Source organism: Emys orbicularis, chromosome 4 (genome assembly GCF_028017835.1).
Source record: "Emys orbicularis isolate rEmyOrb1 chromosome 4, rEmyOrb1.hap1, whole genome shotgun sequence".
Taxonomy (NCBI): Eukaryota; Metazoa; Chordata; order Testudines; family Emydidae; genus Emys; species Emys orbicularis.
In genome coordinates this window covers 89644185-89932542 of record NC_088686.1, presented here as the reverse complement: position 1 = coordinate 89932542, position 288358 = coordinate 89644185, and the positions used below count along the sequence as shown (strand labels likewise).

At 41.1% G+C, this 288358-nt stretch overlaps 3 protein-coding genes across 3 annotated transcripts; 2 read left to right on the top strand and 1 right to left on the bottom strand.

Annotated features, from left to right (window-relative positions):
* The first annotated feature begins 90649 nt into the window (after positions 1 to 90649).
* LOC135877770 (E3 SUMO-protein ligase KIAA1586-like) lies at positions 90650 to 92712 on the top strand. Its single transcript, XM_065403322.1, is given in 2 exon segments — positions 90650 to 90878; positions 90881 to 92712. Coding segments are annotated over 2 exon segments (2061 nt in total).
* A 5669-nt stretch (positions 92713 to 98381) lies between these two features.
* On the top strand, positions 98382 to 106456 carry SVIP (small VCP interacting protein). The gene is made up of 4 exons (XM_065404073.1): positions 98382 to 98450; positions 101582 to 101632; positions 104237 to 104353; positions 105822 to 106456. The coding sequence occupies exons 1-4, from the start codon at positions 98388 to 98390 to the stop codon at positions 105834 to 105836; spliced, it is 246 nt and encodes an 81-aa protein (XP_065260145.1). The 5' UTR covers positions 98382 to 98387; the 3' UTR covers positions 105837 to 106456.
* A 22386-nt stretch (positions 106457 to 128842) lies between these two features.
* On the bottom strand, positions 128843 to 260633 carry GAS2 (growth arrest specific 2). Its single transcript, XM_065404432.1, has 7 exons — positions 260492 to 260633; positions 245823 to 245947; positions 216089 to 216230; positions 202741 to 202804; positions 180446 to 180590; positions 176001 to 176108; positions 128843 to 129061 (listed from the first exon to the last, which is right to left on the bottom strand). Exons 1-7 carry the CDS (start codon positions 260631 to 260633, stop codon positions 128843 to 128845), a joined length of 945 nt encoding a protein of 314 aa, XP_065260504.1.
* Between the last annotated feature and the right edge of the window lie 27725 nt (positions 260634 to 288358).

Genomic DNA, 288358 nt, shown 5'->3' with positions numbered 1-288358 from the left:
AACATTGTCCCAATAAGTGAAGCTTTCCATGGTGACATTAACACAGAGAGGCTCTCTCTTCATTTAGAAATGTTGAGTGATACTTGTGATTGAGAAATTGCCAGCTTAATTTGGTGAGCTAAGAGAAGCAATTTCTGAAACAAAATGAAGGCATGAGTGACATGTTGTCAGAAGTTACAATTCTCCTGAAATTGTTCTACACAATTCTGTCTACAACTTGCACCGCTGAGCAATCATTCAGTTGCCTGCACAGACCGAAAAATTATTTGCGAATGACAATAGGTCAAGAATGTCTAAATCACTTGGCATTTCTGCACATTCATAAGAACTCTATCTTTGAATTGGACATTGCAAGTCTCCTGGATGACTTCTTTTCAAGAATCGGACAATGATGAAAAGTGTTTGCTGCCTCCTGAAAGGTAAGTGCTAAATTGCATTTCTTATGAAATATACGTCCATTATTCATGTGGTTTATAATATTAGTATACATTTTGGAGTTTAAATGTTGTCTGTATGCAAGTTAAATTATTTTGGTGTACACTTTAAAGCTATATCTGATCATATGCCATGTTTATATGCAGTCGAGCATCATTTAATTTATTCACATATTAATTTTATGTATTGCTTTCATTCTTTTTATTTATGGGACTATAACTGCCATTCATTATTGAATATCATATAATTCATTTCATGTTCTGTCTTCGTTGCTTCTTTAAATATTTTTAACACTCCTCGTTGTTTTGCACTTAAATGCTGGTTTAATGATTTAAATGCAGTGTTTGCGCAGTCTGTGCAGCAAGGCACAAAACTGTGTCATTTTACCTGAAAACAATTAGAAGTAGGGCTGTCTATTAATAGCAGTTAACTCATGCAATTAACTCAAAAAATTAATCACGATTAAAAAAATTAATCAGATTAATCACACTGTTAAACAATTACAACACAGAATACAAATTGTACAGTGCTCACTTTATATTATTTTTTATTACAAATATTTGCACTGTAAAAATAAACAAAAGAAATAGTATTTTTCAATTCACCTCATACAAGTACTGTAGTGCAATCTCTTTATCAAGTGCAACTTACAAATGTAGGGTTTTTTGTTATATAACTGCAGTCAAAAACAAAACAATGTAAAACTTTAGCACCTACAAGTCCACTTAGTCCTACTTCTTGTTCAGCCAATTGCTAAGAGAAACAAGTTTGTTTACATTTACGGGAGATAATGCTGCCCACTTCTTAATTACAATGTCACCTGAAACTGAGAACAGGCATTCGCATAGCACTCTTGTAGCTGGTGTCGCAAGATATTTAAGTGCCAGATGCACTAAGGATTCATATGCCTCTTCATGCTTCGGCTATTGTTCAGGGGATATGCTTCCATGCTGATGATGCTTGTTATAAAAATAATGCGTTAATTAAATTTGTGACTGAATGCCTTGGAGGAGAATTGTATGTCTCCTGCTCTGTTTTACCCGCATTCTGCCATATATTTCATGTTATAGCAGTCTCAGATGATGACCCATCACATGTTGTTTGTTTTAAGAACACTTTCACTGCAAATTTGACAAAATGCAAAGAAGATACCAATGTGAAATTTCTAAAGATAACTACAGCACTCAACCCAAGATTTAAGAATCTGAAGTGCCTTCCTAAATCTGAGAGGGATGAGGTGTGGAGCATACTTTCAGAAGTCTTAAAAGACCAACACTCTGCTGCGGAAACTACAGAACCCAAATCACTAAAAAAGAAAATCAACTTTGTTTTTCATATAAGACACTGTTTGATAAGGGGGTTCCCCAAGCTCCTTTGCAATGCGCTGGCTCCCTCAACAAAACCTGGCACTTCTTCTGGCTGAAAATTGAAGCTAGACAAAATTCAGATGGGAAATAAGGCATAATTTTTAACAAAGAGAGTAATTAACCATTGGAACGGTTTACAAAGGGTCAGCATGGATTCTGCAGCTCTCACAATTTTTAAAACAGGATTGGATTTTTTTTCCTAAGAGGTCTGCTCTAGGAATTATTTTGGGAAAGTTCTATGGTCTGTGTACAGGAGGTCAGACTAGATGATCACAATGGTCCCTTCTGGCCTTAGAATCTATTAATCTATGAATATTCTCTTATTCTAATTCTTTTCACAAATTTTGAAAGGATATTAAGATAAAATAGAAATAGGTGCTCTTATTCCAGAATAACTGTGTAAAATATACAATTATTCTATTGCACTTTAAATTCACACACTACCTTATTCAGGAATAACTTTCATGTGTAAACAAATCCTGAGGGTGGCAAAATCTGGGTCTAAACTAGAACGTATCTTTGAAAACTCAAAGCAAATTTGACTAGTCCTTTTCTGCTATGTGTTTTACAAGGCAATAGTTTCTATAAGTATTTTTATTTACTGAACTTGTAAACAATCCAGTCTCTCAGAATTGTAAAGTATGTCTTTTAAGCAGATGGAAGGTTTTGTTTCCTGTCACCACCATATGTGGCTATTCTACAAAGTGTGGGGAAATCAGAGATGTAAAAAAGTGATTTTTTAAAATCTGCTACTGGACTTCTGTTTTAAAAACAGTAGGTGAAATCCTGGTCCTATTCTAGACCTATTTAAAAGTTAGTTTTATCATAACCAGGACCCTGTGAATTCCATGGCCATAGAATTAACTCACTGCCACCAAATTGTGCTTCCATCGGAGGAGAAAAAAAATGTTCTAGTTCTTACAATTCTTATTTGTGAAGAAAATGCAAATTGATATACTGATTTCCTTGTGTGTCTCTAAATAATAGCCTGCAACAATAGCTTTGAACTGCCTTATTCATCTCAAAGGAGTGTTGATTATTTCAGAGCTTATCAGAGTGAACACGTCCAGTTAATTTGCTCCAACAATTCTCAAAAAACAAACAAGTTGCTACTGTACTTATTTTATTATTTATTCTTAATCTTAAAAATACAGGTCTTCATTCAATTAAAATAACTGCAGTTGCAGAATTTCCACCATAATGCTACATAATCCCTGGATCTTTCTGCATAAATTAGGACAAATTTGCAGTGAAGTACACCTGGGCCTTGATCATAACAGCCTGATTCTCTAGTGGAGGAAGCATTAGCTTTCCATTATCAATCCTGCTTCTAAAGAAATGAGAACAAACCTTAAATCTACAGTAGCTTCTGAGGGGTTTTTTTTTTTTTACCCAAATGAATATAGGACCTGAGCCAATTTACTTAGGTGAGATTTTTCAAATATGAGATGACTACAGTCAGTGGGACCAGGTAGGTGCTCAGCAATTTATAATATCAGGCTACGTAGACAATAAATATGGATTTAGGCACCTAACTTTAGGCACCCCATCTTGAAAATCTAGACCATAATCCCAATCTGGAGTTGAGGTCCTGTTCTATAGTCTGGTGGGTTAAAGCAAAATGATGAGATTCAGGAAACTGGGTTCTTTCCCCAAACACTGCTACTAACATCTAGTGTTGCATTGGGAAACTCAGTTACTTCATCAGTACAAGGAAGCTAAAAATGTTTAGACACCAGGTGGCTCCACAGCTGAAAAACTGCAAAGAATTAATAATAATAATTATTGTTATTTGTATTATAAATGTAAGATTTTACTCCGTGTGGGCAGGATGTGACAAGGACTGGAGAACTGAAATATGATCAAAGATGGACAAATAATCTGATGAACTGGAAGAAAAAAAAGCTAATAAAAGGAGAACAAAGATTAAGCATTTAGATAGTAAAACAAAACTTTGTTAACAAGAGGGGAAAAGGAGAAGGGGGAATAGGAATGTTAGAAATCCAAATAACTCTTAGGCTTACTCTTTTTCGATCTCTCTCTTTTTTTCTGTGGTTCTATTTCAGAAAGCATCAAGGCTTTTTAAGAAATGTATTTTATTTATGATGTTTTGAAAAGAGAAGGAAAAAGGCTATTGATTTTAACTTTAATAGAAATTTAGAGATAAATCAACATGAAGAACAAACATAATGAGAAGAGGGAAAGTAGTCACAAAAGGAGGATAATAGAATAAGCTACTCAGGACCTATGGATATAGAGTCTTTAAATAGGGCAGATTGTACATCCAGTGTCATTTTGGGAACCATAGGTGTAGAATACAGATGAATTAAAGATGATCTTATGGTTAGAGCCCAGGCCTGGAATCCATATTAATATGTATTTCACATTATATTATATATAAATGCTAGCATGAAGCTTCATAGTTGAATGGTATTATGTTTTCTCTTGTTCACTCATGCTAAGTATCCCATAACACTTTATAAAGCAGAAGTCAGAGTTTTGTAACTTGTAAAACCATGCTATAAATATAGCTAATTTAAATGCTTATTTCAGAAGCATACCTTGTGTGTAAGATGAACATGGTACGAGAAAAAATTCTCCCCAAAAAGGAGGGTGTGCATATTTCTTTTTCATAATGTACTGCATTATCTTTAGACAAATTTAGCTACGTTCAGTTATTTGATTTCATGAACATTTTTCATAACAAACTGCAAGTGTAATAAATCAATTGACTATACAATTAAGCAACAATATATTATATATACACACACACAAACACACACATTTTGCTCACCAGTGGTCTGATCCAAAGCCCACTGAAATGAACGAGTGTCTTTGTATTGACTTTAAGAGGGCGTTGGATGAGGCCCCATCTGGGTTTTACAATATCATTTATTTCCCATGTTATTATTAGAGCTGATCAAAATTAGATTTTTCCATGGGACAGAAATTGCTAAAATTTCAACATTTGGTTTTGCCTCAAATTGTGACAAAAAGGCAACAATTTGGAATTTTCTATTAAATGAAATATTCTGAAAATATTTCATGTTGACCTTATTGAAATGTTGGTTTCCATGCTATTGTTTCAACATTATTGTTCTGACTTTTATTTTAGAATTTATAATACAACATAAAAGTCAGAAAACATTTTGATCTCATTGAAATGAAATGTTTTGATAATTTCCTCATTTTAAATAGATACATTCTCGCATAATATTCCAATTTAATCAAATCAGCATTTTCTGAGGAAAAACAGTTCTGTTGGAAATGTTTTGACCAGCTCTAACTATTATAGTTGCAGTGCCCCTGAAGCAATTCATTAAAAATTATGTTGCCCTGTAGCATGACATTCCTAGAATAATGAATGGAAACTGAAGCCATTACTATAAACGTTTTTTAAAAAGGCAGCAAGAGATTTAGAAGTGTATTGTATTAATGTCTGAATATTTTACAATTCAGTTTCTGAAATCTGCACACACATCATGCTTTACTCAAGTTCTAGAATTTCTCATACGTCTGAAGGATGAGCATGGTTTGTGCATTTGTCTTAAGAAACAGTCAATCTTCCCTTCTTTTTTAATCATTTCTAAATGACATGACATCACAGTGAAATTTATCACAAATTTATTATTGATTGGAACTGGTTAATATATAAGACTGTTGCAACAAATAAAACCAAAAGAAAGAATAAAAGAGAAAATCAAAGTGGTACATAACCATTGCAAATGAACATAACTGAAGAATTAGAGAGTGGCTGCATACTGAAAAATGACTAAAATGTCACCCTGTCACTTCAGATATAGGGTATATCTAAAAACTTTGAGTTTTACCCTCTGTATCACCACACTGCAAAGGGAGATGAGGAAACTGCAGCTGATAACCTGCAAACAGGGACTGCACCTGTTGACTCAGTGGAATCAGTGGACTAGCAGTAGACCTCTGATTGGATACTTCTTACCATATGGCTTCCTGTTTTTGACATACCCCTTGTTTGAACAACTAGTTACTAGACCTGATGCTGACCAGACTCCTGAGACCAAGTATCTGACTCCTTGACTGGTTCCTGCTCCTTGTTCCTATTTCCGTGCCATATTCCTTGTTTTCGGTTCCTCACCCTAACTCCAGTTACTGACTCTAGTTTGACCCTTAGTGTGACTTCTGGCTCTAACTCTAGCTTTCACCTTTGGCAGGACTTCTGACCACAACCTTGACGCTACTCTGGGCTCTAACCACTAGGTCAGATTGCCCAAATTACAGGCCCAGACAGGTTCTAAGAGTTCTGCTCATCCAGCCAGGGAACAAAAATCCACTACACTATGACTTACACTTTCAATCAAAACCAACCAACACAGCTCAAATATCCAACTTGGGTTACTGAATACTTGTAAAAATTTTCAGACCAAGAATTAGTCACAAAAATTATTTGGCATGTAACTCTGAATAATGAATGCATTTGAGATGTGCACAATTTGTGAGCAGAGAAAGGATACATTTGTTGAATAAGTTATTCATGATGAATCCTCACTGCGTTCTTTTCATAACTGGTTCATTTACCCTGGATGGAAAATCAGTTTTTCCAACTGTGTGCTCTGTAGAGCCAGTTGAGCTATGGAAGAACAAGCTGGCTTCCACTCTGCCTCCAGCATGATTGACATAAATTCCACCTCTTGCTCCAGAATCCTTATTGTCATGGCTAATGCATAAAACAGACAGATTGGGGATTGATTCACAGACACCAGGTGGAGCTTGCAATTAGAAAACAATGTCATTTTTTCTCTTGCAAATTGAATACATTTGATATGGAAGTCACTAAGGGAGAATAAATGTGAAACACTGAAGTGGAGTTTTTTGTTTTTTCAGAGCCTCATTTCTCAGACCAGAGCTACATGCATATAATTTTCATTCATCATGCTGAAAAATTGCAGACTATTAACATATCTCTGCATACTAGGGATGCATACGCCAGTTGCAATGTAAAGAATCAATGGGCCAGATTCTGAGCTCTGATATAGTGTCTTTGTGTCAATCTGGTGGCAAAGGAGATGAAAACCTGATTTAACCAGTCTGCTGTGCATGCCCCTGGCACAGATGTTCCTCAGGGGCATAGCTCCGATTGGGCAGGAGGTGCCAGTGATCCTCAACATAAAATAGCCCTTGTGGTTATAGCCAGCTCTGAGCTGCTCTAAACTTCACTGGTGTCTAGGCTGGCATAGATCTGAGATTCACAAACAGCTCCTCACCCCCACCCTCCTTCATCTGTATTCGGAACACATCATCTGTGTCCAATAATGTAGCCCAAGGTTTTTCTTTTCACCTTGATTTGTGTCTATATTGTAGCTAATCTTTACATCATGGAAGTCATTCTGCAGTATGCTCACATGGTTTAATTCATTTAAAGCCTCCTTATCCAAAAAGAGTATGAACGGGAGTATTGTCCATTACGTTAATATAGGAGAAAACATGTGTAAGGTTGCCCTCAAAGCACAACACAGCTCATTCATGATAAAAATGTATATTGCTTTCAAGCACAATTTGCAAATAGTAAATTAGAAATAAGGCTGTATGGCTTGAGAGCTTCTGCTACACCTGCAATGCAAACCCATTTAGGTGTGTTTGAAACTGGGTCCGATCTGATAGTCAGATTGTTTGCCTGAAAACGAACTGGTTATTTTTAACTTGCAGTGTGCATCAGTTACTAATGTTCCCAAGTGTGCACTAGTGTTTCATACATAGAAGGGTGGTCATATAGTTAAGGCAACAGCTGGGAGTCAAGAGATCTCAGCGCTATACTCAGCTGTGCCACAGATTTCCTGTGTGATCTTGGGAAAGTCACTTCACCTGTCTGTGCTTCAGTTTCCCCATCCATTAAATGGAGTTAGTAACCATTACCTTGTTCACTGTTTGTGAGGTGCTCGGTATTATGGTGATGAGCACTCAAAAATGCATGTAAGTAGATACTGGTGTCAGTCTTACTTACTTGCACCACTGGCACTCCACTTTGCACAGCTGACAGTTTTGTTCATTTAATGCATGCTGTTCTTATGAAGGACGGATGTGATGGATGTTGAGCAAGTGAAATTCTACACTAAAGTCAGTCTACATCTTACATGGTCCAGAGCAGCTATATAAAAGGTAAATAGTTTCTTCTAAGGTTGACTGTCAATTTAGACCAATTATTTCAGATGGATTCTTTAGTTGCTTCCGAATACTGTGCACTAGCAAGCATTCATACTGAATTAGAGCAAGCATCCTACTGGGCTCTACAATAGCTAGCCTGCCCCTCTCGATACAATCCCTTCGGCACATTCTTTTATTTTTAAACTGTGTAGTTGGATTATTCAACATGTAGGATAGAGGATTTAGTCAGGGTGAAATGTTAGTTGTGTTGCTAGAGTAACTTGTTCTTTGCTATCCTAGTGTGTGTGTTTAATTGTATCAACCTGAGGAGCAAAGCTATTACACTGGTCTACAATTTTTGAGAAGTCGTCTGCTTCAGAGATAAAATGTGCTATTTATTATGTATTTTGATGTGCTGAATTCAAATATGACAATTAAAACAACTGATTGGCTACTGTTTCTAAGATATTTAAGTTTTTACATTTTAGGTCTATGTATATTGTGTAGATAGTAGAGTTTTAATCATAAATTGTAAACCTAGGTCTTTTCATGTGTTTATGGTTGCTTTACATGATAATATTTCACCTGTCCTGTTTATGTAACACTTTAAAAATCAGCAAAAGGGTTATATAAATAAAATTTATTATGAAACAAAAGGCAAAAAACTATTCTGTACATAGTTTAGTCCTATTCGGTGTCTACTCGGCGCTTCTTGGCTTGTCTCTTGTTTCATTAAATGGAGCATCTCTTGTCACTGTCCAGCAATAGTCTGCAAGCATTGATGGGCTCCATTTGCCCTGATAGCATTTCTCCATTGTTGCAATGTCCTGGTGAAATCGCTCGCCGTGCTCGTCGCTCACTGCTCCGCAGTTCGGTGGAAAAAAATCTAGATGAGAGTGCAAAAAATGTCTCTTTAGTGACATGTTGCAACCAAGGCTTTTGTATGCCTTGAGGAGGTTTTCCACCAACAACCTGTAGTTGTCTGCCTTGTTGTTTCCGAGAAAATTTATTGCCACTAACTGGAAGGCTTTCCATGCCGTCTTTTCCTTGCCACGCAGTGCATGGTCAAATGCATCATCTCGAAGAAGTTCACGAATCTGAGGACCAACAAAGACACCTTCCTTTATCTTAGCTTCACTTAACCTTGGAAATTTTCCACGGAGGTACTTGAAAGCTGCTTGTGTTTTGTCAATGGCCTTGACAAAGTTCTTCATCAGACCCAGCTTGATGTGTAAGGGTGGTAACAATATCTTCCTTGATTCAACAAGTGGTGGATGCTGAACACTTTTCCTCCCAGGCTCCAATGACTGTCGGAGTGGCCAATCTTTCTTGAGGAAGTGGGAATCTCTTGCACGACTATCCCATTGGCAGAGAAAACAGCAGTACTTTGTGTATCCAGTCTGCAGACCAAGCAAGAGAGCAACAACCTTCAAATCGCCACAAAGCTGCCACTGATGTTGGTCATAGTTCATGCACCTCAAAAGTTGTTTCATGTTGTCATAGGTTTCCTTCATATGGACTGCATGACCAACTGGAATTGATGGCAAAACATTGCCATTATGCAGTAAAACAGCTTTAAGACTCGTCTTCGATGAATCAATGAACAGTCTCCACTCATCTGGATCGTGAACGATGTTGAGGGCTGCCATCACACCATCGATGTTGTTGCAGGCTACAAGATCACCTTCCATGAAGAAGAATGGGACAAGATCCTTTTGACGGTCACGGAACATGGAAACCCTAACATCACCTGCCAGGAGATTCCACTGCTGTAGTCTGGAGCCCTAACATCACCTGCCAGGAGATTCCACTGCTGTAGTCTGGAGCCCAACAGCTCTGCCTTACTCTTGGGTAGTTCCAAATCCCTGACAAGGTCATTCAGTTCACCTTGTGTTATGAGGTGTGGTTCAGAGGAGGAGGATGGGAGAAAATGTGGGTCCTGTGACATTGATGGTTCAGGACCAGAAGTTTCATCCTCATCCTCTTCCTCTTCCTCATCTGACTCAAGTGAGAATGATTCTGGTGCATCAGGAACCGGCAGTCCTTCTCCGTGGGGTACTGGGCGTATAGCTGATGGAATGTTTGGATAATGCACAGTCCACTTTTTCTTCTTTGACACACCTTTCCCAACTGGAGGCACCATGCAGAAGTAACAATTGCTGGTATGATCTGTTGGCTCTCTCCAAATCATTGGCACTGCAAAAGGCATAGATTTCCTTTTCCTGTTCAACCACTGGCAAAGATTTGTTGCACAAGTGTTGCAGCATATGTGTGGGGCCCACCTCTTGTCCTGAACTCCAATTCTGCAGCCAAAATAAAGGTGATAGGCTTTCTTAACCATAGTGGTTATACTGCGCTTTTGTGATGCAAAAGTCACTTCACCACAAACATAGCCGAAGTTATTTGCACTGTTCACACAAGTACGAGGCATCTCTGCTCACTTTGGCTAAACAGAAATGTGTCCCTTTGCAAAATCAAACACTGACAAATAAGAGAGCACGACACTGTATGATTTCTAGAGCTGATATAGGGCAATTTGTTCAGCAGAGTGATGTAAGCTTCGTTATGATTGCATCATCCATGACTTCTAGGAATAACATGATGCAATTCATATCATGTATGACGCAATACCAGCTTCAGATTGCATCATTCATTGTTTTGCCTAAAAAGCAAGTACTGTCCAAACCCAGTCATAGATTTATTCATAGATCCAGTCAAAGATGTATTTTAGTCATTTCTGGTTTAAATTGAGATCCCTTCCCTTTATAACTCACTTATCCTCCGCCCTTCCCAAGTCAAGGGTCGTATATACTGACCCAATGGCATATCTTGAAAACTAGAGCCAATCAACAATTTTAAGCATCATTTTCGTTCTCAGTGACCCCGAATTAGTAAAGTTTGACTACATTTATTTCAGAAGCATTTTGGCTGTAGAGCAGTGTTACAGGGCTTATACAAAACCCATTTAAAATCATTGGAAAAATTGACTTTGACTTCAATGGCCTGTGGACCAGGCTTATTACGTATTGTTATCTCCACTAGTTGTACAGGAATCCTTTTCATGCATTCTTACTCAATTCAGTCCCAACCTAGGGTCTCACCTTTTAAAATTCTCTCAAGCAAGGGAAAGCTTGCTTTTAGAGAGCAAGGACTCAGTGCTGGAACAAAAGCATGTAAAGCTGTAGTCTGGAATTTTCAAAGAGGTCTAAGCAGTTAGGCAACCAACTCCCATTGACTTTCAAAAAGATGTGGGTTCCTGACTCCCTTCAGCTCCTTTCACAATTCCAGCAGTCATCATTTAGACTGTTTGAAGGTCCTGTGGCAATGTTACATCTTTTTGCTACACTTGTTTAAATCCTCAAAAAGAGTGTTCTAATATATTCTTTGAGGCTTAAGTATTATATTTTCCCTTCAATTATGTTATTGAAACATTGGCATTTTCAGTTTCAACATATTTAGAGCAGAAGTCATGATTGTATTTACTTTTTATAGGAGATTATAATATGAAAATGTTGAAGTTGTACAGGATCTAGTACCAAGTGGCCAACTGTATCGCTCAATTGTGCTCTCTCCTTCCATTTCATTCCTTCTTCGCTTTGGAGTAAACATTCTCTGGACATTTTATCTTTTCCTTTTTTCACGGGGAGCAGGGTATTGTTTTTGTCCTTTGACTTCTTAACTTTAATTTTTCTTATCTCCGCTTTCTAGGGCTCAGGGTTTTTTTTATTTTTTTCCTTCTGTCCCACTTCTCTCTGAACAAGAGGGCAGCATATAGAAAGACCTAGGAATTCTTTATGTCTTCACTGTCTTAGAGGGCTCTTTCTTTTTTCTATCATCATTCTTAAGACTCTTTTCTTTATTTTTGGTTTCCTTTTACTGTCATGCAGGGCACTGATCTTGAATCTTTATGTGCCTTCCCTACTGTCTGAGGTTTATTTCTTTATCATCTGTTTTTTTCCCCACCAGAGAGGTTGAAATGAACATTCACAACTTCAATATGTGGAACTTTTCAAACACACCTTAAAAAATGAGGTTAACTTTCAATAGTTGGCTGCCACTCCAATGAGTACTTTTGGTTGCTTTTAGCTGTTTAACAGAGCCCTCACCTTTAGACTTTTAGTATGAAATTCTCTGCAGCTGTCAGTGTAATTTACACAAATTTGCACTTCAGCTTTTGTTAGAACCATACTGCATTTGTTCCTGTTGCCTCTCCACTTGCTGATCACAGGGGAAAAAAATCTTTCAACTAAAATGTGTGAAAATGGAATATTCAGCCAAAAAGAAAGGCTGTATATTTGTATATTTCCACATTTTTCTGATGTTTATTTACTGGATAAAAACTTCTTGATTTTCTTTAGCAGACTGATCAGCATGAATTCCTTGTAAACAATTCCTGTGTGTTCTCTTCCATTTTTAGTGTACCAACTGTTCCGATTGTGTCACAAAATGAGACTTCATTTATTAAGAATAAATGGTTTAATATGAGAAAGAAAAATGTAACTGTTTACTGAATGAGGAATTAAAGGAAAGGAAATAATGTGACTCAATTTCTTTATTTGAACAGCTGTCACTCTCAAGTTTCTTCACTGCATTAATGCTATAAAATGTGACCTTTATGTACTAACTACAGTGACTTTAAAACTGGTGTATGACATCACAAATCTGTTCTGGCATTGCTGATTTGCTCCAGCTCCAGCTTGTAACTTACTTAAACATAGTAGAAAGACAGTTATTTCCACACCTGTTGCTATTTGCACATCAGACTGCATTCAGCCTGGCTTCCTCCATTTGCATGAAAGCAATAGCATGTTGTTTATCCCAAGACTTGACAAATAAAGTTGATATAGGTTTTTTTTTTATAAGAGATTGGTTGTCTTGCAAAGAGATGCTGTAGCTCAGCAAGAAGTTAGGGGCTTGATGCAGGAATTACTAGGTGAAGTTCTGTGGAAGAGGTCAGATTAGATGATGATAATGTTCCATTTTGGTCTTAAAACCTATTAATTTAGATGGGTCATCTGTCCTCACATGACGACACATTTCACAGTGGACAGCTACAAGGTAACACAGAACTTACTTTAACTGTAATGCTTCCACCAGTAATTTTGAACCATCCAGTCCCCTTTCATGTCATCTTCTCAAGTTTGTTGCACTAAACATCACATTATTCATTTCAACAAAAATCGAGTGAATGAATGCCTGTACTCAACAAGGAGTTTAGAATTTCAGTTCTTTTACATGAGTCACCTCTTCTATCCCTTACTTATTAATAAAGCAGACAATGAATAACTGCTTCATTGTATTGTATTAGATTATTCATTTTTCATTACAAGTGTAAACTTTAATCCTCCCACATGTATGGTGCTATTTAAAGCAAACAGCCTCATTTATTTCATAGAAGTAGAGAATCTTACTGATTTAACACAGGATATTATGTTAATCTCTCATTGTGTTAGGACACATTTTTCATTAATACTTGTTGCATTTCTGCTTAAAATCATCAATTTAGATCTGTAAGCTTTTCTAATGAAAGTAAAATACTTCACGCTAATTTCAATGTTTAAAGCTACTAGACCAAATCCCATCCCATACTGGGTAGATAGGCCAATAAGGCATAGACAGGCTTATTTCTCCTAGTCCCAATTGTGTGCACAAGGCAGTAGCAGGACAGAATTCCTTCCTGGCTCCCAAGAGAGCTTTGTAAATGTGGTAAAAATTAGACTCCCTCAACGGGTGATGGAATGCTGCCTCAGGAAGTAGAAAAAGTCCCTCTTTATACAGCATTCTTTATACTTAGAATATTTAGAATACTATGTGCTGTACTTGTCCAAAACCTTACTAATTTTGCCTTAGGTATGTAGATAAGGACACCACTATTTGCATTTAGAACACTGCAAATACCAATTTTAAATTATTTAAGATTGCTAAGGCACTATAAGTCAATTAATAAGTTTTTAAGGGTGACAACAGTCATTTTCAGTACTGGAGTTATTCTAGAGAAATGTCAACCAATAGTTTAGCTAAACTATCACCATGAGGGATATAACCGTTTACCAATATTTTGAGATGAAAGCACAAAAATGGGGATCAGAGTTTAAGATGGTACAAATAAGTTATAAGATACAACTGAGCAAAGAAAAAAAGGATAGGTGAGGTCAGAGGTGAAAGTAAGCCGGTAAGGTACGATGCGGCGGGAAGCAATTTAAAAGGACCCTGGGCTCCAGGCAGGGGCCGGAGCCCCTGGCCCTTTAAATCACCACCAGAGCCCCGCTGCTGGAGCCCTAGGGTAGTGGCCACAAGCCCCAGGGCTCCAGCAGCAACTTAAAGGGCCAGGGGCTCTGCTGCAGTAGCAGCGGCTGGGAGCCCCGGCCCCTTTAAATTGCTGCCAGAGCCCCACTGACAGAGTCCCAGGGTAGCGGTGGCAGTCGGGAGCCCCAGGCTCCAGCGGCAATTTAAAGGGCCCGGGGCTCCTGGCAGCAGCTACCACTACCATGGAGCTCCGGCGGTGATTTAAAGGGCCCAGGGCTCCCGGCCACCACAACCGCAGCCGGAGCCCCGGGCTCTTTAAATCGTGATTTAAAGGGCCTGGGGACTTAAAGGCCTCACCCCTTCCGGTTGAGGCCCCACCCCCTGCTCAGGACCCCGGCCCTGCATACTGGTAAGTCCCTTAAGTTACTTTCACCCCTGGGTGAGGTCTGTTAGACTCCAAAATATTCTCCCAAGGAATGTGGTAGTGGAAGATAGATAGGAAAACACAATCAAGCATGAAATACTGAAAGTGCTCCACCATTGGCAAGAAGTTGGACAAAATGAGCTAACAGCTCTCTTCCATCTCTAATTTGTGTTGTTCTATGAAGAACAGACAAGTTCTAAAATCTTGTATGTGAAGTTAAACTGGTTGATCTATTCAAAGATATCCAACTCATCATAGGAGTAAAAATAAGCGAGATGCCAACATTGTCATAACTCAAGCATAACTGTCTCCATCTCAGCATTATTTTACTTGAGATTTTCACAGCGAACAATTTGTTGCTGTTGTCACCATTTTACTGGTGACTCCATAGCACAGCATAATTCACATGGAAGAACCCAGGGAATAAGATTTTACGGGCTGTTGTGAACAAGTGACCATTAACACAGGTTTCATTGTGAATCATTTTTAGTATTGAAAAGGTGATGACTCATCAATTCACAGTAGGGTCAAAAACTCAGTTATACATTTCAAAAAATGAATCAGGTTCCAGCTGGATATGGGAAAACCAATTCATCTAAAGTAAAAATTGTTCTGAACAGTTACCTAAAAAGGAAACTGCAATCTATCCTTTTGAAGGTTCAGACGAGTCTGGGTTTTTATGTTTGATTTGGCTGGGGTTTTGGATTGTTTGGTTTTTTGAGAGGTTTACATTTTTCATTTGGGCCTAATTTTCAAAAAAACAAGCTAAATTGACAAAAGCAATTTTATTCACACAATACATATGCACAGGATTATCTAGATTTGTGTGATTTCCTGTTAGACCATTAAAATAACTGCACATGACAAACTATACAGGCAAATCCTGAATCCAAGCTAAAAAGTGTTTTTGGAAATTTTGCCCTCCATATTCCAAATTTTATCTGAATTGTTTCTGAAACAAAATGATTTGTGTTCGCTCTTTATATCTATATCAGAAATACAGATGTTCAAACTCTTGAGAACTTACTGAAATTCACATTTTAAAGTTTTGTTTCACTTATGGGATTTGAATGCTGGTCTAAGCGATGTAACAAAAGTCTGTAATTAGCAGAAGTATACATAGCTGTTTGGCTGGGTCTAGTTTGGAGGCCACTAAACTTGGAATGGAGAAAGTATACCTGCTTTCCTGCATTTCTGAGTACAGACCATAAAAATTTGTGAATTATTCATTTCTGAGTTCTTCATTTAGGTACAACACTGCATGCAATATGGACTAGAGATATTGATTAGTCCTCAGAAAGTAGAGATCAAATACGTAGTTCTAGGAGATTCAGAAGCATGATAATTTGTCTACGTTTTTATGTTCCTTGTCCTAGACTGGTACCTGACAAACCCATGCATTATTTATCTCCTATAATGGCCATGGAGTGCTAGGCAGTTTCCAAACAAAAGTCATCACTGCTCCAAGAAGCTCATAATCTAAAGACACAAAGGTAGAGGATAGAGAAAGAAGGTCTGACACACAGCACTGTCATGTTAAATATATAGATGTAATTAAAACAGAGCAGGTAAATTAGAACTAAATTACCTATCATGACAGGTGGGGAACTGAAGTCACTTCACCAGGAAAGTTAACGACCTGGTTTTGATGTTGCAAGTGACAAATTTAATATCCTATAGGATATTATAGTTGAAGTCTAGTGCCAGGGATGGTTTCCTTGAGGCAATAAAAATAAAGAGCTAATCCTGTGGATTCCTGACAAACACAAGCAAACAATATGCATTTTAATGTGGCTAAATGTATACTTCTAAGAACAAAATGTAGGCCATACTTACACAATTGGGGAGGGTTCAGAGAAGAGCCACAAGAATGATTAAACCAATAGAAAACATGCCTTACGATAAATAGATTGAGCTCCTTCAGTGTAACATAACAAAGAAAAGGTAGAGAACTGACTTGATTACAGTCTATAAATATCTACATGAGGAACAAATATTTAATAATGGCTCTTCAATCTATCAGAGAAATGTATAACATGATCCAATGGCTGGGAGTTGAAGATAGACAAATTCAGACTGGAAATAAGGCTCTTTAGGCTCTTTTTTTAAAAATGAACCACTGGAATAGTTTACCAAGGTTCATGGTGAATTCTCCATCTCTGACAATTTTTAAATCAAGATTGGATGTTTTTCTAAAATATATGATGTAGGAATTACTTTGGGGAAGTTCTATGGCCTGTGTTATACAGGAGGTCAGATTAGATTATCACAATGGTCTCTTCTGGCCTTGGAATCTATAAAGTGTGGTGGTCTTCACACTGCACTGGGGTTATTGAAGTCGGGGAGGTTAGACAGTGGACACCACAATGACTTTGCAACCTCCTTGCACCATGGAGCAGAGTCCAGTTAGAGGGTGCAGTGTGTGCACACATATACTGGGGTTATGTGCAGAGTTTGTTGGTTCACTATGGACCCACTGGACAGAAACCCAGGAAAAGAGAGACGTGTGCCACACAAGCCATAACTGGGGCCTTCTCTCAACACTGTGTAGGAAGGGCCATACCCAGTCTCACAACCCATTCACACAAAGACAATCTGTTTATTTAGACTTTTCTCTTTTCATCAAGACTTGGTCCATCACTACTTTAGGGCCAAACATGAAGCTCTCATTGATGTAAATACAATGATAGGATGTGACCATTAGCATACAGGTTCTCTGCTTATGTCACCTATCATTTTATGATGTAGTGTAACATATGTTATGAACACTGATTCTTTTAAATGAAATAGTGTAAGAGCTGGGAAATGTTTCCCTAGTTCAGTAGTGCATGCGTAGTTCTATGTGTAACTGCAAAATAAGGGTATAACATGGTACCTATGAAGAAAAATACTTTTAAAATTTCACATATTATATCATGAGAATTTTGGCCAGATATAAGCTTTTTTCCTATTCTTTTTCCTTCTGTGGTAGTCAGAGAATAATGTATACTCAGTAGTTTATATACTTCAGGTTTAATCAGTGTTGTATAGAGGAATTATCTATGTTCTCCATGGTGTGATGATGCTATTCATAAAGCAACTAAGCAGCCAGTGCAGTTTTGGGCAGCATCACCTCAAAGGTCATACCCAGTTTATTACCCGTTGGTCTTGTTCTGTATTATTGCCCTTCAAGTATCTCCCTCCAGTTGGGCTGATCACAAATATTCCAATCATGTATACCACCACCTTTCTTTCCTCACTATAAGTTGTTAGTACATTCGAACCCTTGGACTCTAATCATATAGCACACATCTCTAATTGTTTGAGCTAAAGTACTAACTGCATTAGCTAGTAGCCTGTGTATGTTATTCTCTAGTGAATCAGCCACTAGAGGGTGATGTGACAATTTGCCACTATGTTACCCATGAAAACATTTGAGAGGAATGTTCAAGATATATACACAAGTAATACTCAGTTTCTGCAAATAGTCAAACATGTGACTTTAAAATTTTCCTTCTGCAAACAATTTTGCTGGTAAAACTCACTCACATGTTCATGCAAAGCAAACAGAGGGATCCCAAACACTGTAGGGGTGGAGGTTGAGAACTTGTGACCACCAATGTAATGACATTGCGACCCCCTGAGGGGTCCCGACCCCCAGTTTGAGAACCACTGCTGTAGAAGTTAATTAATTTCAAAATTGAATGATTATTCATGGAAAATGTTTTGCATTATTTGACATCTTTATTCTTTTGTTTATGAGAGACCTGATCAAGCTCTCAAGCAGTTAATGAAAATACATTTCATAAACTCCAAAGTGAATTAAGGACTTCATTTTGACAGAAACCAGGCAAGAAGGTTTCAAGTCATTAAGAGACCAGGGCCAGAAAGATTCATGCCCCAAAAATGGGGATCCTAAACTTTTACTGAGTGACTCTAAACGGGAATTTTTACAAGTATTTCCCTGAAGGTATTAAAAAGTAGCTTATTTCTTGATGTAAGCCTGAGTGCCAATGCATCCATAGTAACCCTACCACAAGTCTTTGGGGAAAAACATTCAAATGAATACAGAGTATTTTCCTTCACCCCTAATCTGGAAATTCAGGACAGTTATTTTATATCCATAATGAAGTCTATTTCTTTACAATGTCACAGAATTTGATATTAAATTTTGTTAGCAGCATTTGTTTTTTGCAGCTCCCAAACCAAAGAGATAACATGGGCAGCTCTGACCCTGCAGAGTTCACAAGCTAAAAGAGTGAAAGGAGTGTTCCATGCAAGTGATGGAGGTAAGAGATGAGCAGAGTAATAGAATACTTGAAGAGCATTGCGATTATTTTTTGCAGGGTGGGGAGTAAGACCTACCAATGTCAGTTTTCCTACAACTTTGCCATGGTCAGTAGGCTTGTGAGTGTCTTGGCAGAATGGCTCTCTAGGAGGGATTTGAATATAGAAAGGATATTGACACAGATCAGTTCATTGAGACCATCCCATACATAGGTGGTGGCATGGAAGAAGATGAGGAGGCATGTTTGTGAGAAACTGACCAACAGGCTGATGAAGTTAGCGTTGTTGACGGAATTAATGGGAGAGGGGATGACATGAAAAGAGAGAGGTATGGTGGGTGAGAAGGGTTATGAAGGCAATAAAAATGAATATGATGTGGCAGAGAAGGGAGTCAGTGTAGGGATTCAGAGATGGGAAGGATGATCTCAGTGGCAGTATTTTATACAGACTGGAGAGTGGTAATGTGACTGTCAGGGAGGCCATAAAGGAGGAAGTTACAACAGACAAGAAGGTGGAGAAAGGGGTTAGAAGGGGATGGGAGGAGGAGGATCCTGATGTCCTCACACAATACTTTGGAGACAAATAGGAGCAAGGCATGTGAGAGAAGGAGAGAACAGTATAAGAGAGTGACTGCAGAGGTGGTATCAGGTGGGAAGTGCCAACTTGCATAACTTTCTGGAAAATAAAAAGTGGTCTAGCGAGTGAACCACATGACCAGGAGTCAGGAAGTCTCTGTTCTATTCCCATCTTTGCTAATTATTTATGACCTGAGACATAGAACTTTTCTGTGCTTCAGTTACTCCACTAGTAAAATGTGGAAAATACTGTTACTACAGCGAATGGGTGACCCTTAACCCTACCTGATCCCATTTCTTCCTATGCCATCACCCTGCCACAGGAATACCTATGAAGCTGGGTTCTAAGAAAAACTATTGCTATTGAGTCTAAGCAAGTATCAAAGGACTCAAGTTTAACTTTGGTTTACGTAACCTGTTTGTCAGCCTGGGTTATGTATCTCCTGTTTGCCCAGTCCACAGAGGATAACATTGTAATTGGAATCATAGACTTTAAGGTCAGAAGGGACCATTATGATCATTTAGTCTGACCTCCTGCACAACGCAGGCCACAGAATCTCACCCACCCACTCCTGTAATAAACCCCTAACCTATGTCTGAGCAGTTGAAGTCCTCAAATCATGGTTTAAAGACTTCAAGGTGCAGAGAATCCTCCAGCAAGTGACCCGCACTGCAGAGGAAGGCGAAAACCCCCCAGGAAAAAGACCCCTCTGCCAATGTGCCCTGGAGGAAAATTCCTTCCCAACCCCAAATATGGTGATCAGCTAAACCCTGAGCATGTGGGCAAGACTCACCAGCCAGACACCCAGGAAAGAATTCTCTGTAGTAACTCAGATCCCACCCCATCACAGGCCATTGGGCATATTTACTGCTAATAGTCAAAGATCAATTAATTGCCAAAATTAGGCTATTCCATCATTACATATAAGTATGTAAGATAAATAGATGTTAGGCACTTCAGATACATCCCTCCACATTGCAAAAAAATCTACCCTGTGCTATATTTAATTGAACTAACTCAGGGAAGGAGGTGTTACTGTATGAATTGATTAAAGTTATGGACAGTAAATTTGGTGCCGTATTAATAAGGAGGTTTCAGCACAAGGGGAAAAATCAATTAGATCTTGTTAAAGATAATTAAAATGGATTTACTTTGGTCAAAGATTTGATTAAATGCAATTTTTCAGCATATTATCCTCCTTTGCAGGCTGGAGGCTCTGGAAAACAACCACAATGCCCATTTGCTGAATACTGGATGTGTAGGAGGGAAAAAATGGCATGCTTTAGTGGTGGAAATTTTAAAGTTATTTAAATCTGAACCTTCCCTATAATAACCTAGAAGGGTCTTTCTAAAAGGGACAAGTGGAAAACTTTGCTTGTTCTTCACTTTATGAATGATAGAGAGAAGTTTTTACAACAAATTAAGAGGAGGGAGGGATTGATGGATGTTTTCTTCTGGTAGTTCACAATTCTTCTATTTCTAGACTCTACTGAAGAAACAGGCTCAAAGATTTCATCTACTTTAAAAAAGTGAATTTATTAAAACAGGAGGCATTTCTGTCATCTTTTTTCCTGCTAGGTTATACATCGTTGTGGAGTACAGGAAATAAGTCTTCACTGATTTAGATAACAAAATAAATCTCCCTATCATCCAAAAAATCCAGTCACTTCAGCTACATTTGACCAGAACTAAGAGGTTTAAGAGGATTTAGAATTGACTGAAAACTCACATTTTCCTATTTTTTGGTTGTTTGTATTGATTAGATTGAATACTGTCATTACACTACCTAACAAAATACAATGACATGGTCCCTACTAACTTCCTCCAATGAAGGGTTGCCCTTTTATAGAAGTTTTTACCCAATATGCTTTTCTGGGATCTGTCTTAAGTCAGGGCAGAGCTGAGCACCTCCACCCCTAAAGTGGACATTTTGTGAGTGACTCCTGCTCGTTGAATTTTCCTCCTTCCCCCAAGTACTAGCCCATATTTTGTTTTCTCCTTGGGATTTTCTTGAAGAGATGCCACAGTCTCACCATATGGTTTTGTGTACAGTTGGAGATCAGATGGCAATACAGAACTGATTAGACAGCCCTCCCCTGTCCCCTCTGCATTTGTGGTGCAGGGATTGAATGGGGGCGGGGGGGGGAGTGGAAGATATTCTTCCAAGTTCTGCCCACAAACTCCATTGAGTTAGTCACCAAATTGAGATACCGCTCACAGTAGATTATGCAGATTGTCAAAATTTGATTTTGCATTCCCTGGGCTTGGATTTTCCTCTGTATAAATTATTCTTACCAATTTTCTCTTGCCATGAAATCAATCTTATTGTTAGGCCCCTAACTCTCTGCCACAACCATCATTGGGCATCTGTGGCAATCAGTAAAGGCTCATTTACACTGGGTACACATCAGTGTAGTCACACCAGTATAAAAACCTACAGTATACGGCAGACATCACTGCATTGGATACATTCTGTCTGGATATTGAAAGTTGCTTCATGAAAGTGCTAGGTACTTACTATTTAAAAATAAAAAAATGGTGAATTCTGCAAACTTGGAATAGTGCAAGGAAGTCACCCTTGGCCATTAATGGCTGGTAGTTGGCTATCCTGAACTGAAGTCTAGATGACAAGAAGACTTCTCTCCCCAATAGGTCTAGGCACTTACCCTCTCGGTCTGCAGAAGTAGACTAGAAGTGTTGCTGTATAGTCTTTTCAGAAGCTGCTTGGACCACCAAAGAGTTGGGAGGGAGATTGAGAAAAAGATTCAGCCCCTTTAACCAGCACAACACATTTTCTTGCCCTCTTGGAGGTGTGCCAAACAGCTCTAGCTGGCTCCATTCACTGGGAGTGCTGTTTTATTGGATCCAACTGGGTGGAGGATGTCAAGAAGTTTGTGCTGTGATTCCTGAACCTCTTCAAAAGGAATCAGTGGTTCTCCAGCAACTCTACAAAAGATGATCCTGGAACTGCCTGAATTCATCAGGGAGAGAGGGAAACATAGGGGTAGTGATGGGTTGGGTCACAGAAATCCCTTTGGGACTGCCACCTGATGTGCTGAGACTACCTTTGAGCCTGTTTTCCCTGGCAGCTTGGGACTTCAGTACCCTGTCTTGCTGAGCCAGACATGCTAGCCTGCTGCAAACACAGACCCAGGTCTGAACCACGTCCCCCAAAAGTTGCAGGCTAAACTGAAAACAGCTTAAGAAGTGCTCCTGTCTCCAGATACCCAGTTCCCAATGGGATACAAACCCCAAATAAATCTGTTTTACTCTGTATAAAGCTTATATAGGGTAAACTCAAATCATTTGCCCTCTATAACACTGATAGAGAGATATGCACAGCTGTTTGCTCCCCCAGGAATTAATTACTTGCTCTGGGTCAATTAATAAGCAAAAAGTGATTTTATTAAATATAAAAAGGAGTATTTAAGTGGTTCCAAGTAATAACAGTCAGAACAAAGTAAATTACCAAGCAAAATAAAACAAAAACATGCAAGTCTAAGCCTAATACAGTAGGAAACTAAATGCAGGTAAATCTCACCCTCAGAGATGTTCCAATAAGCTTCTTTGACAGACTAGATTCCTTCCTAGTCTGGGTCCAGCAATCACTCAGCCCCATAGTTACTGTCCTTTGTTCTAGTTTCTTTCAGACATCTCTTTGGGGTGGAGAGGCTATCTTTTAAGCCAGCTGAAGACAAAATGGAGGGGTTTCCAGGGCCTTATATAGTCTCTCTCTTGTGGGTGGAAACCCCTTTGTTCTCCGGTGTAAAATCCCTCAACAAGATGGAGTTTGCAGTCACCTGGGCAAGTCACATGTCTATGAATGATTCAGCTTTTTTCAGGCCGACGTCATTGTTTACATGTTAGTTTGAACATTCCAAGGAAAGCTCAGATTGGCATCTCCCAAAGTCCACTGTTAGTAAAGTGTTTCTTGATTGGGCACTTACTGAGAATAGTCCTTTCTCAAGAAGCTGACCAAATGTTTCACTGAGGCTACTTTGAATCAAACAAATACATAGCCAATATTCATAACTTCAAATACAAAAATGATACACATACAGACAGCATAATCATAACCAGCAAACTACAACCTTCCCATAGACACCCTACTTTGGCCTCCTCTGTCTGGTGCAACCATAGGACCCTGGTTGCAACAATGATCTATACAGTCACAGTTTGTCAATAACTTCACAGGGGTTACACCACTTTGTTCAGAGACAAACATGCCAGTCTTGCTGGTTCTGGCAGTTCTGGTGCATCTTGCTCTTCCTCCTCTGAAGGATCTGGGGGGAGGTGGGAATCTGAGTGCCTCCCAGGGGAAGCAATGAGTGACTCCCCAACAGACCTGACCAGCTCTGCAGGGAGGTACTGGTCCTAGAACCCTCAATACTGCCAGTAGGAAAGTTCAAAAGGGGGATGTAGAGACCAGAGAAAGGTTCAAAATGGGTGCCATCAGCTCCGAGCTAAATGAGGAGGTTGGTCCCAAGATGGTGCAAGTTTTTGGATGGCAGAGGATGCCTAGGATAAGGAAATGAAGGCTCCTTGGGGGGTTCAGTGTCTCCCAATGAGGACCATGCGGATTCCTGTTCCAGAGGCAGTACTGTCAGTGCTGCTGGACAGAAGCTGAATCTCAAGGAAAGAATATGGGTATTCTTCACGCTATTGACTTCCCAGGTGTTGAGACATCTATGGAAAGGAATGGACCCAATTAAGAGGATTCTGGATCTAGGAGTGTGAAAAGGTCCTGTGGAGCATCACAGAACCTATTTCTCTCTGGTGTGAGAGAGGTTGTCTGTCCAGACCATCAGAGCTGGAGAGGGTGCTGACAAAGACTGTGCCACAGGTAGGCAGTGAATGGTCTTCATTAGTGCCAACGGATCACAAGGTTTGGGAGGGGCCCAGGATGATGGTACTGATGGATTGCATTATGGTACTGATAGCCCATAAACATTGATCTCTTTCTTGTCAAGTCTCTGGAACTTACAACATACTAAATCCTCTTGGGCTGAGGTACTGGGCTTGCACAGAACTGTATCCAACTTCTTCAAAGTGGATTTCGAGGAAGACAGTCATGCATATAAGAGCATTTCCTGCAATCCTAAAATGATCTCGCCAGGTGGTCTATGGGGGTAGGGTCTCTGGTGCCGGTGTCGGACTTAGCAGCAGGAGGCTCACTCATTTCTGAGTCAGACTGATGTTTAACTGTGGCGGGGGGGAATTTCCCTGGCTTGGGTCCGATTGAGGCTTCATGGCCTTTTCCATGAGGTGTTTTCAAAAGTGGAGTTCCTGCCCTTCTCGGGTACAGCTGGGGAACAAGCAGCAGATACTGCACCTCACTGCAATGTGAGCTTATGAGGCAGTACAGGCAGAGCTGGTGGTCATTGCTGACCAAGAAAATCCCCCTCCCCATGGGCAGGGAGTGCACAGTTTGAAGCCTGGAATCTGAGGCATAGTCTAGTACCTGCACACGGTACATGGTGGGTAAGAGTTCCCAAAGATTAATCTAGCACAAAAGCTATGAAAAACACCACAAAAACTATTTACAAAGCTAAATCTTATCTTAAGGGATGAAGCCAAAGCTACAGAGAGGTTCTGACACAGGCCATGCAGCAGTGAAAAGGAAGGAACTGGAGAGGCTGTCAGCCTGTCTCACCTTTTATCCCCTGAGTTGGAGACACAAAGGTGACCCAGAGCACATGTGGACCAATGGATGCTACTTTCAAATTCTCTGGCTCTGGGCACCTGGTGCACATAAGTAACCCATAGTGGAATGCAATAGGGACCATCACTCAAAGAAGAAATATTGTTATACATCCAGATTTTCAAATACTTATCTGAGAAAGAGCCAATAAACTTCAGAAATTCATCCACTTTAGGGATGCATCACAGCTCTAAACATTTTAGTAACAAAAAACACATGCCTATATTGATTTAAACAAATGACACCACCTTATTCATGACAAAAGCAAAACACATATGCAGAATTTTCATAAGCTACTGTTCAGCTCAAAACACCACTGTTTCTTTTCAGATTCAACCATTTAGTAGGTTCTGTACTATTACAGGATAGTAATCAAGAAACAAATTCAATCTCTTTAGATTACACACTATCACTTCAGTATATTCAGTCCAAAATTAGTCCAAAACATGGTATGGAGAGACAATGATTGAACTTAAAACTGTACAGAAAGTAGTGCTAGTTGAACCTTGAAAGGTTAGCAAGTGGAGTTTGAAGGCTTACCTGAGTCTTTTCCAAGTTCATCTGAACCTATTTGGTTTATGAAATAAGCTTAGAAATCTCATAAGAACAGGATTTCCAGTGGTCTGTATTTCCAATGTGGCTGAAATCACGTGAGAGCATTTCTACTTCCAGTTCATTATCATTTAACACTGATGATATGTTTGTGCTATTCCAGAGTCAGAGAAAAACAAAATGATCATATTTTGATCCCATTCACACCAGTATAAAGCCAGAGTAAATCTGCCAATTCCAGTGGAGTTATACTTCTAAATCCCATTTACACTGGTATACACATAGTGATTCTAAAGAAATGTCTCCAGTTTTATATCATTGTAAAAGATCAGAATCTGACCCACAGCCTCTACACCAAGGATCTTTCAATTTAGGAAGTGCAAATCTGCTCACAAAATTTATAAATAACAAAATAAAGTGCCTGAGCTGAAGTATTCAGATTTGGATCCAAGTCTTTAGTTCTAAAATTCCCCATCATTCTGGAGTGTTTGGATTGGTTCAGGTCTGTCTCAACAAAAGTGCTGCTACATATTCTCAAATCTTAGAATTTATTTGGCTTCAGTTTTGGCCAATAGTTCATCTTGCTTCTTAGTTTATCCAAGACAGTTCACCTATAAACCAATAATACACAGTAAATACAGGCAGCTTGTGCATGTAGCTGAAGAGGGAATTATATATGCAGCTGATGTAGGAACAGGTTTCTGAACAGTTTACTGGAGATACTGCTGAATAAGGGCTTATTTAGATGGAGAGTGTTGAGCAAACTGGAGCATAAGGCTGCAGAGCACTATCTGTGTGGATCCTTTTACGACACACTAAAGGAGTAGGTCAGTGCACTCTAGGGAACATTTAGTGTGCAGTAACAGGGTCCACACAGACAGTGCACTGTAGCCTTACACCCCAGATTACTGCGCACTAAATGTTCGTATAGGCAAGAAAGATGAGATGCTTTCTCTGCTTTTTGTACTGTTCGAGTCATAGTCTTGTTGCTTTGTGTTAAATTTGCCCCTTTTCCATCATGCATCAGAGGGCTTGTTTCTCAGCTCTCCTATTTCTTGTGTAGTCATCATCATCCATGCAGAGAGGGTGTACAGGACTACCAAATCAAAATGTTTTCCATTCATTTTCCATTTATCTTGCACTGGTGTAAGTGACTATGCAATGCCCTTTTATGTGCTGAGTAACTCATGTGAAGGAGCACCATCCCTTTATCACTATTGTCCTTTTAAAATGCTAGACTCCCATTATATTGCATTCATATGAACAAGATCAGGCCGGAGACCATTAATCTTATTGCAATAGGTGCACATGCACTTGTTCTGAGTAATTCAGACTATAGTCCCTGCATATGTTCCTAATGAAGTCTTTGTAGAGTATGAACAACTAAAGAAAATGAGTAAATAAGACAAAATGAGGCTTGCCAGGATCTCTTTATTTCCTATACAATAGACTGTGGTTCTGTCAAATATTCCTCCAGGCTAATTATGGAGAAATGCACACTGTACCATGCATGGTGCATTGGATCCTCAGCAATACATAAGCATAACTCCATTGACTTAATGATGCTATGAAATTTATACCCCCCCTCAAGATAGAATCTGTGGAAGTTAATATTAATATAATTGAAAATGTGATCCTATCTGTACATAGTCACATCGCGTTGCCTCCAGCTAGACCACTTCCTAGAACAACTATTTACTTTCTGAACCTGCCTTTAACAGTCTGTTTTATTTTTTTCCTTCATACGTCGAGTCTATGGCCAGAAAGAACCATTATTGATGATTTCATCTGACCCCCTATGTACCGCTGGCCAGAGAATTTCATCCAATTATTCCTGCACCAGGCCCAATAGCGTCTGGTTAAACTAAAGCACATCTTATTTAGAAAGACATTAGATCTTGATTTAGTGGTTAGAAGCATTGGAGAAGATGTGTTCCTTAATAGTCTTAATAAAAAATATCACGACTGAGTATTATTATTTCTTTATAAATGATCTTCAGAAATGAAAATCAGTAATAGCTACTGTTAATGGGGCTTGTTAATTCAAGCATTTACACAGAGCTTTTAAAACCTGTTTTGATGTTGAGTATTTAAAGAGTCTTCTGTTTGTTGATACATTTTATGACTATCTCCATTCTCCTCCACAAATACAAGCGTACATATAAACCTACAGCTATGCAAAAAATGTCTGAACTGTTACTTTTTAGTCAGTCGTCTAATAATAATAAATAGAGCCTTCTAATAACTGATCTTGTTTGGATTTTTTCCCCTCCTATCAGAGATCTTTTATTATTGTAATTTAATAAAAATTCTGCCAGGAAATCTACTGCTGTATCTCTAGGACATGCCAAAATATACCCTGAATTAATTACTCCAAGTATATGGGAATTGTGCCATCTTATGCCAAGACAGAACATATTTGGTTGTCTTTAAGCAGCTGTCTTCCTCTGAGTTTGGAAAGTGCCTAGCACATTTTGGGTGCTGCTATAATCTATACAGAGACTGCAGCTATATATATATATATGCTGGAAAATGGTGTCACTTTCTGTGCCAAACTGCAGAGACAGAAATGTACTGCAGTCTGCTTCAAAATTTTTGATGGGGATATCTCTGGGTCAAGGTATGTTTCTGCAAAGCAAAGCAGATTTTTGACAGTAGTATATCTTCTTGCCTATAATAGAGTAATGTATCAAATTATTTGTTAAAGGATGCCACCTTTCCCAAGCTCACAGAAAAAGTTGCACCACTGAGTACACAAATGAAAAACACAATACTGAAGGACCAAGTATGGAAAGACACTATGAAAGTGACCTTGCGGAACTTTCTGTTGAATTGAATGCTGTGTTACAGAAAACTGAGGGAAGATAAATCTTCAAAGATGAAAAAGTGGCCTGATTCATTATTTTATGCAACTGAATTGGTTTCATTTATAAGCTATCACACAAAAAAATAAATGGACACAAATCAGACATCAAGAATTATAACATTCAAAAACCAGTAGGAGAGCACTTCAATCTCCCTGGACACTCAATAACAGACTTAAAAGTGGCAATTCTTCAACAAAAAAACTTCAAAAACAGACTCCAACGAGAAACTGCAGAACTAGAATTAATTTGCAAACTGGACACCATCAAATTAGGCCTGAATAAAGACTGGGAGTGGATGTGTCACTACAAAAACTAATTTCCCCCTCCTGATATTCACACCATCTTGTCAACTGTTTGAAATGGGCCACCTTGATTACATTGGCCTCATTAGCACTACAAAAGTGATTCCCCCCCCCCCTTGGTATTCACCCCTTCTTGTCAACTATTGAGAATAGCCCACTTCCAGCTCAATTGAATTGGCTCATTAGCACTGACACCCCACTTGGTAAGGCAACTCCCATCTTTTCATGTGCTGTGTATTTATACCTGCCTCGGTATTTTCCACTCCATGCATCTGATGAAGTGGGTTTTAGCCCACGAAAGCTTATGCCCAAATAAATTTGTTAGTCTCTAAGGTGCCACAAGGACTCCTCGTTGTTTAAGCTATCACCTACTTATTGTAAGTACCTTTTTAATTTACATTGTTCCAGAGGAGTAATTAGAAAACTTTAGATGGTCAAGATGAGGTATTTTACAAAATAGAGTGGCAAACAAAAGGATTTTTATAATCTGGAAAAAATTGGCATAAATATAATCTGAGAAAAGAATGTAGATATGGCCAGGTTCATCAATATATTCACAAGTCTCTGGAACACAGAAGACTCTGCTGTGATGCTTTGCCAATGAGCTGCAGCCTCCATTATTACCACTTTTTAAATCTACAGATTTCCAGGAAACTGCTGCCTTGTTAAATTATACATGCATTTTGCATGTCTTAAATCTCACTCGCTAAGTATTTTGTACTTTGATTATTGGGATACATGAAAAAATATCAACCTATTCCAATTAGATTTGTTGTAAAAAGTTTAATTGAAGTTCTATGGCTGCTTTGCTTTGAGTCAGTAAAATGTATATTTCTAGCAGTGTTAAAAAGGTGCTTGAAACATTTTCCAGGAAAAAATAATATATTTACACATCCCTGGGTAATAAACACATCAGGAAAGCGTGCATGAATCACACCAGTCCATTTAAAGATGTTCTACCCTATCTATAAACACGAAATTCATCCGAGAATCTTAAAACGTTTTATGGATATTTCTTATATAAAAAATGAGACAGTGCTGGAAAGAGGGACAGAATCCAGGCATCTTGGCTTCAAGGGACCTGCTGTAACAAAACCTGAGCATTAACAAATGTAAGAATATACCATATTAAAAGGCCCTCCAGCCAGGTCTTTGATACATTTCATACCCATGGAGCTTCGAAGCTCCTTATTTGCTTTGTTGCCTTGTGTTTGAAATTGAGCGTACTGCTGCTATTAGGAATGAGTGCTCCTATGTGCTGTGGTTGCAGCGGAACTGTTTAAATAGTCAGCCAGTTTAAACTAGCAAAAAGCAGCTTAAGTCAACTGGGAACATGTGTTTGGAGAAACTGGCTGTTACTATTTAAAAAGTACATGTCCATGGTTTGGGGCATAAATGGAAAGTAGTGATGGGGAGGAGCTGAATTGGTCTGGTTTGTATTTTTCGGGAGGCTTGTGCTCCAAAAGCTAAAGCTTTCAACCAAAAAAGTCAAGCAAAAAGCATCTCCAAAATTTAAACTACTGCAAACCAATCCAGTGGTGTCTGTCTGCATCTGCAGACAACCCTAAACAGCTCTAGATGTTGACTCTGAAACCTAATGGTGGCATAAAGATAAAAATGCCAGAAAGAGAAATGGTTATGAAGATCTGCACAATCAACTGAGTGGGATTTGATGTAAGTATCTAGTAGCCAGAGATGGGGAGTAAAACTACTTAAATTCCTCATTACACCATTGACTTCTTGTAGTGGCATAATAAATAGGAATGAAGATGGAGTGAGTGTAATTTTCATTTCTTTCTTGATGTTTGAAAACAAGGATTGGTATGGGAGTCAGCTGCCATGGGAGGGGATGTTATAAACCTGTCACTTTGAAATGGACCCAGACAGGTCAGGGGTGGGGACTTGGGGGAAGGGGGTGGAATGGGGGTGGGGTGAGGGCAGTGCAGGGGTGGGGCCAGGAGCAGGGTGGGTCAAGCACTCATCAGGCAGAGGGGAAGTCGCAGTAAATAGATCTAAGTACGTCGACTTCAGCTTTGTTATTCATGTAGCTGAAGTTGCTTAACTTAGATAGATCTCCCCGGGTCTAGACAATGCCTTAAAATTGTATCAGAGCTGGATGAACAGCTTGGGTGTCTGAAAATGTTAAGTACATGAGTTCCCACCACAAATATCAGATCCCCATTATGCTAGGTGATGTACAAACATAGTAAGAGAGCTGATGCCCCAAATTGCTTAGTCTAAATAGTCAAGACAGTCAGTCAAAGTGTAGAAGAGAGGAATTATCCCCATTGTACAGATGGGGATTTTCAAAAAGCATTACCAATCACCCACTGGGTGATAGATGCTTAGGTACTTTTGAAAATCCCAGTAGGCACCTAAATACACTTTTAAAAATCTGTGCCAGTGCTAGGAACTGAGCCCAGATCTCATGAGTCTCGAGTACTTTCCTTTCTTTGTCAAAGCCACAGTTGTTGCTATATTTCTAAGCATGCATAGGTGTAGAGAACTGGGAGCTTGGGGCTAAACCCCCTACCCCTCCCTCTCCCCAAATCTAGGGATTGCATTAATAAAGAGAAAACTGAGTTTATAACAGTTGTCTAGGCCCCAGTATGAGATTATGTACTGTCATAGTTGTGTGCATAGCTGTGGCTTTTGAGCACCCTCGAGGGCATAGATGGGAATAATATTGGTAATGTTATGGCAGTTTGAGGAAAGTTCTACATAGTGATACAACCCTCAAAGGAAGCTGCGGTGTGCATAGAGATTTTTTGCAAAATATATGGCATAACAGCCATGAACCATTATTGTATATGAGAAGGGAGTCACATTTAAATGTTTCGCAATAGGCTAATGAGACGCGAACACAGAAACAGAGAGAATGTTCCCTTAGCTAGTGTTTTGGACAGGAGCCCTCTAATGGTCCCACTAAGGGCGGCTGAGTAGGATAGTTTGCTACAATGGCTTTGTTAGCTAACAGAAGTTATCACTCTCGGGTGGTGAGGATTTGCTAGGTTTTATCCCCTAGGATGTGCTAGAGAAATTCATTTTTGGATCAACCCCAGTGATGCATTCAATGAAAATTAAGTTTAAAAAAAAGTAAAAGTTTTGCTACTGTGCTGCCTGGTCAGATTGCTGAATAAAAAGCTAGAGTTGCATTAGTGCCCCTTATCTGTATTTGCAAGCTGTTCACAAATAGCTAGCTGAATGATATAGGATTTTCATAAATATTCACTACATTTGTATTGAAAAAAGTCATAGTAGTTGCTAACCAAATTTATAGCAACTATTTTCTCTGAAAGCAGCATTTTCAATAGCAAAAATAAATGTAGGAAAAGCTTTTTGATAAAGGATAGCAGACTTGGTGCCAAACTATCAGCTTTGTTCACAAACCAGCAAACACTCCAATATGCTGCTATTCAAATTCTATCAAGTCATTCAAACATTTTAATAAAAACTCATTTTCTTGTCCCTATTTTGCATGCTTAAGCTAATTTGCCTAAAACAGAAAAAGTGATATGAGTGAAATGCAAATGATAAACTATAAATCTGTCTTTCCTGCTATCTCTCTCCAGGGGATCGGAAACTCATTGTTGCTGGCTAAAAGCTCAAACACATTACAATTTCTTTGGCTTGTTGCTGCTGTTTGGTTTAGATTGAAATACATAGTTCAGGCAGGAAAGCAAGTTGCAGGGAGCTTAGTCAAAGCAATACTTCTCCCATGTTTATTATGAAGCACCTTTAAATGCTATCAATCAGATCACTTGATCTGTCGCTTGAGGTACTTAGCAACATTCAAGTTGTCCAGGAGAGCACTTTACAATACATGTGGGAGATAAGAAGGGGTTCAGTTATAAACTAAACATTTTCCCAAAGAAAGTCACACAAAATTTGTCTGGCTTTGGGTTTTCCTACAGACACAGAACCTTATCATCAGCTGATGCGAATCAGTGTAGCTCCATTGAGGTCAATAGTGCTACACCATATACACCAGCTGAGGATCCGGCCTGCAATATCCAGAAAACATCCACAGAAGGATCCACAAAAGCTTTGAGTGATCCTGAGTCAGAGTTAAACTTTTTAAAAACTTTTGAATACTTTGTTGTATTCTGATATAGATTTTTGTTCTCTTCCCATTTTAGTGGGTCAAACCTTTAAACTGTTGTCTGCTAACAGCTTGACATGTGTACATGATGGGCAGGATATTCATCAGTATGTTCAGATGGGCACGCACTTCAGAGCTTGCACGCGTACCTGTTTATTTATTGTGTGCATCTTCTAGACTAATACATTCCCTTACTTCAACAGGCAGCTTTGCACGTACATAGACTTATGTATTACCATAATACATAATCTCATGCAATGTATTGCATTTTCCTAATAAAACAAGTTATTTTTATATATTTGAATGATACAAAGTAGGGTGAAAATCAGAAAAAACTATGTTTGTAAAACCTATGATATTTTCGGTAAAAATTGGTTTAAACTGAAAATGAAGGGCCTTACTCATTCTGTAGGCATGACCTCCATTCCTTGTTCATAGATGTGTTTTAATACAGTCAAATGCAAAGTTACATATTTTGTTCAAATGGGCCCAGCTTACCAAGTGATCCAGATTGTTCCATATGACTGCCCTGTCCACCAGTCTGTCATTCCTAAGTGCTATCAGCAGTGATTATACATTTACTTTTATGAAGTGGCATAGCTGAGCTTAACACCGCTTGAGTCAAATATGCAGTAAATTTAAATGTGAGGATTCTATATAATCCATCATTAAGACCTTCTTGGGATTGCTAACATCCATCAGACTAAGGTGCTTGTAATACTATTTGAAGAGAAAAGTGTTGTCCTTCACATGCATAAATGGACTGATTAGATCAGGCAGGCATCTCTTTAGAGTTTGCTTGTTTGGTTTTATTTTGGGGGGAAGATGGTGGGTTGTTTTTTTTTAATTGAGCTACTACAAAAATCCAGTGCATGCTCTCTATTGCTGCTTTATGCTATCTGCCAAGCCAACAAACAAATATAGCCAAAAAAAAAAAAAGTAGCAGCAGCAGCAGCATGTGAAATATGAGTTTTCCCAAAATATCCCAGAGACAGAAGGTTAAATTCACCTTTCAGGCAAAGGGCCAGCTCAAGGGCATCTGCACCATTTACCACTATTCTTAGGGGCTGGGCAAGAAGCTATACCAACATGCCTGCATACCCCAAAAGAACTGCAGAAAGGGTCTCAGGCTGAGCCTGCATACCCAGTGGATTTACTCTTATGCAGACCCAGTGACCCCAAACATGGCATCCAAGTAGCAAGGAATGACAGATGCCAATCTATGAGCTGGATTAGCAGATGCAAGGATATAGCAGCCCCCCCAGCCTGGGACTGGATTGGGATGTGGATAGAGTCCATTTACAGCCCGACTGGCCAATGTTTCAGGGGTGGGGGGAAGAAGGGGTCTGTTCCTATAGCACAAAAAGTGCTACAACTAAATATAAATTAAGACAGAATTTTCAAGGGTAAACTTGGCAAATATGCAATCTGAATTAGATATAGAAGAATTTTAAGTAGGTATATTTAAAGCTAGGGCTTAATTTACTGTATGGAAACATTAATAAATCAACTGGAGTAAGTTCTTTAGATTTGTTTCAATAATTATCTTACACTTGTATAGTGCCGTCCATCCAGAAAGCACTTTGTTGACACTACATTTTGGGCCAGACCCTCAGCTGGTGTAAATCAGTGTAGATCCATCGAAGCCACTGATTTACACTGACTGAAGAGCTGGTCAATTATCACCAACTCCTCAGTTAAAGCTATTTGGTTCCAGATGTTCTACAGTGTAAAATACAAATCTGGCTCTAGATTCACATTTCCTGCCCTGATTCCTCTCCCTGTCTGAATTCAGGGATGTTCAGCTATGGGGTTTAGCTCAAGAGAAAAATTTACAAGGTCTTGATCATATCACTGATGGTTAGCTTAATAGCTTTTGATGTCAAAATTGAGAAGAGTCTAGAGACACTAAAAAAAGCCCTCTCTGAAGGAGAAAATAAAGCTGTGGGGTGAAAGAAGAGTCATCATCTGCTATTCCAACAATGCTACCAGTATCTACCATAAAGGGGGAGGCTTGAAGTTTTGGCCAGTGTGTTTGTTTATGAGTAATTTGTGTTTCTTCCTGTTCTAGAAGATCTGCTCTAGGTTTCCCTGAGTAGCTTGACAGTTAGATCAGCAACTCCTTTTCTCATGTTTTTAGGGTTTATCTACATGGGCAGTTATTATGGAATGGCTATTCCTAATTAATTCCAAAGTAGATTAAGGTAATTCAGATTCAGAAACACTTATTCTGAAATAAGTGCATCCACACACAGTTACTCGAGATGTAAATAGGAATATCTATTCTATCTTAATCCAAATTAATATCTCAGTGTAAACAAGCGCTTAGACTGGGCCGCTTAGTGCACTTGAACAAATTATGCTCTAAAATATGTAGAAAGGTGACTCAGTGGTGAAGTGGAATAAAGTGACAATGACATGTGCCCTAGCTTTATTCAAAAAGGCATCTGGGAGGTAAAAGGCTCATGAAAAATCCAGGTGACAGTCAGAGAGAAGTCTCAATGGAAATGTAAAAGGGAAATCCTGATCGGAGGGAAGATGGTATGCTATGCAGGGTGTAATGGAGAGTTAATTGCCCCCCACTCATTCTTTATTATTTACTATTTGTGTTGCAGTAGTGCCTAATGTAGAGCCCCATTGTGCTAGATGCTGTACAAAGTCTCTGCCCTGAAACACTTGCAATCTATGTATAAGACTATAGGCAAGAGGGAGATCCAAGAGATCAGTGAAGCACAAGGAAAGAAAATACTGGTTATTAGTAGTATCCAAGGTGTGACACTGTAGAAAAAGAAAGATGACCATGTTTATATTAATGTATTACCACTGATGTACAAATGCTGTTTTGTTGAAATGTGTATCATTGTATATGAAGTTATGAAACTTTGCTATGTTTGAGATACACAAACATGTTTATGTTTATGTTTCTAGGTAACACCCACAAGACCTATTTACATCAAGACCAGCCAGCCATGAGTCTATGGGCCATTAAGGAGAATCAACTCTTCCAGTGGGCCCCTCCCAAGGGCACCTCATAGAGCATATGGACAATGGAGGCTCACTGATTCAGCAGGGCACATAGAACATGTGATCCAAGACTCCATGTTTGACCCATGCACATGGTCTGAGGGTATAAATGGAGTCTTCCACCTTGTCTCTTTCCGGCTCCACAGCGCTGGACTGTGTTTTCTAACCAAGGAAGTTTTGAACATTGAACTGAGGACCCCAGATCTTTTGGGCAAGCTAGCAGATTTAACATCACTGCTATTATCCTGATCTACAGACTCTGAAATCAACTGTAATGCGTATGACTCAATTTTAAGCTTTTAACAACTTTTATACATATTAATAAACCTTTAGTTCACTAAAGAATTGGTTGCATCCTGAAGTACATATTGACCTGAGGTGAGCACCTGGTTCTTCAGAACTGGAAATATGTGATTATGGTTTTAATAATTTATCACAGAGATCTGGTTTGTGTGGGTTGTGCATGAGGGGCTGGAGGGCCTAAAGGGGACTGTCTGTGGCTTCATAACAACTAGCATACTATTTTGGAAGCACACTTTTGTTACTGGTTTGGTATTTGATCGTAAGATTTCACCAGTCTGGGGTGCATGCCCTGTATTCTGGCAGTCTGACTTGAGACTGGCATTCTTATCGGTGTCCCATATCAGGCAGCTTGACATGGAGGCCAAAGCCTAAGAATTGGTGAGCATACAACTCCTACTGAAGCAAAATAGGCCAGATCTTGACATTTAAGTAGTTTTGCCTGAGAAAGGAATGAGAAAAAATCAGAGTCTGGACCTCAGGATTTGGCCCAGTTAGAAACAAGGGTGCTCTGGAAGCACCTGGCAATTTGTAAGATTGGGCCCCAAATCTGCATCATGGCAGTGCTGATTTCCAGATGACAAATGTCTCCAGATCATTCTAACTCCCCAAGGAGGGTGGCAGTGAAGTGGCAGAGGGGATAGGCTTTACAGCAAGGAGAAGCTGGCTGCACAACAGTATAGTAATGTGATTGAGAGCTAAAAGATAGAGGCTATAAGAAATTGTGATATTACTCTTGTAACCTTAGTTGCATGACAAGCTTAAATATACCCAAAATTGGGAGGAATAAAGCTTTTAAAAATGTTCTATAAATTTCTACTTTAATTTCATATCTGAATCATCAATAGGCACCTGCCACTACATTTCTGAATTTCACAATTTGTTCTGTACCACGTCATGAAATTGTCAGCCTTATAGGGGCAAGAACCAGCTATTTGTTTGACACAGCTGTTGTGTTGTCTATCCATGGCATTATATAAATAACAGCAATAATTAACACCATGGATGTGGAACTGGAAGGTAAAACAAATTGTCAAGACTAAATTCAAGTGCTACAAATAAATAGTAATTGGTTCTGAAAGTTGAACCAAAAGTCAAGCTGAGATCTGTCAGAGCATTGCTTCAGGATAAATTAGACTAGAATCCTTCACATGAAGGGGAATATGAAAGATGATTTTGAAAACCATTTTTTTCTTAGTGATCTGTTGCCATTGATTGCAACTATTCTAATATACTAGACCTTGAAAACTCCCAGTGTGAAGTTAGATTCAGTTTCTGATCGACAAATTTCTGAGAGGTCATATTTCTAATCCCCTTAACTGAAATTCTATTATAACTAATACCTCGAAGAATATTTTACCATACAGCACTTATCTGGGCAATCACGGATCACTAGGGATCCTAGAAATCCATTTGTCACAGAAAAATATGGAATGTGTGTTTTTATAGATAATCTTTAGTTTTTACATTTTGTGAAAATAAAATCATACAGTAGAACCTCATTTATCCAAGTCTCCATTTTCCAGCTCTCTTATCAACTGAACTGGGGCTTGGGCTGTCAGCCAACTGGGGCTGAAGCTCTCCAGATTATCTGAATATTTGATTATCCAATCTGGCCCAGGTTCCAGTGTATATCCATAAAACTACACACACACACTTTGTGGCTAGGGAAACCTAAAGTTCAGCATTTCATTTTAATAATGGAAAACAGATTTTTTTTATTTGAGAATGTTGGGTTTTTTTAATCACAAAACTAGGATCCCTGCTGATCACTACAAGCAGCACCCCTTGTAGTTAGTGACTTGGGCTGGGAATCAAGAGGTTTGAGTTCTACAGGCTTCCTTTCTGACCCTGGGCTAGTCACTTAAAAGGGACCCTGTCTATCTGAAAGCTATACTTCTATAGAAGAGACAGCTATGAATATTATAACTAAGAGTAGAGAAATATTTTCCCTACTTACTACTTTCAGTTTGTTCACCCTGTACTTTTGAGAGCTTTTTGTGTATGGCTGATGATTACAACAGGAAAGTTAATTTTGAAACAAACCCTCCCCAATTTGCTACCTTCAAAATCACCATTGGCAGGGCACTATAAGGGAGTTTTGCACTGCCAATGTCCTAACTGTTCTCTTGCTATCTAGAAGACATGGAGCCTACTTTTCCATTACAGAATGTTTCCTTGCATTCTGCCACCATGTTTTAGATACAAAGCCATCCTAGATAGCCATAAGAGAATCAATTCAATGCAAGGGGGAAAATCACCCAGTTGTGGTGAGTGAGCACAGTGGCTCTCCCCCATCACACACCCCAACCTGCAGCTGGCATAAGGTTTCCTTATCCTCTATTGATTCCTGGCTGTTTTATTGGCCTCGGAAGGCCATTGGCAGTTGTGAACTATGTCTAGTACTAGTTTGGCATCCAACCAGCCCAATACTAATAAACAGGCTTTGTGCCCTCCCTCCTCAGTTGTGCCCTGTAGTCCTTAACCACAATAGAGGATTGGAACTATGTCATCTACAATTGTCAGTCTGGCATCGTAATCCTTTGCATTGCTATAGAACTATCACTACTTTACAAACAGCAGCAAATAAAGCTTCACAACACCCTGTGAGTAGGATTATCTCCATTTATCAGTTGGAAAAATGGAGGCTCAGAGGGAATCACCCAAGCTAACATAAAAAGTCTGCTGCAGTGCTAGAGACAAAAAAAACCCACCTCACATCTGCTGATTTCCAGCTCCCTGCTTTAGGCACAAAGCCATTCTCAGTTCTTAAAGAAGAACGCAATGAAAGATCTAAAACACACATTTTATAAAAAGGACAAAGAATATATTAATGCTTTTAATCAGATATACCAGGAAGCTAAATTGTATAAGAGACTCCCTCTACAGATAGTATTTTTACCTTGAATTGACTTAATGAACCATTTTGTTTTATCAATGGAACAGGCATGTGTATCAGAACAAAACAAAGGAATATGTACACAGTGTCTTAACTATTCTGGTAATCAAAAGACGGTTCCTTCTTGTAGCCTTTTTGCTGTGTAAATTCAAAATGTTTTCCAATAATTTGAAAAGTGTTACCAGGCAAAATTAGTCAGCCTCTGCTCACAGCCCCATGCTGCCACATGGGACTGTCTTATCTTCCCATGTTATTACTACAAATAGAATGTCTCCCAAAGAAAGAAATCCAGCATAAAAAGATGCTTCATTACCCTGCATGGCAATAAATACAAAATTTCCCTTGGGTCCTTGGGAAGCCAAAAGGTTTATCTCTATATCAAAACAGAACTGGAATTTTGTGAAACCTGATTAAAGAGAAGATTTTTCCTCCCTTCTGCTTCAAGATCTTTTGTTGTCGCTAACATTTTTAGGAACACTATATCTTTAAGGATGGTTCAATAAAGATGTCCTGGAAACTGCTGACAGTTTTCTGTTGCTAAGGAAATTATACATAAGTTGTTGTGACGTGTTCGGCCACAGAGACCCCCTTGGAACTGTTACCTGATGTGCTGGAATTACCTCTGAGCCCATTTTCCCTGCCAGCTTGGGACTCCAGAACCCTGCCTTGTTGAGCCAGACATGATAGCCTGCTGCAACACAGACCCAGGTCTGGTCCACACCCCCAAAGCTGCAGACTTTAACCCCAAAACTGCTCAGCAGGGCACCTATCTCCAGCACCTAGACACCCAGTTCCCAATGGGATCCAAACCCCAAATAAATCCATTTTACTCTGTACAAAGCTGATACAGGGTAAACTCAAATTGTCTGCCCTCTATAACACAGAGAGATATGCACAACTGTTTGCTCCCCCAGGTATTAATCGTAAAAAGCAACAGAGGGTCCTGTGGCATCTTTAAGACTAACAGAAGTATTGGAGCATAAGCTTTCGTGGGTGAATGCCCACTTCATCAGATGTCTGATGGACCCTCTGTTGCTTTTTACAGATTCAGACTAACACGGCTACCCCTCTGATACCAGGTATTAATCACTTACTCTGGGTTCATTAATAAACAAAAGTGATTTTATTAAGTATAAAAAGTAGGATTTAAGTGGTTTCAAGTAATAACAGACAGAACATAGTAAATCACCAAGCAAAATAAAGCAAAAACACGCAAGTTTAAGCCTAATACATTAAGAATCCATTTACGGGTAAAATTCTCACCCTTAGAGATGTTCCCGTAAGCTTCTTTCACAGACTAGACTTCTTCCTAGTCTGGCCCCAATCCTTTCCCCTGATACAGTTCTTGTTAGATCCAGCTTAGCTGGTAACTAGGGGATTTCTCATGACTGGCAGCCCCCTTTGTCCACTGCTCCACCCCCTTTTATAGCTTTGGCACAAGGCAGGAATCCTTTGTCTCTCTGGTTCCCCACCCCTTCTTCTAAACGGAAAGCACCAGGTTTAAGATGGGATTCCAGTATCATGTGGATATATATATAAAGAAAGCAGCAGCAGCAAATTCACATGACTATGTAGCAGCCTTGGTAGATGACCCACTTTTAGGTCTTCTTCCATACTGACTCTTGCTGAAGGGAGGATTTAGGCTTCTTAATTCCCTCAATGTATCCCCCAGTCTCATTGGTCATCCTCATGCTCTATTTCCTCAGCTCTACAAAGCTTTTGTAAAAGTGAATCCTTTTTGGCCCATTGGACATGGCCTCATCATTGCAGTCGTCTTGTTCTCAACCAGTGCAAAACTGCAACTTGCCATGAACAGAGTATTTCCCTGTTTTTGAGGAAAATCAAACTAATGGACATTCAGAATACATCATAACTTTTGAAACAGAAAATTGTTTTGTTTCTTCTCCTCAGCTGTTTTCAATAGCCATGACTCTGTTTACAATAGCAGAGTCACCATCATTACTGTATTGAACACTTCTATCTTAGCTATCACAGACATCCCACAACCCAAACACAGGCCTTTGAAGAAACTGAAATGCCATCGACGCAAGACCAGTTAAACATATAACTTTTGGTTATAGAACCTCCTGCTGTCAACCAGCTACCAGATAGATAAAACTATTCACCCATTCAATGTCACTGCCATCTACATGCAGCATCAATATGTCATTCATTTCCATTTTATAGGAGGCATGTAAAGCTTTGCTCTTATCAATGATCTTGAGTCCCATAGATTGCTGTTTTTGCAGCTCTTCCAGCATTAGCTGTAGTTGGTCAGTAGTCTCTCCAAGTTAAGCATCTGCATACTTGAGATCCCTAAAGATGAACCTTTAAATTTCACACCTCCTACTTTGGCCTCAATCAGCTTTGGTCATCAGATATGACTATTAGAACATTAAACAACATAGGTGAGAGAATACATCCCAATTCTCTAGAAAACCAGTCTGCAATACAACCGTTGACCTTCACACAGTTGAATGTGCCAAGGTATAATTCCTGTACTAGGGACAGTAAGTTCTCAGGCACCCCATACTGGCACAGCAGTACCCATGGTGCTAATCAATGCACTGAAACAAAAGTGGCTGCAAAGTCTATAAATGCAATGTCAACTTCCTTTTGTCACTCTATATTATTTTTCAATAATGTTCCACTGAGATTATATGGAAGGGATTGTAAATCGACCTGTGTAGAAAACACACTGGTTGTCTCTCATTTTTGGGTTGAGACAATATTTCAATCTGTTCAGTTGTATGATTGTAAATATTTTCTGTGTAACCAGCAGTGTTATTCCCCTATAATTTGAGCAAGCCAATTGCTCTCCTTTCTTGAAAAAAACAGGTTCAGCCTCATTTCTGGAATGTGACTGGTTTCCTAAACTTTTAAGACAACCCTAAGAAGCAAGTGAAACTAAATCCAGACCTCTGCTCTTAAGCAATCCTGAAGAAGACTTTGAGATCAGGTGCTTTATCATTTCTTAATGTTTAATTACAAGCATGACTTCCTATAATGTCACCAGCCTGTTTTCTGATGTGTTCATTTTTGGATTAAGTTGTTCATAAATGCAATAGGACTTCAAAATAAGAGTAAAAAGCCCCACATTTTATATTCTTCTAAAACCTTAATTTTTCCCTATAGTTTCACATTATTGCATCTTTTGGGACTGCCCCAAACTTGACATCCTTTTGCAGAGGAATACTCAAAATAGTAGATAGCTCATAATTTGTATTTGTTTCCTAACTCCTCTTGTTAGAACCTTAGGTACATACCAGGTATCATGGCTACAGGGCTGTGCTTTAGACCCCGTTTAGTTCCTTGAATGCACCTCCTAGATAGGGTGACCAGATGTCCCAATTTTATAGGGACAGTCCTGATTTTTGGGTCTTTTTCTTATATAGGCTTCTATTACCCCTCACCCCATCCTGATTTTTCACATTTGCTGTCTGGTCACTCTACTCCTAGCTTCATACATCTTATGCTGGGTGGAACCACATGGTCCAGCCACTCAAACTGATTCTCTGGGCTTCCCAACTGTGTTAACACAGATCCAACTCTGCTTTACTACCTGTAGGCGTTTCCCTATAGGAGCCTATGACAACCTAGGTTTGCAGAGATGCAGAAACAGCAACTCCAAAACAAAAGCTATCTATTCACTCCTCAAAAGGTACAAAGCAAGTAAAGCCAAGGGTAAAAATAATAAAGGCCTACACACACAAGTATTGCTTACAAAAGGTGTGGGTTCCCCTCAGCACAGTTAGATGCCATCTCCGGCAGGGAGAAACAGACTGCTCTTGCTGCAGTCTCTACCTTTCCTCTTCTTTGTGTGCTTGCCAGCAAGTCAGCTGTTCACTGACATGTCCTGGGCAGTGTCACCTAGCTTCCCAAATCTCCTCCCTTTCCGAGTGTCTTTGAAGTTTAGAATCCCTTTGATCTCCCTTGACCCCAGTCTTGAGAAAAGCAATCCATTTTAGCCTGGACCAACCAGATGGGATATCCTCCAATAATCAACTTTTCCCATTGTTTACTTCAGGCCTTTTAGCTATGCCATTGTTTGGTTTTCCTGTTGGTTTCTTCCTTAACAGTTTTTTTTATTATATTATTATTATTATTTAACTCCTGGTTAATATGAAACAGATAACCTGAGGGGCATATGCTATTTATAATAGACTACACAACTCCCTCATTCTCCACAGGAGGCTATTACTGTTTATTTATGCACCTTAGGTGTGTGGGGTACTTCACAGGCAAATAAAGACAAGGTATTTGTCCTGAGGATCTTTTCCTCTAAGTTAAGGCCAAGAACTGACTTCTAAATGCTGACCAATGTGGACCAAAGATGTATTACATTTAATTGGTGGTTCCCCTACAGCCTCCCTCTGTTTTTCACTGGCTGCAGAAAGTCAATACAATTCATTAAGTAGAACTTCTGACTTGCCTTTTCCAAAGTGTTATGAAGTGGTTACCGACCACTGTTTTGCTGATATGGGATTAGATAAAAGCCCAAAATTGGGTTAGGGGTATCTGTTCTTCAGGTTCCAATATGCTGGCGAAATCCAGAGATCTCCAGAGGAAACAGCATGACAGAAACTACCATGCTGGATCAGAACAGGCAATAGTCCAGTATCCTGTCAGTGATGCTGGCCAGTATCAGATGCTTCCAAGGAAGGTGCAAGAAATTCTGCAATGGGCAGTTATGGGATAATCTGCCACCAAGAAAGTTTTCCTCAGCAGTTAGAAGTCAGCTGATTTAAGCACTAACTTATTTTCAAACTCACACATTTGATGGAGAGGTGTTTAGGTTCCTATGGTATTCCTGAACCTGTGAAGCAATATTAAGTTCAGAAGGGATTAACAACTACAAACTATATTTTCATTAGGTTATTGAAAGAGTTCAAATTATATGAGAGTGAGAGTCAGTCAATGGATACCTGCGCAGATAAGGACCCATTTTGCACACACAAATTCAGGTTTTCTAACTGTTTTGTATGGGGGTACAACCCAAAATATTGTGGTTACCTTTTTACAGGGCCCTTTGACAATATGACCCTATTGTATTTTGTCTATCAGTAATATATATCAGATTGTCTACCCTGCGCTCTGATATACTGACTCAGGTTTTTGGCTTTCCTCTGATACACAATGAATGAAAAACCACCTGTGCGTAATATGTCCATATTTTCTACTTTGAATTTTCAGTGTAGAAGACAAGTTTTTAAATAAAATCATGACTTCCTATGTATAAACATGTTTCTCATTGCCTCATGCGACAGGAAGCTTAAATGAGGTAATGCAGCAAGATCAGAGATGAAAGACTATACACAGTCAAAATGCATATGTTATGGCAGGTCAGTAGCATGCTAAACAGAAACATGAGAGGTTTGTTTTTAGCTTACTTTGTGAAGTTGAGAAGAACAAAGTAAAACATTCTACTAAATTAGCATGTAAGAAATTAGGATTAAAAATGTCTTCCAGCTGCCTGAGATATATTGAATGTTATTTCTCAGTGCTTTCAAGAACTTGGAGGATTTGGCTTGACAGTTGCAAAGGAAACATCAGTTCTTCAGTGACACAGCTAGCTTTTTGAAAGCCTTTTAATATCAGTTAGAATTATGGAGGAAGATGGATCAGTTCAGCACTCTTTCACCATCTGCTAAATAAACTCCAGGTTGATTCTTATCTTTGTCAAAATCTGTGTAAAGTGCCTTGTGTGTTCCATGTATCTGAAGTGGCCAGCTTTCACTTAAGGTGAAAGATTTTATGTGGACCACATCTGAGCAGAAGTCAGGTTTAATTAGTCAAAGACGAAGATAATGTACCTGGAAAGACTGATCAAGTTCACCACTCTTTATTGCATAGACTACTGAAAGCTTATTCAAAGGTTCCAGCTCCTCCTTTTGCAGTTAATAGCACAAAACCAAAATCATTTGTCTATAAATAATCTCTCCTTCATGAAAAATGCAATATTCAGGCAGTCGTTCCAAGAAGTCCAGACTCTGTGCTCTTTTTATAATAGTCTTCTTACTATTTTGCATTCCTATGAGTTATGCTTAACAGGATTTGACCAGACGCTAAATAGATCCCAGATGTCTTTTTTGTATTTTATAATCAGTTTTATGACACATTTATGCCAGCCATATATTACCAGAGGACCCTTTAGATAAATGCTAAGAGATGTTTGTAGACAGGGAAGACAATTCTTCCATTATAGCACAGGCAATGTACATTGGGAATGTACATTAATCCTAACAGGTGTTACAAGCATTAATCCACTCATTTAATGAGCAGAGAATAGCTCCCAGCATCTTTTATATCACTGTCTAAGTCCATGTGGAAAATGACTAGGAATCCATTCAAAAACTCTGAAAAGCCATGATGGGTGAACCTCAAAAAAGGTTTAAAGTTCTGTTCAGCTAAAGAAGTTAAATTGCTGCTTATCCAAAGGAGAACTTCTAAAATCTGCACTCTCTGGCTGAAAATCTCACAAGAACAATTTGTCTCAAGATGGGTCCCCCCCTACGTCCAGGTGGGCTAGAAATACTATGACAGCCTGTCTCACTGTATATTGGCATTTCTAGTCCAACCTGTATGAAAGTAAAGTCTGTCAATTAGAGATGTTAGTAGATCTAGAACAACATGAACAAATAGTTGTCTCCTCTCCCTCACAGTATCTTGCTGCAAGTTCTTCCCAAAGAGCATGTTTCATCAGCAAACTAAACTGGATTACTGAAAACTTCCTATATAGAATATGTGACTAGGACTGACCAGAACAAGAATTGTATCAAAGTTTCAAAATTCTAAAACTTGTTGAACTCTGATTTGGTTTCAGGATTTCTCTTTAGAATGCATGTAGTTCCCGGGGTACATAGTGAATCCCTGGCACAGTCAACAGCGCCAGCTGTGTGCCATGCTCCCTGCTGTTCACAGCTGCACTGCTGCATCCGAGTCTAGTTCCCAAGGATCCATTCTTAAGCCACAATCCTGCAAACACCCATGAAGTTAAGTCTACATACCTGATTAGTCCCATTATCGATAATAGGACTACTCATGTCGAAAGTTAAGCACATGTATAAGTGTTTGCAAGATTGGGGTCTTCATCCTCCCCTTGACGGGAGGAATCTAGTCTTTCCTACCGCATTAAGTTCCTTGCCTCTGAATGCCAACAAGATTTCTAATTGTGGTGGGTTTAATTAGGTGGACTCAAAACACTGGGAAATAGACCAATAAAATCATGACTATTTACATGATTGACCCATGTGGTTAAGTCACAGGTGAAGATGACTAGAGTGACTGATTTTTAAAACAACTTTTGATTGTTCTATAACAAATTGTGTCCAAACACTGAAGCTGGTCATCCATGAACTTTGGGAACATTTAGATCTGAACCCAACCCTTAAGCACTCACATCCTGCTCTAAGTCTTACAGCATTTTAAATTTTCACAAGATCCCTTGCTGTTCAGCAGCTGCTACAGCCACTGGAGTCAAGTCTTGTAGTTTAGGCAAGAACCTATCATTTCAGATGATTATTTGAAGTTTCGTCTCAATTTCTGTGTGGGAAGAAATTGATTTGAGATTGCAGTCCAAGCCATATGCAATATTAATACACATTCACAGATACTACTTCAGGAAATGTCTCATTAAGGTTCGCCTCTCTAATGCAGAACTGGATAGTTTCAGAGAAAACAGTGTATAATGCCTGCCCTTTGACTGACTGTCAAAAAGGTTGATGTTTAGTTTTGAAACCTGCCAATATTTCAGCATCTCTGGAACAGACAAGCTGCCAGATTTCCTTTGGGGAGGAGAGACAGACACAGAGAGAACTTTGCATCAGCAGCATGAGTGCGATTGATATGGGACCAGATCCTGCAATACTTACTCCAGCCTTACACAAGCAGACCTCTCACTAACTAAAGATTCTAGGATTTGCCTCACTGACTTCAGTGGTAGTTTAGATGGAGGAGGATTCCAGGATTTTGCACACAAATTAAATTGTTCTGAATATTTTACAAGATTTCCTTTTCAAAGAGCCATAAGCTTTGCATAAGCATAAAATTCATAGTAAACAGTAAATACCTGACCAATAATTCTCAAGGGACAGAACTGTTTAAACATATCAGTGATCACTGCAAATGCATGTTTAATTCGAGGATGGCACATTTAACCATAGAATATGAAGAGCTGCATGAAATCTATGTGCTCGAGTGTATTGTGAATGGCTTATTAATTGGAACTGGTCACTAACATGGGTAGTTAGTTTTAAGGGGTCACATATTTCATTATTAATGGCTCACTGGCTGTTCACTATAAATGGATTTGATAGAATCAATGTAGAAAACTAAAGGTAGATGAACTACCATTAGTTTCCATTCAGAAGTTAGTAGAAATTATGGGCTAGATCCTTAGTTGTACAGACTTACAGCAGCAGGTCTGTTCCCAGATCTCCCTGGCAGCCTTGGGAATCTGTGGAACCCACTCTTCATTGCCAGCCTACCCCCTCTTAAACAGCCTTCTGAAAGCCCTAGGTTTGGGGGTGGGGGGGACGGTACTACAGAGACTCTTAGGGCTAGAGCTACAGAGCGATTTAGGTGCTTAATGGCCACTTTAGGCACCTAACTTGAAAATTTAGATCCTCAAAACTTCCACTCAGCTGTAAAGTCCTTAGGCGCCTAAGGCTACATCTACACTATGAGTAGAGGTGGAATTCCCAGCTCACGTACACATACTCAATTAGCTCTTAACCTAGTACACTAAAAGTAGTAGTGTAGCCATGGTAGCATGGGCAGTAGTGACAGACCAGCTGCCCCAAGTACAAACCCTACTGAACCCAGGGCCGGCGCTTCCATTTAGGCGACATAGGTGGTCGCCTAGGGCACCAGGATTTGGGGGGGTGGCATTTTGCCGCCCTCGGCGGCGGTGGGTCCTTCACTCGCTCCGGGACCCGCCGCGGATGTGCCCTGAAGACTGGGAGCGCGGAAGGACCCCCCCCCCGCCGCAGAATTGCCGACGACGACCGGGAGCGCAGAAGGACCCCCGCCTAGGGCACCAAAAACCCTGGCGCCGCTCCTGACTGAACCCCATGGATACATAGTCAGGGCAGCTAAATTGTGCCACTGCTCATGCTGCTGCAGCTACACTACTATTTTTAGCATGCTAGCTCAGATGAAAGCTAGCATATATTATGTTTACAAGACAAGTTTCAACCCTTGGAATCTAAAAGAAGTCTGCCAGTGTGTGATCCTTTCTTGGGGCATCCAGAACGAGTCAGTCACCCTTCTGCCTTAAAAGGAGAGGAATTTGGTGGTGTAACACTGTGTGACAGTTCCCTAACACATCACTCTGATAGCTAGCCAAACTTCTTAGCACACAGCCATTCCTAACCTTATCTTGCAGGTTAACCCTTGGTGTTCTTCCGTTCCCAACTGTCCAGAAGAGTCTCCCTGCAGCATCCAGCAAGTCACCAGATTCCCATAAAGTCATCTGTCTGCAGAGAGACTACACACCAGTTTGTTGGCTTAGGTGAGGATGCACACCTCACTAACAGCAGTGATGAATTTATAATAAAAAAAGTTTGAGATTCAAGTGATACTAAGTAAAGATAACAGAAAAAAGGTTACAAATGGGGGAAAAATCATGCTTTCTAGTGACTACAACTTAACAGGATACAATCCTTGTCTAAAGCAGTTCTCTCACCTACCGCCACTTTAGTGTCACCAATCTCACATGGCTGGGGATCCACTGTCAAGGGAATGCAAAGAACTCTGCCCTCTGTTTCCTCAGTAATTGATATCAGGAGGCCATTAGTCCCCAAAGGTCATCTTTGCCTCAAGAGTCAGGATGACCCCCTGAGGTTCAGATTGAGATGTGGCCTCCAGTGTGATGACGCCATGCTGTTTCTGCATCATCCAGAGGGCTATTTACCTCAGATGCAGATGAACTGCCCACCGTCTCTGGCATCATCATGCTCAGTTTACATTAGACACACCGGCAAATCAACACGCCTTTGTTGAAGACACACTTGTTTGTCAATTCTGTGCCCCAAAAATGTTATAAACATATTTCCAGCACACAGACATAACTCATTGCATGATGTATGTACCGAAGGTATGTAAAATTAATGATCAGTGTCACCAGCTTTTATGTAAAAAGTCATTCAACACTCTTTGCAGATAAATACTATGACAACAATGTGTTAGGAATTACAGAAGTGGGCATTGAGTTGGCATTGAGGGGCTTTTAGGGTCATACAGTGGACATTAGGCATATTCATTGGAGCAGGGACTTGAAGCAGACTCTCCCACATCCCAGAGAAGTGCCCTAACTAAGAAAAGAAAATAACAATTTCTTGAGTTTGCCAGCAAAGCAAAGGTACTGCCACTCACAGCAAAGACCCTCATTTATAATTTAAGACCTTCCTTTGACTTATAGCAGTGATTTTCCTCTCAGAGTAGAACTAATTTGCGTAAGCACATACTAGGGAAAACTCAGGGGGGAAAGCTATTATTCAGGGTGCTTCTAGCTCTGCTCAAACTTAAGGTTGCCTAATGCTTCCCATGAGTTGCCCTTAGCTTTTCTAAGTTTCCACTATTTGGGTTGAAGTTTCCCGTGTCAGGTGTGCACCTCATGCGTACTTTTTTTTTTTTTTTGATGGTTTCAGGTAAAATGGTTCCACTGTTTTACAGAATGAAAGCAGGTGAAATAAGTTGTTTTGCCCATATTGAAAATATTCTTACAACTGGTTTTGAGAGAAACTCTAGCATCTCCCATGCTTTGGAGCAGAAACTTGAAATGCATCAGGGGGTGCATTCTGATGCCAGGAGCTTGCCTTTTCCTAGCCTCATGAAAATCTGCCCAAATTTGGCCAAGTTGTGAGCCTCTGAAAAAAATGTCAGTTCACTCAGACTTTAGTTTGGGAGCTAAGTTCTTCTAAGATTCTTCATGGAGCATACTCCAGCCTTTCACAGCAACTAGTCATAGTTACCAGATTGTGTCTGTGCCATTCCCACAAAGTAACTGAGTATGCGCCAAACCAGGGACATGGGGGTTGAGCAGGACTCCCCCATCAATTCATCGTCCTGGACAAGGCAACTGTGGTATCAGGCACAGGAGTGGAGAACAGGGAGATTGTCCTTCTTGTGCTCTCAATACTCTTGCTGCATGGAAAAGGAACAGCCAGCCTGATAAAAGTGGGAAGGGTGGAGGGTGTGGTGCTTGGGAGGGTTGAATGGGAGCAGAAGGCAAGGGGAGCATTGGTGAATTGGATGGGAGCACAAGCCAGGGCTACTCCTGGGGTTGTGCTTGTCCCTACTTGCTCAGAGCTATGTCTGAAGTCAGTCTACCTCAGAGTTTGCACAGGTTCAGATGCTGCCACCTTACTCACAATTCTCTCTTGGGCAGGGAATGTAGACCCCTGTACCAACACCCCAAATCCTGTCACCTTCCTCAACCCCTACATAAAGTAGAATCATACTGATTCCACCCTTGTTTCTTCATGTGAACAATCTGGCTCTCAGCATGAATGTGAAACCCAAGCATCTACACCCAGATCCATCCTACGTCTTCATTGCCTGGGATCAAGAATGTCTGATGAGGTGGCAGGGGGAGGAAAGTGAGACACTATTTAGATTTCCTAGCCTTCTTTCAACCATATAGTAGAGAGAGACCAAAGATGAGAAATCTGAGGATACTTGATCAACTTCAATCAAGTATTAAAGTTATAGTATTTGAACTGGTGCCTCAACTGTTAATTACATTTATATTTGTTAAGTGACCATTTAGACCCTGACCTAAATCAAACTGAGAATAGTGGGGCTACTGGCTGTTTATAAACATTTTGCTGGATCAGTCCTTTAAAGTAGATCTGAAGTAGGAAACCAGAGATTCCTCCCCTCCCCAAGGCAACACAAATAAAGAGGACTTTTAAATTGGACTTTAACTATCAAAGAACCAGTGGGATTGGGCAAATGCCCCTACAGCTAGTGTGAAAGCAGAGCATCCACGTGGATAGCCCAGACCTCTGGTGAACCTCCAGGCATCTACTGGTTCTGGGCACTGAACATCTGGCTTTTATTACAGGGGTCAAACATTGTCTGTTCCTCAAAGAATCCTCTTCTGTATAGGTTATTCCCACACAGGAGAGAATGAGACACTGAATAGTGAGTTCAGGATTTGGCCCATTGCTTTTGGATATGTACAAGCATAAATGGATTTTATATCTATTTGAAGTCTAATTGTGTCTACTGTTTATTTAGGAGATTGTTTTCTTTTGTAGATCCTGTGTGAACTGTTTTCGGCCAAGAAAGCAAGAAAATTTCCCATTCCTACCATCCATGAAAGCACTCCATTTAGTACTAGACCATGGCAGTGACAAATTTGTATATTATTTGATCTGAAAAATACTTCAATTTCAAACAAAAACCAACTTCTGAAAAATCAATACTATTTTAGTATTGTGAGGTTAGAACAAATCTAGGAAGAACACAAGACTAGCTAGATAGAACGTGATAGAGAAAGAGAATCACAAGGTCAGGGTTTCTTGCTGAGGGTAAAGTTTCCAAAGCCAGAAAATTAATCTTTTCATGAAAAGATAGTTCATTTTGAAAAATGGGTATATATATACTTGCTAATGCATCTAACCAGTATAGGCACTAGAAGCCAGGGTGGTAACAAGAAAAGAATCAAGCTAAATTTGAAAAGTTTTTAACTTAATGGTTTCATTAGAAAGTTGCTATCACTGATCATTTCTAATTCTTTTCAGTTTCTCAGCCTGAATTAAACTAGCAGGCCATATTAAGGTAAGTGTTTTCAGATCTCCAAGAAGAGATTACGCCAAAAGTCTATTTGTTTTCAGTTAGTGTTTTTCATTTAGCGTATAACATGATTTTGGAATGTTTTCTAAGAGGGTTAAATCAGGGCACCTCATTACCAGAAAGCAACTGATGAAGGGCCTAAGCCAAGCCTCACTGAAGTCAGTGGAAGACTCCTATTGACTTTAATGGGCTTGGATCAGGCTGGTGACAAACACCACCATTGGTTGTGGGACTAACGGAATTATTCTGAGCAAAGAGATATGTATTTTTAAGAGTAGGATATAGCCACTGCCCTGAACACTACAACATCACTATTGCAGTCTGTAGTGATTAGGACCATGACTATAGAATACTATTAGAAGCAGCCCTGTCTAAGATGGCCTTAGAACTCTGGTTAACCCAATCCACCAAAACTGGATTTAGAACACTGTTTAGATCCATCATAGGGGAGGCAACAACATTTAACCCAATGCTAAAAGCCACATTATTGGCTTCTAGGGTCCAGTCTACACTAGAAATATTTGTAACTATACTCAAGAGGTAGGTAGCACAGTGAAGTTTAACGGTATTACTGTTATATGTTTCAGTTACACCTAGAGATCCCAATTCCAGTGCTTCACCACCCTCCTAGTGAAATAGTGTTTCCTAATATCCAACCTAAACCTCGCCCACTGCAACTTGAGACCATTACTCCTTGTTCTGTCATCTGCTACCACTGAGAAAAAGTCTAGATCCATCCTCTTTGGAACCCCCTTTCAGGTAGTTGAAAGCAGCTATCAAATCCCCCCTCATTCTTCTCTTCTGCAGACTAATAATCCCAGTTCCCTCAGCCTCTCCTCATAAGTCATGTGCTCCAGCCCTCTAATCATTTTTGTTGCCCCCTAATCATTTTGAAGCACAGAGAGGGCGCAATGGCTGGGCTACGCTTAGTGGCAAAAGCCAGAACAGAACCCAGGTTTCTTGACTCCTACTCCAATGCCTTATCCATTGGACTGCACCATCTCTCCACTGCCTTAAAACTGTAGTATAGCAAGTTTTATATGGTATTGCCTAACCCTGCCATTCTGGGGCATCATGTTATGGCATGCCTCAACTGTGCTAATATACACAAGAAGAATCTGCTGTGAGTTACATCTGTGTATAGAAGCTTGTTACAGTGAAGAGTTAATCCAGTTTTACAATGCCATTGAGTGCTGAATTTGGCCTTGGTCTTTAAATTGCCTCATGATGTGTTCTATTTCAGTTTCTTAATATGGAGCAGAGTTTTGCGGTTTTCCTGTTGCTGTGTGGTCTAAAGAATGTGAGATAGTGTAGAATTAGATATTGATCCTATTCCACAGGTACTGATTGGGCCTGGCCCTGATAGCTGCTGCAGAATGTGCTGCCAGATGTGCTATATGTAAGAGCCCTCTATCTTTGTCATTTTGATCAGTGACAAATGCGAGTGTCACAAAGTCAACTTCTCTACTCTAATACTATCACTTGCAAAGGCGCAAGCTCTCTTTCCATTATCTTTAGCAAGAAGCTTTTCAGAGATATTTAGTAAAGTAACTACAGAGCAATTGCTCTTATCTCTGCAGTCTCAGCTCTTGATCAGGGGAATAGCAATGCTGCAGTGAAGGGCTACCCAAACAAACACTGTTATTTTGATTCAGTTGTGTTTTCACCATTCACAAGATCAATACTGCAGTTATTCCACTTGCAGATGGACTGCAAATTAGCATCCTCAATGCTTTCTCCATTTTACTATCACATGTTTCTGAAAACAATTGGTTTGTATGTTCACTTTAAGGTATCGAAGGAGAATGATGCACAAAGTTGTGTTGAAAGACTCAGTTAAGCAGTTTTTCCAACAATACCCAGCAGTTGCAAGTCTCATACATGTTGCACTCATTCCAAGTGGGTAAAAACAATTGACATCAATGGAGACTATTAAGGTATAGGAGTCTACTTGTGGCACAAGATATTACTCCACAATGTGAAAGTGATGCAACTGGGCCCTGATGGAAAGCTTTAAGTCCTCAAGGTGCTGTGCAAACATTTAGAATTAAGTATCATTGTCCTTATTTTAAAGATGGTGATGCTAATGAAGAAAGGCAACTTCCCCAAAGTCACAGAAGAGCCATAATTAGAACTCAGAAGTTCTTGGCATCTAGTCCTATACCCAGACCATTAGATGACAACTCTCTATACATATGTACACTTTTGACCAATTAAATAAGCGTGAAAATTCAAGATTTCAAATAAAACTTTTTCATATAAAAATCCCCATTTCTGTATTAATTTGTTACAGATCTCAATTGTTCTTCTAGGTAGAGCTCCAAGCAAGGGATAGTACACAGGCCACTCCCAGGATGGGTCAGCACAGGAGACTTTTAAGGCACTACTTTGCTCCAGGGAGTTAACTTGCTGCTAGTTTTTTCCAATGGCAAATTACTACCATCCATGCACTGGCTTATCTGTGCTGGCTGGCGCATTGGAGAAGCAGAACCAAGGCTCTGCCCATTTCCACCTGAATGTCCTCTGGCCACTTGAGTGGAAAGGCTTCCTCCTCCTCCTCCTCCTCCTCATGCCCCTTTGTGGGCAAGTAGTCCAAGCCACAAATAAGTACTACATTTGTCAATATCACTGATATGTGGCCATGACCGTATTACAGGAGCTGTGATAGACAAGGAATATTGGTGGGCAGTATCTGAAAACTATTTTCATGAGTTAAGATACAACTTACAGTGAAGCAGCATTATGAATAATAGCTCCCTCCTGAGTGACTATAGCTTCTCTATCACATACTTGGTTTTATCAAATTTTAATATATACACACTTCTCACAAGTGAGTAAAGCAGGCTTTAAAAAGCCACATGTACTGTGGGCTGAGCTTATTTGCTGGTGACTGAGAACACTGGGCCAAATTTCCTTCCTCCATTATGCACATGCCTGTGTGTTTGCAGAATTGAGCACACTATTTTTTCCAGTGCATTTCACTGTGGTTCAAAGCATGCAGTAAGTCAGCCAAGGAATGACACGCGTAAGTTGTTTTTCCAATGTCATTTTTGTACATCTGAAGATTTGAAATCTAAACACCATTTTCTCACTTGTTTTGCCAATGTGTTGCATTAAAATAAGCCAGACATGTTTCATACTGTTTTAAAATTCAAATCCTGAGGCATCTCACTCACATCCACCTGCATGATAATTTATTTATGATGGAAACTAATAGAAAATAAATCATTGCAGTATTGAAACTATAGGTTAAGAATTCTTGTAACAATTCCAGTGAATGGTTCAAAGGCTTCTATAAAGGACAGAATTATATACAGGTTTCTAGAGAACAGGTTTACTTGTTAAATTCTGTAAGAATGGATATCAAATGTAAGAATACCAGCTAATTCTATTGAATCCCATAAATTTAATCAAATCAGTTGTATGGACTACATTAAGAAAAAAGCATTAGAGCAAAACACCTCTGACAACTTTTAGTAAATGATAGACCTACAGTTAGAACAGATAAGTTAGACATGGTCAAAAATCCAGACCTAAATTTCCCTAACTTTGGATTGTTTGAAATGTAGATCCCAATTTGAGTCCTTTAGGAGATAATATACACCATGTGCCATATTTAAGTAAACAAGAATCCAAGATGATTAGGACAATGTAGGAGTCTACAACTCTGTGCTTTTTAAGCTTAGAACATTTTTTTTTTTACTGTGTAATAACCTTTAAATCACTATACAATTATGGTAAAAAGATGAAATTTAACAGCTCTTGCAATCACAAATTCTGCAGTTCAGCTTAACTACTCATTAATTCAAAGCTTCTACATTTGAAAGCTGAATTTTGCTTTGCATTTACATCTTAATGCAAGAGAAAGAAAAGTAGCAAGCTTAAAAGAAATTAGAGTCCATATATGCCTAGAATTTGCCTTCTGAAATTTCCTGTGAAAGCAAAGGCTTATGAGGTGCTTCTACTTAATTCTTTGGAACATCTCAGGTATCTGAATGAGATGCCACATTTCTTTAGCACAGCTACCTGCATGATTTGCAGTAGTTACTCAATTCCATCTTTCAGATTCCCCTCTCATATTCCCTTTTTACACCTATTCATGTACAAATCAAGTGTGGGATGGGAATATACTTAAGACAAAATACTGTAAGATACTAGACCACCAGAAGATTTGTTCCAGATATTGTCAGTCTGTCACAATATGCGGTCTTTTGAAAGACAGCATAAGAGGGGTATAGAACATTAAAGTAAAATTGAATTTATAAAACTAATTCAGAGCCTATGTAAACACTTATGGTTTTATGGCTCGGGGGGAAGAGGGGCGAGTTCTTTGACACACTGGGATCCTGCCACACTGACAGTCAGCAGAGGCTTTATAAGAAACGTAGTGAGCTTAAATCTTTCTTATAAAAAAAAGCTAACAAGCATGTAAATTACTATATTCTGACCATCATGTGTATGAAAGCAACTCAAAATTCAGCAGAGTGGACAAAGACAAGTCTGTAATTAATAAAAACTTCATCAGTAACAATTTTTGTATCAATATTGAGGTTTATCTTCCACAAGAAAAATATTAAGAAATAAGTTGCTACAGCTGGCTAAGAATAGTGAGTCAGTATTGAAGATGTCTGCCTGATGTGTACAGATGGGGCCAGATCCTGTAAGTCAATGGAGTTTCTCATCCAATCTATCCCACCTCCTTGTCCAAATAGTCCTCGTCCCCCTCCCATGCCCTGACTCCTTGTCATGCCTGTGGGTTGTTTTTTTTTAAAGGCTTAGAAGTCAGCCAAATTTGGGCAGTTTTTCCCCACTGGAACAGCAAGAAGAACTTCCCTGACATGAGGGCAACACCTCTGCCCAATTTTGAATCCCTTCTCCAAAGCATAAGGGAAGTAGAGCTTTTCAACAGAAGAGTTGTATGTTTTGTTTTTACCATGGGCAAAACAATGTCCCTCGCCCTTAGAAATGGCCAAACTATTTTTGCTAATGCTTCTCAAGACAAAGTGATGCCTGAGGCAGCCCCTAGCATGAAGATTTCAGCCCAAATGGTTAGAGTCTTCCAAAGTAACTGGAAACCGGATCTTACAAGCAAAAGCATCAGTGGTGCAACAACCTGCACCAAGAAACGAAAAAGTTAAGTATGCAGGGTGAAGGACATGCTTATGATGATGTCATCTATCAACCATGGTAGCTGAGATAAAGGTACACACTTCACCCCTGTGATGTATGGGGATCTGGGTTCTCCCACTTGTGTCATGCCTTGTGCATTTACTATGCCTTGTGCATTTACAAGCTTGTCTTTTTTATGTCTCTTCTTTATTTCCCCCCTGCCCCCTTATGGTTCTCTTTTGAGAATCACTGAAGCCATTGTGCTAGCTTCCTCCTAAGACACATACCTAAACTTCTGCTGTATATACTCTGTCCTGCTGTGCTAAGATGTTAAACACAGCAAGCTGCTTCAGCTCTTGAACAGCTTACAAGCCATTCTTTCTCAAAACACACTCTGTTATAAAGGTTCTCAGAAACTCGCAAACAGACTGAGGAACAAAATTTTTAAAAGGATTTCTATGGCACTGAAGAAAATTCAGTTCTTCTCTTTGAGTTCTGATTGTAGGATTAACTTCGTATCCATAAAAAACATGCTACTTCTGCTGTGGTCTTAGGGGAATTGTTCCCTTTAAAAAGGGACTGGGGAGAGAAGAATATATTACTTCCAAACTGATTCAGTTGATGTCAATGCAGACCGGGGGCTAGGAGATCCTTCCTGTCACCACCATTCTCTTCTCTTATGGCATTTAGAATTTGGCAGTGGCAGGGATCAGCATGAAGGCTGCTGTGAAAGTCTCAATAATGGCAGGCATCAGTATAGCAAATAAAGCCAACAAGTGACCCTAAAACCTGCTGAACCCTTTGACTATCGATACCGGAGTATATGGTTGAAATCATGGCCCTCCGTGTGTATCTACACTACACTCCAAGGCCAGGTAAGGATGCTTGAGCTAGCACACTAAAATAGCAGTGTGAATGTTATGGCACCAGCAGAGATTTTGGCTAGCCATCTATGCTCAGACGGGTCCAAGCTTGGGTGTCTAGGCACATTATTTATGCTTAGGTGTTGTTACATGGGCTTTGGTTGGCTCAGGAGTAGAGATGAAATATTGCTATGCAATTCCATGCACATAAACTGCTTGTCACATCATTTTAACAAGCTTATGACAACAAATATGAAGACCAGAACCTGCACACACTTGTTGTGGTGACAATTATTTGTATATCAGTAAAAACTCTCTCCTTTATAATTAACCTGACTCATTCTACACAAAGATCAATTTCATCCAAGGGTCTGACATCTTATTTACTCATCGGAAATATCCAATTTCAAAATGTTTTTGGTTTGTTTTTTGTTGTGACATGCCACATTGATCTGTTTCCTTATTTAGATTAGTGTAACCTTAATCAGATTTCCAGAGCAAACATGTTTACAAATTCAAGATTTTCCATGAGTTTTCTGCTACATTGGCAGAAAGTCTGTGGCTTCTCACACATCCTACCTGATAAAATACTCAGAGGAAGTGGAAGCAAAAGGTGCACAAATGCAGGCAAAATGAATTTGTTTAAGGATTCAAAGATGCAGAACATTTTTGCAGTGTTCACTAACCTCTAGTCTTCAAACACACTGTATATGAAGTATATGATACAGTATATTTATGTAAGTGGCAAAGTACTGTATGGCAAGTCATGCTGAAGGGCAACCAAGCAATGAAGGACACAAAACCAAAAAGTATCAAGGTGCAGAATTCTGAAGAGGTCAAAACACATCAATAAGACAGACACCACTAAAGCAACACCATTCCTCCATTAATAAGGATACTATGGAACACTGATGACTTCAATTGGACCTCTCAAATAACTGCTTACCAGTGTGGGACAGGGTGTGACTCCGTACTTTTAAGAAAATAAAGTGATGTTAGAACAAGATGGTCCCTGTCCTAAAGAGGGTACAGTATAAGTATATTGCAGGAGACAGATGGATACAAACAGGAAATACATTTCCTACGTGTATGTGATCTTAAAAGATGATCCATGCTCAGAAGTTCAGAGAAGAGTTACCCCCATCCTCAAATTGCATCTGCCAATATGTGGTGAGAAAATGTGTGCATTGCTTGTAAAAAATCACCATTCAGTGGATGCTTTTACAAGCTATGCTGAGACGCAGACTGTATAGTAGAGAGCAAACATGAGCTCAGATAAGAAACAAGAACAATTAGAGACAATAGGGTATTATATTCAAGAACAAAGTATTGTGTGCTCTGGTGGCAGTCCCTGTACAGTGTCTAGTCAATTTATTTTGGACTGATAACTATGGCATAGAGATTTTTAAGTACTGTTAGCTTTACCTGGAAAAAATCCAAAGCATTCATACCAGAAATAGAAATCCCTGCTGAGATGCTGGACCATCAACTGAAACAGCAGATTCCATCTACTTAAATGCACACTTGGGTAAAACCTATTATAGCAAAAGAGCTCTGTCAATATCAAGGACAGTAACATTGTGTGGCTGCTGGTATAGAACAGATTAGGAAGATGCGAATGAGCACTATATATTGGAAACTGCTAGCGAGTTTGTAGTGCTTGAGTTGAGTCAATGCCAGAAAACATCTTTTAGTCTGGGATGGACAACCTTACTCCTGCAATACAGATTCTAAAGCTATTCTCAGTTGCCTAAGCTAGAAACAATACTACAGGCTGAGAGATGTTACTACAGAAGAAGAGTTACCAATCTTAAAGTTTTATAAAATCAAATTTAGCCCTATTTTTAAAAAGGGTCAATTCATTGATGTCAGTGAAAGTTGTACTTTCTGAAATGGATTCATGCTACAGAAGTGAATTATGCCACTTATGCAAGGGGCAAATCTGGTCTTCAAATTACAATCCTTCATCTTTTCATCAGCAAGGTTGAAGAGACTATTGTAGCAGGGCCGCCCAGAGGATTCAGGGGGCCTGGGGCAAATCAATTTCGGGGGCCTCCTCCATAGAAAAAAGTTGCAATACTATAGAATACTATATTCTCGTGGGGGCCCCTGTGGGGCCTGGGGCAAATTGCCCCACTTGCCCACCCCTCTGGGCGGTCCTGTATTGTAGCCCTAAATGTGTCTCTCCTATGAATTTCTCTCCACACTAGCACATTTCAGATCTGTACATCTTTGCCTATGCATTTTGTAAATTTGTACTTGTTGGGACCAGATTTGAGACAGTACCGTACACATGAACCCAATGTGCTAGTCTCTTTTACAAGTTGATTCACTTATTTGGTGCCTAACTGTGAGATGAGCTCCTCCCAAAATCTGGCCCTTTGTACATATTTGGCCCACATAAAGTGTCATAGAATCATAGGGTTGGAAGGGACCTCAGGAGGTCATCTAGTCCAACCCCCTGCTCAAAGCAGGGCCAATCCCCAACTAAATCCCCAAATGGTCTCCTCAAGGATTGAACTCAACTCTGGGTTTAGCAGGCCAATGCTCAAACCACTGAGCTATCCCTCCCCCGACATGTTAAATTGTTTTGCTCCTTAAGATTTTTATAACAAACAGACTGACTGTCAGAATTACAGAGCTGAACCTGACCCAAATATAAATAAAGACTATTAATTTTTGGAAAGTGTTCACATGTGCGTTTACTGGTCACATTCATTCCCCTTGTGTGTTTGCTATTTATGAACATAACAGCTACCAACTTTCATTAGCACCGTGTTTTAAAGAAAGCTAATTTCAATATCCCATGGGTGAGTATTCATAGGAATTGAGTTTTAAATTTGTATGAGTATTCATGCTGCACATTCTACAGGCTCTTCTATAGTCAAGGATCACAGACAATGCCATGATAAGTCAGATGGTCTCACTACTAAACAACGCTGCTTGGATTTCAAACATTCACAATTTACACATATATTAAGTGTCTGAACAGATATGAAGTTAGAGTGCTCACAAAATAGTTTCTGGAAAATGTAGACATGGATAGCTAATGTGATATCACTCACCTCTACTTACAAATTAAATGAGAATTAGAAAGCATTTCAGACTTTGTTCTTCCAAAAAAACAAGCCTCTGATGTTAGTCAGTATTACTGCACCTCCTCTGGGTCATCAAGTGCATTTGAATAGTTTTATCTGTCTAGACTGCAAGCTCCTTGGTACAGGTACCATTTCTTCCTATGGTTTTTGTGCACAACTGAACTCATTATGAAAGTAAAAAATACATAAAAAAGCAATATGTATTTTTCTTTATTTTAGTGGGCACTAGCAACACTATAATTAAGGTTAAGACTAGCTTATCATTTAACAGATGAATATTCTATGTGCTCTAAAAGCAAGCATGTGGTGATGACTCTCCTGAAAATAACTATTCTTCATGGGGGTCGGGTAGAGTTTCAGAGGTCCAGATTTGAGATTGTTTGAGAAAGGGTTTCCAAGTATTTTTAACTCTTGAAAGTATTCAGCCAGCAACTTGTGGTCATAATCTATATAACTGTGCCCGTTGTCCCCACCTTACATCTTTTTGTTTAACAGACTTGTGCCTTACATAACATTAGACCCTAATGCTGTAAAGAGTTTGGCCTGGTCTACACTATGAGTTTAATTCGAATTTAGCAGCGTTAAATCGAATTAACCCTGCACACGTCCACACAACGAAGCCATTTATTTGGAAATAAAGGGCTCTTCAAATCGATTATTGTTCTCCTCCCCAACGAGTGGAGTAGCGCCAAAATCAATATTGTCATTTCGAATTAGGGTTAGTGTGGCTGCAATTCGATGGTATTGACCTCCGGGAGCTATCCCACAGTGCACCATTGTGACCACTCTGGACAGCAATCTGAACTCGGATGCACTGGCCAGGTAGACAGGAAAAGCCCCGCGAACATTTGAATTTTATTTCCTGTTTGCCCAGCACAGGAGAGCACAGGTGACCACAGAGAGCTCATCAGCACAGGTAACCATGCAGGCCGATAATCGAAAAAGAGCACCAGCATGGACCGTACGGGAGGTACTGGATCTGATCGCTATATGGGGAGAGGATTCAGTGCTAGCAGAACTTCGTTCGAAAAGACGAAATGCCAAAACTTTTGAAAAAATCTCCAAGGGCATGATGGAGAGAGGCCACAATAGGGACTCAGAGCAGTGCCGCATGAAAGTCAAGGAGCTCAGACACGCCTATCAGAAAACAAAGGTGGCAAATGGTCGCTCCGGGTCAGAGCCGCAGACATGCCGCTTCTAAGCTGAGCTGCATGCAATTCTAAGGGGGGCCGCCACCACTACCCCACCTCTGACCGTGGATTCCGAGGCGGGGGTAATCTCATCAGCCACACCTGAGGATTCTGCGGACGGGGAAGAGGAGGAGGAGGAGGACGAGCTTGTGGAGAGCACACAGCACTCCGTTCTCCCCAACAGCCAGGATCTTTTTCTCAGCCTGACTGAAGTACCCTCCCAAGCCTCCCAAGCCAGTACCCAAGACCATGACCCCATGGAAGGGACCTCAGGTGAGTTTACCTTTTAAAATATAAAACATGGTTTAAAAGTATGCATTTTTAAATGATTAATTTGCCCTGAGGACTTGGGATGCACTCGCGGCCAGTACAGCTACTGGAAAAGTCTGTTAACGTGTCTGGGGATGGAGCGGAAATCCTCCAGGGACATCTCCATGAAGCTCTCCTGGAGGTACTCCAAAAGCCTTTGCAGAAGGTTTCTGGGCAGTGCAGCCTTATTCCATCCTCCATGGTAGGACACTTGACCACGCCATGCTAATAGCAAGTAATCTGGTATCATTGCACGACAAAGCCTGGCAGCATATGGTCCCGGTGTTTGCTGGCATTCAAGCAACATCCGTTCTTTATCTCGCTGTGTAATCCTCAGGAGAGTGATATCGCTCATGGTAACCTGGTTGAAATACGGGAATTTAATTAAGGGGACAGAGATGGCTGTTCCTACTGGGCTGTTTGCCTGTGGCTGAAAAGAAATCCTTCCCTGCAGTTAGCCAAGCGCGGGGGGCGGGGAGGGGGAATTGGCGCATTTGGCTAGCAGGGATCTTCCCTGATACCAGCCACGTGGTGGGGGGAGGGATAAAGCAATCATCCCAGAGAATTGGATGGGGGGGGGTTAGTTTGTTTTCTGCTGCTGAAGGTTAACAGGAAAACCACAGCACTCAACGGGCTTTGCTTGGTATGTGGGAAAGGAGGGTGCAGAAGCCGAAAGACAATGGCTTACCATGGCCGCATGCAAGCCGAATTCTGTTGCCCAGACCTGCGTCTGTGATCTCTAATACCAAAGCCACAGGCACTCAATATTAAGATGCAAAATGTGACCTTGTACTGAAATCACATGTGCTATGTAATGTGAATAGTTTTGTTCACCGTGAAAGAGTATAAGCATTGTTCTGTAAAATGTATCTTTTTAAAAAACTTCTCTCCGTTTTTCCATCCCTCCAGCAGCTGCGAATTTTTCAAGCCTCCCTCCTCCGTCCCGAAGGCTATCTCAGATAAGGCAGCGGAGAAAGAGGACGCGAGACGAGATGTTCTCGGAAATAATGGAAGGCACCCACAATGAAAGAGCTCATTTGAATGAGTGGAAGGACAAGGTATCTAAGTACAGGAAAGATGCCAGTGAACGTGAGGTCATGAGGGACGCTCGAGATGAGAGGTGGCAGGCTGCAACGCTGGGGCTGCTGCGTGATCAAATGGACATGCTCCGGCGTCTGGTGGAGCTTCAGGAACGGCAGCAGGATAACAGATTGCTGCTGCAGCCGCTGTATAACCTCCCTCCCCCCTCACCATGTTCCATAGCCTCCTCACCCAGACGTGTAAGAACGCGGGGGGGGAGGGGAGGCTCCGTGCACCCTCCTAGTCCACCCCAGTGGACAGCCCAACCAAAAGGCTGTCATTATATTGAATTTTTTCAGTGGCCTTTTCCTTCCCTCCTATCCTCCTCCCAAACCCCACCCGGGCTACCTTGTCGGTTCTCTCCTTATGTTTATAATCAATTAATAAAGAATACATGATTTTTAAATGGTAGTGACTTTGTTTCCTTTAAAAGCAAGCTGTGATTTAAGGGGGGAGGGTGGTTTGCTTACAGGGAATGAGTCAATCGGCGGGTTTTCAACAAACAGAACTTTCACACCGTAGCCTGGCCAGTCACAAAACTGGTTTTCAAAGCTTCTCTGATGCGCAGCGCTTCCTGGTGTGATCTTCTAATTGCCCTGGTGTCTGGCTGCGCATAATCAGCAGCCAGGCGATTTGCCTCAGCCTCCCACCCCGCCATAAAGGTATCCCCCTTACTCTCACAGAGATTGTGGAGCACACAGCAAGCAGCAATAACAATGGGGATATTGGTTTGGCTGCGGTCTGACCGAGTCAGTAACGAGCGCCAGCGACCTTTTAAATGTCCAAATGCACATTCTACCACCATTCTGCACTTGCTCAGCCTGTAGTTGAACAGCTCCTGACTCCTGTCCAGGCTGCCTGTGTATGGCTTCATGAGCCATGGCATTAAGGGGTAGGCTGGGTCCCCAAGGATAACTATAGGCATTTCAACATCCCCAACGATTATTTTCTGGTCTGGGAAGTAAGTCCCTTGCTGCAGCCGTTTAAACAGAGTAGTGTTCCTGAAGACGCGAGCGTCATGAACCCTTCCCGGCCATCCCATGTTGATGTTGGTGAAACGTCCCTTGTGATCCACCAGTGCTTGCAGCACCATTGAAAAGTACCCCTTGCGGTTTATGTATTGGGTACCCTGGTGCTCCGGTGCCAAGATAGGGATATGGGTTCCATCTATCGCCCCACCACAGTTTGGGAAATGTGCAGGTCATAGTGGATGGCTTTGCTGCAATGGGATTCCCTGAGTCACTACCTTTCGTAGCAGCAGCTCAGCGATTGCTTTGGATACTTGCATCACAGCAGCCCCCACAGTAGATTTGCCCACTCCAAATTGATTCCCGACTGACCGGTAGCTGTCTGGCGTTGCAAGCTTCCACAGGGCTATCGCCACTCACTTCTCAACTGTGAGGGCTGCTCTCATCTTGGTATTCTGGCGCTTCAGGGCAGGGGAAAGCAAGTCACAAAATTCCATGAAAGTGCCCTTACGCATGCGAAAGTTTCGCAGCCACTGGGAATCGTCCCACACCTGCAACACTATGCGGTCCCACCAGTCTGTGCTTGTTTCCCGGGCCCAGAATCGGCGTTCCATGGCTATAACCTGCCCCATTAACAGCATGATCTCCAAAGCACCGGGGCCCGCGGTTTGATAGATGTCCATGTCCTCATCATTCTCGCCGCCGCGCTGCTGTAGCCTACTCCTCGCCGCCTGGTTTTGCAGGTTCTGGTTCAGCATAAACTGCACGATAACGCGTGAGGTGTTTACAATGTTCATGACTGCTGTCTTGAGCTGAGCGGGCTCCATGCTTGCCGTGGTATGGCATCTGCACTGTTCACCCAGGAAAAAGGCGCGAAACGGTTGTCTGCCGTTGCTTTCCTGGAGAGAGGGGGAGGATGTACCCAGAACCACCCGCGACAATGTTTTTGGTCCCATCAGGCATTGGGATCTCAACCCAGAATTCCAATAGGCGGAGGAGACTGCGGGAACTATGGGATAGCTATGGGATATCTACCCACAGTGCAACGCTCCAGAAATCGACGCTAGCCCAGGTACACGGACGCACACCATCGAATTAATGTGCTTAGTGTGGCCGCATACATTCGACTTTATACAATCTGTTTCCAAAATTCGAATTCTGTAAATTCGGATTAATCCCGTAGTGTAGACATACCCTTAAGGACATTTAACTTTATGCAGTGTGTAGTCCCATTGACTTCAATGTGGCTACTCACAGTAAAAGTACTTGAGCCAGTGCTTAATTTTGTAGGATCAAACATTTTTAAGATTACAAGCTTTTTGTGGCAGGGACCATATCTTCCTGTATATATTGCACTGAGCACATTGAGGTTGAATCTTATGGCTTCTGAATACTACTCTAACAACTACATAATTCATCTCTGCAAACTTTCCCTTTTGGGCCACAATCCTTAAATGCACTTAATGCCATTGAATCCTACAAGAGTGAGGAAGCTAGAATGGAAGAAGTAGAGCCTCCAAAGCTCATTCAAAAACAGCATAATTGACAACTTCAGTATGTGCCTGAAGTACAGCAAGGCACATCTTTCTGGCAGCAAGTCTACCTCTTTGCATATGTAATAGGACTGGGACAGATAGTTATAGTAGTAGTGGTCAGTTCCAGCCAAACTTGCTGTTCTGTAACTGATAGACTTACAAAGGGAGTGTTTTCTTGTATTGCAGGTGGCATTTAGAGAGCAGAACACACATTTACAAACAGAAATTTAACTCCCCTTTAGTTTACTACTCAACAGGCAGGGTTGTAGGTGACAGTGCTGAACAAGAAGACAAACTGGCACAAATGTAAATATTACCAAACTTAGAAACTTGCTGAACTAACCAAACTGATACACACTTCAAATCAGTGTGATGTCAGGCCTGTTCTCCCTGGAGTCAATAGAAATTTTGCTATTGATTTTATGGGATCAGGCCCATTTAAAAGATTCTCCCTTTAAGTGAGAGTTAAATCAAAAATCTTAAGAAAGATGCAAGAAGGTAGCAACACCTATTGCATTTCCTTATTTAAAAAAAAAATAAGTTTAATAAAAGAAAAAGTCAAGGACTACAATTCTGCACTGTTAGGGGGATGATCTAGATGGTCTAATAAGTTTTCTCCATCTCTAACTTCATGGTTCCATATCTAGTGTTTAGTTTCAAAGGGGTAGCTGTGTTTGTATCAGCAAAAACAATGAGGAGTCCTTGTGGCACCTTAGAGACTAACAAATTTATTTGGGTATAAGCTTTCGTGGGCTATAACCCACTTCATCAGATGCATAGAGTGAAAAATTCAGTAGGCAGGTATAAATATACAGCACATGAAAAGATGGGAGTTGCCTTATCAAGTGTGTGTGTGTGTGGGGTGGGGGGGTCAGTGCTAACGAGGATAATTCAGTCATGATGAATGTGGCCCATTCCCAACAGTTGACAAGAAGGGGTGAATAACAGAGGGAAAATTATATTTTGTAGTGAGACAGCCACTCCCAGTCTTTATTCAGGCCTAATTTGATTGTGTCAAGTTTGCAAATTAATTCCAGTTCTGCAGTTTCTCGTTGAAGTCTGTTTTAGAAGTTTTGTTGTTGTTGTTGTTGTTGTTGTTAAGAATGACCATTTTAAGTCTGTTATTGAGTGTCCTGGGAGATTGAAGTGCTCTCCTACTGGTTCTTGAATGTTACAATTCTTGATGTCTGATTTGTATCCATTTATTCTTTTGCATAGAGACTGTCCGGTTTGACCAATGTACATTGCTGGCACATGATGGCATATATCACATTGGTAGATGTGAAGGTGAACGAGCCCCTGATGGTGTGGCTGATGTGGGTAGGTCCTATGATGGTGTTCCTTGGATAGATATGTGGACAGAGTTGGAAACGGCGTTTGTTGCAGGGATTGGTTCCTGGGTTACTGTTTCTGTTCTGTGGTGTGTAGTTGCTGGTGAGCATTTGCTTCAGGTTGGGGGGCTGTCTGTAAACGAGGACTGGCTTGTCTAAGGTCTGTGAGAGTGAGGGATTGTCCTTCAGGATAGGTTGTAGATCCCTGATGATGCTCTGGAGAGGTTTTAGTTGGGTGCAGGGCCGGTGCTACCATTTAGGCAAACTAGGCGGTTGCCTAGGGTGCCAAGATTTAGGAGCGCCAAAAAGCGGTGCCCCCAATTTTTTTACAGCGTTCCTACGCCCCCTCCCTGAGCGCGCAGTTGCCGCTCCAATTCTCCCGCCTCCCAGGCTTGCAGCGGCAATCAGCTGTTTGGCGCCGCAAGCCTGGGAGGGGAGGAGAATTAGAGCAGGGGCGGCATGCTCGGGGAGGGGGCGGAGCAGAGGTGAGCTGGGGTGGGGAGCTGCCGCACGGCTCCCCGGGGGGGGGGGGGGAAGCTGCAGCAGGGCCGGGGGGGGCGCAAGGTGACGGCGCAAAACTTCCTTGCACCGGCCCTGGTTGGGGGGCTGTAGGTGACGGCTAGTGGTGTTCTATTACTTTCTTTGTTGGGCCTGTCCTGTAGTAGGTGACTTCTAGGTACCCTTCTGGCTCTGTCAATCTGTTTCTTCACTTCCCCAGGTGGGTATTGTAGTTTTAAGAATGCTTGATAGAGATCCTGTAGGTGTTTGCCTCTGTCTGAGGGATTGGAGCAAATGCAGTTGTATCTTAGGGCTTGGCTGTAGACAATGGATCGTGTGATGTGGTCTGGATGAAAGCTGGAGACAAGTATAGCGGTCAGTAGGTTTCCGGTATAGTGGTGTTTGTGTGACCATCTCTTATTTGCACTATAGTGTCCAGGAAGCGGATCTCTTGTGTGGACTGGTCCAGGCTGAGGTTGATGGTGGGGTGGAAATTGTTGAAATCCTGGTGGAATGCCTCAAGGGCCTCTTTCCCCTGGGTCCAGATGATGAAGATGTCATCAATGTAGCGCGAGTAGTGGCGCTAGGGGACAAGAGCTGAGGAAGCGTTGTTCTAAGTCAGCCATAAAAGTGTTGGCATACTGTGGGGCCATGCGGGTACCCATAGCAGTGCCGCTGAGTTGAAGGTATAAATTGTCCCCAAATCTGAAATAGTTATGGGTGAGGACAAAGTCACAAAGCTCAGCCACCAGGTTTGCCGTGACATTATCGGGGATACTGTTCCTGGCAGCTTGTAGTCCATCTGTGTGTGGAATGTTAGTGTAGAGGGCTTCTATATCCATAGTGGCTAGGATGGTGTTTCCTGGAAGATCACCAATGGATTGTAGTTTCCTCAGGAAGTCAGTGGTGTCTCGAAGATAGCTGGGAGTGCTGGTAGCATAGGACCTGAGGAGAGAGTCCACATAGCCAGACAATCCTGCTGTCAGGGTGCCAATGCCTCAGATGATGGGGCGTCCAGGATTCCCAGGTTTATGGATCTCGGGTAGCAGATAGAATACCCCCGGTCAGGGCTTTAGGGGGAGGTGTGTGTAGATTTGTTCCTATGCTTCTTCAGGGAGTTTCTTGAGCAGATGGTGCAGTTTCTTTTGGTAATCCTCAGTGGGATCAGAGGGTAATGGCCTGTAGAATGTGGTGTCAGAGAGTTTCCTAGCAGCCTCTCATTCATACTCTGACTTATTCATGATGAGTACAGCACCTCCTTTGTCAGCCTTTTTGATTATGATGTCAGAATTGTTTCTGAGGCTGTGGATGGCACTGTGTTCTGCACGGCTGAGGTTACGGGGCAAGTGATGCTTCTTTTCCCACAATTTCAGCCCAGGCATGTCGGTGGAAGCACTCTATGTAGAAGGCCAGGTCTACTCTATGTAGAAGTTTGTTGTTTTGACCGTCAGGAGGAGTCCATGCAGAATCCTTCTTCTTGTAGTGTTGGTAGGAAGGTTTCTGTGGGTTAGTATGCTGTTCAGTGGTGTAGTGGAAATATTCCTTGAGACGGAGATGGCGAAAGTAGGATTCCAGGTCACTGCAGAACTGTATCATGTTCATGAGGGTGCTGGGGCAGAAGGAGAGGCCCCGAGATAGGACAGACTCTTTTGCCAGGCTAAGAGTATAGCTGGACAGATTAACAGTATTGTTGGGTGAGTTAAGGGTACCACTGTTGTGGCCCCTTGTGGCATGTAGGAGTTTAGATAGTTTAGTGTCCTTTTTCCTCTGTAGAGAAGCAAACGGCTTGTCTAGTTTTTGTAAAATCCAGCCATGAGGAAGTTTGTGTGGAAGGTTGTTTTTTTTTTTTTTTTTTTTTTTTTTTTTTATGAGAGTCTCCAGTTTTGAGAGTTCATTCTTAATCTTCTCCTGTTTGCTGTATAGGATGTTGATCAGGTGGTTCTGCAGTTTCTTTGAGAGTGTGTGGCATAATCTCTACTCACCAGCAACTACACACCACACAACAAAAATACTAACTCAGGAACCAATCCCTGCAACAAACCACGTTGCCAACTCTGTCTGCATATCTATTCAAGGGACACCATCATAGAACCTAACCACATCAGCCACACCAACAGGGGCTCGTTTATCTGCATATCTACCAATGTGATATATGCCATCATGTACCACCAATGCCCCTCTGTCATGTACATTGGGGAAACTGGACAGTCTCTATGCAAAAGAATAAATGGACACAAATCAGACATCAAGAATAGTAACATTCAAGAACCAGTAGGAGAGCACTTCAATCTCCCAGGACACTCAATAACAGACTTAAGTGACCATTCTTCAACAACAACAAAATTCAAAAACTGACTTCAGTGAGAAACTGCAGAATTGGAATTAGTTTGCAAGCTTGACACCATCTAATTAGGCCTGAATAAAGACTGGTAGTGGCTGAGTCACTACAAAAAATAATTCCCCCTCTGTTGATACTCACACCTTCTTGTGAACTGTTGGGAATGGGCCACATCCACCATGACTGAATTAAGCATGTTAATAGATCAGTTAGGCTTCATGCTGAACAAAGGCTTAGGGACCAGTCCTTCAATATGTTGAGTGTATTTACGTCCACTGGTTCCAAGCATTGTGTATGGACATTTAAGCAGGTGACTAACTATGGAGTGACATCAGGGGCCACTCTTTAAATACAAGTGCCCAGTAACTCTGCAGATGCATATCTAAAGTTGTACATGCTCCAGTATTAGTGCACTTACAAAGTCTTTCCATCTTGAATATAATTGTTTAACGTGTTGCATCGAGCATTTGTTATTTATTTTTAATTATTCAGACAGTGATATACATAGCAGAGGGATATTGGCAATAGTGATATACAAATAGTTGTAATTAAATCAAAGCTATTCTTATCTACAGCCCTTGACTTCTTTTTTCTTCCAGGAAGAGATTTGTAGAATTAGAGACATAAAGCCCAGATGCAGATAAATTTTTAACTAAGATACGGTGCTGAAACTAATTCGTAACTGAGGCAAATCTCCCAAAGGAATAGTGAATAGTGATTTCAGGTGAAGTTCTGTAACAGGAACATTGAGATTTAATCTTTGTAGGGTTTTGAGGATTTAATATTTGGTAGAAAACTTCAAAGGGGGGTGGGGGATTTGCTTCTACCTCCCTGCTGAGGCTGTACCTGCTTCACGGGGGTTAACAGGGCACTCCTATCCTGGAAGGGGATGAGGAGGTAGTGTACTAGTCCTATATGGAGGTGGGGGAACGTGACAGGCATGACAGAGGTGAAGGACCAACCCCTGACACACACAGGCTTCCCAGTAGAGCCCTTTCCTTGCTACCATGATGGAGGGGTGGACAGGCCAAATTTCAGTGAGGGCATTGTGACATGAAGTGTCCCCCACCCCATTTTTGCAGTCTTTCCAGCACCCTTGGTGGGAGGCTGGGGGGCAGGAGGTGTCACTGATAGCTGGCCTGGGACACAGATTGGGGCCCAGCTCACTCTGTGCTCAGTTCTGGCCCAGGCTCCTGCCACCTCATCCTATCTGGCCATCAGAGACTTGGAGGAGGCAGAGCTGATAACAAGCTAATCAGGAGCCCCAGCCTGCCTCACAACAACCCCCATAGGCCTGAAAAAGCATCAGCTGGCAAAAGACCTCTGAAAAGTCAGGGGGGCAAATCAAGGTCTGAGAGGTAATTGCACCCCCCCCCCATAGCAAATGGTGTCCCACGCACAATGACTTAGTAAAACAAAAGAAACAGTCAGTCAGCAAGTTCTTTCTCAGGGAGCTACTATTTGTAACAGTGAAGTAAAAGTAGGCAGTTATAGGCTAATCTGATCCCAAGGCAAGTTTCTTCCTAATACTTGGGGATTGTCCTATAGCCTAAAGACATATTTCCCTTGTCTATAGGTAATTAACATTTCCTGAGACATTTTCCTCCCTGTCTCCCAGGAGATGTTCTTATAGACCTATCCATAGCATCTATGTAAAAAGTGGGATAAGCTGAATTTCAGCTTTTCTTCACAGGACTCCCCGTACCTCATCACAGTTGAGCAGAAAAAGGATGACAGGTCTTAGAAGTCTAACAATTAGTACTCTGTTGCTATTCAGAGCCATGCGGTCCATAACAGCCCATTTCAGAAAGATAAAGAAAAACAGTGAGACTAATCATCGTTTTACACTTTTAGATAGAAAAATCTGTGTGTATACAGCACCATCTCCTGGAATTGTAGAGTGATATTTCATGCTAAAACCAGTCAAATTCTTATAGAATTAAATATCACACTCACATAAATACCCTCAAGACTAATGTGTTCCAAATGAAGTGATAATGAATTGTCACCTGTTCTGAAGAGTTGCCAAAAAAATTCAGTGCTGGAATGTCAAGATTTATACTCCTTATTAGAGCAGACACTCAGAACCCACTACGGCCATTAATTATCTTAATAAAAAAACCTGTCACCTTATAATAACATTTTTAAAGATATATGCGGCTACTGATGTCGTTGGAAAGAAACTGTTCAAGCACATTGTGAAGAAAGGTTAAAGGATCACAATTTAATGCAATTACTCCATTTCAATATTACTGCAAAAAAACCTGTTGTCTCGTTATGAGCCACTAGGCAGTAACCTTATTGACCTCATCATCAACATGTACTCAGCATTCAATTACCAAAAAACAGTTTCTTGTTTAAATGAGAAAAGCACATTTAAATTAAACAATCATTGCTGTATTATCCACAGAGGTTGAAATTCACCCCAGTTCAGGCAGCCCTTCATGCCATTTATGGATTACATACCCTGAACACTGCTCCACAGGTACAAAACATAACAGCCATACTGGGTCCGGCCAATGGTCCATCTAGCCAATGTATCCTGTCTTCCGATAGTGGCCAGTGCCAGGTGCTTCAGACTTCTGAGTTCCGAGTTCCTGACAAACAGTGGCTAGGGACACTTCAGAGCATGGTTTTGCATCTCTGCCAGTCCTAGCTAATAGCCATTGATATCCTCCATGAACTTACCTAGAGTTTTTTTTTTAACCCTGTTAGTCTTGGCTTTCACAACATCCTCTGGCAAAGGGTTCTACAGGTTGACCGTGTGGTGTGAAGAAATACTTCCTTATGTTAGGTTTAAACCTACTGCTTATTATTTCATTTGGTGACCCCTAGTTCATGATATCAGTAGTAAATAACATTTCCTTATTTATTTCCCCCCACACACTGATTTTATAGACCTCTATCATATCCCACCCCCCAGTCGGCTTTTTCAAGCTGAAAAAGCCCACGTTTTATTAATCTCCCCTCATATGGAAGCTGTTCCATACTCCTAATCATTTTTGTTGCTCTTTTCTGTACCTTTTCCAATTCCAATATATCCTTTTTGAGATGGAGCAACCACATCTGCACGCAGTGAGATGTGGGCATATCATGGATTTATATAGCGGCAATAGGATATTTTCTGACTTATCTGTCCCTTTCCTAATGATTCCCAACATTGTTAGCTTTTGACTATCACTGCACATTCATCAGATATTTTCAGAGAACTATCCACGACTCCAAGATCTCTTTCTTGAGTGGTAACAGCTAATTTAGACCCCCTTGTTTTATATGTATAGTTGAGGTTATGTTTCCCCATGTGCATTACTTTGCATTTATCAAATTTGAATTTCATCTGCCATTTTGTGGCCCAGTCACCCAGTTTGGTTGTGAGATCTCTTCACAGTCTGCTTGGGACTTCACTATCTTATGTAGTTTTGTATGATTTGCAAATTTTACCACCTCACTGTTTACCTCTTTTTCCAGATCATTTATGAATATGTTGAACAGTACTGGTCCCAGTATAGATCCCTGGGTGGGACACCACTACTTACCTCTCTCCATTCTGAGAATGGTTAAAAGGTAGGAAACAAAGGGTAGGAATAAATGGTCCAGTTACTGATCCATAAGAGGACCTTCCCTCTTAGCCCATGACAGTTTACTTTGCTTAAGAGCCTTTGGTGAGGAAACCCCCTAAACACTACTGAAATTGTCCCTGGACAGGTCCCACATAGGCAGTGTAGGCCACTTCAGCGGGCCTGGAGAACAGCCACATATTCACAGGACTCTTGTTGACTAACTACCACACCCCGTACAACTGGCATGGAACAGCTGCTACTGCTATTGCAGTCTATAGGCTGGAGTAGCAGCCACGTGTGGTCTATGCAGTCCCACACCCTGGCTTTGGGTTGGAAGATGGATTTTGACTCCTCACATTCCACTTATGGAGCACCCATATACTCAGTCTTTATGTTGATTAAGTGAATTTCACCTAGAAAGGTAGGTTAATGAAATTGTCAAGAACGGCTACTGAATGCTCAGCGCTCCCACTGACTTCAGTTTTAGTTGTGAATGTTCTGCACATCTTAAAACCAAATCCCAAGACGTTTCAAGTTGGGAACCCAAGTATTAAGGCACCCCAAAAATCAGTAGTCACATTTAAAAGTTTTTTTTTCTAAGTACCTCCCCACAGGGTGAGCACTTGTCCCAAATGGGGACAAAGTTCCAAAACGCAGAGTTCAAGTCCTGGTCTGAATGACTCCGGGACAGCATTTGTCCCAGATTCCCTGCAGTGCAGCTCCATGCCTTCCCAAGTGCCAGCATCTTCAGAGGTGGGGGGACAGAAGTGAGCCTAAGGGCTCCCTTTGTTATGAGGGCCCCCGCTAGGGTTACCACTTTTGAAATGCAAAAAAAAAAAAAAAGGCAAGCCTACTGCAATCCCAACCACAAGGCAACTCAACAACCCTCCGCACCCCTCAACAGCCATTTATCTATCTGTGTTTTCTCTAGATAGTAGAAGATTGACCACACTGCATGTCTCCTCATTCTTGTGCAGCTCAAAACTTCTCTCACACATGTGGTGCACTTGCATGTTGGTGGGCAGACAGCTGCTGTATTTTCAACAATTTTGATCTATTATTGCTTAAACTACAGAAGTGGAAACACTGCAGCATCTTTAGCTGAACACAGAACTTTTAACATTAAATATCCCAGTGTATTGCGATAATAATGCAACTCTTTAGACCCACATAAAAACCTAGCAGATTCTTATGGATTAGCCAGTTTCCAGAAAAATAAACCAGCCAAATACTGGCCAGGTGGTAAACCCTAGGCCCCGCTCCTGCTCCTCCTCTTCCCCCATATCCAGGTCCGAAACCCCAGCCAAGCTAGAAGTTGGACCCGCGCCTTGGAAACAGCTGTTGTGGGGAGCCCCAGACCCTCCATCTGCCCCGTGCAGTGTGTCCCGGAGAGGTAGGGACATGGGCCTGGAGCTGCTCTTGGACACCCTGCCCAGGTCAGGTGGAAGGTCCAGGGCTCCCCACAGCAGCCCAGGCTCCCTGGATATCTCTTAGTATGGTCCATTTCGGGCTTTCAGGATCGAGGCCTCAGGAGGGAAGAGGAGGAACAGGAGCGGGTCAGGGCTCCTGCATGTGTTCCACTTTGCCTTTTGAAAAGGTGGTCACCCTATTCTCCAGGGAAAACCACAACCCAGTATCTGACCTCAGCATCTCTTTGGTTGCTATCCAATGAGAGCCAGATGGCCTGGTTTCACCAACAACTGGCATTCTTCCTGCAGCCCAGACACTAGGGTTGCCAACTTTCTACTTGTACAAAACCAAACACCCTCAACCCTGCCCCCGCATACTCCATCCCCCCTGCTTCTCCCGTCACTCATTTTCACCAAGCTGGCTTAGGGGAGTTGGAGTGCAGGAATGGCTGAGGGCTCTGGCTGGGGGTGTGGGCTTGGGGGTGGGGCCAGGAAAGAGGAGTTCAGAGTGCAGGAAGGGGCTCTGGGTTGAGGCAGTGGGTTGGGATGCAGGAGGGGGTGAGGGCTCCAGCTGGGGGTGCAGGCTCTGGGATGGGGCCAGGGATGAGGGGTTTGGGGTGCAGGAGGGGGCTCCGGGGTGGAGCTGAGGGGTTGGGGCATGGGAGGGGGCTCTGGGCTAAGGCAGGGGGTGCAGGCTCTGGTGTGGGCCCTGGGATGAGGGATTTGGAGTACAGTAGGGTGCTCTGGGTTGGGATTGAGGGGTTTGGAGGGCAGGCGAGGGATCAGGGCTGGGGCAGAGGGTTGGGGTGCAGGGGGGGGTCAGGGGTCCAGGCAGCGCTTGCTGCTGCTTCTGGGAGCTGCTTGAGGTATGTCCCCATTCTGGCTCCTACACACAGACACAGCCAGGCAGTTCTGTGTGCTGCCATGTCCACAGGCACCACCCCTGCAGCTCCCATTGGCCGCAGTTCCCTGCCAATGGGAGCTGCGGAGCCAGCATTTAGGGAGGCAGCAGCAGCATGTGGAGCCCCTGGCTGCCTCTATGTGTAGGAGCTGGAGTGGGGACATGCCACTACTTCCAGAAGCCACGTGTAGCCATGGCAGGCAGGGAGCTTGCCTTAGCCACACTGGCTGGGCTTTTAATGTCCCGGTCAGCAGAGCTGATCGGAGCTGCAAGTGTCCCTTTTCAACTGGGCATTGCAGTTGAAAACTGGACACCTGGCAACCCTACCAGACACCCTTTGTCATTTGTTTACATTAAATTTGTAAACACTTGGTTGGTGCTATGGAACAGCCAAACATCTTCTCATTCATAATGCAGATAATGTGCTTATGCATAAGTACATTGTCTCAGAGGACTTACCTACCTCACAAGATCGCTGAAGTTTAATTCAATTCATTGTGGTCTAGGGTTGGGGAGGATCCTTTCCTATTATGTCTCTCCCTCCCCCATGGGGGAGAGGGGGAGGTGGGGACTATATGCAGCCACAGTCCCTGCATTTGAAGCAGTTCAAGGACTGCTCTTTTCTAATAGCACTAGGGGCACCAGTTATTCAAAGAGTAGTAGCATCATAGTCTCCTTCCCCTTTTTTCAGAGATGAGAGCAATGCAGAACCCTAAATAAGGTGGTGGCTAGGGAACAGATGGATAGGAATGAGGCAGAACCATAGCCTTCTCATCCCCTCTCCATTCTGGAAAGAACATACTGTACACATTATCTGCATGATGTGAACCTCCAGGAGAACCTCCAGGGCAGTACCATGAGATGAAACGAGATCAAACTAGCTAGGGATATAAAAGGAAAGAAGAAACATTCTACAAATACATTAGAAGCAAGAGGAAGACCAAGGACAGAGTAGTCCCATTACTCAATGAGGGGGGAAGACAATAACAGAAAATGGGAAATGTTCTTTGTTTCGGTTTTCACCAAGAAGGTTAGTGGCGACTGGATGTCTAACATAGTGAATGCCAGTGAAAATGAGGTAGGATCAGAATCTAAAATAGGGAAAGAACAAGTCAAAAATTACTTAGACAAGTTAAATGTCTTCAAATCACCAGGGCCTGATGAAATGCATCCTAGAATACTCAAGGAGCTGCTGAGGAGATATCTAAGCCATTAGCAATTATCTTTGAAAAGTCATGGAAGACGGGAGACACTCCAGAAGACTGGAAACTCACAAATATAGTGCCCATCTATAAAAAGGGAAATAAGGACAACCCGGGGAATTACAGACCAGTCAGCTTAATTTCTGTACCAGAAAGATAATGAAGCAAATAATTAAGCAATCAATTTGCAATCAGCTAGAAGATAATAAGGTGATAAATAACAGTCAGCATGGATTTGTCAAGAACAAATCGTGTCAAACCAACCCAATAGCTTTCTTTGACACGGTAACAAGCCTTGTGGATGGGGGGGGGGGGGCGGGAAGCGGTAGATGTGGTATATCTTGACTTTAGTAAGGCTTTTGATACTGTCTTGCATGACCTTCTCATAAACAAACTAGGGAAATGCAACCTAGATGGAGCTACTAAAAGGTGGGTGCAAAACTGGTTGGAAAACTGTCCCCAGGGAGTAGTTATCACTGGTTCACAGTCATGCTGGAAGTGGGGTCCTGCAGGGATTGGTTCTGGGTCCAATTCTGTTCAATATCTTTATCATAATTTAGATAATGGCATACAGAGCACACTTAAAGTTTGCTGGGAGGGGTTGCAAGTGCTTTGGAGGACAGGATTAAAATTCAAAATGATCTGGACAAACTGGAAAAATGGTCTGAAATAAACAGGATGAAATTCAATAAGGACAAATGCAAAGTACTCCACTTAGGAAGGAACAATCAGTTGCACACATACAAAATGGGAAACGACTGCCTAGGAAGGAGTACTGTGGAAAGGGATCTGGGGGTCATAGTGGACCACAAGCTAAATATGAGTCAGTGTAACACTGTTGCAAAAAAAGCAAACATCATTCTGGGATGTATTAGCAGGAGTATTGTAAGCAAGACACTAGAAGTAATTCTTCTGCTCTACTCCTTGCTGATTAGGCCTCAACTGGAGTAGTGTGTCCAGTTCTGGGCACCACATTTCAGGAAAGATGTGGACAAATTGGAGAAGAGCAACAAAAGTGTTTCAAGGTCTAGAAAACATGACCTATGAGGGAAGATTGAAAAAAACTGGGTTTGTTTAATCTGGAGAAGAGAAGACTGAGAGGGGACATGATAACAGTGTTCAAGTACATAAAAGGTTGTTACAAGAAGGAGGGGGGGGAAATTGTTGTTCGTAACTTCTGAGGATAGGATAAGAAGCAATGGATTTAAATTGCAGCAAGGGCGGTTTAAATTGGAGATTAGGAAAAGCTACTTAGTCCTGCGCCTTGAGTGCAGGGGACTGGACTAGATGACCTATCGAGGTCCCTTCTATGATTCTATGAACCAAGGACACAATCTGGCCCTTAATGTTTGAAGTACTATGTGAGTTTGAAAGTCGTGGATCCTCCATCTCTGGAAATATTTAAACTAGATAAAGACAACCACCAACCAACCAACATTATATGGAACAATCCTGGACTAGCTAGAGGAATGAAAAAGTCAACTTAATAGCTTTTACACTCTCTGATCTTCATGCTTCTAACGATTCCCCGCCCACCTACCCAGAGAGCTCTAGTCACTCATCCATAAGAAATATCTGGGATCATCATTTTATTATTTGCTCATCCACCTCTGTATGAGCCCTTTCATGCAAAGGAGGATCCCACACTGATCTGCAGATAACAGCAACAGATATTCCTGGAAGTATTTCACAAATATTTGTATGGGTGTGGGGAAGGATTCCTTCCTTTATGAGTTTACTTATTCCATTGGGCTGCCTCTTTCAGGGATGACCTCCATTATACAGTTTCTTTTTGTATGATGTTACTCATGGGAGTAGACTACATTTCAGAAATGCTTACAGAATTTGGCAGGAGAAATCCTTAAGTAATTCAGCATATAGGACTACCCTTTCTAGTGGCTTTTAAGCTAAGTATCCCCCTTAAACCTAGACAATCTAAAAGTCTAAATTTTGCTTGCACCAGTCAGCTTTATAGTTATGGTTCTTATCAAGTCTTGCTATCAGCAGCCTACTCTCCCTCTATCATATAAAACATTCTCTCAGCTGCAGCAGTATTCCCCACAGAGGAATACAGAGTCTAGTCTCCTGTGACAATGACAAGACTGACTATTGAGGGGCCATTGTCTGACTGATGAAACATGAGGTTGTGAGCCAGTAATTCGAGAATTCTAAACTGAGAACCAACGAAGAGTCACTTTATATGTGGGACACTAAAACAGAGGTTGAGACAGACTAGGATTATCTTAGTTTCTTACTACTTTGGGTTTAAGATTTTTTCAAACTGACAATAAGACAGGGCTAAATGGTGACTCCTCATTCACTGTGATAGAAGAGCACAGTTACTCCTTCCCAACCACAGCTCCAAGAGGCCGGAGCCAGGCCTTCCTTGCTTCACCCTTTGAAGGAGTGCAGCATGCCCTCACCAAATTATCCCAGCTTTGCTAGTCAGTAAGGAGAACACAACCATTCTACCTTTCCCCATATCCACAAGTCTGACTCTGCTCCCCATTAAGGCAGTGAGCATTTTGGAAGGCACAGAAGCACACACCAGACCTGTTTCATTATTGCCCTCATATATATGACATACCATGTTTTTCCACCAAAAATATCTATACAGGTTATAGAAATGTATTCACCCACTGGTGGGTGGGCATGGCTCTCCTCCTCCTGCCAACAACCACTCCAGTTGTCTGCTTCTCAGTACTCTGATCAGATGACATTCAGTCTCACCATTTTCAGAGTGAGAAAGTCCCTAATGACTTCACACCACATCTGCAGACCCCAACTCCACCTCCATTGTTCTTTATACTCCTTATCTCAGGACTTCCAGTAGTCCTTACCCCCTTTGTATCAGGGGGTTTCACACCATCTTCATTAGTGGCAAGTAGGGGAACCCAGGCTCTCCCTACACTCCAGGTTCTAGTCCAGAATCCCTGTAGAGAGCAGTTAAGATCCGCTTCCTCAGACCCTTTGTTATTTCTCCGGATTTTTAATTTTTTTTTTTTTTTTTTGGCTTGATGCTTGGCCCTTTGCCCCAGGCCCATTCCAGACTCTAAAGACATCTTTCTAGGGCTTATAGCAAACAACACTTCCCTAGGCTGTCTCCCTGAAAATCTTATTCCTGCCCTTTTACCAAGGCTCAGCACAGGAACTCTCCACCCCTATGGCTTCTCTAAAGGCTGGTCTACACTGGGGGGGGAGGGGGATTGATCTAAGATATGCAACTTCAGCTACGTGAATAGCGTAGCTGAAGTCGACGTATCTTAGATCGATTTACCTCGGGTCCTCACGGCGGGGGATCGACGGCCGCGGCTCCCCCGTCGACTCCGCTTCAGCCTCTCGCTCTGGTGGAGTTCCGGAGTTGACCGGGAGCGCGTTCGGGGATCAATTAGACATACCCTAAGTCACTTTTCTAGACTGTGTCTAGCATTCCCTTCTCAGGAAAGGTTAGTAAAACTCAGCTATCTTCCTTCTAGCCTAAAGCCTTTCCTTTACTACACAGCTCCATTACAGCTGGATCTTATCCTTAATTGAGCCTGACACACCCTTTTGTTGCCACCAGGTGCCTTAACTGAGGTCTCCAGGTCACTTAATCACTTTCTGTGCCAGTGTGGGACTAGATATACCCATCACACAGATGTTTATTAAATCATCACTTCAGATTTTGTTAGATTCTTTGTATGTTGGCAATAGCAACATGAGAGTTGGCTTTCAAAAGAACATTCAAGCCCTGGCATGACTAGCATATTAGAATGTACTTTTAAAAGAGCCCATCCCAGTTACACTAAACCTGTACTTCTAGTTTTGGGGTTAATGCAAATCCAGTTTAAGGGCTATCCACATGTAACAGACCGTGTTGATTTCAATGAACTTAACGCTTATCTAATAATATACTATTAGTGTCCAGGATATTTTATTACCAAACCAGAGTATGTACTGAAGTGCAGAGATCACTAAAGTGAGTAATTAATGAATGTTAATTGTTGCTCAGCACCAACAGATACCTGTATAATTGAAGGAATTGAAAAGGCTCTGTGTTAAAGAGCTGCTAATAGTTTTAGCAATTTGCAGGTGGAATCCAAGAGTCTAGGATTTACCAGAATGATCTAGAAATTAATTAGGACAGTGGGTGTGATCCATGAAGATACTTAGGTTTTGTCTACACTAGCACTTTTGTCAGCAAAACTTTAGTCAGTCATGGGGTGTGAAAAAACACACTCCCGCCCCACACAAGATTCACCTACAAAAGCGCTGGTGTAGACAGCGCTATGTCAGCAGGAGAGTATCTTTTACTGACGTTGAGGGTGTTTTAATTATGCCAGCAGGAGAACTCTCACCTGCTGGCATAGAGCAGCTATATAGGAGACCTTACAGCAGCGCAGCTGCAGCGGTGCCACTGTAAGGTCCATAGTGCAGACATAGCCTTAGTCCCCAAGTCCTATTTTTGGGCATCACTGCAATCCACAAAATTCCCGCTCAGCTCCACCTAATCCTGTAGGAACCTCTGTTGTTGCCTCTGACCATGCATATTGCAGTCTTACTCTGAGCACCCAGAGGCCTATCTACCATGTAATCCCAGAGCAATTCACAAACCTGGGAAGGCAGCTGTTTGGCTACCTAAATCCTGTGCAGAGGTCCAGTAGGTGTGCTTAGAGGCCATCCCTGGCTGTTCTGTGGAGCTAGGTGGCCTCTGAGCACACCTATCAGAATGGGCCCCACACATAATTTGGGCAGCAAAACTCCCCCAGTTCACAGATCACAAGCGAAGATAGGTTTCTTCCTGACGAGAGAATGACAGAGTTTAGTCTCTTAGCGGGTCTGCATCTCCCATTTTCTGCCTTAGGAGGTTCCCTGCATAGCATGTTGCCTTTTGTGGATCATGGTCTAAGGTACCTCTCTCTCCCCATTCATTGTATAGGAGCCTAGGCACCTACCTCAGGCTTTGTAGATCGCAGTGTCATTTTCTAGGGGCCCAAAAGTTAGGCAGCAGGATGCTGAGTCTCAACACCTAAATCTCTTCCTGGATCTGGGCCTTTGTCCCTAACACAATTATTCTTTTTTTTTTTTTTTCCCCCAAACCAAGTTTTACTTTCCACTGGGTTTATTTGCCAGGTCACCAAATGACTAGACATCTGGAACATTTTGGCATGAGGGCAGCACGCGATGAATGAAAGAGCATTGAACTGATATTGAAATATCCTCTTACTCTTTTGAAGTGGTTACTAAAGACATATACCAATCCTTAAGCCTGTCAGTGTTGATTGGCTATTTATATAGAGACATTCTCTCAATAACAGTTTGCTCTAAGGCCTCAAATTCTGATTTAAAAAAGAACTGAAAGCAATCTTTTACATGCATAGTGATGGTAATTTAATAAAGCAGTAAGTGCACCCAATCATTTTTCTCTTTATGCAATTGATATTATCTAGAATCAAGAAGCTATGACTAGAAGAGACCTTACAATTCATAAAGCCAATCTCCTGTAGCTAGTACATGTTATTCCCTTACACTATTATCTTGAGAGTGTTAGCTAATCTCTTTTGAAACACTTTCGTTGATAGGAACTCAGTTACCTCCATTGGCAGCTGTTCTAGTCTCCATGGAGGGTTTTGATTATTTGTATTATTTTACTGGGTTTATTTTTTAATATTAATACAAATAACAAGAAAAAAATATTAAAAACAAAGTCACTAAAGAAGGCCAAATCACACTTCCACTTGATATTAATAGGTGAATTTTTCCATCTTCAGTATTTCCCAATTTTCGTTAAACCAAGATGCTACTGGAGGGTTTTCTTTTCTTCCAATGAACTGCAGTAAAACATCTATCAGCAATTAATAAGTGGTCACTATTCTGTAACCCTTATTAATATTGGGCCTGATTCAACTTTCAGGCTTTTCACCTACTTTATTTGGAGTTGGATCAAGTTGAATGTTGGATCCAATGAGACTTGGATCCATAAGTTGTACTCACATGAGTTGTCCCATTTACTTCAGTCAGACAATCTGCTTGACTAAGGACTACATGTGTACAATGGGAGCAAGTTCAGGCCCAGTATATCTCTGTGACGGATGAAGAAAATTAGTCAGTCTTAAATTAGGATGTTTTGGAGGGATGCCGTACATGCTATGAAATCTTTAGCTGGTGTAAATAGGCCTAGTGCCATAGATTTATGTTGTTTTCTACTAGCTAAAGATTTGATCTTTTATTCTAATAATTGGAATGGATCCTATTAATGGATGCCTATAGTCTATGATGAATGTTTTCTATCAGTATGATAGATTAGATTGATAACTTTAAATACTGTATTCCCGGGAGCTTAGTGGTACAATCTTTGAGCATGAATGATCCAAAGCAATTCTTCCATTGACTTCAATGGGCTTTAGATCAGGTCCTTTGTTACTGGGGATGGAAGAATTCACTTTCCCTAATTTCAAACTCATTCTAACATTATGGGTTTGAAAGTTCAACTCAAAAACTAATGTTAGCATGTTCTCATGCTGCTTGAATGAGAGAGAGTAAAAAGAGCAGAGAAAAAAAATCCTATGGAGGGAGGGGCAGGGAAAATCTATCAACATGCAGATATTGTGACAACCACTAATCCCTATCTGATCAGATGCATACACTACTAGTTGATGGACCCTTTTAAATAGAAACTTGATTTTGATCTCGCCTACTAACTTCACTAAATTCAAATTCATCCACATGAACTTTCACATGTGAGATGTATAAATGGACAAAATTTCTTTGAAGATTTTGGAGTATATTGGAGAAAGCATTTTTTCCCATTGGCTTCATGGTTGAGAACCACCTAGAGATAGTATAGGATAAATGAAGAGGAATAGCCATGTGAAGAGGGCGAGAGTCCAGCTGGATAGAAATAGAATCCATCACTGCATGGCTTACAAAATTAATTGTAGTCTGTGATTGGTGTCAGTCCACCTACCCGCTAGGGGGCGGTGGGGAGCTACGACGTCACTGGCCGGCCTGGGTCACGCCTCTGCCACTGGGGAATTAGCGGCGGGAAGGACGCCAGCCAGTGTCTGTAGCGCGCCCCTCAGGCAGGGGAGCGCCGGCAAAGATCAGTAGCGCGCCCCTCAGGCAGGGGAGCGCCGGCAAAGGTCCATAGTGCGCCCCTCAGGCAGGGGAGCGCCGGCAAAGGTCCATAGCGCGCCCCTCAGGCAGGGGAGCGCCGGCAAAGGTCCCGGCGTGGGTCGGCCGGGTAGGGGAACGCAGGCCCACCCTACACCACTGCGTTCCAGCCCAGGGCCCTGATAGTGGCAGGACGAGGGTCCCGCCACTGGGTCAGCAGGGTCCTTCCACTATATAGACTCACCACCGTGCAGCTCTGTTCCTGGGCTCCTTCCTACCCGATTGTTCGTCCGAATCCCTCTGGTCCCGCCAGTGCGTCGGGCTAGTCCGCTGTTGGCAGCTCCAGCTCCTCCCGGTCCTCGGCTGCTGGCAGCTCCAGCTTCCCCTGCGGCTCCTCCAGTCCCTCTGGGTACTCGGCGGCGGGCAGTTCTGGCAGCCCCAGTCCTTCCTCCAGGTGAGGTTTCCACTGGTCCAGGGCCTCCCCTGGCGTGGCAGCAGGGTCTGAAGGGAGCAGCCTGCGGTCTGCGTCTGCCTCCCTCCCTGGTACTGCCCTGACTGAGGTAAGGGCCCCGCCCTTTATACTTCCTGTTCCACCCCTCCCCTTCCGGGGGGTGGAGCGAGCTTGGCCTGGCCCTGCCCACTCAGGCTGAGAGAGCAGCCCTTTACCCTCAGGTTCAGAGGGCAGCCACCCTGGCTCCCTACATAGTCCCTGCAGTTTCCCACGTCTGGCAAACCTGCCCCCAAACAGTGTATCTATTTACAAGAGGAATATTCTAGGGGAAAATATATATTTTTTTAAATGTGAGTTAGTGAACATGATTTGAAACATCATTTAGCAGCTACTGTAGACTCAGTTTGGCACCTTAATTCAGTAAGAAATAGATTTAAATGAAACTGATACAAACCAGATTGACATCAATTTAAGAGTGTCCACACAGGGGTTAACTAAAACAATTTTTAAAACAATTTTAGTTAAAATCAAATCACTTTGTAATGGAGACAAGGCATATAGGCTGTCTACATAAGAAAGCTTCACTAGTTTAATTTAAAAGTTAGATTTTAAAATGATTTAGTCAAACCAGTATAAAACCCTGTGTGGACATTCTAATCTTGGTTTAAATGGAGCTTATTTTGGTTTAGTTTAAATCCATTAGGAATCAGGATAAATAAGCCCCGCTTACCCAGGAAAAAGGAGGGTCCGCACAGAGATTTGCACTGGTTTGACTAAAATCACTTTACAAATACAGTGTAAGTTGTCCTGCAACTTTCTCATGTAGACACTACTGCCTCACGGAGCCTGGTCTGCTTAGTACGTTTGTAAGGACGTGGGGCGCACAAGCCCCTGCCAGCTCCAGCCTGTTCAGTAACTGGCAGACACTCTGACCCCATATCTAGGAAGCCCCTGCAAAGCCGGTGTAGTGTAGTAAATTGCTCTGCATAGGAATGTGCTACTTATGATGTACTGAGCATCTGCTGAAGTCACTGACATTCACGTTGTCCCTATTAGCTGTAAGATTCTGCACACTGCTTTTGACAGGGGTTAAAAAGTGGCAAAGGGGGCGAATCGGAGCAGGGGGGTGGCCAGGGTCTGAGCAGGGGGTGGAAATTTACTGGTCGGGGGGGGGGTCAAGCAGCTGGAGGCAGCATTAGGAGAGGGGCTAAATGGTAAAATCAGGAATGAGGGGAGGAGGAGGCAGAGTTAAGCCCAGGAGTGAGTCGCTGGCAGAGGATGACAGAGGGCAAAACCCAGCACAGGCAGGGGCAGAGCGGGTAGCAGTTACCCCAGTGGGACTGAGACACCAGAGTTTGCAAAAATGGTGGGGGGCAAAGGGGCTTTTTTATTTCCCCTCTCACAGACAGCACCTCTCAGCATCGGCTTCCCAGGGCTGGGTTCTTAAAGGCACGGGCATCCCAATGCCTAGTCACTGCAGCTCCTCTTTGTCTGATCTAACTTACTGAGGCTATGGCTACACTACAAAGTTCAAAGCACTGCCACGGGTGCCAGTGCTCCTGGTAATCCACCTCGACGAGGGGATTAGCTCTGAGCATTGAGAGCCGAGCCTGTCCACACTAGCGCTTTAAAGCGCTAAAACTTGCTGCGCTCCGGGGGGTGATTTTTCACACCCCTGAGCCAGCAAATTAGAGCGCTTTAACTTGCCAGTGTAGATAATCCCTGAGATTTAATTCAGTGAAACATTTTACATATATCCCCTCAGAAACAAAGAATCCCTTATCACTGTATCTGAATGCATAGAGTCTCATAGCAGTTTCCCAAGTTGTCTTATCTGCTGCTAGGATTCCCTGAATTCCCTGAATTTTTAATTCTATTTTTTTCTTCTCATTTTTAGAGCAGATGTTTATTCTGTTGGATCATCTGACTTCCACTCTGACTGAATTTCTGGCCTAGTGTCAAAACTTTGAGTCAATCCTCCAATGGGGATTGCATTTTTGCAACTGTTATTTTGCCTCTCAGTCTAGCCCTTAGTGTTTTTCCACATGCCACTGTGTACAACTTGATTCTCAAATATTCAATAAAGGCAGTATACTATCTCCTATAACGTCTTTCTCCCTGGAAAAAAATCTATTGTAATGTTTGTAGAAAATTAGAACTGCCATCGTGGGTCAGACCAATAGTTTGCCTAATCTAGTATCCTGTTTTGTGACAGCGGCCAATGCCAGGTGCTTCTAAGGGAATGATCAGACCAGGCAATGACTCAGTGAACCATCCCATTGTCCACTCCCAGCATCTGGCAGTCAAAGGACGGTTTAGGGACATGCAGAGCATGGGCCTGCATCCCTGATTATCTTGAGTAATAGCCAATGTACTTATCCTGAGGGACTGATCTAATTCTTTGTTTAACCCATTCATAGTTTTGCCTTTCAAAATATAATGAACACACATCTACAACCCCAAGATACTTTTACAACCACAAGAATTCTAAAATCATGAGTTATACACCCTTGAGTCAAGAAATTTTAATAAATAAATGATATCTTTTTTATGTGCCTCTTAGTTCCAATGCCTTGAGCCTAAACACCTGAATGAATCTTAGCCCTGGTCTACACTAGGAGGGGGGGAAATCAATCCAAGTTACGCAACTTCAGCTACGTGAATAACGTAGCTGAAGTCAACGTACTTAGATCGACTTACCGTGGTGTCTTCACCGTGGTGAGTCGACTGCTGCCGCTCCCCCGTCGACTCTGCTTGCGCCTCTCGTGGCGCTGGAGTACAGAAGTTGATGGGAGAGTGCTTGGGGATCGATTTATCGCGTCTACACTAGACGCAATAAATCGATTCCCGCTGGATTGATCGCTACCCACCAATCCAGTGGTTAGTGAAGACATACCCTGAGCCTACCCTCATGCTGTTCCTGTTACCTCTCCCAAACATTTCATATACCTAAGGCCATATCTACACTTTAAGTGTAGGTTAACTCAAGTTATGTCAGCATAGAGTCACTACTGTTACTATGTCACTTGTGTGCATGCCTCCTAGACTCCTTGTCTCAGCAGTCAGGGTACTCACCAGAAGCACTTGTATAGATTCAGAGTGAGGTGCACCATGAATAGATATCCCACTGTCCACCCACTGTATTTTGGGAAGCTTTGGTTTGGCAGTGTATGCTGGGTACCAAACAAGTCAGACGGGTGGTTGTGGCCATGGGATCCAACTTCCTATAATGCATTGTTAACCATCCACTAATTTTATATTTATCCCATACATTAATGTATACATAATGTTTACACCTTTTTTTCTAAACCCACAAACCTGCCTGGCCCTCCTCACTGTCTGCCATCTCACACAGAATCATGGAGCTTGCATGGCTCTGCACTATTGTCATGAGCGTTTCAACCCAAAGGTGCATGCTCCTTTACTATTTGCAGATCAGCAAATATACATGTGGGGTGTGACATTATACTCAGTGGTGAGCTGGAGCCAGTTCCCAACGGTTCACAAGAACCGGTTGTTAAAAATTAGACGCCGGTGTAGAACTGGCTGTTAAGGGGCGGGCAAGTGTGCAAACAACTCTGGTCCTCAAGCTACATCCGGCCCATGGGACCGTCCTGTCCCCCACCTGAGCTCCCAGGAGTCCCAGCTGCGGAGGCTGAGGCTCCCCCGGCCCCTCCTCCGCTCCCTCCCCGCCCGCAGAGCTGCAGCGTGCCGAGCCGCCGGCAGCTGGGCAGCTCAGTTCCCGAGTCCTGCTGCTTTGAGCGGCCACCGGCAAGGTCGGGGGGGGAGGGGGAGGCTGCGAGCTCCAGGGCCACACAGGGGCGGGGCAAGTGGAGCAATTTGCCCCAGGCCCCGGGCCCTGCAGGGGCCTCCGGCCCCATGAGGATGTCTCCGGGGCTGAGCTCCTCCCACTCAGAGCCGGCAGGCCGAGCGGCAGGAGCTCAGCAACGCTCCAACGTTTTGTCGGGTGTAAGAAAAACATCAACAGCTACCTCGCAATTATTCTGAGGGGAGGGGGGAAGAAAGCTAGAGGGGACAGAGAGGCAGCCTAAAGAGCCAAATCTGCTTGCAAGCTTTCTAATTAAATAGTGTCACTTCCCTCCACTGGTTATTTGGGAGGTAGGCAGCCGTTGGGAGAAAGTTCTATATTTTTGCAATTTAAAAAAAATATAATTTCCATTATAGGGACAATGTTTTAGAATTGTTGGTCTTGAGTATTTTAATAATTATATGTTACAAGGAAAACTGTGGTCAGTGCTTTACTAAAAAATAATAGGCGCTTGCTTTTTTCTATCCCGGTGGCTGTTAAAGGCGGGGTAGGGGAGGGGAAATGTCCCGCCACTATCCTGCAGCTGCAGCCCTGTTTCACCTACTCAGAAAAAGCTCTAGCAGAACTTACATCAAAACCTAAACTCAGTGTGAACGTGTAGGGTTTTGTTTTGTCCAGTGGGCCAATTTAAAACATAAATTATAAGATTATTTTTCTCCTTTGTAACAATCACTGACCTGTTCTTCATCAATCCCTGATAAGCCCCTGATCCAGTCTTCTGACCCCACAAATCGTCACGGTTTGGCTCATTACTGGACTTATTTTCCCCACGAACACTCGATTAATACACTTTTAACACAGCCAGACTTTCTTGTACTAGAGAGTTGGGAAGCTCCTATAACACGTTCCTCAACCTTTTAGCCCCCACTGAATAAAGGAACTACCCGACCCGAGTAAAGGTGGGTAAGAGTGGGCTCAGAGGTGCTAATACCCAAAGAGCTGGGATTTAAAACTAGCAGCCCTAGTCTTCCACCCCTCCCCCACTCATCTAGCAATTGTTTGATTAAATTAGACTCCACTTGATAAAAACAATAGTTCATTAACTCTTCCCTCCCCCTCCTCCGGTGTGTTGTGAAATGGTGACATCCTCTCCCTTGACCTCTGTCTCCCTTTCTGTCTTTCCATCCCCCGAAAAATGATTCTGCAGCTCTGATTGAATTTTATTCCTTCCTGACCTGGCCAGCTTTTATGGCACGAGACACCATCAATCGCCACCGAAGTGCTGCCGAAGACCCGGAGCGCCGCCGGGTGAGTAAAAATTAAAAAGGCGCCTCTAGCCAGGGAAGGGATTCTCACTGGGCGTAGGGCCCTCTTAGGCGCGGGGCCCGATTCGGGGGAAATCGGTGGAATCGGCCTAAAACCAGCCCTGCCAATGTGGCCCTCGGGCCAAAAAGTTTGCCCACCCCGGTCTAGTTTATTATTTTATTAACAGTGTCGCACTTGCCTCGTTTGTTATGTTGATATGCGCATGTGAGTCAAATGTCATCGCTGCCAAAGTTTGTCCTGTTGAGAGAGAGACAGAGAGAGACAGACAGACAGCGTCTTGTTTCTTGTGTTAATTAATCGAAGTTGCACTTGCCTCGTTCGTGCACTTGCGCAACTGTTTTCTATACAATTCAACACGACCAGTCATAGTCAGTCTGTTTGTTTCTAGTAAATTGTGTGTGATATTTCGGCGTGTAATACTAACTGGATTGTTATTCGAAGATTAAAGTTTTCTATTCAATATTATTTACCCTTCATAATGAAACGCCAGAAAAGCATTAGTGATTGGTTTTCCAGTAAAATGACAATCATTAGTCAGTAGTTCTAGTAGTGAAAATAATGATTTAAATACTGAAAACGCCGATGACAATTTTGGTGATGAAAATATCTTAAATGTTGAATCATCTGAAAATGTGTCCGCAATGGAAGAGGATTTACATGATTGTGAAAATGTAGTACCCAATTGTTGGACTTCTGAGCAGGCACAATATTTTTTAAAGAAATATGATGGCTTGATAATTGAAGGCAAAAAACTTGGCTGTTCCCACTGTGCAAAGACGGCACATTTGGGGGTCCTTGGAGGAAAATCTTTACACATTTCTTCGGAATGGCAAAAGTGTACTATTAAAGCATCTGGAACTGAAAAAAGTTCAGCAAGCTTCATTAAGAAAAAAAAATGAAGGAACATTTCGAATCAAGCTCTCATTTGAGAGTTATAAATATTTTAAATTAATCTAAAAAAGAACCTCTCACTACAGTGATTGATAAACTTACTGAAAAAAATATTGCAATAACCAGCAAAATTTTCAACATCGTTTACAGCTTAGTAAAAAGAAACCGACCAATGTCAGATATGGAGGATGAAGTAGAGCTACAAATTAAGAATGAAACTGATTTAGGGAACTGCCTACATTCTCGATTTTCGGCCATCAGAATTGTAGAACATATAGCTGAATTAATAAGAAAACAAATTTTTAGTAAAATCATCAAAAACAATTCAAAGATTTGTATTATTATTGATGAAGCTTCTACAATTTCAAGTAAAACTGTGCTTGTAATTCTTCTAAAATGTGAATTACAAGATTCGTCACCAACAGTTTTTCTCAATGTAGTGGAATTAGAATCAACAAAAGCAGAAAATAGTTATAATGCTTTGAGACACATGTTAACTGATACAGGATTTGACACAGCATATTTAAAGAAAAATGTAATTGGATTTTGTTCTGATGGCGCGAGCACCATGCTTGGACATAAATCTGGAGTTGCTACAAGACTGATTCAAGATTTTCCAAACATTATAATTTGGCATTGTTTGAATCATCGGCTACAACTGGCTTCAGATGATGCTATAAATGATATCAATGAAATAAGCCATTTCAAGATTTTTTTGGACAAGATTTATGCAATTTTTCATCAGTCAAATAAAAGTCAGTTTGAACTTAAACAAGTTTCTGAAGAACTGTATCTTGAAATAATCAAAATAGGCCGTGTTTTTGGTCCACGATGGGCTTCTTGTAGCCTTAGAGCTGTCAAGGCGGTCTGGAGAGCTTATCCAGCTCTTTATATTTACTTTTCCAAAAATCAGAAATTTTCTGGCATGGCAAAAAGATTGAAAAACAAAGAATTTTTAAAAGACTTGGCATTAATGATTGACATTTTGGATGAACTTGCATTATTATCAAATGCACTGCAAGCGAGACAATTGAGTTTAACAAAGGCAGATAAGCTAATCAAACGAATGATTGTTTTTTTCATACAATTAAAAGATAGTTTTGGTATACACGAAAATAAAATTAATGAAATGATAGCAAGTAATGCTTTTAAAAGCATAGAGTTTGAAGATAATGTAAGGTTTAAATCATTGCCACAAGAAAAAGTAATAGAGTGCATTATTGAAAAAATGAAGGCAAGATCATTAAACAAAAATCAGATTAAATATAAAGAAGATAATTTAGGTCATTCTCATGATACACCTAAAATAGTTGAATTATTCAGTGTTATGGATCCCACTTCATGGAATATTGAAGAAGTCAGGTTACCTTGGAAATCAGGAGAAGAAAAAGTGCATGAATTAAGTAAATTCATAAAATTTGTAGTTGATTTAAATGATTTTCGTGACTATGTAGAGAATAACATTCAATCAAAAAATCTTCCTGATCCGGAAACAATAAGGAAAGCAAAGCAAATTATGAACACAATTGCAATTCGTTCTGCAGAAGCAGAAAGAGCTTTTTTGTTGATGAATATTATTTATAGTGATAAAAGGGTGAATTTAACAATTAAACGTATCTCAAGCTTTATGACCATCAATTCGTTGGGAAAACCACTAAGTTCCTGGAACCCAATACCATATGTTAAATCATGGATGAGAAGTCATCGATCCACATTAGATACCAGAGTTCATGTATCCAACATGTATCCAATCTTCTCCATAATCCAAAGATTATGGAGAAGATCAAGAAGCCATTTGGAAATTACTACCTAATTAGTAATAAATAATGTACTTAAATAGTCTTTAAAATGTTGTTTGTTGTTGCATTGTATACTTCAACATGAATATATTACTTTTTTTAATAACTTAAGTAGTTCACATGTAATATTTTAATATTGTAATAAACATGTAAAAATGTTTTTTTTTAATAGTTAAGTATGACTCCCAATGACTCAATGCATTGCCATTTCTTATGGAGAAAGGTACAAAAAATACATACTGTGGAACATCCCTTAAATCAGAACTTTTTATAGGAAACTGGTTGTTAAGATTTTGGCAGCTCATCACTGATTATACTCTATATTCTTTATGAAAATATGCTTGATATGGATATGACATAGCTAATATATACTTTATGCAAGATGGCTGATGTGGGGTATCATTGCAAAACTTAAGACCTATTGACTGTGTTTATCCAATCTGTATGCATGTAACGTTTGTATCTGAGGCTAGAAATATTGACCATGCCTCTGTATTTCAAATGTCCTCTGTTGGAGGAGGCCAGGCAATGTTAGTGGCTTATTGAAGGAATGCACAAACACATAAAGATTACCCCAGGAACTGTGTGCAATAGAAACCTCTGATAGTGCTATACAATGGGGACTACTTGACCAAGATCAGATACCTCTACACAGTGGTCACACCCAGTGGTCACAGCAAAAGAACCTTCCAGAAAGTGGGGGGAAGAAAGAAAAGGTGGACAATGACAGCCTACAAGAACAACCGGAAACACCTGAGGTACAAAGACTAAACAGTGAGAAGTGATTGTCCCAGCAATCTGGATGATGGGAAGACAGACACTTCCACTCAGCTCAGCATACTGAGAACGAGAAGGAGCTGACATTATCAACTTTCCTTCCCCACCCCCCCTTCCTTTTTTACAGGGGGAAGGGATAACTCAGTGGTTTGAGCATTGACCTGCAAAACCCAGGGTTGTGAGCTCAATCCTTGAGGGAGCCATTTAGGGATCTGGGGCAAAAATCTGTCTGGGGATTGGTCCTGGTCTGAGCAGGGGTTTGGACTAGATGACCTTCCAACCCTGATATTCTATGAACCACTGAAGAATAATCCAGGTGTGTATAATATATCTTGTGTGCCCATTATGCAGACATAGGCCTTTTTCTCACTGCTAATAAAACTAATAAAAACAACACAAGACAAGTTAAGTTTTAACAATGAAGACAAAAGCTAAAGAAAATGTCTCAAAAATTAAATGAGAGAGCAATGAGGTGATATGTGAGTACCACAGTTTTGAGTGCAATTTTTGTGGTGATACCTTTTTGCTCCTTGTGTGTGTAACAGTGACAGAAGTGGAAATCTGTATAAAGCACAATGGTAGATTTTCTGCCTATGAGCTTGCTTTCCAAATGAATTAAGTATTTCACATACTATTTATAATGCTTTTCACTACTCTCAATGTTTTGTGTGCATTCAATTTTTTTTATTATTATTAATAGACTGTGTGACCTACTATGCATTGGAAAGGGACTAATAAAGATTTATTTTTAAATGTTCAGACTTTCATTAAGGGTTTTTCATGCAATAGCCATGAAATTCCACTTGAAAAATGTTTTTTAAACAGTCCTGAAAATATAGGAATGTGGACTTGGTTCTCTCTACTCCAAAAATGTGTTTGGTATCAAGTGTTTGTCTAATGGGTATTTTGAGGATGGCGACTAAGCATCTTGTCATACAGCGAAAGTGTCACTTAAGATTTCTTGAGTAAATAAAATGTACATAAGGCTGTGACACTGGCCCTAAACCATGGTGGATTTGATTTAAATTTAAATCACTAGTCAGGAAGACTCGATTTAATCATGGTTTTCTAGATAAAAGTGCCTTCTTGTTGGTTGTTATAGCCTTAATACATATACAGAACTCTGTTGTGAAGAATTAAATTTCATTTCTAGAAGGTACACACTATACATTTTTAAACAGTGATTTCTCTAGAAAACTTTTAAGAGTAGTTTTACAGCTATATCATAAAATGAATGTGTGATATTCTATACCTTGTGGGAGAGTACCCCATATTCCTCATTTTCATATAATCGTGATCTTACATATAAAGCATGCCTTGTAAGGTATCAGGGGAAAGGGTTAGGGTTACACACCAAGCCTGTCCAAAGGAAAGTTTATGGCATACATTTTTTCCTTTCATCTTAACCTAGAGATGTGCAAAAAATTGGGAATACAACATAGCTTCACCAGCCCATACCATCTACAAACCAATGGACTAGCTGAAAACAGAAACAAATCCATCAAAAGGTAATTTTAGGGCAGGGAAAATTACAGTATTAATAGAAAGGAGAATGTACTATGACAGAAGCTACAAATTGCTTCAAATGTTTAATACATTGAAACTCAACTTGTCTTTTATTTCAAATAGTCCTCTTTACGCCTTTTCGATTGCATACAATTTCTCTCAGTAAAGACAGTACTTTCCCGTCCCCCACAAATAATCCACCACCATTTTTTACAGAGCATTGCGCAAGTTGGTTGATGACAGTGCGACTAATTGGGATGAATTTCTTGGTGACGTATTTTTTTTGCGAACAAAACCAAACATGACAACCAAATTGGCACCCTATCGACTACTGTATGGCATTGAGGCAAGATTCCCAGAGCAAGTCTCAGACAACTACACGATAAGTGTCCTTCAGCTTTCAGGTGCATATGTTATTCTGTGATTGTTCATTTTACAAACACAACTCCTTCTCCATTTGTTTCCAAAGCCAACAGATTTCGAGGAACTCGATGAAGAATACTACAAAGAGTACATCATGAAAATTGAAGCTAGACATGATGCTGAAACTAAACTGGCTATTAGTAATATTTCAAAAGCACAAGATAAGCAACAAATACAGTATGCCAAAACTAAGACTCATAAACATGGGGAAATAACATTCAAGGTTGGTGACACTGTCATGTTACTGAATGCGAGAAGGAAAACAAGAAAGGGAGGGCAGCTACAACATACCTACGTGGGACCATACAAAATTGCCGCTGTAGAAGGCAAAAGAGTTACATTAGAAAACAAGTTAGGGAAAGGTTTAACAACGTTGTACAGTATCTCCCAACTAAAAGTATTTAAAGAGCCTCCAAAATGAGGTGAGGAAAACATATCACAGAGAAACATGGAAAAGGAAACTGCTGTGGATGACACTGTGAAAACCTCAGGAGGTAGGAGAAATGGGAAGCAATGTATCTCATACGCCTCACAACAGCCAAGTGGAGGTCACACACACGGAAGAAGAGGAGTGTGTAGTGTCAGGAGTTTCAAGCAGTCATCCAGGTGATTTTGATGACATGGTTATAGAGGATGATGAAGACAGAGAATGGTTTCTCAAAGGTATTGCTTACCACACAGTTGTTTTTAAAGAATTTGTTGACACACTTCCATTTATCAAGCATGTCAATAGTTTCCATGTAGGAATGGAATGTTTGTTTGCAAAAATCATTTCTCTCTCTCTTTTGTACACTACACCATACAAGAGAGGTGGGAGGCACACCAACTTCTGTCAAACACCTGGTGATAGATCCAGAGGGGTGAAAAGATCTGCTGCTGAAATCAGAAACTCATCCAAATGTCATCTTGTGTGTATTTTGTTTTGTGCTGAGTGAGAGAAGCCAGATGAAGATAGGGAGTGTGATTGGGCTGCAGGGCAGCCCAGAGGGGGGGCAAGTGGGGCAATTTGCCCCAGGCCCCGAGCCCCGCAGGGGCCCCCACGAGAGTTTTTCGGGGGCCCTGGAGCGGGGTCCTTCACTCGCTCTGGGGGCCCCAGAAAACTCACAGGGCCCGGGCCCCCGGAGCTTCTTCCGCTCCGGGTCTTCGGCGGCAATTCGGCGACGGGGGGGGGGGGTGTGTGTCCGTCCGCCCCGGGACCCGCCGCCGAAGTGCACCGAAGACCCGCGGCAGGGGGTCCTTCCACCCTGGGACCTGCCGCCGAAGACCCCAGGCCCCCTGAATCCTCTGGGCGGCTCTGTTGCAGAGTTTAGCAGAAAGCTTTTCTATCAAGAGAGAGATCTGGGTGATACTTGTTTACCTCACATTCTGTCAGCTGCAGTATTCAGCATTGGTTTCTTTTGCTCCTAATGAAAATAGCACAGTAGGTTTGCTTATTGTGCTAGGCCAGGGGTTTTCAAACTATGTGTTGCGGTCTGTAAGGGAAAGCCGCTAGCTGGCTGCGAGACACTGTTTACCTGAGCATAATGGTAAAAATTCACGATGTCTCTGCTACCTGTAGGAATTAGCTTCATCACATATATAGCAGTGTTACAGGTAGCACATCCCTACAGGTTGCAGAGAGAGAGAGAGAGAAATGCTATCTGTAGGACCGTGCTACCTGCAGCAGCGACAGGTCCTACTTTGCTAAAACGGATGCAGGGAAGTGGTCATCATGGTCTATCTTGCCTTTAGTAAGGCTTTTGATACTGTCTCCCATGACCTTCTCATAAACAAACTATGGAAATGCAACCTAGATGGAGCTAAAATAAGATGGGTGCAAAACTAGTTGGAAAACAGTTCCGACCGTAGTTATCAGTGATTCACAGTCAGGCTGAAAGGGCATAATGGGTGGGGTTCTGCAGGGATCGGTTCTGGATATGTTTTTATTCAAAATTTTAATCAATGATTGAGATAAAAGGCATAGAGAGTATACTTATAAAGTTTGTGAATGATAACAAGCTGGGGTTGCAAGTGCTTGGGAGAATAGGATGAAAATTCAAAATGATCTGGACAAACTGGAGAAATAGTCTGAAATAAATAGGATAAAATTCAAAAAGGAGAAATGCAAAGTACTCCATTTAGGAAGAAACAATCAGCTGCACGCATACAAAATGGAAAATGACTTCCTAGGCAGGAGTACTGCGGAAAGGGATCTAGGGTTCCTACTGGACCACAAGCTGAATATGAGTGAACAGTGTAATGCTGCTGCAAAAAAACAGAACATCACTCTGGGATGTCTGTTCTACTCTGCGCTGATTAGGCCTCAATTGGAGTATTGTATCCAGTTCTGGGCACCAGATTTCAGGAAAGATGTGGACAAATTAGAAAAAGTCCAGAGAAGAGGGGAAAAAATTAAATGTCTAGAGAACATGACATATGAGGGAAGATTAAAACATGATAACAGTTTTCAAGCATGTAAAAAATCAAGTCGCATTTTTTTACAAAAGCTGTTTCTTACAATCTATACGTATCAATAACTGCTATACAGATAGCACATTTCTACGCATAGCAATTTCACATATACTATAGTGCAAGAAACTGCTACCTGTAGGCATTTGCTACATCAGGTAGCAGTTTCTTACAATCTAACCTATCAGTAACTGCTACCAGTAGCACATTCCTACACGACACCCTGCGGTAGCCGAGCCCTCCGGTAACAGGACAATGGTGGAACTCTGACTCCCGCCTTCCCCCGAGCCTGCAGCCAGCTTCCCTCCGGCCTTTGTCTCTTGCCTGCCCCACCCACCCCGCGGCGGCGGCAGCAGCTCCGGAGCTGCAGGTGGCGCCGTGTGCCCCGATCCCAGAACTGGGCGGGCCCTGCCGGGCTCCGCGCTCTGAGGGTGCCGGGCGGGATCGTCGCGACGCGTCCCCGGAGCTCTGGCTGCCTGAGCCGGGAGAGCGAGCGCTAGGCGGCCCGGCGGAGCGGAGCGGAGCGGGGCCCGGCATGGGGCTCTGCCTGCCCTGCTTGGGGGGAGCCGCCGAGGACGTGGTGGAGACGCCCGACCCGGTGAGTGCGGCGCGCACGGCACCTCCGCACCCCGGGAGCCCAGCTCCTCTCCCCCCCGACACGCCCTAGCTGGGCCGCGCACACCGCGCTCCCCGGCCCCTCCACACGCCAGCTGGGCAGGGACCCCCCGCCCCGGAGCAGGCCCCCAGCAGGTGCAGCCTCCTTTCAGCTCCTCCTCCGAACGGTTTTTTCTGGGCTAGCGGTTTGTTTGGTTGTTTTTCTGTTTTTGTCGGGTTTTGAAATTACCCCACAGAGGCGCGACTTGCCAGGGTGTGGTTTTCCCATAATCGCAAGATTAAAATAATGCAGCAGAGGTGAGGCGGGGTAATAGATGTTCAGTCGTTAGGCAGAACAAGGGCAGCAGCAATGTGCTGGGATGGGTTAGCCCACCTGGGGTGCAGTGAGCCGTGAGGATTGCTGCCTGCCAAGCAGGGCTGGTGCAACCACAAGCGAACTAGGCGGCTGCCTAGGGCACCTAATGGTTGAGGGCGCCTAAAAGCCCGCTCAGGCAAGGAGGTGGAGTGGAGGTGAGCTGGGGCAGGCGGGCGTGGGGAGGGCTGCCTGCAGTAACGGGGGGGGCGCGAACAGGGGAAGCACTCCCTGCTCTAGATCAGGGCCGCCCCGGGGGGCAAGTGGGGCAGTTTGCCCCGGGCCCCACAGGGGCCCTCATGAGAATATAGTATTCTATAATATTGCAACTTTTTTTATGGAAGGGGCCCCCAAAATTGCTTTGCCTCAGGCCCCCTGAATCCTCTGGGTGGCCCTGCTCCAGATCACCTCCACTCTGCCTCCTCTGCTGAGCACACAGCCCCCGCTCTAATTCTCCTCCAATCGGTGTGCTCAGCGGAGGAGGCGGAGCAGAGGTGAGCTGGGGCGGGGTTAGCTTCCGTGGGTGGGGGAATCTCCCCGGGCGGGGTTAGCTGCAGAAGGGGGTTAGCTTCCGGGGGGGGGGCTCCCCGGGCAGGGTTAGCTGCAGAAGGGGGGTAGCTGCTGCAGGGAGGGGGGGCTCCCCAGGCAGCGGGTGGGGGGATGGCGCAAGGTGGAAGTTTCGCCTAGGGCGCGAAACTTCCTTGCACCAGCCCTGCTCCCAAGGGTGCACCCATAACGTACTCCAGTGACATACACGCAGTAAGAGATCCTGTTAAAAGACTGCATTTTTAAATATTTATTTTGGGGACAGAGGGAATTAAGCCCTCGATGTATAATTAAGGGTTAAATATACCCTTTAATTTAAAAAAAAAAAAAATTGATCTTGCATGGATCTGCAGAAGCAGCTCCATAGTGCTCTAGGTTTGTTTTTTGTTAAGTACATTTATCTTTAAAGGGACACCAACTTGAAAATCATATTTTTGTAAGAAAATTTTCTACTTAATAATTTAGGTCTTACTTGTAACTGAAAGAAGTTGATGGGCAAACAGATATTTTTCTCCCATTCCATCTTGTCTGCTTTGGGCATTTGACAGCACTTGGTATATCAGTTTTGCTCTTTCCTTTGTACAGACCGGATCTTGCAAGTATTTGCACATATGGGTAGTGTCATATGAATGTTTGTTAGTCAGTTTCTTCCTTGATTGGCAGCGGGTGGGGGGACAGGAGATAAACATCAACAGAAAACTCTTAAGAACTAAAAAAACAAAATCCAAACATACTCAATTTGACAAACTAATTTTTAAATGTCTCTCTTTATAATGTTTTAAAACATTGAAAATCCTGTTATTTTATACTGTCCAAAAGTCTAGGTGCTTCTCGGTAAAGCTGTGCAGCTGTCCTTCTACCAGCTGGGTACCGCAGGGTCAGTACCTTACCACACAGTATGTAACTAGAGAACAAAAAACATAGGGTGGAACCCCTTCTTCTTAGCATGTGTACATGTCTCAGGAGGCACATGACCAGGATACATCACCAAATTTGGTCTGCTGGTTGGATCATTAGCTTCCCTGGGCTGCATACTGATGGGGAGAGTCGTATGAATGCTAATCCATGCCCCCCTTAAACCCAAAACCTCTAGCATGAACTAAAATTAACACAATTTGGAGTTTGTCAGTCTCAGTCACAGGTGTCCTGCACGTGAAGTATCTGCAGGAGCACAAAGTGAGATCTGGCGGGACCATCTGTTAGAGGGAGAGGGTAATTCTGTCTCTAAACCCGTGCTTGATCTCTCTGTTACACTCCTGTTTGTTATATGCACCCTCGTACTAGAAACTTTACTAAGATGGTGAACTCATTTCACATATGCCATCATTCACTACCATTTATTACTGACATGGGTACAAATCTTCTTAGCATAGTTCCCTGCATCCTTGTGGAAGCCTACTGACTTCAGAATCAGTGGGACTCTTCATGGGTTTAGGGGCCCATGCTAGCTGACCTGATTGTTGGATCAAGATCCTGGTTGGGATTTAACTGGTAAGGAAATAAATCTGCTTTTCTAACTCTGGAAAACAGTGGAGCCTGGTTTTAGTGAACTTGCATTCAGTGAAAATCCATTTATAGTGGTAGCTAGTCTAGTTACAGTTGTTTTGTAAACATTACTATCAGAGGTTTCATGATGTTAGTTTTTAAAATATTTATGCTTGTGATGAGGCACATCTCATGAGGTTATTTTCATGAGGCCCTCAGGGAAACAGCAATCATACCAAGATCTCATTTTTCTTTTCTCTTCAAAGGACAAGGACAACTTATGGAATAACTCTGTTTCTCTGCCATATAAATACCTTCTTATTGCATGTTTCATCCTAGAATGATTTTTTTTTTTTTTGCGGTAAAGATACAAGTCATCTGACATGTGGCCTTCTAATGGATATATCTGCATAACACTAACTACTGTTACTCAAAGACTGGAATAAATTATAGCAGCAATAACACTCTACCATCTTAGTAACCAAAAGCATACTGTCCTTATCTAGTTACTTTAATACTTATAACAGAGAGAAGAAGCAGCTGCTGTTTGACTTAAGTTCAGAATTTGATTAAATAACTTCCATGGTTCATATGAATGACAAGGAACGGACATGGAGTAGTCTATGCATTATATCATTTAATCTTTTTTAAAACTATATTTTCATTGTTAAACAATTTATTCTGTTTTCTCTACTACAGTGGAATATAACTTTTTTTCAAATTTTCTGTAGGAAATTAAAAGAAGACAACTTGCAGAAGCCGCAGAAAAGAGGCAGATGGAGGTAACATTACATTTATTCAGAAACTTGTTATGTAGCCACTAGTTTTAATATGGGAAATACCAGAGGTTTCTTTGCCGAAATGCAGCTGAACAGCATACGTGGACTATAGGCAAGTGGAATTTATCATTGCACTTGGCTGTCATGTTACTAGTTTGATGGGTATAATGTATTTGATGGGTATTTATACAATGATGTCATGGAACATTGGCAGGGATTTTGAAAGAAGCTTAAGATAGTTAGGCACCTGACTCCCATTGAAATTCAAATGGCTATTAGCGCTGTTGAAAATCCCTGCCATTATAAAATGTGAATGCAAAGCTGGAAAGTTCTTATAAACCAAAGAAGAAATTGATTTTTGTCAGTGATATTTTTGTTTTACTTTGACCACAAACACCAAAGAGATTTCAGTTGCATTTTTCAAAAATTGCAATTGTTTTGGCGGCATTTGCAAGTGTTACTTGCTACTTCTAAAAGCTCAACGTAGCTGAATTTGTTGTCTGTTTGCTTCATTAACATGAGGGAAATATGGGTCTCTTTTCTCATCCCAGTCAATTAAGCAGTGGCATTGACAAACTCTGGGCCTGAAAAGTTGGGGACTTGGGTGTTGAAGCTGGGAGGTCTTAAACTTAGGAAAGTGGAGGTAGTATGTGCCTTAGGGCAGAGGTAATAATAGGAGGGTGGAAACACATACAGAAGCCTAAAGCAATAGAACTGTAGCCTTATTTGCACCTTACCAGACTTTTTTTAAACACTGCATAATCCAAATTCTCTAAAATGTCTTGATGAATTTCAAATATGCAGCTGAAATCTGAAGATAATGAATGTGTGTATTGTATGAACATTGTTGGTTGTTGTTCTCTGTATAGTTGGCCTTTTGCTGGTACGGGCTTATTCTGTTTGCTCCTGTTTAAAAGATCATGATTCATATTTGAGTCATGAATAAAAGCACTTTCTAAATTATTATAGCAGCATTTAAGTGATATTTAAAGGCCCTTTTATTAAAACTTTTTTGGTTTGCTTTAGACTACATTTTAATTAAAAAAAAAAAGGATTTAGTACAGCTACAGTGCTTTGACTCTCAAAGTACTTTCTAAATATATATCCTTGCAACAACCCTGAGTGGTAGGTAGATAAATACCATATAGGAAGAGATATAGTAGATGGTGAAAATAGACACAAACTAAAGCTTCTATTTTGCAAACACGCAACTTGACACACGAGTGTGTGTGTGTGTGTGTGTTTGTGTGTTTGTTTGTTTGTTTTGAAATGACTAGAACTAAGGCTTCCAGCCCTGTGTTCAAACCATGCTGGAGCTAGGTCATTCTGTTTCTGTGCAAACAATATGCTAATCTAATATACTGTTCAGATCACCCTACTTCATCTTTACTTCATATTTTATATTGCATTGACAGCTTAATGCCTCTCTTCACATTCTTACTCAGTCTACAGTCTTGCTTTGTCACAACTCTGCTTTGACCGATATCAGTCACCACCACCTTGGATTTGTGCTAACAGTCTGTTCCTCTTTCCTCTCAGCATAGATTTAACCTTATTCTTTCTGTTGCTCACATGTAGTATTATAGCTCTAAATTATGAGTTAGAAGTGCATTAAAAATTCTGTAAAGTTCAGATTTCAAAATAAGTAAGAGGAAAAAGAAGCTATTATGTACGGCCTTGGTATTCATGTTTTAGAACCTTATATCGCTCTAATTTAGGTACTTATATGGCCCCATCACCATAGTAGCTCAGTGCCTCAATCTTGTAATGTATATATCCTCACAACGCCCCTATAAGGTAGGGGAAAGTACTATTAACCCTATTTTACAGATGGACAATTGAGGCACAAATAGTGACTTGCCCAGGGTCACAGAGGATATTTGTGGTATAGGAATTGAACCTTTGTTTTACACATCCTAAGCTGGGCCCCTAACCACTTGGCCATGCAGTTCTGCTGCATGTAAAATTCCCATTGACTTCTGTGGTAGGGTTTACATAAGGACTGTAGATGTGGAAATTAAATCTGTCATCTCCCCTCATGCATTTATTGTAAATTGTAATGAGACCTCTTGGCTAACATCTCTCTGTTAGCCATAGGATGCCCTGTACTTGCAGGAATCCATGTGGTAAGAGAAGGTGGGGCAGTGATCCCATAATAAAGTAACAGTTTGGGTTCTTGGATGCAGCAGACTGCCTAAACCATCCTTTCTAAATTAAAATTCAATTGGTGAAGGTAAGAATATAGAGCTCATACCAATTGGAAAAACTGCAGGATCAAAGTGCTTGGGAGTTCTTGAAGGAGAGAGAGGGGGGAAACGTTTAATTTTACAATTTGAATACAAACCACATGCATTTACTCATTAAATTATGCCCAGCTGGATATACAAATAAAAATGAAATAAGAGAATACCCCATTACCATCACTGACAAATACTGTGCAATGTGAAAAAGTACCTTAAAAAGTTATGCTGCTGTGTTACATACTAGTATTAATTAGTGTTTCAATATTGCTTCCAAATAGAAACCCACAAAATATAGTTGCCAAGATTTTATTTCTTTGGAAAGAAACTGGACTGCAGTATTTTACCCTATCTTATTTCCCTAAAGGCCACCTCTCGGGGTGTTAAGAACCCATATTCTGTGGAGCAAAAGAAAAAGAAACAGGAGGAAATGGAGAAACAAATTGCATCTTCAAGCTCTGGAGGAGGAGGAGGCGGACTTAGAGTAAGTTTTAAGATTTACTTTGTTAAATCCTTTTAAAAATGTTTTTAGATTTAACTAGCTTTATTAGTAAGTTCAGTTTTGTCTGTATACGTCTACTAAAGCAGTGCTTCTCAAAGTCGGGCCGCTGCTTGTTCAGAGAAAGCCCCTGGTGGTCCGGGATGGTTTGTTTACCTGCCGCTTCCGCAGGTTCGGCCGATTGTGGCTCCCACTGGCCACGGTTCACCGCTCCAGGCCAATGGGGGTTGCTGGAAGTGGCGGCCAGTATGTCCCTCAGCCCGCGCCGCTTCCTGCAGCCCCCGTTGGCCTGGGACGGTGAACTGCGGCCAGTGGGAGCTGCGATCGGCCGAACCTGCAGACGCGGCAGGTAAACAAACCGGCCCGGACCGCCAGGGGCTTTCCCTCAACAAGCAGCGGACCGGCTTTGAGAAGCACTGTACTAAAGAACTATACAAAACAAAGTAAGCACAAATAGAAAGCAGAAGTCAACTTAACATGTCCCAAACTGAAGTTTCCTTCCAGATCCTTCTTATCCACTTGCATTCTCAGCGGTTATCAACAGTATCACCCTGCTCCCGGTCACTGAGGCCAATCATGAGTCCTATTTAATTTCTTCTTCCTTGACCCGCATATCTAGGTTGTAGACAAATTTTGTCAATGATTCAATTCCTGTCAAGTTTCTAAGCTGCAATCTTTCCTTTTTATTCCCACAGCAAAATCTTGTTCAGACTCTTTATCCCACATTGACTATTGCACCTGCTCTTCTTATGATTTCTCCAATACCCATTTGATCCTTCCCTCCAATCCATTCGAAATGCAGCTTCTAAGATCATTCATCTTCCTTCGTGTTGTCTTACTATATCACCCACCCCCTCTTTGAATTCTTCCACTAGGTCTCCCTTTTCTACCACAAAACGCAAGCTACTTTTCCTAATCTTCAAGGCTTTTCACAGCTCTGTCCTTCACCACTTGTCCACTCCTGTCTCTTACTGCATTGCTCCCATCCTCTCTGCTCCACCATTAATGCGAATGTTGACTTCCCATTTATCAACTTCTCCCACAGTCGTATTCACACCTAATTCCAGGCTGCTCCCTGCACATGGAACACCCTTACTGACCGTACTTGTAAGATGGCAACCTCCTTCAGAAACCATGTTTTTTCCTCCATGCTTATAAGAAATTAGCCAAATAATAATAAATAGGCAAGGGAGAAGTTATGTATTTTTGGTGTGCATCTGTTTTTTTTTTTAATCTACACTTTATATATGCTTATTTCCCTCTCCCTTACCTTTTTAATAAGTTGCTGCTTTCCTTTTAGATGGTAAACTCTTCTTGGGACAGGGATAGTATCTAGAAAGTTGTGCATCCTCTTGTTGCACATAAAAAGTATTGGTGGATTTGAATGAAGTATGTGGACCGTAATGAATCACTGAGTTTATTGCATACATACAACTTTGTTTTATTTTTCTAGTGGCAGGTTGGATAAAGAAATGTGGCATCTGAAAAGAAGAGGATCAAATACTGCCAATAACTTGCCAGTTTCTGCAGCTGAGTGGCACTTATTCATTGTGTGGCTTTTGCTGTTTGCATATGAAGATTCAACAGTACTTTGCCATTGCAGTACAACAGAGGTGTATGCTAAGAATATTTTTCACACAAAAATCTCAGAATGCAAAACAAAGGTGGCCAAAACTTGTCATTTTTTAAACGTCTCATGCTTCAACTTTTGGGTGGGGTGGAGAGTGGGAGATGCACAGTTATTTGGGAATGAACTTAGTATTTAATGGTGATAAAGTGAATGTATTATATTTCTGCTCTTGAAACGAACTTATGCACAGCTTGGGTAACTTTTAGTGTGTGTGGGTTTTTGTTTTAGCATTTATTTAAAGTTTTGTTGAACTTTGCCTCTTTGTAAAAAAAAAAAAAAAAGCTATCTTCTCTAGATACTTGTGCTGCTATCCATCTCTTCTGTACTAATTATTGGTTAATTACTTGTGAATTTAGTGCCTTTAAAAAGGCTTTTGGAAAAGCTTGGCTTCTACAAATTGAAATTTTGTGAAATGTGCTGTAAAAAAAAAATCACTTTAAATTATAATCGCTTTACATGCTTTTATTGAGGTAAATATTTTGTGGTCTTATGCCCGTTCTCTTTTCATTGATTCGCCAATTATGGATTTCTTTTGAGTACATAATTATATTATAATACGTACTGGAAGTTAATGCTATTAGCTAAGCTAAACATTGTTGGCTATTTTGTTCTTTTTTGCACCACAAGGGGGTAGTGTTGTACTTCTGGAAATATTAAAAAATAGAAAAGGAAAAAGACCTATTAGGTCATCTCTTGGATAGTTTATTTCCTGAAAGCTTCTGTACTACCTGGGTGGCTTAACTATATATAGTACAATAATATTTGCCAAGTGCTAGAAGCACTTTTACTGCTCTTTTGTATCAAGGAATGTCTGTAATCCTTTTCCAAATGTGAAACTGCTTTTGATTATTTACAGCTAACTAAACTGGTGTATTATGAACAGATTCCAAAACTAGAAGTGACCTCAGAACACTACTGAGTAGATGAGGGAATTTAGAAATGATCCTGTTCCAGTAAAAATACAACTTTTATTTTCCCTGGAGGGCACTATGTTTGGCCTATTAGTGTCCTAGTGACTCCATTTTTGACCCAGGTTGGACTGTGGAAGTGTTACTTGGATTAAATACACTATCTTTTCCCCTTGAATCCAAAACTATCATCTTAAATCCACTTTCTTGAAAGAACTAGCTTCCTGGCTTCTGCCTTCATAATTCACAATAGCAAAGGAATTCTTAACAAGAGTATACTACTGTTAGTTTAGTGACAAAAGCAATGGCCTTCATAGAAGATACTGATACCTCACATTTACTTTGAGTGTGGGCATTTGCCCTATTCACTGTTCTATTCCTGTTTTACTGAATTAGACTACAATGGAAGACTGTTATAAAATACAGTGTGTGTAATGCACAATGCAACTTTCTGTCCAGGATTTCTAGTAGAGTGAGTATCCTATAGTGTGACTACGCCAAGACAATTTGCGGTGCCATTTAAGTGCCAATTTAATGGTAGGGGAATTTGGGAGGGGGGTTGGGTTGTGGGGGTTTTTTGTGTTTTTTTGGGGGGGGGGGGCGGGGGAGAGTTTGTTGATCGTGGCTTTGTTGATCAGGAATTTCTGAAGGAATTTGTGCTACCTGGAGTTAACCTCTGCATTCATTCACTTACACTGCATTGTGGCTCAGCAGTCAGCCAGGAGACAAATATCAATAAGTGTTGTACTCTTAAGTGTGACACTATTCTGCCTACCAGCTTTTAACTGCTCCGTGACTCAACTTTGATTTATTTAAATGACTACCATACTTAAGTTTTAACAGTCCAGTCTTGTGAGAGTCAGAGTTCTTTCAGATATATTGACTTTAAAAACATTCAAAAGTATTTGGCATCTTAGACGATTAGGTTCATCGTTGTGGTTTGTTTGTTTTTCGTACCTTAGGGGTAGAGAAGAAAGTCCACACTATTGAGCTAGATTAACTGCTCAAAAAAGTGACATGGAAATCTGTTTACCCACTTGAATCAGTGGTTTCAGAAAGTACAGGAGATCTTGTCAATGGAAAAACTGAGCCATGATAGAAAAAACAAACATGGATTACAACACTGCGTGGACTTCAAGTAGAGTAATCCCAGAATAACTTTTTAGCCCCCACATTCCAAAAACTCCTGCCTTTCTGGTTTGCATCAGCATAAAAAGTTAATTGAGAGCTTTGTACTTGTTTTTAGTGTAGAATAATAGACGAGACTACAACTGTATCTCAATTTACTGTATTTACGAAATATATTGACAAAGTACTGGACTGCCCTATCTGAAAACAATATAAAATTGAAGGATAATACATTTTTGTCTATTGCAAAATACATGATTTAATATATAGCCTGTCTTCTGTACAGACCCTAGGAAGAACAAAAAGCAGAGTTCTAAACAATGCCTCACTGAAGTCTGTGATAATTTTGCCATTGAGTTCAAGGGATCCAGAATTTATCCCCTTAATTTTTTATCATTTACATGCTCTATGAAATGGTATCCTTATGCCAAAGTATATGCTGCTTATGGAAGCTGACAATTCTACACTTGACTATGGAATCCTTTGGGTCTTTATTATTGTAGCTGTGAATTTTTTCCTTTTCTCTATCTTTCCTCCCCATCCATTTATAAAGTTAAGAAAATCTTCCCTGTATAAATTTAAGCCCAATTGTGATCTATGCAGGTAGACCTTTGTACCTATATGGAGTTCTACTGGCTTCAGTCATACTCTGGCTCTAAGGGTCCATACGTGCAAATCCAGTTGCAGCATTAAGGCCTTAAGGGTTTAGCATCATGTTTAGGAGTGTTTGCATGCTTCAGTGTATCTGACTTTAGGTAAGATATGTAAATGTGTGCATATATTTTTGTATCTCAGCCACGTAACCAAGAATTGACATAGGTTTTCCATACACACACTTTTAGTCCATTAATAATTGATTCTCCCACTAATGGAACTGAGTCAGGGAATGAGCAGTTGTTGAAGAACCCAGGACGCTATTTGCATGGGGTTATCACCCTGAGAAGAAGACAACACTGCATGTCTGGCATCCAACTAAAACATGTCCTCGTGAAATGAAAGGGATTTTTGTAAAACAAAATCATAATTAAGGTGTGACAAAAAACAGATTTTATGTAGGATTACAGATGTTTGCAGTTGGAAAGACTGCAGGATGAGGGTCTTAAATGGGAATAATGATATTCCTCCATTTGCTGTCATTTTGTTTCTAGATCTACTGCTATTTTTAGTGAACATACTGTAAGTCTGAAATGATGGTAGAGACTATATCAAAGGAAAATTGGACCAACCCATATCTATAGCCACTGTACTAATAATGTAAAAATAAGATAAGTAGTCTTAAGTTAGATTTTGACATAAATAAAATGGTAATTTTTGCAGAAAGCTTTTGGAATTAATTTTGTCTAATGCAGAAATTTTGACAGCAGATGCTATTAAACTATAAGTTCTGTTAGTATTCCTTTAGAATGTACAATTTGTATGAATGACTACAAAAACAGGATGAATCCTACAAACCAATGAAACTACAATTTAAAACAAACTATGTATATTTATCACAATCCACTGGTACATTTAAACATAGCCACAAAATTAACACTATTGCATTAGGGTTTTTTTTAAAGACTAGAAAGAAGGAAATATAGCTACTTATTCTGCCACCCTCTAGCCTGAAAAACTCTGCATATACAGTCTCAAACTTTTCCAAATTTAAGGCCTTCACCCTATATGCCTGGTCAAATTTCAAATAGTTTAAGTAGTGGGGCTTTTATACCACTATTAATTTCCTGGAGTAAGGAGAGGCAGGTCCTTCCCCCAAAACAATTGATTTCCCCCATCCAGTGCCATGAAAAGCACTAGGCCAGCCATACTCCGCTTTTGAGATTAAGAAGACTCTGTGACTGGGGGGATATGTCTGTATCAAACTGTAAACTTTGTTTTGTATGTGCTGAACATACAAATGCTGGGTCTAAGGTGACGAGACTGCAGGGTCCCACATCTCAAAGAAGAAGGGCATCACACATGAGGTCTGACCCTGGAACTGTGCTTTATAGACTCACAGTTCCTTATTTGTGGGGATTGAGACTAAGGAACCAACATCAGCCTCTTTACAGCCTCAGATTTGTTTAGGTCATCTCTACATTGAAATGGACTTTTCACCAAAAGTCACAATCTTGAAGACTGCTATAAAATACATTGTCTGGTCAGGGTCAGTGTGCAACCAACCTTAACCTAAAAGCTCATGAAGCTTAGAAACAGTATTTATCCCCCCTGTTCCACACCCCTCCCCCCCCAAAAAAAAAGTAGTTTAAAGGGAAATCCAAGACCTCTTATGAAAATTTTTAGAAGAAAAATCTGTCAAAGTCTGCAGTTCTGTTGGTCTTTTGACAAATGTTACAGTCACAAGGGGAGAAATCTTCAGTGAAGGATACAAGAGAAAGCTGGTCCTAAGAGGCTCAATAAAAGCCTCCATTAGCCTTGTGGAAACTAAAAGTTTCAATACAGTGGATATACAAGTTATGATTATATATTATACACCCACACCCATGAAACCTTTAAAATACCTGTTCTCTAAAGGATGACATGACTGCCGTCCAACTGCAGTGCAAGCCTGAGCCTCCTTGAACAGCAACACGAAAGGTAGACCTTGGAGTCAAGTATCCCAATAAAACAACAAATCTACTAAACAGAGAAAATTGTGAAGTAAAAGACAAGTCATAATCATCTTATTGGGGTCCCCAAATTCTTAAATTACTTCCACTTCGACAGTCAGAGCAAAACCCTTTTAATAATGCAGCCCCGTGCAACTGGATTCTTTTCTGATGTATATGAGTACGCCTTTAGTCAGGGACCCAGCAGAGAATTCTGCTTGAAGATGAGTCAATGTCCTGACAATATATCTCGCTGAAGTCCTGAACCCTGATCTCTTTCGCCATCTTGAATGCCGAGTGAGCCTAACCATCAGACTAATTCCACACAAAAACCAAGAAAAAGAGAATGACAAACTTATTTGTAGACAAATATTTTAAAACAATACATTATCCAAACAAAAACCAATACAAGGATAAAGATTGGGTTCACATCTGCACAGGCATGCAGAAAGAAAAGAACTTAGAGGCACTTGGAAGGTTTTACTTCCCTTCCTCAATTGGTAGGGAACATCACCATCTTATATGGAAGAGCTGCAAAGGCAAAACCAAGAATATATAGTTTTTTAAATGACTGTAGTTTTAATATATCACTTCATTTTAACAAATATAGTGGATATATTTTGTAAGATTAATGAAAATCCAGTAATAGGAGACCTCAGCTATTTCCTGTTGAAGTTTTTCTGAGAAATAGGGCCAATTTTTTTTTTGTAAAATATAAATTTAAGTTAGCTGAGTGAGAATTAGCAAGATTCTGCCATGGAAACTAGTACATTTATAGCTAACATGATATTGAAGAGGATGAATTACAGTGCCTCATTCCAGTGGTCAGTTATATGCTAATATATTTGGAGATGAAATGATAAATTTCTTGCCTGATAATTTTCTTTGTTAGCAACTTCTCTCTGAATTCATTACTTATGGGCTAATGCCCCCCATCTGTGAAATTTGGAGGCAGTCCAGTGTTGTTGCTGGAGCCTCCAGGACTAAGCTCTGCCCTTCAGCTCAGGTCACCAAAAGAGAGTTTTTCCACATCTGTAGAAACTCTCCAGCAACCAATTATTAGCATTAAGACAACTAGATAAAACACATAAGGTTAATTTAAAGACAATATTTGTCTGTCTGCCTTTAGAGAACATTTTCAATTTGAATTCTTGTTATTTATAAGATTGCCAAGGTGGGTTGAATTTGGAGACACTGTTAAACAGAAAATTATTGGGTAATAAGTTTTATTCTGTTTACAGCTTCTCTCCTCATTCGTTACTCGTGGGAAGTAGCAAGCAGTGAATCCCAAAAGTAAGGAGGGAAGGGAAAAGCAGAGTTTTATTATTATAGTAGAATAGCAGGCAGGACTGGAAGTTTCCCTCATATAAAGCAAAAGCTTTGTAAACCTAGAGAGTTAATTGGGAACCAGCCCAGGAGCACTTTTGTATTAAAGGATGACTTCAGATTTTCCTCAAAACTTACTTTGCAGATTTTTCGCAGATGAGGCTCATATACTTTCCCACAGTGTCTCCAGAGATTTCTGATAATATCTTTTCAGATGCCTAGCCCATCAATTGATGCAGGACTTTTACATCTTGCCTGCAGCAGCCTAAGGTCTTACCATTTGGATAGAATGAGATGAATAGTTACTGGTATATGTACTCCATATGCTTACTTTACAGCTCTAGGCATGGCCCTTTATGCCACAGTTTTCCAAGTACAAAATGATGGGATAACTATTTCCCATGAAGTGTAGAAAGAAGAATTGAACTGAAAGGTTTCTGGATCTATAAGAATAACAGGTTCCTCATAACAAAAGCAGTGTGATTCTTGTATGCATACGGTAACTAATTCCAAAACTTGCCTTTTGGAGGTAATGGTGACTAGAAAGGCCAGCCATATGCTTGTCTAGTTTGTCATTATGATTAAACTTGGCACCTGATACTCAAATGAAGGATCTGATGTGCTTAACTACAAAATGCTGCTATGACTGGTACCTATGTTTCTATAATGCTTGGTTGAGGGATCCAACCAAACCTCCTGAAAAGACTCATGTTGCTGAGATACAAATAATCCCAAAGGCCTGGTTATCACAGTAGCAGCTCGAGGTCAGGGCCCCATTGTGCTGGGCATTGCACAAACACAGAGGCAGTGTCTGCTCCAAAGAACTTTCTGGTTCCCTTCACATCAGAAACAATCGATACTGAACTACACTCCTTTTCCAGTGTCCAGGCTATGAACTGTAAGTGTTCACAGTCTGAATGAAAGAGTCTCTGCTTCAAGAGGTCTGCTGCTTTCTGCAGGTATACTATGGGGTGTCCTTTGCTATCGAGTATGTCCAAAGTATTTGAACCAGTGGAGGACTAGGAGAAGTACTTCAATGATCCCTTTTCCTCTTTTTTGTATCCTTTATGGGAGCTGTCTTGAAATGCAGCAGATTCTTCTCTGCCTAGAACATTATTTCCATTGCCACAGAGAAGCATTAGTCTTTGGTTACTCCCTAATTTTGGAAGGGCTATAAACACTCATACCTCAATCATAAGGCAGCTGCTAACAGGAATTAGGAGTCTTCTCTATGAGTACAATAATTGCTCACCATGTGGTTTCTTGCACCTTTCCACTGATGCAACTGGTACTAGTCACTGTCATAGATAGGATACTGGCCATGTTTGCGAGTGTTTTTTTTTTTAAGACACACCCTCCCAGTGGTGTCAAAATGAACTGAAAGCATGTGTACTAAGAGAATGAAAAAAAAATTCCACACATATGCTTGCTTCCATAGTGAGTATGCAAGGGTCTAAAATCATAGTTTGGTTGGCTTTCAGCATTTTAACTTTACCTGACCATAAAGGGGTATTGGACGTTACCGGAGAATACCTCTAATTTTGTATCAAGTGCATAATGCTATGTCCTCAGAAGGAATTTCAGCAGGTGCATTTTGAGAAACCCATTCCTAGCCCTTGGAAATAACTGGCTACTTGTAACATCTCAGGAAATTGATGCAATTTTTTACCATTATGGTAAAATTACAGGTAGAGCCATGTGTATTTTGATCTTTGGATGAGCAATTCTCTGCACTGGGATCAAAAGTTCCTCTTGGTTTTGAAGAGCTGATGGCTATGAATCCTTTCCAGCAGCTGTTCAAGATGTGTCTCTCGGGACAGGTACTGTTTGGCATGTTGTCTATGCAAGGGTATAGGTGCGTAACATGCGATCTGGGCCTTGTTCTGACTCCCTAACACCAGCCACTTAAGATTCTGGGTGCAGAGGGTGAATCAGAAGGAAGAGTCATGCACAAGAATTGTGACCTTTCATACACAAATGGTCTGTTTCCTAATGAGGATACTGTTGGTTTGGATAACGTTTCTTTGGAAGCTCCTGCTCCAGATTTTCCCCTCAACCCGAGGTAACAGTCCCTTCTTGGATACCCTTGGTGTTGGTGGCAACCAGCCAATTTGTATTATTTTGTAAGATTATGTAAGGTGGGAAACTGAGTCACAAAACCACCCAATTTTGTCTTAAATCGATTTTCACCTTTATAAGTTTTCAGACAGAATTGTCACTTGGTTTCTGACAATAAACAGAAAAGATGAACTTTGGGGATGTGGGGAAATTACCAAGTTCCAGGGCACCAGGACGCTCTCCTGCAATTCATGATGATTGTCTCCATCTCCTCATTTGTTTAGTTTCTGATCCAGTATTTCTCTAACTTGCCGCTCCCCTCTTCTCATTTGGTTCTTATATATTTCCATGTTACATATTCATTAGCTTTCCTTCAATCAACCAACACCAAGTGTGTATTGGAATAACTTTTACAGTACAAATGTGCAAGCTTCAACTTCTTCTATTTGCAGTCACCTCAGGTGCTAGATATAGGAATTAGCTCTTGGCCCATCTTTTGCACCCTTCTGTCAGTTGCTGGCACTGTGGACCCTCTCTCTTTCTCTTTGTGACTCAGTCATCCAGCCAGGTCACTATATAGTCCCCCCATTCTGGGGTAACAAAGTTCCACTGGGCAAACTATCCATATGCTGTTTCAGGCAGTCTTCCATTCAAAAGTCTAGGTCCAGTGTTACTATCCCAGTGGCTGGTAGGGGAACCGGGGCCCGCTCACTACTAAGGGGTCCAACCCAGGGACCCTAGGACGGGCAATCCTAGTCTGCTCAGTCTCAGACCCTGTTGCTGTTTCCCTGAATTCCTTCCAATTCCATCTCTCTCTCCTTGCTTTTGTCTGGATTGACCACTGGAGACTCCTCTGCTCCCTGTGGCTACTTCACCCTTCTCAGCCTCTTGCCAGACTCCCCTGTCCAGGACAGGACTCTGGGGTTTACTAATCCCTGTGGATTGCCTCCTTGTCCCTTACCAACTCCCTCTCTCTTGAGGTAGTGACAGACTTTTTTGCAGCTCCCCCTCCCCTTCCTATCCTTTTTTAATGATACTCCCCTTTCCCGGTACTCACACCAATCCTTTCAGACTATGTTCTTTCACCTTGAAGCATCTTAGTTCTTCATAAAGAAGCTGTGTAATTGTCCCTACATTGCCACAGCAGATGCCCAACTATTTCTTGGACTTTGCATGTGTCACACAACCCATTGTTGTGCTTGTTTAGGAAATAGAATTACCATTCAGGTCACTGACCTGTCAGCATGCTAAATATAGTTACTTCACTTCTATCATAGCTATTATGTATACCATTATCCTCATGTTTAGGACATTTCATAGAAACTTTGGTCTTTTCCCCCCCTCTGGTCCATAGTTCTTGCCATTCCTTCTTAAGTTCTCCCTTAAGCAAACTTTTGCAGTCCTGTTTACTCAGAAGGATCTTTATAATCAACCTCCATTTTTAGCTGCTTTATCTGCCATTTCATTGCCCAGTATCCCAACATATGCAGAATCCAGACTATTACTATCTCTGTAGTTAACAGCAATATTAAAACATTCCTGCTTTCTGAGGCTCCCTTTCTAATTGCCATTATAGCTGATAAAGAGTCAGATAAGGTAACAGTCATAGTTGGGCACACATCCCTTATCTAAGTCAGTGCCAAGAGTATGCTCATCAAGTCAGACAGAATTGGATGGTCTCAGATCTCTTAATTCCAATTTCAGGGATACAAAAGGCCATTCCCACGCTACCTGTGTTATCTCAAAGGTCATCATATGTTTGGCAATACTGGCACTATTTGCTATGTATAAACTCAGATCATAGTTCTATTTGACAGTCCTACTCTTCCCTTTGTTTTACCGTACAAGTCCAAATCCACAACTGGAGATACAATGATCCAACTATAGTTTGATTTCCCATGAATAAAGAGTTTAGTTTCTTCCAGATCTTCCTTTTCACACCCCCTTTGACCCTGTTAGAATGTAGGGGTTCTTCTCTACCTAATTCCCAACAGTCCTCACATATTCTTTAGGGCTCTTATCTTCATAATTTCCATTAACCTTAGCCCAAGAGGTTAAATCTAACAATTTCATCCTTAAATTTATAGGCATTTCTCCAGTTGCCACCAGCAGCACACACAATGGAGTCATAATACTCACACCACAAGCTTGGTCTTGGATTGGCTCCATTTTTGTTAGTGTTGATTCAGAAGCTGTGTTAAAGGCTTGGCATCCATAATCTAACTGGTCTTGATAATGCCCTGTCAGCATGAATGTGTTCTTATCTGTACCCCCAATTGTTCCCAGCAATACTTTTAAGCAGATTCCTCCCATCTTTGGGTTTAGTCTTGATATTATCTATTGATCCTCCCAATTTAGTTTGATTCAACATAGTTCAAAATTTTACATTCGTAGGAGTTCTGTATGTCTACACAGAAAAAATACATTCCATTCTTCCCCAATCTTCCTTTTGTGTAGATCATTCCCTTTGGATTAACAAGAGTCTCCCCATTCTGAAATCTACAAGTGCCTCATTGGTTCTCTCCACAGCTTCTATGTTTGATCCATATAGCACAGTCCACAAACAGAGTAATACCTGCTCCTGCCCTTATACTCTGGAGGAGATCATTCATTAGAATGTTAAAAAAGGTTGGGTAGCTAACACTCCCCTGTAGAGTGCCATTAGTAAGTTTATAAATATTCAACAAAGCCGTCCCCACTTTGACTTGTGTGGTTCTATCACTTAAGAAGTCTCATTCACCAGAACATTCTTCCTCTTATTCTAATTGTGGCTAGTTTATACAGCAGCCTTCATTCCATAGCATGTCATGCGCTTTTTCAAGTCCAAAAAGACAGCTGTCAAACTGTTCCTCATGGATTTTGTACGTATGATTAGAAACAGAAAATATGATCAACTGTGCATCTTCCTTTCCTGACGCCACTTTGTGCAGTGTATATTTTTTGTAAGTATGCTACTAATCTCATTTATCATTCTTTTCATAATTTTGCCCATAAATGATGAGGGCAATAGATCTATATGCATTAGGTCTTGTGTGTAATTTGCCAGGTTTTCCTACATATTAACCACTGCTTGCTTCCATTCTGCTGGTAGTATTCCTTTTCCCCCATATTTTTTATTAAAATTTAATCTTAAACTCCCTTTCAGCAGGTGCTTAAGCACTGCATTACATATGCTATTTTTGTCTATAGCTTTTGAGTTCCTTTATGCTGAAATTATCATTCATTATGTCATCCTTATATTCTACCCAGCCATGTAAGAGCTCACAACTTTCTTCGGCAAACATTTTTTGTTCACTAAACTCTATTTATATCACTGATAACTTTTTGGAACTCTTTTGCCAAAACATTTGCTTTTCCTAAGTTAGAACTTTCAGCTGCTATAAGATCAGGTATACATTTATTTATCCCATTCACTTTTTACTTGTTTTTATATATCGCTGAAACGTTGGAATCGGTTCATTTTCCCCCACAGTACTTTCTCGAAGTCTTTCTCTGCCTTTTTAATTTTACGCCACTGCTTTACATTCTTTATAGTTCATTAAGTCTTTGACATTCATTGTACTTTTTGCTTGTTTGTATGCCTTATTCCTATATTTAATTGTGGCTTTACAACCTTCATTCCACCAGGGAACTGGATTTCTGAGTTTGTGGCAATTCAACGTCTTACACATAGCTAGGTTGGTGGCTGCTATAGCTCCTTTTATTATATCATGAAATTCCTCTACATTAACATTTATACAATTGATACTTAGATATTCAGCACACTTATTCTTAGAGAGTCCCCAGTTTGTTTTAAGGCTCCAGGTAAGAATTCCTTCAGTGTTTTAAACATTATCTGGGCCTTGATATGTAATTAGCACAGGGAAGTGATTGCTTCCTATTCCACCTTCTTTGTAGATTTCCCAGCTGCATTTACTTGCTATACTGCTTGTTGCAATTCCTAGATCTAAACATGAAAAGGTTCCATCCACTGAATTAAACAGAGTAGGTTCTCCAGTATTGAGCAATATCAGGTTGTGCATGTCAATAACCTGCTCCAAGCATTTGCCATTATAATTAGTTTTCCTGCTTCCCCCTAATCATTATGGTTATTAAGGTCTCCAAAAACATAATATATGGGTCTTTAATGCCCTTAACTAAACTCTTGCAATTCTAGATTAACATGTTTACAACCAGTGTAAACTAGACAGATTCATATAAACATGTTATTCTTCAGAGGAATCTCAACAGCATTGAACTCTAAACTTAAATTTTGTACATGTCAATGTAACCAAGACCTTCCTTTATAAATACAGCCCCCCCCCCCATTATTTCTCTGTCACATCTGATTACATCATATCCCAAGAATCTAAACAACTATGTTTCTTGTACACATCATGTCAGGTTTGTTTTCCCATTTTAAAATAAAAGTGTTCTTTAACTTCTGACCATGTGTTAAACTATGTGCATTCCAGCAAAAGACTGTTAGAACCCTGTTGTTTAAGCTACATTATTACATTCATTTAAAATTGCATGAATGTGGTCTATCGAGAGATTGCCTATATGCAGCGGAAAAGCATTAGCTTTTGTTATAATTTTTATTCTTGGTTTTCTTCCCTGTCCGTAAAGCGCACTTAATCTCTTTTCATAAATGCTACAACTTTGTCTGCAAGTAGTACATCTTCATCTATTACTCTCTCTCTCTCTCTCTCTCTCTCTCTCAATCCTGCCATGAACTGCATGTTGTTCCACTAGTAGCTCTTTTCCCTCACCAGCATTTTCCTCCTCCACATTCAGCTGTGACTATCTTTTGCCAGCTTCTGCATAGGATATCTAATGAATAGTTTTAATTTTCTGTATCTCTAGTGTACACAACTGCCACACACCCATTGTATGCTGCACTGGGCTTATCCCCATAATTGCTGCATACATGTGGTCTCCACATTTACCACACCTCATTTTGCCTTTACAGACAGCCGCCACATGCCCAAACCTTTGACATTTATAACATCTAAAAGGGGCCAGGATATAGGGTTTAACCCAGAAGAGTTGATAGCCTATCAGGAAGCATTGCACCTTTACATGTTACTCAGATGGTTTGTGTTCTCCTGCTAATCAGTTGTTTAACAAACACCTGGTCCTCACCTGCACCCTTTTAAATGTCATTCTCAGTCATGCCTAGTGAAACTCCATTCATTACCCTTCTTACTTCTGTTGTAAATTTAGGTAGCTGCCAAATTACTTTTAATTTCCCTAAAATTGTAGTTTTAAGAAGTTTCTCAGCCTATTCCTTAGGTATACAATCTACTAATAAATCTCCAACCTGCATTCTTTTAGCTCTTAATATATCTGATACCTCACCTAATTCATTCTACTGTGTTCAAGGCATTAACATCTCTTATCTTTACATCTTCAGCTAGTGATTTGATTATAAGATGTTGTATGCACCCTATTCTTCAGATAGATGCTTTTATCCTGTTTTCCTTATCCCTTGCTTCTTCTCCCTCATTTTCCAACATAACTTCTAGCCTTTCCCTTTCAGCTAGTATTCCCAGCTTTGTTTAGCCAGCCAGCCCAAGCCCCAGCTCTCAGCCTCTCCCAGCCTACAGTCAGTCATACACAATGCCTGATGCAGCTCAGCCCTTTCCTGCTCTTGCTTCATGGTTTATAATCCTAGTCTAGCTCTTCCTCAAATGGGCTTCATTTACCATTAGGCTTTATCAATCCTTGGTTCCCATCCACATGCAGTATATAAGGTTAATTGGCCCCTTCTGGCCCACATTAACTCAATCAGGGCCTCTCTGGGGTGGATATCCCATCACAACTACTTTCATGTCATTAGGTCTTCATATTTCCTTGTTGTTTTTCCCAGTATAGGGACCTTTAGCATTATGTTTTGTGTATATATTATACTAATCAACTTCCTCCAATGCAATAACAAAAACACTTTTAGGACAAAGGTGATAAGCATTAACTAAACAAATTTATATAAGAAATTGGCAACACTCATGCCAGGCAAAAAATTAGGCCAAGACTTTGGCACAAATATTATCTATCCAAACTCATCGACTATCCAGAAGTATAAACTGTTAAATTAAACTAGAAAACCTCTTGCTTTTACCATTCAACAATTCTTCATCTTTATATTTCAATATCATAATTCAGCATTTGTATCATGCATACCATGCAAAGTTATTCATTAACCTTTTTTCCTTTTGAATGGGAAGTTATGGGGAACATGATAAATGTTGACATTGGAAGTCATCTTCTCTAAACATGGGTTTTCAGGGAACTTTTGCTCAAAGTTCTAGCACCACAGTTAAATTATTAAAAGACCTTTTCAGTAATTTTACCTGTTGCATTTTTGATGGGTACTTTTTATTTTAGGGCCTTGATGATTAATTGTTCCCCAAGAGATTGCTGTGCTAGCTTCAACAGTGAGGGTTGAGGCCTCTATGCAAGCTCAGTTAGTACTTTCTCTAATGTTTCCCCCAATTACTCCTCACCTGCAAGTTTACATGTACAAGATATCCATTTAAGATGAGTGATGGCTATTCAGGAGTGTAACACCACTTCCTTGTAGCCATCAAGTTGGAATCCATTTCTCGTCACAAATTACATTAAAGGTTTGACCAGGACAACCCAAGACATCTCACTCTAAGGATACCTCTAGACAATGAGCCACTTTTTTACTCTAAAGTAGGCTTTCTTTACTAAAGGAATGAAAAGCCTTTAGTCTGAAAGGCTATAGCTGAGACTTTGGACTTGCTGTGCAGTGTATCATCACTCCTATGGTCTATGCGTTTTTTGGAAAGAAGTCCCCTTCTGAAGGGATGACTGTCTTTGATTGGTGTAGCTACTGGTGCACCAAACTTAAGCTCCCCAAATTTAGGAAATTTCTTTGTTTTAAATAAAAATTTAGTTTAACATTTGGCTTAATCAGATGTCCTCACTTGGATTTTATGCTGTCCTCAAAGGGAGCATCAGCAGGAAGACTTGTATCTAATGTATTTCTTGCAAGCTACTGACCAACAGCCTGTCCAGGAAAAATCCGGTATGCTGGCGTGTGTGTGTGTGGGGGGGGGGGGGGGCAAGGCGTACTTCTTCCCCAGGATATTTACAGCAGGGAGGTAATACAGTATTCATCCTTGCATGGGGACCACACGACACAAGGGATAATGGCACACACATACCTCAGCTGTGGAAGTAGCTTGCTAGATATCCCTAGGAATCTAAAAGGCTGCCTGCCTTTTCCCCTGGCCTGGTTACTATGGAGGCAAGCGTCTTCCACTCAGAGCTTTGCTCAGTCAATCGGAATCATTGTGAACATGGGAAGTGATTTCTCACTTATCTCCCTGCAATCCCATGATGATGCATCTTCAGGAGGAATGGAATCCTCTGGCACTTCTGTTCTGGTCAGAAGCTGCCTGAAGTGCTCCTAAGGCTTTAATGTGGAGCCACTCTATGGAGGAAGGGAGGGGAGGGAGAGGGAGAGGGAGAGGGAGAGGGGGAGACTCCTGCCTTTCAGAATCTGAGTCCCTTTCCCTGACAAAGTAAGGGTCCTTGGACTGAAAGGCATACAGGCTCCATTTCCACCAGGCTGCCGCCTGACAGAGCTGCCCAGGAGGCACAGGCTTCTCTACATGTCCAGACATGCTGCAGGGTATAGGAGCATGACAGAGCGCTGTGAAGGAGAAAAGTCCCAGAAAACGCTTCCTCTCCAAATCACTAACTTGTGAAGTACACACTTGCTTTTGGGAGTCTCTGGGATTTGCAGGACTTATCCCTGAGAATTCCCCGATTCACAGTGGGAGGACAGAGAGCTTTGTAGGAGCCCTGGTTCTTTGTCCAGGAAGCTGAGCACCCATTTCAGTATCTAGGGGTGGAGGACGGTGGATCCTTTCAGGGGGTTTTCCCTCTCCAGCCTCTGGACTGTTGCAGGACTCACCTCCTGAGCTGGCCAGATAGACCCCTCCTCATCCTCAGACTCTCTCTCCAAACAGTTAGAAGTTTCTGACTGGGCTTTTCTGCATTGGAGTCATGACTCTTCAGGACAGGATGGGGACCCAGTATGATAGTCTCAATTTGAGCTCTGTGTCCTACCAATGCAAGGCTCAGTTAGCTGGCCTCAGGCAGGGCATAATTCACCTTCTGTAAAGCCTGTAAGCGCAGTCTCACGTTGGGAACACTGCTTAGATTTAAGCTGAGTGTCTGCAAGACAGCTCATGCCCAAGTGGGGGCAGTGGAGTCCACGGGGAGGCACTGCAGCAGCAGATCCAGGTAGTTGAAGTCACCATGCTGCTATTTATCCAATCCAGGTAAGAAAGAGGAATATTAGAAGTTGCACCTGCATGAAAATGAATAATATAAAGGTTTAAAACTGTGTGGCTTGAAAGCTTGTCTCTCCCAACAGCAGTAGGTCCAGTAAACGATATTACTGCACCCACTTTGTCTCTAAAAAAAATGTAAGAACTAGAAACTGAACTGCCAATTTGTTCCACTGCCAGAGGCAGAAAATCTGGTAGCCTGAACTGAAGGACAGAGCTTAGTCCAGGAGCCTCCAGCAATAACATTGCACAGCTGCTGAATTCCACAGGGTTGGGGGCATTAGTTCATGAGTAATGGATTCAGACCCAAGTTGTGCTACAGAGCAGGCAAATGCTCATGCCACAAAAGGACTTTGTTTGGAGAAACTGATGGACAACTGAAAAGGGATGCAAACCACTGATCAACCAGTCAGTTGAAGAACAGGGTGCAGCCCCTTCCTCTACCTGAGAATAGAGTGCTGATCTCTCTACCTTGCAGTGTATCATGACCCTCTCCTTGCACCCCCATATGAAAGGCACTCTGGATCTTCACTCCCTCCTTCTCCTGCCCCAGAGGCAGGCACTACAATCCTCCCCGGGGAAACCCCAGCCCTCCCCAATGGCCTGCATGCCCTCACACCCCCACTCCATTAATAGATTAGGTTTCACAGGGTATAGTCCTCATCACCAGACTGGCATCTCCTCCTGATCATGCTAAGAATTAACTCAAGGCCGACACCCACACCTTGCACAATGGCACTCTGTCTCTGCTCCCACCTATGGCTCCTCTCAGCTACCAGATACGCAGCGTCCTCATTTCAACTCGGCCCTCTGGCTAGATCATCATCTGGGTTTCCCCCTTCCAGGAGTAGATATCTCTGTCCAACAGTCCAGCCACTTCCCCAAAGGCAAGTGGGGGGACCCAGGCCCACCCACTACTCCAGGCCACTACCCAGGGACTCTATAAATAGCAACCTCCGGCTGCTCCTCTGTAACCTCAGTCAATGCTGCTCTATTTCCCTGGGCCACTTCCCATGGCCCCTGCACCTTCTTCACCCTTGTCTCAGGGCCTCAGCTGCTCAGTCTCCGGAGCCAGCCACTGCTCTATCCAAGGTGCTTTCAGTTCTCTCAGCCCTCCAAGGATGCAGTCTTTACTTCCTGGACTCCAAGCAGCAACTAGCCTTGCTCCACTCTGCGGCTCTTTTAATGTGGCCCTGTTCCTCACAGCCCCTCTCCTATTGGCTGCTTCCCACGTAGCCCCCCCCCCCCCGCCCCTATTAACCCCTTCTCTGCCAGTGAGGAGCACCACACTAGGAATGGAGCAGGGAGTGGGCACATCCAGTGGGACAGGCTATGAGGGAAGGAGGCAGCTGTGACTCTGCAGGGGGCTGGGGACAATTGAAAGGTGGTGGTTCCTCAAGAAGCTAAGTCCTCTGGTACTCAGGAGCTTTGGGGATTTGGGTCTGCCAGGTGGGCAGCAGCCTGTCAGTGCCCTGGGGCCCCTGGACTGGTAGCAGTTCCTCAGGTACTGACAGAGCTGCTTTTACAGTGGGAGGCCAGGCAGCCAGAACTAATAGGGAGACACCCAACCCACCCAGGTAGAGGCTTGGGCCAGGCCCAGCCCAGTACAACAACCTCCCCCTCCCAAAGGCATCTGCCTAATCACACTCTACTTCTGGCCAGTTCTGAACCCCAATAGCCCTGCGGCTTCCCTTTGGTCAAGGGGAGGAAGGAGTGGGAAAGAGGATATGGCATTTGCTTTGATTGATCCCAAGGAGCGTGCCTTCTCCAGGTCTACGGGGAAGGGATAATAGCAGGGAGAGGTCTGAACCCTAAAGACAGGGGTCGGGGGGGTGGGGGTAGGGGCAGGGAATGATGGGGACGGGTGAAGATCAGTAGTAGGCGCCTCATCCCCAGTAGAATGTATGGGAACTCCAGCTTGGGTGGCATAAAGAGCACACATGCATGGGTACCCGGTGGGAGAAGATAACTCCCATAATGGCCACCAGCCACGTTGACATCAGTTTCCAGGCTAAAGCACCAAAAAAACTGCATCTTCTCACACCTTCTAATCCTTCTGCAACTGCCTATAGGAGGCATTTTGCAAGTGCCTTTATAGCATAAAGAACTGTGTAGTTTAGATTGGTGCAGGTCCCCCTCAATGTCTGGGGTAGTTGCTGATTTATGTCCCATCGTAAACAGTTTGCCTATCAATCTTGCTTTAACCTACCCTGGGAGTTTGAATACATTTTTCTTCTTTTTCCCCAGTTGTAGGCGTTTGGTTTCCTGTAATTTTCCAGGACTAAAACTTTCACAGACGATTACAGTTTGATTTGTGGTGTGCTGTGTGACACCCCCAACTGGCCCAATTCACACATCTAGCTGAACTGTATAAGGAGTGAACAGGTGTAAAATGGCTTTATGCCACCTTTGTGGCTCTCGAATACGGGGGCTGATTCAACCCCAGCATAAGTCACCTCAGTGCTGCTCTAACCTATGCCGAGCTGTCTATAGTTAGATGTCTAGTTGTAGCCATGTCGGTCCCAGGCTATTACAGAGACAAGATGGATGAGGTAATATCTTTTATTGGACCAACTTCTGTTGGCTCGAAAGCTTGTCTCTCTCACCAACAGAATTTGGTCCACTAAAAGATATTACCTCACCCATTTTGTCTCTCTATAGTTAGAAGATGCTGTTCTAGCAGCCAAGAATAGCTGGAGCCTAGAGATGCAAAATAAATCTTATACAACACATCCATAATTGAGGACTGGTGCTCTTCTCTGTCATGAAGATTTTGTGACATTTTTTTAAACTGAGGGATCCTGCAAGGGGTGGAGAGACCAGAGCTCAGTCGTTAGCAGAACCTGAATGTCTGTGCAGCAATTTTGTAGTCCTGTAGTCCGAGCCCTGCGAGCCCAAGTCAGCTGACATGGGCCAGCCACAGGTGTTTTATTGTAATGTAGAGATACCCTCATTTATTTTTTAAATAATGAAATTGTCACTTATTTTAAACTGAAACTTGGACACAAACACTTCATTTTGAAGGGTTCGGTCCTGCACTCAGCTCATTTGAAATCAGGTCTCTTGCTGTGATTGCTAAGAAAATGTTTCCCTTCTGGTACACAGCATTTTTACACCTATGTGTCACCAAGGGAATGATCCTGAGAGTGGCTGAACACCCACCACTCAATGAGGGTTGCAGTTGCTTGGCTCCTTTCAGAGCAGGCTCTCACTGAGGCTAACTACCTTCTTACTCATTTACTGCTAATGCAAATAGTTACTCTCAATAGAAAATTATTGAAAATAAGTCACATGCAACTTACGGTACAAGTTATCATTTCTAAATGTAAACAACTAAGCAAATGTGCTTTGTCTGTATTTAGTAGATACATATGGACAGTGGGAAAAATCCTGGGCCCATTTAAGTTAATGGTAAAGGTCCTACTGCTTTTAATGAGGCCAGGATTTCACCTAGGTTTGACCCTGCCCCGTTGAAGTCAATGGACATTTTTGCCATTGATTTTTAATGGAAAGGGGATCAGACTCATATTTAGGCATTCCAATTTAAAGTGACAACCAACAGAAAACATTGATTGTAACTTTAAAAACTGCTTAAAAAAAAATCAACTTCTCCCCCACCCTCCAAAAATGAGAAAGTTCCTTTAAAGGGATTTTCAACAGAATCCATGTCTTGTTTATGTCACCTGCTGAAAATTTCAGTGTGCATCAATTTCTGTTCTTCAGTAGTCACATTTTGTTTGCACATAGCAGCAGTCCAGTAAGCAGCTTGCTTTCTTTGTGTGTGTGTGTGTGTGTGTGTGTGTGTGTGTGTGTGTGTGTGTGTGTGAGATTACAGTGGGGGATCATATGTTGCAAACAATAAATGAGACTTAAAAAAAACTTTTATGAGTATTTTAAAAAAGTTTCTGTTTATTCCATTGCTAATGAAACAACTGATTTCTGCTCAAATTTATAGCCATTCAATAATCCTATAAAATGATTTTTCTAGGAAGTTACAAGGCACAGAAGTCACAAAATATAAACAAGGAAAAGTAGACAAACCCCCGCCCTCCCACACACAATCCCCATATATATTTTTAGAGGCATGTGAATGATTTACAAGAATCTGAATTGCTCTAAAGCGTGGGCAATGGATCTTTTCATATTTGACCCAATTAATTGAATAAAAGTAGGGCTAGACTGTGCCTTTCAGGCAAACCCAAAGTAAGGGGCAGTATGACGGTGAATTGCCGCAAGGGACACACCAGGTGGCATTCTGACTCAAGGCTTGTCTACACTTAAAATGCTACAGCATTACAGCTGTGCTGCTGCACCTGCGTTACTATAGCGTTTCAGTCTAGACACTACCTACGTTGACAGGAGGCATTCTCCCATCAGCATAGATAATCCACCTCCCTGAGAAGTGGTAGCTAGGTTGATGGAAGACTTCTTATGATGACCTAGCACTGTCTACATGGAGAATTAAGTTGGTTTAACAGCGCTGCTCAGGGGAGTGGATTTTTCACACCCGACCAACATAGTTAAACCGGAGTGCCCATGCACACGCAGTCTGCACTGTCCCTTTGTGCATTGTCGTTTACAACCCCTGGTGTAATCAACCATTTCTATTGATGGGAGAGGGAGCAAGCCCCACTCGTCCCTATTGCTTCTTATATCCTCCCATCATTGGGCACCCGTGAAAGGACCAGGTGGATTCAGGCCTGGATCCACAAAGGAACTTAGGCATTTCAATGGTCAGCATTGCAAAGACTAACTTTTAGGCACCTAGAAAAATCACTGAAATCCACAAACCCTGAGTTAGGCACCTACGCTCCCTATAAAAGGCATACAGAGAGTTAGGCACCTAAGAATGGGATTCACAAAAAACAGCATGCCAGGTGGGGAGCCACCTAAACTAAGGAGATGTTGAGAAGAGGCGTGTGTGTTAAGCCTCACCCCTCTACTAAGTTAGGCAGCTAAGTCTAGGCTGTAGGGCAGTCCTATCTCTGCTTGTGAGCCAGAGCTGGGTAACCTTCTCCTGGGATCAGGCACCTAAGCCATTTCTTGCAAGAAATACTGATAGAGGTGGGGGTCCTGCCTACCTTATAGCTTTTAGCCAGTGATTAGATCATTTGCCCAGCATATGGGAGAGCTGCATTCAATGTCCCTCTCTGTCTGGTGGAGAGAAAGGATTTTGAACAGGGGGCTCCCACCTCTTGGAGACATGCCCTAACCACTGGGCTACAGGATAGCCTGATGTGTGACTTCCTCAGTTTCTCCTGTTGAAGCTGCTCTACCTTGTATAAATACATAGTCACTGGGCCAGAGTGCTAAACTGAGAATGAACCTGGAAAAGGGGGCACTCCCTTGGGAGATGGGAGACCCAGAGTCCACTACCTGTGCTCCAATGACTAATTATTTTTCCAAAGTGGAACAGCTTCAACAGGAGAGTTTTAGGGAGTCCCACATCAGAACATCCCATAGTGATTAAGACACTTACCAGTGTGGTGGGAGACCCCCTCTTCAAAAATCCTTTCCTCCAAAAAGGCAGAGGGGGGCAACTGAACACGGGTCTCCCACATCCCAGGTGAGTGCTCTAACAACTGAGCTAAATGTTTTAAGGGGGGAGGTGGCATTGCCACCACTTCCGCAGCCGGTGGGACTTTGAATGCACCCCAATTTGGTAGGCAGGCTGTTAGTGAGCTAGGCAGGGGAATGCCTATCTTAGCCTCATCTGAGGACCCTGCTGGGGCATGAGATAGGCATCCAGATGTCTGATGTGAGGTTGTGCGCATGCCCAGAGGCAGGAACTTAGGTGCCTAGGGAACTTTTATAAAAAAAATTGAGTTTAGGCACCCAAAGGATTAGGTGGCAGCCAAGCAGGTTTTGTGTACTGCAGTGGTGCCTACATCTGGGGCGTAGGTGCCTAAATCCCTTTGTGGATCTGGATCTTAAAATTGACTTTGTCAAAGTAGCTTAAGGACATACAAACTTTTTAAAGTGGCCTTTTTAGGGAACTGTATAGCACACAATAATCCTTTTTTAAAAATTATTGCTTAAGGGAATCTTGCAATCTATAAAAAATAGTCCATTTTGATTTTAGTTTGTAGGCAGAAAGCGTTAGCAAATAGCTTTTATCACTCTGCACACTCAGCCTACATATATCTTTTCCAACTAACCTAAAAACAGTCATGGACTCAATGTCACAGGTTTTTCATAGAAATATATTGTACTGCAGTTTTCCCTTTAACATGAACCACATCCTTTAAATCATTCTAAGTATACATTCACATATTTAAGAGTAATGATTTGGCTAAAAATATATGTCTATTTCTTATCTGATTGTAGTAATTAACCTATCAATGGTAATTTGCTATAAAAGGTACAGTACTAGAAATAAATAGTTCTACAGTTCAAAGATCTTCAAAGCAGGTTGCCATTTTCAGTCTGTTAAATTTTCTGAAGTCCTTTCAAAGCATGAACTAAATTTACTACACTCAAGAAGATAATTTGGACCTACATATATATAGTCCCAGTCAAATGAGAAGCTAATTTCACTTAATCTCCTTCTTGGTTTTGTAATGGGCAGAAACAACCAAGTAATTGTCTGGATTCATGTCCTTGATGGTCGGAGACTTGCTCTGGATTGGAGAGGTTTTCCCATCCACCCGAGAGATCTGCATTATTCGGCATGGGTCATGTTTCAGCAAGTACCCTGCAAAAGTCTCCCATCCTCCTCCTACACGAACCATCACATGTTTGTTGTGCAGCATCTGAAATTGCATAAAAGACAAAATCTTGAAGGGCTACCATCAAGCTGAAAATCACATTTCTGTTTGAACATGTTGTACTTACTGTAATTACAAGTAACATCATTTGCAGCCTAGTTTACAACAAGAATGGGAAGACTCAGTAGCTTCTGGTTTGCACTGCAGGTTTGTGCAAAAAAGTGGGGTATGAGCAGGGGAGACAGAAAAGTAATTGCATGTAAGGAAATGGAGCAGCACCCAGTTAGATTTTGCATTTTTAAAAAATGTTCACTATATGTTCTTCTAGCCTTACTGCAGGGGGTGATGTTGTTCTTTAGATGTTTATTGATAAGCTCCTTAGTAAAACTGGATGTTTTTTAGCTGTATTTGTTGAAAGCATATTTAGTAACGATGCAGCTTTTGATGTTGTAAAAACTGGCTTCTGATTTATTCTGGAGAAGGGGCCCTAGCTCTAGAAAGGGTCAATATCCAAAACAATATAATCTGCCCAACGTTGTTAAATGAGATGTGGAGTTAATTTCTTTAATAAAATGAAGCTCCCTTCAGTGTCAGTGGTATGATTTATCATTTTTGACACACACTATAATGTACAACAGTAACAGATAGAAAGAATAAAGTACTGTGGGTCTAAAAGGAGGGACATCTAAAATAATGATGGTAGCCTGAACCAGAAAAAAAGGGCAAGTGAAAATACAAATGGAGGTCTGGAGGTATTATAATCATTATTATTAATTTGCATTCCTGTTGGGTCCAAATTAACCACACTATTTGTTATGCTTGTAATCTGTATTTAGGAGACACTTGGACATTAAAAAATAAACATGTTGCTTGTCAGGACTCACTTGCATTAACAGAGCTGGGCTGCGAAACTTGAACACTGCCTATCTGCACCATGCTTGGTTCTAATGCTAAGTTATCTGCCCCTTATTTTCATGAACTAAGTATGCATATTTAATCTATTGCACTCTTATAACTGAATTGTTATTATTATTGTGTGTGCGCGTGCGCACAGCATGTGATATAGGTCGCAATCAAGTATTAAGTGGTGGAACATTGCAATCTTATTTGTTAAAAGTCTTTTCTTTTTCCTGATACACAGTGAGAAATGTGATCCCACCCAAGTAAAATGTAACTTCTCTAATGTCTTCATCTGGTATTTCAGCTGGTAATTTCACACTCACTTCTTTTCATCTCATGTCCTACATCACATAGTAAAACAAATGGCATCTGGGAATCATAAACCAGCAAGTTCTATGACAGCCACAGCTTAATTCAGGTAATGAAAGGTGCTTTGATTAATACACGTCACAAAATGCTAGACATCTTTCTTCTAGGGTGTAACAAATTAGAATTCTGGTTTGTAAGAGCTCTACCTCTGTGAAAATTCCTCAGCATGCTTACATAGTATAGAATAAGGAGACTTGGATCAATAGCTGTGTGTGTGTGTGTGTGTGTGTGTGTGTGTGTGTGTGTGTGTGTGTGTGTGTGTGTGTGTGTGTGTGAATTTCACCTAAGGGTCCACAGTATTTTGAGGACATAAATGGGATTTTAAGTGCTACAAAGGCCTTGTGCTGGACCTCTGCATAGGGGTAAGTTTTACCCAATTTGTCATTTAAACCAGCAAACAGAATAGCGGGGAGAGGGGAGGGAGGAGGAGAGGAAATCAAGATAATGAAGTGTTACACTGTTAATTAGTTTTTCACACTCATAGCCTACAGTAGCTTTTCTTTTGGGGGCATAATTCCATTTAAAATATACATCATCATATGAAACCAAAGAACAAGTTGCAAAGATTTCTGAAGTGTGAAAGACAGGATACCTTTAAATTGAATCAAGCTCTCAGTTTGAATTAGTAGCTGAAGACAGAAATTAGAAAAGGTTGAAATATTTCATTCAAAAATGTTTTCAATTAAAATGGCCTTTTTTTCTAAACATTTTTCTTTCAACATTTTATGAAAATGAAAAATGAAAAAAAAATAGTTTTCACAAACTGAAAACAATGAAAAACTTTTCATTTTTCATAGAGAAACAAACAAAAGACATTGAAAATTTTTGAATCAAATCATTTCATTTGAAAATTTTCACTGAAAATACTTAACCTTTTCTGATGGGCTCTAATACAAATAGAATGTTTCCTTATTCTGAGACCTGGGCAACATTTTGGACCTGACTCTGATCTCCCTTACACTGTTCTTACATTGGTATAACTGCATTGACTTTGCTCGAGTTACACCTGATTCACACTGATAGAAAGGGGAGCAGAATCAAATGATTTGATTTTTATTAAAGTTATTCAAATACCATAGATGTGTAAATTGTTGGAGTGGGCTACATGGTCCTGAAACAGAAGTCAGCCAAACTTTGTAAAATTCTGTCACACCTGAATACATTTGGAGTTTTTCTGGATTTACCTAGTTGTGAGATCTGAATCAGGCTCTTAATGTGGACAGGATAATCCCAAAAAACCCAAAAGGTTTTTATGTAAGGTTGGAGAAACCCCAGCTCAGACTGTAACCCAGCCTTCCAGAAACTGGATATACAGCTCTATCTCTTCAGTTCTGTCTCTCCTCCTGGGTGAGCGCTCTCTCCCATTGGTTATCGCTACCCTGGAGAGCTTACAGCTGCACCCATGCAGTTGCGCCGCTGTAAGCTCTCTAGCATGGCCACTCTAAGCTGCCAGGAGAGAGCTCTCCCAGCAATTTAATTAATCCACCCCCAACAAGCAGCAGTAGCTATGTTGGCGGGAGAAGCTCTCCTGCTCACATAGCGCTGTCCACACTGGTGCTTAGGTCAGCGTAATGTATGTCACTCAGGTGGGGTGGCTTATTCACACTCCAGAGTGACATAAGTTATACCGACATAAGTGGTAGTGTAGACACAAACCTCTAAGACATGATCCAAAGCCTCTTGAAGTCAATGGACTTTGGACCTGGTCTGAGTCCCAGACCTGGTTCATTGTACCCTTCTATACTACTGTGGGAGAGAGTTAACTCCTTGTCTGCTGGTGTTCAGGTGATGCTTCTACCCTTTGTCACATAGTGGCTCTCATTTCAAAAGCAATTAGTATCTGGATTTTTGATTTTGTCATACAAGTTAGAGATGGAAAGTTAGCAAAACATATATTAAGTTCATCCCCCTGCCAATGCAGGATTATTCCCTATAGTGTAATTTATAGTGGGGGTTTTTTTGTAATCTAACTTTAAATTTTTCAAATGATGCAGCTTCCACCACTTTCCCCTTAGAGACTGTCCCACAGACTAATAAAACTCATTGTTGGTAAGTTATTTCCTGATATTCAGCCTAATGGTACTCTACAGCCTCTTCTTGTCTTTTCCCCAGGCTGCTTTCACTATTTTTGTATTTTATTATAATTTGTTATGACATAGTGTTAGGCATTTACTACCCATTCTTTCTATATATAAAAATGATGTTTTGTTGCCTCCTAAATGTGTTCATTGTTTTATACTGTGTTCTGCCATGGAAAATTCCAATAATACATATATAATCTGTATTATCATCTCATTTACACCAGAGTAACTCTTCTGGCTTCAAATTACTTCAGATTCACACTGGTGTTAATGAGTCCAGAAGCTGGCAATCTGATAAAACAATAAATAAATGAAATAGCACATTGCATTCTTCTCATTTGAAAAACAAACAAATAAAAAAACAATCTTTCCCCTACATATTATAGTTCAGGATCTGATTGAGACAGTATTGTTGACCTGATTCAGTGACACTGTTGGATAAGAACTTCAGAAACAGTAAGAATTTGGATCCAGCAAGTGTAAAGCTTATTAGTCAGACTTCAGTGTTGACATGAAGGAATTTTCATATTGCTACCAAGTGAATTAAAACTAAAATGAGAAAAACTTTATGATTCAATCATTTCCAGGAGACATTTAAGAATGATATAAATCTTTATTATTTGCTGTTTGCTATGAAGCATGGCTTCCACAAGGGAGTTGTTTTCTCCAGAATCTGCATTTGAATTAGTATAGAAGAGTCTGTGGTGTAGAAATATGAGAAAACAGCCTTAACAGGCAACAGCATCACAAAGGAATATATAAATGATGTACCACTGTAGTATACATTAAAGTTATCTCAAGAGGTAACATGAAATAAATGTACAGAGAAACATTTGCAGTATGAATCATGTGGACTGAACTGTCATTACATAAGACTTTGGAATTACAGTGAAATATACTAAAAGTAGATGTGTGTTTCACATAAATTAATGTAGAGAGAGCTTTAGGGCTTATTAGAGATATTGGGCCTATACCCTTATCTCATGTAAATGTAACTCAATAAATAGAGCTATGCTGGTTTACATAGAGGAGGATCTGGCCCAGTATGTTATTCTCTATACTATATTACAGCCATATTTAAGTATACACTTTGGGGGGAGAAATTACACACAGTGAGCCTGATCCAAATCCCATTAGAGCCAAATGGAAGGAATCCCACTGACTTTAATTGGAGTTGTATCAGGCCCTAGAAACCAAAATCAGCAAAATTCCACCTGGAGTAAGTTGGAAACCTCTAGGCCAAATTTAGTGGTGACATAAATAGTAGTGTAAGATACACGTTAGGCATACATTGTCATAAAATGCATGGGGGCTAGTGACAGAGTAGGGTTACTTGCACCTATCTGGCATTCAGTGGTTGTACAAAGTGAGTGAAACTTACACATTGAAAAGATGGAAGGTTGTAAAGCAGGAAAAGCAACTAATAGTGTGTGTGTATGGTTCCAGGATACAGATCACGTCCACTTCAACTTATCTCAGCTGGATTTGGGCCGCTTTGTCAAATTCGTTCTTGTCATCAGAGTAGGGTGACCAGACAGCAAATGTGAAAAATCGGGATGGGGGTGAGGGGTAATAGGAGCCTATATAAGAAAAAGACCCAAAAATCAGGACTGTCCCTATAAAATCAGGACATCTGGTCACCCTACATCAGAGGGTACAACTCTCGTTTGCCATAGTTTGCCACTAAGCATCCCATTTTGAAAGGCACTTAGCACTACAGCTCCCATGGATGTCTAGAATCACCATTTTTTACATAGGCAAGGAGACAAATGCTCTTGGCACTTCTTTAGTGGTGGACGTAGGTAGGATGGGTAAGAGTGCATCATGAAAGGAGTGCATTTCTGTGACAATGTTTTACTATATGTTTAAAATATTTTGATATAATAAGGTGTGGAAATTCCTAGTGCACTGCTAAACAGCTACATCTTTTTACCCCAGACATGGCTGCATTTCAATGGTGGAAGAAATGATCCTTGTGCATTGTTGGTATATCGTTGCTAAAACAATGGGACTACTCACATGCAAGTTAATTGCCTTGTGTTTGCAGGATTGGAACCCTAGGGCCTGATCCTGCAATGTGATGCAATCAGGCAACCCCCAACTTGCTCCAGTGAAGTCAGGGGAGCTCTGCAAAGGCATCAGGGTTTGTCCATGTGCAGTACACTGTAGGAGCAGAGCACAATTTTGTAAAAAAAAAAAAGGGGGGGGGGGGATGGAAAATGCTAAAAATTAATTAGGGGATGGGCAAACTATTGAAAATAAACAATGTTTTTTTGTGAATTTAGATCTTTTTACAGTTTGCAAATTGTGTATGAACAGATCATGATTTCCATGAATTTTTTTCTTGTTCAAATTAATTTAACAAATATTTTATTATAAGAATACATACTGCATAATATATTATGCAAATACGTTTCAGCCTATGGATAACTCACAAACAGTTCATTATTCACAGGACTTACTCTGATAATATAATATTCACAGTTCCAAATTCAAATTGGTTTGATTGAACACAAGTAATTTAGTATGTTTCTGTTGCCTTACTGGTTAAGCATAAAGTCTTAAAGTTAGATTTACAGTGCAAACACTTTCAATTCTGAATTCCAAATCTGATTTTTCTGTAAACATTTTTGCCAGTAATTTAATTTCCTAGAATGTTTGTGAAAAGCAAACCCAAAAGAAGTGAAAATGCTATCAATGAGAATTCATGTAAAATGTGAATGAAAAGTTGACTTATTTTTTTCAGTATTTGTTCAACCTTAATATTAAAATATTATGGGTTGTTTGATATAGATAAATTTCTATACAAAACACCTTAAATTTCTAAGCTTTTCTTAAGTTTTCAACGCTAGAATTCACATAGGAGATGCAGAAGTCAACATTTGAAATCAAAAGACACCAACATAGAGTAACTCCAATAGCTCCATCTGTTTTATGTATTTGGGGTATTATATGTTTTTAAAACATCATATGTATTTTCAGCAGTCCATGAAAAATTAAAATACCAGTTGGATTTACTAGTGTAAAATACCATGCTCTTAAAATTATTAGACTAACTTATATTCAAAATAGTACATAGCAAATTGAAATTTCAGTTATCATTAATGCAATATCATATTGGATTTTTATTTATACTTCATCACCTGACATCAGATATTTTTCCATCTACTAGTGTATTGGGCTCTTTTCAACAAATTCTCTTAATACATTTAAACAAGGAAGTAGCCTTTTAGAAATCAGTAGGTAATTGTTGCTATGTTTTAATAGCTTTGAGAATGCCTACTCATCAAAACAGGAAAGCAAGAAAATGAAAATTCCCAGCATGAATATGAAAGAAATACTGAATGGATACTAACTGAAATGACTAACATTTTTCCATAATATTTTGAACAAAACAGATCATTTAAAAAGATTACTGAACAGATTTTTGCTGGTGTTCATCCAGAAAAACATCACTGATTTAAAGACAGAGTAATGTTACTGATTTAAACCAACGGGGTTAGTTTGCATTTATATCTGTGTAACTGAGATCCAAATATGTCTCTATTATCAGTATTAGAGCATCTCCATTTGTTTTATATAGTCTCTCTCTCTCTCCCCCCACCTTTTTAATTAAAGATCTATCTAACTTTAAGTCACTCCCCACACCAAGGCACACACTGAATTTTGCAATAATGGTATGATCTAATAAGTTAGAGTAGCAGTTTGGCAGTTGTGACTCTTAGGCGTAGTCTATACAAGAAAAGTTTTGTGAGTATAGGCTATGATGGCAAACCCTCCTGTGTAGATGCAATTTTGCCCATATAGTTTATACCAGTTGTCTGCATGAATTTTCAAACAATCCCAGGCAGATCACTTATCTGTAGGAAGCAGTCTGGTAACAGCAGGGGATTGGAAACTATCAGAATTAGGTTCTGCAATCAACTCTGATAGTGACTTAATGTGTGGCCATGTGTAAGTTCTCCAGTGCCTCAGTTTCCCCATTTATAAAACTAGGGTAATACTATTTACACTTCTTTGTAAAGGGTTTTGAGATCAAGTATATTCTACACATATTGAGCCAGATCCACAGGTAAGGTAAATAGACATATCTCCATTTACTTCAATGGAACTACACCTATTTGCATCAGCTAAGAATTTGACCCATAAAAGCTACAATATGTACTTCGGAAAGATTGTACACTTCCTCTATTTTATAATGAAAACATATCACTTCAAAGTGACATTTTGGATTGCATGATGTTCTAGCAAATGACCATGTATTTCAGACATGGTAAGGAGGAGTAAGATACCATGCTGGGAGGTGTTCAGATACTATTAAGAGGAGTATGGTTTAAATACATAGAACAACAGATAACCCTGTATTCTTAGTCTTTAAAATATAACTTACTCAGCAACCTGGGCAAGAATCCATGTGATGAGAAATGGATGTAATGACAAAGGCAGGCAACCACAGGATTTGATGCTTCATGATATGAAGGTATATGCCAGGGTGAAAGAGGACAACGTCAGGCCCCCTAATCAGTCTCTGAACTCCCAACTGCAGCATTCCCATTCTCCTCAACAGCAGGAATGAAGCCAGACAGAGATCCATGTGTTATAGTTTATGGAGCTCTACCTGCACTTAGGGTTTAGTGCAGAGCTTGCAGGGACAGGAGAAGGAGTTTTTTCTTCCCCCTCTTCCTTGGGTATGTGTGAGGGGGAAGTGTTCCAGGCTGCTTCCTAACTCCCCACCAAGACCCTTGGGATTTGTGGCAATATTGACCTTACCTAGCGGGAAGATGGGAGCAGACAGCTATTCAACACCCCTCAAAGATATGAGGTAGTGCAGGTGGCCAAAAAATCCCAAGAATGATAACAGTACGAGGGGAAGGAGGAGGTGGGCATGGCTGAGGAGGTCCCCATGGATATGTGCAGGAGTTAAAGCATAACTCCCCCTCTTATAAAAGCAGGAAAACTCTCCCGCAGCTACTTATCCTCTTGGCTGTGCAGTGAGAACTTCCCATCTTTCATTCTACTTTATGTGTGTGTGCATCAAATATTTCTCCGTGGGTTGGTTTGAGTTTGTCAGAAAATAGGCTCATTTAGATGCTTAGGTGCTTATTTAGGTGCCTAGGTGCAGATTTAGGGAACCATATTTGAAACCTGAGCTGCCCACACCAATTTATGTAAATACAGGCACTGCCTGCCTCTTAAGAAACTGCAGTGCAAATCTGGTAGCCAATTTCAGATATTAATCTTTGACCATGCTTGAGTCGGCTATATACAATATTCATGTATGGATTGATAAACAACAAAATTAAATCGGAAGACACAAGACATTTCCCAGCTTTGAAAGAATAGTCAGAATCCAGCTCCTTTTTTTCCCCATTCCGATAAAAAATGAATCTCATTAAGTCACATTTTGTCCAATCCTCTGTCAATGTGGCACTGTTCTCTATAGAACATTTTCAAGTGTTTATTCACATTCTAAATGTCTCAAGTGTTCCAGCTTCCACTACCACATCAGGGAAACTATGGATTGTTTCAAACACCTTTTTTTTTTTTTTTAAATAACCTCTGAGATTTTGTTTTCCAAGTTCTAGCTCTAAACCCCTGAAAAAGGATTGCATATTGAAAATGCTGGCTTTGCCCTCAAGGGCCACTTGTGATAATGAACACACAGAATAGTTAATACATTGGGGTAACATTTCCGTCTCATTGCTGGGGGATTTACATGCACAAATCCCATTAACTGAATCCCCTATAACATGAGATGAAAAAAATCACCTATAATAAAGCTAGGTCTGAAAAAAATCTCCAGAGCTTTGTAAGAGTCCTGTTAATTGCTTGTCACAACATATCCAGCTGTATCAAGAAGTGGCTTTTATAAATAATACTTTGTTTTGAGCTGTACTTCTAAAGAATTTTATATCAGTTTTAGAACAAAAGATTCTATCAAACATGTTAAAATATATTCCCTTGTTTATCAAAACAATGCATTAGTGGGCCCTCTTCCCTCTGAACAATTCCCTGTGATATACTGCATACTCAAAGAACAGGCTGGGAATCTATTGCTGTTAAATATTTAGAACTTAGCTTCACTGATTTAAGTCACCAGTTCCAGAGTAAATCAAATGAAAGTTTTCATGATTTTCTAGTGATCGTTTCTCATGGAAAATAAAGTGGAATGGAGTCCCTTACTTTCCAGCTGAGACCAGGATAGACTTTACCATTATATTTTAATCTTTCTTTCTATCTCTTGCTTAAAGAGCTCAGTTTCCAAGTAGAAACAAATAGAATTACCAACTGCTGTAGTAAAATTGCCACACTTATGCGTTGCACCTATACTGACCTACATTTAAAACACACACACATGCACAATGAGCGCTTCCATGCAAGTAGCATTGACTTAACCATTCAGAAAGTGCTAAAAGCTCCATCCAGCTGGAAGGAGTTTTGGCAGCTGCTGGTTCACCGATGCTATAGGCTTCCCTGGCTAGACAGAAACTGAGGCTACTACCTGTTCCCTTTTCAGCACCCACATTCTGCTCCTAACCCTTTCATAGGAACAAGGTCTGTGACTGCTAAATATGGTGATCAGGCTCTGGGGTGTCACTCAGCATGTGATCAGCTGTACACTAAGTGATATTCTTTCCCAGATGATTTAGGGCCAGATTTTCAAAGATCAGAAATCCAGGGCACTTGCACAATCCAGTATTTGTAAACACAAGTGCCTTGTTATATGTAGGATTGCCAACTTTCTAATTGAATGAAACCGAACACCCTTGCCCCGCCCCCTTCCGCCCCCTTCCCCAAGGCCCTGCCCAAGCCCCCCCCCACTCACTCCAGCCCCCCTCCCTCCGTCGCTCGCTCTCCCCCACTCTCACTCACTTTCACTGGGCTGGGGCAGGGGGTTGGAATGCGGGACGGGGTGAGGGCTCCAGCTGGGGGTGCAGGCTCCGGGATGGGACCAGAAATGAGGGGTTATGGGTGGTTCCTGGCCAACGGGAGTTGTGGGGGCAGAGGCAGCACGCGGAACTTCCCTGGCCACCCCTCCACCCAGGAGCCAGAGGGAAATGCTAGCCGCTTCCAGGAGCTGTGTGGAGCCAAGGCAGGCAGGGACCCTGCCTTAGCTCTGCTGCACTGCCGACTGGACCTTTACTGGCTTGGTCAGTGGTGCTGACTGAAGCTGCCAGGGTCCCTTTTTGACCAGGCGTTCCAGTCAAAAACCGAATGCCTGGCAACCCTAGTTAGATGTCCAAATAGTCATTTGCATGTGCTAATACCCAAACTGCTCGTGCAATCACTGGAGTTGTGAAGGGGGAAAAACTGCTTCTGCTCTTTCAGGAAGCTGGCCACAAATATCAGTCAGTAGGGGAACATCAATCAAAGGGGCCTACAGATAGTTGTCTCTGAGCAGCAAACTGTTCAATTTTGGAAGCCAGCCAAGGAGAAGAAATAGGGCATGCAGCTTTAAGTTTCTCCTCAATTTACAAAAAGCTGGACACCATCACGCTATTTTCATCACTTTTTCGGAACAAGGATTGTTATTAGAATCAGTATATTCAGAAAAATAAGGAAATAAGAATAATTTATAATCTATTATTTAGGTAGTAAGGGCCAAATTCTGCATAGAGTCCTAACTTCCATTGAAATCAATGGAAGTTAGAAGCCTAAATACTTTGAGGATCTGGGCCTAAGCTGTGTGGGTCAAAGACCATCTTTTTGTTATGTATTCTTACAATGCCTAGCACAATAAGGCCTTCATCTTTTGGGGCAGAACATGTGCTTCCACAAGACAAATAAGTAAGAATAATGGGGCACAATGGCAAATTTATATGCCATTTTAACTTGGGCAAATTTCAAACTGCTTCAGAAGGACACATGCATTATTTCAGATTCATATTTATAAAACTTCTTTTTAATATTCTTTTTAGCAATTAAAATAACATTTTAATAATGTTTTGCAGACAACTATAGGAGGTACCTTGACTTCAAAGAAAACCCTGAAAGAAAGCCATTTAGGACAAAATGAAAGATTCATAAGCTCTAGAGATCAATCAATAAACGCCTTAAGATGTCACCATTCTACCAAGGGACCAGATGCTTGGGCTTTTGAATTATGATACCACTGTATTCTGATTAGGAGGTTTTATCCTCCCCAATCATGTCACTCATTTCAGCTACATAAGCAGACCTGAATAACATTGGGATTCTTACAGTATTTGTGCAGTGTCACTGGCTTAAATTAAGGTATTAAAGAATTCTTTACCTAAGGCAAGCTGTTGTTATGTAGGATATAACAGCCTCTTAGCAGATTTTCTTTTGAAGAGGTAATGGAAATATTTACATTGCATATAGAAAGGCAGATTTTCTTTTTCCAAATGCGGAAGCTTACTGAATTGGTGTCAGCAGAAAACCAGTTAATAATCACAGCTATGCTCTTGACATTTACACTTTCTTCAAGGTTAGTCGGGTTTTGTAAATGTTTTTATTTAGGTCAGAGAGAAAGTCAAAAGCAAAATGACTTCCAGTAAACACAGTTTGGCAACAAACAAATTTGTGCTCATATTCGATCACAGTACATTCATTTTCTTTTTCTATTCTTCTTTTTAAAATGATAAAATCAGGGGAATGAAGGATTGGATGGCTCAGGACAATGGGGTAGAATAGCATATGGAGTCTTTTACATCTACCTTACCTATTCAATCTGATCCAAGTGGGTACTGACCCAAAATCATTACTGTCTGATAGTTGTTTAGCAGATTATGTAAACTGAATCCAGTTACTTGTTGACAGTTGCCACAACACAAACCATCGTTTCTGGCTATCTCAGCAGAGAAGCCAGGGTTTTGGCTAGTCATGGAAAATGATCTACCCTCTCATCCCTCAAGACAATTGTGCCAATTTAGGATTGAGGCACTTGACTGGGCAGTTTAGGGAAACTTGCACTGCCAATGCCTGTGCTGCACCTGTTTTGTTAGATAATTATAACATTAATACTTTGTAAGAATGTGCATTAACAATGTTGACCTTTTTCTCACTTTTGTTATTCATCTCTCTTATTCTTCCCATGGGATTTCCTGTGATACAAGAAAAGTACTTGATTGCTTAAAGAACGTCCCAAATATAGATGCACATGCCAATATTTAGTGGCAGAGGAAAAGGGTATGCTTGAGAATATGAATTTCAATATTGGCATGAGGATGTTATTTTTAACCATATGATACATCCAACAGAGATTCATACACAATGGGCACAATACACATTTTTTGTCACAAACACTCAGCATCCATTAATAATACGTAGCACTTTTAATCTTCAAAGTACTTTGTAAACATTAACCTTCATGTGACCCTTGTGAAGCAGGTAAGTAAATACTTTTAAACTCTCACTGCTGGCAAATGTCCTTAATATGCACATTGAAGTCTAAAAAAACTAATATTGACATTTCATAAAACTGACAGAGTATGCAGCATTTTCATTTCAGCCCTGACCCAAGGGTATGTCTACACTTAAAATGCTACACCAGCATAGCTGTGCCACCACAGCTGCGCTGCCGTAGCACTTCAGTGCAGACATTACCTACACTGATGGGAGAGCTTTCCCATTGGCATAGGCAATCCATCTGCCGAGAGGTGGTAGCTGGGGCAACAGAAGAATTTTTCCATCTACCTAGTGCTGTCTACGTAGGGACTTAGGCTGGCTTAACAATGCCACTCAGCAGTGTGGATTTTTCACACCCCTGACTGATGTAGTTAAATGACCTACTTTTCTGATGTAGATCAGGCCCAATTCCCACCAAAGTCAACTGCAATCTTTCCATTGCCTTAAATGGGCTTTGGATCAAAACTTTAATAGATCCAAAATGACCCTTCTGTTTTAATAAAAGGTCATTTTTTTCAGAGAAAGGCATTCAGATACTCTTATGATGGACATTGTAGAAATATATTGTATAGCATGTCCTAACTAAGCCCACTCCTAATTCAGATGCCCTAGTGTTCTCTTTCATCCAAAAGACATTGCTATAAAAAATGTAGAGTAACACATGGCACTGACTCAATCACGTCACAAAATTAGTTCCCTCATTGTAGAAAATGAACTTGCTCTGTTAAAATATAAGTGTGGGATAGAATGAATTGTTTTATAGCTTTCACACGCCTTACCCTCACTTAATTGATCAGACAGTAATTTTGCTTTTATATTGCTTTCCCTTTCCTCCAGGCTCAGATTACTGTCCATTCTGCAACTTCTTTCATTTGCAGGAAACTTTTTTATGAGCTAGTCAGCCTTTAACAGCAGGAGTATGGCGAAAGCTGACCTAAATTTAGAACACCTTCGCCTATCGGGACTCACCATGCTGTGTTTTCAAACACCTTATTATTTATTCCATTCACAGGTTTTCTCTACAGGCTATTTTCACCTTGAGTGAGATTTTTTATCTCCAATTGAGTCTTCTGACATTTATACATCTTTTTAAGCTACTTCATGAGTCAACATTGTGTTATATGAAACATTTTTCTAAGATGGAGCACTCTCCGCATAGGTCTGCTGATGTAACCGAGAATTGAAGACATTGGTATTATGTGAAACACTGAGGAACATGAAAACAGGTGTTCAGTAGATCAACTGAAAATCAGACTACTAGCAAAGGCTGCATACTTACAGACAATCACATAGTAAGTGTGACCACTATTACCATGGCACCTGCTAAATAAAATTATTTACCTGTAGTTCTGCTTCTCTGAACATAACATTCCAACAGGATTCTAATTGCTGAGTTTTTTATCCTTGAGAATAGTGGGAGCCTAGTAGCCAGACCCCTATTGGCCATTGTGCACAACCTCTTTTTGGGTATAAATATTGCCCTCTGAATATTCTAGTCCAGGGGTTGGCAACCTTTCAGAAGTGGTGTACCGAGTCTTCATTTATTCATTCTAATTTAAGGTTTCACGTGCCAGTAATACATTTTAACGTTTTTAGAAGGTCTCTTTCTATAAGTCTATAATATATAACTAAACTATTGTTGTATGTAAAGTAAATAAGGTTTTTAAAATGTTTAAGAAGCTTCATTTAAAATTAAATTAAAATGCAGAGCCCCCCGGACCGGTGGCCAGGACCTAGGCAGTGTGAGTGCCACTGAAAATCAGCTCGCGTGCTGCCTTTGGCACGTGTGCCATAGGTTGCCTACCCCTGTTCTAGTCAGTGCCTTTGGTTGCATCAGAAGCACAGCCTCATTTCAGGCCAGCCAAGGTCATACCAAAGTGAAATACAATCCGCTATCCATTTAGACTTAGTCATGACACCCACCACACTTGTAGAAAGCACTTTGAAATGAAAAGTGCTATGGAAGTACAAAGTAAAGTATTATCTGTATTACAAACTCTGAACACAAGTCAGAAGTCATTGCAATCTTATGTCTTTTATTTCCTAATTTTCAGAGTATATCAGATCCTTAGCAGTAACTGGGTCAAAGTTGGCTCACAGTTACACTGCTGTAAATCCTGAGTAACTCATGGAAGTCAATGGAGATACTTTGGATACACGCTGGTGTAAATAACAGCAGGATTTGGCCCTTTGGGATTCACAGTTCTGTGATTAAACTTTTTGTTGCTCTTATTTCTGGCTTGTGTCTGGCACATGCTGCTTTTTTTTCTTTAATAGGGGTTGGGGATATTCTGCTTTTGGATGTCTAATTAACACTCCTGCTTCCAAAAGGAGGCATGTGTAGGCGAGCACCTTATACGTGAGAAATGATTCAGTTGCAGAAAGAAGTAAACACACTTGTTTATTCATTAGGAGGCAAGTGAATTTCTGGCAAGTGAAGCCTGGGGCTTCTCAGGCATTGGTGTAGGAGGAACAATATGAAGCAAAATTAATTGGATGTGGTAGTCTCACTCACAGAATGGCATTTTCCATTTCCACAGTACTTCACAGCATCCCATTGCCACTGTACAATTAGGAGAACACAGGGACTGTAGGCTTGATCCAATATCTATTGACTTCAATGCACTTTAGATAAGGCCCTGGGTGAGGGGAACAAGAGAAGGAAACTTCTTGCGCACTTCTTCTCTATCCACTCATGCAGGAGCCAGCTACAATATAGGCCAGATTCTCCATCAAATTAAATCTGGGCTGTTTAGCAGAAATCTAAGTACCAAGCTGCTGCACATTTCCAGCCAGAACAAGTGACTCATAACAAATATTTTATGCAATGCTCAGCAGAAAAGGTGATATGGTGAATAGATTAAATATGAAGCATAAAGCCAGGGGGAGAGTTGATGAGGTTAAGGGGAAAGACAAAAAATGTAAACTGGCAACTGCATGGAGACATGGAAAACCAGATGTATTAAGATTAAATAATATGAGAAGGGGAAGAAAATATATAATACAGTACAAAACACATGAAATTGCCAAAGCAAAACTATGCATTATTGTAGGAGAGAGAAGGGCCAACTATTATCTTTGAATCAAAAGTACAGATGTCCCTTCTTAGATGTAGATAGCTAATTATTAATTCTTAGTTTGTACAATCATTTAGAGCCTCGGAGAGCCACTTATTAAAAGCAAATAATTAAGGGCAGATTCTGCCTTGCTTACTTAGGCTGAGAAAGCCTTTCTCATCCACTAGTCCCATTGAAATCAATAGCACTTGTGGAGGAGAGAGGATATGGGTGAGGGCATAAGTAAGGGTGTCAGATTCTGTCCCTAAATAAATAAATGCATAGTAATGCTCATCAGAAGCAATGCTACAAAACAAAGCTGTAAATAAAAAGGAATTTATTCATTTAAAGGGATACTATCAACCTACTTAGGTCCCCCAAATTTACTGTCCTTTAAGGAAATTAAGTTTTTTTAGGAAGTGCATGCATACAAAAATCCTAGCCACATTGATGTCAATGAAAGTTTTGTCCTTCGGTGTTTTTACATATATCTCCCCCCGCATATATGCACACATTGCAGAGCCCATGTGATAAAATTATTTATCATGCCTGCTTAAGCACCTAATCTGTTCTCTGCCTTCTAAACCAGTCCCTCAAAACTTATTCTACCATTCCAAATTTCTAAGCAGCAGCTTCAAACAACTACCAATAAAGAAAATCAACCTGCCCCCCAAATCTTTCTTCCTCCTCCACAAAATATGGAATTTCCTATCAAAATTGCACTTGGCTGATATGGAGGTAATGTACATGTCAGATACAGTACAGATATGTGATAAATAAACTTAGCATATGCCAGTGGAATTTATCACATAACTATGACTGCACCACCTGCACACTAATCTATCTCCTCTGGGATCCATTTAACATTCCAACCCCCTCAGCTGCTTTAAACAGCTCACTCTCTTGCTCTCTTTCTCTCCAGTGTATGTAATACCATCTTAGAAGCTTGGAGTTAAAATGGCTTGTTTGCTTTCTTCCTTTTTTGTGCACCAGCATCCATGGGAATGCCATTGCAGCACAGCCAGTACTGATACTCTATTGGTACACCTGCATTTGAGCGGGAAGGTACGATTCCTAGCTCATGCAGACATACCCCTGCTAGCTCTGCTCAAGCTATTGTGCTAAAAATAGCAATGTAGATAGCACAGGTGTTAGTTCGAGTTAACTGCCTCAGTAAATACCCCAGGGATTCAGGTGGGCAAAAACCTGGTCAGTCTCTTACTATGTGTTTGTGAAGTCCTTAGCTGAATAGAGACCTGATCTCAGTTGGGGTTTACAGGTGCTGCAGTAATACAAATAATTAGTACTTAATACTAATAATATAAAATGGAACCTGGAACCAAACTGTTTTTATTTTATCAAAGCAAAATCTTATCAAGAGATTTTGTGAAAATATAATCACTCCCAGTTTTAACCTTTAAAGAGATGGGCCCAAACTAGAATCATTTTATCCTCACCTCCTGAACTTTGGGGTTTGTCTAAAAGGTAATCCTGATCCAACCACCTTGTGGTCAACCATCCCTAGTTGAACAGAATTATCATAGCTGCACATGCATACAATGTGTCAATGTGACCTCAGTGCCACAAGGCATACAAGCAGACCTTCTAACACACTATAGTACCAATAACATAGTAATTGCCTAGACTAGCACCATTTCATGGAAAGCAAAAGTTACATGGGCAGATTAAGACTCTTTCAGGCTGGTATAATTGAGAGCAGCATTTGGCCTGCTGATTCATAAGATTTTAAACCCAGTCAGCAATGGGAGGATGTGCTGCTCCATTTGGTAATGGCATCTTGACAGTCTGGTGCAATGACACATGATGACAGAGCACAACAATGTGCTCATCAGTTCATTAACAAGCCCTGAGTGTGAGATTGTCAAGTGATTCACTCTTACATGTTCCTGAGAAATAAATAAATAAAGATATGCCACATATGTCACTGCATTATTTAACTGACTAATGGGATCTAAGCCTTTCTCCAGTCTTCTGGGGAAAGCAAAAAAAGACTGTGGAGCTGCAGTTATAAAGCAAATCACTGGGTGGCAGACACACACTATGGCCAGAACATCTATATTAGAAGAAGGCCCGAAGAGGATCAGTCAGGCAAGCTGAAGCTTGAGGAGGAGGCAGTTTTGACCAAGTAAGTGAACTTTAGTTTTACTTCTGCTTATATTATCAAAACCAAGCTCATTGCGAAGGAGTGGAGTCTGAATCAGGTTTGAAATGCTTAGACAACCTGGAAGCATAAATTCCCAGGAGCATAACACCATGCAGTTCACTGTAGCAGACACAGCCTTATGGTGAAGTCAAGAGCTACAGGACAGTATTTAGCTTTCCTCTGCACCTATGACCAGGTTACCCATATCCCCTGCACTCAGACAATACAATACATTCCAGCCTGCCTATGATTGTTTAGATTGTGGCAACCACTAGCCCCCTCACCTGTTTGTGAAGTTATGCAAACTGCGGTGAGGCAAGCCAAGAGTCTGTCTCACCCTGCTGGAACGGAAGGTGGAGGCTTGACCTTGGCGATCCCTGAAAAGTCAGTGTGGGAAGTGGCCAGCTGGCACACCTTGCAGAGCCCAGGAGTGAGATGGAGGCCAAGAAGAAAATGACAGTGTGGGTCCCCAGGAAGGAGTACTGGACATAGGGACTAGTTTCTGCTTCTGAACTCTGGAAGTGGAAATTGGTCTTTCACAGATTTTGGATCAAAACCCAGAAGATGGGTCTGCTGTTCCCAATCTGAATACACCAAAGTTCAGGGGTATTCAGATCTGGAGTTCCAATCTAAGACCGTATCTAATCTGGGGGGATTTTGGAAAATGTTGATTAACTCTTCTTTTCCCCAAAGTTTTGACTTCCAGGTTTTGAAAGGTGTTCCAGAACTGGCAAACACCACTAGAAAGTTCATACACTATATTTCTGGCTCAACTAGAAGCAGGAAGCCATTGCTCTTTATTTTGCATAGCAGTCCAACCACTGATGGGAAAACCAGGCTGCTGTATTCTGGGGAGCTCTGGGAGACACCATGATTCCCAGTGTTCTGTCTGGGTGATGCAATGCCAAACTGCCACCAAGAGTGACCTGTACTTTAGTAAGGCAATCTTGACCTTGGAATTTAGGGAGGTAATTATTTCATTACTTTTCTCCTAAGATAGCAACAGTATGGTTTTCACAAAACACAGCAAGACAATATATACAGTATGGCCCCAATTCTCTGTCAGCACAAGGGCCCCCAACACAAGTTTTGGTGCTTAGAGATATCATGTGCATGGCTCCACATTCCTAGTGCACCATTAAATTCAGATCTGCTGGGACTCCTACAGAGGCTGCCTGAAGTAGCTCTTTGGTATAGTGCGGTGCCAAAGACTCCACTGATCCTCCAGTTCCTTCTTCCCATCCCCACACTTGCCAGGGGGGCAACTAGGTTATGAAGCCTATTCTGGCTCTTGACCTGAGTATTAGCCACAGGATGTCTCTTATTACATTCTGCTTCCTGGATTTGACTCAGGAAACATAGGTTCAATTCCAGACTCTGACAAAGACTTCCTTTGTGACCTTGGGCAAGTCAATTAATCTCTGTGTCTCAGTTCCCCCCATAGGGATAATAAGACTTCCTTTCTTTGACTTTTGTCTGTAAGCTATTTGGGGCAGGAGGACTGTCTCTGACTATGTTTATGTACAGCACCAACGACACCATGGCTTGTAAAGACTACTGTAAAACTAAAAATGTATTGAAAATTGTATCTAAAAGTAGTTTTAAAGTTCTGTTAGGAAGCAGGACAGGTTTATAAGAAAACGTACATAAGACCAATAGCACTATATTGTGCCTTCTCACTGAATGCTTTCAGTTAAAATGGGACTGAGAATTGTACTACTGTGTTCAGCTAGCCAGGTTGTACTTGGGTACCAAAGATGCAGTAGCTGTACTGCACTATTGCAATGTGTGCTAAGCCTCCCTCACTCGGTGACAGCCGCTTAGAAAAAGGAAATGACAGATTGAGCTGGCTAGAAATATTAGTTAAACCCGTAAGTGAGAAGTCTGAAGCCAGTGGAGCCCCAGTGTCTGACCTATTGGAGACAGCATAACAGAAAACAGAAATTATTTGAGAATGGTCATAATATCCTTGGATTCCATTTACTCCAGTTCCAAACAATGTCACTTTTAAAGGCCTTTACGGGCTACATAATATACCATGTAGAATACAAAGCAATGTGTCCTTGGTTGCTTAGTGACACTAGAATGATGACAACAAGATGTTCACTGGGCCTTTATGCTACCCTCCTTTTCAGAGGATTATATGTTAATTTTCTTTAGTGCGTAGGTAAATAATTACAACTTCAATGCCAAATCCTTCAATTAAATACCCTTAAAAATATAATCTGATAATGAGAAGAACACAATGCCCCTGTTACGATTCTCTAAAAGAGACTTTCCATCAGGATGTCTCTATTTTTTAGATATTGTTTTCAGAATCTCTTCCACTGGCAATGGGAATGAGAAAACATCACAGGTTGGGGCTTGTGGGGAGAGATTAAGGTTTAGCAAACTTAGCATGCTAAACATTGGGTCATTCTTCTGTAATTTAACCCCCCTCTTTTCTGCTCCTCCCCCCCCCCACCCCAAGGATGATTTTGTCTGCTTCCCCAGGGTTTCTGTCTAGGGGCAAGCCTAGGATTGGAAAATAAAACATCTGCAAACCCCAATTGGAGGTAGGCATCTCCCTCCCACTTGGACTTAGGCACTGAACTCCCTGTGAGGGACAGGGTGTAGCACACACCCCTCATGTCAGCATCTCCCGTAGGCTAATTTAGGCAGTTGCCTGCCTAGCATACTGGCTTTTGTGGATCCAATTCTTAGGTGCCTATCTCTCCCCATTATAGGGAACCAAGCTGCATAACTAAGACTTCTCTACATTACCCGCAGGATCGGCGGGCAGCGATCGATCCAGAGGGGGTCAATTTACCGCGTCTAGTCTAGACGTGATAAATCAACCGCCGAGCGCTCTCCCATCGACTCCGGTACCTCACCGGAGCGAGAGGCACAGGCGGAGTTGACGGGGGAGTGTCAGCTGTCGACTCACCGCAGTGAAGACAGTGGGGTGAGTAGATCTAAGTACGTCGACTTCAGCTACATTATTCACGTAGCTGAAGTTGTGTAACTTAGATTGAAACCCTCTCCCCTCCCAGTGTAGACCAGGCCTCAGGCTTTATGGATCCAGTGGGTGGCTAGGTGCCTTAAAATTAGGTATTGCAACACTCAGCATTGCAATGTGTAAGACTCTTTGTAGATTTGAGCCTAACTCTTTTGAAGTCAATGGACTTGATTATCCTTACAACTACACTGGTGTAACTCCATTGACTTTATTAGAATTACTCCTGATTTACATTGCTGTAAATGAGGGGAGAATTAGGTCCCCATACTTTCTATAATGTTTATGTTTAGACCTTATTTCCTTTAAGCAGCACAAACCATCCTCACAAAGTTCTCAAGATGACATCACTGCAAGCCTACAGGGGATAATATTACAATGTTGGAATGAAATGATGTCAGTGCAAGTCTATGAATGCAACATTGTATAAAAGTAATGAACTAAGGCTATATTAATGCATATTATACAATCATTGCAGAAGCAGCAATCTAAGCATATTAAACAACATTAAATAAAATTAAGATGAAGTCAGACTTCCAAAGCACAGAAATTATGATTTAGCTCTGTCATAACAATCATCAGTCTTAACTAGATATACTGGGTCAAATCCAGCCAAAAGCAACCTGGAATATGTTGGCCAAATTCTCATCCACCAAAGTCCACCTGGCTTCAGTGCGTGCAGATTGCCTGGAAGTCTCTGGGCCAAATTCAACAGTGATGTATGCAGTGGTGAAAAGATGTAAGTAATCAAAGTAGTGTAACTTGCACTAATGTGGAATGCTGTGGGGACCAAATTCAATCCTGGGATAAGGAGGAGCAACTCAAACAGTCAACCAGATTCTGATTTCAGATAAATTACCCTGGCTATACAGTAGTGTAACTGAAGTGTGAAAGACATAGGGCTGGCTCCAGGCACCAGCTAAGGAAGCAGATGCTTGGGGCGGCCAATACAAAAGGGAGGCACTCCGTCTGCTATTGGGGCGGCACGTCTGGGTCTTCGGCGGGAATTCGGCGGCGGGTCCCTCAGTCCCTCTCTTCCTCTTTGAGCTGCCGCCGAAGTGCTGCCAAAGAGGAAGGGAGGGAGTGAAGGACCCGCCACCGAACTGCCACCGAAGAATGGAGCGGCGCAATTGAGCTGCCGCCGAAGTGCTGCCCATCGGCTTTTTTTTTTTTCCCGCTGATTGGGGCAGCAGAAAACCTGGAGCCGGCCCTGGGAGGACAGTGTGGGAAAAAATTAACACAGGCATGCAAGGAAGGGACTGTTTTACCTTACAGTACTCTGTTAGCAACTTTTCCTGTTCCACTCTCTTCCTTTCACCTTGGGGCCAGATTCTGTACTCATTTACACTGAAGTCCAAAGTTATATGAAATTCAGTGTCCATTTATACCAACTTACTCTAAATTTACACTGGTGTAGCTGAGTGCAGACCTTGCTCTTCAGCATGTAGGTTATACTCATTTTACTCATCCAAGTTGATAGTTTCATGCAAATTACAATACTTTGTGACTTATAATATATTCATTTTCTGACCACCTGACCAACACCCAGTCTGTAACCTACACCATTGATTACATCAATTTTGAATATGACTGGATATGCAAAACTCCAAAAACTCAATTCACAAGGGCTTATGCAAACCTTTCCTTTGGTTTCAGTCCACATGGATTTGCATCTTCTGAGTGTTTCTCTGCATTTCTGTTTGAATTAACCCCAAAGTTCAATTTAAAATTCAGCTGAAATCACAGTTTCATCTGGCTTTGATGTGAAGCCACATGTTTTCTCACGGTTTTGAAATAAAGACCATAAATCTCAGATAAGCTTGAAACTGGGCAAGATTTGCCCCCGTGTCTCTCTGGTGGCAAAAGAGAAAAATACTAATGACATGCCAAAGATCTTCTGGTTTTTTTTCCAGTTTGTTTTGACAGCATGCCTGATATTGAGCTTGTATCTAATCCGCTCCTTTCCCCGGGAAAGGTCCAGAAAAAACGATGGCAATACTATCTCTTTTGTTCTGTGGAAGTCTGAGTTTATCTTTAGAGTGAGTTCTGGGGCTGTTCACTGTTCTACTTTATTCTTGCAGCACTGATGAGTGATTGCCAAGCTGCCAAGCCCGGAAATCCATCTACGTGATGGGATGGCTACCAGAAAAGTCACTTTTCTGGGGTGGAAGTTTAGATACTGAGCTGATGACCGCAAAGGGAGATGCAGCCTGTGCCTTGAGCACCAGATTGAGTTTCCATGTTATACTTATCCTTATCTTAGCGGGATTTGATAGCCTATGGCTCTGATAACTCCCTTGATGTGAGGATGAATTATCTGAATTTAGCATTAGCAGGCTAGTTTGTTTCTGATGGCTGCCAATTGTAACTTGATGGCGCTCAGGCTTAGTCCCACGAAAATCCCCTGCTGCAGAAATGCTAGTATGTTGGATCTCTTTGCACTCATCAGTTTTATATCTTTCCTCCTATACCAGAAGAAAAATCTTTTTAGACTCTGGCAAAGGTCTTGGAATAGGTTCTAGCTGCCAAGGCACTGATTATTGTAACAGAGTCTCCTGGAACTTTTATTCTTTTCCTGCAAAACTGGATTCTGGTGTAGAACTGGGTCTTGTGACAGAAGGTGTTTTGCCAGTGATAATTTGTGTGTAGCTTGGTTATCAATAACTCTGCTGTCTTGGAGTTCCATAGCCACTTCAGCCAATTTACAGTGATCAGTATCAAATAACACATTGTCTTGAATCTTATGTAGCTTGCTTGGTATTAGAGTTGGAGAGAGTGCATACAGGAGCTAAGGGGAGAGAGAGGTCACATGACACAGCATTTATGCCCTTCTTGCCATGACTTCTGTAGCTGGTGAAAAATCATTTGCCTTTGTTTTTCTCTTAATTTAAAGAGGTCCACCCGTAGGCAACCAGAGCATGTGACTACTTGTTTAAAAAACTTTTGGCATTTAGGTTCCACTTCCCTTGGAGTACTATCTTTCTGCTTAGTCAGTCTGTCAACTAGCTGGATTTTCCAGAGATATTGCTCTCTCAGAGGATTCTGTGAGACAACTACATTGCATACAACAATAGGGAATTTTGTGGCATACAAAAATGTCTGCAAGGACATCTTGTGAAGTAATGACATACAGTAACTCCTGACTTAAAGTCATCCTGGTTAATGTTGTTTCATTGCTGATCAATTAGGGAACACGCTCGTTTAAAGTTGCGCAATGCTCACTTATAACGTCGTTTAGCAGCCGCCTGCTTTGCAGAAAGAGCAGCCCATTAGAGCTAGCTCATGGGGGCTTGGAACCAGGGTGGACCGGCAGCCCCCCATCCGCTCCCCTAAGTTCCCTGTGTAGCAGCTGTCCAGCAGGCTACCGATTGCCGGGCAGTTCAGCTATCCCTCCCCTCATTGACGTGTGCTGCTCCTGCCCTCTGCCTTGGAGCTGCTCCCAGAAGCCTCCTGATTGCTGTTCAGGGGCGGGAGGAAAGAGGGGTGCTAATGTCAGGGTGTCCCCCTTCCCCCTGCTACTGCCCCCTGCTCCTGTACCTCATTTCCACAGAGCAGGGGGTGGGGGGGATACGACATGGCTCAGGATGGAGGGAGCTTGAGCAGCTGCTGTCTCAACTTGCTGATCTACTTAAAAAGGCAATGTACTTAGAGTGGGGTCAGCATATTTAAAGGGGCAATGTGCGTGTCTCTCTCACACACACGGTATGTGTCTCTGTCTCTCTCTGCCATGCTGTCTCCCCTCCCTCCATTCCTGTTGCCTTGTAGAGTGTGAGGCTACATTAACAACGTGTGAACCCTTGAGGGCTCAGCCGAGTGCTAATTCATCATTTAGCAATAAGGCATTCCCTGGGAAATATCCCACCCTCTGATTCCACCACCTCAACCAAGCTTCACAATCATCATTGCTGTGTACAGTATTAAATTGTTTAAAACTTACACTGTGTATGTGTGTGTGTGTGTATATATATACACACACATAGTATTTTGTCTGGTGAAAAAAATTTCCCTGGAACCTAACCCCCCCATTTACATTAATTCTTATGGGGAAATTGGATTTGCTTAACATCATTTCGCTTAAAGTAGCATTTTGCAGGAACATAACTACCATGTTAAGAAAGGAGTTACTGTATCTATTTGTATGGCTATGTGGTATTTCTAAGTTGCTTAGCATTCTAAAAATGCCTAGCAAAGGCCATAGAGGCCATGGAAATACACATAGCTGAAGCAGATGCCTCAAAATTGCTCCCCAAGTACTCTTACATGATTCTGGTCTTTGGCATGAACAGTCCCCTTCAGAAGGAATTACTTTTGCACTATCTACCTTAGGAAGGTCTATAAGCTCTTTTATGTCCATAAAGACCTTATACTGCCTATGGATTCTAGTAGTTGGTTAACAGAGCATAAAGCTTTGTAAACAAATGTGCAGGTCTAGGCATCAGTTCTGATATAGGTAGACTTCCTGGAACCACAAGTTCAAATCCTACAAGTTCAACTGAACCTTTCAAGCTAAATTATGAAGGTGACTGTCTGGTTCTTTGAAATGGTCCTCTCTACCTAGGTCTCCATGCAGAAATCCATGTGCGATTGCTTGATCAATTTACATGCAAAATTACTATATGTACAATGGAAATTTAATATAATGCATTTAAATAGAAATAAGGGGTCTACTTAGTCATATGTGCACCAATATATCAGCTGCTGACCTTTTGAAAATCGGGTTGCAGTGGTTCCTACGCATTCTTTGTGAGAACAATGCTTTGCCCAAACACTGATGGCCAATACATCTCTTTCTTCCATTTTTATGTAGTGTTCAGTATTTTGTCACCGTCCACCCTAGAGGTTGCTGCATTTCAATGATATAGTATGCGTGTCCTGTCATTTGTGAAACAATCTGAGATCTTCAGAATGAAAAGTACTGGGTATATGTAAATACAAATGATACATTTTTCTCAATGCTATACCAAAAAAAATCTGGAGAAAACACAGGCTCCCTCCCTATCACTACAATGTTCACTAGAGGGAACACTTTTCCCTTTCAGAACTGCTGTTTCCTTGACTAATAAAAAAAGCTAATACACACAAAAACATATCTCAGAACACATAAGAAGGGTGGATTTGCCAGAATCGCTTGCCTGTAAGTTCTATAAATCCTGATTTCAGACAGTATTCTGTGAACATGAAATTATGACCAAACATTTATACATGTCACTGTTCTTGAATACTGTGAAATATCTGAGATGCTATGCTAGAACTGAATTGCTAATGGACCATAAAAATCAAGATCAATACTCATTTGAAAACAAAACATTACCTAAAATGTTTAGTGAATCAAAATTTCAGCTGAGTCTATAATTTTTTTTCCTACTTATTCTGAGTTGGCATCCTATGGTATTTGCTAAGAAATGTGACTTCAGTCTGAACTGATAGCTGAGAGAACAGTGTTGCATACATACATAGATAATACATGGATAGGGTTCACTGGGCCTGGGTGACATCACCAGTAATGCAGACAAGAGTTTTTAAATGCAAATAAACTGTTTGTTTTTTTGTGTACTGTATCATCAGAACCAGACATTGGGGCATACAGATGCAAGCCACAGCTTCTTTAGCTTGAGAGAATCTAAGGGTAATTTCAACTATTTAAAAAAAAGAAAGAAAAAAAAAGATTTCTAGACCTTTTTGTTATAGAGAGAAGCTTGAAAATGAAAACTAAATCGCTGAAGTTGGAAGTTAGTTTCTGATTTTTCCAACGACCATGGTTTATTCACTGACCCCATACAATAGCCCCCAGATAAATATAGGGTTATAGGAGCTCTTGCCAGTTGGGCTACAAATGATGATGGTAGGGCTACTGAGAGCTTCCTCCCAAAAGATTTTCTGCAGCTAAGCTCGGCCATCTGTTGAGCAGTTATTGTGGATTCTGACCAGCTGGGTAACATGAGAGGCAGCCTCACCTAGTGAGTTCAGCACAGGATTGAGAACAAGGGATTCTTGTGTTTTAATCCTAGTTCTGACACTGAGTGCCTGAATCTGGTTATATTACTTAAATCTTTTCTTTATTTTCCCATCCATAATATTTGGGATAATACTCACCTACTTTTCATGTATTTTTGAAAAATTAAGGTTATAAATGCTAAAATTCAAAGGTATTCACCCAAAGTCCTCCAAAGGTTCAAGGCCTAGCAGCGGCCAGACTTCTGGATTTTTGGGAAATATTCCAACAAAGACTTCTTTTAAATGTTGACAGACCCCAGCTCACAGCTGAGATCCACATTTCCTGCAGCAAAGATCACCCACCTTACTGTACAAAATGAGTCAGTTAAGCTCAGAGGTGTCTCATCTGACCTTCCCAAAATGCTCAGACCACCCCTGAGAACAGTGGCGTGATCAGAGTGGAGAAAAATCACATATGTCAGTCCAGAGCAGGGGCAGGCAAACTACGCCCCGCAGGCTGGATTTGGCCCGCCAGCCGTTTTAATCTGGCCCTCGAGTTCCTGCTGGGGAGCGGGGTCTGGGGCCACTCCGCGCAGCTCCCAGAAGCAGTGGCATATCTCCCCTCCTGCTCCTATGTGTAGGGGCAGCCAGGGGGCTCCGCTCTGCACGCTGCACCCGCAGCTCCCATTGGCCGGGAAACGCAGCCAATGGGAGCTGCGGGGCAGTACCTGTGGACAGGGCAGCATGCAGGCAGAACTTCCTTGGCCACCCCTCTGCGTAGAAGCCAGAGAGGGGACATGCTGCTGCTTCCGGGAGCTGCTTGAGGTAAGCACCTCCCGGATCCTGCACCTCTGAGCCTCCCCTCGTGCCCCAACCCCCTACCTCAGCCCTGATCCCCATCCCGCCCTCCAAACCCCTTGATTCCAGCCCGGAGCACCCTCCTACACCCCAAACCTCTCATTCCCAGCCCCACCCCAGAGTCTGCATCACCAGCTGGAGCCCCCCCTCCCATTCCCCAACCTCCTGCCCCAGCCCTGATCCCCCTCCCACCCTCCAAACCCCTTGATTCCAGCCCAGAGCACCCTCCTACCCTTCAAACTCCTCATCCCCAGCCCCACCCCAGAGCCCACATCCCGAGCCGGAGCCCTCACCCCCCCCACACACACACCTCACTCCCCACACCCCAGCCCAGAGCCCCCTCTCGCATCCTGAATTCCTCATTTCTGGTCCCACCCCAGAGCCCGGACCCCCAGCCAGAGCCCTCACCCCCTCCCACACCCCTACCCCAATTTTGTGAGCATTCATGGACCGCCATACAATTTCTATACTCAGATGTGGCTCTCAGGCCAAAAGGTTTGCCCACTCCTGGTCTAGGGGATAAAGAACAATGCTGCAAGCCCAGCCAGAAATGCTATGTCTGTTTCTGAATGCAATATTCTTTACTAACTGTAACAAGACACTTGGACATTCAGCACACTGGATAGTGTGAAACATACCAAACAAACTTATTTTGCTCTTTTTCTTAAGTACTCCACACACATGTAGACAATGGACTCTTCAGAAGGGGAACTAAACAAGGTTTAAAGTTCGGGGTTATTTCCTTGCATTGGCAGGATATTTATCGTCTAGTTTTAGTGTATGGGAGGGATTTTCAAAAGCTCTCAGCATTGGCTCACTATGCTCCCACTGAAATCAATGAGAGTTTTACCACTGACTTCAATGGGAGCAGAGTTAGACCAACGCTGAAGGCTTTTACAAATTTCACATGGGAGCATAGGTAGAGCAGGTACTTAAAAAAAAAAAAAAAAAAACCTCTCCTGTGTACACGGTTTGCCTTCACTTGTCTCAATTTAAGATGCTTTCCAAAATAAATCCAGCCTTTGTAGTCCTGTCAACAACTACTGTTAGACATTGACTCTGAGCAGAGTTAACTCAGCTATACACCAAGAATCATGGATGATCGCATGCATAATTCTCCAAAGACACCTGGACCATGTTTGCAATGGCCCTGAAAAGTGAGTTCATGCCCATACTACTTTGGGGAGGACTTCACACTTTTCAGGGCTGTCATTTTGGCACCTTTCACAAACACTAAATTTATTTCTCTCTCTCTTTTTTTAAAGAACTACAGAGAGCACCCTGGGGGGAGGGTCTGAGAACAATGTACACTTTCAGCATGAAAATGCCATGATATCACTCTTTGGCTTGCTAGTATATATATTTGGGGAGGGGGAAACAGAAACAGGGCCTTTGTACTGTTATGAAAATGCCAAATAACTCCCCTCCCTCCCCCTTATTAAATCATAGAGAAGCAGTTAAATAATATATACCAAGAAGCAAAAAAAAAAAAAAAAAATAGCACAAAATATACCATGGTTATTTCTGAAAAATAGTTTTAACTAAAATGCCAGACTATCATTTTATCTGATTTATTTGACTCTAGTTGACAGATCTTAACAGAATGTAAAAATCACCATAGACCTAGAATTTAAGCACAAATGGAGTATTGATCCTATTTTTTATTGTTCTCCCCTCCCCCCCCCCCCCACTGGAGACTCCTCAAGCTGGGCAGAGGCTTTGTTGACCCAATTTGAATCAGATCTATTTGTCTTATGTGTATATATAGAGACAGCGCAGTATCTAAGATCTAACATTATGATTTATACCTGCAATTGTAAATTGTCTCTGAGTTCACTTCTAAGTGTTAATGTCACCTCCCACTTGTAGATGTTACCAGCCTCCACTGTCTCTTTTGTTTCAGTGAGGAACTGACTAGAAGTACATTAATCTTACATTAAAAAAAAAAAAAAAAAAATCACACCAGTCTAATCATGCCAAAGTAGAGAAATTGACCTTATTTACAAGTGGAAATTATGACATGTTGGCACCCAGCAGACTGCTGTACCAGCCAGCAATACTTGGAAGTCCAAGATCAACAGGTTGCGCTTTATATATATATATGTATATATATATATATATATATATATATATTATATCCATGAATGCTCATATATACATATATATATATATATATATATATATATATATATATATATATATATATATATATATAAAGCTTTACTCCTACTATATATATATATATATATGTATATAGTAGGAGTAAAGCTAGACTAGGCAGTTAAAGATAGACTAATCAATGTTTGGTTAAAAAGCTGCTGGTATGCTAAAAGCTTAGCAAGAAGATCAATGAAAAGATGCTGATGTATATTGCATATTGATAGGTGTTTTTTTACTGGCTAGAAAAACAGCTATTTTAAAATATTAAGGGACTCTATTTGAAATATGTATAGCGACAGAAAGAAATGGTAAGTGGAAGCTGCTTTAACATTCATTTATTTAAATGTCCTAGAGTTGCACATCTATTCTCCTACTTGCTTGATAAATCTCATCTAACTTTCAGATAGCATCAGATCAAGAATCCTGATGGATCTATGCAGGTTTGCACTTTTGTCTGCATTTAATCAGACCATTTTTTCATGCCCTTACTCTGTCTGCACCTCTTAAAGATCCAATTTTCATATGCAGCCTACAGTGAATCTAACTGACCTGTATAAAAATTCCTTATTTATTGTTCCCCTTCCTATAACCTCTGTCCACCTGCCTCTGTTTGCCTTTACATTATAGGCCCCTCAAGGAAGGGACCATCCCTTATGAATGTCTGGAAAGGGCTTACCATATTGTGGGTGCTGCCACAAGCAAATAATGAATAGTTGGAAAGGACTTTGCTTTGGATCATAGAGCCCTGGAATATTTCTCCCCATCTGACTTTTGGAAGGCACCCAGAATATTAAAAAATCACCTTCAATTTTGCAAACACTCTAATTGATGTTCAATCTCATTTAACTGCTACTATGTTTATTTTTCTATGAGACTCTCACTTGGGTTTTAAGGAAGATTAAACAAAACCAGAAAGGAATGCCAAAATATCAGCACTGTGATGAGATTGCTAAAAGACAGTATTGCTTTAAACTAAATGAACCAGCTCTTCAGCTGATGTAAGTCTGCCTAGCTCCATTTGCTTGCTTACTTTCATCTGATACTGGAAGATCAGGTGAGGCATAACAAAGATAATTAAATAAAGGAAATAATACATAAGATCAATACATTAATGGATAAACAGAAAGATCCACACATAAAGGAAATAGTTTTGAGGGTTCCCCAGATTAATTTAGGAGTCATTTGAGATGAATTTTTTTTCAGTTTAGAAGCTTAAAAATCCAGTAAAAGCCACTAAGTGCACCTGATAGAACATCTTATAAACATTGTGATTAACTATTTTACAAGAGGTTTTATCTGAGATGTACCATCCTAATGGCCAGGGAAACCACATGGTTGATGATAAAATATTTCTCAGCTCTAATGCAGAAAGTAAGCACTGATTTGTGATCTGAAGAGACACTGTAGTGCTAGTTCTTTTTAATGGGTTCTCATAAAAATATAACATGCTTGAAACTGTTGTGTATTAAGTTGCCCTAACACCACAAATAAACAGATATTCATTCTATTTAAAACATCTAGGTGGCAGGTGATGGCTTTTCTCTCTCAGCACATCTTTCATTGCTAGCAGTGCGTTGCACCAAAAACAACACCTGAAATGTTAAAGAATCCCAGCCTAGATTTCTAAAAGCCAAACATTTGATAATGGAAATTCTTATTTAGTGACCCTGCTGTATACGGGGTCAGCCTAAGATGGGCTCTGAGTGTATCACATCTGAGGTAATACAAGTGGAAGCAGGGCCGGCTCCAGGCACCAGCCTGGCAAGCAGGTGCTTGGGGCGGCTGCTCTGGAGAGGGGCGGCACGTGCAGCTATGCGGACAGTCCCTCACTCCCGCTCGGAGCGAAGGACCTTCCGCCAAATTGCCACCGCAGATCGCGATTGCGGCTTTTTTTGGGGGGGCTGCTTGGGGCGGCCAAAACCCTGGAGCCGGCCCTGAGTGGAAGAGCACTGGCCAATGGTCACTCACCAAAAAAGCCAGTCCTCAGATACTCTTTGGGAGTTATGGAGTTTGTTTCTCCTATTCTCAGCTTCAAAAGGGGTCCCTCCTGCTTCTGCTTAGGCACCTTTTGGATTCAGCAGCATGCCAGAGTCCCTCACACCATTTGCTTCAGTATCTACTTAGATGTGTTGCGGCCTCTGGGGGAGAGGATTCCAAGTCATATTTGGGGATTATAAATTGGCTTGTACTGCAAAGTCCAAATCCAGATGTGAATTTCCCCAGGGTTCGGAGGTGTTTGGATCAGGAGTTTTGGCTTGGGCCCACCTGTATGAGGAACTCAAGGTCCCCACTGCTTGCAATAAAGGAGAAAGAGACACACACTTCTGGAGGAAGAAATGACATGGATCAGAGGCCAGGTGGGTTACTAAGCAGAGTGGGTTGCTGGCAGGAAAGAAAGAGTGATTGGGAATACAGGAGGCCATCAAATCCTGCACCCAAAGCCTCTATCACTGCTGCCTTAACGTGATCAGTAGGAGTTCTTTTATCAGAGTTCAAGTAGATTAAGACTTCATGAACTTTCCTGGGCTGAGAACATTGGGTCCCTTGCTTTATATTTAAGAACTGTCTCAGTTTGGAATTGTTGGGAGCCTTTATTTAAATTAGAGATCCCTTTCTAGCTATGCATTTCACAGATAGTTAGCTGTGTCTCTTTATGAATACACCATTGTTTTTAACTTCACATGGATGTATTTATTTGTCAGGATGTTCATGCTGAAAGGTGATAATATTAAGAAAAGCCAAATTGCCACAGACTTTATCAAGTAAACATGGTAGAGGGAGTTGTTCCAATTTCACCATATACTCTGCAGTGATGGGTTTAAAGAAAGATTTTCATACAGATTAAAAATGTTATATGGAGATATTTTCAGCCTAATATATAAAAACATTCACCACCCGCAGTCTAATCACAGGTTTCATGTTTACAGCATTCAGTTCTCCCACCTATGCAATTTTATAAGCTTGTGTAAATCAGGTATTGATCTGTTTATGTAGCCAGGAGGCATTTTTCTGACAATGAAGCTTGTTTACACACTGACCAGATCAATTTTTATTCCAGTATGAGTTTTGCCTAAATAGAGACTGAGCAAAAACTGAGTAAGGACTTCAGCATGTGGCCCAAGGACTGGAATATTGATTGAAAAAACACCAAATTCCAAAAAACGGATGTGAATTATCATTTTAGTTATCCTGTTCCTAGATTATGTCTCTCAAAAAAAACCAAGCACAGCATAAAATGGCTTGGATCAGCTGGTGTGCAGCCAGGGTCTTGGGAATGTCATACTCTCTATCTGGCCTTCATTTGCATAATGTTTAGGATTTAGGACATACTAATTTGAACAAACATTTGAGTCACATATCTCCTAATTTCCCCATGGAGAATTATTTGCTGTATTTAATGCTTCCTTACAACACAAGATTCTTGTTGTATTGCTATGAGATCCTCAAGAGACAAATACTGTATAATTTAACACCAAAACAGTCAATGCTACTGCATGTGTGTGAACAGATTCTGAACGCTCATAACATTAACATTTCTCAACCAATTCTCTTCAAATTCATTCCTTAGGTCTCAGTGAGATCTACAAAACAAATAAAGTTTGACTAACACTGCTTCATTTGTTTTTGCGTGATATGTATGCAAAATTCCCAGTCATGACATATGAGGAAAACATTTGCTTTCAACAAACACACCCAGCCCTCAAAACAAAAAGACGTAGCTCAAAATATCAACCCAAGGCCACCCAAAAAAAAAAAAAAAAAAAAAGGCACCTCTGAGCTCAGATCAAGCATGGAAATTTTCAGTCAAAAAGGAAATTAAACAGTGGTGATAGTTGTGAGTTATAATGACATTTTTAATGTTGTTTTATGTATAGCTTTCACAATAGGAGAAGCTGCAATAAGGCATAGCTTCATGGACTTCAGTGGAGTTATTCCAGATCCAGTTGAGGATTTGTCCCATTAGGTTGCAGGCACAACCTAACTCATTTACTTGAGGTGAGAGGACACTAATTATTGCCTTAACGCTTAGCTGCAAAAGGAAGGTAACTTTAGTAAATAACACTTGCTAAAATCCATTAACAGCAGATGTACAGAGCACAAATGGTCTAATGATCAAGTGCCACAATGACGTAGCATACTGAGAAGACATGAAGGGACTAAGGAAAAGTGAAGCACAAAACAAACGGAGCCAAATTCTGACTTTGGCCATGCTTTTGTCGTTCTCTTCAATGGAAGCCCTGCAGGTACACTTGAAGATAGCCCTGGACTAATTAGATGCAGGATGTAGCCACATACAAGTGTATCACAATTCTTTCACACAGAAAAGTCATAATGTACAAAAATAACACAAAGATTTTCCTAAAATCTGTTGATGCAAAATAACTTAATCATGGGTAGAGTTCTGTATTTCTCTAGTACTTTTTATCCAAGGGTCTCAAAATGCATTGAATTAAGCCTAATTTCATACCGGTGAAGTAGGCATTATTATTCCTATTTTTACAAATGGGGAGATGGAAGGATAGAGTTTAAGTGACTTGTCCCAGTCTGTCCTTGAAGTCTATGGCAGAATTAGTAGCCAATCCTGTAATTAACTAAAGATTTATTAAGTAGGAAAGGAAATGAGAGTTATTTACAAGGTTAAAGCAGGTAACATACACACACAGTGACTAGTTAAGGTTTTGTGTTAACAAACAAAACTAAACAAAAATACCACAGGATCAACTTCAACAGGAGAGCCTGAAATATACCCATTCCAGAATACTCACAGCTCAGTGGTTAGGGCACTCACCTGGGAGGTAAGAAAGCCAAGTCCCTGCTTCACATCTGGCAGAGAGAGGATTTGAACCACTGTCACCCATACCCTGGATGAGTGTTTTAAAACCACTGGGCTATTGAATAATTTTGGGTGATGGATGGGGGATAGGTGGCTGCATCCCTGTAGTTTGTGCAGGGCCCAATGCTATAGACATGCTCAGAGGCTGCCTGAGAGCAGTGGTTCTCAACCTTTTTCCATTTGCGGACCCCTAAAAATATTGAAGGGAGGTGTGGACCCCTTTGAAAATATACTATCTGTGTATATATATAGTTGAATTCTGTTCAGTCAGTTTTCAGGCTGTGTCTTTCATGGACTCCTTAGTCATAGTCCGCAGACCACAAGTTGAGAACCACTGCCTTGGAGCCTATCTACAGATCCAGCCTTATATGCAAGATAGTTGAGTGAATGCCTAGTTTGTGAATCCCACTGGGGCTTAGGTGCGAGTTAGGCTCCAAGCTGCTCAGTGGTGTCAGAAATGAGGTGGCTGTGTACATGATTGGCAGAAATGTAGGTGTGTTGGGTCGCAGCTGAGCAGGGGTTTTGAGAATCTAAGTTTTGGGCTTAGGCACCTAAAATCCCCTTTGCAAATCCCATTCAAAGTGTTTAAGTGATTTGTCCAAAGTCATACGGGAAATCTGTGGCAGAGCCAAGAACTGAACTCAGATTTCCTAAATCCCAGTCCACTGTCTTAACCCCAAGGCCATCTACTCAGGCCTTAAGCCACCAAAACTCATTGAACCAAATTTATCATCGGAGTAACTTCAGTGAAGCCAGAGGAGTAACAAAGGGGCGCATTTAGCCACTTGTTTCAGTTAGAAAGACTGGAACATCAATTTAATTATTTTTATCTGGTTTAATGGGGCTAAGAATTGTTTAGTAATTTAAAACAGGGACTAAGACACACAAATTGCTGAGTTTGAGTTCTGACTCTGCCAGTGACATTCTGTGTTGTCATTTAAAGCCTCATATTTAATTGTGCATATATTTTGCCCTTGAGTTGCACACACAACATTTGAGCTGTGCATGTGCACATGCTATGTTTCTGCCTTGGGGATTGTACACAAGCATAAACTTTTTAAAAACTGGGCCACAACCTCATTTCCTCAGTTTCCCCATCTGTAAAGTGATAGCTATAACAGTTTCCCTCCTGCCTACTGTACCTGGCAATGGTGTTGTGAAAATTACTTCAAGGTTGCAAAGTGTTTTAACTATCAAGCACACTATCAACATTAAGAATTAGTACTATTCATAGTAATTTTTCACATAACTATGCTATTGAGCTTCATCAACTTAATATAATCTCAAGAAAGCATTGTTCAACATATCCTACACAATTTAGCACAAGGAAGATGCATACTGAATTTACAATCACCATGATGTTTCACAGGATATGTCTTTCATTCCCAAGCAGATTAATCAATAATTCAAGGACACACTATATTATTTATGAATGTCTCATTTTTTTACCCATTCAACACCAGAAATCTTTACTTTCGGTACATAATTTTAAAAAAATGAACAGACTCATTCACATCTTTTGCAATTATTACTGTGGAAGGTGCTGAGGTATTTTAGCATGTTAGAACATAAACCCATAAGCCCACAAAATGCCATAATTGCCATGGTAAAAGTAAAACATTTAAAAGTGATTTTTTTGGTAATCTAAAAGACAATGTAAATAACAATGGATGTCCATTGCATAGGGTGTTTAGTAGCTCAGTTAATCAGTTTTGGGATTCTTTCATACAACTATAACCTCAGAGAGGTGGGGTTCAGTCTCCCATACATAGTGTGGATCAAATCTTATTCATGAAGTTCAATTAATTTGGCAAAATGGAATACTCAAAGGGAGATTTCCAAAGGCACAAGCAGGAGTTAGGAACCCAGCTACCATTGGCTTTCAATAGGAATTGGGCACCTGACTGAGCTTTGTGCTCTTGATCATCTCTCCTCAGATGTTATATGCTTAAAAAGTGCTCCTCCTTAGCATTTCTGTAACCTAACGAAGATCGTTAAGATTTTCAATGGTGTAACTTGGTTTTTGTTTTGTTTCTTTAAAAAAAAAAAATACCTCTCTCTCTGAGATGAGGAGACATTTTAAAAGATTGCCCTCAGATACATATAGTCCAGGAGCACAACTTGGAATGTTCTTAGATGTGTAAATCCAAAGCATCTCCATTGAAAACACTGCCCATTCCTGAATGTCCTGAGCAGGATTTGGCTCAAAGTTAGGACACTCTGGGAACCGGGTTTGATAGTTTGCTGCTGTTCAGAGTCAGAAGAGGACACGTAGCAGCACAAACTCATTATTAAACAAATACAGATTCTGGTGCCTTTATTCATGGTGAGTAGTGTGTTACTCTGCAATTAGTACCACTGGATTGAATGAGTCTACTTGTAGTATAACACACTATTTGGTGTAAGTAAGGCCATCAGATTTTGGCCCTTATAAAGCCCTGTAAATATAAACAGTGCTTAGCAAAGTAGACTCATTAATGCCTTAAACCCTCATTTGTACCAATGTAAACTGGAGTAACTCCGCTGCTTTCAGCAGAATTATTCCAGATTGATATTGGAGAGCTGAATTTGGTCTGATGATTTCTGCCCCAAAGAAATGACAAGGCTGGAGTGCTCTAGCACTTCACTGGAGTGCTCTAGCACTTCTGGCTCTAATGCAATGTCTTGTCCCATTGAAGTCAATAGTATTATTTGTATGACTAAGACCAGCATGATTTGCAAACAAGGGGAGAAAAAACAAAGAAAATGAATAACTTCAAAATGGAAAAGGTTTCAGTAAGGGAAGAAAATTTATTCTTGAGTTTGTAAAAGTATTGTAAGGAATGGCAAAGTAAAACAAAAACCCTAAAAAATGCATTTGTATGTGTTCCTTTTATTTCAGCAGCAGAAAGACCATGTCACACATCACAAACAATCTAAATCCTACACACTGTATTGCCAAACCACTGGCCAATTCAACTCTAATTACACAGTAATACTATTCTCATGTTAAAATGTAAAGCTTTTAAGTCTCCCTGGAAATCCCAATATAAACTATGTGTCATTTTAAGAACATTCAAAACCAGAACATGACCATAAATCTATAGAGATTGCAGTTAAACAATATCTTTATGCATGAGTCCTGAATGTGTAATGAGAATTGCTTCTACCGCACAGAGGCATGTTTGCTGTAGAAATAAATGAGTCTTCTGCTGGTATCAATAATTTCTCTCAGCTGTAGAATAATAATGTCATTTATGTTTACAGCATGAAAGTAACCCCTTAGTAGTACATTTATGCACCGAAAACCATAACTTACACAATCATGCAAATGGTAAAAGTTACCACAATGTAGCAGTTGCCTAAAGATCAACTTCACTTACTCCATAAGACATTTCACCATTAAGCCTATAAAACAAAGGTTTCTTCTTTGATTGATTTGAATTCTGTCCACACTATGCTACACCTCACCAATTGCTTAGGAAGGAAAATCCGAAGTGCAACGTTTTCCATTCTTAAAACATGACTCCAATGGGTAGCTGCGTTCCCACTTCTAACACTCAGGGTTAGTAATTCCAAACTGTGGAAAGCATTTACTGTCTCATCCCTAAAGCAAAATGTGTTTCTACAGTAAGACTTAATGAATTTCCAGTTACTCCTGGCATATTATCATAGCAAAATGGTATCACTGAACCTAAGAAAATTCCCTATTTTCCATGGATACTTCCAGTTAAACTAACATAAACTTTTCCAGAGAACTCCACTGTAGTTCTTAAAGGAGAACACCCTGTAATACTGATTTTTTAAAAAGGCTCCCATGGTGATCCTGGCAATTACAGATTGGTAAGCCTAAATTTAGTACCAGGCAAATTGGCTGAAACTATAGTAAAGAACAGAACTATCAGACGCATAGATAAACACAATATGTTGGGGAAGAGTCAACATGGCTTTTATAAAGGGAAATCATGCCTCAGCAATCTATGAGGGTGTCAGTGAACATGTGGACAAGGGTGATTCAGTGGATATAGTGTACTTGGACTTTTAGAAGGCCTTTGAGGAGGTCCCTCACCAAAGGCTTTTAAGCGAAGTATGCAGTCATGAGATAAGAGGGAAGGTCCTGTCCTGGGTCAGTGACTGGTTACAAGATAGGAAATATCCACAGTTTTCATAGTGGAAAGGGGTAAATAGTAGGGTCCTCCAAGGATCAATACTGGAACCAATGCTATTCCATATACTCATAAATGATCTGGAAAAAGGGATAAACAGTGAGGGGGCAGAATTCATAGATGATACAAAATTACTCAAGATAGTTAAGTGTGACGCTGACTGTGATGAGTTACAAAGGCATTCACAAAGCTGGGTGACTGGGCAACAAAACAGCAGCTGAAATTCAACGTTGATAAATGCAAAATAATGCACACTGGAAAACATAATCCCAACTATACATATAAAATGATGGGGTCTAAATTAGCTGTTACCACTCAAGAAAAAGATCTTGGAGTCATTGTGGATAGTTCTCTGAAAACATCTGCTCAGTGTGCAATGGCAGTCAAAAAAAAGCTAACAGAATTCTAACACCCATTAGGAAAGGGAGTTTAATTGGATTGGAGAATCAAGGTCTGTGTGTTTAAAGATGTTAGTGGACACGTCTAAGCCCTCATGAGAGGCTTTATCTGCCCGATGCTACTCTCTTAAGGGCCAACATGAATCTTTAAAATTTACTTCCAAAATCCTTATATGGGAAAATGGTCTCTTCTTCCCAGGTGTCCTCTCAACTCTTTACATTGAGGTGGTTCCCTAACCTCAAAGAAAAAATGGACCAACTGTATTAGTTCAGAGGAACAAACAATGCTATTAAAACAAAAAAAAGTCTCCCCTTCCCCTGATCCCCACTTTTTTTTGACATGATATCTTTGCTGAGAAGCTGGAAGTAGGTCAGCCATAGACGAAGTCCCCAGGATGGGGTTATGGGTCACAGGCATAGCAACAGAGGACGTGGCAAATAAGAGGGTATAGAATTTAGAAGACGAGGCTGTAGGGCTCAGGAGAGGCAGAACAGCTGCTGTGGTGCTGAGGGTAAGGAGGAAAGTTAGAACAACCAAAGATAGGTTGGAGGCATAATAAGCACATCATGGGAAAACTGTGAGTATAGCTGTGTATGAATCTCTGGGTCTGAATGGTAGCACAAAACGTTTGGGATCATGGCAGTTTCAGCATCATTTGTGCTTCTAAAATGCCCCCCCCCCCCAAAAATGTCCATATTATCTTATTTCCCATGGTTAATTCTGTGATGATTTCCCTGGGTGGATGTAAATCTATATGTTTTTATAAAACAACACATTCTTCTCTCCATGAAGGGGCAGTAGTGTATACTAGATTACTGTTTAGAGACTAATTATATGCACACACAGAGATATACCGGTGCCCCTTTCCATAGTGAATCCCAAAAGAAAATGCCCAGGCTCTGTTTCCATAGCAACCAAACTACAGTGATGTTCCATGCATGGGTTTATACATTGAATTAGTTGTAGATGAATCCTTTGGTATTACTACTAGAACAGAATACTGAAGAATGTAAGTATTAAAAAAGCACACAGACAATAAAAATGTGATTGTATATGAGAGAGTATGTATTACTCATCGTTTGGTTTACAGGGGATGATCCTGCAAAATATGGAGCATCTTTAATAGATTCATATACTTTAAGGCCAGAAGGGACCATTAGATCATCTTGTCCAGCGTTTTTCAAAGTTAGGGTTGTGACTCAGTACTGGCTCGCAGCATGTAAGGCACTGGGTCACTCTGGTCTGCACTGCCGACTGGGACATTACCCTTAGCGGTGCTGCCCAGCTAAGACAGGCTAGTGCCTACCTGCTCCGACACCGCGCTGCACCCCAGAAGCGGCCAGAAGCGGGTTTGGCTTCTAGGCAGGGGGGCCACAGGGTTCCACGCACTGCCCCCGCCCCGAGCACCAGCTCCACCAGCTCCACACTCCCATTGGCCGGGAACTGGCCAATGGGAGCTGGGGGGGGGGGTGCCTGCGGGTGAGAGCTGCACGCAGCTGCTTGCTCACCTCTGCCTAGGAGCCAGACCTGCTGCTGGCCACTTCAGGCGCAGCGCGGTCCGCGATGCCAGGACAGGCGGGAAGCATGCCTCTGCACCCCGGCTGTGCCGCTAACCAGGATCCGCCAGAGATAAGTCCGTGCCCCAATCCCTCACCCCAATCCCCTACCCCAACCCTGAGCCTCCCAAACCCCAAGCCCCTTCATGCACCCCCAACCCCTCATCCCTGGCCCCGCCCCAGAGCCTGCACCCCCAGCCCAGAGTCCTGACCCCTTCCCACACCCCAACCACCTGCCCTAGCCCTGAGCCCCCCCCCAAACCCAGAGCCCTCTCCTGTACCCCAACCCCCTCATCTCCAGGCCCACCCCAGAGCCTGCACCCCCAACCCACAGTCCTGACCCCCTCCCATGCCCCAACCCCCTGTCCCAGCCCTGAGCCCCTCCAAACCTGGAGCCTCTCCTTCAACCCAAACCCCTCACCCCCGGCCCACCCCAGAGCCTGCACCCCCAGCCCAGAGCCCTGACCCCCTCCTGCATCCCAACCCCCGTTCCAGCCCTGAGCTCCCTCCCACACCTCGAACCTCTCATTCCCAGCTCCGTCGGGTAGCGGGCATCAACAATTTTCTTCAACTGGGTCCCCAGAAAAAAAGTTTGAAAACCACTGATCTAGTCTGACTTCCTATATAACACAGGCCATAGAATGCCACCCAGTTACCCCTGTTTTGAGCCCAAGAACTTGTGTTTGACTAAAATATATCTTCAAGAAGAGCATCTTGATTTGAAGACTTCAAGAGATGGAGAATTCATTTCTGTTGATAGTTTGTTCACATGGTTATACCACCTTCACCGTTAAAAATCTATGCCTTACTAATTTGAATTTATCTGACTTTACCTTCCAGCCATTCATTCTTGTTATGCCTTTCTTTTTGCGGATACAGACTAACACGGCTGCTACTCTGAAACCTTTCTCCACTAGATTAAAGATCTGTTTAGTAAAGTAGAACCTCAGAGTTATGAACACCAGAGTTATGAACTGACCAGTCAACCACACACCTCATTTGGAACCAGAAGTATGCAGTCAGGCAACAGGAGAGACACACAAAAAAGCAAATACAGTACAGTACTTTGTTAAAAGTAAACTGCTAAAAAAATGAAGGGAAAGCAGCATTTTCCTTCTGCACAGTAAAGTTTCAAAGCTGTATTAAGTCAATGTTCAGTTGTAAACTTTTGAAAAAACAATCATAACGTTTTGTTCAGAGTTACGAACATCCTCCATTCCCGAGGTGTTTGTAACTCTGAGATTCTACTGTACTTTCTATGAGGAGATGAGCACTCTGAAGTGTCATTGACCTCAATGGAAATTGAGGGGTTTAGTACCTCAGGCCTGAACGAACTAATGCTAACAAAATCTAAAAAGGCAAGTTAAAAAAGGTTTCTTTTAGTGAAATTTTAAAATTTTCATCATGTTTCTGTTATAATCTCATTATTCCATTTATTTTTAAAAAAATGTTTTGTCAGTTTAAATACTATAGCTGAAGGATTGAGGCTATTAAGGAGCAGTTGAATGACACAATGGTGGGAAAGGGACACAATGAGCAAAATCATAGAAATGTAAGGCTGGAAGGGACCTTAATAGGTCATCTACTCCATCTAGTCCAAGAGCTAATGTGCCAGTGGTTTCCTGTACATGGTATATGCATGTGGGAGTGTTAACTCTAAACCAAAGGATAAGATTTATACATTATTAAATAGGATACCATCATTTCTTTTAATTCAAGTAATTAGCATGCATTATTATAAATCACAGCTTCTGTTACCAGCATTTAACAGCCTTTACAGTTATCTACTCTGGCCTAGCAGGCAAACACCATATAAGTGAATTAAGGAAGAACAAAATAAAGAGAAGATGCCATTCCTATTTAAAATACAAGTGTTTTCAGTGTTTAAGTGTTTAAGCTTTCATGTTCACTTCATGGAAGGCAGGCTCAGTTTAAGCAGGGTCTGAAATCCAATCTGTTAATTCCCAATCTCAAGGAAACTGGAAAGGGGAAACAAACCTTAGCTATACTATATTGTCAGACAGGTCCTTGTCATACTGTTAAATAAAGATTTCCATTATGGTTTAATATTGTTTGTTACACATTTTGCTCTCTTTTTATATCACACGTAAATACACTCTGCTGAATACCAAAAAAAACCAGATTTGATGCCTGATCCTATAATCCTTACTCCTGAGAGTAATTCACTGAGGAAAGTAGTCCTGTTTGTTTCAGTGAAACAACTCACTTGAGAGAAGATTATTCATGTGAAGGATTGGGTTCGTTGTATTTTTGTTTTCTTTTTTATTTCAAAGAGAAAAAATATTTTCTGTGACAAATATTCCAGGCTGACAAATATTAATTTTGGGTAAATTGCACGAGGATTGTGTTCTGCTAGGTTTGTTTTGTATTGGTGGGGTTGTAACTTGCTTTAAAAATAGCAGCATAAATCCTTACAGAAACAAAATAAGGGAAGTATTCTTAATTTGTCCGTTAAAAAAGTTGTGGATCCAGAATGGAAGAGGAATTTATTGCAGAGGGATAACTGCATTAAATACTCATTAGCATTTTATTTTTATTGTTCCATAATCATTAACTCATCTACTGTAGTTACAGTATAATTGTATTTATAATGAACACAAAGGTATTAATGTGGCCATAATGTAATTATGCCATGACCAAGCAATAATAGTAGTACCATTAAACCAAAGTGCTATATAAGTTCTCAGACATGAACTACGGTTACATCTACATATATGGTGGACTATAGAATACAGACACTACCCTCCCAGCTAGCATGGCTATAAATACCAGTGTGAACTGTGAGGTATGGGTTAAGCAAGCAGAGTAGATACCCTACACAGCCCACATATCACATGTAAATGCCACTAAATGCCAAATAAATACTTCTCATGTCTACACTACTATTTTTAGCAGTGTAATGTCCCACTGTCTCCCCCGCCAAAGCCTTTCCCCCCTGCCCAACCTTTCACTACGGCGTATAACTACACACTGCAGTGACAAGTGTGGATGCAGTCTGCCTTTCACATGTAGTTCCTGAACTCTACACACCACCCTAAGTATAGACATAGCCTATCTTCTTACTTCACAAGTTTCACACACAATGGTATCTAGGGGCCCCTGGAGGTGGGTGACATCTAAAAGTGGGCAGGCAAAAGTGACAAGTAGAGGTACACTCAGCCAGCTTACAGGAGCAGGTGAACTTTAGCCTGTGGGTAAAATTTTCAAAAGTGCTTAAGTGACTTAGAAGCCTAAGTCCCATTTTTTAAAGTGACTTGGGCAGTGAGGGCCAGATTTACAAAGGTATTCTGGTGTCTAAAGATGCAGATAGGCACCTAGTAGAATTTATGAAAACACCTAAGTGACTTAGTGCCTAACTCCCATTGAATTTCTTAAGTCACTTAGGTGCTTTTGAAAATGTTACCATAGTATCTGATGTAAATCAGTGAAAAGTTAGATCCAGGATGGCAGAGCAGAACAAACAGCCAGTTAAGAACTATATTCTATAACTTCAGGCATCTCCACAGCAGAAATTAAGGCCAGCAGAGCAGCTCTCCACTATGCGCAGAAAGGTAGTTCTGGTCTGCAGAGGATTTCAGTATTTCAAAGTTTGATTTTGTCCACAAAAGGGAAAGCCTTGAGGTCCCTGCTCTGAGGTGGGCTGCCCCAGAGCCACAGACTCCAGTCCAGAAGCCAAGCCTTCAGTAAACATTTTCACCATATAAGACCCTAACCCTTGTCCCATTGAAGTCAGTGGAATTTCTTCCACTGGGCTCTAATTGAAGAGCCACAAATCCAGATAACATTGTTGCTGAACCAAACTAATCTAGAAATTTCATCCAAATCCTTTAGCCAGTTACTTTGTATGCAAGGCGACAGTTGATGGCAGTGTCCAGGGAAACAACCCATGTCACAAATGGAACAGATGGGACAGAAGGAAAAGTTATCCCCAGCAACATCAGGAGATGATGCCAAATAGCCAGTGAAATTAAATGTCAGTTAAGCATCTCTCTACCTGCATGTCTACTATATGTAAGAAAGTTTCTAAAGGGTCCAAAAGAAAAGCCTAATACACGTATTTATGTATATGTGAAAAATCCATAGCTTGAAGGGTTAAAACAAGCTGGTGAAGAATTACTATAACCCAGTAGAACGCACCATAATGAGACAGATTCTAGTGCAACCAAACTATAATGTACTTTATTTTTGAAGCACACTAACTATGGATCAAGCCTACTTCCATTGAAGTCAATGGCAAATTTTCCAATGATATTAATAGAGCAGGATCTAGCCCTAATACTGCAGTTTGATATCTAATCCATATCACAGTTAGATTTTTTTGGCACAATTCTACCTGGAATGCAGAAGCGTGATATGAAAGGGGTGTTTTGTTTGCACACTTGGAATGGAAAACTGACTTGGAATGAATTGTATAACAGAGAAGCCAGCAGTGGGGAATTTGTGACACAAAATTTTGGAAGGAAAACTTACAGTTTATCAAAAAGAGAAGGTTAAGAATGGTTTAAGATTTGTGATTTAAGACTAAAAATAAAGGAAGAAATCAAAAGTGCAAGCTAGCTAAAAAGCACCAGTTTTATACAAAGCTACTTTAAAAGTACAGCTGAAAAATTATAGTTTACTATACTCGTTTTCCACTGTTAAAAATGTGTTTTTAATGGGAACAACAGTGACTTGTGAAACTTGATACTGTGAAATGTAATAGAGGACAAAAATTAAACTAGAAATGTGAATTGTAAAACCCCATACATTATGTGCAAAAATGCACAGCTATGGCCTTTGGTTGATTAACATTAACTTTTGCACAAACTGATTAAAAAGTAATCGTTTTAGTGCCCTAAAAATATTGTAGCATTAAAAGGAAGTTTCATAGGCAATAAAACATAAATTCCTTTCTTTAGCACATTAAACTTCCTTTGCACAGTCCATATTGTAGCCCAATCTTTCATTTCTTGTAGACTCAGAACTCCTTCTGAATTAATTAAGGCTTTTCAGGCTCCTATTCAGCAATGCACTTCAATATGTGCTTAACTTTAATCACATGCTTAAGTCCATTCCAATTTAGCAAAGCCCTTAAGTATGCACTTGACTTCAATGGGACTTAAGAATCTTCTTAGGGTTAAGCATATCCTTTAGTGTTTTGCTGAACTGGGACCTCAAGGAATGAAGGACTGAGAATGTGAGGGAGTAAATATTAGATTAGGTTAAAAAGCTAAGATTCCCATTGACTTCATTTGGCTAAAAAGACTCTCACTGACTTCTACTGATTTTGGATCAGGTCCTAAACCCCCAGTTGTGCAAGAGCAGAGCCATGTACCCCTGGTGGAGTAGAGATAGCACAATCCATTTGCTCCAATGAGAAGAGGAGTTGCAATTTTGTCTGGCTACTACTTGGGTCTAGCACAAATGTATGTTGCAGGGGGGGACATAATGACAGACTGGATCTTGGCCTATATAAAATCAATAATTTGGGTATTTTCAAATTACTAAAATAAGCAAATATACAAAAGATGAAGATTTCAGAATGAATGCAAAATGGTGCCTTTTGGGAGCAGCTCAACCAGATAGAAATTCTATGTGTATTACCAATACAATTCTGCCTTACGTGAGTTAATGTAGTACCTGTGAAAGGCGCCTGTAGTAGTGAAATTTTGCCCATGCTACCCTACCAATGTACGTCAACCATGGGATGGAGGGATGGGAGAGTAATTTAGACTCTCATTCAGTCTTTGACCTCTCTCCTGAGACTGTCAAGAAGGGTACCGATTAACACAAAGTGGGACGATGGCTTTTTTGACAAAAATACTATTCCAACAGGAAATAAGAAACCATCATCTCTATTTGTGAAGAATTTTAGTCATCATTTATCATGGCTAGCATGGAATCAATGACCTAGAAGTAGGAGGATCTACCACATTATTAATTCTCTGACCTAACTACCCCTCCTCCCTCCCCGGGACTATATCTCCCCAGTTGTGCTGTGGATGAGAATCTGTACTTGTCAGAAAGAAAATATTTTCTCTCATTAACCAGTGGTGCCATTTTAACCTGGAAAGAAGCAGCCCAAGCATTAAAAAATGTTGCTGTCAGATATCAGTGATCTCCAAAAGGGACATTGCATAACATGAAAAATGAAAACTTCTTACCCTAATAAAAAGGATCTTCTCTCCAACTCTGTACCGTCCTTGTGAAAGACGCTCCACACAGAATTTATTGGGGCATTTACAAGGAGGATCTTCAGAAATGTGTTTGACCTGAAAAACAAGTTATTTTTGTATCTCTTTCATAGAGTGTATCTGCAGCAAACTGTTCAAAAGGGCAGTTAACATAATGTCATGCCTTTGATTTATTCTCTGTCATCATGACAAATGACTTCTTCCTAACACCTCTTCAGGCTTTTAATTAAGGCACTATTGCTGAAATTGTCTTACTTCTTTTTTTCTCTCAACTCTAATGTTTTTAATAGTATGGCACTGAGTGACTTTTTAAGACACTGATTTCAATACCATCATTGCTACTAATGGGCAAAATCATGAAATCTATACTACATTTCTATGTGGTCCATAGGGAACAATCCCAGTGCATTCAATGGGTTTTTTGCTGAATTAAGAATGAGTAAAAACTGAATGAAGCCTTCAGGATTTGGCACGTTTAATACATGTAAAGCCTTGAATCAAATAGTAATAAACCTCATATAGCATTCAGATATTAGCAACACAGACTCTCCTCTTACGTTAAGCCATGTGAAAGGGGGGAAAAAATCAGTGATCACAGCTTTTTCAGGGCCACTTTTTTCTCTTGCTCTGCAGAGTTTCTGGCATAGCTTGGGGACTCAGAAGAAAGACCCTATAGATCTTAAAATATCTGCAGAAGGATCCTTTGCATCAGTAATGACAATATAGATGATGTGTCCTTCCTCTGGGTCATGGGCAGAGTTCAGATGGGCCCAAGGACTGGGCCATAATTTCTTCTTGAAATCTACGTGTATTTTCAATTACATAAAATGGTAACATTAAACAAACCTATATTCTTACTTATTAAAAATATTAAAATGAAAAATAAATACAACAGCAGTTTTTTAAAGCATCTGTAAAATCCAAGGTTGTGAGGATTCTCAAGTCAAAAGGGAATTCCCAGGTGTGGAAAAATAAAGTAGAAGCCAGTGATGCTCTCAGACACTCAGTTTGCCATGGAATTGCACTATATAACTGAGTGATGAACTTAGCCCAAAGTTTGTCAATCTGAGCTTGATGATATGTGAATGGAATTGAACTCTACTGATTTTTGGTGGGTAGATTTACAATTTAATCCACCTACAATTCTCAGATAAAAAGTAAAGGAAGTCCAGGTATTGGAGTCCTGAGTATATCTGATACACAAAAAGGAGGCTGTCCAGTAATTTCTCCAGCAGGGCTTCTCTACTAATAAAATTAACACTACTTTAGCTTAGAGATAGAGGACCTGATTTCCTACTATCTTCACCTTGCATAGCCATTTACACCTGGGTAAAACACTATGCCCTGATCATGAGCCAGGACCCAAGCTAAACTCAGTGCCATTCAGAATAGCTGCAGGGAGAAAGGTGCCATTTATGTTCCCCCTATCCTCAGCTCTGAGATGTTCACCAGTGCAGGGACATGGCTGAGGTAGATGATGTGCTGCTGTTCTCTCATGATTGCCTGCTGTCGCATTAGCCAATTGGGGGCTGTTATAGCCAGGTGTAATTTAGAGTTGCCTTGAGGCTTCTCTAAGTTACTGGTGTAAAAAATGGACCCCAAAGCCCGGGGATCAGGGATGAACAAGGGCTGTTGAAAGCTACTTTTGTCCCACTCCTCATTTACATCAGCCAAACTTCAGCTCCAACTGAGAATTCAGCTTTGAATGTGAAACCAGTGACATTAATATTTAGTAGATGTATATTCTGAACTTTTAGGTAATCTTAAAGTAGCACAACCATCAATGTCAAAGAGCAGATCTGGTTGAGTGAACTCTAATTTGACATTCAAATAGCACTTCCGCTAAGAAACAACACTGACAAGTGCATGAAGGCAATCATTTCCACATACTGTCCTTCTCTTGGATGAAAGCTGACCTAATGTATTGATGTCAAATGAAACAAAATGCAGGAGGCACTTTCCAAAGGTTTTGTCCACTTCACGTAACACTCAACAGACCTTTTCAGATCCAGTTTGTAAACTAAGGCCCCATAAAAAGAGACTGAGAACAGAAAGAAAGCTGTTAGAAAAGCTTACTGATGAAAGTTTGAGTAACACTGTCTTAGACAGGAAAAACACCAGGGTCGTGTACTGGGGCTCTGTTAGGTATTTTGGTTGTCTGACAAAAATACAGGAACAGATCTATTATACAGAGTAGGAGGTTTTAGGATTTAGGCTTTATACTTGAGGGAAAATTTTAACATGTTAAAGGAATGTTCTTTTTGTTGGAGGTGACTGGGGATATGGATAGATGTAAAAAGTGAACAAGTTAACTAACATCATTTTTTCTGTAATTGATCTTCTCAGCTGATGGGCAGGAAGAGGAACTTTTAAAATTGACTTACGCTCTATCACCTAATTTGAGGGCTTTCCACCTTATTGCTAAAATGATCCAATGTTACCATCTATTCCTTTCGGGAATAATTGCTGAGAATGATTCCTCCCTCTCTCAAAAATGTGCAGTAATATTGTCATGAAACTTACTTCATAGCTTGAAATTATACTTGGCACTAAACACATTGAAAATGGTCATTGGGATTGATTTTCTTGTCACTTAATTGTTTTAACACCAGAATAATTCCAGTGACTCCAATGGAAATTCTCCTCTCATTCACACTGGCATAGATCAAGAGTATTAGGTCAGGGATGTTGAATATCAAACCAATCTTAAGATATTCTGGACCTCTACCATCCGCATAAATCAGGAGTAACTCTACTGAAGTCAATGGGTCATATCGAATGTAGGTTACAGGTGGTGCAAGAGGTATATATGGACTTATATGTCCTCTGAACTTGGGACTGTGTACCAGAGTGATCCTCTAAATGCTCCCCAAATCAGTTTCCCCTTGGCCCCCAGGGTCTAACAGGAAGGGATCGCCAGTACATAGATACATGCCAACCATGCCCTCTGGTGACACTCCTTATACTAGAAGCCAGCAGAAAGGTGGTGTAGGATCTGTTATGATAACTCTATGCTGCCAAGGATTCACCTGAGCAGGGGGAGGCCTCTAGTAGCTAAGTCTGCTACCTTTAGGGTTGCTTTGTTCTGGGTAAGTAGCATAGAGCAGCTCAGTATTGGGGAGAATCAAAGCCAATCAATTTATACCAGTGTAAAAACTGATACAAACCAGAGGATAATTGAGCCCTTACTGCTGCGTTTGCCATTGCTGCCTCCACAACCTCACTGGCCTGATGGGCATAGAAGTATTATTGACTGGAATTTAAAAATCAAATATGGAAGTGGAGGGCAAAATGAAACCCTGTTTTATTTTTTTGTGTCTGGATTGTATGAGCGCTGCCATTAGTTTATAGTGTGTGAGGATCAGGAATTTAACTGAATAAATTCAACCCTTTCTATCCCTACTGCTTTTTAAATTAAAGAAGATGGCTGGAGACAGCCTTCATACTCTCTTCTCTGTTCCCCTGAGATATACAGTCACCTCTTCCATTCTAAACATACCCGCATTCTCCACAATTCTCCTAGAAAAGCAATGAGTGGGATTGCATAGTTAAAGATGTCACAAAATATAAAAGTTAAATGTAACTTATTTACATTGTAAAAATACATTTTTCATTAAAAGAATGAACATTATATTCCATCTGCTCATTGTAACACAAAAGTGGCACATAGGTTTTTCAAGAAGCGCTTTGCAACTCCCAGGTGGTACATCTATCATGTGATATAGCAGTTACTATAGTAACTGTTTCTTTTTATAGAATATATTTGTAATTTCCTAGTTAACCTCTTCATTGCTTCAAAATATCTGTTTCAGCTGATTCCAGCTGTTTCAAAATGAACCCCTCTAGTGGAGTGTAACTGAGAAGTATGGTATAAAGAGCTTAATTAATTGTAAAGTAACTATTTTCCTTGGTAATAGTGAAGAAAAATCTATTTTGCACTTGTTTTATGCTACAAGAGACATGCAGAACTAGAGCATAAAAAGAGGCTCAAATAACTCAGAAATGTTTTTTTAGAAATATGTACAAGTCAGTAAGGGACAAATCTCACAGTCCTGACTCAGTCCTTCCTCAGGCAAAACACCAACTGAGAGTTCAGTGAACAACTAGTTTAAAAAAATAAAATAAAATAAAAATAATGACAGCCAGACCCGGCCCTCAGTAAGAACTTCAGCACTGCAAAGCTGGGCCAAATTGCAGATTTCCACTATCCACTAAAATTCCCCAAACTGTAAATAATTGTGGTCATAAGTGATATTAATTGTAGATGCTTGCAAATCTTATTGTTAGACCTCTAAATGCGGTGAGATGTCAAACTCAGGCCCTTATGTCCTGTGTATGTCAGAATGTGTCAGGAAGATGTTAGTCTATTTTTTTGTTGATATCTCATGATAAGAAGCTTGCCCAAGCACACTTACAGCATCATCCAACAGTTTTCCTGTGCTCTTTTTCCCTGGAGACTTTGTTGGGGAGGGTGAAGGAGACGGAAGAGGGGCTGAAAGTATTTCCTCTTGTTCAATCTCTTTCTCCAGCTTTATTAACCCAGGAGGTTCCACACCAAACCTTTTGAAAACAAGCAAACAAATTACCAGTGCTTACAAAGAATTTCATATCTTAATAGATCATGATGCATAAACTTCATACATACACAGCTGTGCAACACAAAATTGCTAAACACACTAATGAAGGGATGAGTACATGATATATTATTGTAGCTGCTATCAGTATAATAAATATGCAGTGTGAAATTAAAATAGCATCTCTCATTTAATCAAATTTACAATAAATGGGCTTAGTCTTCAGCTTGTTGTTTGTTAGAGAAACATCTATAAATATGTGATATGGTATTTGGTATGTGATAGACACATCCCAAAATTGTTATGCTATGAGAGTTCAGTTCAGAGAACATCTACTTCACATTTCACCATCCCCTCAGACTTTTTCTAGGAATTATGAAAACTTAAATAGTTTTCATAATAAATCTATATGAGAAAAGGTTAATCTGTTAAACCTGAGCATAACCCACCGTAGTAGGTATTATGCCCAGGTTACAGATGGGTAAATGGAGACAGATTCAGGCCAAATTTTTTCAAGAGTGGCCACTGATTTTATGCACCTCAATTTTTGGGAGCCCAACTTTGAAACTGTGGTGGTGTTTTTTTTTTTGTTTTTTTTTTTTTTTGTTTTTTTAAGAACTGCGCAGTACTCACTGTTCCAATTGAAGTGAATCCCTGAAAATCTTAAAGGGTCTCAAGTTTGGCACTCAAAAAATTGAGGCACCCAAAATCAGTGGTTACTTTTACAAGTTTGGTTGTAAGTTACTTGGCCAATATCATATAACGAGTGAGTAGCAGAGTTGAGAACAGAATCCCAGAATCCTGATGCCCACTTCACAGAACTAACCACTGAACTACACCCCATCTTTTTCTTTTTCAACTGAACAAGAAAAGAAAATATATTTTTATATGATAATTTCCTTTTAGTTAAAGACCACCATGCTAAATATAGGTATTCACATCAAACCAATTGTACAGTGAAAATACGTATTGTATTGTGTAAAATAAAAACCTAGGACCAGATCCAGAACTACTCTGATTCACACCAGCTGATGACCCAGCCACTAAAGTTCTGTACCAAAAATATACCAAGTATTAAAGACTAACATTATCATAGAACTTAAAGTCATATATGCAAAGGGCGTAAGTGTATATATTGGCCCTTTCATTTTTCATTACAAATTACAAGCTAATCACACTGCTGCATAGTAAGTTAATACCCAGAAAACTAAGAACCAAATCTGTGCTTGTATTGGCTGCTAACTGGTGCAGTCTGACTAACGAAAAGTCAGCCAACATTGGAGCGAACACTTATATACAATCCATTTACTTCCTGTCTGTCTGCAGATGCTGACATGCTGTAAATCATTAAATTCCCCCTGGGCTCTAAGCCTACACCTGCATGAGGCCTTACTCATCAAATAAACCGTTCCCACTCGCATTAATACTGCTTCTTTGCTTCTGCTACTTTTCAGAATCTAACTCACCTCTGATTTCTATCATTACAATAGACAGTATATAATTATTATAGATAACTTTAACAAACTTCTTTCTACTAATCAGCTGAAATTAAATTTAAACATATATCCTCCATGTATTGCATCACAATCAAACAGCTTAATTAGAGGGTTGAATCGACAAAGAAATCCTTCTGCTTGTCTCACAGTGGCTTGCCATGCAAAAAAAGGTACAAGCCCTGTTCTGAGAACTATGTTGGGAATTTCCTTTTCTACTCCTTTCTAGCCTGTCTTCTGTATAACTACAAATAGAGCAGCATCAGACTGTAAAATGATCTCCAATAGACTTCTAAGAGCACCACTTCCTATTTTTCCCAAGGAAAAATTAAGTACAATACCAGAAAGATATAACTTCTCAACAGACTATAATTTTCAAACAAAAGACATCTGGGGGCTGATTTACAAAAAAAAAAAAAAAAAAAAAAAAAAAAGTTTTACAGCCACGTAAGAAGAATTCCAATTCTTTTTGTAGAACAGACAGTTTAGCTATTGCATGTCATACCACCAAAAAGCAGCACACAGATATATTTGCACCTAATTCGCATTCCAGAATGTAAGCATTCTTTAAGATATATTTACACATGTAGAGAGATTGAGATTTTGCTCTCTTTTATGTCAATTTTACCTCAGTGTAATTCCAACTATTTCACTGGAGCTACTCCTACTTTACAAGAGTGTGAAAATGAATCAGACCTGCACAATCCCATTGATTGCAATGGAACTGGATAGCTTAAGTCAGTACTGCATTTTACCCCATAGGATTCATCCATCTTTCACAAGGACTATCAATCCACTCATGTGGGATCAGTCAGCACAGAATTCGGCTCATTGTATTAATTTTAATGAAAAGTCTGTGAGTCTTATACACTCTACTCATATTTCCTGCTTTAATTTCCATCACATGGACAAAAGAGCAAAATCAGGAAAGTTATTGATTGGGGCCAGTAGCTGATTAGCAATTGTTTACATGCAGAACAAGATTTTCATTTCTGATAATGGGCTGAGCCTCTGTCTAACACTGTCCCTGATGTTGCACTTCTTACTCTCATGAGTATACTTCAACTGGAACTATTCACATGAGCAAAGACCGCAAGATCGGGACCACAGATTACTACAGCAGGCTCAGGACCTGAAGGTCTGTAAAGAGCCTGAAATACAAATAAACTCTTCACTAATGAAAGGCCAACCCACTGTCAGAGAGTGTTTTTTTATTTATTTATTTAGATGATTTCCTCAAAAATTTTACTATTTCTGAAATTTCCCATTCGGTCATTTAAGTGAAAGCTCCAGTAGTAACTTGCAATAGTTTCTCTCTTTGCTAGATGATGTGTTCAGTACAAATGGTGACAAAGCTCAATCAAGTCAGGCTGCTCCATCTCTCTGCTGAGTGGGCATACAGTATCAGCCCAGCTCTCTGAACGGTTACAGAAGCTGGGCACAAATCACTAAGGAAAACATGCTGAAAACTATTTAGATAGTTTGCTAATAATGAAGGCTTCCATAATGTATGGTGAGTTATCTGGTAGCATCTACACAGTGACATGTATCTGATAGTGATGTGCAAACAAGAAGAGGACAGATTGTGCCTACCTCGTCTGGAAAAGGCTGACTTTGCTCTGCCCTCATTGTAGGCTACTGTCATAACTATAAAGGGAAGGGTAACAGCTCTCCTGTGTACAGTACTAAAATCCCTCCTGGTCAGAGACTCCAAAATCCTTTTACCTGTAAAGGGTTAAGAAGCTCGGGTAACCTGGCTGACACCTGACCCAGAGGACCAATAAGGGGACAAGATACTTTCAAATCTTGGGGGGGGGGGAAAGGCTTTTGTGTGTGCTCTTTGTTTTAAGGGGTTGTTGGCTCTTGGGACTGAGAGGGACCAGACATCAATCCAGGTTCTCCCCATCTTTCTAAACAAGTCTCTCTTATTTCAAAATTGTAAGTAAAAGCCAGGCAAGGCGTCTTAGATTTACTTTGTTTTTCTCAACTTGTAAATGTACCTTTTACTAGAGTGCTTATCTTTGTTTGCTATACTTTGAACCTAAGACAGAGGGGGTTCCTCTAAGCTCTTTAAGTTTGATTACCCTGTAAAGTTATTTTCCATACTGATTTTACAGAGATGATTTTTACCTTTTTCTTTAATTAAAAGCCTTCTTTTTAAGAACCTGATTGAGTTCTCCTTGTTTTAAGATCCAAAGGGGGTTTGGATCTGTATTCACCAGGAGTTGGTGAAAGGAAGGAGGGGGGAAGGGTCAATTTCTCCTTGTTTAAGATCCAAGGAGTTTGGATCTGTATTCACCAGGGAATTGGTGAAAGGTTTCTCAAGGCTTCCCAGGGAGGGAATTCTTGAGATGGTGGCAGCGGACCAGAGCTAAGCTGGTAGATAAGCTTAGAAGTTTTCATGCAGGCCCCTACATTTGTACTCTAAAGTTCAAAGTGAGGATACAGCCTTGACATGGTGGCACAGCGGTGGAGATCGTTTTAAACCCAAAAGCCAGTAAGAGATTTTTTTTTTTCCTTCTAGGTGCTTGGAAAGCAGAGCTGAAGGTAAATGCATATCTTATCTCTCCTTGCCTGAAGGCAGAGGTGTTAAGTTTTTTTTAACAAGGGGCTTTGTTAAGAGAATGGTTCAATCAGTGAGCAAACTTTGATCTGGTAAAGGTAATTTACAAGCTGAATTGTTTTTTTTTCTTTTTACATCCTCGGAAGTAGCTAGTTAGAAAGTCTCTGTTAACTCAGCAGCACTCAGCAGGAGCCTGAGCTAAATACATCCCAGTTTCAGTCAACTGCAGAGGGTGTGACCCAGCACAAGAAAACAAAAAAATGACTACCAAAGAAGCAGCTAACAAAATAGAACTGGCCAGACTAGAAGCAGAAGAAAATGAGAGAAAACATCAGAGACTGCTTGAAATTAAAATCGAGAAAGAAGCTGAAGAGGAGGCCCATAAAAGAGAAGAAAAAGCTAAACAGGAGGCCCACAAGAGAGAAATGGAGCTGGAAAAAGCCAAACAGGAGGCCCATGAAAGAGAAGAAAAAGCCAAACAGGAGGCCCATGAAAGAGAAGAGAAAGCCAAAGAGGAGGCCCACAAGAGAGAGATGGAGCTGGAAAAAGCCAAAGAGGAGGCGAAAGAAAAAGAAAGGCAGCATGAACTGGAAGCAGCAAGTGCTAGGCAGGATGCATCAAACCATCCTAGCAACTCCTCTCCAGGTACCCCTTCCCATCCCAGGAAATTCCCCACCTACAAGGCAGGCGATGATGCTGAGGCCTTCTTAGAAAATTTTGAAAGGGCCTGCCTTGGATACAGCATCCCTCCAACCCAGTATATGGTAGAGTTGAGGCCGCAGCTCAGTGGACCCTTAGCAGAGGTGGCGGCTGAAATGCCTAAGGAACACATGAACAGTTATGAACTTTTTAAAAACAAGGCCAGACTCAGAATGGGGCTAACACCTGAGCATGCCCGTCGGCGGTTCAGAGCCCTAAGGTGGAAACCAGATGTGTCATTTACCCGGCATGCCTACCACATTGACAAAAATTGTGATGCCTGGGTATCAAGAGCAAATGTTAAATCTCTGGAAGATCTGCTTTCCCTAGTAAAAATGGAGCAGTTTTTAGAGGGTGTTCCTGAGGAAATAGAAAGGTACATCCTAGATAGGAAGCCCAAAACTGTAACCGAGGCGGGGGAGATTGGAGCCAAATGGGTGGAGGTGACAGAAAAGAAAAAAGCTAGTAGCAGTTGGAGTGAATATCAGAAGGGGCAAGCCGAAACAAAACCTTATCACCGGGGACAACCCAAGGCCCCACCCACATCCCAAGGGAAACCCCAGACGCCTTCTCACCCCACCACACCAGTCTCCATCAACCAACATCGCCCCGGTGATACCTTAGCAGGGCGATGTTTTAAATGTAATGAACTGGGGCATATAAAGGCTCACTGCCCCAAGAACCCCAACCGATTACAGTTCATGACACCCCAATCACACCAAAGAACCCCAGACCCAGATGCCTCTCTCATACCCTCGGAGCGAAGGGAAACCTTGAGAGTGGGCGGAAAGAAGGTTATCGCTTGGAGGGACACTGGGGCACAAGTGTCAACTATTCACCAATCCCTAGTGGACCCCAAACTCATCAACCCGGAGGCTACAGTGACAATTCAACCCTTCGTGTCACAGTCTGTAACCTTGCCTACAGCCAAGTTGCATGTCCAGTACAAGGGCTGGTCAGGAATGTGGACTTTTGCAGTCTATGACAATTATCCCATTCCCATGCTACTGGGGGAAGACTTGGCCAACCATGTGAAGCTAGCCAAGAGGGTGGGAATAGTCACCCGCAGCCAGGCTAAGCAAGCTTCCACCCCCATCCCTGTTCCTGAGCCGTCCACCAGGACCCCGTCTGTGTTACCAGAGACCCAAACAAAGGTGGTGGAACCGGATCCCCTGCCAACGACTGCAACAGCCGTAGTGGATCCAATCCCAGAGACCCAGCCAAAGCCAGTCCCAGAACCGGAACTGGCCATGCAACCAGCACCAGAACCATTGTCAGCACTGAGTCCAGCGCTTGCAAGCCCGTCTACAACTCCAATGCCAGAGGACACCAGCGAGCCTGAACTGGCGGAAGCAGCAGATAACCTTACCCAAGAGGCTCAGCCAGAGCCTGAGATACCACATAGTGCACCAGCGAACAGCGGTTCACAGTCAATGGAAACAGCCCCAGCACCTGCATCGCTTCCAGAGGGACCAAGCCCCAGTCCACAGTCCAAGGAGGAACTGATGTCTCCAGCATCAAGGGAACAGTTCCAGGCCGAGCAGGAAGCAGATGACAGCCTTCAGAAAGCTTGGGCGGCGGCGCGGAGCACCCCACCGCCTCTCAGCTCTTCTAACCGATCCCGGTTTGTTGTAGAAAAAGGACTTTTATACAAGGAGACTCTTTCTGGTGGGCACCAGGAAGACTGGCATCCTCAAAGACAGCTGGTAGTTCCCACTAAGTATCGGGTAAAGCTCTTGAGCTTAGCCCATGATCATCCCAGTGGCCATTCTGGGGTGAACAGAACCAAAGACCGGTTGGGGAAGTCCTTCCACTGGGAGGGAATGGGCAAGGACGTTGCTAATTATGTCCGGTCTTGTGAGGTGTGCCAATGAGTGGGAAAGCCCCAAGACCAGGTTAAAGCCCCTCTCCAGCCACTACCCATAATTGAGGTCCCATTTCAGCGAGTAGCTGTGGATATTCTGGGTCCTTTCCCAAAGAAGACACCCAGAGGAAAGCAGTACGTACTGACTTTCATGGATTTTGCTACCCGATGGCCGGAAGCTGTACCCTTAAGCAACACCAAGACTAAAAGTGTGTGCCAGGCATTAGCAGACATTTTTGCCAGGGTAGGTTGGCCCTCCGACATCCTTACAGATTCGGGAACTAATTTCCTGGCAGGGAACATGAAAAACCTGTGGGAAGCTCATGGGGTGAATCACTTGGTTGCCACCCCTCATCACCATCAAACCAATGGTCTGGTGGAGAGGTTTAATGGAACTTTGGGGGCCATGATACGTAAATTTGTAAATGAACACTCCAATGATTGGGACCTAGTGTTGCAGCAGTTGCTTTTTGCCTACAGGGCTGTACCACATCCCAGTTTAGGGTTTTCACCATTTGAACTTGTGTATGGCCGCGAGGTTAAGGGGCCATTACAGTTGGTGAAGCAGCAATGGGAGGGGTTTACGCCTTCTCCAGGAACTAACATTCTAGACTTTGTAAGCAACTTACAAAACACCCTCCGACACTCTTTAGCCCTTGCTAAAGAAAACCTAAAGGATGCTCAGGAAGAGCAAAAGGCCTGGTATGATAAACATTCCAGAGAACGGTCCTTCAAAGTAGGAGACCAAGTCATGGTCTTAAAGGCGCTCCAGGCCCATAAAATGGAAGCGTCGTGGGAAGGACCATTCACGGTCCAGGAGCGCCTAGGAGCTGTTAACTATCTCATAGCCTCCCCCACCTCCAACATAAAGCCTAAGGTATACCATGTTAATTCTCTTAAGCCCTTTTATTCTAGAGAATTAAACGTTTGCCAGTTTACAGCCCAGGAAACTGATGACGCGGAGTGGCCTGCAGGTGTCTACTATGAAGGAAAAAGGAATGGTGGCGTGGAAGAGGTGAACCTCTCCACGACCCTGGGACGTCTGCAGCGACAGCAGATAAAGGAGCTGTGCACAAGCTTTGCACCGATTTTCTCAGCCACTCCAGGACGGACCGAACGGGCATACCACTCCATTGACACAGGTAATGCTCACCCAATTAGAACCCCATCCTACCGGGAGTCACCTCATGCCCAAGCGGCTATACAAAGGGAGATCCAGGACATGCTACAGATGGGTATAATCCGCCCCTCTAGCAGTGCATGGGCATCTCCAGTGGTTCTAGTTCCCAAACCAGATGGGGAAATACGCTTTTGCGTGGACTACCGTAAGCTAAATGCTGTAACTCGTCCTGACAACTATCCAATGCCACGCACAGATGAGCTATTGGAAAAATTTGGACATGCCCAATTCATCTCTACTTTAGACTTAACCAAAGGGTACTGGCAAGTACCACTAGATGAACCCGCTAAGGAAAGGTCAGCCTTCGTCACCCAGGCAGGGGTGTATGAATTCAATGTACTTCCTTTCGGGTTGCGAAATGCACCCGCCACTTTCCAAAGACTTGTAGATGGTCTCCTAGCGGGATTGGGAGAATCTGCAGTTGCCTACCTCGATGATGTGGCCATTTTTTCTGATTCATGGACAGAACACCTGGAGCACCTGAAAAAAGTCTTCAAGCACATCCGGCAGGCAGGACTAACTGTTAAGGCTAAAAAGTGTCAAATAGGCCAAAACAGAGTGACGTACCTGGGGCACCAGGTGGGTCAAGGAACTATAAATCCCCTACAGGCCAAAGTGGATGCTATCCAAAAGTGGCCGGTTCCAAAGTCAAAGAAACAGGTCCAATCCTTCTTAGGCTTGGCCGGATATTATAGGCGATTTGTACCACACTACAGCCAAATCGCCGCCCCGCTGACAGACCTAACCAGAAAGAAACAGCCAAATGCAGTTCAGTGGACTGATAAGTGTCAAAAGGCCTTTAACCAGCTTAAGGCAACCCTCATGTCTGACCCTGTGCTAAGGGCCCCAGACTTTGACAAACCGTTCCTAGTAACCAGCGAGGCGTGGGAGCAGTTTTAATGCAGGAAGGACCGGATCAAAAATTCCATCCTGTCGTGTTTCTCAGCAAGAAACTGTCTGAGAGGGAAAGCCATTGGTCAATCAGCGAAAAGGAATGCTACGCCATTGTGTACGCGCTGGAAAAGCTACGCCCATATGTTTGGGGACGGCGTTTCCAACTACAAACAGACCATGCTGCGCTACAGTGGCTTCATACCGCCAAGGGAAATAACAAAAAACTTCTTCGGTGGAGTTTAGCTCTCCAAGATTTTGATTTTGAAATACAACACATTTCGGGAGCTTCTAACAAAGTGGCTGATGCACTCTATAAGACCCTAACCCTTGTCCCATTGAAGTCAGTGGAATTTCTTCCACTGGGCTCTAATTGAAGAGCCACAAATCCAGATAACATTGTTGCTGAACCAAACTAATCTAGAAATTTCATCCAAATCCTTTAGCCAGTTACTTTGTATGCAAGGCGACAGTTGATGGCAGTGTCCAGGGAAACAACCCATGTCACAAATGGAACAGATGGGACAGAAGGAAAAGTTATCCCCAGCAACATCAGGAGATGATGCCAAATAGCCAGTGAAATTAAATGTCAGTTAAGCATCTCTCTACCTGCATGTCTACTATATGTAAGAAAGTTTCTAAAGGGTCCAAAAGAAAAGCCTAATACACGTATTTATGTATATGTGAAAAATCCATAGCTTGAAGGGTTAAAACAAGCTGGTGAAGAATTACTATAACCCAGTAGAACGCACCATAATGAGACAGATTCTAGTGCAACCAAACTATAATGTACTTTATTTTTGAAGCACACTAACTATGGATCAAGCCTACTTCCATTGAAGTCAATGGCAAATTTTCCAATGATATTAATAGAGCAGGATCTAGCCCTAATACTGCAGTTTGATATCTAATCCATATCACAGTTAGATTTTTTTGGCACAATTCTACCTGGAATGCAGAAGCGTGATATGAAAGGGGTGTTTTGTTTGCACACTTGGAATGGAAAACTGACTTGGAATGAATTGTATAACAGAGAAGCCAGCAGTGGGGAATTTGTGACACAAAATTTTGGAAGGAAAACTTACAGTTTATCAAAAAGAGAAGGTTAAGAATGGTTTAAGATTTGTGATTTAAGACTAAAAATAAAGGAAGAAATCAAAAGTGCAAGCTAGCTAAAAAGCACCAGTTTTATACAAAGCTACTTTAAAAGTACAGCTGAAAAATTATAGTTTACTATACTCGTTTTCCACTGTTAAAAATGTGTTTTTAATGGGAACAACAGTGACTTGTGAAACTTGATACTGTGAAATGTAATAGAGGACAAAAATTAAACTAGAAATGTGAATTGTAAAACCCCATACATTATGTGCAAAAATATATTTTTATATGATAATTTCCTTTTAGTTAAAGACCACCATGCTAAATATAGGTATTCACATCAAACCAATTGTACAGTGAAAATACGTATTGTATTGTGTAAAATAAAAACCTAGGACCAGATCCAGAACTACTCTGATTCACACCAGCTGATGACCCAGCCACTAAAGTTCTGTACCAAAAATATACCAAGTATTAAAGACTAACATTATCATAGAACTTAAAGTCATATATGCAAAGGGCGTAAGTGTATATATTGGCCCTTTCATTTTTCATTACAAATTACAAGCTAATCACACTGCTGCATAGTAAGTTAATACCCAGAAAACTAAGAACCAAATCTGTGCTTGTATTGGCTGCTAACTGGTGCAGTCTGACTAACGAAAAGTCAGCCAACATTGGAGCGAACACTTATATACAATCCATTTACTTCCTGTCTGTCTGCAGATGCTGACATGCTGTAAATCATTAAATTCCCCCTGGGCTCTAAGCCTACACCTGCATGAGGCCTTACTCATCAAATAAACCGTTCCCACTCGCATTAATACTGCTTCTTTGCTTCTGCTACTTTTCAGAATCTAACTCACCTCTGATTTCTATCATTACAATAGACAGTATATAATTATTATAGATAACTTTAACAAACTTCTTTCTACTAATCAGCTGAAATTAAATTTAAACATATATCCTCCATGTATTGCATCACAATCAAACAGCTTAATTAGAGGGTTGAATCGACAAAGAAATCCTTCTGCTTGTCTCACAGTGGCTTGCCATGCAAAAAAAGGTACAAGCCCTGTTCTGAGAACTATGTTGGGAATTTCCTTTTCTACTCCTTTCTAGCCTGTCTTCTGTATAACTACAAATAGAGCAGCATCAGACTGTAAAATGATCTCCAATAGACTTCTAAGAGCACCACTTCCTATTTTTCCCAAGGAAAAATTAAGTACAATACCAGAAAGATATAACTTCTCAACAGACTATAATTTTCAAACAAAAGACATCTGGGGGCTGATTTACAAAAAAAAAAAAAAAAAAAAAAAAAAAAGTTTTACAGCCACGTAAGAAGAATTCCAATTCTTTTTGTAGAACAGACAGTTTAGCTATTGCATGTCATACCACCAAAAAGCAGCACACAGATATATTTGCACCTAATTCGCATTCCAGAATGTAAGCATTCTTTAAGATATATTTACACATGTAGAGAGATTGAGATTTTGCTCTCTTTTATGTCAATTTTACCTCAGTGTAATTCCAACTATTTCACTGGAGCTACTCCTACTTTACAAGAGTGTGAAAATGAATCAGACCTGCACAATCCCATTGATTGCAATGGAACTGGATAGCTTAAGTCAGTACTGCATTTTACCCCATAGGATTCATCCATCTTTCACAAGGACTATCAATCCACTCATGTGGGATCAGTCAGCACAGAATTCGGCTCATTGTATTAATTTTAATGAAAAGTCTGTGAGTCTTATACACTCTACTCATATTTCCTGCTTTAATTTCCATCACATGGACAAAAGAGCAAAATCAGGAAAGTTATTGATTGGGGCCAGTAGCTGATTAGCAATTGTTTACATGCAGAACAAGATTTTCATTTCTGATAATGGGCTGAGCCTCTGTCTAACACTGTCCCTGATGTTGCACTTCTTACTCTCATGAGTATACTTCAACTGGAACTATTCACATGAGCAAAGACCGCAAGATCGGGACCACAGATTACTACAGCAGGCTCAGGACCTGAAGGTCTGTAAAGAGCCTGAAATACAAATAAACTCTTCACTAATGAAAGGCCAACCCACTGTCAGAGAGTGTTTTTTTATTTATTTATTTAGATGATTTCCTCAAAAATTTTACTATTTCTGAAATTTCCCATTCGGTCATTTAAGTGAAAGCTCCAGTAGTAACTTGCAATAGTTTCTCTCTTTGCTAGATGATGTGTTCAGTACAAATGGTGACAAAGCTCAATCAAGTCAGGCTGCTCCATCTCTCTGCTGAGTGGGCATACAGTATCAGCCCAGCTCTCTGAACGGTTACAGAAGCTGGGCACAAATCACTAAGGAAAACATGCTGAAAACTATTTAGATAGTTTGCTAATAATGAAGGCTTCCATAATGTATGGTGAGTTATCTGGTAGCATCTACACAGTGACATGTATCTGATAGTGATGTGCAAACAAGAAGAGGACAGATTGTGCCTACCTCGTCTGGAAAAGGCTGACTTTGCTCTGCCCTCATTGTAGGCTACTGTCATAACTATAAAGGGAAGGGTAACAGCTCTCCTGTGTACAGTACTAAAATCCCTCCTGGTCAGAGACTCCAAAATCCTTTTACCTGTAAAGGGTTAAGAAGCTCGGGTAACCTGGCTGACACCTGACCCAGAGGACCAATAAGGGGACAAGATACTTTCAAATCTTGGGGGGGGGGGAAAGGCTTTTGTGTGTGCTCTTTGTTTTAAGGGGTTGTTGGCTCTTGGGACTGAGAGGGACCAGACATCAATCCAGGTTCTCCCCATCTTTCTAAACAAGTCTCTCTTATTTCAAAATTGTAAGTAAAAGCCAGGCAAGGCGTCTTAGATTTACTTTGTTTTTCTCAACTTGTAAATGTACCTTTTACTAGAGTGCTTATCTTTGTTTGCTATACTTTGAACCTAAGACAGAGGGGGTTCCTCTAAGCTCTTTAAGTTTGATTACCCTGTAAAGTTATTTTCCATACTGATTTTACAGAGATGATTTTTACCTTTTTCTTTAATTAAAAGCCTTCTTTTTAAGAACCTGATTGAGTTCTCCTTGTTTTAAGATCCAAAGGGGGTTTGGATCTGTATTCACCAGGAGTTGGTGAAAGGAAGGAGGGGGGAAGGGTCAATTTCTCCTTGTTTAAGATCCAAGGAGTTTGGATCTGTATTCACCAGGGAATTGGTGAAAGGTTTCTCAAGGCTTCCCAGGGAGGGAATTCTTGAGATGGTGGCAGCGGACCAGAGCTAAGCTGGTAGATAAGCTTAGAAGTTTTCATGCAGGCCCCTACATTTGTACTCTAAAGTTCAAAGTGAGGATACAGCCTTGACATGGTGGCACAGCGGTGGAGATCGTTTTAAACCCAAAAGCCAGTAAGAGATTTTTTTTTTTCCTTCTAGGTGCTTGGAAAGCAGAGCTGAAGGTAAATGCATATCTTATCTCTCCTTGCCTGAAGGCAGAGGTGTTAAGTTTTTTTTAACAAGGGGCTTTGTTAAGAGAATGGTTCAATCAGTGAGCAAACTTTGATCTGGTAAAGGTAATTTACAAGCTGAATTGTTTTTTTTTCTTTTTACATCCTCGGAAGTAGCTAGTTAGAAAGTCTCTGTTAACTCAGCAGCACTCAGCAGGAGCCTGAGCTAAATACATCCCAGTTTCAGTCAACTGCAGAGGGTGTGACCCAGCACAAGAAAACAAAAAAATGACTACCAAAGAAGCAGCTAACAAAATAGAACTGGCCAGACTAGAAGCAGAAGAAAATGAGAGAAAACATCAGAGACTGCTTGAAATTAAAATCGAGAAAGAAGCTGAAGAGGAGGCCCATAAAAGAGAAGAAAAAGCTAAACAGGAGGCCCACAAGAGAGAAATGGAGCTGGAAAAAGCCAAACAGGAGGCCCATGAAAGAGAAGAAAAAGCCAAACAGGAGGCCCATGAAAGAGAAGAGAAAGCCAAAGAGGAGGCCCACAAGAGAGAGATGGAGCTGGAAAAAGCCAAAGAGGAGGCGAAAGAAAAAGAAAGGCAGCATGAACTGGAAGCAGCAAGTGCTAGGCAGGATGCATCAAACCATCCTAGCAACTCCTCTCCAGGTACCCCTTCCCATCCCAGGAAATTCCCCACCTACAAGGCAGGCGATGATGCTGAGGCCTTCTTAGAAAATTTTGAAAGGGCCTGCCTTGGATACAGCATCCCTCCAACCCAGTATATGGTAGAGTTGAGGCCGCAGCTCAGTGGACCCTTAGCAGAGGTGGCGGCTGAAATGCCTAAGGAACACATGAACAGTTATGAACTTTTTAAAAACAAGGCCAGACTCAGAATGGGGCTAACACCTGAGCATGCCCGTCGGCGGTTCAGAGCCCTAAGGTGGAAACCAGATGTGTCATTTACCCGGCATGCCTACCACATTGACAAAAATTGTGATGCCTGGGTATCAAGAGCAAATGTTAAATCTCTGGAAGATCTGCTTTCCCTAGTAAAAATGGAGCAGTTTTTAGAGGGTGTTCCTGAGGAAATAGAAAGGTACATCCTAGATAGGAAGCCCAAAACTGTAACCGAGGCGGGGGAGATTGGAGCCAAATGGGTGGAGGTGACAGAAAAGAAAAAAGCTAGTAGCAGTTGGAGTGAATATCAGAAGGGGCAAGCCGAAACAAAACCTTATCACCGGGGACAACCCAAGGCCCCACCCACATCCCAAGGGAAACCCCAGACGCCTTCTCACCCCACCACACCAGTCTCCATCAACCAACATCGCCCCGGTGATACCTTAGCAGGGCGATGTTTTAAATGTAATGAACTGGGGCATATAAAGGCTCACTGCCCCAAGAACCCCAACCGATTACAGTTCATGACACCCCAATCACACCAAAGAACCCCAGACCCAGATGCCTCTCTCATACCCTCGGAGCGAAGGGAAACCTTGAGAGTGGGCGGAAAGAAGGTTATCGCTTGGAGGGACACTGGGGCACAAGTGTCAACTATTCACCAATCCCTAGTGGACCCCAAACTCATCAACCCGGAGGCTACAGTGACAATTCAACCCTTCGTGTCACAGTCTGTAACCTTGCCTACAGCCAAGTTGCATGTCCAGTACAAGGGCTGGTCAGGAATGTGGACTTTTGCAGTCTATGACAATTATCCCATTCCCATGCTACTGGGGGAAGACTTGGCCAACCATGTGAAGCTAGCCAAGAGGGTGGGAATAGTCACCCGCAGCCAGGCTAAGCAAGCTTCCACCCCCATCCCTGTTCCTGAGCCGTCCACCAGGACCCCGTCTGTGTTACCAGAGACCCAAACAAAGGTGGTGGAACCGGATCCCCTGCCAACGACTGCAACAGCCGTAGTGGATCCAATCCCAGAGACCCAGCCAAAGCCAGTCCCAGAACCGGAACTGGCCATGCAACCAGCACCAGAACCATTGTCAGCACTGAGTCCAGCGCTTGCAAGCCCGTCTACAACTCCAATGCCAGAGGACACCAGCGAGCCTGAACTGGCGGAAGCAGCAGATAACCTTACCCAAGAGGCTCAGCCAGAGCCTGAGATACCACATAGTGCACCAGCGAACAGCGGTTCACAGTCAATGGAAACAGCCCCAGCACCTGCATCGCTTCCAGAGGGACCAAGCCCCAGTCCACAGTCCAAGGAGGAACTGATGTCTCCAGCATCAAGGGAACAGTTCCAGGCCGAGCAGGAAGCAGATGACAGCCTTCAGAAAGCTTGGGCGGCGGCGCGGAGCACCCCACCGCCTCTCAGCTCTTCTAACCGATCCCGGTTTGTTGTAGAAAAAGGACTTTTATACAAGGAGACTCTTTCTGGTGGGCACCAGGAAGACTGGCATCCTCAAAGACAGCTGGTAGTTCCCACTAAGTATCGGGTAAAGCTCTTGAGCTTAGCCCATGATCATCCCAGTGGCCATTCTGGGGTGAACAGAACCAAAGACCGGTTGGGGAAGTCCTTCCACTGGGAGGGAATGGGCAAGGACGTTGCTAATTATGTCCGGTCTTGTGAGGTGTGCCAATGAGTGGGAAAGCCCCAAGACCAGGTTAAAGCCCCTCTCCAGCCACTACCCATAATTGAGGTCCCATTTCAGCGAGTAGCTGTGGATATTCTGGGTCCTTTCCCAAAGAAGACACCCAGAGGAAAGCAGTACGTACTGACTTTCATGGATTTTGCTACCCGATGGCCGGAAGCTGTACCCTTAAGCAACACCAAGACTAAAAGTGTGTGCCAGGCATTAGCAGACATTTTTGCCAGGGTAGGTTGGCCCTCCGACATCCTTACAGATTCGGGAACTAATTTCCTGGCAGGGAACATGAAAAACCTGTGGGAAGCTCATGGGGTGAATCACTTGGTTGCCACCCCTCATCACCATCAAACCAATGGTCTGGTGGAGAGGTTTAATGGAACTTTGGGGGCCATGATACGTAAATTTGTAAATGAACACTCCAATGATTGGGACCTAGTGTTGCAGCAGTTGCTTTTTGCCTACAGGGCTGTACCACATCCCAGTTTAGGGTTTTCACCATTTGAACTTGTGTATGGCCGCGAGGTTAAGGGGCCATTACAGTTGGTGAAGCAGCAATGGGAGGGGTTTACGCCTTCTCCAGGAACTAACATTCTAGACTTTGTAAGCAACTTACAAAACACCCTCCGACACTCTTTAGCCCTTGCTAAAGAAAACCTAAAGGATGCTCAGGAAGAGCAAAAGGCCTGGTATGATAAACATTCCAGAGAACGGTCCTTCAAAGTAGGAGACCAAGTCATGGTCTTAAAGGCGCTCCAGGCCCATAAAATGGAAGCGTCGTGGGAAGGACCATTCACGGTCCAGGAGCGCCTAGGAGCTGTTAACTATCTCATAGCCTCCCCCACCTCCAACATAAAGCCTAAGGTATACCATGTTAATTCTCTTAAGCCCTTTTATTCTAGAGAATTAAACGTTTGCCAGTTTACAGCCCAGGAAACTGATGACGCGGAGTGGCCTGCAGGTGTCTACTATGAAGGAAAAAGGAATGGTGGCGTGGAAGAGGTGAACCTCTCCACGACCCTGGGACGTCTGCAGCGACAGCAGATAAAGGAGCTGTGCACAAGCTTTGCACCGATTTTCTCAGCCACTCCAGGACGGACCGAACGGGCATACCACTCCATTGACACAGGTAATGCTCACCCAATTAGAACCCCATCCTACCGGGAGTCACCTCATGCCCAAGCGGCTATACAAAGGGAGATCCAGGACATGCTACAGATGGGTATAATCCGCCCCTCTAGCAGTGCATGGGCATCTCCAGTGGTTCTAGTTCCCAAACCAGATGGGGAAATACGCTTTTGCGTGGACTACCGTAAGCTAAATGCTGTAACTCGTCCTGACAACTATCCAATGCCACGCACAGATGAGCTATTGGAAAAATTTGGACATGCCCAATTCATCTCTACTTTAGACTTAACCAAAGGGTACTGGCAAGTACCACTAGATGAACCCGCTAAGGAAAGGTCAGCCTTCGTCACCCAGGCAGGGGTGTATGAATTCAATGTACTTCCTTTCGGGTTGCGAAATGCACCCGCCACTTTCCAAAGACTTGTAGATGGTCTCCTAGCGGGATTGGGAGAATCTGCAGTTGCCTACCTCGATGATGTGGCCATTTTTTCTGATTCATGGACAGAACACCTGGAGCACCTGAAAAAAGTCTTCAAGCACATCCGGCAGGCAGGACTAACTGTTAAGGCTAAAAAGTGTCAAATAGGCCAAAACAGAGTGACGTACCTGGGGCACCAGGTGGGTCAAGGAACTATAAATCCCCTACAGGCCAAAGTGGATGCTATCCAAAAGTGGCCGGTTCCAAAGTCAAAGAAACAGGTCCAATCCTTCTTAGGCTTGGCCGGATATTATAGGCGATTTGTACCACACTACAGCCAAATCGCCGCCCCGCTGACAGACCTAACCAGAAAGAAACAGCCAAATGCAGTTCAGTGGACTGATAAGTGTCAAAAGGCCTTTAACCAGCTTAAGGCAACCCTCATGTCTGACCCTGTGCTAAGGGCCCCAGACTTTGACAAACCGTTCCTAGTAACCAGCGAGGCGTGGGAGCAGTTTTAATGCAGGAAGGACCGGATCAAAAATTCCATCCTGTCGTGTTTCTCAGCAAGAAACTGTCTGAGAGGGAAAGCCATTGGTCAATCAGCGAAAAGGAATGCTACGCCATTGTGTACGCGCTGGAAAAGCTACGCCCATATGTTTGGGGACGGCGTTTCCAACTACAAACAGACCATGCTGCGCTACAGTGGCTTCATACCGCCAAGGGAAATAACAAAAAACTTCTTCGGTGGAGTTTAGCTCTCCAAGATTTTGATTTTGAAATACAACACATTTCGGGAGCTTCTAACAAAGTGGCTGATGCACTCTCCCGGGAAAGTTTCCCAGAGTTAACTGGTTAACAATTGTTCTTGTAATGAAACATATTGTTAGTTTTTATATAATCAGTAGTATGTCTAAAGGTACATGTGTCTTGTTAACTCTGTTTTCTCCTAGAACTCCAGGAAGAAATCACAGCCAGTGTGGAACCGAATGTCCAACACTATCTGTGATTTGGGGGGGCGTGTCATAACTATAAAGGGAAGGGTAACAGCTCTCCTGTGTACAGTACTAAAATCCCTCCTGGTCAGAGACTCCAAAATCCTTTTACCTGTAAAGGGTTAAGAAGCTCGGGTAACCTGGCTGACACCTGACCCACAGGACCAATAAGGGGACAAGATACTTTCAAATCTTGGGGGGGGGGGGGAAGGCTTTTGTGTGTGCTCTTTGTTTTAAGGGGTTGTTGGCTCTTGGGACTGAGAGGGACCAGACATCAATCCAGGTTCTCCCCATCTTTCTAAACAAGTCTCTCTTATTTCAAAATTGTAAGTAAAAGCCAGGCAAGGCGTCTTAGATTTACTTTGTTTTTCTCAACTTGTAAATGTACCTTTTACTAGAGTGCTTATCTTTGTTTGCTATACTTTGAACCTAAGACAGAGGGGGTTCCTCTAAGCTCTTTAAGTTTGATTACCCTGTAAAGTTATTTTCCATACTGATTTTACAGAGATGATTTTTACCTTTTTCTTTAATTAAAAGCCTTCTTTTTAAGAACCTGATTGATTTCTCCTTGTTTTAAGATCCAAAGGGGGGTTGGATCTGTATTCACCAGGAGTTGGTGAAAGGAAGGAGGGGGGAAGGGTCAATTTCTCCTTGTTTAAGATCCAAGGAGTTTGGATCTGTATTCACCAGGGAATTGGTGAAAGGTTTCTCAAGGCTTCCCAGGGAGGGAATTCTTGAGATGGTGGCAGCGGACCAGAGCTAAGCTGGTAGATAAGCTTAGAAGTTTTCATGCAGGCCCCTACATTTGTACTCTAAAGTTCAAAGTGGGGATACAGCCTTGACAGCTACCAAGACACAACATGGCCCAATGTTTAGGTTCTGTTTTGATAAGAAACCAAAAAAGTCAGGCAGTTTAACGGCTATCTCCCCCTGATTAGGACCTGCTTCTCTTCTCAGTAATACAGATATAAAGTAGTGTAGCTCCATTGAAGTCAATGGAGTTACACTGATGTAAGCAAAAGGGGAATCAGACCCTTGATCAGCAAAATAAGTAATCTGAAAATCTCCTGAGAAACTCCCTCAGACAAATTCAGCTGTCAGTTATGGTCTGGAGTAATTCCACTGATGTCAATAGTTACTCTAAATTTACACCTGTTTAAATGAAATCAGATTTTTTTTCTCTCTGTTTCCTCTACATTCCAGTTACAGCTGAAAAAAAAAGTCTCCGGTCTTTACAGAACCTTAAAAGGTTTGTTTCTAGAAAGAATGCCAGTTTAATAGGGTGAGGGGAAGGTTTTGGTTTCCCCCACAAAAAAACCATCTGTACTATTTATCACTCAGTAAAGGCCTGATCCAACTCCCATTCAAATCAGTGGAAAGACCCACTAGTCAGTGGCTTGACTAGGAGTTCAATCAGGCCCTAAACACTGAAATCTGAGAAAATAGTTTTTGAGGATTTCATAGGTGATTTTTAATGGTGAATGGATGATCTCTCCAAACACCTCCTTGTACTTTTGGAGGAGGAAGAAAAATGTATTTATAACTGCTCAGTGTCTCTTCCTTTCCTAATTCCTTAGGACTCTGTAGAAGCTCCTTTTTAATGTTATATCTTTGAGATTCCTGTTCTGAAAAGCAGGCCCCACAGACTGTTAGTTCAGTTAGTTCGATCTTCAGAGTGAACAGAGCTTTAAAAAGCAAGAAAGATGTCTGTTTAACATCTTATTGTTCCTCCTGGGTAATTTAAAGCAATAGCTATAGCAGAGATCGGTTTATTAAAATGCTTTCTTCTTTGTTAAATCCAGCCAACATACAAAACACAGAGTCTATTCAAATCACTCGTCTCCCACGTAGCTCAGATTTTAGCACACTTAAAGCAAGAACGCCATTAGATACTTGTCATTTAAATGACATAACCCTGTTATGTTACCCCTTCCAGCATTTCCTGTGCATCTTGAAAACTTACTAGGCTGTGGAGAGTTTGCAAATCCTATATTGGGATAGGATTTTTTTAGGGGGGAGGAAAAGGAATAAGTCAAAATGGGAAGAAGGTGTTGCCTGTTACTCTGCTCCCAGGTTGGTTAAAATATGAGCCATATGTGAAAGGGAAGGGGCTTGGAAGGCTTTGTGTGCTAAGGTAGCCCCACCTTTCCAGCCCTGGCAATCATGCATGGTAGGGAGCAGGGCTTTAAAAAGGAAGGCGCTTCAGTCAGCAAGGGAGGAAGCCCTGAGAAAGGAGTGGCTCCTGTGCAGCAGGAGTAACCATCATGCAAGAAACTCCCCCAGCTCTGTGAGGAGTCCAGAGACCCCTGGGGCAACCCTGATAGGGAAAGACTGACTTGGCTACCCAGCTGTAAGGACTCCAACAAAGTAAGTACCCCTGAAGTAAGGTGGTGCCACAAACATTTTTGCTTTTTTATTGATCCAAGGCGGGGCCTTATTTTGTGTTGAATCTGAACTTTTGTTTTCCCCCCACCTGGAAACAAAGTAAGCAGGCCCACAAGGTGGGGTCCACTGCAAGGATTAGGAGGCTGTGGCCTTTACTAGGCCAACCCATGGTGACAACTGGGCGTGCTGAGGGGCCCCAGCCCAGCTAGGGCTGTGCCCCAGAGAGAGACTTTCTTTACACCGTATCTTGATACTTTTTTTTTTTAAACATTAAATTCCCATTGACTGCATGGGATGATAAAATGAAGAGTATCTTTTATAAACCAAAATAAACAGGCATGGTCTTTTTTTTTTTTTTTTTAAAAGCGAAGTTGTGCTTAATAAGTGATAGCACGATATGGCTTGGAATTTGTTTTTACACCTAAAGGATACACTGCTATGAAAGAGTACAAATGGGAAAACCCAGGATATACAAACTTAAGTTAAAGAAGTCAAGTGCAGCTGGCAAAATTCTACATTCGTTCCCATGCAATCCCCATTGGAATGGGGTTGCCTGGGAGTGAGGGAACAATTTAGTGAAGGTGCTTTTCAAGATATTAATGAATTTAAAGCAAACTTTTTCTTAAAAACAAAGAATGATACCTTGTTGAGTTATAATGCCCTAGGACTAGCTTGTGACATCCTTACTAACATTGAAAATACCTTACTCCATAAGTAGCCCCTTTGATTTCACGTAAGGGACTACAAGTTCACTGTGACTATGTAAGGATATCGCAATCTGACCTCTACGAATAAAGCATAGACAGAATCTAGCAAGAGCAATAGTTGTCTTAGTAGCAGAGATTCAATCTCTGAGCTTGATTCTTATCTTAGACTGGTGCAAATCAGGAGTAACTCCACTGAAGTCAATGAGGTTACAGCCAGAGTAAATGAAATCAGATCTAGGCTATCTGAAGGCAGATTCTACTACCACCGAGGTCAGTGGGAAAATGTTCATTGACCTCAGTGGGATCAGGGTTATATGCTAATATAGAAGATTTAGAGAGAAAATAGTTTAAATTAGTTACAGAGACAACATGATTATAAGGAGTAAGAATTGAACAACTTTATTTAGAAAAATCCTGTTCTAATTTTAAACTTCTTTTCATATCAGTTTCCCCCTTGCAATATGAAGACAGCAGAAAAATCTTACTGCTATATTAAGGGAGATTTGATTATATTCTTTGAACAACTGCCCACAAGATGTTCTTGTGTAACTATCAGTGGGTGTTTGCCTTGACCTTGGCCAGTGTAAATGTTAACATGAAGATGCACTGAGTTAGTAAGTCTCTCAGTAGTCACTGCTGTCAAAATATAAATATTTTTTAATTCTCTAAATATTTTCACCTACCTGGCTGCAATCCTTCCAAGTTCCAGCAAACAAAGGCACACTTCTCTGGGCTGCTTGTGGAGGACTGCAAAAGCAAAATGAAGATAGAAAATATTTACAATAAAGGGTATTTTAAGGGTTTCAGTAATAAACAGATCCCAGCTTACTAATGGCTGTCAATAGCATGTTAGTCCTGAATGCCTCTTTTAGGCAAAACTGCCATTGGCTTCCAAGATATTTTTGCCTGAATAAAGAGTTCAGGATTAAGACCCAAGATGTAGCATTTCCAAAGGAGCTTCCAACTCCCACTGAATTTCCCTTAGGGTCCTTTGAAAATCCCAGCCTAGATCATCAAAGCTTGGTTTATACAATTTGGTATAATACAGCCTACCTATCGCCATTATACATTAAATGGAGGGCTCCTAAAGAACATTAAAAACTAATGAAATGTCAAAGGGTTCTGGATCACTTTTTATAAACTAAAAAGATGTATTCCGAAGGAAACCGTTTTTCTTCCTCTGCATAAATGAGCAAATATTAAAATTATATTAGTGAAGACAAATCCTTCTATAAACTTGATCCTGTATTACTTGTGCACTCAAGCACTCCCTCTGAATACAATGTGCGTTTAGGGTAATCAAGGAAGTCACTCAGCTCTTGAAAAGAAAGCTACTTATCTGTAAATCTTGTTCTCTGAAGATATGCATCTATGCAAGTTGCCATGCTTGGGTCCAGTGCAAGACCTGGGGGGAGTAGGGGGGAGTTCCCATAGCTTTTAAGCTTTGGAGGCAGCTGCAGTACCTCATGGACCACTCAGTCAGGTACTTTTGGAAGCACCATCATGTTCCAATATCAATTCCTTTAAAAACTTGGAGACGGTAACTCCCCCCTGCCCCCAAAAAGGCACAGTAAAAGGAAAAATAAGGAAAAATATACAAAAAATCTGAGGAGAGAAGTGTGGGTGATGAGCAATCCATTTGGAAGTATAGCTTCAGAGGATAAGAATTATAGGTACCTTGTTTTCTTTTCTCCAGAGATACCTGTCTTAGTGGAATCCTGCTCTTGGGGATAAATTCAGACCTTGGTGTAAATGGACAAGTTTCCCCTTGTCTAATGGAATATTTGCCTTCTTACTCCAGGGCTCAATTTGGCACCTGAAGAATAAATTAATTCTGAACCAGAAGACCAGTGGCAGAGAAATCGGTCTACCTCGGTTGTGTTCATGAGAGCTTAGATAGCTGTTATATGAACATTTAGGGAATGTTCTGACTCATTTGACTTAGCCAGGTGAAAAACACCTCCCAATAGGTGCCTCAGAGGCTAAAAATTTTAAGTCAAGGAAGTTTTCATCTTCTCCTACATGCTGTACACAGGGACCTCTGAGTGGGAACTGCTGAGATAGATATCTCTGAATATAATTAATACAAAGTTGGACAGATCCTCAGCTGATGTAAATTGGTATAACTCTATTGATATCAATGGAACTATGACAATTTACTCAGCTGAGGATCTGTCCCAATGACTTTTGGGATTGTATATTCAGCAATACTTTGAAAAAATATATATGCATTTCCCCCTAGAATCTGAACCAAAAATATTTCCAGAAGGAAAACTGCATAGCAGAAAAATTAAGTGGCAAGGTATTGGGAATAGAATTTCCATTCTACTGCCATCTGTTATTAGACATATCAGAGATGTAAAAAAAGACCTGGACACTCCATCCTTCCTAATATTATTCCTTGCCATAAACTAATTCAGGGATGGAAGACATAATCTTACTGAGAAACCAATATGTTAAATAAATTTTAAAAAAGTACACCGATGGCCCAGACATACATTCTGCTGCTTCCACCTGAAAACTGTTTCAACATAATCAATATGTTAAATGTATCTTAATGCTAAGAAATATATAAATATACAGCAAGAACACACTGGATAAACCAGTTCTGGAAATATCTTGGTGGAGTATAGGGGGCAAATATTTTTGACCTCTACTTTACATCTGCACACATCTGATGTAAGGCTGGGCAGGGGGGACTGCATTTTGGGGGGAAGTATTTGTAAACATAAGAAGAAGGTTTGAATGAAGGACATAAAGTCTCTGCCAATGCTCAAACTTCTACTTCTTAAATGAAAACAATGTGCTCCAGTGAATCTGACCCACAATGCTCCAGACACATTTCATGCATTTCACAATGAACAATGTGAAAGAGTGAAATCATTGTTAGAGCATGACAAGCTGTGCAGGCAATAACCAACCATAAAAACAAACATCTGGTGATGTGATAAGAATATGGTGATACAGTATTTCTAACAGCAAAATGTTAGCATTCCTAAGGACTATACCAGCATGCACGTTCATGAACTTCAGGGGAAAACAAAGGCCATTCTGTATAGAATACAGTACCCACTGGAAATAGTTTAGATTCTCAAAACAGAATTCTTATATTTTTTACAACTAGTGCTTTTAAATGGACTATTAGCTAACAAGGCAATGTGGTCAGGATTTAAGGCAAAGTTCTGAAAGTCAGAAGACGTGGGTTCCATTCCTACCTCTGTTACAGACCTCTTATGTGAACTTGAGAAAGTCTCTAAAGCCAAAATTTGCAGAAGTGAGCAATGATTGTGGGTGCCTTTTCTAGATACTCAATTTGAGATGCCTTCTGTCTCAAACTGGAGGTACTCAATATTAGTATCCACTTTTTGAAAGGTGGCTGCTACTCTACACATTTTCCCTCTGCAAAATGGGGGGAACAAAACCTCCTTTTCTCACAGAAATGCTGTGGGGCTAAATTCAGTGTTTGTAAAGTGCTTTAAGATCTTTGATGGAAGGTGTGATAGAAGGTGTGGAAATCTTCTAAACTTTTTATGCCAGTGTGACTTTCATTTATGTTATCCTTTGACAATGATGTAAGCAGGTATTTCAGAGTGTAAATGTGGAACTGAACAGGAAAACCTGTGTCTGTCTTCGTGATTTTGAGGAAAATGCCCATGCATTGTCTGCACTGGAGCAAGGTAGGAATCCTGTTTAATGTGTCTGCGTTCAAGGGTTAAAAAGCAGTTCCTTGATACCAGTACATACATATATTCAGTAACAAGTAATACAGTTCATGGATTAGAGGAAATTCCTCTTTGGAGTGAGCGATTACAGACTCAGATGGAAATCTTACATCTGTACCTGTGGTATGCTGTTGCTTCCTGTGGGAACTGTATTCATAATTTTCTGAATTACTTACTGGAATCTAACTTAATGTATGTTTCTAAATTATTACCAGTACCTCAACTTTCTGACCTGAAAGGTTACCTGATCCTTCAAACACTGAGTGGCAAATACAAGTTTGCTAAATACCAGATTTATTGTAATTGTAGCAATAGACATTCATCTTGATAAAGAAAGCATCATAAGGAACAAAATAAGACTCAATGGGCCAAAATAATTCATGTTATAACTCGACTGATGTCTATAGAGTTACACCAGGGATGAGTGTGGTCCCTTATGTCTTCATTTAGGGGAAACTTCTCTTCTCATTTACAACCCAGGTCAATGTACTAGATGGATGGATGGATGGATGTAAAAAAGGAGACATTTGTATTTTCCTGCCAACAATTCACTCTGTCCTTAAGAAGTGCATCATTTAGCATATGTAGATTCTTTAATTATATAGTTTATATGGCAGTTTAATCCCTCTCAAGCAGTTTGAATAAAAATATACATTTGTGATTCATCTGTTCTGATACCTAAGTTTCCTCCCTTGTGTTTGATGTTCATTTTCTTATCACATATATTCAATGCATTTCTAATAATAATTTCAAGACAATATTATTAAACGAGCACTAACACACTTTGTATTATCACATACATGTAACATTTATGACATCCAAAAACCTACATTAAAAACTGTTAGGGTTGCAAAATCAAGCACTTCATAGTCAGAAAAAGACAGAAATAAGGCTGCCTATGCAAACTTAATTTGACCCCCTTGTGCATTGGCATATGCCAAAGGCTTTAATTTACATGATCACATACTACTTTTTCCAAAGGATCTCTGACTCATTCAGTGCACAGGATGGATGGTATTGTCCATTTAAAAAAAAATCCTCATCATTCAGTGTGTGGCCGCATGCATTATTCACTGCACACTATCCAAACCCTGCACTGAATACAGAATTACTAGTTTCCTTCTAGGCTTTTCTGTGGTGCTGTCATCTTAGCGTTTTACAACATTAATGAATTTATCTTCACAACACCCATGTAAGGTAAGGTGGTATTATTATCCCCATTTTATACATGGAAATGGAGCCATAGAATTAAAGCCAAACTTGTCAACTAATTTGGGATGCCCTATATGAGATAATTAGGGTCTTATGTTTCAGAGTATGTAGCATTTCCTAGCACCCATTGCCCTCTGATACAGTTGTGAGTGCTCAACACTTCCACAGATCAGACCCCAGTGTTTCAAGTCAGGCACCCAGAAATGAAGAATACGCAATCAGCAACCACACCGGTGAAATTTTTGGTTTAAGTGATTTTCCCAGCAGCACACAGGAACTCTGTTCTCCAGGGTGCCATTCAACTGCTTTAGCCATTAGTCTGTCCTTTCTCTTCCTACAATCCCCTTATTCATTCAGAACACACCTTCCAACTTCTGCAACAAATGAGGCTTTGGCCCTTCAGCCTCCTTCACTACACAAGGCTGATTTGTTCCCAGAATACAAACCGTCCTGGGCACTGAATGAGGGAGTGGTCCTGTAGGAAAAAAATGGTATCTGAACATGTAATTAAAGACTGTCATAAAGCATATGTTCACGAGGGCTGAATTAAGGTTACAAGGGCAGCCTTAATTTGAGCATTTTCTTAATTCTGAGTGCTTGACTTTCCAACCTTAAAGTTCAATTAATGTAGGTTTTTGGGATGCAATTTCCTAACTTTTTTAAAAAAATGTAAATATAGAAAAAACAATTTCATCTTGTGAAACCATATTGCCCCTCCCCCCTCCCATATGGGTCATCAGCAGGATGGGGATCTTCATCCCCCACTTGAGCAAAGGGAATAACTGGTAATAGTAGAAGGCTGTTATCTTCTATGTGGGCCTCCCACTAGACAGGGATGGAGATTCACACTTTGCAAGTTTCACAGCTATTTGCTAGACAGCAAAGGACTGTTGAGTACAAAGTCCTTTAGGTTTTCTAGAGAAGTGTTCTCTAATAGTTACAGACTCTTCTGCACCTGTCCCCTGCCCTCCACCCCAGCCTTTCCCTGTCCCATTCTGCTCTTATTCCCTCCTCCCCAGCTCCTACATACATTTCTCAGCTTCTCCCCAACAACTCCTGCCCCATCCCCCGATGCCACAGCTCCTGCCCATCCTTCTCCCACTTGTGTCCTCCCCCACCCTGGCTCTTCCCTCACCCCCTTGTCTTTAATCCTCCCCTCTGCTCCTGCCCCTTTCTCCCACTGCTGGATCCTGTTCCTAACTCTCCCCAGGCTTCTATCACGTTCCTCCCTCACCTCTTATCCCTATCACCCCATCCTACATCTTTTCCTCCTCCCACCCCTGTTTGTCACTCCTCTGCACTTGAGTCAGGCTATTTCTTCTTTCCCCATCTCACTATCTGGATGCCAGCAAGGGAGCATTCAGAATGCAGGAGAGACAGTTTGCAAGTCTGTGCCTAGCACCACAGAAGGCCCCAGTATCTGGGAAGAGTAATTGCAGGGAAAGTCCTGCTCAGCCCCTGCAGACTTGGCCTGGAACATACTCAGTCACTCTGTAGGGATGGCACCTGCAGTCTGGTCAGCATTTAGGAACTGTGAGGGGATGGAGCATACTCAGCTGAGACAGAATCTTCAGAAAACATAGCTGTTAAATTTTAAGAAGTCTCTATCAAGCATGTGAAACTTGTCAGAGGCTTATAACTTGGTCAAATCTGGGCAAATTTTCACTGAAATGGCAAAAATGACATCCCTGACACCACGGTGACCTGGCCCGCAAAATGCTCCAAAGTATAAAGGTGCTCGTTTTTATCAATAAAGCAATTTTAAGAATATTTTTAACATGGGCAAATAATATTTTCCCCTAACTCTCAGAAATGGATGAACCACTTCAGATGAAACTTTCCAAAAAAATTCAGCCTGAGGCAGAAATGCACCATGGAAGATTTCAGCCCAAACAGTTTGAGGCTGGCAAGTTATAAGCAGCTGAAAACAAGCTTTTATGGAAAGTGTCTGGCAACCTTAATTACGGGCCTCACTGCCTGCACTGCCTATTACAGCAGTTGGGTTGAATTTCCACTATTTGTGACTACAGTATTATGTCATTAATGTGGATTTTCCCTGACCTTTAAGGGGGAAATTTTCAAAAGCACAAATGAGATTTAGGAACTTACATCTCATTGACTTTCAGTGAGATTTAGGCCCATAACCCATATTTGTGCCTTTGAAAATCTCATTCTAAATGCCTGGTCCCCACCCCATAATCACCAAAGAGGTTTGTATCCTTTAACCTTCATAAATACCTAAGGGAAACAATCCCACATATTGGGACAATATTATGACAACAAAATAATAGTTAGTCTCCACCTTCCCCCAAACTCAATTTAGTTGTTCTGCACTGTGTTCAAGTTTCTCAGTGTTCCAGAAAGAGTGATAACATCACACTCTTATCTCAGTGAGCTACTTCACTATTTTTTTCACTATATTCAATTATAGTGTTGGTATATCTCTCAATCTGTAAAAGTTTTTCAAATGGGATGTATCATGACTTCTAAATCTCAACTGTGGTATAAGTATGGAATTAATTATGGAACATCTAAACACTTGAGATTTACTGGTATATATTAACGTAGTGCTAATAAAATAAGGTTCAAGGTGCTTCTATAGTCCTCAAAGTGACAAGACACGCTCAACAATGATGTGGATTGTTTAGACAAACACTGTGAAGGATAGAAACAAAGTCTTATTCTGATGCAAGTGGATATGAAATATAACCCGATATTTCAAATTGTAAATAGTCATTTGAAAAATAGTGGCATAGTCATAGATTTTATTTTGTTTTTACTTTCTTTTAAATGTGAAATCTGAGCAAATACTAAGAGTATTACAAAGAAAAAACTGCTCTACGTTGTGCATATAAAAATGTAAGCAGTAAATATTTGCTTGATATTTTTGACAGCAGTGAAAAAGCAACATTAGAGTAGAGGACATAGACATCTGTGTTTTATTCTACTACTAACATTAAAACTATGCAGACCACTGTTTAGAGAACCTACTCTACTAAAGGGTGGTCATTGTATTGCATCAAAAGAAGTCAATGTCAGACCTCTCTCTCTCTCTCTCTCTCTCTCTCTCACACACACACACACACACACACACACACGGAATATACAAGCACAAAGGATGAATAGAACAATACCATCAAACACACCTAAAACAAATCACACACATTAGCATGCTGGCACAGTTAATGGCAAACCCTTTTCTTGCGGTGTAGCTTCTTTTCGAAGAAACAGATGAAGAATATTCTTTGGCTCCACATCCTATAACCATCCAATAACATTAGAGTATAGACACAGTCATTGTTAACAAAGAGTCCTTAACTTTCTTAATTATGTGCATCAGGCTGAATTCTATCATTCTTACCCTGGCAAAACTCCTGTTGAGGCTAATGGGAGTTTTGCCAGAGTACAACATTCTTCAGGTCTAAGCCACATACCAAAATAACCTCAGTATTGAATGCAAACTTCTTCTAGTAAATTGCATTATCATAGTCTCATGGATCCACTGGCCTATATCCCTGCACAGGGGAACTTCTGCGGGATGTTGCAGGTGCAAATGCTACTACAACCCATGGACTGCAACACTCACTATTTGCCTATAGGACAAAAATTTGAACCATAGATAAGGTTGTTGCTGGTAAGTAATTCTAATCCCATATTCTTTAGATATGCTGTTTGTGAAAGACATGACTGAAAGGGACACTATGTTGGAGCACCAGTGCTGAGGAAGATGCAAGGAGTCTCCCCAACCCCCCCTCTTGTGCAACTGCATTGGGGCTGGTCAGAGTGGTACTGGTCAGTTGGGGCTGGTCAGTTGTAGTACTCGGGACTGTTCCATGCAAGTGTTAATACTGCTGATTTGATAAAGGGTTGAGGGAAGGGAGAAATGTGGTGTGAGAGAGAGAGATGCCGCTGGTAGTTCCTGGGTCTTGATGCATCAGTCCCCTCTACTGCTGGAGACATTACGCCTGATTCTTTCCTGCCTTGCTCCTTGTGCAGTCATACCTGTGCAAAGTGAGTATGACATGGTATCATTGAGCTCTAGTAGCATTTTATACCCACTTCACATGGGTGTAACTAACTACAAATCGGGAAAGGCAATGGCGAAAGAGACCTATTGGGCCAGCCTGAGGCACAAGGGCCCCAGAGTTCCGAATGAAGTGAGGCAACTCAGCTTCACAGACTCCTTTGTAGTGGAACAATGTAAGTCTAAAAAGGTCTAAAAGTATCTCATTTGACGATAAATTACTAAAGAGCAAACTATTTTATAAAAAGTAATGAGCTAGATTCTGTTCTCCATCGCTCTGGAGTAAATCAGAACTCACTTCTCTGACTCACACTGGTGTGAATGAGTGAGATCAGGTCCAGTGTGTCCACACACTATTTACACACTTCAGGATTTATACCCGTTAAGGACCTCTGTAAAATCAAGTTGCTTGTTGACATGATAATTGTACTTAGAAAAATAAATAGAATACATCGTTTCTTCTACTTCCTTACCAAAGATCCTGCATTCTCACCTTGGTCCCACAGGTGCTGAGCACTCTGGCCTTGCTCCAACAGAGCACTTAAGCTTGTGCTTATCCTTTAAGCACAGGAGCAATAGCTTTAAAAATATACAGGAAGTCCGAGGGGAGAAGTGTAGGTGACAGTGGTAATCCATTTGGATGTATATCTTTTGTTCTTAAATACATTACTGGATCAGATCCAGAGTGCTCAGTACCTTGCAGAATTGAGGCCTCCCTAACTCCCAAAACGCCCATTAAAATCAATAGTGTGTAGCCCTTTGGGGCAGTGATTATATCTGCTTCTGTATTTATACAGTGCCCAATTCTGAGGGAGGATATCTGTGAGTGATTATGGTCTAAGAAATAGATCATAATGGGAGTTTTGGATACACAGGGAATACATATTTGTGCCACTGTTATGATTTCCATGATTTATTAAATGATTTTTCCTCCCTCAAGGAGGAGGATCCAAATTTAATACAAATAATAATAAAATAATTTATATTAACTATTATTATTATTACTATTATTTATCAAATGTGTCCGCAGTTTTATTCCCTCCTGCAAGGGACTCAGGGCATTTTGCCATTATTTCATCATAAATTATTCAAACATTTTCAACAACTCAGAAACATTATCAAAATCATCCTCATAAAACCAAACACAGCAAAAACAGAAAATTAGAGCAAGAGCTTAGATTTAAATAGGACAAGGACAGGGAAATATTCTAAATATAGATGTAACAGTGGTTCTAATTAATTAAAGCAGGTTTTATATACCATAGGCAGGCAAGCAAGATAATAAAGAAGAGAGAGGGACACAAAATCAGGTAGACTGAGACCAATAAACTGAGGACCATGGAGACTAGATGAGCAAACATTTGCTATACCACTGACAATTTACACAGGTTTTACACATCAATTCGGTTTATAACCAAAAAACCCCCAAAAACTGTTACCTTAGCAACCACCCCATCTCCAGAGCTATTCAGTCTCAAAGACACAAAGATCTTTCATAAAGCAATGCAAACACCAGTATGTCATGTGCAGACATATCTCACCACTTCTATATTTCTTAGCTTCACTGAATTTTTATTTGCTGTCCAGAGGGAAAGTGAATGTAAAGGTCTATTACAGCAGTTGTTATTTCTACTGCATTGGCACTCGAAGGCCCTAATCAGAATAAAGATCCCATTGTGCTAAGAGCTCCAGCAAAAACCAGGTAAAAATACTAATTCTCATTGCTTGAAGCTCTATAATTAAATGGACACCATCAACCTGTGATCTAGTCAATTTCAGAAAAGGAGCTCAAATTAGTTTCAAGTCCTACATCTGACACGGAGTCACCCCTCAATTCTTCCAGGTGTTCTATCCATTAGCATGGATATCTTGCTAGACATTAATACTGTGACAGACCCAGACCAGTGGGGTACAGGAGTCTGGTAGAGGGCAAATATACTGGTCACTGGATGAGTAGTTTTCTGTTCGCTGAGTAACCAGAGCAGGGGCTGCACTAGAGTAATCAGAAACCTGCTAGAACCAGTTAAGGCAGGCAGGCTAATTAGGACACCTGGAGCCAATTAAGAAGAAGCTTCTAGAATCAATTAAGGCAGGCTAATCAGGGCACCTGGGTTTTAAAAAGGAGCTCACTTCAGTTTGTGGTGTGAGCGTGAGGAGCTGGGATCAAGAGGCGCAAGGAGCTGAGAGGGTGTGCTGCTGGAGGACTGAGGAGCACAAGCGTTATCAGACACCAGGAGGAAGGTCCTGTGGTGAGAATAAGGAAGGTGTTTGGAGGAGGCCATGGGGAAGTAGCCCAGGGAGTTGAAGCTGTCATGCAGCTGTTACAGGAGGTACTATAGATGGCTGCAGTCCACAGGGCCCTGGGCTGGAACCTGGAGTAGAGGGTGGGCCCGGGTTCCCCCCAAACCTCCCAATTGACCTGGACTGTGGGTTCTCCCAGAGGGGAAGGTCTCTGGGCTGTTCCCCAACCCACATGGTGAATCTCTGAGGCAAGAAAATCTGCCAATAAGTGCAGGACCCACTAAGATAGAGGAGGAACTTTGTCACAATACTCAAAAAGAGAAAAAAAAAAACCATAAACAGCAAAACATGTTTTTAATGGACCACTCAACCAGTCAACAAAAATGAGTTGCTTAATCAAGTTCTTCTAATAAAGGTTAATCTGAATTGTGCTTGATACATTCAGGAATACTTTAGCTTCATTTCTTGAGAGGAAGTTGTCCAATAAGGAAGGTCTCTTGTACTTGTATTTCAGTGGAATTGGAAGGGGCATGGCCAATGGCAGCACTGTGTCTGTGAGCTGGTGGGGGGGAGAGAGAGTATCCAGGGACTTAATCTTCACACAGATACCAGATTAGCCACAGATCCAGCTGTCGATCTCACAATATTCATACATTTAGGGGTCCATTCCTCTTGCTCCCCCATGTGTTTGCAAACCCCTCTGCCTCAGATATTCCACAGCTTCAGAGCTTTGGAAGTGTGATCATTTTGTTTGCCTTCCATGTGATTTTTTTTCCATGGGAGAAGGATGATTAACCCAAAAATACCATTAACCTACATAAAATGTGATAAGATACAATCCACATATCTTCAAAGCAATAGCCTCAAAACTGGTCTTTGTCAACACATTCAAAATTCTTCTCTGCCAAACATTTCCCCCCAAGGGATACACAACAGTTTTGTGTATTAAATAAAACAGTGTAAGAATAGAACAGATCAAGTGACAAGTGAAGCAAGATCCTTTCACAAATAATAGTGCTCAAAAAGCACAACACTAGAACAGAAGGGGAACAGATCAGTTGCAACAGAGATAAAGATTTTACTTATACAGTCAAAGACCTTTTGAGGACCTGAATACAGAAGCCTCTTGATGCAGTACAGTGTGTTCATTTATCTTCAGTACAAACAGATTAGTCTCATCGAAACAGCTTTAGGCTTTTATCTGAGTTCAGATCACAAGCAAACAATCGATTCTCTTCATCTTGTGTTTTCTACTGAAATGCAATCTTGAGGCAAAAAGTTGTCCTACATTTTCTTTCAAAAGAGAAGAGTAATAGGTATGAAGCATTATTAGGATGATGATTTAGCTGAAATAGTCCATTCTTGTAGTGGAGCAGCTGCAGGCACGAGTGTTGAATATCACTCTCCTCCAGGCAGTTGAGGAGTAATCAGCTGAAAAGAAGTCAGTGTGGGATGGGGAGAATAATTTCATATTCTCTCCCTTCCTGAGATATACCTACCAAATCTGTGGTATAATGGTGAATTTCCTGCAGCCAAAACTGTGAGCATGTTTGGACCCTACTCTCCAGAGACAAAAAGAATCGTCTTATTTGGTGAACTAAGGAGCAAGAATCCCAGGCCATTCTAATATCAGGGATTCGTACAATAAAAAAAATGTACCTGGCATAAAACACATCTTTGTGCAGGGGGCAAATACAAAGCCTGTGTACCTCCTAAGTCCTGCTTAAGTGGGATTTAAGTGGTGCATAGGTCTTGTGCCCATCCCTTGTGGGGTAGGGAGGGTGAATGCAGACTCAGGAGATATTACAATATCATCTTCCTCCTAATTTCTGTCACAGCTGCTCTTTTTAGTTTTATATTATCTTATTATTTATTATTATTATATCTATTACTACAAGATGAAATTCAGTTGTACTTTACTGCAGGTTTCAAACAGTGTCTAAACTTCAATGGATCTTGGTCCTGGTGCTTAATTAATTAAAATTTTCTGACCAATGGTAAAGTTCTAGTTCAGAAACAGTTTTTTTTTTTTCTTTTAACAATCCATTTTAACACAATGAGCCACAATGTCATGGAGCAATTTGGTCAGTAATGACTATTATGTATCTAAAAATGGAATGGTCTCACATATGTAGATATTAAAATATGACTAATTTTGAACATGTCCATTGCATGCTCTTAATGCTTATAAGTGTCTGTCCAGATGCACCCCCGCTGCCCTGGCACTCCATCAGGTTAGCAGTAAGTGGTGAGATCCAAAGCTCTAGACAGCTGTGGCCCAGCCAGGATATCACTGATAGGGGGCTGTCCTTTTAAAGGTTCCCCCTTCACCATTGGGTAGCAGTGGCCTAGGGCACTCGAGTGTCTAGTGCCATCCCTGACTGTGCAGTTCTTACTCAAACTGAACTGCCAGTGAAATAAATAGGAATTTTGATTGATTAAGGGCCACAGGTTGAGTGCCTGCAATATATTAAGCAACTTCATTTCCAGGTTTTAAAAACACTGTGTTGGTATTTTTCTTCCTATCATCTGTTCTTTTTTTTTTTTTTTAAATGAATATAGTATTTTGAAATGCTATTTAACCAGCTTTAGTGGATCGCACTATACTTCTAACATATGTGGCAAGGCACGTATGAAAGTTAACCATCTGCAAAATGTCCACCTGGACCAAAAAGATATTCAGTGGCCAATTCAATTTTAAATAGCAGTGCTTTTGCCTTATTGGTTTAATCCAATTCCCATTAAAATCAGTGTGAGCACAGCTGACCTTTTAGTTCTATAAAAGCAGAATTACTTTCAACATTGTCGATTACCATATAAGCAAGTACGTACCCAAGCCTTCTGATTCAAATAGGCATGTGTCGTCCACCCCCACATCTCTGCACCAGGATAAGAAATTTGCTGTGTTGTCTCGTGCAAAAAAAGACCCTGAAGGAGCATTGGCTTTGCATGGAATCTTCCGCACTGGCAGGGTCTATAAAAATAAAACAAAAAATCCTCATTCTAGTCATATGATATTTGGAATGGCAGTATTTGTACCTGGGGAACGTGAAATCACATCATGCAGCATAGATATATATGTATTGGGTCAACTGTCACTCTTGCTCACTCCCTAAAGAATTACAGCCAAAGATAAATAAATAGTACAATTTATTTGTCACAGAAGCGTTAGCCTGGCAGAGCTTTTAAAAGTACTAAGAGATTGACCCAAGATGTGAAGTTTGGATCTGGATCAGTACTAGAACTTTCCTCAAGTTTGGGAGCTTGGAATCCAGTGTTTTGGTTGAGCTAATAGAATAAGAAGTCAGCTGTTAAGTAAGGATCCAGATTTGGATCTGAACTTCCCCAAAATTTGGGGTCGATTGCTTGGGATCCAGTTTCTGGTCATTTATAAAGGTAACACTACAGTTTTGAAAATACTGTATTCACATCTTTCATTAGTAACCAAGAAACACCTTAGGAACAGGGGTAGTGATGCATGTGCTAGAGTCTCTGGGACTGTAAAATTCTTAACACTGGCAGTTTTGCACAATCTACACTCTGAACAGCTGACTTTACAAGCCCATTGAGTAAAGCATACACTATCATCCAGTACTTACAAAATCAAGGACTAGGATAGAGCCAGATTCTCATATCAGTGATACCAGAGTAATTCTAACTAAACACCATTGATTCCAAGGGAGTTACTCCAGACTTAGTCGGGCATAACTGAGATAAGAATCTGGTCCAAAAAGAATGACCAGCACAGAAAAATGGAGGGAGTGTTGTACCCTAGTTGCATTTGCAAGACATACATGCAAAGCTTCTATCGAAAATTTTAATTTTCATGTAAAGCTCATTTTTACGGTGTCAAAACCTATATATCTGCCACAGCAGGCCAAATAAACTGAGAAGTGACCATTGTTACCCCATAACTTTCCAAAGTTGCCCCATCACTGAGAAAGTCAGACCCCAAAATTGTTTTTATTGTGCAGCTTTGCCATTAAAGTGATTTATGGAGTAACTGCTTCTGTTCTGGAGCTGGTTGTTAGATCCAAGAGCCATTAACTAAAGAACTGAGAACATGCAAATGGTGTCTGTAGCAGTTTCCAATTCTGTGTCCAACAGTTACTATCAATAGTCCAAATAATTCTTGAAAGCATCACATAAAACACTGCAAGAAAAAAAAATCAAATGACTTTAGAAGGCTTTCACCTGACCCGCAGCTGCTGGCAGCACACTAATTACAGGATTTAGGAACAGCTGGCTTATGTGGGGCAGTCAGGATGGGTGGGAATCAAACACTTATCTTATTAAAGTCACTTGCAAGACTTCCATTGACTTCACCAAGACCAGGATTTGGCCCAATCTTTAAGAAATAATTCTATAAAGAACTCTGAGATGCAGTTTGTATAAAATGTTACACAGCAGTAATGTATAATCAAGATAATGCACCCAATTGTCTGGTCTAATATCACCTCTTTGTGCTGCCCCAATAGTACAAAGAAGCCATAAAGCTAGCCTAACCAGCCAACTCACAGTTTTTGCAAGATGTCTGCCCCTGCAAAACTGCCTTCTGGACTGTAGCCTAGAGCGTGTGGCCAGAGTGCTGCTATGTTCCAGCAACGCCCATCTCCAGAAACATCCAATAAGTGACAGGTACAGCTAGGAGTAACTCAGTAGCCGTGGGACTGAACCAGCCCCCAGTTGGACCAGAATAGGGAGAGAAGGGGTATAAAGGCCACATATATCCATGTTCCCACATGTCTGCTCCTGGGGTCCTGTGGCAAGCACAGTTTAGCTGAGTTCAAGAATTAGGCCCAATAATTTTGAGTTATACAGTTTTGAAAAAAGAAATTATTCCTTTTGTTAAGGACCAAAGGACGTAGTGTAGAACAGTGCAACTTCCCAAACATCACTAGTTTCACTAGTTTATTTTAAATAGTGAAAGGCATTGGAATATAGGTTTTAAGAAAAAATATCACTGATGCTGATGACACTCAACTATATATCTCATTCTGAACTGATGGAACCACTGCTGCTACTAAAATGGCAGAATGCCTACAGGAAATTTGCTTTTGGATGAAAAGCAGCTGGCTCAAACTGAACCCAGGCAAGGCTGAAGTGATGCAGGTCAGAAAGGGGAAACATGTTGAAGATCTAGCCAAAACTCTGTCTCCACCTTCCAACGAAGCCATACAGCCCCCATTCATCAAAGTGGTGTGAAGCCTTAGAGACTTGTTTGACTCCTCACTAAACTTAGATGATCAGGTAGCATCAGTTTCCCAAAATGCTTCCTTTCACCTCCAGCTTGCCAGGAAACTTCATCCCTTCCTCCCAGATGAGGACCTGGCTACCATGAGCCATGCATTTATCAATCCAGGCTGGATTACTGTAACTTGCTTTATCTGAAGCTGAAGAGGATGCTCAGGCTGGTACAGAATGAGGCTGCCCACCTACTCTATGGCTCAGTCCCCCATGAACAAATAAGGCCTGCGCTCAAGTCCCTCCACTGGCTCCCAGTCAGCATCCAATCCCAGTTTAAGACCATGGTCCTAATTTTCAAAGCAAAAGCCCAGGCATACCACAGACTGAATATTGATCTATGAACCCTCAAACAGCTGTGCTCCTCTGGAATAATGCAGATCTCAAAGTCCAGGACAAAGCTGAAGACAAAGTGAAAGCTGAAGACAAAGTATCTTGGTCAAGGAGGTTTAGCTCTGGAACAATTTTCCACAGAAGATCAGGTGAATCCAGAATCTGACCATCTTTAGGAAATATTGTAAAGCCTTCCTCTTTGAGAAAACTTTTACTACCATAAGAAACACTCACAGCTTGAACACCCCTTTTATTCCCAAACTCCTCTCAACCCTCCCAAAAAACCTACTCCAGGCAAAATCTGACCCCATAAAAGAAGAAGTTACAGAGACTTTATGAAGTCCTCTAGGGATTTTGCTAATGCTATTGATTTTACATGCAGGGCTCTAAGATAATATGATGATGTGTGGCAGTATAAAACTTTAAGATCAATAGAGAGAGTTTTGCCAGCTCCTGATTTTATTGCAAGTCTGTTGATATTTGGTGTTTTTTTTCTTAAAGCTCCAGTCCCAAGAGTGAGGTGGTTATGTTCGAATCTCAACTTTTTTATTTTTAAGTAGGTTTCTAGCCCTCATGGGTACAGAGAAAAACTGTAAAAAGTGAACATCAGCGACAAACACCATGAGGCAAATAAAAAAAGAAACAAAAAAATTATCATTATTTGGGGAACCTGTCATGATTTTGTACACAGGGGTTGGCAATACTAAGGATGTGACACATTAGGCTTGATCTCACAGGGTAAGAGCCAGAACAGATACGGAGGGTGGCAAAATACTCTTGAATTTAATTAAGAGTCTGTTGATCACTGTTTGAAATCCCACCCAGTCCTCCTAGCTGTCCCCCTTCACCCCACTACTAATGTTTTTCCCTTCCATTCTGGAATAGGTCCCCATACTGAGAAGTGCTGAGTTGAAGTCAATAGAAGTTCCTCTTCACAGGATTGGGCTTTAACAATATTAACAATTAGCACTAGTCAGGTTTCTAGAGTAACACCTTCTTCATATCAGAACAGTCTCGAAGAGCAAGTGAGCATCAGTATCCTGAGGCAAATTCACACTTTAAAGAACTGACTGCTTCGCATTTTCAATTGAGTTCTCCTTCCTGACCTGTGTTGTACCAATAAAAACTAGCAGGATCTTATTAAAGGGGACAAGATAAAGATGCCACATTTATTATGATAACAATTTGATTTATGACTAATATCTTAATCCTTATACACACACATTATACCTAATACCTATATATACACACACACACACATCCATCAGATGTTCTGCAGCTGCTGCATAGTTACCAGTCCTGCTTGAGTCTGTGGCTTGAGTTTGCAGCTTGGGTTCGTAGCTTGTGGCGGCTAACTGGCCAGGAAAGCCGGGCACAAGGACGAGCTGGGTCTCTGTTGGGCATGCACCGATGCCCTTCCATGTTGGCAGCAGAATGTTACCCTCCTCCAAAGTTTTTCATCTCACCCATCCTTTTTGTAGGCTTTAGTTTGAATCCAGAGTCTATAGGTCTTGCTGTGTCACGCTGCCTCCAGGCTTGGTGATTGATCACCCGTCAATTGCAGACATGACTTTCAGACTCGGACCGGGCTTTGATCTTCCTTTTATTGTACCTTTTCTTTTTAGGGTGGATTCTTCTTACTTTGTTAGGGCTCTTGTCTGCATCTTCAGCCGTTGGTGTTTGAACTTTATTTAATCAGGACAGGCTGGGGCTGGAGGTTGATTCCATCATCCATACATACCTTATTCACACATCTAAACTAAACTAATAAGATTACAGCAGGGTTTGCAAAAATGAAGGTTGCAGCAAGCCCTTACAAAATGGAGTAAGCGTTTTAAAATGGGGTTTGAATTACAATATGGCAAACAGTGAAGTTACAATATAGACAAGTATAATGGATGGCAAACAGTGAACAGAAGTTACACTGTAGGCAAGTGTAATAAATGGTGAACAGAAATTACAATACTGAAACAGTGCAAGTCTCAGTGATTTAAGCAGGAATTGGATTGATAGTGAAACTTACAAAGGCAGCTGACTGAACAGCTACGGCTCTTAACAAGCATCTTAACTGTTAATTAGCCAGTTATTGGGGTAACCGGTTTTATGAATGAATATTGTTTCATTCATAAAACTTTACTTATGAAGTTACATTAATAAAGTAAACAATTAAAAACAATTTCATTCATGAGTCCTACACCTGCACCCTTCTTGGTGATGTAATGAAGCATTCATCCATCTCAACCCAATCCTGCACTCCTTTCTCAGTGAACTCTCAGTGAATGAGAATTTCATTGGAATAAAAAGTAACTTACAGACAGGGCTGGCGCTTCCATTTAGGTGACCTAGGCGGTCGCCTAGGGCACCAGCATTTGGGGGGTGGCAATTCAGTGGCAGGGGGGGTCCTTCCGCGCTCCGGGTCTTCGGCGGAAATTCGGCAGCGGGTCCGTCACTCGCTCCAGGACCCGCGGCCGAAGTGCCCCAAAGACCGGGAGCGCGGAAGGACCCCCAGCCGCAGAATTGCTGCCGAAGACCGGGAGCGCAGAAGGACCCCCTGCCTAGGGCGGCAAAAACCCTGGCGCCGCTCCTGCGTACAGAGCTTTCAAAGGAAGAACAATAGTAAAAAAGAAAGCTAATAAAAAATCAGTGGTAGTTTTGTCAGAATAAGGATTCAGGGGCAGGCTATGTCCTTTGGAAAGCCACCAAAATAGAGAGAAATCTTGAGTTTTATGGAACTGAGTCCTTGATGCTGATGGTTCTCCTAATGAATACAAATTATACCACTATTTCACTCAATATCGTTTCCAACAGACACACATTGGACCCAAATCTGACCTCCCACTGCTGCAAATCCGGAGTAATTAATGGAATCAGCAGAATTAAAATAATGCAAGACCAGTGTAATGAGTTTAGAAATTGGCCCAATGGCTTATAATACTTTTTATTATACTCAAACCTTTGAAAGATATGTTGTTAATTTACAATAGCTCCAATATATGGGTGAACTCAAAGATGTGTTGTTTGGCAACATTATTTGTTAATTTGATTCACTAGACTATATATCCACCCAAAACCCAGACTGATGCTGATACATAAGCCTATTGACACAGAGCCAGATCAGCTGATATAATTGAAGCTAATGGAGAGAAGTCATTTACATCACTTGAGGGCCCATAGTGTCCCTACAGATTTGTGGATGATCATTTTACTCAGTTGTGACATTAAGAAGATCAAATGAACTCACCTCACAAAATCTGGATACCTTCTCATTTTTAAATCACTTTAGGTGTGTAATAACTTCATGCAAGACTAATTTAAGAACCAAACCTTGGTTGACTCCCATACCTTGATATGTAATTAAGAAGGTGGCATGCACAAAGCTTCCTCCTTTGCACACCTGGGATAGGAGCCAGCCAGGATTGCAATCCCTGTGCTAAGAGCCTCCTGAGTGTTTACTACCCCAAAGAGGGTGGGAAAGAGTTAGAGTCTCTATGTTGGGCTGCAGAGCTGAGTAGGTGTGAAGGAGAGCATGCTGCACACATGATACCTTTTGTGCCAGGGATCTCAGGAAGGCATTATGCCTTGCTGAGGCACAGTGTCTTCCAGAGCTCTCACGTAGAGTACTGTGGCTCTGCATCGTCACCAACACATGGTGTCACCAACACAATCTGACTCTAAATATTCTGTAAAAAGAACAGGAGTACTTGTGACACCTTAGAGACTAACAAATTTATTTGAGCATAAGCTTTCGTGGGCTACAGCCCACTTCATCGGATGCATACAGTGGAAAATACAGTAGGAAGATATATATATATATATATCTATATATATATAGATATATATATAGTGACAAAGTTCTGTCCTTGACTCTATGGGTCCTGCATTTCCTGACGGATTTTGCTAGCCTCAGAGGCTCACTGTGACCCTCCACATAGCCCTTCTCTCTCTAGAGGCAAGGGTCACAGTCTACTGAGCCATTTTCATCATAAGCCAGCAAGGGAGGTGAGGAGAAACAACCCTCCCTCACACAGTCTCTGTTGTCTCCCAGTATCAGTGATTAATCAGGGAGGGGAGGGGGGGAGCCCGGGCCCGCCCTCTACTCCGGGCTCCAGCCCAGGGACCCTAAACTTAGCAGCTATGGAAGCTGACTTTTTGGAAATAGGGCGTGTACAATTCCCTGGGTTACTTCCCCACAGCAGCCCCCACTCAATATCTTCTTCACAATTACCTCAGGGCCTCCTTCCTTGCACCTGATATGGATTCGTACTACTTCATTCCTCCAACAGCACAGCTCCCTCCTATAGCTCCTGACACCCATACCGCACTGACTAACTAGGAGGCTTTTAACTAGTTCCAGCCAGTCCTTGATTGGCTTCAGGTGTCCCAATCAATCTAGCTGTCTCTCCTGCCTTCTAGAAGGATCTTAATTGGCCCCAGGTGTCTTGATTAACCTGGAGCAACTGCCATTTGGTTACCATGGTACCAGGGATTTGTTTAGCCTGGGGCTAACATACCTGTTCCTCACTACTTTACTGTAGCCATCTGGCCTTGCCCCATCACTCTCTCTCTCTCTCTCTCTATATATATATACACACACACACACACACACAGCGAGAGAACATGAAACAATGGGTGTTACCATACAGACTATAAGGAGAGTGATCAGTTAAGGTGAGCTATCAGGAGAGAAAAAGAACTGTTTGTAGTGGTAATAAAAATGGCCCATTTGCAGCAATTGACAAGAAGATGTGAGGGGGGGGGGGGAATAAGCATGGGGAAATAGTTTTATTTTGTGTAATGGCCCATCCACTCCCAGTCTTTATTCAAGCCTAATTTAATGGTGTCCAGTTTGCAAATTAATTCCAATTCAGCAGTCTCTCGTTGGACTAACACGGCTGCTACTCTGAAACCTAAATATTCTGTGTCTCCTAGTTTAAGTAGATGGAAAAGCCTGGAAATAGAAATACAATTGAGTATGGCCATTCAGTAATGTGTCAGGCCCATATCGGGTTAGTTTCAGTACATAATGTTTATTTAGTGTGCTACCCATACATTAAATATATTCACTTTGACAACTGAGGTCAGCCTCTTAAATGTATCAGTCAAGCGAGTTTCACTGTGAAAGAGATATTTTCATGAAGCTAGCAAAATCTTACTTTAATAATGATTAAGACTTCTAGATTACACAATTTATAGGAAGATCCACTGAAGGCAAATCACAAAAGTGTCTAGGTTCCTGAACTATTAAGCTTGTCTGACTGCTGTGTTATCCAGTCTAACCAACAGACATCTTGCCAATGTCACTGACAGGTGGCCTGAACAAGTATGAAATCAGAAGTGACAAGCAATGGCATGTAAACACAAAACATGTGCTAAACTGGGGGGGGGAAGGAGGGAAGTGTTTTGCTTTATAAATAATTCATGGCCTCCCTTCTATTTACTCAGATGACAGAACTTATCAGTGCAAACAGTATCACTGTCAAAAAATGCTTAAAATAAGACCACAGAATAGCAAAGTACTATACAGCCTAAGTTTCCTTACATGCTAAAGAACTATATCATGCATTGAATATATATCACACTATATTCTACCCCATTGCCCACAAACTTAGGGCCCAATCCTGCTCCCACTGAAGCCAACAGCAAAATACCCTTTCATTTCAATTACTGGAGGATTGGGCCAATTCTGAAGAATCGCAGGGGGATACCAATATTTTCTTAACACCTGATAAAATTCCCTACCTCCTTTTAAAAATAAGCCTTTTTTTTTTTTTACTATTTTCAAATCTATTACTGTAACGCCCAGCTCTAAAACACATGAAAGTTCTTATTAAAGACAGGTTTTATGCTCAAATATTCTTTACTGATTTGTTTAAACGGCTTGAATGTCTCAAAAGTGTTTTGTAACAGATCATTCAGAAATAATTAGGTTTCCATATGGCAAGAGTGACTTTTGTTGACATAGTATAGTATATCCACTGTTACTTTGAAACAGCAGTGCCCACAATTACTCCTATCAAATATCACGAAAACAGTTCCCCAGTTACACTCTTTTTACAATCTTGTCTTGTTGATGTGCATACATGTGGTTTAATGCAGGATGTGAAAGTGTGAGTGAAACAGATGATGTAATCCTGGAAAAATGCTGTTAGGTTCACTTCTATACCCAAGAGGGTCTCTGTTTCACTGTGCTGTGAAATCACATGGAAAAAGAAATGTATTTGTATACTTTTTTTCCAAAATGAGATCCATAAATAAATGTTTTGTTTTGTTTAAAAAATAAAAATAAAACATATTTTCTTTAAGCAGACTCAAAGCAGGTTTGAAGGCTTCTGATAATGGCTACATTCCTTTTATTCTCTCCCCCATTTTGGCCACAAAGTACAGGGAATATATTAAGCCATTTTTATTGCTAAAAAAGGGGGTTATAGCTGGCTAGGCACTTCCACAAAAAGTTCTATTATGTTCTAAATTACCTACAATATCGAAAAAGGGAAGAAAGAGCTATTGTTAAATACTGCAGTATCTAACCACAGATGTATACATCTATGATAGTTATTCAGCTAGTAAGGGATACGAATTGACACTCAAAGAAAACAACTAAGAAAACTCATTCCAAACCATTTCAGTGTCTCAGCTTCGTATCTTCTTTCATTCTGCCCCTATATTTGGAACAGGCTCTCATTTCTTGTCCTGCAAGTACCATCTTCCTCCTTCTCAAACCCCTCCTTAAAATACACTTTCTATCCTAATATTTTGTCTGAATTAGCGCATTAGGGCAGGAAACCCAAAAGCAGAGTTTTGCCATTGACTCAGTGTGGCCAGGAGTTCTCCCCTTGTCCTTCATGAATTGGTGAAGTGTGAAATATACTAAAGGCTCAATTCTGCAAATACTTACTACCGAGTGTCATACTGTAATGGGTCCTGTCACAGAAGTAAGCCATATGCCTAGTAGTGTGTGCAGGACAGGCCCCTTACTGTGTTCCATAAACAGGAAGGAATAATAAACTGCGTACATGTGAATAATAAACAACACAAGTTAAAACCAGGCAACATTTATGTAGTTGCTATACTCCCATTCCCAAATGGGCCTCCTAAAACACCTTAGTCCCCATCCACAGCTCACAAAAATGTTGCCCCCAGTGCATTCCACTTGAGGGTTGGAAGAAAAAAAATATGGTTCCAACTGCTGTATATTGGTGCTGACCCTGAATTTGGCAGTCATATCTACAAGTGTAGGTGAGTATGAATTAAACACTGTCTAAATGATCAGAGAACATTCAGTGGGGTAAACAATCCCTTGTATCAAGCTGCACCCAGGTTCTTTTTTATTTGTTATTTTGCAGAGCATTTTCAAGAGGCATTAAACAGACTAACACTGCAAGAAACTATTAACTTTGACAAAAAGTTAAAGAGCTAGAACTAGCCATCATAACATCTCACATTACAAAAAGTGAAAGCCTCAATAATAATAATTAAAAAAAAAGCTAAAACCTGGGGCAGCTGTAGATGAAGACCAATGGCTACTGGGGAAATCTTAAAAATGTAAGGCTGGAAGGGACCATGAGAGGTCATCTAGTCTAGGCCCTCCATGTAGAGGCAGGATCAAGTAAACTTACCTAGACCACCCCTGACAGGTGTTTGTCTAGCCTGTTCTTAAAAACTTCCGGTAATGGGGATTCCACAACCTCCTTTGGTAATCTATTCCCGTAACTAAGTATCTTTATAATTAAGTTTTTCCTAGTAGCTAACCTAAATCTCCCTTGTTACACATATAAGCCAATTACTTCTTGTCCTACCTATAGTGGACATGGAGAATAATTGACACCATCCTCTTTGTAAAAGTCCTTCTCCTCTCAATCTCTTTTTTCTCAAGGCTAAATATGCCCAGTTTTTTAAAACCTTTTATCATGTTTGTTGCTCTCTTGTGAACTCTCTCCATTTGTCTACATCTTTCTTGAAGTGTGGCACCCAAAACTGCACACACAGCACTCCACTTGAAGCCTCACCAGGGCACAGTAAAGCAGAACAATACCTCCAGCATCTTACATATAACACTCCTGTTAATACACCTCAGAATATTTGCTTTTTCACAGCTGCATCACATTGCTGACTCATGTTCAATTTGTGAACTACTGTAATCTCCACATCCTTTACTGAAGTACTGCCATCTAGTCATTTATTCCCCATTGTGTAGTTGTGCATTTGATTTTTCCTTCCTAAATGTAGCACTCTGCACTTCTCTTTATTGAATTTCATCTTGTTGACTTCAGATCATTTCTCCAATTTGTTCAGGGCTTTTTGAATTCTAATCCTGTTCTCCAAAGTGCTAGAAACCTCTCCCCGCTTGGTGTCATCTACACACTTTATAAACATATCCTCCATTCCATTATCCAAGTCATTAATGAAAATATTGACAAGCACTGGACTCAGGACAGACTCCTGCAGAACCCCACTAGATACCTCCCCCCAGTTCAACAGTGAACCATTGATAACCACTGTTTATGTTTTTCAACCAGTTGTACAACCATCTTGTAGTAATTTCATCTAGACCACATTTCCCTAGTTTGCTTATGAGAACGTCATGTGGGACTGGGTCAAAAGCCTTACTAAAATCAAGATATATCATGTCTACATCTTCCCCCTACCTCCATCCAAGAGGCTAGAAACCCTGACAAAGAAGGAAATTAGGTTGGTTTGTCATGATTTGTTCTTGGCAAATCCATGCTGGCTATTTATCACACTATTATCCTCTAGGTGCTTACAAATTTATTGTTTGATAACTTGTTCCAGTACCTTTCCAGAAATTGAAGTTAAGATGTCTGGTCTAATTCCCCCCCCCCCCCCTTTTCACCTTTGAAAGCTTGCAATCATGAGACCATTGATAAAATCACTGAACAAAGAATGGGACCAGGAAGAGCACCCAGAACAATAGAAAAATGGCATTTTTATCAAAATACCAAAGAAAGGCGACCTAAGCAACTGTACTGACTGGTGAGGTGTTACAGTCTTTTCAATGATAGGCAAAGTCATTTGCAGTATCATCTTAAGCAGAATAAGGGAAGAGGTTGAGACAAAGATAAGGAAGAGCAGGATGAATTTCAACCCAGAAGATCATGTGTTGACCACATTTCCATCCTAAAAATAATCATTGAAGAGAGCATTGAATGGCAAAAACCACTCATCATAAACTTCATAGATTAAGAGAGCATTTGACATCTTCTATTATGATTCACCCTGGAACATTTTGAAATGTTATGGTATGCCAACAAAAATAATTAACATCATCAAGTCTTCATATCAAGGTGCAGCTTGTATAGTTAAAGTAAATAGATATTTGAGTGAATGGTTTAACCTGGACTCTGCTGTCAAAGAAGGATGCATTCTCTCAACTCTCTTCTTTGGCATGGCCATTGCCTTTCTTTATGAGAAAAAGTGCAGATGGATACAACACAAGCATTGCATGGCTCAACAGCAGTACACTAGAACATTTAGATTTTGCTGATGACATAGCTCTTCCACGTGACAGCTCAATCAACATGCAAGCAAACTTGGAAAGACTGTTCAGAATTGCTAAAGAGACGGGGTTAATGATCAGCTATGAAAAAAAAAATCTAATGACAACCCAAGTGTAACAGGCCAGCTGGCCTTTAAGGTAAGCCAGACTCAGCCTTGCCTGTAACCTACCAGCTAGCCCCTGTGAGGATTTGTGGGACCTGAAACTGGGCCTCGGGGTGGCTTCCACAACACCACCGGGCAGGGCTGGCAGAGCCACAGTAAACACACCTTACATACTGGGAGACCCATCACTCCAGGAAGTGCTGCCCATGGAAGAGATGACCAACATCCTCTTCCCTGGTCTCTGATTGGCCTAGACCTAATTTTAGGCCTGGAGGGAGTACTAAAAAGTTGTCTGTGCAACAAGGCAGATCCCTGACCTGCTGCTAAGACAGATGTCAGCTTGTTCCTGGTCCCTGTCTTCTGGCCCTGCCCTCTGGTTCCTAGCTATTGATTCCAGCTTGACCCTTGGCTCCAGACCTTGGCTACAGACTCTGGCTCGAACCTCAGGCCTGACCACCTATGACTCTACCCATTGAACCTGACCACCCATGACCCAGTTCCTGACACCCCCGAGCTGATGGTGATATGGCAACTTAATGATAATTAGTGACCCCAGCTGTGAAAGGGTCAGGAAAAGCCTATGTTCACAGAGTGGAGAACTCAGAGAAGAGAGACTAGGAGAAAGGAGCCAGGAGAGTTCCCTCTCTTTGGGAAGGGCCTGGTGAAGTCAGTCTGGAGGAGACACACAGAAAGCAAGTTAAGCTCCTGTGGGGAAAGTCTTGAGATAGGGCCTAGAAGGAGCAGGGAGATCCCTGAAGAAGCTGCCTGAGTCCCTGGGGAGGGGAGGCATTGGGGGGAAACTGGCTAGGAGGAAGTAGCGTAGGTTAATTTCTGCAGGGCTCAGAAGTAGGGGCTAAGAAGTAGAGAATCGCAGTGCAGCTCAAGAGGGCAGAAGAATTATCATACAAATATCTGTTTGGACTTTCAGCTGGACCTTTAGTCCTCTGGCCAGGTCACAGAAAGACTCTGAGAGAGATAGATCAGCATAGGGCTAAAGAAGTGGTCAAAAGAAGGTGGAAGAGACAAGTCCCCCTGCAACATAGTGCCCTTACTCCATGGGACATTACAGCTGATATGTGTACTACTTTACAGCCAACAACTCCCAATGCAAGCATTATGTTGGAAGGCAAAGTAGTACAAGAAGTGAGTCAATTCACATACCTTGGCAGTAATGTACAAATCAGTGGGGATATCCGGAAGGAAATAATGTCATGAACTGGCAAGGTGGCAGCTGCATTCACCATCTTAGACAAAATTTGGTCATTGAAAATCTACAACTTAAAGACTAATTTATGAATCTTTACCTTTAATGTTATTTCTGCCTTAATATATGCATGTGAAAACTGGAAAACTACCAAAAAGTACAGACAGGTGTCTGAATGCCTTTGAAAGCAACTGCCTCAGGAAAATACTGGCTATTAAATTGAATGAATTTATAATGAATGCCGAGAGTCATCCAAGAGTTCAGCAACCCTGTTTTTCTAAAGTTATCTGGAAAAGAAGATGGAAATATCTGGGCCATGTGTGATGAATGAAGTCAGAGTGTCTGCCAAGGCAGGTGTGCCATTGGGCAGCTGCAGAAACAGGCAGAAGTGGCCAATCGAAAGAATCCTTCTGTTGAACAGGACTTAGAGAGGGGAAACTTATGGAACTGACTTTCAAGGGGACATGCAATGTACGACCCAGGAAAAACAGGGATGCAGTGCCTTGTTCGTGTCCTTAGCAATGTTGGATGGTGCAAGGAGGATTTAGATTATTTTCACTGTGGTCATGCCGACAGGCCCAAAGCAATATCAAGGTCCATTTGTACTTAGTACAGTACAAACATAGTAAGAGACAGTCCCTATCCCAGTAGGATTACTATCTAGGTAGAAGAGAGACAAAAGTATTTGCATCAACAATGGATAAGTGAGAACAGAGGCACAGAGAGATTAAGTGACTTGTTCAAGATCATACAGGGAGCCTGTGGTAGAGCCAGGGCCCGAATCCAGATCTCCTTAGTCCAACTCTTGTACCTTTAACCCCAAGACCAATATTTCTGTGGACAAAAGTGTCCTAGTTTCTGTGGCACTCCATTAGGTAAACTGAAAGTTGGGTACCAGATCCATGCATTTATTTTGATATTAAATATAATTTATGTTACACTCCCCTTACATTTCAGTTTCAATGTCTATGGATTTTTGTAAGAAAAATGCATAACTGCATCATAGAAGTTTTTAAAGAGGGAAGCTGGGGGATTTATCATTTGGACAGGGGACAGCTGAGACGTTTGGAATGGGGGACGGTGGTGGACAGTTTGGGATTCTGGAGTAAGCTACATTAGCAGGATGTATTATTTCTGCTAAAATAATCATCAATGAAACATAATGTCAATATTTACATTGCAATCTTTAGGTTTCATAATTAAATCATAGAAAAGAATGGGGCAGTTCTCATAATTATTGTTTCAAGCTGTCAGCAGAATCAGGAAGACAACACAGGTGTATCCTTGATTCATACTTTCAAGGATTTTTTTTCACAATCATAAAGCTAGAAAATGGTGGTGTCATTCCCTCCTCCCCCCAACTGCTTAGATTCCAGACCAAAACCACTACAATCTGCCACTCCATGTTCACTCTGTCTGTGCCTCATTCTGAGAGAGAGATGCACACTCTCTTCTAGCTAACATCTATAAGAGTTAAATGAAAATTGTGCAATACTACAGCCTTCTTAACCCATTTTATTACAAACAGAAAATGTATGTGGTACATGGACGCGGTGCAGTCATGTTAGAGACCTGAATCTGATTCCCAGCACTTTCAGAGGTAACTTTATGCACCTTCCCTGTTACTTTCTTCTCCGCAAACTCCTTGTATAGGTTTGAGGTCTTGTTAAAAATGATGTTCATGAAATGCACGGTATTATTAACACCAATTAGTTCATGGTCTTCTGGCTCCTACTCTAGTATCCCTGCATGAATATTTGATGGGAGAAAGCTGGAGAATCAATTTTGTCTATGTTCCACTGAGAGCCTAAGCTTTGTAATATCAGCTTCAGAATGATGCATGGAGCTGGGCAGGGCCTGCAAACATATGCAGTGAACTCAGGACATTCAGTAAAGAAAGGAACAATTGTTGAACGAGTTTTACTGGCATGAACAAGTGCTGATTTATAATATGTGGAAAATCATCTAAATCTAAGAGGATTTTCACAGGGATGGTAAAAGACACTTCCATGACCCAATGATCAGCCCTGCCAAATCTCAAGTTCCTTCTTCAAAGGATGGAGGCACTAGGTTCTCTTAAAACTGAAAATTAGTCAGAAAAATTTTGAACATTAACAAAACTTCCTATTCATCACTAGCCTCATTCTCAAAAAATGATAGAGCCATTTTCCCTCAATCTTTCAAAAAAAAGTTCAAGCTACCAAGCATGGAACATTTCTGTAGATGACTGGGGCATAGACAGTCTTGCCTAGCAGTCACAGCTTGGCTGAGGTCTGCCCACCAGGGATTGGAGCCACCAGGCCAGAGTTGGAGGAATCGCAAGGCCAGGTCCCATTAACAAGAGTCTGGGTCAGAGTCAGGCCAGGGTCAGGCAGTACGAGGTTAGAATCAAGAGGCAGGAATCAGGGTCAGAGTCAGAATGGAGTCAGAGACAAGAGCGGAGGCAATACTGGGTTAGAATCAAGAGGCAAGAATTGGAGTCGAAGTTGGGCTGGAGTCAAAGACAGGAGACAAGGCAAAGTCTGTCATTGCAGCAGGCCAAGGTCCGTGTGGTTGCCCAGACAACTTCCTGGGCCAACCCCTGGGGTTAAGTAGGGACACTTGGCCAATCAGAGGGCAGCAGAGTACTGTCACTCTGGGTCTCATGGGCAGTACTTCCTGTAGCAACTACTCTCCACAGTGCTCCCTGGCCCTACGGTTCCTTACAATTTCAGCCTGAGTAATCAAAGGTATCAGCAACTGAAAAGAGGCTTATGAAGGGAAATGTTAGCAACCTTATCATAGCTGTTGCTAACACTTCCCGAACGACATGGTGCTGCTCCCAAAGTACTAACATTTTGCAGAGATCTCTGGAACTGAAGGCAGATGACCTGCCATTGGCTGGTTGAGTAACAAATTCCTAGGTGTAGTCATCATGACATGGTGTTTATCATCATATTAAAATAAAGTCTCTTCTCCTTCTTCTCATTCCTTCTCTTCCCAGTTTTCTCTCAATGATCAATCTCATCCCCTGTGATTCTTTTAAATGCAGTGGTGCCGGTGAAGGGGGAGTTTCTTTCCCTTCCTGCAAGATTAGTTCCAAATGGGGCTTTACCTAACATGAGCCAAATGTCAAGAATAGAGACCAAGATAGTGATCTAGGAAGGAAGTTCTCTCTTCCTTTAAACTATTTTTTTGCAGTTGCTTTATCTGTTTTCTTTTCAGATTTCCAGATGTTTAACAAAGATACAGCTTTTATTTGACACCAAAAATGCTCATATAAGATTTCATGCATAACTGTACTGAAGTTTAGTTTGATTCTCCAAAGCCCTTACACATTTGTTTTAAACAAAAGTTGCATCTTTGTCTTTTTGATAAAGCCTTTGATTTTCTGTGACTTTTCCAATTAGAAATCACGAGAAAGCTGCTGGAGCTTTGGGAATTCTAAAAAAAGGTTCCATGAGTTCAAAAACATATTGGAATGTTAACCTATAGATCCAAATTTCCAATCCAGCCTTAAATCAGTCTGAAATTATGAACAAAGCCTTATTGTGTACTTTTGCTCAAAGAGCTGTGAATTTACATGTGCAAAGAAAAATAAATGCATATGTAAAAATAGGAATTAGATGTATAATTGTCCACGCCATACACAATTTGGAAGCCATGCTTGAAAATTTTGTTCATAATGCATGATTTCTTCTGTCTTATGTTCTCCACTTGTGCCTTTGTATTCCACACACCTCTCTATTTAGCAATCTCTGCCCAATGTTGTAGGATTCACAGTCTTTGGGTATAACCACCAAATCTTGTACTTCTTACTAAGTTATTGCTCAGCCCAAACTAGAGTCCATGGGAGTTTACACTAAATAAGGACTGCAGGGGTTTAGCTCAAAGCAATTGTTTGCTCTTGATGATAAATTTAACATGAATGTAAAAAACAAAATCATATGATGCACTTAAGTCCAGATCCTGCAATTACATCCAATAGTGTGTGTGAGAAGCCCCATATCAAGTCTTCTATTATAGGATATACAAGTTATTTAAAAGTACTTAAGAAAAGATGTTATAGTAACATGTTACCAAGCATTTAGTAGAAATGGGGACACACAAAATTTCTAGCAACAAGTTAAATAATGAATCTGTCTATCTATCTTAGCTAATACTGACTCATCTATCCCCATAATACTGACACAGCTATAATGATAAATCATTTAGAAAGCTAACAGGTAATACTAAAACTGGTAAGAACATTATTACCCAGGCATAAATGCAAGAGACATAATTGTCAGCTAATAAAGCACATGACTGGAAATCCAAAGATCTGGGTTCTTCTGCTCTCTCTGCCACAGTCTTGCAGTCTGACTTCAAACCAATCACTTGGGGTGATATTTTCAAAAGCACATTCAGGAGTTAACCACTAAGCTCCCATTGATTTTTCCAGTGCAGGCTAAAAATCAACTCCCACCAATTTTAGGAGCTTGATAGGCTTTGGGCACCCAACTTCTTGACCTGCTTTTGAAAATCCCACCTTTAATATCTGTGCCTCGGTTTCCCCATCTGTAAAATGGGAATGATCGTATCAACCTCACACAAGTGTTGTGAGGATTAAATCGACAGACCCAGATTCTGAGCTACCCTGCAAAGCCATGCAGAGGCAGGGGGGTGAGCAAGAAACTCCTTATTCCCTTCCATGGCTGCATCGAACCCATGACTGCAGCAGGGCTGGTGCACGATGACAAGCAATCTGCTCCATTCCCAATTGAGAGAGCAAATTAGGCTTTCTCCCTGTGCAAGAAGCAGCAGCATGCTTTTCAGAGGCCCAATGTCTCAGTGCTCCCACTGGGGTTGTGTGGCTCTACACTGCCCCTGACTCAGTGCTGTTGTTTTAAAGCCATGACTTAGCCCTCAGTGTTTATAAAGTGCTTTGGGATCCTTGACAAGAAGGTGCTATATGGTTGCAAACCATCATACTTCCAGAATAGTGTCAACTGGTGTGATAGTATGCACAACTCTACATCAGCGTACAGTCCTCAGCAGACAGCCAATTCTTCCATTGGACTCAGTGGGAGAGTTGCTTGTCTGAGGCCTGCAGAATCAGGCCCTTCGTGCATCTGCTATAAACTTGGTAGCCGTCCAGTTAGAGTGTCTGTATGTAAGTTTAACACATTATTGACAATGCTGAAAAAGGTGTAAGGAATTATCTGACAAACAGCTTTACAGCCTTGTGAAAATAATCCCATCCAGATGGATTAACTCTTGTAAATGGCTTTGCAAGGTTATCTTGTTTCCCCTACACCGTGTCAGCACATCTTCATTCAAAACAATTCACAGAAAGCTGCATATGTAATTATTACCTCTCCTAGTCATTATGCATGCTAACATTTTGTGTGTTTTTCATGACAGCCGCTACACATTGAGCAGAGGTTTTCATTGAGTTGCCCTCACTGTGTCAGTTTTCCCTTGAGTACTTGCATTAATTTAGAACCCTGTAAAATCAATGTGTAGTTCCAATTATTCCTTCCAGTGGTCACTAGATTGTCTTCCTTATTTCCATCTTACATGTGGCTAGCCAAATTTTATGCTCCTTTCTGCTGGCTTCACTAAGGCTGGATTCCCATTTTCTGAAGGATACCTGTTCGGCTCACATAACCTATTGAATATTGTCACTTAGCCATATTTCTTGCATATCTGCTTTTTTCTTTAGGTGTATGCATGCCTTCTGTGGCTCTCAAATAGTATGCTTAAGCAATCTCAATACAGAGTCTAAGGATTTTAATCACCACCACTGGGCATTTTTGATCAGCATCCTCATATTCAAAATCCCTAAAATTTGCTACCCTTCTGCAGGTTTTATATGATTCCTCCCGTGAGAACGTTGAACTTAATTATTTTGTTATCATTACCACCTAATGGCTCAATTTTAGTTACTTCTTGAAGCAACCCCTGTGTGTTGCTTAGGACAATTGAGAATAGCCTCTCCTTTTGTATGCTCTAGGATTAAGTGTTTTAATAAATAACTGTAATAAATTGAGAAACTACTTCCCTAAGTCTTGTCCCAATGTAACATTTGATCAGTTTGTATATTGATGTCACCCATTATGGCTATATTATTAGATTTAGTTGCTTCTGATCTCCCTCAGTATTGTGCATTCAATATCCTTTTCCTATTCAGGTAGCCAGAATTATAAACTTGCTCATATCTGCCTTGGGATTTTGCCATCATACACATTCTAATGTATGGTCCTCTCCACTCTGAAATATTATCTCATTAGATTCTATGGAATCCTTTATGGACAGTGCTACTCCCCCATGTCTATGTCTTACTCTGCCCTCCATGTATCAATTCTAGACACGGATTGCAGTACCCCACTGATTTTTGTCATTCTACCACTGAGAAGCCTGATTCTGATATGGAAATATTTAATGCTTCTCCAACACACCACATAACCCTGGTGCCCACCAACACTGTCCTAATCCTTTAGCAATATACAGCTTTGGCTTCTGAAGGTAAAGTACAAATTTTGTTAATATAAATAATTACTGGCCAAACCTCAAAGTCATTACTCATTCCTGACTCCTCACTCAGTGAAACTTAAGGAGATGTACCAAATCCTGAGCAGCTAGTCAGCATCCCAGATTCCCTAACATTCTGATGCAGTAGTACTATATTTTGCTAAGAACTGTCATTTCAAGAAGTTCTGAGCATTTGGTTGTATTTGGCTGATTAGGACATACACCTTTACCCCAATATAACGCTGTCCTCGGGAGCCAAAAATCTTACCGCATTATAGGTGAAACCGCATTATATCGAACTTGCTTTGATCCACCGGAGTGCGCAACCCCGCCCCCCCGGAGCGCTGCTTTACCGCGTTATATCCAAATTTGTGTTATATCGGGCCGCGTTATATCGGGGTAGAGGTGTAAATGGTCTTCCTGGTAGAATAGTTTATTTAATTCCACCTAGTATTTTCAATATCACAAATCCAAGAGCCCAACCTTTTGGGTATGAATATATGTGTGCACCAGTGACCAAATTAATCCCTGTATTCACATCCTACACATTATAGTAATAATCTTTGTACAAAATAAGCCTTTGAAGTATCATTTGAAAACCAATAATTCACTGGTCAATAATATCAGGGTGAAATGTATATAGCAGCATTATATGTAAAGTTATGAAATCCCCCCCGTATACTGTTAAAGGCAGTGTTCTAACTCACATAGCCCTGATTAGGTAGGAGTGGTCAACTGGGCCTGTCTTTAATAAAGGGATGTGTGTTTACCTCAATTTGAATATAAGCTGTAAACAGTGAGAGGGGGAAGAAAGAAGACAAAGAAAATCTGCATTTCAGCATACACAGGTGAAGAGAAACAGCATGAAGCCTCCCTCCTTCACCAGACTCCATGTGTCCTTGTTCTCAGCCAAAAAGAACTTTAACTAGGGATTACTCTCATGAAAATGCTTTTCAAAGGGTGACTGAAATATGAAAATGTGGGGCAAAAGCACCCCAAGTTCCCTTTCTCTATCCATCTGTCTTTTTTCACCTCAGAAGGCAAAACAGCCAGCCATTTGGCTTTTGGGACCAGATCCTGGCCTGAGAGTTTGGTCAACAAAGTTACTGGAAACATGATAAGAAACTTCACCTTGAGACAAGTCTAGTTTATGAAGTTTAGAAAGCATTTTATCTTCATTTTTCTTGTAACTGTTTCTGACTTTAATGCATCTTTTCTTGTGCTCACTTAAAATCTCTTTCTTTGTAAGTGAATAAACTTGTTTTATTCTTTAATCAAAACTAATCCAGTGTTGAGAACTGTGTGGGTAACTCCATTTAAAGTGCCAAACTGTTGAATCTTTATCCCTTTAGAGGGGCGACAGACATAGTATATCTGGACTGTCCAGGAGAGGGCTGGACACTTCAGAACATATGTTTTTGGGGAAAAATCTGGGACTGGCAGTATGTTGGGGTTACCCTGCATGTAGTAACTAAGGCTGTTGGAAGCCAGAGTGTGGCTGGTGTTTGTTAACAAGCTGCTGGGGTCAGAGCTGCTGGACTAGAGCTGTGGCTATACACAGATACTCTGGGTGTGGCCTGCATGCTGTTTGGCTTTGTGTGAGGAACCCAGGTTAGGAGCCACAGCGGCAAAGCATTGTGAGACACCCCAGCTTGCAGAGCAGGTGGGGACACAGCCCCTCACTGGTCTGGACTGCACCCCAGAATGCCATAGTATTCCCCCCCCCCCATCTACAGTCAATCACAGACCTTCTAAAGCTGATGGGTGTGCTAGCCACCCTTCGTTCCAGCTAAACAGAAGAAGTTATAGGGTAAGATAGCTAGAGACAATGCAAGCCACCGCTTGAGGTATGAGGCCACATGAAAGGCCAAATCAGCAGCTAAGCCATGTGGACTGAAAGATTTCCCTGTGGACTGATTGCAAAGGAAGGAACTGTGGCATTGATTGGTTATAGCTGTGTGTATATGTGTGTGTCAGAGAGACAAGGTGGGCGTGATAATATCTTTTACTGGACCAACTTCTGTTGGAGAGAGAGACAAGATTCCGAGGTTACACAGAGCTCTTCCTCGGGTCACAGCTCTCTGAAGCTTGAAAGCTTGTCTCTCTCACCACCAGAAGTTGGTCCAATAGAAAATATTCCCGCACCCGCCTTCTCTCACTAATATCCTCGGACCAACATGGCTACAACAACACTGCATGCATGCAATGGGCAGAAAGTAGCCAGAAGGCAAAATAAAATCAGCAGACAGTGAGAGAAGTGTTGTGAGCATGGCCATAGGAGGGAACAGAGGCAGAACTCCTTGGGGCACAGGACCATCTGGAAAGGGAGGCTTGGATGGAAAGTACCTTCTGTTGTATGTCTCTACTTTGTTCAGGGAAACAGGCATTGTGTACATTTTTTAAATAAACAGGATTGCCAAAAAAAAGATCTGATTCATCTCATGTAATCAATTTCTCCTCCCAAAGGAAACAACTTAATGAGGCCCTGAACCACTGGGGCCCGGGACCCATACAATAACATACAGTACCTACAACTTGAGAATCTCAAAGCACTTTACAACATTAATGAAGTAAGCCTTAAAACAATCATCCAGGAAACATTTTATTCCTAATTCACATATGGAAAGAGGAAGCATAGAGGTGTTAAGTGTTTTGCCCAAGATCAAATAGCAAGTCGACAGCAGAGCTTGAAACTAACTTGGGTCTCCAGCCTTCCAATCATGTGGTTTAGCCATAAGAACATCCTTCCCTATTTGCATCCAGACACACAGTGCCCTTTAATACATATTTTTAAAAAGGAGTACAGAGATTTTGAATTGTATAAGTTTTCACCACTATATGAGCTCTACAAGTGACAACTGCTTAGCTTAGCTTCTCTGAGCTGTCAAAGAGGCACTCTTTAACATGAAATATATCCTCATGAGAAAGTTTATTTAGGGCAAAATACTCTTCTCAAAGTCTCAATGTACACCTCTCATCTTCACTGTAAAGCTCAACATGGATGCTCTGCAGTCACTGGGCCAGGTCCTCAGCTGATGCAAATCAGCATAGCTCCACTGAAATCAATGTGGCTACATCAATTTACACCTGTTGAGGATCTGATTCATTGTACATATTTTCCACTGCCACAAATGCAAGCTTTGGACTTGGAACAAGAGCAAAAAGTACTATAGAAACCTTCAATGTGATTAAAGGATGGACAGTGTGGACCAAAGAAGAGACTCATCCTGAAAATACAGACTCTGAACAATGATTGCAAACGTATTCACTATCTATGGAACAAATTCTGAACACAATCTCAATGTGGGCTGCATATGTCTGCATCCAAACACTAAATTTGTTCTTCTATTAATACAGTGGCTGAATTTCACTGCATATGTAGTCTAATCCTACACAGTCATTTTAACTTGTCTCACATTAGACAAAGAAGACACACTGGAAAGCTGTCCCCAATCCCCTCACCGCATGGACTTTAGGATTTTTGCATCTAGATCCACTATGAAGCTCAGGCCTACCTCTATTACTGGCCCAAATCAAAGCCCAAGGTGCAGACTCTCCCGGGGGGTGGGAGAGGAAGAGGGAAGATTTGGATTCAGACCCATGATTCAGGCTTATATCTAAACAAAAAAATATTTGAAGTCAAGCTAAGCTAAGACACCCCTTCAGAGAGGTCATAAAAAAAAACAAGAATGAGTCTGTATGAACCTCTGGAGACTGAAAAATATGTCTACTGAATGTTTTATTTGCTTTTATTTGCCATACAACCATTATGACCTTAATGGAATTCAATCATAATACAGCATAAATATACATCCAGCTTTAAGTACTGTGGGCAGAATATTATGTCCCGTATATTAAAATACTGATAACTATTAACACATTTTATTTGAGCTTACTTTAAAATCTTACATGTTACTTAAATCATTCCTAGCAAATGTGTGCTCAGTGCATACCACACATGCCTTGATGCTTTAAATTTGTTTGTACAGCTGTGAAATTCTCAAATTAACTATCTGTCAGGAAAAGTAAAATATTGCCTGGAGAGTCAGGAGATGAAATCTAAGCCAGTGGGAGAAAATTACAAAATGGCATCCTGCAATATGAATCACTTTTATGGAATTGCACTTGTTGTAATAAGAAGTTTCTGGGCAGCGAGTCATTAACTGCAACATGGGTAGTTTCAGACATTTACTACTGTACAAGTCTCTGGCATTTATTAATATGACTATCTCTGTATCTGCCAGTTTACTAAACCTGCAGGATTATGACTCATTTGACATTGCAAACAGCACACATTATGCTTCTGAAAGAAAAATGCAGCCCCTCTTGCAGAATGCATTCTACACTGACTGCGCTCCAGGGTCTCCAGCAGTCCATGTGCAGACAAAGTTCCCATTAATGCCAGGAGGAGTTTTGACTGATTCAACAGTGCAGGATCAGACCTCTAATCAATATAGACCATGAACAGAATTTTTAAAAGCCCCTATGGGCCAGATTTTCAAAGATGCATAAAGACACACAAAGGCACTAAGTAGGATTTTAAGGAACACATAAGTACCTAATTCAAAAGAGGTGCTTTCAAAAATCCCAGTGGTTACCTTTCTGCATCTTTATGTGACTAAATACCTTGGAAAATCTGCCCCTGAATAATCATAATAATAATCAGCCTAAATCTATGGGGCTAAGGAATTAGGCTCCTAAATAACTTATACATTTTTGAAAATTTGACCTCGTATTTGACCTCAGAGAATTTCTTTCAAATTTGTCCCTCAGGGAGGCAGGATTTTGCTGTGCTTGCCTGCGGAAGTATCAGAGAATTCACCCCCAGAAACCAGGGATCCCTCAAGACCCATGCAGAGCCTATGCTTTTATGCTGGCTTCTGGCTCCTCACTTCCTTTTCCAGCTTCTTGTTCAGCCAGGGAATTTCCAGCCCACTGCTTCTTCTGGAGGTATCCTAATACCACAGGGATGCGTCTACATCACAGAGGGGAAAGCAATTTAATTAATGCTGTCAGGGTCCTCCAGGTTTGGAGAGAGGATAATGCTGTAGAAACAGCCATTGGTTCACTCCCTCCTAATTCTTGCAGTCCCTCACCCACAAAGGCCAATTCTTGTGGGGCTCCTATGCAGTTGAGGAAAAGGGAGGGGAACAATCCCATCAAAGCAGTACTCCCCAAGCTGCCAAATCCTCCTGGATTTTTTTTTACCCTCCTATAACTAAAAGGACCAGATTGTGATACTACCTTGCAGTAGGAATGGGACTGCTTATGGTGTAAAAGCATTACTCAGGCTCAATAAGGGTATCGCAATCTGGCTCCATGCAATTCCAATGAACAAATGAGCAATAACTTCCTTCAGTGATTCAGTGTGTGCATTATCCAGTTTTAATGCATTCCTAGATGTGTTACTGGACATGACACCAAAGGCAGACAACTAAAAGGCTTTTAGAAGGGCACAGGGATTAGCAATATACACCTGAGATAACAGGATGTATCTTTTTCCTTAAACTTGTAAAAATGAATTAAACCCAAAGTATTTCATGGAGCCTGAATTACCATTTGAGAAGCAGCTCACACAGAAGGGAGAGCTCCACGTTTGGAAGTAGTTTAAATTCTCTCTAGTCTTTAGGATTATGGCAGTACCTTGTGGGATTTTTCCATTATCTGTCTCCCCTGGTCTCACCCTACACTGTCTGCCTCCCCCTCACTCAGCTTTGGCCTGGCTGCTGCCTCCAAGCCAGTTATTCTAGCTGCCATTCCTTTTATATCAGTCAGCTTCTATTTTTTTTTTTTTTTTTAAGGATCTAAGTGCTTTCTCTATTTTAATAGAAGCTGGAGTGTCTAATAGACCTAGCTGCCAAAAATGTCATCTTCAAGGGGGTTGCTGGGTGAAAGCCTGTTATGTTTCTTTATTCCTATGCACTGAGTAACAATCTAATGGCTCCAGAATACCACATATATTATTAACATGGTATACAGTAATGGTTCCAGAGAGTATTGTAGAATTCTTACTATGCTAAATTTCATACACTATGATTCTCATATAAATTTCCTTGGCACCAAGAGTCAAATTTTCCAGTTGTGGAGTCTACTGCCTAGGACTGCTACATTAGGGAATTACAATATGAAAGGATAAACAGACCCCTAATAGTTTGTAATGACACACAGCCATTACACTGTCATTTCTTTGAATTCTTATTATTCCAAATATGAAATATACATTGAGAAATAGCTTTGGACTGAGATTTTTCTATGTTATTTCAATTTGTTATACCAGTCTGACAAAGAAAATTACCTATACATCTAAATAACTACAGTATAACAGATTGCCAAAGTTCTAATTGTCCTATTCTTTACCTGCTGCCATACTTACTCCAAAGAGTGAGTTCAGTGAATTTTGGCTCTTTTAGGACCAGATTCTCATGTGGTGTTAGTGTAAGCCCAGAATGTCACAAGATCTGAGGACGTGGCCCTACATTTTGATACATTTCCTGTTAATCTTTGCTAACATCATCTCTCTCCCCAAGCAACAGCAGATAACAAAGGTGTGTGATAATGTGATGATGCAGAAAACCAAAGTGCAGGTGTCCAACAGAATTGCATTGCTTGAGGTATTGATTTCATAAAATATTTGTTAAATTGTAACTACTGGCTAATTCATCTTGATTCAAAAACCTGTCTCATCCAACTATTAAATTCCTCAATAGTCTATATAGAACAGGGGTCGGCAACGTTTGGCACGTGGCTCGCCAGGGTAAGCACCCTGGCGGGCCGGGCCAGTTTATTTACCTGCTGACGCGGCAGGTTCGGCCGATCGCGGCCCCCACTGGCCGCGGTTCGCCGTCCCGGGCCAATGGGGGTGGCGGGAAGCCGCGGCCAGCACATCGCTCGCCCGTGCCGCTTCTCGCCGCCCCCATTGGCCCAGGACGGCGAACCGCGGCCAGTGGGGGCCGCGATCGGCCGAACCTGCCGCGTCAGCAGGTAAATAAACTGGCCCGGCCCGCCAGGGTGCTTACCCTGGTGAGCCGCGTGCCAAACGCTGCCGACCCCTGATATAGAAAGTAGGAAAGGGGAGGAGAAAGTAAAGATAGAATCATAGAACTGTAGGGCTAGAATGGACCTCAAGAGGTCATCTAGTCCATCCCTTCTGAAAGTTTATGCCAACCTGTGCAAATGACTGACTTTCTGGCTCACCAAGAGACATCAGAACTCTATAAAGGAGAGCTACCAATGGTAGTTCTACGTCAACATTTTAGGTGGACCACCGTAACTTGCATTAAACTTTCTTCTTTAATGTGATAAATAAACAAACTGTGGTAAATAGAGGGGGTCATAGAATAGGAAAAATTTCCACAAAGTGTCTTTTTTGTCAAAAAATTCAAATTTGCAATTTTTTTGATCCGCCCTAGTGATTAATAATTGATAGAACTTAAGTAAAACTCATAGCTGCCAAATTTTGCACAGCCCCAGGTGTGACATTTTATGCAAACTGTATGATAAACTAATCTGCATCTGGATTAGAAGATTTTAAGGCCAGAACAGACCACTCCAATCATCTTAATGTGATCTCTTGCACAGCACAGACCATAGAATTTCAACAAGTGGTTTCTTCATCAAGCCCATAAGTTCTGGTTGAGCGAGGGCATAAGTTTTACAAAGAAATCCAATCCTGATTTAAAGACTTCAAGTGATGGAAAATCTACCATATCCTAAAGTATGTAGTTCCAAAGGTTAGTTACTTCCACTATAAAATATGTGCACCTTATTTCTAGTCTGAATTTGTCTAGCTTCAGCTTCCAGCCATTGCATCTTGTTATGCCTTTGTTAGACTAAAGAGCTATCTACTATCAGAAATCTTTTCCCTATATAAGTACTTATAGACTGAACTCTTAACCTGCTCTTCGTTAATTTCTTTAGCATCTCATTGTAAAGCATATTTTCAAGATCTCAGATCATTCCTACTGCACTTTTCTGAACCCTTGCCTATTTGTCAACATCCTTTTCAAAGTGTTGACACCAGAACTGATGATAGTATTCCAGTAATGGTCTTACCAATGCTTTAGAGAAAGGAAATAACACCTCCCTACTCCTACTCGATATTCCGTTGGTTATATATACACTACCCTAGCATTTGCTTTCTTAGCCGCTGCATCACACTGAAAACTTATGTTTAACTTATCTATCATGATCCCTAAGTCCTTTTCTGAGTCATTGGTTTCCAAAATACAGTCCTACATTCTTGGTTCCTAGACAAATGGCTTTGCATTTAGCTGTAGTAATGCATGTTTGTTCAAGAGATGAGATCTAGATCGCTCTGTAGACCTGACCTGTCATCATTTATCACTGCACCAATTTACGTGTCTTGTGTTTGTGAGTTTTGCATATGTACAAACATCTGCATATGATCATAAACTTTAACTTATGGTCAACACATCCTGCCTCAGTCAGTGGCAAGTGAAGGACAGGAACTGCAGAAAATCTGGCAGCTTGTGGCTAGTGTAGGTGGGAGTGACTCTGAGGAGCTGCTAGGATAGATGGCAGGTAAGCCCCAGACGGTGTCTGAGATGGATGGGTGCTGAACAAACAAAGGGTGTCTGGGGCTAGGTGGGTGCTGGAGGGAGTCTGGGATTGCTGAAGAGGAGGAATCAGGGAAAACTGGGATTCTCAGAGAGGACTGGGTGTCCACTTTTGGAGGGGGAGGGGCTAGGAAAACCTGTTTAGAGGTAATCTGGAGACTCAGAGGAGTTGGCTGGATTCATAGGGGGAAAGCCAGATGTTGGGATAGGTGACTGTCTGGTAGGATGCTGGGGATTCTGGTGCTAGTACTAGGCCCCTCACCTCTGCCCTATGACTGCCTTCTTCTCTTCTCCCCTACCGTGATTCAGCATGGGGAGACAGACAGGCCACATGGCTGCCTGGCTTCAGGCAGAGCAAGCGCTACAGTGATCACAGACGGCCTGTAACAGCAACTGCCGACATTCCTGCAGCCCAGATCCAATTGAATGTGTGGCAAATGTTACCAAAATTATTACAGGTGAAGATGTGTAGGATGGAAAGAGCCAAGCTTGACTCTCAGAGCTCAGGCTTTGTTTTCAGGACTGGTGGTTAAAAAAACCATCTTTTTTTATTTGTACACTGAGTTCATTTGATAGGGAACTCACTGAAAGACAATGAACATGAAATTCCACAATGTCATTTTTACAAGGTTACTTTGAAGAGCAGAACAAGACTTTAGGGCTGATCAAAAGTTTACTGAAGCGAACAGAAAGACTTTCATTGTCCCCAATGGTCTTTGAGGCAGTCCATTTAAGAACACATTTCAAAGCAACCTTTGCTGCTCTTCTGTGGCTTCCAGGCTGTTCATTGAAGTGCTGCTGCAACAGAGCCTTTAATGGAATGTGCATTACATTGTCAAGGATACCAGCACGATTACTAAAATAGCTCATTTTTGTGAAAGAATTGGCATATAAGAAAAAGCACTCAGCATTTGGAGGAATGTACACTGATTTTACTAGAGTTTTATTTTCTCATTTTTCTATGTGGAGTAGTGGTCCCAGGTTCCACGGGGTAGAGCCTCCACAAACAAAACCTCTGAAACTCTCAAATACAATTAGATCCATGAAGTTACAGATCCTAAATGCTGATAGCGCATGTGACATGTTATCTAAGACTTACTTTGCCAGGCTTGTTTGCATCAAAACTGTTTTCTTTAAATTTCTCTTGTAGGGTCTCAGCTAGTCGACACAGCAAGGCACCATTATCCAACTTCTCCATAAAAGTTTCTGCTGTTATCTCCCTACCTGAAAGGCAAGAAGAAAATTAACATGGCAAAAAAGGATGCCTGTGTCAACACAAGAAATGTAAATAATGGATTTGCAAGGAAAATCCATAAACCAAACCCCATTGAAGTCAATGGGAGTCTTTCCATTAACTTCAATGGGCTTAGAAACAAGCCCTAACTGAATAACTCACATTACACTGAGTTTTTATCATTTAGTCTTGCTGCTATTTTCCTGGCACTGAGACACAATTTTTTGGATACATTTTTTGGTTGGATAATTTGATGTTTTCTTTGGGATGGTATATTTTTAAACATTCATCTTGTCAAACAACACATTTTTGTAGAATGAGTCCAACTAATATGCCAGATTCTGTTAATCTTATTTTACCATTTCTGACTATACAGGACCACTTTTTTATTTTAGTGACATTAAAAAGGTGCCAGATTGACAGCCCTGCAGCATAATGTCTTAAATTTATCCTCAGAACAACTACACTGCAAGCTTCACCCTCACTCCCAATAGTCCCCAGCTTTAGAGATGAGAGGTTAATTTCTATTTCATTGTTAATTTAGGATTTGATCCTGGAAGGTGCTGACAATTTTCTGTCAAAATTGTTTTTTGAAGGAAAATGGAGTTTGACAAAATGAATTTTGTCATTAAATGAGTGTCTACTTTCCATGGAAAATTACCAATTTATTTGGTCTAAAAACTAAATGCTCATAAACAAAAATATTTTGATTTTGGTAATGCTGTCACATTGCTTCATGAGGATTGAAGTTTAGTTGCCTCATTTCCCCATTGATCTCTACAGGCTGGGCTCCCTAGTGGATTATATCTCACATGATACACTGCTTCCACTCTCCAAGACAGGACATCCTGGTGCATCATAGCAGATGTAATCCAACCAGGGTGCCAAACCTATAGATAAGCTTGGAAGGATTAGACTTTTATCAGTAAGTGTCAGTAAACATGAATTTCACTATACACGGACAAAACGATAAAAATATTTCCACTGATAGTAACTGAAATTTACAGATAGGCAAAGAAAGAAAATGCTGCTTGAAAACTTAAGAATTTGATTTAAGAATACTTAATTTGACATGTGTAGTTGACAATTTTGTTTTAACTGTTATAAAACTTTTGAATCTCAATGCCTACTGTCATTAAAATAATTATTTTCTGATACCCCCCCATAATTTCCTGCAAGTGTGAAAACTAAAAATAGATAAAAACAGTAAAATGATTTAAAATAATCAATATTACCAATCAAAATTATATAAAATATAAAAATTGAATTCTGCCAAGCTTTGCTATAGAGGAGGAAATGAAGTAACTGAACTTCAGTATCAGGCAGATTAACTGAAACTATAATTAAAAAAAAAATCAAATATCAGACACAGGTGAGCACAATATTGGAGAAGATCAACATGGCTTTTGTACAGGGAAATCATGCCTCACCAACATATTAGAATTCCTTGAGGGGTTCAACAAATATGTGGACAAGTGCGATCCAATGGATATAGTGTACATGGGCTTTCAAAAAGCCTTTTGACAAGATCCCTCACCAATGGCTTTTAAGCAAAGTAGGCAGTCATAGAATAAGAGGGAAGGACCTCTCTTCGATCAGTAACTGGTTAATAGCTAGAAAACAAAGGGCAGGGATAAATGGTCAGTTTTCACCGTGGAGAGTGGTAAATAGCGGGGTCCCGCAAGGAAATGTACTGGGACCTGGGCTGTTCAACATATTCATAAATTATCTGGAAAAAGGGGTAGACAGTGAGGTGGCATAGTTTTCAAACAATACTAAATTACTTGAGACAGTTAAATCCATGTCTGACTGCGAAGAGTTATGAAGGGATCTCACAAACCTGAGTGACTGGGCAAGAAAATGGCAGATGAAATTCAGTGTCGATAAATGCAAAGTAATGCACATGGGAAAACATAATCCCAACTGTACATACAAAATGATGGGGTCTAAATTACCTGTTACCATTAAAGAAAGAGATCTTGGAGTCATTGTGGATAGTTCTCTGAAAACAGCTGCTCAATGTTCAACGACAGTTGAAAAAGCTAACAGAATGTTAGAAATCATAATAAGACAAGAAATATCATGCTATAATTCCATGGTATGCCCACACCTTGAGTACTGAGTGCAGTTCTCATCTCCCCAACTCAAAAAAGATATATTAGAATTAGAAAAAGTACAGAGAAGGGCAACAAAAATGATTAAGAGTCTGGAACAACTTACATCTGAGAAGAGATTAAAAAGACGGACTCTTCAGCTGAGAAAAGAGATGAGTAAGGGGAGATACGATAACGGTCTCTAAATTTATGAATGATGTGGAGAAAATGAATAAGGAAGGGTTATTTACCTCTTCACATAACACAAGAACCAGGTCACCCAATGAAATTAATAGGCAGCAGGTTTAAAATATAAGGAAGTACTTCACACAATGCATAGTCAACCTTTGGAACTCGTTGCCAGGGATGGTGTGAAGGCCAAAAGTATAACTGGGTTCCAAAAAGAATTAGATGAATTCATGGAGGATAGATCCACCAAAGGCTATTAGCCCCATGCACTAGTTGTCCCTAAATCTCTGATTGCATACAATAATACAATGCAGTACATACAATAATAATCATTTTTAAAAACTGTCTCACACTTCCATTAAAAAAAAAAAGGAGAGAGGGGAGAAAAGAGAGAGGTTGGATTGTTTTGTTTTGAACCACATTCCCTTTCTTTTTAAATAAATCCCTTTAAAACAAAATAATTTTTTGAAATATTTCATTTTGTATTTTTTGTCCAAAAATATACAAACCAGACCAATTTTAATCAAATTTTAATTTACAAAAGCACAAAAATCAAAAGGATACTACAGTAGGATTTATCTGACCACGGCTTTGAAATTGTTGGAAAGGTTTTAGGTACTTTGACAATAATGTAACACCTTGAAGGAAAACAGTCCCCAGTGTTCTTCATTTTGTAGGCTAAAACCAGAGAGGAATAAAATAAGATCTTTAAAGCATGTGATTCTCAGATGCAACAATAGACTCACTTTTCTGGTTCAAGTTAAACTTGTTATTTCTGATACATTTATTCTTTCAAGAACATCTGTTTGACGTAAAACCTTTTTTTCCATTCATTTTTTAGCCTTGATTCTCTCCACTGTAGATTTCATATTGTAGTCTCTAGTGTATATAATGACTTCTGCAGGTGGCAGAAGAGCAGTAGCAGCACTGCATCACAATAGAAGTCTGTGCATAACTGACATTATTTTAGTGGTGCATGCAGCTCTTCTGGAGCCAGGAATTAAATTAATAGCCCCCAGACACAAAAAAGTCAGCATGCCAGTGCCTTAATACCTTCACCACCATGTTTGGCCTACATTTTCTATTGTTAATAATGAAAAATATTTTCCATTTTGTCCCTTCGGTCGAAGGTGCCGAAACTATCAGAAAGCTAATTTAAAGAATGGACATATTAGAAGCTGTTTTATTTTAAAAGGCAGCATTATATGTGAATATAGAACTCTATTGTAAGATATATACATTAGTTTCTTTAACCATAACTGAAGTTTTATTGTTTTAAATGCAAACTCTTTAGGATTTTCTATATAGGTAAAATAACCCGCATTTTAAATGCCTATGATTTATGGATTTGGCTATTCTCTTGGCTGCTTTTATAAATCTGATTAAAGCAATAAGCTTAAAATATATATTCCTTTTTAAACAGATGCAGAAAAAATGCTTTCTATCTTCTCTTGCCATTTAACAATACAATTACATTAGCAGTTTGATTATTGCATTTTTATATATTAAGCTGGAATATTTTAGTTCTGCTGCCTTTTATGAATGCTGAAAGAAAGTTCTGCATTGAACATCTGTATTTAATGAAAAATATATTAGGTGTTAGCTTTCAATTCACTGTATTTTATGGCCCCAAAAGGTGGCATTTCTTTGCTAAAAGAGACACCATGACATATTTAACAGTTGAAATGTATTGATTCAAATGAGAGTTATGTTCATAGCTAGGGGACAAAAAATGGCTTCATATATTTGGATGGAAGAAACATTAAAATCCATTAAAAAGATCTTTAAATGAGCTATAATTACAAGAAGGCAGTTGCAATGTGCATAGGATGGTAACAACATAATCTATAATAAAAACTAATGCTAGAAGCATGCAAACAGGAAAATAAAGTCTTCTTCAATATAGCAATCATTGGGACTATTTGCATGAATTAGGATAGCTGCTTACATAAACAAGGGTTATTTAGATCAGGCCCCAGATCTTGCTGATGCTGGATTGGGTTTTGCAATTCAGTTTTGAGAATCTTTAGCAGTCAAAGCATGGGAGCCAAGGGGCTCTGGCTGCTATAGTAGGTTTTGAAATGTCACTCCAGCCTATGTACTTACAATAAGATTATCAATCATTAACATTTAAAAACACAAATAAATATAATGTCATAAACTAAAGGTTTGTAAATTGAGACATTTGGACCAGATTGTCCGGTCTGGCTGAGCTGTGTTTTGCACTGGAACTAATTCTGGAGCCAGCTGGAGACCATTTCTACTCCCAGCATAACCAGGAACAAAGTAAGGGCTCCTCTAAGGCACACCAGCAGGAACTTCTCTAGTAATCAGAGACCACTGAAGTGCAAGCAATTTGGCCTGCACCTTTTCACACCTATTCTACCCCAACATGCCCCCAACATCAGGGAGCTGAGAGCAGGTGGTGTAGATACATATGTGAAATCTCCAACTGCCTCAATAGGACCAGAGCAGCAGAAAGCAGCCAGTACTGCTGCCAAAGCCCTAGCCCTCTGTCTTCATCATCACCTACAATCTAATATATAATGCTGAAGCTGTAAAGTTTTTTTGATTGTCCACTCATTCACACCTGGGTAAATCAGGAGTAACTCCATCCAAGTGAGCTGATGCAAAATTAGTGTAGGAGAGGAGGATCAATCTCCATGTGGAATATAAATCACATTAATATGCTTAGCTGGGTAATAATCAGATTAACACCACCTGAGTGTAATAGTAATGATTATAAAATTCAAGTGAGGTATCTTCAAAACTATCAGAATTTCTTACTGAAACACACCCAAAACCAGTGGGCCATAAACCCGGTTTTCCAAGGATGACCTTCAGAAAGAGCATTTGTAACGAGGGTATGTCTACATTGCAACGTAAGCCCAGGGTTCGAACTCAAGCTCAAGCCTAACCCCCCTTCTATATACACACAAATCGTGCTAAGCCAGGGCTAAGACCCAGGGTCCCAGGACCCCACAAGGATGGAGGGTCTGAGCCTGAGTCAAGCTGGGACCCAGGGTTTAAGTACTATTGCTTTGCATTGTAAATGCAGCCCCACTGAACTCATGCTCTGGGAAGCCATCAAAAGTATTCCACAGTTCCATGGGCTGACTTTCGTTGTCCTCTGGACAGTCAACTTTGGTGAGCAGTCAAGTTTTGTCAGACTGCGCTACAAACAAAGGGCTAATGTGGCCACGTTTTGGGAGAGTGTTAGGAAGTCTGGGATATATGTGGTCAGAGTTAGGACCATATAATGCAGTGTAGATGCTGGAGCCCAGGTTGGGACCCGGGGTTCAACAATTAAGAACATAAGAACATAAGAATGGCCATACTGGGTCAGACCAAAGGTCCATCCAGCCCAGTATCCTGTCTACCGGCAGTGGCCAATGCCAGGTGCCCCAGAGGCCCAGAGGGAGTGAACCTAATAGGTAATTCCTAACCTAGGGTTACAAATCAGTGTAGATGCTCAAGCCCTAGGTTAACAAACCCAAGGTCTGCTAACTCAAATTCTACTAACCCTGGGATTACATTGCAGTATAGCTGTACCCTAAGACTATATTGACTATTTATGGATGAATTAATGAAGACAATATTTTGCTAAATAGAAAAGGCCTGGTTGTTCTGTCTACATTGGATGGGGCAGGAAACACTCACTAACATTCATAGCTGTCATCTGTGTGTTGAAAAATGTTAGCAAAAGGCAAGAGATACATTGTCCTTTCCATGAATAGTGCTCAGATAACAGACACGGTAATACATTTTGCTACATAGAACCATTTCAAAAAGACACAAAACAAAGAACTGATGAAGGGTCATGAAATTCCAGATGTATTAATGCAAAGTGTAAGGGAAGACTTATTTTAATATGCAAAGAGGTTTCTCTATTGTAAATTGATTATTACTTTAAAATCACTAGCAAACACAAGAAACACAAGATGGCAATTACCCATTGCAGTATGTCAACCATATAACACTACAAGTTGAACTTACTGTCAAGAGATCCCAGTTTTCATGTGCAGACTTCTAAGAATTCCCTAAGACCCATTTGTGCAATGAAGTCATGGGATTACTAAGAGAACCATTTAGACAGTGAAAAATCTCTTGAAGACATCTATACGTGACGATAGTGACCCATATATAGACCTGTTGAACCTATGAAATACACCAACAGAAGGATGGGCTTCCCCAGTACTCATGCACACAGGTGCACACAGATGGGAATGGTGGGTCATTACACTAATTGAATCTATTTCCCCATGTTAAGTTATCCTCACACCTTCTATGGGTCATCTCGATTATCACTTCAAAAGTTTTTTTTCTCCTGCTGATGATAGCTCATCTCAATTGATTGGCCTCTTACAGTTGGTATGGCTACTTCCATCTTTTCATGTTCTCTGTATGTATAAATATCTTCTTTCTGTGTGTTCCATTCCATGCATCCAATGAAGTGGGCTGTAGCCCACGAAAGCTTATGCTCAAATAAATTTGTTAGTCTCTAAGGTGCCACAAGTACTCCTGTTCTTTTTACAGATGAACAAGGATTTTACTTCCCACAAGACCTCTTTTGCTCAAACTGAAGCAGATACCAGACTTAAAAACAAAACAGGAATCAAAGCAAAAAAGACAACAATTTTACAACAGGCATACAGAACCATTGTTCAGGTTGACAAGAAGGTGATTAACTCACTTTAGAACAGACGATAAAAGCTGGAAGCCAGCGAGTTTTGGCTCCCACAAGAGACAAGAGATCTTATATTGTGAAAAGTCAACAGCAGAGAAATAATCAATGTCTACTTGAAATGAAATACCTAAGACATCCCAAAGGCATGTTGGGTCAGAAGGAAAAGAGGTGAAAACTCAAGGAACATGCAAAAGAATGAGAATCCTTCTGTGTCAGTGCCAGAAGAATCATTAGAGGCACCAAAACCACCGATGGCTTGATTTTCAGATATGTTGAATACCTACATCTCCAACTGACAGGAGCTGCAGGTGCTCAGCACTACTGAAAATCAGGTCCCTTTTAGACACAAACATCAGGAAGGATGACAAGTCCAAGTAGCACCTGGCTAAAGTGAAAGTATAAGATGCCTAAAATGAAAGTAATGTTACCAACTAGGCCTAATCAAAACATTTTTCAATCAAAATTTGAAATATTAAAATTTTCATCAACTTTACAAATTTTGAAATCTTTTAAACCAGCTCTACTAGTAGCTGTGCTTTGAGAAAACCAACAAAAGACACACAAGGTTGTGATCAGATGTAACTGACTCAACAAATAATTGAGGGCAAAAATCTATTTAAAAGTTAAATATCCATAAAAGGGGATTAAGGGAGGAAGTAAGGAAAAAGAATGTAATGTTTCTGTATGAAGGCTGTATACTAATGAGATTATGTAATAATAGTATGGCAAGATTATGCTAATTCCATGTTAAGCATGTGAGCATGCCCAGTGTGAAACAGAAGTTTCCAGAAGTTCAAGGAGAACTAAGCTCAGTGCTTGTGAAGTAGAAAATATATGCTGGGCTTCCTCCCCTGACAAACCTGGCTCCTGAGTGCTTCATAAAGCATTACAACAAACTATCAAGCTAAAAAGCTCAAAACACCTACTCCACAGAGCTAATTGAACCATACTCTTAAATCTAGTACTTCAGTGACCTCTAAACTGGACAGGGCTCAGAAGGGCTGCCACCTTATACAGTAGACCTCATTGTTATTAAACTCAGAATTGGGGTGACAGGGCCAAAGCCAACTGTTCAAGAGTCTCTGCAAAGCCCTGGGATTTACCCTAGCCCAGGGGTCGGCAACGTTCGGCACGCGGCTCGCCAGGGTAAGCACCCTAGCGGGCCAGGCCAGTTTATTTACCTGCTGACGCGGCAGGTTCGGCCGATCGCGGCCCCCACTCACCGCGGTTCGCCATCCTGGTCCAATGGGGGCGGCGGGAAGCGGCACGGGCCAAGGGATGTGCTGGCCGCGGCTTCCCGCCACCCCCATTGGCCCGGGACGGCGAACCGCGGCGAGTGGGGGTCGTGATCAGCCGAACCTGCTGCGTCAGCAGGTAAATAAACTGGCCCGGCCCTCTAGGGTGCTTACCCTGGTGAGCCGCGTGCCGAACGTTGCCGACCCCTGCCCTAGCCCATTAAATTTGATCTGTGGTTTTATGTGGCTTCATATTTGGCAGCCTGGTTCAACCAACCTTGAAAAGAAGTGGGAATCGGAAGGTACTGAAGTTCCTATCAGGAGTAACGAGGCAATGGACATTACACTTTAAAAGAGATTAAGGACTTGTCTTCACTACAGAGTAAGTTGATCTAAGTTACGCTACTCCAGCTACGTGAATAACATAGCTGGAGTCGACATAGCTTAGGTCAACTTAGTGCAGTGTCTTCACAGCACTGGGTCGACAGGAGACACTCTCCGGTCAACCTCCCTTACACTTCTCGGAGAGCTGGAGTACCAGGGTTGACTGGAGAGTGCTCTGCTATCGATTTAGCAGATCTTCACTAGACCCGCTAATTCAATCCCTGTTGCATCGATTGTATCAGGGTCAATCTCCCTGGTAGTGGAGACCAGCCCTAAGTAACTGCTGGAACATAGGCTAGCTTATAGACAGTTTGGGAGTAAAGTGAAATATCCCTGTTTGGGACTTGACACACGGACTCTGCATTCCCAATACACCATCTTTTCCAGCTATCCAGTGTAGAAGGCAGAGGCCATGGCCCAGATCTTCAAAGACATTTAGGAGCCGTTTATTTCAGTGGGAGTTAGGCACCTAAATATTTTTGAGGATCTGGGACCACAACCTTCTTCAGCAAAGAACTTAAGTGCATGCTTAACTTAAAGCACATGGCAGTCCCATTTCAAAAGAACTCAGCTCCCACTGGAACAACCATGCTGGGTGCTGATCCCTTTTGAAAATCTGCTCCATAATTTCACAATGGGAATTATTGGGTGCTGACTATTTCTGAAAACCAGGCTTTTATTTAGATACCTAAACACAAGCTCTTTTGAAAACAAGGTCCTAAGCATGATTCTGAGCACTGGAAAAATGTTGCCTTTATTGTAGTGTACAGAATGATAATTATAAAGAAGGGAAGCGGGGAGTGGAATCTATTAAGAGAAAACAATATATGGGAGTAAATTTAAAAGCCACTAAATAAAAAATAAACAAATAAACAAACACAAAGAGCTGAGAGTACACATCCATGTCAGAGCTAAAAATATTTTCCAAATAAAAGGTACAAATATTGTAGTCCCTACTCAAGCAAAAGTCTGATTGTGACACCTTCCCCAATATGAGGCAATCTGAGAACTCAGAGAGAGTGATTGTTTAGACTACCTGAATTATTGATTTTAGGAATGTGGCACTTCCTTTTATTTCTTGTTCTGCATTTTTATGTATGCACGTGAAATGGAATGCAGCCACATGTATACAGACTCTGCAGTTGTCAGAAATAGTCCTTTGAGCAACTCTGAGAAGTGCACTCCACTGAGATAGCGTCACAGATAATCAGCAGAATGTGTGCTTAAACTACCAGGATCTCCTTGAAGATAATTTTAAAATAAAAAAAATAAAAAAATGTAGGATTGAAAGAGATCATCTAGTTCATCCCCCACACTGGGGCAGGGCTAAGTATAACTAGACCATCTCTGTATCTAAGCCTGTTCTTAAAAAATCTCCAATGATGGAGCCTGCCTATGTAATCTGTTCCAGTGCTGAATTGCCCTTATAGTTAGAAAGTTTTTCCTAATATCTAAGCTAAATCTCCTTCGCTGTAAATTAAGCCCATTACTGCTTGACCTACACTCGATGGACATGGAGAACAATTGATTACGGTCCTCATCACAACAGCCCTTATCATAATTTGAAGTCTGATGTTGCCCCTCAGCCTTCCTTTCTCTAGACTTAACATGCCCCATTCTTTCAATCTTTCTTCATAGGTCATGTTTTCTAAATCTCTTATTTTTGGGTCTCTCCTCTGCACTCTCTCCTATTTGTCCACATCTTTCTTGAAGTGTGGTGCCAAAAACTGGACACAGTACTCCAGCTGAGGCTCACCAGTGTAAAACAATTACATCCAGTGCCTTATACAAGACACTCCTGTTAATGCATCCCAGAATGACATTTGCCTTTTTTTGAAACTGCATTGCATTATTGACTCATTCAATGTATAACCCCAGATCCTTTTCTGCAGTAGTGCTGCCTAGCCAAGTTATTCATGTTATTCTTCATGCTGAATCAAATCAAAGGGACATTGTTTTAACTCTTCAGAGTTAATGGGGGATAGGGGGTCAAAGAATGACTTTGACTAAAAAACTAAAAAACAAAAACAAAAAACTACCATACACAGCAACACTACACATCTCAGTCTTCTCTGAGTTCCTCATCTATTTCAAATCACAAATTCAAGTTGCATTGCCCAGCTCTCCTGAATCTACTGTCAAAACCTCTATTTACATTTACAGTCTCAGCCAGTACATTGTCATGGTTTTCAGTTTGTAATTCTGAGCTTAAATCATTGAAGCTGGAAGCAAAACTACTGTCACCTTTATTTCCATTGATCGCTATTTGCCTCTGCAAATGAAATTCCAGAGATACACCTGCCCCATTCAGTAAATAGATTCAGACAGTACTCTTGGAAAAAGAAGATATTTTATGTATTTGTAAAACTCTATTCAGTAGAACCTCAGAGTTATGAACACCTTAGTTACGAACTGACCAGTTAACCACACACCTCATTTGGAACTGGAAGTACACAATCAGGCAGCAGCAGAGATCAAAATAATAATAAAAAAAGGCAAACACAGTATAATACTATGTTAAACATAAACTACTACAAAATAAAGGAAAAGCAGCATTTTTCTTCTGCATAGTAACGTTTCAAAGCTGTATTAAATCAATGTTCAATTGTAAACTTTTGAAAGAACCATAAGGTTTTGTTCAGAGTTACAAACCATTCCGGAGGTGTTTGTAACTCTGAGGAGCTACTGTATTGCTGTGAGTCCAAGTGTGTCTGACTCCCTGTCTGCCTGACTGTCGTGCAGCTAAGTGTTGTGCAATGTAAATTAATAAACAACAGCTAGGTGAAACAAAAGTGTGTCCTGATTCAGCAAAAACAACAATGCATAGTCAATTAAGAAACTTGTTTTTAAAAACATGGGCCAAGTCTCCTGTCTTGTGTAGATATGGGGTAATTCCCTTGCAACCAAACTTGCATAAGTGAGAGGATCCATTTGTGAAAAGCAGTGGTAGAATGAAACTGCTGGACACTGTATGCTGCATAATTAAAACAAAGCTGCACTTGTTTAGGTTAGTACAGCACTGTGAAGGGTCGCAGTTTGACATGCATTTGAAAATAAGATTTTTAATTATATTTGGCATTTCAGACCCTCCTGCTGATGCTACTTTCTTGCTGAAAAGTGACCTCATTAATGATCTTGTCAGTGTGAGACCTATGTGTTACCGACTGTAAGCAAGTTTCCATTTTGCTTCATTAGTGATTAGTAGTACTTCCTTGTTTAATATTTAAGCAGGGTGTTCAATGTTTAAACCATGAAGAGCTTCTTGTGACTTTAAATGTTATTAAAATAGAAAAAGAGAGCTGTCTAGTGGTTAAGTGAGGGTTAGGCATCAAGATTCTCACCTCTATGGCTGACTTGGGCAATTCTATATTTACAGTGCCCATTAACTTCAATGGGAGTTCCGTGCACAGAAGGCTTTTGTAGAATCAGTCCCTTCTTTTGTGACCTTGTTGAGACATTTCAATTTGCTGTGCCTTACTTTCCCCATCTCTAAAACTGGTGTAATGTGTTAAGAGCTGTTGTAAAAAGCTATACAACAGACACTTAGAAAGCAGAATAAGAAGAAATGTTATTGTTCCTATAAAACACAGGAATTATGTTGCATATTCTTGAAGACCATGTACTGACTTCTTCTCTATTAACAGTTAACACATATACAGACATTTCTCCTAAGAATGATATTTACCTTCTTTGCAGGTAATATTGTGAGGTGAATTTTTATAAAAGCCTTTAAGATGCTCATTTGAAAAATCACCATACATATACAGTGGTTTATGTGAAATTATCACTGAGAAGGTTCAAATCATAGATGTGTAGGACTGGAAGGGACCTTGAGAGGTTATCTAGCCCAATCCCCTGCACTCAAAGCAGTACTATGTAATAACTAGATCATTCCTGGCAGGTTTTATTTCTAACCTGTTCTTAAAAACCTCCCATGACACAGATACCACAATCTCCCTAGGCAACTTGTTCCAGTGCTTAACTACCTTGACAGTTAAGAAGTTTTTCCTAATGTCCTATCTAAACCTCCCTTGCTGCAATTTAAGCCCCTTGTTTCTTGTCCTAACCTCAGAGGTTAATGAGAACAATGTTTCACCCTCCTCCTTTATGTACTTAAAAACTGTTATGTCCCCCTTCAGTCTTCTCTTCTCCAGACTAAAAAAACCCAGTTTTTTCAATCTTTCCTCAGTCATGTTTTCTAGACCTTTAATCATTTTTGTTGATCTTCTCTGGACTTTCTCCAATTTGTCCACATCTTTCCTGAAATGTGGCTCCCAGAACTGGACATAATACTCCAGCTGAGATCTTATCACTGCAGAGTAGAGGGGAAGAATTACTTTCTGTGTCTTGCTTACAACACTGCTGCTACTACACCCCAGAATAATGTTTGCATTTTCTGCAATAGTGTTACACTGTTGACTCATTCAGCATGTGATCCACTATAATCCCCATATCCTTTTCCACTGTACTCCTTCCTAGGTAGTCATTTCCCATTTTGTATGTGTGCAATTGATTGTTCCTTCCTAAATGGAGTATTTGGCATTTGTCCTTATTGAATTTCATCCCATTTACTTCAGACCGTTTCTCTAGTTTGTTCAGATCATTTTGAATTTTAATCCTATCCTCCAAAGCACGTGCAAATCCTCCCATTTTAGTATTATCTGAGAACTTTATAAGTGTACTCTCTATGCCACTATCTAAATCACTGATGAAGATATTGAACAGAACCGGACACAGGACCAATCCCTGCAGGACTCCACTAGATATGCCCTTCCAGCTTGACTGTGAACCACTGATAAATACTCTCTAGGAATGGTTTTCCAATTAGTTATGCACCCTCCTTACAATAACTCCATCTAGGTTTCTCTAGTTTGTTTATGAGAGCAACTTATAACCAACTGAAGAACAGAGGCTAGAATGGAAGTTATAACTTATCCTCACAGTGCTTACTATCACAACTACTAAAATATGGTTGCCCCTTTTGGGCCTGAAGGGTTAGCTAACAGTTGAAACCTTGCCAAGATTTTTCAGTTAGGAGGAGAAACAGATTATATGATTCAAGTACTTCTTTGACTGAGCTTGTTTATTTACAACAAAGAATATACACAAAGTCCTGTTTCCCTGAACAGAGTAGAAACAGGAGGCATTTTCCTGACTCACAAATTCCAAGTCTCTTTCTCCAACGACTCCTGTGCCCCATAGAAATCTGTCTTTGCTCCCGCTTAGGGCCATGCTCACCACTTCTCTCAGTATCTGCCTATCACACCCATGGACACACACAGCTCCAACCAGGCAATACCCCAGATCTCACATTTGCAATCAGTTCCCAGGAAAACCCCTCGGCTCACATGGCTTAGCTCTGATTGGCTTTATCATACAATGCTTTGCCCTGGGAGGCAAATTCTTATATTTTAGCTATCAATACACAAAGGGACATTTAAATGCTCCTTCCATTTAGCCTGAATGAAAAGTCACCCATCGACTTTAACCAGGTCTGAAATTGATGTCAAGGTCAAAGAAACGATTGACGGCAGCCATTAACCTCTTTCATTGTAACAACAAGAATACTGAAACAGACAAAGACATAATTCAAATAAATGTCCATTTTTATGTTTCAATATTCAAATGTTTCAAGGACCAACAGTTACCAGGTGAAGAACAATGTTTACCTAGCTAGTTGCTTGATAAATAATGTAAATGCGTACCCCTTCTAAGAAAGTCTTTCTGACCTTGCTGATGGCTGCATGCATTACTCAGAAGGAGCCAGTTAATTGTAACTACTTATTTGGAAGGGAAAATAGTCTGGAGAACCACCTTTCCAGTTGAACTAGAGGCCAAAAGTTAACATACTAACAAGTGTAATTTGTCAATAATTGTATTTTAAATATGTGTGTGTGCTCATGCATGCATACATACATACATATATATCTATATAAATATTCTTACCCAGTAGGTTTGTGAGCCACAGCGCTAGATCCTCTTTCATCGGTAATAAGTTGGCCTCATGTCTGCTGGCCAGCCACTGGCTGTATTGATGCATATCAGAAAGGCCAGGTCCTCGTGCCTTTGGGCTCAGAGCACTGCACATTGTTTATCCACTTGTAGTACCTGTTTTTTAAAAAAAGTACCTCATTATACTATATAAGGCTGGAAGCTTTTTTTTTTTTTTTTTAGTTTATTGACAGTGCTTGAAATGAACTATGATCTTGGGATGCAAGATGTCAGACAAACCTATGTAGGTCTAACACATGGAAACAACATACACGATGAAAGTCTTGTTTTGCTAATGGAGCATTTTGCTGGTGATTTAATCATATAGATAATGTCTGTTTTATTTGTACTCACCCAGGTACACATGTTCCCAACAATCCACTACTCTGCAAAGAATAATTAAAACCAAATCAAAATAAACATTTTGAGATACAGACCTAACAATTCATTAGGACCTGATCCAATGCCCATTGAAACCCATGAAAAGCTTCAGTGGGCTTTGGATTAGGCCCTAGAACAGCATATGAGTAAGGGAGTTCTGCAACTACAACAAACCATTAGCAGTACTAAATAGATACCCACTCCACCAAATGAAATCAGTCGGTTCCACAGTTCATTCTTATAAAAAATACAAATAATCCTTTGTACAACAAATATTATTTAATTTACTGTATTATTCTACAAAAAAATATACAAAGCCTGGCAGTCCTGGAAGATGGAGTTTATCCACAAAACAGATACAGTAGCAGTGCAAGCTTCCGATTTCACCGTCCCTACACAAATGCTAATGGGCCTCGGTTCTAAACTATGGAAACCACCTCTAGAGGTGAGAGAGTACTTCATTTTCCCATTCAATATTTTATTCCCAATTTAATTTTTAAAATCATTTCCATAGCCAGAGGTGTAAAGTGCCCACTGAATTGTAGTTCTATTAGTGAAGGCCAAATTCTGCCATCTGCTGCATGGGTGTGCTCGGGAAAGAGGGTGTCAGACTCTTCCTGTCCCTGTGAAGCATAGTAGGGTTTCAGCCTAATGCTTAAAAGAGTGCCAAGTTAGGGGACTGGCTACAGTCCCAGCTGGCACACCATGGCTTCTAGCGAGCACAATCAGGACCTGGTCAGCCAGCTCATATGCTGTATTGTGCAGGTGGCATTAGGCAGGGTTCTCACTGTTCTTTTCTAGAGGATCAGGAAGATGCTTATTTACCCTGGCTATTCTGTGACATTGTGACCTGCACTCGTAAGGTGATTGCAGGGCAGGATGCACTGCTGATGGCTGTTTCCTTCTGCCCCTTGCACAGTGCCTAGAAGTCATGAGTCAGCCCATAGGCAACAGTGACTTTAAAAATAGGGAAGAACAACTTACTATCCTATGACAGTAGTCAGAGTATTAGGGATGGCAAACATAATATAGTGGAACCCTGATTTTATGAACATTGATCTTATGAACGACCTGTTATATGAACCATTTTTCTACCACTGACGGCATGTCTTTCTGATGCCAAATGTGACTTCAATCCATCAGCCAATGTTCGAGCAGCTGCACAGATTTGAAAAAAACAGATTTGGTGGCAAAGAGGAGATATGGTTCTCTCAAAGAAAAATCAGGCATGCATTTGTTACCATTCATTATGTACACAATTATTTAACACTGAATAAATTAACATATGCATTGTATGTACTGTAATTTTGAGATATTCAATTTTATTAACTTTTGGGTTTTATTAACTCAATATCAAATTGTAGGGATATTAAAGAAGATACTAACAGTGATTCCCCCAAGTGACAGTGACCCCCCAATAATTTGTCCCCCACACTTTAAAATCCAACAGTTTCACCAAGTACAAAAATCTCTTGGGCTTCTGTTAAAACTTGTAAGCTACTGTCTGTAGAAACCATTGATTGTATCTATCCTGTGAAAGATACTTTATTACTATGTAAAACTTACAAACAAGTTAATTGACTTTGTTCTTGAAGTAATTGATACAATGTAAACAAACACTATAAGCCGTTAAGTGACTTTCACTTCATTGTAACAGCAACGGCTCCTAGACCCCCACCCTCTGTGATTAAAGGGCCGGGAGTCTCAAATGAATTAGCACACACCCTGAAAGTGGTGGAGATAGTAAATTAAAATATGGTTAAGTTATGGAATGTATGTTGATGAATGCTTGATGTACATGAATGGTTAGGGAGATGCCAGCCTAGAAAGGGAGTAGCCATCGGCCGAAGAATGTGTAAAGTGGACCACCAGAACCCCCTGAGGGTAAACTGGGATCCACCCCATCACCTGGAAGGATGAGAAACACAAACTTTGGACAGTTTGGAGCCACCAGGAATGTGCCATCTGCTGATTGAGTCAGCAACAGCAGAATGAAACAGCTCCCATAGACTAACATAGGAATTAATTCCTATAAGAATGGACTCTCAAGACTGAGGATTTTGAGTCTCTGGTTCTGCTGCCAGCCTCCAGAAGCATCAGATGCACCTGACACAGACTCTGCTCCATCCTCATGACCAAGATACCTGGCCAGTAACTTGGCATGAGCAACTTCTAGGCTGGTAACTATAACACCTATACAGAACTTGAATGAATGATTGTGTGAATGAATCTATATATATATGTGTGTGTGTGTGTGTGTGTGTGTGTGTGTGTGTATGTGTGTATAAGGAATAAGTAGTGATAGGAATAAGTAGTCAAACAACGTTGTTTACTTTTATCTTTTGCTTTATCATTATATTTACAATAAATGTGGCATCTTTGCCTTATCCCTCTAAATAAGATCCTGGGGGTTTTTATTCTATTGGTATAACAAAATTACCATATATACTCGATCATAAGCTGGTTCGTTTATAAGCCGACCCCCCCAAGATGGATAAGTAAAAATGGAAAAATTTTAAATAACCCGTTCATAATTTGCTTACCCTATAATTCAGGAGTCAGCAAACTTTGGCTCCCGGGCCATCAGGATAAGCCGCTGGTGGGCCAAGATGGTTTGTTTACCTCAAGCGTCCACAGGCACGGAGGTAAACCTAAGTAAACAAAGTCTCACGGCACGCCAGCCGCTTACCCTGACGGGCCAGGACAGCAACTGGTGGGGAAATTTTTTTTTGGGGGGGGGGGCAGAAGCTGGGAGTCAGGGGAGTAACCCCTGTGACCACCTCCCACATGACCCCGCCCCTAGCCCGGGACCCTCACACTCTCCCCATCCCATCCCACCAGGGAGGATGTCTGTGACCTGGCGGGAGCTGCTCCGGCAGGCTGGTCAGCGCAGCCGCAGCTGGCGGGCCAAAGCGGGCGGCGCGGCTGCAGCATGTTTCAGTGGGCTGGGCCGTGCTCCCCTCAAGGTAAAAGTAAGTTTTTGAATTATCATTAGAACTTAGATGTATGTTGGTAAGAGACAAAAATTACAAATAATGGGCCTGATCCTGAATTGGTTGTGCAATCAAAACTCCTTTGCAAGTCAAGGGACATTGGAGTGAGAAAGGTATGCAATTAAAGTGCAGCTCTGCTCTGAAAATTGACTGTGATAAAACCACGATGCCATTTTTACGTTTCTTGGTTAACGACATCCAGGTCAAATCTGCTCATTTTTCTTGGGCAAACAACAAAAGATTTTTCAAGCTCTGCAAACTCAGCCTGGAATCTGACTCTCCAAGTGGGTTCTTTCTGGCCCATACATCAAAAACAATAAATATTCCACAATCAGAACTTATTTTAAAGCTTTTCTATGTCACTCATCACCACAGTAGCTGAGTGCCTCAAAACACTACAGTGAGATAGGGAGGTATTATCATCACCATTTCACAGCTAGGGGAACTGAGACTCAAAGAGGTTAAGCGACTTGTCCAAATTGTCACAGGGATTCTATGACAGTCAGTATTAAAATCTTCTCTACCTCCTTCCTCTTCAGAAGTTATAAAGGAGTCAAAAAGTTCTTCTCCTGCAGTTAATAATTAGGTTGATGTGTGAGCCAGAATGTAATCCAGGTCACTCTCCCATAGCTGTTTTTATGGGGGAATAGTAGTAAAAACTTATCTTACTCATTCAAATAAATACATATGACTCAGGATGCACAAGGGAAGCAAAGTAAAAGGTACCATTTTTGCACAGTCACTTTTTAGGTTTATAGATAAGACTTTAAGATAATCATCTTTTTATTTCATTTCATTTATTCTCTGATACATTCATTGGAAAACCTAGAAACAGCATCATTGCTCTGGAAGAATTGAAAAGACACTGTGCTTTAGGATTCTCCTTGGGAGCAAGCTGCCTTTCTGCATCCAAGGACACATGTATGGTGAAATGTTCCCTACCAAGGAGTTCCACCAATAAATGTTGAAACTGTAGCATGGCTGTGATACTGCTGCCACTGTGGTTATTTCTACACTGTAATTAAAAGCCTACAGCTGGCCCATGCCAGCTGACTTGGGCTCACAGGGCTCAGGTTAAGGGCCTGTTTAATTGCGGTATAGACATTAGGGCTTGGGTTGGTACCCAGGCTCTAAGACCCTGAGAGGTGGGAGGGTCCCAAAGCTTGGTCTGCAGCCCAAGCCCAAATGTCCACATTGTAATTAAACAGTCCCTTAACCCGAGCCCCGTGATCCTGAGTCAGCAAGCATGGGCCAGCCGTGGGTGTCTGTAGTGTAGACATACCATGTTTGACTTTTGGTGGTGCTGGGGCTGCTCCAACCCGGCTCTGTAGGCTGCATTATACGTGACTGCCACTAGGGGGTTTCTGGAGGTGCACACAGCAGGGAATATGGAACTAGTGCAAAAAAACAGACAAAGGACAGCATTGTCTGCACATGTTCCCTGCAGCCCCTAGAGCAGGGGTCCCCAATGCGGTGCCCGCGGGTGCCATGGCGCCCGCCGGGGCATCTAAGTATGCCCACGTACTGGCCGGCGGACGAGCATCCGCCAAAATGCCGCCGACAAGCAGCGTCATCCAGAGGCATCACCACTGAAATGCCGCCGATTTTCGGCGGCCTTTCAGCGGCGATGCCTCTGGATGACGCTGCTTGTCAGCGGCATTTCGGCAGCGACGCCTATTGACGTTGCCACTTGTTGGCGGCATTTCGGCGGATGCTCGTCCGCCACCATGGTCTTCCGTGGCTTTTCGTCTGGCACCCACCAGACGAAAAAGGTTGGGGACCACTGCCCTAGAGCATATGGGCTTCTGCCAGCAGAAGGAGGCACAGAGCATGGACTTCAAGCATACATGTTGCTATTTCAGTTAAGACTCACAGTACAGGGCTGTTTGCACACACTCCCTGCTGACCTAGTTCTCCCATTTTCCAGACCCAGCAACAAATAAAAGATGGGGAGGGTTCTGAGCAGAAGGAACTTTTGAGCCTGGTGGTGATGGGAGTTAAGGTTGCCAACTCTGACTGAAGCTATTCCAGGAGTTGTTTTTCCCCAACATGAGGTAATCTCATTTTCTTAAAATATCCTATTAAAATCTCCTGATTACTTTCAACAGTCACCGGGAGATTGATGCTGATTCTGGGAGACTCCAGGCCAATCCTGGAGGGTTGGCAACCCTAATGAGAGTTAGAGTTAGAAGGGGGAATAGTTCTGATCATGGAGGTGTGGGTGTGTAGGGCGGTAACTGGTGGGAGAAGATTCACACTGAAGGGAATGTTTCTGAATGGTAGCGAGTTTAGGTAGAAAGAAGAGGGGTTCTCAGTATGTAGAGGGTGAGGGTGGCTCTTCTGAGCTGGTAAGGATTGGAAGGAGCTGGGCAGGGGAAGGGTTCTAAGCCAGGAGTGGGACACATTGAGATGTTATGGTTGAGTGCAGGTGGAATCAAGTCAACTGGTGAATGGGGTGTAGGTGAATTGGTGGTGTGTGCGTGTGAAAGGGGGGATTGTGGGGGAACAGATAGATTGGCAGGGGTAAGGCTAAGATGAGGAAAGAACAGTGAAACAACCACAGATGGATAAATACTGTTTCCACTGCCTTTTGTAAAGTTTCACTATTTCTCTTCCTAAAGGGGAAGGAGGGTTCCCCTTTTTTCCCCCATTTCTTCACCAACCTGTCTTATCCCCCACAGCTAACCACTTCCCTTTGACACCCATGACCACTTTGAGAATAATATCAGCCTAAAAGAAAAGGCTGAAGATTGGTAGGTTTGACCGTGTGCTTTCAAGTTGTCAGTACCAGTGGTAGTTGTGGAATTCTTTATTGTTTTTTGGGGGTTTTTTGTGCTGACACTGACCTTCCTCATATTAAATCTGGGAAGTTCATCCAAACTGAATTTAACACTCCGCAGTGACTGTGTGATTAAAATATCTGGCTTCCACTTAAACACTTGTCTCAGTTCATTTGATTAGCATTACCGGCCCAAATGTTGCCTAGTATCATTTCTCTACACGTTGGTTTCAAAGAAGCCTAAGGGAGACAGACACCCAAATCCTACTGAAAATCAAAAGGAGTTGAGCACCTAGCTCCTGTTGAAAATCCCAGCCATAACCAAGGCTGGATCCTGCAGTCCTTGCTCAGGGGAAATGAACTTTCTGTATTTTGATCCCCATTCCCATAGTATCTGAAAAATCTCACAATCTTTAATGTATTTATGTAGTGAGACAGGGAGGTATTGTTATCCCAAGTTTACAGAAAAGAAACTCAAACACAGAGAAATGTAGGGTACATCTACACTGTGAGAAAAGATCCATGGCATGGCCACAGCTGACCCGGGTCAGCTCACTTGGGCTCATGGCACTATAAAATTGCAGTGTAGACATTTGGGCTCGGGCTGGAGACCTGGCTTTGGTATTCTCCCCCTATGACAGGTCTCAGAGCCAAGACTCCAGTCCCAGCCCAAACATCTACACTGCAATTTTTAGCCCCACAAGCCCAAGCACTGTGAATCCAAGTTAGCTGACCCAGGCTCAGACTCTGTGCTGCAGGTTTTTTATTACAGAATAGACATGCCCTAAGTGACTTCCCTAATGTCACACATACAGTCTGTGGCAGAGCAGGGAACTGAATCCTAACCCCTAAGTCAGTCTAGCACTGGCTCATCCCTCCCCTCATTGAAATAATTAAGGACTGTACAGTCTAGCCTTAAGTTACTAGCATTTTGCCCCCAAATATTATTGTATTTTAACAGTAAAGCCATTGATATAACATCAGCTATAACAAAGCATTAACATCAATTTGTATAAATGCAAGTAGAATTTCTCTGGTTATGGAATCTGTCAGCTTTTCTATAAGAAACTGAACCTATCACCAGACACGCATAAGAATTTTAAAAACTTACCACTAAAATGCCTTGCTCCCCAAGAAACAAATTTCGTCCACTACTCTTCTGAAAGTGACATAAGTTAGGACAGAACGTTACTTACATTCTGTTTTTCTGCAAGTCACATTTATGCAGTGCAATCCTTTTTTCCCCCACCTCTGTGACAGCAATAAGGCATCTCAAATTCTTAGGCTCATTGTCTAGGTAAAGAATTCAGTTCAGGATAGTTTACAGTACACCTAATGACACGTAACAGTTTCAACAAGCTAGAAAGTTACATTGTTTGCTCCCACCAAACAGTGAAGTTTTTATTTTGCTTTACAGTGGCACATTTAGTTTTCTGTGTATTGTAACTCAACTGAGTGTGTTGCCAGCAATGTAATTTAAACTATCTGCTGATGTTCATCAATGATCATCGGGTGTAAGCCATAGAGTCAATTAAGCAATTTTCTGTTATTCTTCTGGCTTTTTGTTGGGAATAATTATTACTGCAAAAATCCCCAAGAATACTATACGTTGTGTATTAAAAAGCATAGATGGGTAGAAGAGAGAACCGAGAGGAGAGATGGTCCAGTGGCCAAGGCCTACCCTAGGACTCTGCAGATGTTTGTTCAATTCCCTGCTCCACTACAGACTTCTTCTATAACCTTGAGCAAGTCACTTGGGCCTAGATCCTCAGAGGTATTAAGGCACCTCATGCATTCATTTCAATGAATTCATTTCCTTTGAGGATCTAGGCCTTAATTCCTTACCTATAAAATGGAGATAATAGCACTTCCCTTTGCCACAGGGGGCACTGTGAGGTGCTCAGACTCTGGGGTAATGAGGGACATATAAGTATCAAAAATAGGGAAATAGTAATGGGATATAGCACCTTTCACCTCTTACCATTTCAGTTACCATTACAAATCAGCACAGGTAAGCAATGACTGAAAGTTGTTACCAGCTGAAGGCTATTCAGTGGCCTTCATGAAATGAATTTTGTTGTCTTGGTCCATTTGGTGCTGGATGGGCATTCACATCAAAGCCTGTGTCTGCAGTCTCAGCAGACAGAGTAAGGGGCTGAACAGGTGCATAGCCCAAATTCTTTTCTCACCCCTAGAGTTTGTCCTTCCAGGTCAGAGGTGAGACAGAGTAGTGCAGCAGTATGGTAAACCTTGTTCTGTGGCTACCAGTGCACTACTTGCTTTGTGGATTAATAGAAGTTTTCAGCATCCAGGGCTGCAAAAAGCAGAACCAGTGAGATATTAAAACCACACTCACACCAAGATTTTAAAAGGGTGTTTGGCAAATGAAGTATTTTCACAAGCCAAATAGAGACTGTGTTCAGTACTCTAACCCAATTCATTCCTGGTGCTAGGGCCTACCACAAGTTTCTCTACACCACTTAAGCCTATCATGAAGCTGCATGGGTACGCTGAACAGCAGAATGGGGTAACTGTGCACCTGCTACATGCCGTGGAACTGGTATCTGTGCTGGCCTAGATTCAGAGATTCCACGGCCACAAGGGACTATTGTGATCATCTAGTCTGGCCTCCGGTATAACAGAGGCCATAGAACTTCCCCAAAATTATTGCTAGAGCGTATCTTTTAGAAAAGCATCCAATCTTGATTTAAAAATTGTCAGTGATGGAGAATCCACCACAACCCTTGATACATTGTTCCACTGGTTCATTACCTTCACTGTTAAAAATATACAGCTTATTTCCCATTTGAATTTGTCTAGTTTCAACTTCTAGCTAATGTTACATTTTTCTCTGCTAGACTGAAGAGCCCATTATTACATATTTGTTCCCTATATAGACACTTATAGACTGTAATCAAGTCACCCCTTAACTTTCTCTTTGGTAATCGAAATAGATTAAGCTCTGAGTCTGTCTCTACAAGGCATGTTTTCTAATCCTTTAGTCATTCTTGTGACTCTTCTCTGAAACCTCTCCAAATTATCAATATCCTTCTTAGATTGTGGGCACCAGAACTGGACTCAATATTCCAGCAGCGGTCATACCAGTGCTAAATACAGAGGTAAAATAACCTCACTACTCCTACTTGAGATTCCTCTGTTATACATCTAAGGATTACATTAGCTCCTTTAGCCACAGCATCACACTGGGAGCTCATGTTCAGATGTTTATCCACCATTTCCCCTCCCACACACACACACCTCTTACAGAGTCACTGCTTCCCAGAATAGAGTCCCCATCCTGTAAATATGACCCACATTCTGTGTTCCTAGATTTATACAGTTACATTTAGTGATATTAAAATGCATATTGTTTGCTTGCATCCATCTTATCAAGTAATCCAGATTGCTCTGTTCTCTTCATTATTTACCATGCCTCCAGTATTTAGGTTATCTGCAAACTGTATCAGTGATGATTTTGTGTTTTCTTACAGTCATTGATAAAAATGTTAAATAGCATAGGGCCAAGAACTGATCCCTGTGAGGTTCCACTAGAAACACTTCCACTAAATGATTTCTCATTTACAATTACATTTTGAGTCCTATCACAATTAGCAAGCTTTTAATCCATTTAATGTGTGCCATTGTAATTTTAATATTGTTCTAGTTTTTTAATCAAAATGTTGTGCAGTACCAAGTCAAACACCTTACAGAAGTATAATACATCCACACTATTACCTTTATCAACCAAACTTCTAATCTCATCAAAAAGTTTGACAGGATCACTATTGCATAAACCCATGTTGATTGGCATTAATGATATTACCCTCCTTTTATTCTTTATTATAATTCTATATCAGTCACTCCATTATCTTGCTCAGGATCAATCTCTGTCTGACAGGCCTATAATTACCAGGTCATCTTTTAAATACATTAGCTTTCTTCCAATCTTCTGGAACTTTCTCAGTGTTCGAAGCCTTATTGAAAAGCAATATTAATGGTCCAGTGAGCTCCTCAGCCAGCTCTTTTAATATTCATGGATTCAAGCTATTTGGACCTGCTGATTTGACATATCCAACTTTAGTAGCTGCTGTTTAACATCCTCCTGAGACATTAGCGGAATTGAAAGTGTTATTATATAATATGACTACATCATCTGCTTTTCCAAAATACAGAACAGAAATATTTATTGAACACTTCTGCCTTTTCTGCATTATTATTGATAATTCCTACCATTTCTATCTAGAAATGGAACAATACCATTGTTAGGATGTACTTAAACTCCCCCTTACTATCCTTGACTCAGTCTATGTGGGACCAATGCAGAAAGTCAATTTGCAAGTGAGCTGGTGTTACCTAGGACTATCGAAGGAACTGTAGATCTGAATTTATGCTGATCCAGTGGCCCCCATGTTCTGCACAACTGGTGTTGAAGGGTTGTGCGGCAACCCTGCATCTGGGTCCTGGATTAGAGGGGTGAATTTCATGCATAGGACACAAATACTCAGGGTTTATGCTAGTGAGCCAAATTTCCTCTGTGAGATGAGAGTTTGGAAAGCCTACTAGCTGCAGAAGCAGCAAACTATACTATAAAGTAAAAGGTTCACATGATACACAACTCAGCAGTAGCTTCACAGTCACTGGTAACAGTGGGAAAACATCTTGGAAGTGAGTAGCCAGTGCTTTCACCACAGGGACTGCAGTCTAATGCTACACAGAAGCAGCGTACACTGCCTTTGTCTGCAGTTGCAGCTGATGTCCCTCTCTCAATCTCCTGCTGACTTGGAGAGAAGGTAATGGTATTGGATAGCAGTCATTTTGGAAAGGGAGAAGAACTGAGGATCAAAAGCCAAAGCAGAGCTCATGAGTATCTGGCATGGATCTCTGCTGGATCTCCCTGCTAGTTCTAATCACATCAAGAAGGGGATGGAAAAGAACAAAATTCTGGCCCTTTAGCAGAATTTCAGAGTGTTGTTTGGCGCATTGGTTCACTCATTTTGAAATAAGCATATGCAAATAACTACATATTTGGGGGGTTAGCAAAAGAGGATATTAAAAATTAGAGATTTTAATAGATCAAATTTTCATCATTAGGGCACATAAATTGCAAACACAAAGTCTGTTTGTGTATTTGTGTAAGCAAACATGAACCTGCACACAAATGGGGTCTCTTGCATGCAATCATTGCTTTCAGGAAAACAAATACAGGTTTTGCATACACAATGATTTTGAGCATAAAATATGCAGGTGAATTCTAAACACCCACATTTGAAAAGTTGATCTTACTAATGTTATTAAAAACAAAACTACAAGTTGTCCTTTGCCCAGTGCTTATGGTCCTGCAGACTCAGAATATGTATGAGATTAGTCTACAGACTAAATGCTGCATTTGAAATAATCTTTTGTTTTGTTCCTAATATATACATTGATTAAGATCTTCCCGAGAGCCACAGAGGTAAACAACAATTTATGTAATTGTTTTCCTTAGTGTCTGGAAATTCTTCCCAGTAGCGAGATCTGCTAGACAGTAGAATAATCTCCCAAGGGAAGTAGGGGAAGTTCCATCACTTGAGACACTGGACTAAAAATAGCACTAAATAAAATATAGTTAACAATCAGATGTTGGCAAGGATAGACTATATATGATCTAATCGGTCTTGTCATCTCTGACTTCTAAGATGCTCTGACTTACTATAGAGTACCGCAATAATTGCTCTCATTGTACCCTTTAACTCTTATGAAATAATAGAGACTATACTTATCCAATTCTGATTTTGCTGCCATGACAGATTATTCTTACTGGACCCTTAAAGAATTTTATCTTCTATAAGAAATTAGATGTCACTCTTACCTACATTATTTTAAGTACACATATCTCTAATTTTAATTAGAGAGACAAGGTGGGTGAAGTAGTATCTTTTATGGGACCTCACTCACCTTGTCTCCTAATATCCTGGGACCAAGATGGTTACAACCCTAATTTTAATTGTCTTTTCTAACTACATCAATTAATAGGATAAAACCTATTTGCACAGATGCAGAAAGCAAAATTATATTTTTGTAATAAATTCATTTTTTCTAGTTACTTTATTATCCTTATAACTATACAAAACTAATTTAGCCCAGTGTTTCTGGTGCTCTCCCAGATTAGCTTGGAGTATACTGTACATGTTAAAAAGGAGGGGGAATAGAGGGGAACCACCATCTGAAACTCATTAATCAATTAGAATTTTTAAGGGCTTACATCAAAATGTGATCTAGACTGATAAAGTAAACTCTGATTCACAAGAAGCTTTTGTCCCTTGTGTTATGAACATACAGGATACAAATGTGCACTGTACTTAAAATGTGTATCTGGAACCTGGCACAGGATTGTATATTGATATTTTGAACTTATAAGACCCTGGGTTTGAAGCCAGCAACAAATTAACTTTAAAAAAAATATATCTTTCTACTGAAAGCCTAGGAATTTTAAAGACTGTTTTTACCAAAGACAATGTTGCTGTCTTGCTAAATGTCTGATCCACCAAAAGGAAAGCAGGAATGTCATTTGTCTCTCTCACACACGTAATAACAAAGCTTTAGGAATGTTTGATATTAACTTTGTCATAAAATGATATGTTCTAGGTAATGATCCTAAGGCAGGCAAAAATCTTGATAGTTGACTTGCAGGACTGCAGGGTCTAGCCCTTACTCCTCATTTTTCTACTTGCCTAATCAAAATGATAGTTAAAAAAATCTGTACAGAAAGGTCAAATCTAAATCTTAGTCTCCATTAGCTAAAGAAGTGCTAATATGTATTACAGATAGCAAATTTTAATAGGGGTTTGCCTGATGAGTTTAATTATTTTTTAAATGCCTGCCGATTTGTGCAGAATAATGTGGGTTTATTGCCAATAATCACCAGCTCCTATGACTTTGCATTTAATTCTTAATTTAATTCTTAAATGTTGCTAGGCCTGCTCCTGCTCCCATGAAATCAATGGCCAAGCTTAAAATGACTAATATGGGAGCAGGACAGGTGGCCCTAATGTTAAGCCTGTCTCCTTTCTGATCAAATTATAATAAGAACATAGGGGCTTTTGAAAAAAATACCTAAGTGATTCAGGGGCCTAGGTCCCACTGAAAGTCAGTAAGAGCTGGGTGGCTGGAAGCAATGCTAGTTCCACACCGCCTCACCTCCTTCATCACGGTTTGGCTGAGGTTCCAACCTGGGTTCCACAATGTAATTCTCATCAGATGGCCTATTGTACCATATGAAATGAATTTAGGAATGTCAGCTAATTTCCTATTAAATCACAATCCACATCACAAAACCATTACACTTGGCACAGCCTCGGCTCGGCAGCGAAGAAACAATCCAAGCTTTAATGTGCGTGGAGACTGAAATAAAAGTACCTTCTCCCCCCCCCCCCCCCCGCCCCCGCGCAATTTCAAAGAAATGTCAGACGTGCTCCGGAGCTGGCCGGGAGGAAGGCTGCAATGCGTCTGCCCCAGATATTAGCAAAGAATGCTCTCAGTTCCTTTACCTTTCACATGCAGGCAGAGCAAGCCATGCTGCTGGGCGATCGCCCTGCTGCTCCGCATGGCTGCAATAAGGAGAGAGCATTCCTCGAACAGGAATGGATCCTTTCTAAAAACAAGATGAATCTGTGGCGCAACCAGACGATCCCAGCCTAAAAGGCAAAGCCTGCCCGCCCTTCTGCTGGTTGTGTCTATTGCGTGAGAAAGAAGGCAAAGGAAAAGAGCTCGGTTTAGAATTAGCTGCCTGCCAGTCCTTTGGGGGTGTCAAGATTGCCCTAATTCCAGTGGCCCAGCTCTGGGGGCAGAGTGATGGCACTATAGTTTGCCAGCCGCCCACCAAACACTTGCTCCTGCGTTTGATGCAGATTGATCCTATTTCCACTGGACAGTGCTGTCATATATAAACAACCTACCTTTCCCTCTTCTTCCAGCCATAGTACTCGAGGGCTGGTGAACGGGGTAAGAGCAGACACAAAACAGAGAAGGGTCCCGAATGGTGCGCTAGACATTTACAAGACTTTCATGCAATGCAACTAAGGCAAAAATATTCTCCTCCTGGGATCATTCTGAATATTTTGTTGCCAAGCACTCACCCCTAGCCCGAACCCTAGTAAGTGAGCAGCTCACCGTCTGATCCATACTATTCTGGATGGTTAGTATTAGTTTGCTCTCTTCGGGGCCCATGCATATAAACCCGGACTGATGGCTTTGCCGTGGGTGTGTGTAACTCAGCTTCCCAACTCCGGCTCATTAAAGGAGAGACAATGCAAACATTCATGGAAGGTTTATCTGCATTCAAAAGCGTTCGTGTTAGTCGCGCGGAGAGACTGCACCCTGGCAGGCTCCTGAACTGGAAATAATGATTCTCAAATCATTAACGTTGCTTTCCCCCCGCCGCCACTTGGCCGCCGTGAGACTTTCAAACTCCGGATCGTCCCGGGGGGAATTGCTTCCCCAGTTAGTAGGCAAACGAAAGATTTTTACCTGTGCAGGAGCGCACCGATTGCAATTTGCAAACTTCCTAGCCCAGCTCTCCCCGTCCCTTGCCTATCTCTCTGCTGCAGCGCTCTAAGCAGTTTCCCCTGCTGTATCCATTAATCAACTCGTTGGAGGTGAGATTTCTTGCAATTTCAAGATAAGAGGAAGAAAACAAAAGAAACCCCACTCTAAGGTGACAGGCTGAAGGGAAATAATCGTTTTCTTGCTTAAATCCCCCGACCCCTCTCTCTCTCAATTCAAATGCAACCGTGAAACAAACAACCAAATCAAACACATTTTAAAGGAGCCCGGGCTCTGACTTCTGTACATGCAGCCAAATGCCTGCACTAACTGCAGTAGCAGTTAGCAGAGCTCTCTCCCCGCGTTAGCCATTTATTAGTGGCCAGCATGCCTCACCCCGCACTCCTTAAGCGCTTGCTTGGAAGAAATCTCACTCACTTTCTTCTTGCAATGCCACAAAGCCCTTCTCCTCCTGCAGCCCGTCCCGTTCTCCCAGCCTGAGCACACCACCAGCAGCAGCACTGCCACTCTTCATACTTCTGATCGCTCCACTTGGTGCTCTCTTTGGGAAACCTCTCTCTTTTCCCCCCCTCCAGAAACAGATTTCCTACATTTCATCAGTCCACATAGACTGAACGGAAGTTAAATGCTTACTTTTTCTGGGGGACTGCAAGCGCAATTGACACTGAATTACCCTTGAAACTCTGAGATATTGTATTACAAGCCCTTGGCAGGAACTTGGCGCTTAGGTCCAAAGTTCCTTTTATTATTATTCCCCTTCCAAAACTATGGTGGGGGTGGGGGTGGGGAAGATCCCATATTTTAAGCTTAAACTTTTTTCCCCAAAAAAATTGCTGGGTAGGATTTTTTTTTTTTTTTTTAGCACTTACTAGCACCATTTTATATTATAAATAGTTTGATTTTGCTGCCCAAGGTGACATAATTTCAGCTTTGTATCTTGTGGGCATTGTGTTTTTGATAATGAGCTTTAATTACACGTTTTCCTACAAGATTTCATGCTCTTCTATAATATATTTTAAATTAAAATAGATACATTAATAACTCAATGTTACACTTCTAAAAGATCTACTAATTGGTGAGGTGTTTTGTTTGGAAAGCTGTTTAAATACCCACCCCACTTTTATTGCATTCGGTATATTTCAATGTTATGGTAAACGACAGAGATAATGTTCCCCAACAGTTGTTTATTAGTCCATTTTTTGTATGTGCAGAGAAGCCCTTTCATGAATTCAATAGAGGGAAACAGATGTTCAAACTTCTGCTTCACCTTGTGAATGGATGGATATTATTGTCTTGTTGAGTTTCCTAATGGCATCATGTTATCGCTGTCCATAAGAAAGCCCCAGATGAACAGCACACAATTATTTTTCTTTTATAATGCTACTTAATAGCTCTATCCCCTATGAACCACTATACTGAAATGGAATTGTCTTAACCAGTCAGAGTGGAGAGATGCAGCTCATACTGACCCTTATTTCTCAGTAATGCATTTTTTTTCACTCTGATGAGCTGGGAAATCTGATTTGCATAATTAATGCATGGTTATTTCTCAATACCCTATGTAAGCAAATTACAGCACTCTGAGTATTAACCAATCAGCTGATCAGTAAGTAGAGGCTTTATGTAAATTAATGTATCCTGACTGGCTATTCTAAACCTGGCTGGTTTGATTGGCTATTACCTGCTCAGCTGGGGTTTTTTTTCATCAAATCATTGAGACTCCATGGTGAAGTACATAACTATGATGACGTTTTTCCATTGTGTAAGTATCTGCACATCATTAACTCCTCAAGTCCTTGCTCAGCATTTACAGTGTAAAACTTGGGATGGATGTTCTGGGGACAGTCTCTTCTTTGTTTAGTCCAAGATCCTGGAAAGCTCCAAAACTGTGCATAGCCCTCAAAACTCCACATTGTTATGCCCAGGAAAAGACTAACAGAACAAATACTGAATTAAAATAAAAATCTGACGACAAGTAAAGTGAAGTTAAAGACTTCATGTGACCTTGAGAAACAATATTTTAAAGAATAATGAGCAAAATTTATATTCCATATCAATTCAGTCTTAAAAACCATCTTGAGCTGAGAAGGAACTTTCCAGTACCACTGTATTGATGAATGACCTGCTGTCATCTAATAGAAAACTTTAAAAACATTCCATTTAGAAAATGTTCTGTGTATCTAGCTGAGTCTTCCATGCCTGCACTATCCTCAAAGCACATGACTTCCTATTATATTCAGGAGAAATCCTACACATGGACTCAAGCTCTGAGCCTACTCCAGATTTTAAATGATTAAAAAGTCAAATGCACATTTGTATACATGACTATGGGAAGGTTCAAAAAGGTAGTGCAAAGGCTTTCTAGCCAGAATGAGATGTGGACACCTCCTTCATATGGAGAGTGTATACCAAACATTCCAAGATCTGCAACTGGTAGCAGTGGTCCTGGAACTAGGGGTGCTGCTGCACTCCCTGGCTTGAAGTAGTAATATAGGGAATTTTTTCACTTCAAGGTCCCAGAAACACAGACAAGGTTTTCATCTCGAGGCCAAAAGACCAAAAACATCAAGACACTTGATCACGACCTTGGATAGACCAAGAGACTACTGACACTTGATCTTAGCTCAAAGAGCCGAGAACTAATACCAAATACATGGTTTCCATGATCAGCACCCCCACTATAAAAATTGTTCAAGCACCCCTGGTTGGTAATAAAGGATGATTCATTCTCATAGAGTTTTGACTATATTTAATCTTTTTTATACTTTTATTGTTTCAGTTGCTTTTTATACTTTTATTGTTTTAGTTGCTATGATTACTCATCATCACTTGGAAAAGAATTTTCAAATGCTAGAAGGGGAATATGCAACATACTGTACAACAGTTAAAATCCACAACACCTGTACAATTTAAACCCTATCCAAGAAGGACTGGTTGGAACAAACTACCAAGCATGCATCTGAAATCAACATTATACATATACTTTGGAGCCATCGGTAGTGACACCACAATTATGAGTGCATTGAGATTTGCACTTAAAGGTCAGGACTAAAATCTCTGTTTCCTACTTTAATAACTGAATTTAGCGTCTAAATTAAACACAGTAGCTTATCAAAGAATCATTGAATTTTCTGTGTAAGTTTATGTTAACTTGTTAACTTTTGCAGAGGAAACCATAAAAATGCTCCCCTTTTGAAATTTTGTCCTGTTTTCTTCACATTTCCTTGGGTCCTTCTAGCTGAACAACCATAGTCCCACAAAACATTCAACTGTATGCACTCATTTTGGTAACATCCAGACACAGACCACCACCAAAGGACCCTGGGGGGATGAGTGGGCATTGAGGGGAGGGGCAACTATAGGGAGGGGGTAGCAAGCAGAGTGAACAGGGCTTGGAGAGGCCTGAGGAGAAAGTGGCTTGTGAGGGGATGCTATGGTTCTGCACAAAGTCTTAGTCAATGCACACTCAATTTCAATTATTGCTATTCTGTGTCAAAATTACCACCACATTTAGGACAATATGTACCATACATGGCCATTCACATAACTTTAAGAATAGGAAGGGTGACATTACCTCTGAGTATGGTATTGGTGAGACCACCACTTGAATATTGGGTCCAGTTTTGTTGTCCACATTTTTAAGAGGATGTTGAAAAATTGGAAAAGTTTCAGAGAAGAGTTATACAAATGATTTGTGGTCTAGAAGACATGCCTTATATGCTTCTAAAGTAGTTCCAACTATTAAACGTATGGCTAAGGTTAAGAGATTACGTGATCATGGTCTATAATTATCTACACCGGGAGAAGATATCTATACTAGAGGCTCTAATGGCTGGAAGTTGGAGTCAGCAAAGTTCAAACTGGAAATAAGATACAAATTTGAAGTGGTGGGGGGGGGAGGGTAATTAATAAGTTACCAAAGGCTGTGATACGTTTTCCATCACTTGGAGTCTTTAAATCAAAATTGTATTTTTTCCCTCTAAAATAAAAGCTTTATCTCAATCAGAGGTTACAGTATTTATCTTGATGCAGGAAGTGTTAGGTGAAGTTCTATGGCCTGTGTCATGCAGGAGGTCCCATCTGGTCATACGGGAATTCAGCATTTTTATATCTTCATTAAATAGAGTAGAGGAATGAACAGATCGAGGGTAGTATGTGTCATCTCTGTGTTTGGCAGCTTGAAGAAGAGATATAAATATTTTGAAAATGGGCAAACTTTCAAAAGAATTCAGTAACACATTGAAAGTAACAACTGGATTCATCATTTCAACTGTCAGCAAAATTAGGCATGCCAGAAGTTAACATTGTCTTTATAAACCCATTGCACATGTTGATTTCATAAGCATTTATCAATTCTGCACTAAAATTTACATTTTTATGAATAACATCTACAGAGAATTTTGACACTATAAGGAAATATGATTTACCTCTTATTGTGTAAACTTGCTTTACCACAAACACTTTCTATAAGTATAGTTTACACATCATTTATAACTACTTCAAAAACTTTCACAAAATTGCTATCTGTCACAATTGTGAATTCATTGCTATAGAACACAGTCTGAGCAAAAATACCAAATGACATTGTGTTGACAATTGCAAATCTCAACAATAATAAATTGGTTCATCTTTATCATAGACTTGATGTATTCATTAAGGCATCACTACTCATGTTGATGCTCTTACGTAACCTCCCCTAATACAGAAAGGAGACTGATGATCTGTATCTGGCTAGATATGTACGACATTCTGTCCAGGATGGTGGAAAATGGATGCTTACCACAGTAATCTATGACATTATCACTTCTAGAATTGGCTCAAAATAATTTAAGGTACCATAGCTCTTGCAACCATTCAACAATAAGAAAACCCTTATCTGCACAGATTACTACTGTTGTTTTTTAACATGCTTACTAGCTTGCTAGGTGCTTCACAAAACATATAAAAGACACTGTTCCTGCTCATAAGATGTTATAATCTAAAGGTCAGATTCTGCCACTCTTACTCACACTGAGTAGCAATTTATTCCACCAGCAGCCCCAATAAACTCAGTGGGGCTGCTTATTACAGTGAAGTACTACTCAACATAACTAAGGGTGACAGAATCTATCCACTATGGACACAAAAAGCAACAGGGGGAGGGGGAGGTAACAGGAGGACAAGAGTTCAACAGCCATGTTGTTTAGTTGCTTAGAGGGTAATATGACTTTTGATGGGTTTTTAAGGTATGACTGGGTTTGTGTTTTTTTTTAATTTTAGTATGTTCTCAAACCACTGTTTTATTATAGAAATATAATTTTCTTATCCTGTATTGTGGCAGGGCAGTCATTTACTGAGCACCCCCTCATGACCAGGGGTCACTTTGAAGGCACCCTGCTCCCCCTAGCTCCCTCTTTAGGCCCCTTAAGCACACCACAACATCACTCTTGTGTTTAACAGCACCTCCACCTAGGTCTAGTTTAGTAAGATTCAAACAGCCCTCAAAGTCCTTAATAACAAATTGCTCAAACACTCCTCAGAGAGTCCCAAAATAAAGTCGATAACCATGATACAAAAGTTCATACTTAGCCCTGTTTTTTCTGCCAAACACAGAGCTCTTCCACCTCCTCACTCTACTCCACCCAAAGCCATCAGTTTTAGCCCTTTCTAGCTGACACTTGGCCCTAGCTTCTTTCTCTTTCAGCACCTCCTCCATTCTGAGGGAGAAGGCAGTTTATATACTGCCTTCCTTCAGCAAGCTCCTCCTGATCAGCTGGAAGAGAGGAAAGCCCTGCCTCACCCTCAGCAGGGTTCCTCATCCCAGGCCCTTAAAGGAACAGTGTCCTGGGATTTTCCCCCCATCCAAATCTTAATTCCCTGGGACTGCTTCCTCTCATTGCTATCAGGCCATTTCCTGGGCCTTTGTCCAATCCAACTCCCTGGAACAGGGTCTTCTGGATTCCTCTACCCATAAATGGCCCTATTACAAGTATTCTTTTGGGTCCTCTTCACTTTTCATATTCAAGCATTGCATTGATACTATGGGAGTTACTTACATGGACTGAAGTCAAAATAGACTCTATAAACTAATGATTTTTAAGAAAGTACTTTCTGTCTGAGAATATTATCCATTAAACAGGACTTTCTTAGTTAACTACACTGAAAGTTATGAACACATTGAAACACAGAAGATCTATTCTTGATGTTAAATTCCATCACAGAGCCAATGAAAAACTTTAGGTTGAAAATAATAAAATTTTTCCCTGTAATGCTAATCACATGATTTGTAACTAAGACATTTTTTGTACTGTGACTGATTAGAAAGGAATGATGAGCTAGTTTTCCACAGGAGTTAACTGAGAGATGCTGTGCCATGGAGCACATTTCACTATCATGTTATACAAATAATCCACATGTAGATCTCTGCTTTTTAAAAAGTAAGCAACTGTTCCAGAACAAGGATAACCGAAAAATAATGAATTGTTCAAAAAGAATGCAAATTTTTAAGAACAGGTAATCGATTTATAGCCCATTCTGCCTGACCACCTGCTCTCTTTTGATTGGTCATAATTCCATCTTCCTGCTTTTTCGCTTTACTTTTCAATTCTTTCTTTCTTCAGACACAAATCTAGGTTTCTCTTAAACTCATTAATAACTCTTTCCTCCAATTTCTTTCCCAGTAACCTATTTCATGTGTTTACAAGCTCTTATGTGGAATTGTTTTTCATAGATTCATAGATTCTAGGACTGGAAGGGACCTGTAGAGGTCATCGAATCCAGTCCCCTGCCCTCATGGCAGGACCAAATACTGTCTAGACCATCCCTGATAGACATTTATCTAACCTACTCTTAAATATCTCCAGAGATGGAGATTCCACAACCTCCCTAGGCAATTTATTCCAGTGTTTAACCACCCTGACAGTTAGGAAAACTTTTTCCTAATGTCCAACCTAAACCTCCCTTGTTGCAGTTTAAGCCCATTGCTTCTTGTTCTATCCTTAGAGGCTAAGGTGAACAAGTTTTCTCCCTCCTCCTTATGACATCCTTTTAGATACCAGAAAACTGCTATCATGTCCCCTCTCAGTCTTCTCTTTTCCAAACTAAACAAACCCAATTTTTTCAGCCTTCCTTCATAGGTCTTGTTCTCAAGACCTTTAATCATTCTTGTTGCTCTTCTCTGGACCCTCTCCAATTTCTCCACATCTTTCTTGAAATGCGGTGCCCAGAACTGGACACAATACTACAGTTGAGGCCTAACCAGCACAGAGTTCTTGCTAAGTTTCCCTATATATAGTAATCTAGGACCCAATCCTGCCTCTAATGACATAAGTGGTAAAAACTCCCATTAACATGAGTGAAAACAGCATTAGGCTTTAATTTTTAGATTATTTTCTGTAGTTTGTGACCCTTTCATCAGCATGAACATTCTGAGCTAAATTATAGGCCACTGCCCCAAATCTGGAAGAGCCATAACTAAGCATGGATGATTAAGAATCTCCATTCTGGAAGCTGTGGATTCATCACTGAGTCGTCACAACCTAAGCACCTCTATATTGCTACTGACACCTTGTATTTTACTATATTTACAATATTACTATATTTATAAGACTTTACTCAGTGGGGTAAAAATAAACAAGTATATTTATTTAAACAGGCTGTCAGCAATTCAAACCCTTCTTATACCTTTAGGAGCAAATGCTAAGCCGAGCAGACCCCAAGGATCTCACATGGATGTGTTGGGCATATGTGGAAGGGATGGGGATGTGTCTTCCCTCTAAGCTGCAAACTGGTTGTGGAACCTTGATCTTTTCACACTGCCAGGCGGGGAGTTCCTGGAAGAGAGTTCCACACCATCTGAGGTAGTGCACACCCACTATGTATGTATAGTTCCCCTACTTCCCTGTCCCCTTTGCACAGCAGAATTGTGACATTTCACTGCCAGGCTTCTATGGCCATGGAGGCAGAGGCAAAATAAGTCCCTTAATGCAGTATGAGGAGAATTAGGAGCACATTTATCATTTCAGGTAGGTCTGTTTCTCTTTCTTTCTCTACTATTTTCTTTGTCCTCACTTTCTTTCTGTTGCTTTTGATCTACCCTTTTTCTTTTCTTCACCACAGTCTCATCACCTTTATGCTGCTCTCCAGGTACACTTCACACTGCTTTCTATTCATTTTTCCTCTAGCTATTCCCGGTCTTCTCCTCAAAGACAAACTGCTACCATCAGTTTTACCTCCCCCATCCCTCACCTCCCCCCCACACCCCGGCTTCTCCTTCTTTCTCCAACTGTTCAGTTCAAAGAGTCATTCCTAAACCTCAGGGAAGGCTCTGGTTCCAACAACCCTTTCCATTCTTCTACTAAAGAGGCATCACTCAAAACATTCTGAATGGAAAGAACATCACTCAGTGTGTACCCTGTTACATTGTCACATGAAACAGGTGATTCTCCAGCTCATTTCATGAACATAAATGACTCCCATTCCCAGCTGGCCACTGATCTGGTGTGTGACCTTGAGCAAGTCACTTCACCCTTGTTTCAGTTGCCCTATCTGTAAAATATGCATAGTCATACTAACCATCTTTTGTAAAGGAGTTTGACATTTATGAATGAAAATCATGATATAATAGCCATGCATTATTATTAATTATTTATTCATTATAGTCTTCTTCCCTCATTTATTTCTTTGTCTCTTCCCTAGGTCTTCTATCTCTCTTTCTTCCTTTTGTCCCTCTGTCCATATATAGGATAGTATGCTGTGGTTAGAACAGGAAAGTCAGGAAACCTGGGAATAATCCTGGCTCTGACAGCCACTTGCTGTCTTAACCAAACAGAAAACTCATGTGTGATCTTGGGAAAGTCATTTTAATTGATCTTCCACTTGCCTCATCATCCCAATCTATAAAATGCTTACTGTACCAACTTCACAGGCGTGTTTGAGGCTTACCAAGTAGTATTTATGAAATACTTTGAGATTCTCAGATAGAGCTGGTAAATAGTATCTATTTTGATTTATCTCTTTTACTTTCTTCCAGCATCCCCCTTGTTGTGAGGAATTTGCCACATTCCACAATCCCCTCTTTAATGATGGTCTTCTAGAACACAATGGATGTGTTGTTAAAATGGCTTCCTTTGGTGGAACTCCCCTAGATTTATTGCACTATTCCCTGAAATGTGACACTCTAGACCAGTGGTTTTCAACCTTTTTTCATTTGTGGACCCCGAAAAAATTTCAAATGGAGGTGCAGACCCCTTTGGAAATCTTAGACATAGACTGTGGACCCCCAGGGTTCCACAGCCCACAGGTTGCAATCCACTGCCCTAGACAAATGCATATGTAGCTGCTGATTAAAGCCATCCCATTATTAATTATTGTTATTATATTCATACTAAGCACAATAATATACTTTTGGTACTGTTGATTCGGTTTTTATTTTTTAATCTTAGAAATCATTATTCTGATTAAATATATTTAAGCACCCTGTAGGATCTTTCCGTCTAGTGCCTCTTCATATTCCCCCTCACTGGCAATGGTTCTTTATTCTTGTGACAGTGAGTCATTCTGATGTCCATGTGTGGGGATTGTTTTGTTCAGCAGGTTTCTTGTTTGGTATGAATGCACAACATCTTTGCCAAATGCTCACTTTTGGTTTTCTTCTAGTGAGTGATTTGTCCTGTCTCTGTTTATACTACAGACTGTGCCTTAGGCATGTTTTCCTAATTAGAGCTGGCTGAGCCTTTCTTGCTTTCCTGGGGCTTGTCATAGGCTGAATTACAAACAGTGGTGAGACTAGTTACCCAATTCACTTCATTAATGACACATGTTGCTGAAGCACATTGAGAGACTATGAAAAGCTCAAATTTCAGACCAACCTAAAAACCAGATGCTCAAAACTAACAATGAGGAGAGAAAGCCATAGATAGTAAGCCAGAGCTTTACCCTTTGTAAATATTGTAGGTATACTGGAAAATAAGACAGGGCAACCCTTTAATTTAGTATGTTGCACATTTTTTATTTGTCATGGGTCAAGACACCATGACAAAGAGTTTCTAAAAATAATCAAATTAATAATTACCCTACCAGTTTGAATAAGAACCCTGTGCATAATTTCATACCGTGAATAGGTGAAAATCACTGGGACCCAAGTGGATTTGCTCTTTATTGATATTCAGACCAGATATCTGTATAAGCTGGATGAGTACTAATAGTGCTGTCATTACAAAAACAAGTAACCAGTCTTCAAATGCTCCTTGTATAGTACATTTCTATGCTACCAGAGAATTTGAGGATCTCTGGACAAAAGACAGGACCTGAAAGGTAGCAGAATTTGAGGCGTTCTGTGTATAATAGCCCAGTGCTTCATAAAGAAGAAGGAAAGTCAGATAATGTAGGTGAGAATAAGCCCTGGTCTCTACAACAAACTTATGTCAGTATAACTAATCGAGGTAGTTATACCAACTTAACCCCAGGGCCCAGTGCACACAGTGCTACGCCGATGAGAGGGCTTCTCCTCTCAACATTGCTACCCCTGGGCCTGGGGAGGTGGAGTACCTACACCAACAGAAGAAGCTCTTCTGTCAGCTTAGGTAATGTCTTCACCAAGTGCTTCCGCTTACCTGCAGCCACTGCAGACTGTGAGTGTAGACAAGCCCTAAGAGAGGAAATAAACACTTGTTAAGGACCCTTTGAACTCTGTGCCAAAGATTATGTGTGTGAAAGTATGGGTTAACCTGTAATTTTGTTCCTAATTGAAGAGAAGAAACAAAATGTATATAGCAAAATATGTAACGGTCTGGCTGGGCATGCCTGGTGATTCACATTTCTGGCCTTACCATTCTGGCTGTAAAGCTAAGTCTTACTGGCCAATGATAAAATAATAAATTGAGCAGGGTGATCCACTATACCTGAGCCTTTCTTAATAAAATAAATAATAACAATAACAATAAAACAAAAACCAGTAGAGAAGATAGCAAGGTATGAAAAACTCTTTCACAAAGTGGAATGGTTATAGAAAACTTGAATAAATACGATCCCAGTGATTACAGGGGCACTTGAAGTGATCCCTACGGGTCTGAATGAGCAGCTCAAGAACACGTTAGGAGTGCAAGACATCAGGATAAGTGATCACCAGAAGACAGTATGCTTAGGTACTGTGAGAACTTGAGAATTTTAAGGAAGCTCAAAGGAAAACGAGTGCATCTGAGCATCTGAAATGCAGGAATTCTGTGAAGGATTTAACAAAACTGACTCCACAAACCTACTGAGTTGGTTCATGGTCAGGATTTATTGGTGATACATTTTAGACAGTAGCTTTCCTCTTTTTATGCTTAGAGATCTTGTATGTTGTGAAACTATTAGTTTTGTTGTTTTAAAAAATTCCCATGATGTAACACCGAGGGATGATAATAATTATAATACCTAGCATTTTTAATTCTCTAGATAAACCTTGAGAATGCCCTGGGCCTGCTCCTCCTTTAATTATGCTGTTGTAAATCAGGAACCATTTAATTGAAGCCAATGGATTTATGCCAGAGTAAAAATGGAGCAAGCAAGAGGAAAATCAGGCTCATCCTGTGTAGCTCAGGGAAAATACAGGTTGGAAACATGTTGAAAAAAAAAAATAAAGTCTGGGCAGGACTTCAACTTTGGAAAGGTTTACTCTTCCCATTAGCAAACCAGAAGCTCAGAACAATTAATTAGGCCTTGAAGAATGCTGGGAGTGATTTGCATATAGTTCAGATAGAATAGGCTGGATACTCTCAAAGATTTCTTGACAACTACATAGTTGAACCTCTTTGGGGTCAAATTCAAATGCATACCAGGGGGAAGGTTTATGGGCAATAATTCTGGTTTATGATACTTAATTCTGTAACCCAAGAAATCATCAAACAGGAGCAGGGTCCAAACTATGGAGTGTATGAAATTTACTAATTAAACCAAAACAAAAAGCATATCATCCACCTATATTACTTTATGACAGACATCCTAATGGATATTACCTCAGGATATGTCTTCACTGCAGATGGGAGCCAGCCTCCAGGCCAGGTAGGCAAACTCATGTTAGCAGGGCTCAAGCTAGCACTCTAAAAACAGCAGTGTGAACATTGCAATTCGGGCTGCAGCTAATGCTCTCACGTGCACCTGACCCTTTAGGCTTGAAGGCCAAAGCTGCAGCTGAAGCTGCAATGTTTACACTGCTATTGCTAGCTCAAGCCCTACTAGTACAAGTCTGTCTATCCGGGCTGGGAGGCTCGCTCCCAACTTCAGTGTAGACATACCCTTAGTAGCTTGGTTAATTCAAATGATCTGAGATAGTGCCTCAGTAGCCAATCAAACAAGTAGGTGAGAAAGAAGACACCCCTGTCTTGCATATTAGCAGGAAAATTTGTCTAGAATCAACCCACTCCATGTAATTTGAGCATTAGAGTTTTCTGATAGGGCCTGAATCTATCTACTAAACCCCTCCCCAAACCAAAACTTTGTAAAAACTCTAAGTGGAAAGGGGCCTGTAAGCTTGAGTAGAAACAAAACGTCCCCAGAGACAGTCAGGTCTTTCAGCCAGAGAGAATCTTTATCAACAAAAATCAAATCAAGTAATATACACAAAAAGAGAAACAAAACTTCCCCAATCTGGGAAGTGCCAGTATGGTGGTGGTTTCTGTGATGTGAACACCTGTCCCTTGAGTATCAGACAGAGTCCACCAGAATAATGTTGTAAACATGAGGACACAACAATAGGACAGTAACAACTTTTGGTTATTACCAATCTCTGCTCAACTCAAACTGGAAACCTAGAGTCTCTATATCACATTACTTACCCCCTGCACAATTGTATCAGTTTTTAATCTATTTGACTTCAGAAGATGCTAAATGTAGAGAATAGAAAAACACCACTCCACTATATTTAGCAAATGATAAAAAAAACCCTTAAACTTTCCTTAAAGGGGGGGGGGGGGGGAGGGGAGACAGACCAACCCTACCTTCCAAGCTATGCATTAATATTGCTTGAGACAATCATTTATATGATTTTTCACAGTACATTCTTCTTAATGTGCTGCAAATAATGCATGTGAAACCCTTTAATCATTAATGAGATTAGCATACAACCCTCACCATCAGAATACTCACTTAAGTAATGAGACAAATGCCAGC

Coding starts and splice junctions, on each gene's coding strand:
- GAS2 (XM_065404432.1), bottom strand. CDS start 260,633: ATGTGCAGTGCTCTGAGCCCAAAGGCACGAGGACCTGGCCTTTCTGAT. Junction 216,231..245,822: donor ATGCAAACAAGCCTGGCAAA/GTAAGTCTTAGA, acceptor TTATTTTTATAG/ACCCTGCCAGTGCGGAAGAT. Junction 176,109..180,445: donor GAAAACTGTTGGATGATGCT/GTAAGTGTGCTT, acceptor CTTGTTTTTCAG/GTCAAACACATTTCTGAAGA.
- SVIP (XM_065404073.1), top strand. CDS start 98,388: ATGGGGCTCTGCCTGCCCTGCTTGGGGGGAGCCGCCGAGGACGTGGTG. Junction 98,451..101,581: donor TGGTGGAGACGCCCGACCCG/GTGAGTGCGGCG, acceptor AATTTTCTGTAG/GAAATTAAAAGAAGACAACT. Junction 101,633..104,236: donor CAGAAAAGAGGCAGATGGAG/GTAACATTACAT, acceptor ATTTCCCTAAAG/GCCACCTCTCGGGGTGTTAA.